The 223,463-nt window shown below is 39.1% G+C and overlaps 1 protein-coding gene and 2 pseudogenes across 5 annotated transcripts; 1 reads left to right on the top strand and 2 right to left on the bottom strand.

Moving 5' to 3' along the window:
* The first annotated feature begins 83,844 nt into the window (after positions 1-83,844).
* On the top strand, positions 83,845-216,748 carry ARHGAP21 (Rho GTPase activating protein 21). Of its 5 annotated transcripts, none has more exons than XM_045535032.1 (25): positions 83,845-83,953; positions 85,333-85,765; positions 133,902-134,081; positions 138,126-138,150; positions 164,673-164,765; positions 166,681-166,759; positions 169,585-169,639; positions 178,017-179,916; positions 191,137-191,295; positions 191,435-191,537; positions 193,819-193,855; positions 196,038-196,163; positions 197,198-197,482; positions 199,747-199,811; positions 200,207-200,343; positions 200,898-201,040; positions 201,706-201,861; positions 201,959-202,037; positions 202,686-202,759; positions 202,839-202,928; positions 205,171-205,296; positions 205,486-205,527; positions 205,845-205,950; positions 207,831-207,862; positions 214,277-216,748. In XM_045535032.1, the coding sequence occupies exons 2-25, from the start codon at positions 85,703-85,705 to the stop codon at positions 215,951-215,953; spliced, it is 5,832 nt and encodes a 1,943-aa protein (XP_045390988.1). In that variant the 5' UTR covers positions 83,845-83,953; positions 85,333-85,702; the 3' UTR covers positions 215,954-216,748. The 5 variants fall into 5 exon arrangements, with proteins under 5 accessions (XP_045390988.1, XP_045390994.1, XP_045390965.1 ...); XM_045535009.1 differs by having other exon boundaries at positions 83,846-83,953; positions 200,204-200,343; XM_045535024.1 differs by lacking the exon at positions 83,845-83,953 and adding an exon at positions 84,388-84,486 and having other exon boundaries at positions 200,204-200,343.
* LOC123643109 lies at positions 146,947-148,615 on the bottom strand (annotated as a pseudogene).
* LOC123631209 lies at positions 150,745-150,840 on the bottom strand (annotated as a pseudogene).
* Positions 216,749-223,463: the final 6,715 nt, after the last annotated feature.

Here is a 223,463-nt window from a genome sequence, read left to right as displayed (position 1 = left end):
AAAAATCCAGGGACACATTTGATTTTAAACATAAAATTATCCATAAAGTATATAGTATTAAAATGTTTTCTTAAAAATGCTGAATTTTAGTAAGCATCAGTATCATTTTTGAAGACTGTATGTTTATTCAAATTAGAAAGGAAATTGATCTACTTCACGAGACCATGAGGACTTGTATAGTTAATGCGGAAAAAGGAAGGCTCACTAAATACACAAGAAGTTTAATTACGCCTGCAATTTTTTCCTACCAGACAATATTTTGACAGTGATATCCAAGAAAATCATCCTGGGAAAAATTGTATTTCCTTCTCTCTTGCAAAAATCTAGTCTATTTAATATCACTGAGTTTATTCACTCTAAACCAAAACTGTAAAAGCTTATTACCTGATTAACAACAAATCCATTATTAATTTAGTGTTCCAAAGCTGATTAGCAGAGGGAGTAAAAGCATGTGTGTTGTTTGTGTGTATGTGTGTTTCATTGGGAAATTTGGATTCATTTATAATCAATGAAACTAGTAATATTTTGTGATTTTTCAAACAAATTAGTACCCCTTATTATAAATTGGCTCTTTCAAAATGCAAATTAAAACCACTGTGTGATTCATCCATGTAACAAAAAACCATTTGTGCCCCTTAAATGCAGTGAAATAAATAAATTTTTTAAAAAATCAATTGGCCCTCTTTTACATGAACTGGAATGTACCAATTGTTGAGCCAATTACCCCCAAACGCGACCTGCAAATAGTGAAATCCCAATGTACCTTGTTTCATTTTGGCATGTGAAGACGGTTTGCCATGTTTCACGCTTCTCAGACTGTGACAACAGCCTGTCAGAGCACAGTCAGGCAGTTTGCTCACCTACTGTGAGATCAGCTTGTGCTTTCCCAATGGCGAGAAACAGCAACCTAGCCCACATCTGGAGACCTGGGATCGTGGAAATATGGCCTCCCTTTTGTAAGAGAGGTAGTCCGTTCTAGGAAATTGAAACCCTCAGCCACACTCTCCACCCAGTTGTCTGGCTAATTTGGGCAGACTTAGCATTTGGGAGTCACTCTGCAATCGTGACGTTTCTTTGGATCCCAAGGTGACACATCAGGGCTGGTGGACAGGCCACCATCAGAAGGTAAGAAGGGGGTCCCCAAAGGAGCATTTGTGGGCTGGTGTGGGGAGGTGTGCGGAGCCAGGAAGAGAGTAGAGATGGAGAGCTTTGGTTCTAGAAGAAGCAGGAAAGCAGCTCGAAGCTAGCAACCAAGAACTGTGTGGTGCTGAGCGCTCTAGGCTGGAAAGGATCTCCACTCCGGGGCGCGTCACAAAACGCCACCCTGCAGAGGCTTCCTGGGCCACAGACATCTGCAAGGACACCAGAGCCTGCATGAGAGCATGAGAGGAAAGCTGATGGACACGTTCGAGAAAGCTCAGAGCACCCCAGAAACACAGCTACCGCCTGGGGTGGTGCGGCCAGCACTGCGGGTGCCCTGCTCGATCGAGGACACTGGGCCGAGGGGAGCCCACGCTGTGCTTGCCAAGCCGCAGACCCCGGGAAAGGCTGCCTTTCCTACAATGGGTGTCTTTTCTAGTTAACTCAAAAAGGTAGTTTTTTGCAATTTCTGGCCAGGATTGGGTGGCTTTTTCTGCCAGGGCAGGATTTTTCCCCGAAATAAGTAGGGGAGAACATGAAGACAGGGCGGGCTGCTGAAGTCTTGTGTTTCCCAAGTGGGAGAAGTAATGAACTAACATTACCGTGACCTCGTTTGTATCCAGAGCCTAGTGACTGTGGAGCAGTGGGTGAGCTGGGAATGAGGAAGGTAAATGTCAAGGACTCGCCCAAGAAGTGTGGCTATGACTAGAGGAAGAGACAGACAATAGCTAGAGACACTTTAAAAGATGGGAGAGGGTGGGTGTGGTGGCTCACGCCTGTAATCCTAACACTTTGGGAGACAGAGATGGGAGGATCACTTGAGGGCAGGAGTTTGAAACCAGCCTGGGCAACATAGTGAGACCCCATCTCTACAAAAAATTAAAAATTAGCTGAGCATGGTGGTGCTCACCTGTAATCTCAGCTACTTAGGAGGCTGAGGCAGGAGGATCACTTGAGCCCAGGAGTTCAAGACTGCAGTGAGCTATGATTGCACCATTGTACTCCAGCCTGGGTGACAGAGAAAGACCCTATCTCAAAAAGAAAGAAAGATGAAAGAGACTTACACGTTTTTATTGCTTAGAGAACAACAACAAAGACCAGAGAGGAAGAGTGCATTAGTTATATTGATTGCTTTGTAACAAATCATTCCAAAACTGAGTAGCTTAAACCACCCACGATTGTTATTCTCTCTCCTGGCTTAGGGGAGTAGGAATACAGACAAGGCACACGGGGTTAGGGGGTTGCTTCTGCTCTGTGGCGTCTGGTGCTTTTGCTGGAAGACTCAAAGGCTGACGGCTGCAACCACGTGAAGCTACACTGCACAGGGTAGCAGCCCTCGGCCACACGTGGTTATTCAGATTTAAATTAACTAAAGTCAAAATTTAAAATTCACTTCCTCACTCATACTAGATACGTTACAATTGCTCAGTAGCCTCACATGGTAGTAAGTTACTGTACCAGACTGTGCAGACACAGAACATTTCCATTGTGAGAACATTCTATGGATAGCTCCAGTCTGAAAGCGTGTTTAATCACTTGTCTAATGGTTGATGTTGGCTGTCAGTTGGAACCTTAGCTGAGGCTGTCATTTGGAACCCTTGCATGTGGCCTCTCCATGTGGTCAGGGCTTCCTCACAACATGGTGGCTGGGTTCCAAAGGTGAGTGGAGGGAGAGAGAGGAAAAGAGAAGGAAGTAGAAGCCATATTGCCTGTTACATGGCAGGCTCACTTCTACCACATTCTGTTAGTCAAGGCAAGTACAAAGATTTGCCTGGGTTCAAGGGGAGGGAACGTTGACTGCCACCACTTGATGGACAAGTGTGATGGGATGTATATTGCTGTGGCCATCTTCAGAAAATGCAATCTGCCCCAGAAAAGTTATGTGCCCTGCACATTTTCTATTAATAAGATTAGTGAAGGACTCAATTATTCGGTGGTCATTATGCATAATTACGAAAACACCTGCTTGCATAGGTTTTTCAGAATTTCCGAATACTACCCGACTACATAGGAAAATGGGAGATGATAAAAGAATACCAGACTGTGTGCACACCTGCATGTCTGTCTACTGATAGTGTTTGCAATAGATCGTGAAGACTTTGAAAGAGCAGTTTTATATCTAAGTTGCTTAAATTTGCAATATAAAAATTATAGTAAAATAGTTTTTGCTTGCCAAGCATTCTATAAGTGTGAATTCACAGTGAAATTTTAGAAGGAGTTCTATTTTTATATAAAGAAATTGCATAATAATTTGGCCAAGAAACTAACCCAGAGTGGGAGCTCCTTAAAACACAATAAATGTAACTAACTAGGTGAACTGGACCCTAGATAGACAGATAGATGAAGTCTTATACCTGGAAACAGTAATCACCAAATCAATAAAGATTTTTAAAACAACAGATTATGAAGTACTGACCAACATGGTTTTATAATGAAAATTGCTCTATATGTTGATATCTAATCTCCTAATACAGTGACAGAGGAGTTGGTTGACTGAAAAAAGAAATAGATGTCATCTGTCTTGTCTTTATTTTAGCAAGGCTTTTGGTTCTTCCATGTGAAGAACATTCTTCGGTAGCCTGAGAAAATGACTTGCAGAACATAACTCCTGGGTGACCTCACAAATCCTTACAGTTGTATTCAAAAGAGATGACACAAGCTTAGCAAAGCATATGGTGACAGATTCAAGCCCAGACCCTCAAGCTTGTTGACATTTCATGATTTGGCTGCAACTACTGTGGATCATGCATGGTACAAAAATGTGACGGTAACTCTTAATACTTAGCACAAAACTTGGAGGTAGAAATTGACATCTCCATTTTAGAGATAAGGAAATGAGCATCAGAGAGAGTGAATCACTTACTCAGGGTCACACGGCTTCGTTCTAAGCCAGACAGTGAACCAATTTGCTATTGGTAGTGGAGTCAGCACTCACTTGTGTTTAGACAGATTTATAGGTGACATTCTGATGGGGATAAGAAAAAATGGTATGGTATGATGAGAAATATCTTTCGGTCTTTGTCCCCAGTTTCATGCACAGAGCTCCTAAAACTCTTGGAATGTCTTGAATGATAGGAGTGTCTTTTATTACTCGTGAGGAGTTCCTTATGAGTTCATGCTAATAAGGTGACTTAGGGTGGGATTTAGGATGGGGCTGGTCACCAGGAAGGCTAAGAGATTAGAGGATTGAAACTTTCAGCCCTACCCATTGAGCTCCAAGGAGAGGGTGGGAGAGCTGGGGATGGAGCTTTATAAAAACTCTTGGACAATGACATTCAGAGAGCTTCCGGGTTGGTGAACACAGTGTAGTGCTGGGAGGGCGGAGTGCCTTCATTTTATGTGTTATTTTATATTTTATAATCAACCAGTAAACAAGTAAAGTGTTTTCCTGAGTTCTGTGAGCTATTCCAGCAAATTATGGGAACTTGGGGCAGGTGGGAACCCTCAAATTTGTAGCCAAGTTGGACATAAATGTGGGTAACCTGGACACCCAATACTTGCGACTGGGCTCTGGAGTGAGGGCAGTCTCAGGGAACTGAGCCCTTGAACCTGTGGACTCTGATGCTAACTCCAAGCAGTTAGTTTCAGAGTTGAATTAAATTGCTGGACACTCAGTTGGTATCCAGAGAATTGGAGAATTAATTGATGGGGAGGGAAAATACCCCAGAATGATTGCACTTAGAACAGAATTCTCAAACTTTGAATGTTCACCAGTGACCTGGGAGACAAATAAATATAGATTACTGGGACCTGCCCCTAGAGGTGTTGATTCAGTAGGCCTAGGTGAAAATCTGTGTTATTATTAACAATCCCTTGACCTTCATCTCTGGAGGACTTTGATGTAGATAATACTCCAGCCATTCAGCAATCTAAGGGAACAGAATCCAAATTCTCAATGACCCTTGTAAGAGTGGTGGCTCATGCCTGTAATCCCAGCGCTTTGGGAGGTCAAGGTGGTAGGATTGCTGGAGGCCAGGAGTTTGAGACCAGCCTGAGCAATGTAGCAAGACCCTGTTTCTACAAAAAATAGAAGTTAGCCAGGTGTGCTGCTGTGTGCCTGTAATCCCAGCTACTCAGGAGGCTGGAGGATTGTTTGAGCCCAGGAGTTGGAGGTTGCAGTGAGCTATGATGACACCACTGCACTCTAGCCTGGTGGGCAACAGAGCAACACTCTGTCTCAAAAAAAAAAAAAGAGTAGAATCAGGAAGAAAAAAGGGGATGAAGTTGATTAAGGACAAATGTAAAATCATCTGCTATTAAGAGAACAACATGATAGAGAAAGACTGGCATTGCATTAATCCAGAAGAAAAATACCAGAAAGCCATAATTAATAAATGGTGAATCAGACAAAATGGGGATAAATATAGAAATCATTAAAGTGGCGATCTCCCAACTTTTCTGATCACATAGAAATAAAAACTAAGTATTCATATATAGTCATACATGGCTTCAAGATGGGGATACGTTTTGAAAAATGCATCATTAGGCAATTTTATCATTGCACATCACAGCCTAGAAACAAATCTAGGTGGTGTAGCCCACTGTACACCTAGGCTATATGGAACAGCCTGTTTCTCCCAGGCTACAAACCTGTACAGCATGTTACTGTACTGAATACTGTAAGCAATTGTAACAAATGCACAAGTATTTGTGTATCTAAACATATCTAAGAAAAGGTACAATAAAAAGATGATATTATAATCTTATGGGAACACCATTGTATCTATGGTGCATTGATGTCTGAAACATCATTATGCAGCACGTGACTGCATATATGAATACTTTTTCAAGCATATTTTTTTTTTTTTTGAGACAGAGTCTCACTCTGTTGCCCGGGCTAGAGTGAGTGCCGTGGTGTCAGCCTAGCTCACAGCAACCTCAAACTCCCAGGCTCAAGCAATCCTCCTGCCTCAGCCTCCTGGGTAGCTGGGACTACAGGCACGCACCACCGTGCCGGGCTAATTTTTTCTATTTTTAGTTGTTTGGCTTTCTTTCTATTTTTAGTAGAGACGGGGGTCTCACTCTTGCTCAGGCTGGTCTCGAACTCCTGAACTCAAGCAATCCTCCCGCCTCGGCCTCCCAGAGTGCTAGGATTACAGGTGTGAGCCACCTCGCCCCGCCACAAGCATATTTTCAATTTGGTCTTTCTACCATGAATCTTCTAAGGCTTTCCAGACCTGAGAATATTTTTTTGTTGTGTTCTCACATTTGAATGAAAAATTGACTGGATATAAAATTCTAGGTTCAAAGTTCTTCCCTTCAATAAGTTAACACACATTATTTGTTCATAGTCCTGCATCCAGCATTGCATTCCAGAAATTTTATTTGCATTGCCTCGTGAGGTGCAAGGAATGGGGGAGAAGGCCAGGATCCATGCAAGGTGGGAGTCTGATAGCAACATCAATGGCAAAAAGTGAGATAAATCAGTCACTAAAAATGGACCCAGAACTGATGGATGGATGTTAGAATTAACTGACATGATCATTTAAACCCCCCAATCAGGAAAACCCACCCTCCTCAACACCTGGTGTGAAGCAAAGATGAGAAATATCTCCCTGAAAATTCAGACCAACTAGTAGACCTTACTTAATTCTGCAGGCCTAATTTACATACGGAGCAGAAGAGAGTTAGAGAATTGGATGATAAATCTGTGTAAATTATCCTGAATACAACAGAGAGACAAGTAGATGAAAAATATGAAACTAAGTTTAACACACAGAGAATAGAAACAAAAGATCCAATCTCCATGTAATCAAAAATTTCAGAAGTGACAGAGAAAATGGGCAGAGGCTTTCTTTGAAAAGATAATGATTGTAAATATTCAGAACTGATGAATGATATCAAGCTATCCGTTAGGGAAGCCCAGGAAATCCTGCATAGGTGACAGAAAGAACAGGAACTGTGTTGTTTCATTCTTTGTCCCCAGTGCCTAGCGACAGGCATTTGGTAAATGTTTGTTGATTGAATGAAGTGAGGCTAACAAAGCTATTTTGTCCTGTTGACCTAAGAACTAATTTGACTTTCTAGAGCACCGGTACTAGTTCAGGGAATAACAAATTTTAAAAAGCAACGTGGAGGATAAGGAGAAAGAAAATTGCAAAGAAGAAAGTGAAGTGATCTCTAAAGAAAGAATAAAGGAACTTAGAGAGAAGTCTAGGCCTGAGGTGTTGGAGTTTAATTCTACTGCTTGGAGGAGAAGGGCTGAACCCGTGCTCTCGGGAATCAAGTGCAAAGTTTCCAGATCTCCGCAGGAAAGAAGGAGACACTGTGACCTGGATTTATTCTGATATAAGGAGACTATTTTTCTCAATTCTCTGTCTGGTCAGATGCTATAATTCTAAATTCAACATTTTAAAAGTAAGACAGATTTCTCTGAAATATGCCTTAAGTGGCAGAGGGGAGGTGGGGGGACATCTAGACATCCCAAAGTCCTTTTATATGTACTAAGCTATTAAGATTTCCTAGATGGTCAAGGGTCAAAAGCATTTTTCTCTGGTATTTAAAACATACATGCTGATGAACTTCCCCATGTCCACACACACTTGAAAAACAAAGCTAATCTCAGGATTATCAAAACTAAATGTCTCCCAAGACAATTTTAGATTTATTGGTCCTGTTGTAGTTTTGTTTTTTTTTAATCACACACTATGTATGGAACCGTTCACTTAAATGTCATCTATTTTCAATATCGTTCAGATTTACGGCTTAAATAGTATCTTGAATCCTTACATTCTGTTTGGTGCAGAATCTACATTTTCTCATTTTGTAAAATTGTTTACGGCACACACCACAATGTGCTTCAATTAAAAGAGTTGCTAAACTTTGCTCAACTACGGCTGCACCCTATGACTCATCAACTTTTTCTCTTTTCCTTTTTAAAACCCAATTCAACAACATCTGGTAGCTTATATAAGGAGAGAGGATGTACTTTACAATCAGTGATTTTTCTGGACAACATGTTTCTGCAATTGGCAGGCTTCCATTTTTCTCTGCGTCGTTGTTCGCTTCGTGTAGTCTAACACTGGCATCTTTATCTTTTTCCTAGAGATAAACATGTGCAGGAATTTGATCTAATATTACACCATCAACTTTAACGATGATTAATTCCTAAATGTCTTCTATTAATTTGTTCTGAGTTGGTCCAATTTTGAAAAAAGAAAACTAGATATACTTGTGAACGAATTAGAAGAAACCAAATGTGGGTCTTATGCATTTCACACTCAGGATGGTATTTTTTTTTTTTAGGGGATTTTATGTTATGAAATCCCTGTGGTCTTTTGATAACCATTAAAAAAGAAGATAGTGATCAGATGTTGCAAAACGTATCTCTAGAAACGCTTTTGACTACCCAGATGTTTTTTACATCCTTTCTGACTCACAGTTCTTGAGACAGAGAAAAACTATGCATAATACTCACACTACTAAAGGTTCTTGAAACATGTTCCTGAATTTTTTTAATGTTCTTGCTTTAGTCTAGCCTTTCATTAATCTTTGAAATGAGAGTGGGGAAGATAGCCCTGTTGTCTGCAAAGGAATTACATACACTTAGAAATCCTTTTAAAAATTTCTACTGTTGGCTGGGCGTGGTGGCTCACACCTGTAATCCTAGCACTCTGGGAGGCCGAGGCGGGCGGACTGTTTGAGCTCAGGAGTTCGAGACCAGCCTGAGCAAGAGCGAGACCCCCGTCTCTACTAAAAATAGAAAAGAAATTATATGGACAGCTAAAAACATGTATGTATAGAAAAAATTAACCGGGCATGGTGGTACATGCCTGTAGTCCCAGCTACTCGGGAGGCTGAGGCAGGAGGATTGCTTGAGCCCAGGAGTTTGAGGTTGCTGTGAGCTAGGCTGACCCCACAGCACTCACTCTAGCCCAGGCAACAGAGTGAGACTCTGTCTCAAAAAAAAAAAAAAAAATTTCTACTGTTGTTTCTTCAAGCAGAAAAAGAATAATGTTAGCTCAAGCTACTTATTCTCTATGCATTTGCATTTCCATTTTGCTGGGAAAAAAGACTCCAGGAGTTAAAAAATGCACTGTAATCCAGCTGGCTGACAACGAGATAATAAATGGTTCTAGATATTTAAAAGCATCAAAATGAATTTTAGAAAAAAGATGTTGACATCCAATCTAGGGTGATTACCAATTAATTAATCAGTTAACAATCATTTTAAATAAAGTATTCAACAAGAGGTATTTTATACTTTTCTTTGCATGAAACTATTCTAGCTTCCTAATAAATGGATGATTCGCTTGAATATTTGGTAGTCTGGAGTGCTTTAATAAATGTAATATTTCTATTAATACTTCCTCTTTCTATCTTTATCCCAAGAATATTTTCTTAAAGACTAAATTCTGTCATCAAGCCCAAGAAGAAAACAGTTTGGTGTAAAATAATTTCTTTTGAAGAGAAACTATGTATATACACTTGAGATGTTTCCAGCAAAATTCCTTGAGGTCTCGAAATACAGTGTCGCAAGTTGGCAATTTTTCAAAGGGTCACCAGTATTTCCCCTTCCTCATTTTCACCCTTCGCTGAGACCTTAAAGACACTTATTGTGCTCTGGGCAACACAATAATACTCCAATTTAAGAAATTACTGTGACCTTACACATCGATGTTTATAGCAACTCTATTCACAATAGCCAAGAGGTGGAAGCAACCCAGTTGTCCATGATGGATGAATAGATAAGCAAACATAGTATATACGTACAATGGAATATTATTCAGCCTTAAAAAGGAAGGAAATCTATCATATGGTACAACATGGATGAACCTTGAAGACATTATGCTAAGTGACATAAGCCAGCCACAAAAAGACAAATACTGTATGATTCCACTTACATGGGGTGTCTAAAGTAGGTAAACTCATAGAAACAGAGAATAGAAATGGTAGTTGCCAGGGGCTGGGGGGAGGAGGAAATGGGGAATTGTTCAACGGGTATAGAGTGTCAGTTTTGCAAGATGAGAAAGTTCTAGAGATCTGTCACGCAACAGTGTGCAATACTTAACGCTGCTGAACTAACTGTTCCTTAAAAATGGGTAAGATGATACATTTCACATTCTGTGGGGTTTTCTTTACCACAATAATTATAAGTCAATAATTAAGAAATTACTATTTGCTCAGAAAGGTTTTAAAATGGCAAAGATGATACATTTTATGTTCTGTGGGGTTTTTTACCACAATAATTATGAGTAAATAAATAAGAAATTATAATAGTATTTGCTCAGAAAGGTTTTAATTCCCAAGTTTATTTTGCTTTACAATTTCCCATTGTGGTGAGAGAGAAATAGGAACCTCTTGTCTCAGAGTGTCTAAAAATAACACAAGTGTTTATTACTTTTTTACTAAGCTTCAGAGATCTTGAATGATTTACTCTGTCAAAACTTGATTGGGTTTTACAAGTTCCCAGATTTCAGGCAGGAGGAATTTTTAAATTGAAATTTGAAAGGAAGTAAGCCCTATGTTTCTTTAAAAGGTATTGAAAATTGCATCTTCAGTTTAACAATGCCATCATAAAATGAAATTTTAAAAAATGTTTTAAAAAAGAAAATTGCAATTAACTCATACCCGCACTCACCTAGAGCTGTGTTAATTCTCAACCAATGGGATGGGAGATTCATCATTAGATAAAGGAAAAACGGGCTTGGAAATGGGTCCGTGGTACGGATAACAAAGTGTTAGCATCTTCGAGTACCCACACTTCTCTGCTCTCCTGTCTTGCTCAGTCAATGCTGTGGTCCATTCCTGTCGCGTGGATGTGTGAGGCCGAGGCAAAGTGACTAAAGTCACTGTTGCAGATGCTCCCACGTGCAACATTTAAGAATCTGGCGTCTAACTCATTTCCTAACCTGCTGGTGCTACACGCAGATTTTAGGCAGCTGAACAAATCCCCTCCTGCACCGGAGTCTGAGAAGAGAAGAGGCAGGAAGGCTAAAAGTGATCCGCATCAGACATTTTTCCACCCTCTGCCACCCTCTGCCACCCTCCCCGGATCTCTTTCCTAAGTTTCATTTTGGTGGAGAAAAGGATGGTTTCTCCACTTCCCAAATATCCTGAGTATTTCCCAGTGTATTAGCTCCTAGTTTCTTCGGGTTTATGTAGGCCTCCTAATAGAGTTCCAGAAAGAAATGGTACTCCAAGGTAGGGCGAGATGGCTCATGCCTGTAATACCAGCACCCTGGCAGGCCAAGCCGGGACAATCGCTTGAGGGTCAGGAGTTCGAAACCAGCCTGAGCAAGAGTAAGACCACCATCTCTACCAAAAATAGAAAAAAATTAGCCAGGCCTGGTGGCTCATGCCTGTAGTCCCAGCTACTCGGGAGGCTGAGGCAGGAGGATTGCTTGAGCCCAGGAGTTTGAGGTTGCTGTGAGCTAGGCTGACACCTCGGCACTCACTCTAGCCCGGGCAACAGAGCGAGACTCTGTCTCAACAAACAAACAAACAAAAACCACACAATATTCCTCCCCTTCACCACAGTGTCACTTTCTGAGGTTTCAAATACCCACTGTCAACAGCAGTCCAAAAATATTACGTGGAACATTCCAGAAATAAACAATTCATAAGTTTGAAGTTGTGTGCTGTTCTGAGAAGCGTGATGAAATCTTGAGCCATCCCTCTCTGCCCTGCCTGGTGTGTGAATCACCCTGTTGTCCAGCATGTCCACGCTGAGGACGCTACCCACCCCTCAGTCACTTAGGGCCCTTCTCATGATCAGATCTACTGCCCTGGTGTCACCACGCTCGTGTTGAAGTCACTCTTATTTTACCTAACAGTGACCCCAAAGCACAAGAGCAATGATGCTGGCATACTGTTATAACTGTTCTGTTTTATTATTGGTTGCTCTTGTTCACGTCTTATGTGCCTAATTTATAAATTAAACTTTATCATAGGTATGTGTCCATAGGAAAAATCATAGCACATAAAGGGTTCAGTACTGTCTGTGGTTTCAGGCATCCACTGGGCATCTTGGAACACACCCCTGCAGATAAAGGGGGATCTTTTTGTCAACTCAGTTTCATTCATTCATCTGACAAATATCTATTATTTAACATAAACTAAGAAGTGGCCCTTTACAATACCTGTCTATTGGGTGTGGCCCTTTAATATCCTAGATCTTGGCCTTTTAAAAATCTGTGAAATAGCTCAAGCCTGACTCCCTATATTTAAATTAAACAATGCCCTTGACCACCAACTCAATACTAGATATATAATGAGGCATGTTTTTTAGAAGTACACAGATTCTTGCCTCATTTATGGAATAAGCCAGCGATCTTTCAAGCATGATATTTCCCAAAGTACATATGGAGGCATGTGAATCTGCTCGCAGGGAATCTACCCCGGCCTTGCACACTCACCCCTGTGACCCAGCGGTGGCCCCGGGCTCCCACGCACGGGCCCCGAGGCAGGCTATGGTCAGGGCAGGAGCAGCACACAACGCCCCAGGGGCCAAGGGAGGTCTTGACTGGTGAGTTGTTTCTGTCCACTTGTCCTTGGCCCATGGACACCCCTGTCTGCTCACCTGACTTCTGGACCTGAGCTTACCCAGCCACAGGCTCCTGGCATGCCCAGCCTGCTCCTGGCTTCATGCCTGTCCCCATGAGCCGCGGCTGCCTAGGTCCAAGCTTGACAGTCATGACTAATGGGGGAAGGTCACCCTTTCAGCTCTAAGGTGACATCCCATCCACCTCCCTCTAGCCTGTCTTTCTCAAACAAAGGCATTTTCTTCCCAGCCCCAGCAACCTCGGAGCAGCTCTAACTGTACGTTTACTTCCTAAAGCATGAAAGCTAACAGAGAAAACAAGTTTCCTTCATGTGCCTCAGAAACAAATGCAAGCAAATTTACTAGAAATCACTGTGCGGTTTCACCTAGACTCTCACTGTCTGTGTTAGCAACACATCGTTTGACCATCCTTCAAGTGAAAGAGCAGAACGAACCCATTTCTTCATCGCTCATAGTATAACGCTGGAATCGGAAGCAGGAGGTTCAAGGCACAGGCTTGGGAGATTCGCAGACCTATTTGAGTCCAGGTTTCCAATTTACCAACTTTCAACCATGGACAAGTGGCTTAACCTCTCTGAACTTCAGTTAAACAGAGATAATACCTGATGATGTTGTTATGAGAATTAAATGAGATAATATATGCAAAGTTCTTACCACTTAGTATTAATCAACACAATCATATACAATATACAAACATATAATCATATGTCAACACTTAATGCTGACATAGTCTTCTGTCATTCATCTCTGTATATACTCTTCATCTTCATCTCAATCCTTGCACCTCTCAGCATACTTTAAATAATCACTAACTCTCTCTCTGGCTGGGTAATAAATTTGCCCGAACCTTGATTATGTTATGAGGGCACAAAATCTTAGTTTTTGAAGTTACCCGTATCCAAGCTATGGTTAAAATAGTTGTGGAGCTGTTCTAATTTGAGCAGATGGTTGTTTTGGTTTTTTTTTAAGTACAAATTCTTTTGGCAATCATTTTTGAACTGATTACAAATAAAACTTTTTTTTTTTAAAAAAAAGTTCCAGTTTTTAATCAAGAAGCCAAAATGGGTAAATCATTTCTATGCCGAGGGAGAAAACCAACAAAGAGGAGCTATGCCCCTGCTAGCTTAGTGTCACAAGTTCACGAACATTCTCTGAGGCAGGGCTGTTAGATGGCCAGCATTTGGAAAGGCCCATTGCAAAGTCAAATGTCCTTGGCATTTATGTCAGGTCCAGGGCAGAGTTGTTCAGTGCGAGACAAACTGGGCTAAGCCACACGGCGAACAGAGGCTCTGGAAGGAAGTGCTCGTGTGCACACACTGTTCGTTCGTTCCTTCTGTGGTTGATAAAATAATGGTCCCCAAACATGTCCATGCCCTAATCCTTAGAATCTGTGAATATGTTGTTGTCTTACCTGGCAAGAGGGCCTTTTCAGATGTGACAAAGTTAAGGATCCTGAGATAGGAAGATTCTCGTGGGTTATTTGGGTGGGCCAATATAGTCACAGGGTCCTTTTAAGAGGGAGACAGGAGAGTCAGGCTCAGAGGAGATGGGATGACAGAAGTGGGGTCAGAGTTGCAGAGAGAGGAATTTGAAGATGCTACATACGCTACTGGCTGTGAAGACAGAGGGAGAAGACTTGAGCCAAGAAATGCAAGAAGGCTCTAGAAACTGGCAAAGGGAAGGAAACAGAGTCTCCCCTAAGCCCTCTACAAGGAATGCAGCTCGGCTGACACCTTGATTTTAGCTTAACGAAAGCTAGTTTGGATTTATGACTTTTAACACTACAAATTTGTATTGTTTTAAGTCACTAAATATGTGCTCATTTGTTACAGCAGCAATAGGAAACTAATACATCTCGGTGCCAGAGAGTCAAAGATAAAAAGACACTTTCCTCCTCTGGGCATTTGTCCAACAAATATTTATCAGGTTGCTTGAAGTTGCATTAGATTTGATGCTTTTTAGCCCCCTGCTGTGTATCAGGCAGTATGTCAAGGGCTTGGCGTTTGTTCCCCTGAACCTCAAACCCATTCTATCATATATGTTGCTGACATTTATTATGCACCATGTGCTAGACACTGTCTCAAACACTTAACATGTGTTATCATATTTAATTCTTACAACTCTCTGAAATAGATAATAATCATTCCTCATTTTACACAAGAGGAAACTGAGGCTTAGGGAGATGGAAAGCAATGTCTCAAAGGCCAACTGCTAGAAAGCTATAAAAAATTATAACTTGTCTGCTGCCAAAACTTGCTCTGTATTCTTCCCATTTTCCAGATGAGTAAACTGAGGCTCCAAAAAGGGAAATAACTTGGCAAAGCCAAAACTGCTTCATCCCCCGCTGACTAGCACCAACTTTTCTGACTCTCCCTGCCAGAGCTTTCTAATGCGAGCCTGAAGCCTGTTCAAAAAACCTTGTGGAATGGAGTGACTAGATCTTTCCTAGACGAATGTGCAAGGTGACCAGTTCTTGGTACAGAAACTTGGGGGGAGGGTGTCACAGACTGGGTGGCGTAAGTCCCCCTTGCTGTCGTCAGCTCCCATTAGGCTGTGGTTAATTCTGCTGCCATCACACCAGTTCCTTCCTTCAGAGGAGAAGCCACTTCTCCAAGAAGCTCTTTTCTTGCTTCTTCCTCAACTTTTGTCATAATCCTTTTAGGACCAAGAGCTTTCCATGAAGAATTCCTCCTGCAGGACCTAGAAAACAATGGTTTGCAGAACTGTCAGCTCCCAGATTGACACAAACCGCAAACTGTGAGTCTGCAAAGTGCCGCAGGGATTGAACAGAGAGGAGAAAAGAGCCAGATGGGAAGGCTTGGTGGCCCAGTGGCCTCCAGCACCCTCCAGCTGACAGTAGCCCGAATGCTCCCCAAGGCTGGATTCTAGCTGCTGGCACCACGGCGGGACACAGAGCACATGCCCCTCCCCCAGCTAAGCCACTCCTTGGCTTCCCATGGATGTTGGGAGAAAACAGGGTTAATGAAAAACTAAGGGACAAGAACAAAGAAGAAAAGGACTAAAAGCATACATCAGTTTCTAAATACATCAATTTCTAAACTGCAGTTGTCTGATGGTAAGAAATGCATTTTAGGAAAAGAAATATTAAAATATTCCAAAGGCACTGGAAATAGTTCAGACACATACATGTTTCTTTAACTGAATCAGTTTATTTGAAATAAATTGATTTGCTAGCCTGGCCTATTTTAATCTAGACACGCCTTGTCCCCCAACCACCAGCCGCCTCTCGACAGGAGGCTTGTCCTTCAACAAAGACAAGATATCTTCCGTATTAAAATTTAAACCTTTTCTCTCTTCAACCCCCGCCCCCCTCACCTTTCCAGCTACCTTAGATCCTTCCTGGCAGTTCTGGTTTAGAACTCTGAGTTCCTGACTGATCAAAATGATAATGTGCAAATGAAAAAAGAACAACTCAGGCTTTCCTTGCAGGGGTGCTGAAGTCCCTTTGCTGCGGGAGCCCTGGGGTGTGACTGCTCCAGATGTGTCCCAGCCGAGGGTCACCCCTTGATGTGGTCTTACAAGTGGTAGCCAGCAGCGTCCACAATAGGGACTGTCCGATAATCACACAGTGCCTTTGCGTCTCTACGTGCAGAGAGCACCCTTACAAGCGGGGTGAGGACGTAGGAAGGCAGCCGCCATGCTATCCAGGCTCCTGGCCAGCAGAGCGGGGAAAAGTAATAATAACATGCCTGTTTCTCTGCTCGAGTCACTGACAGGGTGGAATAAGCCCAGTGACTTCATTCCTTTAAACATCCATGAAACGTACATTGACTATTTACTGCTCCTAGGAATGGTTAAGTCTTTTTATTTTTCAGTGACATAAAGAGTGTTGGTTTTTCTGCTGGAACCGTTAGGACAAAATCCACCTGCAGAAACCACACGCCCAGGGCGGGGCTGAGACCACCTTGTTCATCACATCCCTGGAGCCCAGCATCGAGCCTGGAATATAGTAACAAGCTCCAGGCCAACATTTGCTGTTTTGGGACTTTTTGATAAAAGCCATTCTCACTGGAGTTAGGTGATATTTCATTGTGGTTTTGATTTGCATTTCCCTGATGATTAGAGATGTTGAGCATTTTTTCATATGTTTCTTGGCCATTAGCCTATCTTCTTTTGAAAACTTTCTGTTTGTGTCCTTTGCCCACTTTTTTAATGAGGTTGTTTTCTTGCTGATTTTCCTGAGTTCTATATAGATTCTAGTTATCAGCCCTTTATTGGATGTGTTGCATGCAAATTCTTTCTCCCATGCTATAGGAGGAGGGGGAACAGGGGACGGGTAAATTCATACCTAATGGGTGCGGTGCGCACTGTCTGGGGATGGGCACGTTTGTAGCTATGACTCGGATGATGAAAAGGCAATATATGTAACCTCAATGCTTGTAATCTCATAATATTTTGAAATTAAAAAAAAAAAGAAGCCCTATCACCATTGACTGATGTATGTTGCTCCTTTAACAGCATTACGATGGCTAGTGGTTGCTAATGTGGGCTGCTGGGAAACCATACAGGTAATTTCATTGTTTTTGCCTGTAATTGGTTTTGTCCCTTAGCCATCAAACCAGGGCAGACTGTTCAGTGTCTCAGATGTCAGGCAGCTGGCTGCCTCAGTTGCTTGCTCTTCAAGAGGTCATTGCTCGCGACGCGTTGATCTTAATGCCCAGTCTCTGTGCCAGACAGACAGACCTGTTTGCTCTCGCTCATGGCTGCTGTGTCCTTCCGCACAAATGGCATTGCCACATTGAATGTGTCAACTAGAAAAAAAAAATCACAAGCTTTTAAAGAATTAGAGATTACAGAGGCATAGTCACCAACCCTGTCAGACGTTATCGTACATGTAGGAAAAGACAAGGACGGGGGTCATTTATCGTTTAAGGAATATGGTGACTCAGGCCAGAGACATGGGTGGCCGTGTGCTCTGTCCTGTCTTGTCTTCAAAGCCTCCCTCCAACGAGCTGCCTGTCATCACACAGTCAGGGGCTTTCAGAAAGGCACAGATGTGGCTTCTCACGATTGCTACTTTGTGTCACAAATGCTTTTGACTTTCTCTCCACCAGCTCACACCCCTCTTATCTCTAACCGCCCCAAAGGGATGATACCTGAAGTCCTGTTCCCTCCGTTCTTACACATGCGCTGCATTCCCGAGCTACGTGTCTAGGTTCCACCCACCAGGGCTTGCATGTATGTATGGCATGTGTCCCCATGGGAGTCACAAGCTTAGAGACGGTAGGAATCATATCTTCTGTTTCTTTGCTACCACATCCCTGCCAAGACGTTACTTACTGCAGACATCAATGCATTCAGGCTGCAGCAAGTATGTAATAAATGGTTCTAGCTGGGTTTGTTCTTTGACACAGGTGGAGAGAACAGAGAACAGGTGTTAACCCTGGTGCCGTCTTGAACCAGCTGAGTGGTATTAGCGGAGGCACCGCCCCTCCTGCCCACCAGCCTCTCAGTTATAAAATGAGGAGGTGAATGATCTCGAAAAGCCCTTTCGGTTCCAAAGCTGTGTGTGTACCTTTCTGCTTTGGCAGTGTTTCTTCCAGCCTGCCTGCCACTATTTGACCCCTCTGTGACTCTCCCAACATCTTGAACATTCCTGAACCAGATTAGATGCTCAGGAGAGGAGCTGGCCCCAGCGATGACCTCAGGGACAGCCCGGCCAGTCAGCAGTACCCTCGGTGCACAGGGTGTGGCTTCTCCCGAGCGGATCCCTGGAAAGTATCCGCATGTTTTGACTGTCAGTGGTGGAGGTGAGTAGTCCTATTGCTCCAAAGAACACTCCGGAGAACACCAGACCCCCTATAAGAGCCATCGGAGGCTTCTTTCCCCCTCCCCCATCGTGTCTCCCCAAGACAGTCAGTGGCCCCTGCAGACGGGCCTGTCTTCTGGGAGAGCCATGGGTGCCACGTCATCACCACCACAGAAGGAGGCGACTGCCCGGCGGGTGGAATGCTGCCCAGCAAAGCGGCTGGTGGGAGGCCCTGGGTACATACTGGAAAAGGCTTATTAGTTGTGAGCTTGGCCAAGTGGCTTAAGCTCTTTACGCCTCAGTTCCTCACCTGGGACTAGTGACGGTGCCCCACCTCATAGCGTTGTGGTGGAGGATTCCAGCAATTCCCCCCAGGCCGGCCGCATTGTAAGTGCTCAGTGGCTATTGCCATTGTCATCGTTATCTGTACTAATCTCAGGGAGGCTCTCTGAAGCCCGTTTCCAGCAGGACTTTTACCCAGGTGAGGACAGCAGCTCACGTTTGAGCCAGCTGGCGCGCTGGGAAGCAGAGAAGCCCGGGGTGCCTCATGCCAGTATTTTTAGCAGCGATGGTGAATCGTGAGCAGTTAGTGTCAGAAAGACTTAAAATCGAAATAGCTTCTAACACCTCGACAGTATTTTTACCACACTGTTTTATCTGGGCATAAAAAATATATATAGTTTTAATTATATCTTGCTCTGTGGGGCAAAAAAAAAAACCGCTTGCCATCTTTCTTCTTTTTAGTGTGTCTCTTTTTTTTTTTTTTTTTTTTTGAGACAGAGTCTCACTCTGTCACCCCGGCTAGAGTGCAGTGGCGTCATCATAGCTCACAGCAACCTCAAACTCCTGGGCTCAAGCGATCCTCCTGCCTCAGCCTCCTGAGTAGCTGGCACTATAGGTGTGAGCCACCATGCCTGGCTAATTTTTCTATTTTTAGTTCTTCTGGGCTAATTTTTCTTTTCTTTCTTTCTTTTTTTTTTTTTTGGTAGAGACTGGGTCGCTCTTGCTCAGGCTGGTTTCGAACTCCTGGCCTCAAGTGATCCTCCCACCTCAGTCTCCCACAGTGCTGGGATTCAGGTGTGAGCCACCACACCTGGCCTCGAGTGTGTCTTTCATTCTTCATGAACAGTGAACAGTCTAAAATGATGACATCAAGTGGCGTGTCCTTCAGTCAGGTGGAGCTGGCCTCCTGGGCCGCGTTAGCCCGCTGTTATGACAGGAAATGAATGCATTGTATTGAGGCCTGTTTGTGGCCCACGGGTCCTCAGGCGCAGGCCTGTGTGGGACTGTTTGTCCTCCCGCACACACAGCAACCATTGTGTCCCCTGCAGCATCCTACGTGCAGCTGTGAACAGTTGTGCCCGGGCCAGTTCACTGTCTGCAGAATTCGCTCAGAAAGGGCTTGTGAACAACATACCGCGTCGGGGCCTCCTCTCTGGGAATGTCCTCCACTCTCCAACATTCCTCTCTCACTGGGCCAAGAAAAACAAGCACACAGAGGCCTCCTTTGATGTGCATACCTCTGGGCTATTCAGAGGTGGGGCTCTTTGGGTAACAATTTCCAATCTCTACGTGGAATCTCCATTCACAACTTTCTGACCCGGACTAGGGAATGTTGCCCAAAGGCGACAGAGGCTGATGACTGCCCAGCCCTGTCACTGCCACAGGTCTCTGGGGCCCAGTGGGGGTCCCTCCCGTAAACAGAGTCAAGGGGCCGTCTAACCTGGTCACTTCACACCAGGACAACCGTGAGACTAATTTGTGGTGTGACTCTATGAAAACAGTGTGGTCCTTTCAGGTTTTGTTTGGCCCCCGCCCCTAGGACACACATTTAATTCATCAGAACACGGAATATTGGCTCCTACACCGGAGATGGAGGCAGGGGAGGCCAAGGCAGGGAGTTCACAGACAAGCTCTGATTTCAGGGCGCGGCAACTGCGTTTAGATGCGACAGTTGGAGCTTGCGTTGGCAAGAGCAGTCCTAGAAACATTGATCGTTTCCTCTCAAGCGCGGTGCCTACAACTTTGGTTGGTGAACGATGGTGTTTGAAGGCTTGGCGGTGTGCAGTGAACCAGCCATCTGGGCTCTTCCTAGGACTGGAGTGATGCTCCACCGAGCGTCTTGCATGAGGAGCCATAACTTAAACATTCTCCATAAAACGTACATGTGTATCTATATGCGCATGTGCATGTAAAATATAAAACTGTGTGTATATACTAATCAGGATAACTCTCTAACAAACACAATTTATCAACATTGACCAATAAATTTTAGAGCAAATATAATTTAGAACATGACTTAATTAAGTACAAATATAAAAGTTCCTGACTGGTTAAATTTCTAGTTTTCACCGTTCAGTGTGACTCCGGTTGTTCGTTACCAGGGAGAAGGAGGGAACAGACTGACACTTGCTCTCCACTTTTTCTCCAGCGTCTGAGAGCCTGCTGGGGTTTACACCCAACTTCTGTGCGACAGCTTTGGCATTAGAAGCCTTTACGTGGATAGCCTTCTCTCCTGCTGGAATAAATTGATCTTCTGCTAATGCTAACAGAAGATACAGCAAAGAATGTTATCTTTGACCCCTGGACCTAAGGACCCAAATTCCCTGCAATTCCTTTGCTAAAGAAAATCTCTCTTTTCTCCATTTCCATTCCCTGACTGCTGCTTCTCTTGGAACCAGCAAGGAAGAGAGTACAATGACGTCTGCAGAAAGAGCATTTCTGGGAGCCCCTTTTCCTGGGGCAGTCATTCCTTCTCCCATCAGGAAAGGGTTCTCTTGATAATCAAGGTACCGATTTATTCTCAAACTCTTCCCTCCCGACTGATATTTTCCGCTTGGAGTGGCAATAAAAATAACTTCACATAGAAGGCTAATTATGTTCCCTCCCCTCCCATCCTCCCTGCCAAGTCATCTCGAGTTTTGCCAATTTTTTTTTTTTTTTTTTTGGAACATTAGAAAACAGGAGGAGAAGGAGGCAGGAGGGAATGAGAACAGATTAGGGTTGAAAATAGAAGTGTTATGGTGCTTCCCTGCAGGGTCTCCCCCTTGATCTAGTCGTTGGTAACTTGAGATCCACTTGCTTTCATGACTGTCTACATAGCAGCAGATTAAGGGATGGACGGTGAGCTGAATTAACGAACCTCTCTAATATAATTATTTTTCAGGGTTTCCAGTGAAAAATCAAATTTAAACAAACTTATAAAATACTTATATGAACAAACAACACGAGAAAAAAAAAACAAATTCACAAAAATCAATCAGTTGCTCAGAGCATATTTACAGAACGCTCTAAATTGGAAGTCCTCAAACATTTCGCTCCTCCTAGCTGCCCCCCACCCCAAAAAAGAATTTTGAAAAACTATGCACTTTCTCACCCGTTTTAAGGATAACATCCAAAAATCAAAATTTTTCAACATAAGTTGAAATAGTTGCCAAGGATGTAATTTCTAGTAGACTGTACATGTTAATATAATATTAAATTAAAAACACATGTCACTTTTAAAAGCCTCTGATGGAATCTAAGTATCTGGGCAATTTAATTCTCATTTTCATCCACAAAAAAATATGTGAAAACTATTGTTTAATATTTGGAAATGATATATCTTTTCTTTTTCTTCTTACATCCATTCCACTTCTCCATACATGAATAATTTTATGGTAATGAAATTTATTTTTACCCTTGAAGGCCTTTTATTAATCCTACAGTCATACTTCTCTGCAACAAAATAGGTTTACAAACTGTGTTGATGGCTGGAATTCGGAAGGAGGATTGGTGGCAGATTTATGACGCAGAGGACTGCAGCAACCCTGGGGAAGCACTTAACAGTTCTGATAGCACCATGTTCCCTGTGACAGGAGGACACTGCCTGGTGTCCAGGACATAGATGTTCCCACCAGCTCCTCCCCAGTGAACAAGCATCAGAATCTTTTTTTTTTTAATAATTTTTTTTTCTTTTAGAGACAGAGTCTCACTCTTGCTCAGGCTGGTCTCGAACTCCTGACCTCAAGTGATCCTCCCACCTCGGCCTCCCAGAGTGCTGGGATTACAGGCGTGAGCCACCACCCCGGGCCAAGCTTCAGAATCTTCACAGGGAAAACAAAGAAGGTAAGTGAAACTGAAAATGTCACGCAAAACTCTGCGAGATGTTGGGAGTTCCGATAAGCATAACCTTAACCAAGCAGCACTGCTTGGGCCTGAAGCTGAGAGCATGCCCTGAAAGCAGTAGAAAAGGTTGATCCTTACTGCTGTAAGGTTACCTCTGCACAGGGCATCGTGGACACCACAGGGAGCAGCGTGCAGTACCAGCGTTTGCAGCCCCAGGCCAGCACCCGCTCCGGTTGTGCCTGCCCCACAGGGGTGGCAGGACCCACCCCAGAACGAGCACACGGGCAATATCTACGGGCAGGCCCCTCTTATGACACTGGCCATCTCAGCGTGGTGTCAATAGGCTCCCCCAACATCAGCCACAGCGTCCCTATGCCTTCAGTGGTTGCCAGGGGCTTCCGCAGTTGTTGGCAGCACCAGCAGGTAACAAGAGCAAAGTTTGAGTACTCAGGGGCTTTGCTGACGCTGCTGGGGTGACACCCTCTAGAGGAGCCAAAGTGGGAGAGAAAGCAAATGGCCAAGATTCAAAAGACTTATTTGCAAACCCAGATAAGTTTGAAAGACCAACTAGGCAGCTCTCAAAAAGACTGGTATGGACTTCCAAGAGTGCTGGGGGTTCTGCAACAGCAGAGGGAAGCTGGAACCAAGACACTCTTGCTTTCCTCCATGGGTCTGCCTTCACTTACCTGCAAGACGTAAACTGGGAATTTTCCAGTACGGGAGATGACTCAGTCAAATGAAGGGGAAATAGTGTTACTGTGAGTTGAATCAGGATGAAGGGTAGAAGCAGCAAAGAAAAGTCGAAGTTAGCATGGCAAGTTCTACCTTCCAATTCATATACAAGAGGAGGAAAAAAAATAGGAAAGAGGTATTTGCTGATAATTAACCTCCAATTCCAATAACCATAACTGTAATTAAAGGGCACTAAGTAGCAGAATGTAGTTGCCTTTTCAGAGGCTTTGATGTTCTTTCTATGAATGAGAAGTGATATAGATGTGCCAAGTGTGTTACTGATGCCTGAAGTACAAATTGCTCCATCGTCTCTGAGCGAAATAGAGGGGGTGCAGGCAGGGAGAGAGAATCTGTGCTCCAGAGAAGACTTCATGCTAAAAAAAAATTGAGGTCTTCTAGCAAATCACCAAAACATTAAAAATTGGTAGAGAGCTGCGCTTGGCACAGAACACGCTCTGGAAAGAACTTGCTGTATCCACTCGCATTGTCCCTTTGGTTTCTTCCCAAGAAAATGAGAAAACAGCCCTGTTCTGAAACAGCTGAGCTGGGAAAGTGTTTTGGCTCCTGAAGACAAGTCAGCACGTGCACACACTCCCAGAATCTGCAGACCCCAGCCCACGCTGGCATGTCGTTCCCCAGACCCCAGTTAGCACCGGAAGAGGGGAAGATGTCTCTGCCTAACATCAGGCTGTGTTGCACAGGTGGGCAAATAAGGCCATGAAAGCCACGTCTCCCCCACTCTGAACTTGAGCAAGTCTCCAGGCTTCCCTCCATAGCCTGCTATTTAGTTTAGGTCTATCTTACCTATTTAGTTGTTAGGCTTCATTCACAGGTGTCCTCTGTACTACCCAGGACACTGAACAGGGCTTAATAAATATTGTTTAGGCCGGGCGCGGTGGCTCACACCTGTAATCCTAGCACTCTGGGAGGCCGAGGCAGGCAGATCATTTCAGCTGAGGAGTTCAAGACCAGCCTGAGCAAGAGCAAGACCCTGTCTCTACTAAAAATAGAAAGAAATTATATGGACATCTAAAAATATATATATAGAAAAAATTAGCTGGGCATGGTGGCACATGCCTGTAGTCCCAGCTACTCGGGAGGCTGAGGCCGGAGGATCGCTTGAGCCCAGGAGTTTGAGGTTGCTGTGAGCTAGGCTGACACCACAGCACTCTAGCCCAGGCAACAGAGCGAGACTGTGTCTCAAAAAAAAAAAAAAAAGAGTGGATGTCCTATAGCAGCAGTTCCCAACCTTTTTGGCACAAGGGGCCAGTTTCTTGGAAGACAGTTTTTCCATGGACTGGGAGTGGGGTAGGGGGTGAGGGTGGGGGACAGTTTCAGGATGATTCAAACACATTACATTTATTGTATATTTTATTTCTATTATTATTATTACATTGTCACTTGCCACTCACGGATAGGGTTTGATATGAGTCTGCAAGCAATTGACTTATTACGATCTCTGTGCAGTCCAACCTCTCTGCTAATGATAATCTGTATTTGCAGCTGCTCCCCAGCACTAGCATCACCATCTCAGCTCCACCGCAGATCATCAGGCATTAGATTCTCATAAGGAGCCGCAACCTAGATCCCTCACATGTGCATTTTATAGTAGGGTTGGCGTTTCCATGAGAATCTAATCCCTCTACTGATCTGACAGGAGGCGGAGCTCAGGTGGTGATGCGAGTGACGGGGAGTGGCTGTAAATACAGATGAAGCTTCGCTGGCTCGCCCACCACTCAGCTCCTGCTGTGTGGACCGGTTCCTAACAGGTCAGCACCGGTACTGGTCTGCAGCTAGGGTGTTGGGGACCACAGTCCTACAGTATGATGATAGCAGGGCACTGTGCGTTCTGGTGTTGCCTGGGCCAGACCCTGTCTCGCAGTGGGAGCTGAGAGATGGTTCGGACTGCTGATCATGTGTAGTGGGAAAAGGAGCAAAGTATAGGGGGTCAAGGGAGTTCAAGGATACGCCAAACAATTTTTGCATCTGCTAACTCACTTATTCACTCCACAGTACAACACGGAGAAGCATTCATCTTATAGATGAAAAAAGCACAGTTCATGTTCTCTGAGAATTCTTGTTGCTCAAATTTAATAAAATTTTAAAAATAGGAAAAAACAAAGTTCATGAAGCTATGAGAAATTGAATCAGGGATAAAACTAGATCCAAATGCAACAGACTCTGGATTCTGGGGTCATTCCGGCATACCAAAGATCCTCCTTTGAGAGAGAAGTCACGGGTAGGGCGATGGCATGTCTGTGTCTGCCGGCGCTTGCTGCAGTCTAGCTCCTGTGTGGGTCCTGCCCCCTGCCAGCCTCTTACCTGCCCTCGGCTTTGGGCAAGGGTTCAAGTTCGCACGTCGGCCGCAGCCGAGTATCCCACTTCTCATAAAAGCTTCCCATCCAAATGCAAAGCTAGCCATGCCCTTCCGAGTGTATTGCAGCTATTTATGGAAAATGAATCAGACAAGAAAGGGGATTTCCTGGAGAGAAGGAAAGGGGACATCTAAGGATGTCATGTGGACCCACGAGGAGACTCCCAGACCCACCCTTGGCATGTGTGGAGTGTGGTGCCGGGATTTACTCAGCAAACTTGAACTTTCACCTTGGAAATACAGACGGCTGACATGGAAAAGGAATATGGTGGATCTTCAGAGAGGAGTCCCTCCTATGTCATTTGAGGCTTGGTTGCTAAGGCATTAGCTCCACGTCTTGTATTTGTTCAGCAGCCGCAACTCCAGACCATTCGGTTTTGTTTTTCCTCTAATGGGTTTCTTGAAAACCGAAGTAACACTCCCAGCATCCTGTCATTTCAGACAACAACAACAATAGTCATAGCAAACACTCGTGTGACATTTAAAGTGTATGAGGCATCGTTTTAATTTTATTTTCACAATTTACCCTAGGAGCCAGTTGCTATTGTATTCCCATTTCACAGAACTGAGGCACAAGAGATTAAGTATCTTGCCCAAGATCATAAGGCTAATAAGCGGGGAGTCAGGATTCAAATCGAGGCAGTTGGCTCCAGCGTGGGCTCCTATCCACTCCAGACAGAGGTACCACTCTAAATTGGAAGGCTACTCGTTGTAGAAAGGATGTCTGATACATCCTCTGGGACACAACTCAGCTTGGGATGGCATCACAGTATCAGCCCTTACTTTCTTCTTGTCTCTGCTGCAGTTATCTCACACACACACACACACACACACACACACACACACACACACACACACACACACACACACACACACACACACTGGAATTCAAAGTCTGGTGCCCTAAGGATGAAGTAACACAAAGTCTCTTCTAATGAATCAGGAATGACTCAGATTTGCAGACTAGCACCCAGAATGACTCCTACCCCTGTGTGCACAGGTCAGTCCAGGTATGATAGATGCTTTAAAACAATAGATGCTTTAATTGTTAGCAGCCCAGGAGGGGACAGTGAAGTCAGCCACAGATGGGACTCTGGGCAAGAGGAAAAGTGTAGAGTCCATTGATGTCATTTGTTTCACTTGCTGTCAGGTGGCAAGGAGTTAAGTTTACTAAAGAAAAGAGAAACAAATACATCCCTGTTCTTTGTCCTGTTCTGAAATCTGTCCCCCAATAACTCCATGGACGGCAAACTGGCTTCAAAGACTCACTCTAACAGCTCTTTAGACTTTTGGTTGAATATGGTGTGTTTAACACAAGCCTGACAAATCTAACAAAATGTCAGGAATAAAAAAGTAAAAAGTTGAAAAGACTAACTGAATATGTCAACATCTCTTTAGAAGACAAGAAAAAAAAATGGATGGATGAGACCTTATGTGAAGAGAGGACCCAATCACCCAAATTCCTGCAAAGGGAGAACGACGAAGAAAAGTGGACAGTCAGGGTTTGGAACCACAAAGTAGTATGGAAGGTTATGTGAGGTATGGAACTGAAAATGTGGATATTGGATGAAAAGACTTCACGGTATAGGTTCTCTCCTTTCCTTCTCAGAGCCAGACACGACACCTACCCAACCCCCCACACCACCCACCCACACAGGAAACGAGAAATCATTTTCAATCTGAGTCTCTAGAATTAAAAGGGCATACTGAGAGCCTCCCACAAAGGACTCAAGCCACAAGCATCACTGGGAAACTTCAGAACATGAAAATAAAGAGGAGATCCTAAAAATTATTCTACAGAGGAAAAAAGTACACAAGAGTTCACATAAGAAGTATCAATAATCAAAATGGCATTGAATCTTCTCATAACAATAATAGAAGCTTTAGGTCAATGGATCATTTTTTAATCTTCAAAAAATCTGGGGGAACTTTATGTTTCTGACTTAGATTTCTATATCCAGCCAAATCTTTAAGCAAGTGCAAAGAGAATAAAAGATCTTTTTAGATATTTAAGTCCACAGATATTTTACCTTTCATACATGCTTTCTCAGAAGATTGAATGATGTTCTCTGGAAAAATAAGAGAAACAAAAAACAAATTATAGAAACCAAAGGACCCAACATAGGGCGACAACAGTAACAGAAGCTTGGAGCAACCAGTGCAGGTGGGAATAGAAGGAAGGAAGTCTCCAGAAAGACGATCTCTTGAATTTAAAAATATATATATGGGCCAGGCATGGTGGCTCATGCCTGTAATCCTAGCACTCTAGGAGGCCGAGGCAAGTGGATAGTTTGAGCTCAGGAGTTCGAGACCAGCCTGAGCAAGAGCGAAACTCCGTCTCTACTAAAAATAGAAAGAAATTATATGGACAGCTAAAAATATATATAGAATAATTAGCCAGGCATGGTGGCGCATGCCTGTAGTCCCAGCTACTCGGGAGGCTGAGGCAGGAGGATTGCTTGAGCCCAGGAGTTTGAGATTGCTGTGAGCTAAGCTGATGCCACAGCACTCTAGCCCGGGCAACAGAGTGAGACTCTGTCTCAAAAAAAAAAAAAAAAAAAAAAAAAAAAAATATATATATATATATGAATGTACTTGTATAGAAAAAATGAATCAAGAGGCACGTTACAGAGCTATTGGAGTATTTAGAACTAATGATTGCACAAATTAAAAAATATTAAAGAGTCAATAACTCTAGGAACGTTTTTAAAATTTGAATCAGGGAACATAATCATGCTATTCTACTTACCTCAGCCAAAAATTTTTTTTCAATTTGCATAGTCATAATAATGTAAATTCCAAATATTGATTTACCCAAAAATTGTGATATAAATTAGGAAGAATGGGAAGTACGGAGAGAAGTGTATAAGAAAGCCAAACCCTCGTGTACTATACCAGATGATTAAATTTCAAAATTGACTAAGTCAAAAATGGCACAATAACAACATGATTTAGGACTATGGAGGAAAATGCCATAGGAAAAAGTGTTGAAATAGATGTCTTTGCAGAGCAGGACTCAGGATGGGGAGGCCAGGAGAGGGGTCTTCTACTTTTGTCAAAAGCATCTTGGTGTCACTATTAGATTTCTAAAGCTACAGTCATGAGTTACTTTGATAAAAAATAAAATTAATTCACTTTAAGAGGCAGTATAGGCCGGGTGCAGTAGCTCACGCCTGTAATCCTAGCACTCTGGGAGGCTGAGGCGGGAGGATCGATCGAGGTTAGGAGTTCGAGACCAGCCTAAGCAAGAGTGAGACCCCCGTCTCTACTAAAAATAGAAATAAATTATATGGACAACTAAAAATATATATATAGAAAAAATTAGCTGGGCATGGTGGTGCATGCCTGTAGTCCCAGCTACTCGGGAGGCTGAGGCAGGAGAATTGCTTGAGCCCAGGAGTTTGAGGTTGCTGTGAGCTAGGCTAACGCCACAGCACTCTAGCCTGGACAACAGAGTGAGACTCTGTCTCAAAAAAAAAAAAAAAAAAGAGGCAGTGTGGACGTGCCCTTCTAGGTATCGAGGATGGCAGATACCATGTTTTCGTGTTTGCTGAGTCTTGCAGAGATCATCACCCATAGTAAAGGAAACAAATATGTCTGAGAAACGAGTCTCTTGTGGTTAGCCAGTAAGAGAGTAACACTTAATTATGAGACAAAACACAGGAAAATGAGAAAAACCAAGAGGAATTCAAAGAAGAGAAAAGATAACTAGCAGTTTACACTTGATTTGATTACTAAAATAATCACATAGCTGTTCAAGAGGGAATTCAAGGGGTAGCTAATGTAATTTGGAGTTTATTCTTATTTCATATATCTATGTATATTAAAGTAGCATATTATGCATATATATTTACAATAAGGTGTGTGTGTGCGTGTGTATACTGTTGACCCTTGAACAACACGGGTTTGAACTGTACTGGTCCACTTATACGTGGATCTTCTTCCACCTCTGCTATCCCTGAGACAGCAAGACTAACCCATCCTCTTCCTCCTCCTCCTCCTCAGCCTAACTCAACTCGAAGATGATGAGGATGAAGACCTTCATGACAATCCACTTCCAGTTAATGAATCGTAAGTAATATTTTCTCTTCCTTATAATTTTCTTAATAACATTTTCTTTTCTCTAGCTTACTTTGTTGTAAGAATGTAGTATAGAATACATATAACACACATATGTGTTAATCAACTGTTTATATTATCGATAAGGCTTCCCATCAACAGTGGGTTATTAGTAGTTAACTTTTGGGGGAGTCAAAAGGTATATGAGGCTTTTTGACTATGTGGGAGATTGGTACCCCTAACCTTCAAGTTGTTCAAGGGTCAACTGTATATATGTACGTTTCATGTATATTCCAAAATGTTAGCAGCAATTAGTATTACAGTGATCAATATTGGTATTGTGAATAATCTTGGATTTCATCCCTGTGCTATTATTGTTATAATTAGAAAAAACAGCTTTAAAATGAGCTCCTTTTATGACTGTGTGTTTTTTTTTACTTTTCCTTTTGCATTTATAAAATTATAACATTTAGAATTGGAAGGGACAGAAGATTGAATTAAGATGGTTAACTGAGCACAGATGCCTAAAATTGACAGAAAAGAGATTACATGTTTAAAGCAATATACCCATAACATAACTAAAGAACAGAAACAGAATTATTCTTGGTGGACCAGAAGTAAGAAGGAATTCCTAAATAAGAGAAAGCAGGCAGGGCCACATGTGGTGGCTCATACCTGTAATCCCAGCACTTTGGGAGGCCAAGGCAGGAGGATCACTTGAGGCCAGGAGTTTGAGACCAGCCTGGGCAATGTAGCAAGACCCCATCTCTACAGAAAAATTTTAAAAATTAGCTGGGCATTGTGGCACATGCCTGTAATCCCAGCTACTCAGGAGGCTGAGACAGACGGATTGATTGCTTGAGCCAAGGAATTTGAGGTTACAGTGAGCTATGATTGCACCACTGCACTCCAGTCTGGGTGACAGAGCTAGACCACATCTCTAAAAAAAAGAGAGAGAGAGAGAGAAACAGAGAGAAGAGAGAAGGCAGGCAGAATTGGGTTAACGGAGGAAGCTGTTTTTCAAAAAGCAAAAGGCTGCTGTAGAAGGAAGAAGTCATTCTGGAATGCTCCAAGCCTCCAACCCGAAGGTGGGAGGTGGAAGTTATGCGGAGCAAGGGGAGAGCCCATAGACAAACCTGGGGGTTAACTAGTTTCCGAAGTGGTTTAGGAGTAGCCAGATGGGACAAACTCTGACCTCTCCTTGCCAAGTGGTGATGTCTCTCCTCAGGTGGGGACCAATGAATGTGAGCTTTGAAGAATGCCTTGGAAACATTCGGGAATGATGGGAATCTGTGTCCTAGACGACTACTGGCATAACCCCACTTGACAGTAGGTGTGTCCTGCCCCTGCTTGAGAATGCTAGGAAGCAGAGAAAACACTCCTGGACAGGCTCCAAGGAGACTCCTGCTGTAATGTGAGCTCAGAGCTAAGAATGGTCAATCATTTGAGAAAAACTAATATCCTGAGGAGTGATATCAAACTCAATAAGCAGAAGCTCTTTTTTTCTGAGGACACAGGGTTAATATCCTCAGAGAGATAAGAGAGGCTATTGCATCCCTAAAACTGAACAGGACATTTTTTTAAAGGAAATTATTAGAGGCTTAGAAGTTAAAACTAGGATGGTCAAAACAAGAATCTACCAGATCTAATTTGTATTTCCCTTTCTACTGCATTCCTGAAAGTCTCTGTGTTGACAGGGAATTCATTATCTTATCAAGTAGTCTACTCCATTGTAAGAAAGCTCAAATTTATAGTTTAACAGTTCTCTCTTCTATTGAATCTTGTCTCTTTACTCTTAATAAACCCATTGGTCCTGGCTGCACCTCTAGAGCAAAACTCAGTTTGCTTCCTCTTCTACAAAGAAAGCCTTTCAAATATTTGCAAACGCTGATGATGTCTCTCTCCTTAGTCTTCTTGTCTCCAAGCTGAACAGTCAATTGATCCAGCTGTTTTTCTCACCTGACAGCTTCTAGAGTCTTTATTCTTCTGCTAACCTTTCCCCTGAGCTCCTTCTAAATTATCTCCAATATCTAGGATAGAGACTGCTCATGGCAGACCTAGAATCGCACGTGGTATTTCAGAGGTGGCCTAATTTTTCCACAGTGGCATTATCACTTCCTCTGGTTACTCAATGACTATAATAACATCGAAGCAGACATGAGTAGTGGTACTTTCCTTGAAGAACTCTAGGAAATGAGTAAGTAGGTTTGTTTCTCTACTGTTTGTATTAGGTTCATCTACTTAATAAATACTTATCAAGCACAAGCTACACTCCAGAGACTATACTAGGTGCTCCTGGGTCTTTCAAGATGAATGAAGCCAGTTGCTGCCCTGAGGAAGTTTACAGTTTAGTAGGAAACTTAAGATACGTGTATAAATAACCTCCGATGTAGAAAGTGATACAGATGGTAGAATAGCACAGATATGGAGCTATAGGACCCAAAGAAGATGCATAATCTTCAGCAGAAATGCTTCCGATAAACAGTAGCTCAGGAGGCTGGCGATAAAGTTCCTACTGCCATTTCCTATACTTGGACCCTGTTTGCCCAGATTCCTCTTCCCGGTTCCTCCTCAGGTTCAGGGCTCAGTGTGTATCTCTGTTCTCATTGTTCCTTCCTGGGATCGAAGATGGGCTGAAAGTCTTGGCTTTAAGAATAAGCCCATCCAGCAATTCCACTTCTTGGTATATGGCCCCAAAGAAATAGAAAGCAAGGATATTTGTACACTCACGTTCATAGCAGCATTATTCACAATCGCTAAAAGGTGAAAGCAACCCAGTGTCCACTGATGAATGACCAGATAAACAAAATGTGGTATATACATACAGCAGGATATTATTTAGCTTTAAGAAAGAAGGAGATTCTGACACAAGCTACAGCATGGATGAACTCTGAAGACATCATGCTAAGTAAAAGAAACCCATCACAAAAAGACAAATATTGTATGATTCCACTTTTATGAGGTAACTCAAGTAGTCAGATTCATAGAGACAGAAAGTAGAATGGTGGTTGCCAGGAGCTGGGGGAAGAGGGCAGTGGGGAATTAGCATTTAATGGGTACAGAGCTTGGAGAAGGTGAAAAAGTTCTGGAGATGGATAGTGGTGATAGCCGCCGACCAATGTGAACGTACTCAATGCCACTGAAATGTACACTTAAAAAAGGTTAAATGGTAAATTTTATGTTGTACATATTTCACTATAATAAATAAAGAGTCAGCCCATCCTTGGCCCTTAGATATTACAGAATTCAATTTCTTGGCTCTGACTCACCTTCTAAGTCCTGTGCTGACTTGGAGACACTCCTGACATGCGACTGTCTCATGGCTGCTGTGACTGTGATAAAAGATGAGCCAAGAGAAACTGTGTTCCCAGAGCAGGGGCTTGGGCTTCAGGGGCCACAGCCAACAAACTCCTGCTAGAATCCTCTGAGGTGACACTCACATTTCACTTCGGGGCTCATCATCCCATAAACTTGGGTGGAACAGGCTCTGTAATTAACAAGGAAGCTTGTCTGGCACTAGTCTGGACTGGGCCTGAAATGAGGCATCCGCATCCCATCCCTGCCAATCTGGTAACTGTCACAGAAACTCCCTTTGCAAGAGGCTCTTCCCCCAATATTTCTCCTTCCATTGCTGGGAGAGGACCCCCACACTCAGGGTGGGCAGCCTCAGCACCCAGCGTTGGAGTTTTCAGATTGGTGACCATGCCTACAGACTGAAGGAGCTGTGTCATAAAGAGACTCTATTAATTGATTTTGACAAGGGTTGTTTAATTTGAATTATTTATGGTGCTTTATAGTCCGCTAGAGACTGCCCGCAACCCGTTCAATAGGAGATACTCGGCAGAGTAACCTGAGACCTTGGCCCGTGCTCAACTGCCAAGTCCTTACAAGGAAGGGAGAGTCTTTTCAAGATAGAAGAGTGACTCATTCAATAAATATTTATTGATAATGATATGACAGTTATATGGCTGTGATAATAATAGGGTTGTGATAATAAATGGGTCTGTGATTGATTAAAGGAAAATTCACTAGTTATAATTCTGTATCCTGTTTTTATGTGAAGATTATTCCACTACAGTCTTGTAGACCCTGAAGCAATTGTATCTGTGAGTATTTACAGAGGCCACTACTGGCACGACTCCATGTTATGGGCTGAATTTTGTCCCCCACTGCCCGCCCCCAAATTCTTATGTTTAAATACTAACCTCTAATACTTCAGAATGTGAGTGTATTTGGTGATACGGTCTTTAAACAAAGACGTGTCCTAGTCCATTTGGACTGTTACACAAATTACCATACACTGGGCAGCTTATAAGCCACAGAACATTCTTTCTTACTGTTCTGGAGGCTGGGAAGGCAACGTGCAGGCAGATTTGGTATCTGATGAGGACCTGCTTCCTGGTTCTTGAAGGCCACCTTCTCCCTGTGTCCTCACATGGTGGAAGGGGAAAGCAGCTGTCTGGAGTCTCTTTTATAAGGGCACTAATCTTAATCACGAAGGCTCCACCCTCCTGACCTCATCACATCCTAAGGGCCCCACCTCTTAATATCCTCCCATTGGGAGTTGGGATTCCAGCGTATGAATTCTGGGGATGCCCAAACATTCAGTCTATAGCGTTAAGGTTAAGTGAGGTCATGAAGGTGGGCCCTGATCCAATGTGACTGGTGTCCTTATAAGAAGAGGAGATTAGAACACACACACACACACACACACACACACACACACACACACACACAAGACCACGTGAAGACACAGGGAGAAGACAGCCATCGACAAGCCAGGGAGAAATGCATTAGAAGAAACCAACCGTGCTGACACATTGATCTTGGGTTTCTAGCTTCCAGAATTGTGAGACAATAAATTTCTGTCATTTAAGCCCCCCCAGTACATGGTACTTGTTACGGTGGCCCTAGCCAAGGAACATACTCCATCATTGCTCAGCCCACGTCTCTTGTAACTCAATAATCCCATATCCTTTGGTGACATTTTGAGACAGAAATCATATCTAAGACATTAGGACCGAACTGTTTGGATTCGTGCAGAACTGAAGAAACACACAGCTAATAAATATTCCTAGCAACACAGTGTACTTTAGGCAAGAAAAAAAAAAAAAAACATGGTGGGAAGGGGGTGGGGATGTACCTTGTCGCAGCTCAGCAAGCTGTCAATCTGCTAAAAAGCATATTTGTTATTACTCACATTTCCTGCCCGTGTGGGCAGGCTCCCTGGAGCTGGCGTGGCTACACTAATGCCCAACACCCAGCGTCTATTTACCGCCGTCGTCAGCAGCGCACTCAAGTTGTACAGTCTTTTAATAAGGACCCAGATTGTAATTCACATGAACAGGACAGATCTCAAACTTTAATCCCCAAAGAAGGATGCCATTTCAGATGGTCTGAGAATACGTGTAGGCAGCTCCTTAGCTTTGTGTCCTTCCCCCCACAGTCCCCACGACACACCCCACTGGAGCCGTGGGTCACACCACTCCCCAGGCTTGGCCACACCGAGATTCACTTTTGCTTTTTCAGGGCTCTTTACAGCTTGGAGGCTGAGAGAACTCTTTGGCTTGAGCATCTTTCTGGTGCGATGGTCTCTACCTGTGGTCCAAATTTCTTGCCAGGATTTTGAACTGTTTTCCTAGCTTTTCTCCTGGTTTCCTGAGCCCTGCGTGCAGGGTGCTCCTTACCTTGTTCTAACCACCCCTCCATTCGTGATCAGCCCAGGGCTGATCTCCCTGGCTTGTGGATTCAGCTGTTCTGATAGCATCATCCCAACCTCACCTGCTCGCCGGAGTGCCTGAGCCTGTCCCTGTTTCTGTGGCCTAATACTGACCCTTCCTTTCCAGACCTAGTACGAAGTCTTGAGGTGAGGCAAACTCTTTGCATGGGTCACCTTTCTACTGCCCAAAGTCTGGCTGACATTTAAATACTTCTCCCGTCTTCACATCTTGTAGAAAAAATTTTTGTGCCCAACTCAGTGGCAAAATCGCTTCTATATTTATTGAAAGCTGAACACAAGATTCCTCCCTGATATTCTCTCCCATCAGTGTTACTGGTAGCAAGTCTGCCTGGCAGACTAAGAACCCAGACTGCCTTCACATTGGAATACATGTTAGATGCATCAGAAAATACCATTCACAAAGTATAAACTGAGATGTATAATGCTGCTCCCAAACACGGTGAGAGCTCTCATTATAAGCACCCCTTTCTGTTTTTGGGTGGGGGGCAGCCACTGAGCCAGGCCAGCCACCTTACTTTGAAATCAACCCTTGCCCAAACCCCTCACGGGCTCTTAGACTAGGTGACAAGTTTGTTTCTCCACCTAGCATTTCCTTCCTCCTCCTGTAGTCAGCCACGTTCGTGCTGTATCACCTAGAGTTCTGGGATGCCTTTCTTTGCTCTCTCATTTCTCTCTGCACTTTCCTATCATGCTGTTTCTGCTTGTTCAAAGCCAGAGCATTGTGTGCGCAGAGCTATTCATGCTCAAGGCAATGCCAGCCCAAAGTACACCACAATAGCACCGACTGCAGCATGTATTATTGTCTAAGGGATACTAATTGCCTTGCTGATAAATTGAGAAGGGAAAAAAAAGCCTCAGGGACAATGCCACGCCCATTTTAGAACAGAACCCTTAAAGCCCATCTCTAGAAACATCAATTATTTAAAGAAAACAATCATTTTCTCTCCCCCAAATTTTCACTTCCATCAGCTTCCTCCTGTTCTCCTCTCTTACTTAGGGCCATTCCAAGATTGTCCCTTTCAAGGCCTTGAACAAGGCATACTCAGCCAAAAAAAAAAAAAAAGCAAACAGAGCTCAGAATCAAGGTCTCTGCTGTTGTCAAGTTCAGGATTAGCTGAAAAAACCCTGCCTTTCTGGTCTTGTCCCCCTATCATGAAACGCCATTTTCCCAAGACATTCTTGTCATACGTCATCGTTCGCCAATCAGAGAGCCCAGTGGGGTGATATTTAATTCATGCCTGTCAATCACGACACAAAGGAAAGGCCTTCAGCTGGCCAGCGAGAATCTCTGCGGACCGAACAAAGAGTCCGCAGGGATCTCTGGTCCAGCCGCTAGCAGCTCTCAGGAGCCGCCTCTGCCCTGCTACCAGGCCCTTGTGTAGTTTCAAAATAATTGCAGCTTTGGAAGCAGCAAGGCAGATGAAAGAGATTAAACCCACCCAGCACCTCTGCGACACAGTCAGGAGAGAATGAGATTGGGACTTTCATGTTTTAGCTCTTCGGTAGCAGATCAGCATGTCCTTGGCTTGAGACCTCTGCACCCAATCCAAATATTTGAATTTTAAGAGTAAACTGCTGTAGCCCAGCCCTCTCGGCCAGTGGTTTGTATGAGCTCTGAGATTTTTAAATTGACACATCAGCAAAATCAGGGAAACCTAGCAGTTAAGATATGAATCCAGGGTATGAAAATTTAAAAAGCTTCACTTCCATGCCTTGCATTTACCTTTGGAAGTTGGAGGGGTATGAATAATAAATAAATGAAATTAAACACTTCCGTGGCAATTGTTGGTAACACAAACACAGGATTCAAAGGCAGCAGCTGGACAACAAAGGAACAGTTCCTCACGTTCAAGATTAGCTCACTAAGGATTTTTTTTTTCCCCAAAAACAGTCTCTGGGAAGTACAGTGTGTTTTCCCTCCTCCACGCCCCTCCTGTGCTCGTCATGGAATCAGAACGGTTTTGTATGTCGACACAAACTATGGCAACTTAGCTGATGCTTCCTAGTGATGCAACACCCAATTCCAGGTTTCTTTTTACCATGGCAATCCTTTGCATTTATTCTACACCTTTTTTTTTTAAACATTTTCCTATTTGTTCACTCAATTTTAATGAAGGCTAAGAAGCCTTCATTACATTGTTTTATTACCTCTTTTCTAGCCACTTGTTTCAAATGGCAAAACAGTGAGGAAGGGTGGCACAGAAATGAATGAGAAGTGAGGAACCAAACAAAAGCAAATGGGGGTCGGGCATCATGGCTCACTCCTGTAATCTTAGCACTCTGGGAGGCTGAGGCGTGAGGATCCCTTGAGGTCAGGAGTTCAAGACCAGCCTGAACAAGAGTGAGACCCCATCTCTACTAAAAGTAGAAAAATTAGCCAGGCAACTAAAAATAGAAAAAATTAGCCAGGTGTGTTGGCGCATGCCTGTAGTCCCAGCTACTCGGGAGACTGAGGCAGGAGGATTGCTTGAGCCCAGGAGTTGGAGGTTGCTGTGAGCTAGGGTGATGCGATAGCACTCTAGCCCAGGAGACAGAGCAAGAGTCTGTCTCAAAAAAAAAAAATAGCAAATGAGTTTGGGGATAGGAAAGACCCACTTTTGAATCTCAGCCCTTCCAATTTCTAGCGCTTTGGGAAGCCCCTTGGTCTTTAGTTTCCTCTCCAGTGCAGGGAAAATAATTCCTATCTCACAGTATTCTCACTGCCATTAAATCAGATCACAGAGGTGAGAGTTCCTGGGCTCATAGAAGGCTCTTAGAAATACAGTCTCGCGTCACTTAACAATAGGGATATGTTCTGAGCAATGCGTCACTGGGCGATGTCATTGCTGTGTGAATATCATAGAGTGTCCTTACACGATCCTAGATGGCATAACCTACTGCACACCTAGGCTGTATGGCACAGCCCATTGCTCCCCGGCTACAAAGCGGACAGCATGTCACTGTACTGAATACTGCAGGCAGATGGAACACGATGGTAAGTATTTGTGTGTCGAAACATAGAAAAGGTCTAGTAAAACAGGTATAAAAGATAAAAAATGGTGCACCTATATAGGGACTTACCATGAAGGAAGCTGGCAGGACTAGAAGTTGCTCTAGGTGAGTCAGCGAGCGAGTGGTGAGTGAAGGTGAAGGCCTAGGACATTATTGCACACTGCTGTAGATTTCATAAACACTGCACACTTAGGCGACAGTAAATTTATTTAAACATTTTTTCTTTAATAATATATATTAACTTTAGATTACTGTAAGTTTTTTTTTTTTTTTTTTTTTTTTGGAGACATAGTCTCACTCTGTTGCCTGGGCTAGAGTGCCGTGGCGTCAGCCTAGCTCACAGCAACCTCAAACTCCTGGGCTCAAGCAATCCTCCTGCCTCAGCCTCCCGAGTAGCTGGGAATATAGGTATGCGCCACCATGCCCAGCTAATTTTTTCTATATATTTTTAGTTGTCCAGCTAATTTCTTTCTATTTTTTTAGTAGAGACGGGGTCTCGCTCTTGCTCAGGCTGGTCTTGAACTCCTGAGCTCAAATGATCCACCCGCCTCGCCTTCCCAGAGTGCTAGGATTACAGACATGAGCCACCGTGCCCGGCCATGTAACTGTTTAACTTTATAAACTTTTTATTTAACTTTTTGACTCTTGCAATAACACTTAGCTTAAAGCACAAACATGTTCAGCTATATAAAAATATTTTCTTTCTTTATATCCTTATTCTATAAGTTGTTTTATATTTTTTAAATTTCTTAGTTTTGCTTTCTAAGCTGTCTTGTTAAAAACTAAGACACAGAGGCCGAGGCAGGAGGATCACTTGAGGTCAGGAGTTCGAGACCAGCCTGAGCAAGAGCGAGACTCCCATCTCCACTAAAAATAGAAAAATTAGCTAGGCAACTAAAAATAGAAAAAAACTAATTAGCTGGGCATGGTGGCATGAGCCTGTAGTCCCAGCTACTCGGGAGGCTGAAGCAGGACGATTGCTTGAGCCCAGGACTTTGAGGTTGCTGTGAGCTAGGCTGATGCCACGGCACTCTAGCCTGGGTGACAGAGCAAGACTCTGTATCAAAACAAAATAAAACAAGACAAAAAAGCTAAGACACAAACACACATTAGCCTAGGCCTACACAGGGTCAGAATCATCAATATCACTATTTTCCACCTGTATATCTTGTCCCACTGAAAGATCTTCAAGGACAATAACACACGTGGAGCTGTCATCCCCTGTGATAACAATGCCTTCTAGAACGCCTCCTGCAGGACCTGCCTGAGCCTGTTTGATGGTTAACTTTTTTCTTATTACTAGAAAGAATACATTGTAAAGTAAGAGTAACAATTATAGTATAGTAAACACATAAACCAGTAACATAGCCATTTATTATCATTGTCAAGTAGTACGCACTGCACATTACTGTGTATGTTAGGTTCCTATGGCTGGCAGTGCAGTGGGTCTACACCAGCACCCCCACAAACACCTCAGTAATGTGATACAGTGTTATGACAGTGACAGTGTCATGAGTGATAGGAATTTCCCAGCTCCATTATAAGTTTATGGGACTGTCGTGTGTATTTGGTCCATCGTTGACCAGAGCATCATTACGTGGTACATGACTATAGTAGCGTCTTCCTCCAGCCAAGAGGAGGTTTACGGCGGAGCTGGAACTTCTGCCTCTAGCCAGGAGGTCCCTGGACCACCGGCCACCCTGGTTTATTCTCACAGCTGCCTGGTGTTGCTGGCATTGTTCTTAGGCTAGTTGCTTTTGGGTTCCCTCCCTACCCCAGCAGCAGTAGCCCTTCCAGAAGTTTCCTTCTTTCCTTTTATTTGCTGCCCCTGTTATGGAAACCCAGGACTGGAGACATTTCAGGAAGAGATTACCCTGTCAGAGCCAGTGCCCTTTGTACCCGAGATGTTCCTATCGTTTTTTGGCTAGACTTAAGATTTCAAAAGTAGAAAATCTCCAGGAAATTTGCCTTCAAATGTGCCTGTCTTATAAACGGGGAGAGAATAACAACAGTGTTAAAGTTTAAAAAGTTGATATTCTCAGCCATTCAAAGCTCCACGCTTGGTCTTTGCACCTTGAAGATCCATTTTGTTTTTCCAAAACTTCATTGCCTCTGTTGTTAAATGAGGGGGTTGAAAGAGAATGTTTCTTTTTTACCTTCTCATTCTTCATGTAGCCCCTATTTTTAATGACTATAAAATGGAGATAATAATATCTGATATATAAGGTTATTATGAGGCTTAAATGAAATGATACATGTAGTAGGTATAAATCTCAACCCACAAATTCTGGTGCAAAAGAAAGAAATACACACATACACACACACACACATATATATACACACACACTCACATATATATGTATATATACACATAATTTTTAAAATCACATATTCTCTGAGCCCTAACCCTCTGGTATGCTAGGAAGTTTAACGTCAGAGCTTCTTGGGGTTTTCTCTCCCACATCCCAGAACATATTTCCAGGGCCTCACACAGTATTAGGGTGTGGTTGGGGATGGAGGGTAGGGGATTCTAGCCCATCTTTTTTATTTTTAATGTTTGTAGAGATAGGGTCATTCTCTGTGGCCCAGGCTGGAGTGCAGTGGCACAATTAAGTTCACTGCAGCCTTGAACTCCTGGGCTCTAGTCATCCTCCTGCCTCAGTCTCCCAAGTTGCTCAGAGTACAGGCACATGCCGCAATGGCCAGCTAGTTTATTATTATTATTATTTTTTTTTTTTTTGAGACAGAGTCTCGCTTTGTTGCCCGGGCTAGAGTGAGTGCCTAGCGTCAGCCTAGCTCACAGCAACCTCAGACTCCTCGGCTTAAGCGATCCTCCTGCCTCAGCCTCCCGAGTAGCTGGGACTACAGGCATGCGCCACTATGCCTGGCTAATTTTTTCTATATAGATTTTTAGTTGGCCATATAATTTCTTTCTATTTTTAGTAGAGACAGGGTCTCGCTCTTTCTCAGGCTGGTCTCGAACTCCTGACCTCGAGCAATCCACCCGCCTCGGCCTCCCAGAGTGCTAGGATTACAGGCGTGAGCCACCGCGCCCGGCCTCATTATTATTTTTTTTGTAGGGATGAGGTCTCACTATGTTGCCCAGGCTGGTCTCGAACTCCCAACCTCAAGCGATCCCCCTGCCTCAGTCTTCCAAAATGCTGAGATTATAGGTGGGAGCCACTGCGCCCAGCCTCTAGTCCATCTCTGGGATGTCTATTGCCCTGGCCCACAGGCGACCTCCAGTCACTCTCCTGCCACTCCTGGGATATGGGAATCTTCAATTAGGCTGGGAAGTCCAGTGCCTGCGGTCTCTTTTCCTCCCTGAAGTCCTGCCCCTCCCCAGGCCACTGCTAGGAGGCAGCTCTTCTTCGCCATGGCAGGAAAGTTCCCCACGGTCTGGATGCCACCTGTTCCTCCAAGCCACCTCTTTGTCCTCCTTTCACATGTATCCTCCTCCACGGCAGCCGTACCAGGAAACCACCTCCCGCTCCCCAATCTGCCGTGATCTCTTGTGCCTGCCTACACTGCGTTTGCGGCCCCTCCACCTAGAATATCATCCGTGCCCTCCCCCTGCCCCAGTGCCGCCATCACTCGTTCTTAAGCATAAGCTAACTTGCCACCCCAGTCACCGGGTCTTCTGTGCAGCCTGCAGACCCTGAGTTAGCTCCTCCTCTGTGACACCTGCACAGCACATAAGGACCGGGACCACGACGATGCCATTGATCGTAACGGCCTGGGTGCGTGTCTGTTTCCCCTGCTCCTGCGAGAGCGATCTGAGCTTCCTCTCTGTCCCCAGCTGCCTCCTGACAGGCAGCAAGCGCCTTGTTTAGGTTTGTTACCAATAAGTCAGTTTTCCCACCGGCCGTCCTACCCCTTAGCCTTCTCTCCTAACAGCCACCCTCGCCTTCTGCACTTGGATTCCTGGCAGTGCTGTTCGCATCGAAGCCATTTAGGTCTCTGTGTGTCCTCTCCTGGCCTCCTAATTACAGGACCGGGACGGGGTCTTGGTGGTCAGCCGGTACAGCCTCCTGTTTATCACAGAACTCGCCTTGTGGACGGACGATCTCTCTGTCTCTGCTGAAATATTTCCTAACGCACTTGTGTTAAGTGAATATAATGGAAGCGTAATGGAAACCACCAGCATGGGGGGTAAACATTGCCAAGAAGAGATCCTGGCACAGGGAGCAACCATAGCTCTGCCGATGGGGACAGAGCAATCCTGAACAAACAGATGCAGAGAGAAAAGGGACGCTCTGTTTCCAGCGGAGCTTATTTTTCTTTTGGATTACAGGCAAGGTTTGCAAAGGAGGCTCCACTGCCCTAATCATGTGGGCTGCGGGCTGTGTCCCGCGGGCTGGTTTTGGCTGAAATCCTGCAGGTGAAATGACAGGAGCCCTCTGCTCCGTCTTCGAGGAGCCTTTGTTATCTCCACGGCAAGTTTTGCGCTCTAACAGTTTTTGGAGAAGAAAAAAAAGAGGCAAGGACAGTGGCTCTTTGTGTCTCTCAAAGGCGGCACTGTTTCCTTGGGCTGGCACGGCCCCCCGACAGTGTGCTGCCCTTCATGCCCAGTGGTTTTCCTGCCCGGACACACGGGCTGTGTGGTGCCAGCCTTCGGGCAGGAGAGAAAGGCTGGTCTCCCCGCAACGTGAGGGTGACTTACGGAGCAGCAGTCAGAGACAAGCTTCAGAGCATGACTGTCAAGCCTCATCGTCCCCTCCACTTACACGTCCGAGATGCAAGTTTAGGGGCACACTTCCTGTTCCTGGACTCATTTATAGCCCCTGGTTGCCCAGCAGCCAACAGTGGTCTTGAGCTTAGACGTGAAGTTTTAGAAACTCTCTCTCTCTCTCACAGTTCCTTTGCTTAGATTCATTGTCCAAAGTCGAAAGTCAACAGCACCTTAATCTTTATGGATAAGCAGCTGTCGGTTGGTGCAAGCTGAACTCCCAGAGTGATTCTGCATCGTTCATTCTTTGACATAGTGAACAAGAATTTGTTGAGGATAAGTGATCAGGCAGTGACGGTTCACTGGGATAAGTGACCAGGTGGCACTGTGTGCCTTGAGAGCCCAGAGGAAGGGCTCCTGTAATGTGACCAGTGGGAGTCATGGAGGGCCTCACGGTGAAGGTGGTGACTGAGTTGTCCCGGTTAACAGAGGAGGGAACTGGAGTCAGCCAGGGACTGGTGATAAGGAAGGGTATGCAGCATTGTGAAGGTAATGACAAAGCATGGGACATTTGGCTGGGTGCAGTGGCTCACACCCATAACCCAGCACTTTGGGGGGCTGACGCAGGAGGATTGCTGGAGGCCAGGAGTTCAAGACCAGCCTAGCAACATAGTGAGATTCTAAAATTTTATAAAAATTAGCCAGGCATGGTGGCTTGTACCTGTTGTCCAAGCTACTTGGAGAGGCTGAGGCAGGAGGATATCTTGAGCCCAGGAGTTTGAGGCTGCAGTGAGCTATGATTGTGCCACTGTACTCCAGTCTGTGTGACAAGGTGAGACCCTGTCTCTAAACAAAGCTTGGTACATTCAGAGTGCTGAAATTAACTCAGGATGGCTGGAGTGTGGGGTGTGTATATTGAAAAAGCGGCAGGGGATATTGATGAAATAGAGAGAGATTTTGAAAACAAAGCTTGGGTGCCATTTGGATTTTAGATTTTATCCTAAAGATAACTGGGGGCTATTGAAAGATTGTCGCTGGATGGTGACGTGATCGGATATAGCAGCTGGACCCTGAGGCAGGACAATAAAACAGTCCCACCCGGAAGGCGGCACACTGGTGGGCCATGCAGGCCTGAGGAGGCGGTGCTGCCACCAAAGACACCAACACAGGTTTCAGAAAACTGGATGTTGCCTTTGTTCCTGCTAAGCTGCGTGTTTCAGGGGCGGGAGGAGTTTCTTTTCAACTCTGTACCTGTAGAACCTGGCTTCACAGGTACATGGTAGGTGCTCATCAGATGTTTGTTGAATGAATGAATTAACAACTAGGTGCATGGTTCTGCCCTCGGGGAGAAGAGGAAACAAGCGCAGCTCTTTCTCGGGTTTTCATGTTAGCCCCTCCCACACTTGAAGACCACCATGCCTTTGGTGTTACATTTCCAATCTCTGCGTCCTTAGATCCTTCAGCTATTCCTCGTGTGATGTAAGTCTTCCCCCCATCCGTATTGAATATGTTCTCATTTGCTCCTTTCCCCCCTCATTAAGATGGGGCCCCAAGAACTAAACGCAGAGCTCCAGGTGAGCTCCGCCCGCAGACAAAGCTCACAGGACTCTGAGTGCTTTTCGGCTCGGGTTTTACCTGGTTGTGTTGCCAAACACTTAACTTCGATGACTCACATCATGCCTAGAGTAAATCCCAAAATATTTTCCATATGTTCTACTTTTAAGCCGTATCTCTTCCATAAAAATAAAATCAATTTTTAAGTATTTCTGCTATTTGGTATATATGGTTTACCTCTTGTAGGCACAAGTGTAGGGTGATACATTTAGCTCTTTCAAACCTCAGCTTGTTTTCCTGGGCCCGTGGTTCCAGGCTATTAGGTCACATTAACTATATCTTCCTGCCTCATGTCTTCTGCAGACACGATCAGTATTCAATCAATGTCCTACTTCAAACTACTGGTAGAAATGTTTAACAGGCTAGATCCCTATGGCATATCAACTAGAAACTTCCCTCAGGCCAGTGTTTTTGTTTTTTTGTTTTTTGTTGTTTTTTTTTTGAGACAGAGTCTCACTCTCTCACTCCTGGTAGAGTGCAGTGGTGTCATCATAGCTCACTGCAACCTCAAACTCTTAGGCTCAAGAGATCCTCCTTCCTCAGCCTCCCAAGTAGCTGGGACTATGGGTGTGTGCCATTGTGCCCGGCTAATTTTTCTATTTTTGGTAGAGTTGTGGGTCTTGCTCTTGCTCAGGCTGGTCTCGAACTCCTGGCCTCAAGTGATCCTCCCTGCTTGGCCTCCCAGAGTGCTAGGATTATAGGCATGAGCCACGATGCCAAGCAAGGCCGGTGTTTTTCAAACTATGGTGGTGATGCTTCCAAGGTAAGTGGGTCCTTAATGTTGTGGGCTGAAATGAGCCTTGTGAATAAATAGCATAGAGTAGAATAGAGTATATCAGAGTTTATTTTATGTAGTAGGGCACATTTTATTTTGTGAAACTTTTATTTCAATCATACACACACATTACTAGAGCCTATATAACACAATCACAGACATAAAAATAATATAGTCACACGAATCACACAATTAAATTGAAGAATAAATATTGTACTAGTTCTTAAAAAACACAGTAAACAGATTAACATAGCAATGAATTAAGTGCCCCATTATTACACGTTTTTTTTTATTTTGAGACAGAGTCTTACTCTGTCACCCAGGCTAGAGTGCAGTGGCATCATCATAGCTCACTGCAACCTCAAACTCCCGGGCTAAAGTGATCCTCCTGCCTCAGCCTCCCAAGTAGCTGGGACTCCAGGTGTACACCACCACACCTAGCTAGTTTTTCTCTTTTTAGTAGAGACAGGGTCTTGCTCTTGCTCAGGCTGGTCTCGAACTCCTGAGCTCAGTCAGTCCTCCTACCTTGGCCACCCAGAGTGCTAGTATTACAGGCGTGAGCCACCATTATTACACTTTTAATTCTTGACTTTAAAAAACTAAAACTCCCATTGTCCAACAATTAGACAACTCTTTTTCCATTGAGAAGTGCTTTTTGAAACTGTCATTTAGAATATTCCAGGGTATTCCAGTGACTCAGGACCACTATGGGTCCTCTACGCCTCCAATCCCACTTCAAGTAGTTGCAGCTCGTTTTCATGTGCTATGGTGCTGTGTAAGGTTTTATTTGGGGGCCCAACGTGGGGAGGAGTTTCCCCTGGCTTGAAAAAAATGAGACTGAAGTCCACGAACAAAGACCATGCTTCCCAATAAAACTGATTATAAAATGTCTTTGACCCGCTAAGCATTCATGTGGAAAATACATTGTCAGATCAGTAAAGCTTTGCCTGAAACGTATGTTAGGGCCATTTCTCATGACGGCTTGTATCCTGCTGTTCGACCTAAGCAATACGTTTTCTAGAATCTAATGTTAGTATGCTGGTTAGCAGTAAACTTGAAAGTTTTCATCCTTCCTCTTCCCCACTCAACAAACACCTTTCAATAGTTGTTACTGATAATTCTTGTGGGCTCTATTGCATGTCGTGGTCCTGGGGTCTGTAACTAGTTTTTATTTTGTAAATGTGTCAAGCAGCTGTTCACAGATACTCTGATTTGCCTTCTTCCGGGCAAATGGTAGAATTGGACTTCAGCCCGCTGAAGTTGGTCATGACCATTCGATTTGCTTGGGCCAGTGAAGTGAGACCAGAGGTGCTGTGTGACTGTCCTGGGGAAGGCATTTCATTGCCACTGCTAAGTGCTGTCACACTGCCTCCCACTCCCCACGTCGAGCAGGGCAGTACCGTGACAAGGACAAGCAAAGCCTCCTGGCAGACTCATGCTAGACACATGTCATAGTGAAACAGAAACCTTTTGTTGTCTTAAGCACCTGAGATTTGGGATTTATTTGTAACTGAAACATAAACTAGTCCATTCTGATATGTGGTTTATCATACACTTATTTTCCTATACTTTAAGCCTTATTTGTTCTTTGTTTTAATTTGTGTCTTTGTTTCTATAGTGATAAATCTTGATTATTCCTTCTTACGGTTCCATACTATTTATTGGGCTGTAATAATCCTCTCTTCTGATTTTCCAGTGGTGGTTTTTTTTTCTGTGAAAGAGTCACATTGCAAGAATCCTTCTTGAATGACTATCAATAGCGGGGTAGTTGGAAGTCATACTTTTTTCATTATATTTGGCAAAGAAAAAATATACTTCTCTTTAGAGGATCTCCACCCATCAGCTGAAACTCATTACTGTCTACCTAAATGCACTAAACTATCCAGAAAGCAAATGTTTCCCATTATAAATGACATTTATCAGCTAGTCTCAGGAATAGGTTTCCTTCAAAATTGATCTCGTTTGGAAGTAACAATTATGACTCACTACTGGATCTCTCAGTGCTTTCAAAGTGAAAAAGCACAATGGATGATATGATTAACATTGACCTGTTGTATCTTTTCTACGTATGTATCAGCCACAACATTTATTTCTCCAGTAAGACATGTTTTTGGCTACTGGTATCAGAATGCCCTCTTGAATGTGTCTGGTAGTCTTGCCTTGGCATGAGTGGTTTACATTTTGAAATTTCTAGTATAACATATTCATTATTACATTTCTAGAATCTGTTATTTTATTTTGCAGTGGCGCCCATAAATCAAATTATATTGTTAAAAAAATGTGTGCGTAAATGCCATTCAGACTTCAAATCTGATTGAAATATAGGATGTCCCCAACTCCACATGGATTATGTTCTAAAGATTTATAGTCTGCCTTTTGGAGCATGGGTGACATTTCCCAGAACTAACTCCGAAATTCATCATTAGTTCCCATCCTAGCCACCCAAAGTCAAGTTAACCCTTAAAATAGATATTTTTGTGGGTCATCTCAGAAGTCTAATTATCATTTATAACAATGTTGGGAAAAACCAATCCTTTGGCATCAAAGAAAGGTACACATTGATTTGGAGAAAATGTTTGTACCCCTAAACTATCTTATGAAAAGGGAAGAAGTGTGACAGACCTAGGAATACATGTCCTTTCTCTTACAGCCATGCAAACAGTGGACTGCCAACACGCGTTTGTTAAAAGAGGGTGGAAGTTTAGGAACCTCTTCACATAGTTGAAGTGAGTCTTTTGGAACATCTGGTATGGCTCAGGATAGATAATAAGACACAAAGTTCTTTGCAAATCACATATTTGTAATTTCAAACTCAATTTCACAGAGTAGCTAAAAAGATACTTAAAATAGATCCATGTAGAAGCAACATAATTCAAAATTAACTCAAATGGGGTCTCATCTTCTCATTCTGATTTTCCAGTTGTAAACTTAATGATCACAATTTGAATAGGATATAATCTAACAATGTTTAATGAGATAATGCAGCTACAAAACCCACGCTCCAACCAGTCCGTCCCTAGAGTGCCGCATGAAAGATTGGAATGACTTTGAAACTCCTAAATTTGTAGATGTAGAGTGAATGGTATCTATTTATTTGGCGATAAATTGTAGGTGTGCTGGTGTCCTGCCACTCTGACCCAAAGATGTATTGAATCGGTATGGATTTTGTTTTTAGATGTGGTTTGCTCCATTTTGAAAGCTATAAAATGGTGGCCCGTGGATAAAAGAGAAAAGTAAAGAGGAAAATATGTGACCCAAAGAAGAATTAATATAATATAACAATTCTGCCTTTGACCATTATGATACAGTACTATAAATCAAGAAAAAGGGGTTTTCCCCTGCTAAGAAAATTTTTTCAAAAGAAATAGACAGTGGAGATCAAAGCAGTGTTTGAATTTCTGAAATCTTTTAAAAACAGCTATCATTCAGACATTCAAGAACACTGACAAAAGAAGTATTCCTATCACTTCTTGAAGAGTGAAACTAGAGTCAACTATGAGGTTAAATGGTCTTGAAAAGATAATCTTGTTATTGAACAACTACCTAGATGAATGGAATTTCCTATATGTAATTCACATGAATTAACCTGTTCACTAAATTGCATGGAGAACGCCAGGCAGTTTAAAAAATCTGGGACAAGGTGAAGCAAGATAAAGAGAACTGTAGGCAAATAGGACCTTGAATTTTGAGCCAGGAGGTCTTAGTTCTAATTTCTCTCCTATACTGTACTAATTTCTTGGTCATTTTGCCAACTGAGACTTAATTTGCCCCTGTGCAACTATATCTTATTGGATTACTTGTTTTCTCTCTTCCAACGTTAATATGTTCTCATGTCAATGATCTGTCACTGGTCTACTCAGTCCAATATAGGCATTTCCAGATTCTTAAAGGTGGACAGTCATTTATGTTGATCTTAGGTAGCAGTAGTAGCTGCAGGCTAAACTGTCACTCATTGAAAATTTCCTGTAGGCAAGGTCCTATGCTGAGTCCCCGATGTGCATTATCTCACTTAATCCTCAAAGTATCATCAGAGATTTTATGCAATTTGTCAAAGTCCTCCCAGTTGTAACATCCCTAATGTGGAAAGGAGTAGTGGATATCGATCTTTTCATCATTTGCTCAAAAATCAACTGCCATAGCAGCTTTGAATGAAGACATTAATATATCCATTCCTATCGGAAATGAGATGTTTCATGTGTGTTGGCAACAGATTTCATTTAGGTAACCAGTGGATCCATACACAGGTATTACCTGCACTAAATACATTCATATAATTATACAATATTAGAACTATTAGGAATCTTAAAATCATGTAGTGATGCACTGTCCAATACAGTAGCCACTGGCCATATGTGGCTATTTAGATTTAAAATTTATTTATTTTTATCTTTTTATTTTTTTGAGACAGAGTCTCACTCTGTTGCCCAGGCTAGAGTGCCGTGGCATCAGCCTAGCTCACAGCAACCTCAAACTCCTGGGCTTAAGCGATCCTCCTGCTTCAGCCTCCCGAGTAGCTGGGACTAAAGGCATGCGCCACCATGCCCGGCTAATTTTTTCTATATATATTTTTAGTTGTCCATATAATTTCTTTCTATTTTTAGTAGAGACAGGGTCTCGCTCTTGTTCAGGCTGGTCTCGAACTCCTGAGCTCAAACAATCCACTTGCCTTGGCCTCCCAGAGTGCTAGGATTACAGGCGTGAGCCACTGTGCCCGGCCTAGATTTAAATTTTAATAAATTAAATTTAAAATTTACTTCCTCTGTCACTAGCCACAGCTCAATCCTCAGTAGTCACGTGTGGCTAGTGGCTACCATATTGGATGGTACAGATATAGGAAATTTCTGTCATCACAGATGTTTCTATTGGACAGTGTGGCTCTAGTGACAACATTCTAATTCTCTTTTCCCTGTTCCCCCAATGCCTCAGCTTTGCCCAGGTTTGCCTGAAAGCCAGTGCCACTCATCATGGCAACAACGGCTCTAGAAGTTCAAGACCTTCCCACTCATCTGGAGGAAGAAGAATTTTCTTTTAAGGTAGTTAGAAGAGTGAAGGAACTTTCTTCTCAGAAGCTGTACCATATATATCATTATGTCTCATTGGCCCAAATTTGACGGTGTCCGTTTCTGAGTAATTCTTATGGCCAGAGAGCTAGGATGTTCTGATTGGTTTAAGCCAATCAGACCCCTACCTGGGCCAATCTCATTGTAATAACATTATATTTTCATGGCTGCTATACAATGGGTTAGCAAAGAGATCCTCCCAAAAAAACTAGGAGCCCTTTAAGTGGAAGCAGAGAAGATAGATTTTGGTGAGCACCCTAAAAATATCTGCCATACCCTTTATTTTTACTGTTTTTCCATAACAAGGTCTAGAGATATGTTAAAATGCCATACTGAATGTCATAGAACTCAGACAATAACATACCTGAATTAAATTTCTATATTTCCAGGCAGCACGCATTCCACTAAATCATGATGACTGTCCACACTATTCTGTTTCAACATGGCCAAAATCCATAAAATATTTTGAATGTAGGCTATATGAAAAATATATATCTTTGGGTAAGTATCATAGGAGGTTTAAAATGATTAGATGCATCACAGTAACAGAAATTTGATTTCAAGAGCTTTGCCTAGACCCAAGGAGGAGAGGCACAGTGAATGGGTAACTTCCCAGCTCTGCCTCTGCATAAACCTGGGTAATTCAGTGAACCTCCACTAGTTAGGCTGTTACCCCACATTTCTCCCTCTGATCCTCTGATACATGTAATTGCAAATCAATACAATAACCACCAGCATATTCGAAGTCTCTGGGTCTATATTAATGTTTTCCGAAGCTCTTTGGCACTCTAGACTAGAGGATGTTACTTAGGGTGAAGGATATTGTTATCCAGTTTCCCCTAAATAGGAAGGAAATAGTCAACAAATAAATTTCTTTCAAGTGTTTGCTCTCATTTTTAATATAGATGAAATTTAGGTCTTATTGTAAGTTTCTAAAGGTTAGAAAAATGTATACCCCCAAAGGAATAGCCCAACCTGGTCCTTCCTCAAATATAAATATATAAAAGAAGAATCCACACCAGTCTGTTTACAATTTAGAAGAAAAAATAATTGAAAAAGACACGGTGATGAGTCCAGAATGTCCGAGCCAGTTTTAAGTCAGCTGGCCTCTGAGTTGCTAAGTGTGTTTATTTTTTCCATTCTCTTCGGAAACCATAGTTGCTGCAAAAATCCCAGAAACAGAACTGCAGTGAATCCACGGAACTACTTTATTCCACCAAACCCCAGTCACCAAACTGTGATTAAATGGGTGTGAAGAGTAAAACAGCCCAAGATTCCTAAAATGTCACATATTTGCAATTTGACCAAAATGGAACTGAGCCTGTAGGCTTGTCTCATTACTTTTTGGCAAGGAAAAAGGGAATATCCATGGAAAGGTTCTTAAAACTGTCCTTGTTTTCTTCTGAAAAACGGTATCAATTTGTAAAATAAATTAGAATCCCAGGGAAAGGTGTCAGCATACCCATAGAACAGAGACTCAAAGATCAACCTGCCCAAAACTGTGGTGTTAACATTATGCTGGAGGAGGTAGTGAGACAACTAAGAATGCATTTTAGACCATGCCGTCACCTTTATTAACTGTGTTATAAAGAGCTCTTGTACCCTCAGCTACCTTCTTTTCAAAGTCTAAACACTAGGCCTTTCAGAACAATAATTGCAACTCTTCTCGGAACTAAATCTAAATAAGCCGGCCCCTCTGGACTAATAGAAACCATTTTAATGACCCTCAGTTACAATGGACTTGGTTCTTTCTATGTAGAAATGTCCGATATAGAAATGATCAGTGTCAATATTCTACTCACTGATTCCAACAATACATTCTACAGGTAGGACAATTATAATCTTGTTTGTTTGTCTGGTTATTAGTTCTAGAAGCTTTGGAAGATGACAATAGCACATATGATTGTCCCATATTAGTTCCTCATTTAAAGCAGCAACCAAGTTCATCAGCTTGACTATCTCCAATGTCTTCTTTCTTAAGTTAAAAGAAATGTAAATCAGCAACTCAGAATTCTCTGTACCCTTCATCACACACCTGTACCTTTTAGGATGAATATTTTACAAACTTGGGACAAGAGGCATGCTGTTCGAGGCCCTATAGTACTATAACATACTCATAATATATTACTGATCTTTAAATGTTCTTGTATGACTTTCAGATAATAACAGTAAAGCACTAATCAGATGAAGTAAATGAATACATATATCAGTCCTTATTTATTTATTTATTTAGAGACAGGGTCTCACTCTGTCACCCAGGCTACAGTGCAGTGGCACTATCATAGCTCACTGCAACCTTGAATTCCTAGGCTCAAGTGATTCTCCTGCCTTAGCCTCCTGAGTAGCTGGGACTACAGGTGCACACCACCATGCCTGGCTAATTTTTCTACTTTTTGTAGAGATGGTGTCTTGCTATATTATTCAGGCTGGTCTCAAACTCCTGGCCTCAAGCGGATCTCCTGCGTCAGCCTCCCAAAGTGCTGGCATTATAGGCGTGAGTCACCACACCTGGCCCGTATATGAGTCTTTAATCGAGTTTAAACCTAAAGAAATATAGAGCATGTTTAATTTACTTATAGAATTGGTGAGGAAAAGTTGATATACTGCTTATAGCTGTGTCTGCTGCTCTAATAGAAAGAGAAAGCCCCTAATAATATTTATTTCAACAAGCAACACCCTACGATGGTAAACAAAGATTCTGAGCCTTTACTCCTTCAGAGTCATTGATGAGAGCTGCTATTGTCAATCCATATGCTGGCAGGGTCCTAGACAGGCGTTTTACAGGTTTCCCAGGGAAATAGACAATAACAATATGAATGAAACCAGAATATAGGTCTGAGAGCAAATACACTTGTCTGAAGAACATTAGAAAGAATAGGATATAGCATGGTGTTAGGGGACGTTGTCAGGGATGACATGCGGGGATCTAGTTCTGACATTTCACATCCATGTGGTCCTTTTCTTTTTTTTTTTTTTCCGCTCAGAGCCACACCCAAGAAGCCTTGAGCGGGTGGACTCCCTGTGTGGCCCCTAGAAAACCACTTGGACCCTCCCAGTCTCAGTTTCTTCTCCTACAAGGTGTGAATAACAACGCCTCCTCTCTTTTGCCTAAATGCATTATTCCAAGAATCAAATGCAGTGACTCAAGTTATTGTGAAGTTTGTTAGTTATTGAATGATCAAATCCAATAGTCTTCTCCATCTTTGTGCTAGTCAACCTTTCCACAGATTCAGTTAACTAACACAGAACTTTTTCCTTTCATATCATAACACTCTCTTTGTTCTGCTCTCAAACTCAGAAAACTTTCTTTATCCATATCCCTTGCTGACTTCCTCCCGCTCCTAAAGCCAATGCCCCCAAAATTATCTCTTTGTGTTTCTATACTCTGTCTACATTTCTCTCTCTCTCACCAACCTCATCAGTTCCCTAGGACTAAGCATGATGATTAGCACATCTCTGTCTCTACTCCACAGCTCTGTTGTGAGATCCAGACCAACTGTCTGATAGATAGATTCACTTAGGAAGCTCACAGGTAATTGATCCTCAAAATTGACAGCTTCCTCTTCAAAGCAGTTCTTCCCAATTAGATTCCTATTTCAACGAATAGCACCATTTTCCTCCTGATTCCCTCCTCCAAAAATGTCAGGTATGTAATTGATTTCTCTATTTCTTCTCATCCCTGGTTTCCATATTTTATTGGTTTTCCCTCTACAGAATCTTCTGTATCCATTTCCTTACAATGTCTATGTCACTGCCATGGGTCAGGTTCACCCTGCCTCCTATCTAAACTATTCCAGTATATGTCGAATTGTCACATTGTACACCTTAAAGATATATCATTTTTATTTGTCAAGCATACCTTAATAAAGCAGGAAAAAAATAAATAAACTTTTTGAATTGAGGACATGGAATTGAGATTCTAGAAAGACTGTGGGAGCTAGAGTGTTCAGGACACAGTAATGGAGAGGAGGGTATTTCACGAACAGAGAAATCTGGACACCTCTAGAAGGTCTCCTTTCAGGATGTGGCAGAGTATTGACCAGTGGACGTATGTGAGGATGCTACTTGGTACTGGGAAAAGAGCCCTTCAAAAAGATTAAAGAAAAAGTACCCTTTGCACACACAGGGCCAGGAATAGTGCCTGTTCTCACCGGACAGACTGGAAAAATACCATAATGCACTAGGCATTGGGTAGAGTATACAGAAGGCACTTGCCTCAGTATTAAGGAATAATTAGCCCTAGACTGAGCGCTGCGCTGATTCTGCCTAACAAAACTTCAAGCAAGACCCGAATGAATCAAACTGTTTCCAAGTAAAGTCACTGCACCCCAGAACAAAGCTTAAGAAAATTTATAGGAATATAAAATATCCAGCACCTAACAAATAAAATTTACTGTGTCTGGCATCCAGTCAAAAATTACCAAGCATAAAATAAGCAGAAAAATAGGAACCATAATGAGGGGAAATAGCCGTGAGTTGAAATGGACTCAACACTGACATAGGTGTTGGAATTAGCAGACAAGGACTTTAAAACTTATTAAAACTGATCAAATGCATTCTATTTATTCAAAGTTTACATGGAGACATAAAAGATATTTTTAAAAACCCAAATTGAACCTCTAGGCATGAAAAGTACAATGTATGGGTTGAAAAAAACTCTCGTTGGGGTTAACAGCAGAGTAGATATTGCAGAAATGAAGATGAAGAAACTTGAAGATAGAAAAATAGAAATCATTAAAAGTGAAAGATAAAGAGAAAAAATAATTTTTTAAAATGAAAAGAGCTTCAGTGAACCGTGGGACAACTTCCAGTGACCTAATGTATGTGTAATTGGAATCACCAAAGGAGACAAGAAAAGGTAGAACAATATTTGAAGAAGTAATAACCCCAAATTTTCCACATATGACAAAAATTATAAACCCACAGATCCACCAAGCTCAATGAAACCCCAAGCACAAGGAACAAGTCTATGCACCAAAGTACAGAGCTTTAAATTACATGAGGATAAAAACGACGGATCTGCAGGGAGAAATAGACGGTTGCACAGGTAGAGTCAAAGAACACTAGAGAGAAATATTCCTCTGAGCATAATTTCTAAACAAATTATCAAACTAAATTTGACAAAATCAACTAGATTGAACCATAAGTGCATCATGGCCAAGTGAGGTTTATTCCAGAAATGTAAGATTGGTTTAATATTCAAAATTCAATCAATGTAATTCACCACATTAACAAACTAAAAAAGAAAAATTACGTCATCATCTCAACAGACACAGAAAAAGCATTTGACAAAATACGACATCCGTTCTTGACACAATTCTCAACAAAAATTCTACAGCCAATATCATGCTTAATGTTGAAACAAAGGATGCTTTCTCTCTAAAATCAGGAACAAGGCCGGGCACGGTGGCTCACGCCTGTAATCCTAGCACTCTGGGAGGCCAAGGCAGGAGGATCACTCGAGGTCAGGAGTTCAAGACCAGCCTGAGCAAGAGTGAGACCCCTGTCTCTACTAAAAATAGAAAGACATTAGCTAGACAACTAAAATATATATATAGAAAAAATTAGCTGGGCATGGTGGTGAATGCCTGTAGTCCCAGCTACTCTGGAGGCTGAGGCAGGAGGATCACTTGAGCAGGAGTTTGAGGTTGCTGTGAGCTAAGCTGATGTCACTGCACTCTAGCCCAGGCAACAGAGCGAGACTCTGTCTCCAAAAATAAAACAAATAAATAGAATCAGGAACAAGATAAGAACACTTGCTCTTACAACTTCTACTCGACATTGTACTGGAGTTTATAACCAGCGTGAGAGGAGAAGAGGCAGCCAGGTTGGAAAGGAACAATTAAAACTGGCTTTATTCACCGGTGACATGATCAAACCTATATAGAAAATCCTATGGAATTTACAAAATAGAATAAAGAGTCTGGAAGTCGATTGGCACATATACAATAAATTAATTTTCACAAAGGGGAAAAGAAAATCTTTTCAACAAATGACTCTGGAATGTCAGAAGAAGCATATAGGAAAAAAAATAATAAAGTTTGCCACTGAAAGCCCCACACAAAAAATTAGAGTTGGATTGTCAAGCTAAACATAAAACTAGAACTAAAATCTTACAGAGGAAAACACAGGAGAATAATTGGAGTTCAAAAAATGAAAAACTACATTTTTCAAAAAACAGCATTTATCTCAAAGCTGACATTTGGTTCTAATAAAAAATAGCATTTAGAAAATATAAAGGGAACTCCCAGATTGGGAGAAATATATGAATATAAATATATATTTATTGTATAAGTAACATAAATATTAATAAATACATATTGTATGTGTAACAAATATATGCACATGTATATATTGTATATACAGCAAATATATACATAAAACAAATGACTTGTATTCAGAATAATACACTTAAAAAACAACTACAAATCAATATTAAAGATAAATAATTCATTTTTTATTTTTTTTTATTTTTTTGAGACAGAGTCTCGCTCTGTTGCCCGGGCTAGAGTGAGTGCCGTGGCGTCAGCCTAGCTCACAGCAACCTCAAACTCCTGGGCTTAAGCGATCCTACTGCCTTAGCCTCCCGGGTAGCTGGGACTACAGGCATGCGCCACCATGCCCGGCTAATTTTTTTCTATATATATTTTAGTTGGCCAGATAATTTCTTTCTATTTTTTTAGTAGAGACGGGGTCTCGCTCTTGCTCAGGCTGGTCTCGATCTCCTGAGCTCAAATGATCCGCCCGCCTCGGCCTCCCAGAGTGCTAGGATTACAGGCATGAGCCACCGCGCCCGGCCAATAATTCATTTTTTTAAATGGGCTAAAGTCTTCACAAAGAGATCTAGGAATGGCAAATGAATACATGCAAAAGTGCTCAGCATTGTTAGTCATCAAAAAATACAAATTAAAACCACAATGATATACCATTTCACACCCATAAGAATGATTAAAATTAAACAGACTGATAACATCAAATGTTGGAGCAGGTATAGAGCTACTAGAACTCTCAGAAGTGTAAAATGAAACACCACTTTGGAAAAATATACATTTTAAAATAAAGCCAAACATAGACATATTCTATGATCTGGTAATTTTTCTCCTAAATATTTACTCAAGAGAAATAAAACATGTTCATAAAAATATTTGTATAAGAATGTGTCTAGCAGTGTCTGGCTTTATTTATAACAGCCAAAAACTGGAAACGATTCAAATATCCATCCACAATTGAATAGATAAACAAATCATGGTATATTCATACAATAGAATACTACTCAGCAATATAAAAGCGCTACTAATATATATAATAACATTGATCAATATAAAAAAACAGTATGTTTGTCTTGATTTGGGGTGATGGTTTCATGGGTGAATATATTTATCAAAATTTATCACAACATTTTAAATTTCTATATTTTATTCTACATAAATCTTGCTTTAAAAGTTAGATAAATATTAACCTTGTCAGGTGATAGATGATGACTGGCAGTTTATAAGGCTTTTTAATAAACTATAAACAAGCATTTACTTAATTTTTAAAACGTAAGCTTCAAATTTTCATTCTGTAAAACATGAAACACATGTCCTCTATTCAGACTTAAAGTGCAGGTGTTTATAAAAATTATATATATCCTGAGTCTTCATCTAAGAGTTAAAAGTTTTAAGAAATATAAAAGTTGCTGAGCCCTGTCTACAAGACTCTGAGAAAATAGAAAACAAATGCTACTAAAATAGCATTTGGATGAGATCAAACAGACTTCAAGACTGAAATGAAATTCCACAACAACAGAGACAGAGGACGATGAAGAAAGGGAAGAACAAGTGAAAATTACAAGAAGAATTAAACACCCGAAGACCAATCCACAGAAGCCTTGGACGTGATACCCGACAGGCAGTGATCCTGTGGAGGCACGGAGCTCACAAAGTATGTGTGACAACTGTGAGCCCTGCGGTGACCTTGGGTCCTGTTCTCATACCACGCATACCTCTCATTCCACGGGACACAAATATGCCTTTCACATTAGAAAGAAGACCATTTCCTATATGTTCAGCCTTTTCAGTGGCGATCAACAAGACACAGAAACAGCCAGCTGGACAGAAGCTGCTTATGTTTTCCAGAACCTTTACTTCTTCCCAGACAACTGTCTATTACTTATTCTCTGAAAGTTTGTTCATTGGCCTCATCAAGTGCTGTATTTGAGAACAAGATTTTAACATGTGTTTGCAACAAAATATATACTTTGAGAAATAAGATATGTAAAAACCATTAATCATTATTGAGATCTGCTGACATGGGGGTGTGGGAAGAGCTATAAGCACCTTATTGTGGTTGCTGTATGTTAAGAGTTGCTCTGTGCAGCTAAGCTCCATGAAGGCAGAGACTGTGTCTTCCTTATTTACCTGTGTGTCTCCTGCAGAGCCTAATGGATCACCTAATGGATCCACTGGGTGGATGGATCCATCTAATGGATCACCTTTATACTCTTTTTAATGTGTTTTGACGGTGGATATTTTTTATTCATTCATGCATCTCTTACTGATATCTTTCTTCTTTCCCGAGGAGTTCAATAGCGAAATAGATAAACTGTTTCCATTTTTGGTATGAGTCCTGTTTTCTCTCTGATTTCCTCCAAAAGAAAGAGCAATAAATAAAACAGGGCCCACATGAGCTGTATCAACAGAGCAAAACACCTGCAGAACAACAACTCCAAGCTGACAAAGACTTATGCAACTATTTAATGGCTTGTCCTGGATCCAACAGCAAGATTTTCCTGACAGTAACTCTCTCCCTGCCAAAGGGGTCATGCCCTTGAATCTGGTAGAGAAATTGAGTATAATACTGTACTGTTGCTTTTGGGAATGACAGAATAAAATATGTGGTTAGAGTCTTGGACACAAAAAGATGTTGCACATAGATTAGCACACAAGGCAGAAAACAATAATAAATTTAGCAACCAAAACATCTAAAATATATATAGGATTTACAGTTTGCAAAGCAGTTTTGCATTCATTATATTAGTCCCCCCACCTACACGTATATACGTACAATAAACCTAGATGGTGGCTGTAATTTTCTTCATCGTACAGATAAGGAAATGGGCTTTGTGCAATGCAGGTATTTTACTTGGGGTCACAAAGTCATTGTCCTTTTTGATATTTCTGATTCCTATGCATTAATTATCAAATGCAGTTTAGGAAACGTGTAGGATTATTGCCATTTAGTACAGGCATTCTTCAACTTTGATGCAATATTGTCTAAAACTCGTTAAAGTGACTTCTGGTTTAAAAACACATGACGTTTCTCCCAATTGTCCAGTAAAATATCTAGGAAACTACAGAAAAAAGAAGAAAAATGATCACAAGAAAAGTTAAAACATACACAACTTATCAGAGTCTGGGGTGAATCTTTACTAACTGAAAAGTAGATTTGACAAACATTAATGAGAAATTTCAAGCACTTACTCTGTGGCAGGCACTGTGCTAGGTAGCAGGAATACACCGTGAACAAATAGGATCACAGTGCTGGCCCTTAAAGAGCTTACAGTGTAACTCGACTGAGAAAATTGCCCAGACATTGCTTCGGAGTATACCTCAATCACTCGAAAGGAGATGGGAGTTCGATTTCTACCATCCCTGTTGCTCCTGCACTGACAGAGTCTATATTGGTACCAACTGGAATATTGGGCAGATGGTAACGTGTGCATAGATCCCGACCTATGTGGGGGCCAGAGCACTGATGCATTCTTCTTGTTCTTCATCTTACTCTCCCATCCCCCCACATATTTCTATATTTTTACATTAGATGGGATAGTAGATATAAAATCCATAGCATAGTCCTAGAGTCAGAATAAGTTCCCATTAATGCCTCATAAAGCAATTTCCAGAGGTTGCCATGACAGTTCACAAATGCCATTTTCATTGTCATTTTTATTTTTATAATTCAGAGGTAACAACCCAGAGACTGGGCAGAAAGTCGGGCTCAGGAAAGCTGGTCGTAGTATTTTGCAGGTATAGACTCCATGTGTAAAGTTCCAAAGGCACAGGGCCAAGACTGGAAGAAGCCCAAGACTGGAAGAAGCCCAGTAGGGTGGTGTATTAGTCGGGGTTCTCCAGGGAAACAGATTCAATAAGATTTATACAGAGCCAGGCATGGTGGCTCACAGCTGTAATCCCAGCCACTCAGGAGGCTGAGGTGGGAGGATTACTTGAGTCCAGGAATTCGGGGCTGCTGAGAGCTTGACCATGCCACTGCACGCCAGCCCATTCAAATGTTAATCTCATCTAGAGACACCCTTGCAGACACACCTAGAATAATGTCTGACCAAATATCTGGGCACCCCATGGCCCAGTCAAGTTGACACACAAAATTAACCATCACAGGTACTGTTAGGTAGAGATAAGGAGGGACAGAAGAGGAACAGATGGCACTGGGAGATGCTTTGCCTGCAATAGGAGGAACAAATTGACCAGAGAGGGCTTCCAAGAAGGAACAGATGCCTTGTCAAGGGAGTTTCCAAGGACTAAACAGATGTTTGGTCTATGATACAAGGTCACCAAGGACTGACCAACCAGAAAGAAGTAAAGAAACCACAAATTGGAGATATGATCAAGGCCACAAAAGGGGGTCTTTGGAGGATGCATAGAAGCAAGATAACAGTGGCTTCAAGTGACCTACCCTCATTAGCATAGTAAAAATACACCACCTGCACCTTGACAGTTTATAAATGCCATGACAACCCCTCAGAAATTGCCTTACAAGGTTAAAAATGGGGAGGACTTGCCATTCTGGGAACTCTCCACCCCTTTCCGAGAAAAGTCATGAATATTCCACCCCCAGCTTAACATATTATTAGGGATTAGCATAAAAACAGACCCTAACCCTGGGGTGATGCTGTTCCTTATTAGAGCAGTCCATTCTCTACTGACTTTGACAGTGTACTATGCTTTCCATACTCTGTCTTTAAAGTCAGGTCTTGACTTGTGGAGACAGACCCATTGCTTCTCTGGAATGCTTTCCGCTTTGCAATAAAGGCTATGTGTGTGTGAATTGTTTTGTGCTTATTGTTCCGTCATCCTGGCCTGGCTTGTGATTCTTCCAAGCGCAGAGCTAAAGAACCAGGAAAAACACATGAACCTGACATCTAATCTCCACACTTGACAGTGTCTAATGAGAATATTAATTTTCCAAGTACTCCATAGTTTCAAAGTGCAAGGAGTGAGATATGTCATGAATAGAACCACAATAACTGAAAACACCCTAAAAACTGGCACCTGGACTAGTAACATTGTAACCTGCTCTCAAACAGAAGATCCAAGAAGGGAACTCAGTCTCCCTGCAAGTGTGCAGAGTTGGTCCAGGACAGCCTACTTTATCTGTTGACAAAAAGTGTCACTAGATCTCCATTTATTCAGGAATGAGCAACAGGAGAAAAATAATGGTCTATAAAAATGTAGCATAAAACTAAGGGAAAAGAATAATCTCCACAAAGTTCTGAAGAATTGTAGGAATCTCTTTAACATCCTCAATAGAATGTGGGAAGATTCTGTCTCAATGCATTGGAGCAGAAAAACAACAGAGGAAAGGAAAAGATAAAAAGATGACAGGATGGGCTGGGCGCAGTGGCTCACACCTGTAATCCCAGCACTCTGGGAGGCCGAGGCGGGAGGATCGCTTGAGCTCAGGAATTCAAGACCAGCCTGAGCAAGTGCAAGACCTCATCTCTACCAAAACTTGAAAATACAAGCCAGGTGTGGTGGCACACGCCTGTAGTCCAAACTACTTGAGAGGCTGAGGCAGGAGGGTCCCTTGAGCCCAGGAGAATGAGGTTGCAGTGAGTGAGGCTGATGCCACTGCACTCTAGCCAGGGTGACTGAATGAGACTCTGTCTCAAAAAAATAAATAAATAAAAATGACAGGATGGAATTTAAAAAAGCAAAGGATGATTTGAAAAGCAAGGTGGGGAAATAAGAACTTCAAAAAAGTAAAAACAGAGCTGAGTTGAAATGAAATTGTTTTTCATTTAGGAAGATAACACAGTGACTTTCCTGAGTATGCAAGGATTAAGAAAATGCATCCTCCACAATATCACCAAAGTGTCCCCTCTAAAATACTGAGAAAAGAAACGGGCTACGGACAGATCACTGGGAAACACATACATTCATGAGAGAAGCAGAGGAAGATGTACTTGTGTTAGAGGATTAAAAGCAATAGTCATAGGGGTAGGAAGAAAACCAGAAGACAGTAGTGCCATAAAACACAAGGGAGCAGATTCGAGAAAAGAGGAGTCATCACTTGTGTCCAATGGTGCAGAAACTTATGATAAGCATTGGAAGGTACTCACTGGACTTGGGAATGAAAAGCTCTTTGGTCTCCTTAACAAGAACAGTTTTAATGAAATTGTACAGGAACGAATGAAAAGAAAAGAAGGTGAGGCGTATGTAGACTATTCTTTTAAGAACCTTGACATGAGGCAAAGATGGAAAATGGGATGATTACTCTAGAGTAAATATTAATAGTTAATCTTATTTCGTTTTGAAATAGAAGACTTGATATTTACTTTATGTATCAGTTAGCTACTGCTGTATAACAAACTACCCCAAAAATGTAGTGACTTAATACAAAGGGCATTTAGCTCATAGCCTGCAGGACTGATGGGTGGCTTTGCTCATCGGAACCATGCTAGTGGATCTTGGCCGGGCTAGCACATGCATCAGCATAAGCTGCTGGCCAGGCTGGGGATTGGCTTGTCTGGGATGGTTGCATCTGGGACAATTCTCCTCTGCTCTATGGGGTCTCTCAGCTGACAGCGGGCAAGCCTGGACTTGTCTATATGGTGGTGACAGGGTTCCCAGGAAGAGAGTGGAAGCACATAAGCCTTCTTGAGGCCTAAACTCGAACTGGCACACTGTCTCTTCACCTGCACTCTATTGGCAGAACAAGAACCGCCCACAAGGTCAGTCCAGATTCAACAGATGAGGAAACCAACACCAGATCTTGATGGTGAGAACTGCAGAGTCACGTGGCAAAGGACACACACAGAGGGAGGAGTGGCGACTTGGGACCATTTATCATCAGTAGTCACTGGTCCATATTCTACATCACGTCCAGCAGGAAAGGCAGGGCTGGGACCTGCAGCACAGTGAGTTTCTTTGTCAGCTGCTCTGGTTGTTCCTGTCCTGTGACCTGCAAGCATCTATCTCCCTTGTCCATGGACCTCAAGGGTCACACTGAGCGCGGTGTTACAGAGGCTTCACCTTCTAAGAAGACAAACTGAGATTCGAATGCAATACGAACTTTCACATTTTGTGAAATAATTCAACTTCCTGTCATGTCAATTCTGTAACTTCATAATTTTATAAAATTAGTTTATTCAAGTACCAAAGTTTCTTCTGATTCTATATGATCTTATAGATACTACAAATCATCCTCTATGGAATATATCCCTCTAGTTATTCTTAAGATACTCTATTGATTCTTTTTATAGAAATTAAGGAACCATTTATATATTTTTGAGACAGATCAAGAACCATATTTTTTTAAATGTTGTTCATTTCTTCAAACATGATTGTTTATCTTTCACAGAAGCAATTTTCAAATGGTTTTATTCCTTAGAACCAGCTGCCATTAATCTGCCATTGCTTTTAGTGTATTTTGATGCAATGTGATCATATTTGTATCAGTGTATAACTATTTAAAAATATCATTTTAATTATGTTATTTGCAAAATGTCAGCCCTAATGAATTATAACTTTAAAAAGTTTTTATGTACATAAAAATAATGGTATGCTTTCATATCATATTTCAGTTTATACTTCATAGTAATTGTTATGATAGGGACATCTAAGAGGGCTATAGGATTATGGTCTATGCCATCTGAGAGTCACTCAGTACTCTAAATAGCTTACAAAAACAAACATAAGGGCACTTGGCAAAAATTAAGATACATAGATTCCTTCCCAAATGAGTATAACTTAGCAAATTATGCTTTCAGTTCATTTGATATGTAATTGTCGTTGTACCCTAAAGCTGTGATATTATATGACATTTTATATCAAATATTAAATGAAAATTAACATGTATATATTATATCTACATGCTAGCACTTGTGAATATAAATTCAAAAAATCTTGGCCCTGTGTGAGGCTCACGCCTGTAGTCCCAGCTATTAATACTTGGGAGGCTGAGGCAGGAGGATCACTTGAACCCAGGAGTTTGAGGTTGCAGTGAGCTATGATGACACCACTGCACTCCAGCTGGGGTAATAGAGACCCTGTCCGCCTCTCCCTTGCAAAAAAAATCCCAAGAGACATGATAGCCCAAAGATAATATAAGCAGAAAATGTTTGGCAACCTCAGAAAATACCTTCTCTGCTTCCCTGGTGGCTTTTTGTCATGTTTTGTGTAGTGGCTTTCTGCCTGTGAGGAATAAGCAGGAGTCTTCTCTCTGGAGTGTTATAAAACTAAAGACTTCCCTGTTGCCTTTTTCCTGTTGCTTCACTCTTTTCCCTTCATTAACTGAGTCTTAAGTTCCTCCTCCTTCTCATTAAAAAAGCCTATAATTCTTTTAAAATCAGGCAGCAAATAGGTACTTCCAAGATAGCTATGTAAATGTATTAAAGATAGTATGGGTTCAGTGCAATGACAGCCAAGATTTTTCTTTGTTTTCCTTATTATAAACTGGGTCTAACAGCTTGTTGTTAAGAGACACAAAGAAAACATAGCATCTTAAATAAATACAGAATTTGGCACCATCACTTATTGCTATATTCATATAGATCCTGCCGTCCATGTCTGTTTTCTCCTTGTTTAACGGAAGTAGTGAATGTTCTCTATGAACATCTAAACAGCCTGTTTTTTGTGGTGATGCATTAAGACTCTTGAAAAAATTGTGTTTGTAATGCGCAATGTTAATAGTTTTCAAATAATGTAAGTTATAAAATAAATCTCCATCCCACCACCTAGCACTTTGTCCCACTTTTCAGTTTGTTTATAGTTTCCTGCCAATAAATGCCTTTCCACAAATGTTTTTGAATATACACACACATATATAATCTACTTTCCTCATATAAGATAATTCTGCATCTACTCCCACCTTGTATATCAGTGCACATATATCTAATTCATTTTAACAGCCACATAATATTTACTTTAGATATGTGTCATAATTTATTTACCAATCCATGGTTTTAGCCATGGAGCCAAATGTCCATTCCCCATGGAGATAGCTTTGTGCATTTAATCAAACTCAGTTTAGAATTTTGTGTTCTATTTGTTGTAAAATAAATATGAAAAAATGTGAAGATACTTCTTACATAATGTGTAGCTATCTTTTAAGGATTGGACACTGATTGGGAAGTGCTATGAAATGATTGTTATGTTATTAACGGTTTGGTTGTCCCTTTCTTGTCGTTCACAAAAGAAGTTTTTCTATCCTTAAGTTTAAGGGTGTAAGGGCTGGGCGTGGTGGTTCACTCCTGTAATCCTAGCACTCTGGGAAGTCAAGATGGGAGGATCGCTTGAGGTCAGAAGTTTGAGACCAGCCTGAGTAAGAGCAAGACTCTGTCTCTACTAAAAATAGAAAAAATTAGCTGGGCATGGTGGTGTGTGTCTGTAGTCTCAGCTACTCAGGAGGCTGAGGCAGGAGGATCACTTGACCCCAAGAGTTTGAGGTTACAGTGAGCTATGTTTGCACCACTGCACTGCAGCCTGGGTGACAGAGTGAGACTTTGTCTCAAAAAAAAAAAGTTTAAGGGTATATATTATAATTTTAAAGATACATAAATTTAAAAATACTTGAAATATTATCTTACTATGAACTTTAGAAGAATAGTCAATGCTAGTAAACCTTGTTTATATCTTTGGGTTTGAGTTAGAATAATCAGGTTCCAAATGCACTTCCTTTCTGTATAGCCATCTCTTACCAATTTCTGAAAAGGTTAAAGGAACTTAATGTTAGGTAAAGAAATGTGGCTTGTGCATGCTTAGAAATTCAGGGAATCTGAACCAGATCTGTGTATGATTCTGTGAGTTGCAGAAGCACTTGTGGTTTGAGATTGAAAAGGGTTTATCAAGTTTTTGCCAAGCGTGAAGAGACACTCCCCCATACATAGACCGATGACAGCTTGGAATTGGAAGGAAAAACAAAAATCCCACAAGCTACACTGACACACCCAGAAAAGGTTACTTTAAAAAAGCAAAAATAAGTTGGCATCAAAATTATTTTCCAAATATTAAGTATCAGAATGAAGCAAAGCACATTTTAAAATATTGCAAACCTATATTACCAGTTTTATGAAATGCATATGGAGTCTGTATAATAACCAAAAATAATTGCACATGTCATTTGAAGTGCTTTGCATGGATTGGCCCATCAAATCCTCAAAACAAGGTAGGTGTTATCTCCACTTTGAAAATTGGAAAGTGAGGAAAGAGAGGTTGCCCAAGGTTACAAAGCCAGACATCGTTAAGGTAAATAGCATTTGGACCTTGGCCATGTGAGAGCAGAACTTGATCTCTTAACCACCGGTCTATTTTGACCCATCAGAAGAAACAATGTGGTACTTTTCCTTCCTGCTGCTTCTAAATACAGTTGAAAACTTTGGGCATAATATATAAAACCAACATAAGAGCATGTGGAAAGATGTTATACATCAATAGCCACTAGGGAAATGCAAATTAAAACCACCATATCACTACAAACCTATCAGAATGGCTATGATAAAAAATAATGATAACCCCAAATCCTGGCAAGGATGCAGAGAAACTACATCACTCATACATTGCTGTTGGGAATGTAAAATGGTACAATCACTCTGGAAAGCACTTTGGCAGTTTCTTTAAAAACATGTAATTATTGTATGACTCAGCAATTGCACCATTGTGCATTTATCCCAGAGAAATGAAAATTTGTATTCACACATAGATTTGTACACACGGTTTACAGCAGCTTTATTTGTAATAGCCCAAAGCTGGAAGCAACCCACTTGACCTTCAATAGGTGGATGGTTAAACCAACTTTGATACGTCCATGCCATGGACTATTACTCAGCAATAAAAAGGAAAAAAAACCATTGATACATGCAACCACCTGGATGAATCCTCAGAGAATTATGCTGAGTGAAAAAAGAAAAGATTCCAAAAGGTTGCAGACTATATGATTCCATTTATATAACATTTTTGAAATGACAAAAGTCTAGAAACAAAGAACAAATTAATGGTGGCCAAGAGTTAAGAAGGGTTTTGGGGGCAGGAGAGGAGTGGGAATGGCTGAAAAAGAAACAGCAACCTGAGGGATCCTCAAGGTGAGGGACGTGTTGTCTATCATGACTGTGCCCATGTCAATATCCTGGTCATACGATAGTTTTGCAAGATTTTACCATTGAGGAAAACTGGGATTTCTTACAACTGCATGTGACTCTACCATTTCTCCAAAATAAAAGATTTAATTACGAAACAGAGGCCAGGTGCAGTGGCACACACCTGTAGTCCCAGCTACTGGGGAGAATTACTGGAGCCCAAGAGTTTGAGGCTGTAGTGAGCTATGATCACACCTATGAATTGCCACTGCATTACAGCCTGGGCTACATAGCCAGACTCCTCTCCATAAAAAAAAAAAAAAAAAAAGGAGGAAAGAAATAGATAATGTGCCTAAATCCAGAAAACCATACTTATTATGTTCAAGAGTAACAAAAAGGCAAGCTAAGATTTACCACTCTAGTATCTACTATGGGGGTGGGGGTGGGGGTGGGAGTGGGGATGGGGGTGGTGGCAGTGCTTGAAGAAGTTCTTCAAATTGAGGTTAAAAAAATAGGACTTAAGCAAACTAAGAGCACATTAAAAGATATGATATAATCAATAACATAAATAAAACAGCATTATGACTGAATAGTTAATATTATGGTGATGAATAAAATAAATATTGAAAAGCTTTTCTTTAAGAAAAAGAATTACATGGATAATATAATTTAAATCTAATATTCTACAATAGTTTAAGAAAACCTTAGATCTGAAAAATGGGAGACATAAAGGAAGAGATTAGTATATCCATAGTAAAAATAACAATAGTCAAAATAAGAATAAAATATATAACCTCAAAATCACAGGAAGAAAAAGAATGCAAATAATTTGGGTTGATATAGGAGAAAAGACAGGAAAAAAGATAAAGAGGAAATAGTATAAAAGCATTAAAAATGAATAGCATAACAGCAAGAAAACAACCGGCTTAAAAAATAGACAAAGAACCAACACAGAGATTTCTCAAAAGCAGACATACAAATGACCAACAGGTATGTGAAAAAATGCTCAACATCACTAGTCATTAGGGAAATGCAAATTGACACCATAATGAGAAACCACCTGTTGGAATGGCTACTGTGAAAAAGATGAAAGATAATAAGTGTTGGTGAAGATGTTGAGAAAAGGGAACCCTTGTGTGTTGGTGGGAATCTGAATTGGTACAGCCATTATGGAAAATAGATGGAGGTTCCTTAAAAAATTAAAAATAGAACTACCATATGATCAGCAATCCCACTCTGGGTATATATTCAAAGGGAAAGAAATTGGTATGTTTACGATATATCTGCACTTCTGTGTTCACTGTAGCACTATTCACAACAGCCACAATATGGAATCAACCTAAGCATCCATCAGTGGATGAATGGATAAAGAAAACGTGGTATACATACAAAATAAAATTCCATTTAGCCTTTGAAAAAAAGGAAATCCCGTCATTTGCAACAACATTGATGAACCTGGAGAACATAACGATAAGTGAAATAAGCCAGGCACAGAAAGGCAAATACCACATGATCTCACTTACATATGGAAACGAAAAAATACAGAACTCCTAGAAGCAGAGAGTGGAATGGTGGTTACCAGGACTGGCAGGGGGTTGAGGTGGGAGTGAGTCAGAGACTGGGGAGATGTTGGTCAAAGGATACAAAATTTTAGACAACAGGAATAAGTTCAACAGATCTATTACACAACATGGAGACTGTGGGTGATGACAGTGTATTGTATACTTGAAGGTTCTAGGAGGGTGGATTTTGAGTGTTCTCGCTACAGAGAAATGATGAGTGTGGGAGGTAGTTGATATGTTGATTAGTTCGATTTGGCCATGCCACACATATGCCTATATGGAGACATCACGTTGTACACTGTAAATATATATAGTTTTTGTCAACTAAAGTTTTTAAAATGAATAGCATAAAATAAGATGGCAAAAGTAATAGTTCAGCACTCACACTAAGTCACAGTGGATTTTAGAACTCCAGTTAAAAAAGAGAGACTCTTTGGCTGGGCCCAGTGGCTCATGCCTATAATCTCAGCACTCTAGGAGGCCGAGGTGGGAGGATTGCTTGAGGTCAGGAGTTTGAGACCAGCCTGGGCAACATACTGAAACCTTGTCCCTACAAAAAATAAAAAATTAGCCAGGCATGGTGGTATACACTTGTAGTCCCAGCTACTTGGGAAGCTGAGGCAGGAGGATCACTTGACTCCAAGAGTTTGAGGTTACAGTGAGCTATGATTGCATCACTGCACTCCAGCCTGGGTGACAGAGCAAGATCTTGTCGCTAAAACATAAAAAGAGAGAGACCCTCAAATTGGATTGAACACAAAATCAAATCCAATTTTATGTTATGTAAAACAGATACTCCTAAAATAAAATAAAACAAAAAATTCAAAAATAAGGGAATGGAAAGAAATAAACAAAAAGAGAGCAGAAAGAATAATATAATTGTTATACAAGTTGGTGTAAAGGAAACAATTACATGGAATATTTATTTTATATTAATAGTTATCCATGTTTAAGAATAAGTATAAAACTTTATAGCACAAAATACAGAGCAAAACAAAGCCCATTGACAATACTTAAGGCAAAAGGGATAGATACATTTTCAGTCCTGACAAATCCACCAGATTAAAAATAAGCAATAATATAGAAAAACTAATAACTAATGAGCTTAATTTAGCAAATATACAAAAATTTGTTTCCAAAGGATTCCATAGTCACCTCAAATGCATGAACTTCTTTTACAAGTACAAACACAAGTGTTTGTATTGCAGGCCACAAAGAAAATTCCAATAAGAGAATTAATTTGTTTCTGTTTTAATAGTGTTTCAATATTCACTTTAAGTGCCCATTAATTGGATTTATACATTCTTCTCCATGAGACTAAGAAGCTGAACTTTATGTTTTTATTAAGAAAAGCCTTTGGAATATTAGTTTATTTCCTAATATAAAAGTCACAATCCAATCAAATTAAATCTTAGCCTTAGAAATATTTTCTATGGAAATAAGAGAGAAGGAAACAAATCCCTTCAGAGAGATGAACTCCCTCCTATTACCACTCAGAAAATCAAAGCTACTTGGGTAACTTTTCAGTGCGGCTTCACCCCACTTGTTTCATTTTATACAAAACTGGAATAACTTCCTGTTGCCTGGCCAGATGGCTGAAGTGATCTCATGGCAACATCGCCCACACGTGCTTTAATGAAGTCCAAACAGAACAGTTCACATTTCTGGACTAAGTAAGAACTTCTAAATGCCTTCTGCTCTAGAATAAGAGAAAGCAAGATGCAAAACCTTTCACGCTTTTCGAAGTGTCAAGTCTCTGATGGCTTCTGTGATGTCACCATTCCCTTATCCACTGCTTAACCCCTCGAGCAAGTGGTTCCCAGCCCGGGTGGCACAATGGGATCACCTGAAGGGATTAAAACCATCCTGCTGCCTGGGTCCCACTCCCAGAGAGCCTGAACTGATCCGTCCCCACGGTGGGCTGAGCCTCAGGAGTTTTTTAAATTCCCAGAAGATTCGAATGTGCAGGCTGACAAGTCAGGTGCTACTTAACTTGCCATGTTTGTCAACTCAATTCCTAGCTTGATGAATCTGCATTTTCAAAAACATGATTAGACTTCTAAATCAGACTTTGCATCAAGGTTCTAAGTTGCCCCCTGAGTGATAAGACAGCCCAGTTTTAAAGTAGTAAATTGGATTTTACAATTTGGGCTCCCGAGGATAAATTCTAGGTCTCTGATGTGTAGCCAGTTGTCACTGGGCAGAAGCACAAATCCACGTGGGGTGTGCTGCTCTAGCCGAGCAGGAGCATCCACACCTCAATCCAGTGTTGCCGTAGCTACCCACCATGGGTCTCCCTGTTGCAGACCACCTTTATCTCCTGGTTAAAAATGGCCTCCAAGTGAGAAAGAAATATTGATGAAAATGAAAAGAGCAGTTACCTTGTTTTATGAAGATAGACCTCAAAAACATTCCATTGTAAAGCATTTCCATGTTTATGGAACTCATGGATTTACCCTCTTTCCCTGGAGAGCTCACATTCTCCATGCCTTTCAAGAGTCAGTCCCCTTTCTATAGTATATGTGGGCAAAAAGAAATCGCAAGTTAATCTCATGTTTGTTCCCAAATCACACAACCACGTAGCTGTGTCTCTTGTTCCCTTCCAGGGACCTGCTAGCTTTTGTGTTAAGCCTCTATTCATTTTGCAGCTGGTTGCTGCAGAAAACCTTGTACTTCCTTGATACAAAATTTTCCTGCCATGCTGGGCAGAGAAGTAGTTTAGGGAAAGGCAAACTTCCATTTATTGCCCCATCCTTTGGTTTTCCAGAGTACCTCACCTGAGCATATGAGATTTACTGAGATCCACTTCTTATTTCTGCAGAAAGACCTTTCTTCTCCAATTCTTTATACAACTGGAAAAATCTTTCCCTCCCTCTGAGATAACTTCCTTCCCTAACCAGGGCAATCCATAGCATCCCAAACTCTACTAGTACATTTCCCAGAATGAAGTTGCAGCATGCATCCACTTAACTTACTCGCATTCAACTACTAGACACCCCTCCTTTAAAAAATAGAGAGCAATGACAATTTGTGTAGTTCAGATGACACTGCCTACCTTCTTCAAAAGCTTTCAACCAACAGTGCAAATGAGATGGGACACGTGAATCTGCATGTCTTTCATTGGTGGCATTTCCCCAAGCTTCTCGTCTCTCTGTGCTAAGAGTAATTCTGCTATTATTAATAGATGGATGCATTTTTCATACCACATGATCCCTAGACATGTGCAACCACTTCACGGACCATTCAATGGAAAAAACAATGACATCCTCCAGGGGCTTACTGGGTGACAATGGATCCACCTCCACTTCCTAAAGGATTTTCTAGAGTAACGTTGATATAATATGCAATTTTCTCTTTGGAAGTGCTGACTTTAGACCACAGGTCAGCAAATGTTTTCTGCAAAAAGCTAGATGGTAAATATTTTAGGTTTCATGCGTTCTATGGTCTGAATCCCGATTACTCAACTCTGCCACAGTAACATAAAAGCAGCTACAGACATAAAAGCAGTTATGTACAAACTCAAAACCAGACAAAAGTAGAAGTAAAAGAAAAAGAAAGGGGGGGGGGAGAAAAAGGAGTTATGTTTACACATAAACAAATGGGCATGGCTGTGTTCCAATAAAACTTTATTTATAAAAATAAGCAGTGGGCCAGATTTGGCCCTACCTTGCTAATTCCAGCTTTACACAATACCTCACGTAAGAGGCCACTTAAAGGTCTCAGCGGAATCATCCAGGTGAGCTTTGACAGGCAGAACTGTTCAGGGTTGGTTTTGGCATCTGCTTATCAAAGTAAGGTAAAAGTCCTCCTTTTCCCTGAGGCTAGGAATCCTTGTGAGTAACGCTTGAGAAACGTGCTCAGACACACCCACTACACAGATTCACCCACTTACGTCCCCTCACACACGTTCACATTCCTGTCCCAAGGACAGACAATCCTCAGAGACAGATAACAGTGTGCATCCATATTAAGAGAAAAGACCAGTTTCTTAGAAGCAACAAAATCTGCACAGCTGTGCCTGCTCAGGGTAGAAAGCACATTCTACATGACGACTCTGGGCCTACGCACAATTAAGACAAGAGAATGAGGAAGTGGAAGACAAGGTCCCTCATAACGCCTTTAGGACAAACTGGCTGAGATGTTGAAATTATAGTTTTTCTTTACCATATACAAGACCATGTCCCCCTCTGATTATCTCTGGAGGCAGAGGAGGAATTGTAGAAACATTTATTCTCCCATTCTCATCTCCATTCGCAGTGAGCCCCTAAAGTTCTTAGGAGCTCGGGGATACGGTTCCTTCAGTTACATCTGTGAATCTGGCAGTTGGTTAAGCTATTTGTAGGTATTTCTTGGGAATGCCAAGGGCATACTGTATTGATCTTATATGAGAACAAGGAGGTGCCTTATCTAAATATGCTAAAAATATAGCTCCTTTCTCAGCCATACATCTGCCTTTTCTACTGACTTGTATTGCCTACATAAAACTGACTTTATCCTCTCACCTACAGAAGAACAGGTTACTTATACTTTCTAGAAAGGGATAGTTTTATACTTCTCTGCTTGTATACAGAAGGGACAATTTTTCTTGGTTGACACCCAGGGGTAGAATTTTTCTGTAGAAGGATATGGGCATCCTCAACTTTCCTAGCTACTATCTTTAAAAATGTGCTTTCCAAAGTGATTATTCATTCACTTTTCAACACACATTTTATTGGGTATCTGGCCTATGCCAGGATCTGTTCCAGGCACTTGGGATACAGCAATAAATAAAAAAGGCCTGTCTCCTGCTCTTCTGAGGTTTGCATTCTAGTCTGGGAAGATAGGCAATAAATAAAAATATAAAACACCAGGTGGCATAAGTTCTTTGAAAAATAAATGTGTAAGAGGTAGATAGAGAGCTATTGGGGTGGGTGGATATAGTGCTATTTAAGTAGGGTCGTCAGGGAAGACCTGTTTAATACAGTGACATTTGAGCAAAGGCCTGAATGAAATGAGGAGGAGACCTGAGTAGATATCTGGGGAGAAGCACATTCTAATCTGGGCAGTGGCAGGTGCAAGCCATAGGTGCTGCAGGTGTGTTGCGGGCAAACTGGGTGTTTGATGAACAACAAGCAGATTGGCGTAGCCTGGACGTGGATCAAATAGGGCCAGTGTAAACCACTGTAAGGATTTTGGCTTCTTATCTGAGTGAAATGGGAAGCCAATAGAGTGTTTTAAGCAAAGAAGTGACATAATCTGATTTAGGTTCCAAAAGGCTGACCCTGGCTCCTGTGTTGAGAGTAGACTCTAGGAAAGACAAGAAGCTGGAAGACTAAAGGTTGTCACCATAATCCAGATGATAGATGACTTGGCTTGGACTTGGGTGATAGCAGTGGAGGTGATCAGGTTCTGGCTATAATGTCATGTTGGAGGTGACAGAGTTTACTGATGTGGGCGTGGGGGTGCAAGAGAAAGCAGGATCAAGGCTGCCTTGAAGTTTTTGGTCTCCAGCAATAGGATGAACGGAATTGCCACTTAATGTGGGAAGAGCAGATTAGGGCATCTTAAATTTGAGACCCCTATTGGATATCGAGGTGGAGCTACTAGACATTTCAGATTTTGCAGACAATCCAGGGTTTGGGGCCTGAGCAACTTGCATTGCCATTTGCTGGTGTAATGAATTTATACGTCCTATCTGGAGTGTTAAGAGCTTCTGTTTTCATCAACACTTCAACTCTCAATGTTATCAGACTTATTTTTGCCCATCTGATGGGTTTGAAATGGTCTCATTATCATTTTAATTTGCACTCTCCTGATTCCAGTGATACTGAGAATTTTTTTATTCTGCGTAGTAGCAACATGTATTTTCTTTTCCATGAATTGCTATTTATCTTCTCTATTTTATCGGTTTATAGGGGCTCTTCATAAACTCTAGATGGGGTTGTATCAGTTGCATGTATCTTGTGACAGTCTGCAGCTTATCTTTGTTTCTAATTATTTAGTCACTCAACCATTATTTAAGGCAGCCTGAGTAACAATAGAATATTACTTCCATAACCCCCTTGAGCTAATGAAAAAATTAGAGCAATCAACACTGTTCCCACCTCTCCTACCCCTTCCACCTCTCAATTTGTATTCTTGTTTTTATTCTAGTATTAAAATAGTTATAGTATGATTACTTTTCACTGTAGTTCTTTTCTTTCAAGATTTATAACATTTACAGTCTATGTTACAACAGAGTTGTTTCAGTTTCACTATTGGTCCTTTTATATTTATTCATAGTTTGAACCATCTCTTTGATTCTACTATCATATCACATCATTGTTTTGCAGAAAGGTGATATATTTCCTGAATCTTCACATATTTGAGAATGTCTTTCAGCTGCTTAAAAAAACATTCTTTTTACGAGACAGGGTCTTGCTCTGTTACCTAGGCTAGGGTGCAGTGGCACAAATCATAGCTAACTGCAGCCTTGAACTCCTGGGCTCAAGTGATCCTCTCACCTCAGCCTCCTGAGTAGCTGGGACTACAGGTACGTGCCACCACACCTGACTAATTTTTTAAATTTTTTGTAGAGACAGGGGCGGGGACAGGGTGTGTCTCACTATGTTGCCTAGGCTGGTCTTGAACTGCTGGCCTCAAGCGATCCTCTTGCCTCAGGCTCCCAAAGTGCTGGGATTACAGGTGTGAGCCACCATGCCCAGCCTAAACTGCTTTTCAGCTGTTTTTAAATGTGTAACAACTACATGATTTGATCTTTAAGTTATATTTTTTTTAAAAAAATTCTTTTAATATCAATTAATGCTGAGAAGAATTCTGAGGTCAGTAATGATTTTCTTTTGGGTCGGGGGTCAGAAAATTTTTTTTGTAAAGAACCAGATAGAAAATATTTTAGACTTTGCAGGCCTTACAGTCTGTCGCGATTACTCAGTTCTGCTGTTACAGTGCTAAAGTAGCGATAGACAACGTATAAATGAATGAGTGTGACTGTCTTTCCATAAAACTTTATTTATAAAAACCAGAGGCAGACTGGATTTGGTCTGTGTGTCATATTTTGCCAACCCCTGCTTTAGGTAATTTACTTTGATTTGCTTGTAGGATTCCTTTTCTTATACCCCAAATTTAGTAACTTCCCCCAAGTAATTATTCTCTTTCAATAATTCCTAAAACACAGTAAGTCCTTTTAATCCTTGGAATTGCAAGAAAGTTTTCACATATCATTTAGGACCAAAAAGATCTTAAAAATACAATGGTATTTATGTAAAAAGTGACTACAAAGAAAGTAATGTGTTTTTCAGGGGACAATCTAAAAGTGGACAATTCAGGTTGTTAGAATGCCTCTTCCTCAGGTGGCTTCTCTTTCTGGGTCAAAGGCAGATGCCCAGTTCTATCTCCAGTAGGGTTCTCAGATAAAATATGACAGCCAGCTCAATTTAAATTTCAGATAAAGGACAATTTTTTTAGTATAAAAATGTCTAAGGCAAGAATCAACAATTTTTTAGTGTGTGTCACATGCAATAATTGAGACACACTTATGCTAAAAATGTATTTGTTGCTTATCTGAAATTTGAATTGAGCTGAATGCTCCTTGTTTTTATTTGCTAAACCTGGCAACCCTATCTCCAGCCCCCTGTGAAGGAGGGGAAGGGTAATCCTCTTAAGGGAAGACCTCCAAAGCCACACAGGATCATCCCGCCCACATTCATAGCCTAGAATGTAGTCATATGGCCACGCCTAGACACACCTAGATAGAAGGAAGGCTGTGAAGTAAAGACTAACTTGTTAACAATGTGCCCAGCTAAAATGCTATTATAATGGAAGAAGGAGAGAACAGATACTGGGGGACATTTAGCATCCTTCCACATTATATCTTCAAAAAATTTTTTTAGTTTCATTAGTTCTAAACTGTCAGAGACATCAATTCTGTCTCATTTTTTATATTCAGGGACACAATGGAAGAGACATCAATTTCTCTAAATCAAATTTCTGTTATTTGTCCTCCATATTTTTCATCTCCTGTCTAAAAAACCATCCTACATCTCACTATTTCCTGCTGGATATTTCTTATTTCTTCTTACTTCTAATTCATTCATTAATTCTGCAATAGTATGATTTTTTCCTGCTCAATATCTTCTCTTAGCTCTTTTAACTTCATGATATTTAATTCATTCTCTTGTGATTTCCCTTTTGATATATTTTATTTTCTTCAGGGTATGAAACCTTTGTCTCTATTTTTCTTCTGTTCACTGGTGTTAGTCTTCTTCCATAATACATAATTTCTCTTTCTTTAGAATAATATCCTCCTTTCTTTCTTTGTTTCTGAGACAGAATTTCATTCTATCGCCCTGGCTAGAGTGCAGTGGCATCATCACAGCTCACTGCAATCTCAAACTCCTGGGCTCGAGTGATTCTCCTGCCTCAGCCTCTCGAGTAGGTGGGACTACAAACATGTGCCACCACACCCAACTAATTCTTTTTCTGATTTTGGTAAAGATGGGGTCTCACTCTTGCTCAGGCTGGTCTCGAACTCCTGATCTCGAATGATACTCCCGCCTCAGCCTCCCAAAGTGCTATGATTACAGGCATGAGCCACCACACCTGGCTGTTCCTTTATTTTGTCTCCCCACTGCCCACAATTTAAAAGGCTTACATCAGTCTTTTTATTTCCTTTCCATTTATCTTTGATCAAATTTGCTATCTAAATTTTCTATTTATATTAAAATAAAAAAGGGCAGATGAATTATCTTTGAGTGCCTCTGACTTCTTGTTGGAGTCAACCAATGAGAAGCCACAGAAGGAAGCTGGAAGAAGGCATGAGAATGGATTCATAAACTGTGGTATGAGATTGGGCCCTTTCTTAGTTTCAGTGTTTATTTTTTCCTTTTATGTTGCAAGTTTAAAAAATTAAAATATAATTGAAAAAATCTTTTAGGAGAAAAGTTATGTAAGCCTGCATCTAGCCTACTATCTATCCCAGATGTGAATTGCCACATATTACCCTGCAATCTTTTCCTATCTGAAGGAAGAACCCTTGGTTAGTTGACTTTTGGATTAGCAAGGAATGCAGACAATTATAGGAAAAGAGGAATGGAATCTACAGTGCTAGGGAATATTAAACAATACCCAGAGTTTCTTGAACCCAGAAATAGAGAGGGCTTTAGGTGTCTTTCTCACTTTTGTCCAATGAAGATGAAAAGGAAAGCTAGGACTTTTTATTTATTGTGGTGAAAAAGTTTGGTCACTCTGGATTAGGTTTTTAATATTAAAAATAAACAGCTAGCACAGTTTTCTAGTTAGAATGGTTGGAATTTAGCAATTCTATTCCAAAATGATAAAAACATAATTCATTTCCCTAGTTGGTAATATGGGTTTCTCCAGATTGCATAGTATTTTCACAGGATGTTCTAGCTCATATTTAGTTGGGTGGGAGGAAACATTTTAAAAAACTGTCTCCTACTTTTAAGAAAAATTGGAATACTTATAAATGAAAGTCACGATTCTTAGGATAAAATAAAAACTTGTGCATGGATTTTTTCTTCATATTTTTTCTTAAAATTTAGAAATAAACTCTTAAAATGCTGATGTCTATGACTACCATGCCACTAAATTTTAATTTTGGAGATTCTGATGCTGAAAAATAATCTGAATCCAAAAGAAAATGTTTGATACATGATTATGAATAAACTCTGGGCTGAAATTTTATAATTCCTACCAAAATATAAGTGATATTAATTTTTAGGATGGTATCATGGCCAAAGAATAGACCAGTCACCAGAGGTAATGTTAACCACGGAGATAAAATGTGGCATTTCTGGAAGCTGAGCTCCACACCAAGTGTTCTCTTTGTAGATGCTTCTCTCCATTCTATGCATATTCACATAGGCACATACACGTATCTTCTTGTGAGTTGATCAGCCAGGAATTTATTGAGGTATAAATATTTATCAGTAATCATGATACAATCATCATTTATTTCTTGAATAGTTTTGTAGTAATTTCTATGTGTAAAAGATGTGGTAGCTATTATGAGCATCTCAAAAGAAGTAAAAGCCCCAGGAATCTACCCTAAAGTTCATAATCTAGATATAAAAAGGGGGATATTCTTCATTTAAATAATAACATTGTTTACGATCAAGTAACTGAGTAATGGCAAAAAAATAAACAAAAACCCAAAAATAAACACTAGTAGTCTAGTCTAGAGGAGAAAATAATCATAATAAACTGAGGGCAGAGAAATTATTCAAGAATATTTATTATGTATGGCACTTTGCTAGGCCCGGTATTTAATGAATTAAGTAATGTTAGTACCTTCCAGTTCAGAAATTGACAATTGAAGATAGATAGTAATCATGGGGACAGAAATAAGGAGTTATATATTTAGCAAATGCAGAACATTAAATTAGTAAATCATTTACATTATTTGTTTACAAGAGGTAACAAGTGAAGAAGAATCCTAGAAATTGTTGTGGGGACTAATTCCCTTCTCTTGATTTATAATAGTTAAATGGCTTGCAAGTGAGGTGGGATTTCTGTAGCCATTCAATTCAGCATGAAAGTCTTTTTTTACAAAGAATTTCTAGTAGATAATGTGTCTTTTTGGTATTTTATGAATAAGAAATAAAGTCCATAGCATTTCCCCAAACTTCCTCCCCCCAAAAAAAACAAAACAACTTACACCTCTGAGGGTCATTGGTCTTAACTGCCTCAGACACATAGTTTTGCAAATGCTTCAACCCAAATTACAAATTTCACTTGTGCAATTTCACTGGCAAACACTTGTGCCTATGAGAATTGCCAGCTTCTATATTCAGAATAGAAATCATTCATAGATTATTACAGAATGACCTTACACCAGGGGCGGGGATACTTTGGTTCTATTTCTGGCTTTGACATTTTCCCTTAATAATAGTTCAGTAAAACAATATTTTATTATGCCATTAACAAAGCCAAAATTTACCTTTCAAAGGTACAGTTCCCATCTTTAAAAATGTCTTGCCTACATTGCGAGACTTAGAGTACAAGGTAATCTTATAGTTGTTATTAATATAGCTATGGTAATTTCTAAGGCTACTTCAAAGGATACTTTTAAGAAGTTAAATTATAAGAAATCCATACACTTATTAGCTATACTCTAAGGAGGAAAATATCAGCCTTTCAAAGCTAGAAGTACTGTTAGCTCTTGCTTATCCATGTTTGGGAAAAAGAAAACTGTCATATCAACCATGAAACCTGCAGTGAGTTCCAATCTTCATTCAGTTACAGTGACCCCAAAACCTATTGTTTCACCAAATCTCTCACTGGAGCTGTTAACATGTAGCCACATGATTTAAGTGTGGGTCCTTTTCCTTTCTCTTGCCCTCCCTCTGGTGGAGGTGTTAATGAGTGAAATGCCCAAGATGGGCAGCTAAAGAGAACTCCACGGCTTGCATGTTCCCCAATTACACCATTAGCCTTTGGAGTGGAGAATGGCTGGCTGAGGGCTTCCACTTTCCAGGTGCCTAGAGGGCGCCACACCCACCTTGGTCTACTCAGAATGCATGGAAAGGAGAGCACACACATTTCCTAAAATATTATTGTTCATGGCTTCAGAAAAGAATACACCTAATTTTTAGCTGGGTTAATATGTTCCTAATCAGTATCCATAAAATTTTATAAAGAGTAGGGTTCCTGTTGGGGAAATAGGACAAACTCCTGCTTTATGATAATATTTTAATCGAAATAATGTTTTTACATTTTTAAGGCTTCTTGACATCTATTATCTCATGTGATGCTCTCAACAGCCCGAGACAATAGGGAAGGTGCTGTCATACTCAGAGGCCCCAGTAGAGGATCAGGACCCAGATTTTTCAAACCTTAATTCCGTGCTCTTTTTGCTTCTAGGTAGCCTAAAAAACTTCAGATATCTATGACAGTAATTTATCACAATGGTTTTTAAAACATTCCCAAATTTTAGAATATCCTAATCATCCTTGGCCCAAAGGTAGAATTAAGTTGGTATTTACAGACCACAATAATTAGCACACAGTAAGTTAAGTGTTAATTGTTAATATTGTTGTTATTATTAAAAACCCATCTTAGAGGCAGTATAATGTTGTGGATAGAAGAATGGACTCTGGAGCCAGACCCCTGGGCTTGAATCCTGGCTCCATCACGTACCCATCTCATTAAGTCGTGTGCAGAGCTCTTAGAGGAATACTTAGTAGCAGGCAGTTGCTTGATAGCCCTAGTACTTAAAAACATAAGTAGTAATTTGCCCCAATTTACAGGGTAAATAATGGAGCTTGATTGTAATCTTGATCCTTACATTTTATTACCTCTTATAGAAATGTTGCCTCTCTAGGTTATGTTATTTTCCCATAATTCCTAAAATATGTTTTACTTTCTTTTCATGTCTTCTTTCAATGCCAATATTTTACTCTTTTACCAAACTGAAAACTTTTTTCCAAAATTAACGTTTATGAAAATTTCTAGTACAAAACATTTAACCCCAAATGTCCTCAGTTGTTAGGTACTCAGTTTATGCCAGGCATGCACATTTGCATTTGTAAGGAGCTGCTTTGTGCTTTAAACCGTTTTTTCTTTCTGGACATATTCTATTCTATGAGCCCACTAGCGGTAAGCTACTTGGAACTCTACATTTCTGTTCGCTTCTTGTTAATTACTCAACAGTATCCAGAAGTGGATACTGCTATCGCCCAGTGGGCTATTCAATAAATTACCAATTGACTGGCAGGCCCTCCCTGTATTTTGTTCATTTTATTCTATTCTTTTCTTGGTTATTGGCTGACTAGTTTGGTCAGGGGTTGTCATGAATATGCAAATGTCATGACCACATAAAAATGATCTAGTCAATGTCTTTCCACTAATTGAGGCTGAGGATTTAGTTGTCCATTGGCACCTTCCACCCTAAGGAAAATCTAAAAACTCAGGGACAGGTACTGAAGCCCCAGGGAGTGTTTTTTGTTTCCCCCCCTTATCAAGGAACAGGACCCTAGGCGGTGGGCGGGAAGCGGAGGAGAGGGGTGTCTCTAAGTCTTCATAGGTAGTGTAGTGAGAAAGAAGGAAAAGGTAGGCAGATCCCACAGCTTCTTGGTTTTGTTTCTCTTTTTTTTCCTCAGGATGGTGGTGGCAGCTGATCAGACACAATAGCTGGCAGCTCCCCGCCGAAGTGAGGATAAAAATGACCCTCAACAGCACCAGCAGGAGGTCTGGGAAAGGGGGGAGGGGTGTGCATGGGAGGGGACTAGGATGAGGGTGACAAGGTGACAAACACCGAAGCCGCCGGCGAGCTCCACTCTGCTTCAGCTCCACAGGGCTTGGAGCTGGGAAGCCACCTCCCCGGAGCGGGGGCGGGGTGGGAAGGGGCGGCGGCCTTCCTCCAGGGGGCGGGGCAAAGGGTGGAGGGAAGCCTGAGTCAGCAGCCCCTGATTGGCTTGCGTCCTCCCGTCGCGTCTTCCGATTAGGCGATTTGCAGCGGGAGATGTTGTGAGGCACGGCGGGGCGGGGCGAGCCGCCGGGGTCTATGACAAGGCCCCGGAGCCGGGCGGGGAGGGGCGGCGGTCGTGCACCGGGCCTGGAGCCGCCGTGACCTGGAGCGTGAGGAGAAGCGCAGCCGCCTCTCCTCAACTCCGCTAGTCGCGCCGAGTTCGCTCAGCTGCTCTGCAGATTTAAAAAAAGAGAACAGGATTGAATGAACAACGCTTCGCTAATTCCCCCGCTCCCGCCACGGGAAGATATTTTGCTGTGGGGCGTGAGAGGACAGTCCCTTATCTGGAAGTCCCAAGTCTCGCCGCAGCTTCGTGTCCTCCCCGCCGCAAAAAAAAAAAAAAAAAAAAAGTGGGGGGCACAGTTCACCAAGCCATGTCCCCCGCAGTCTGGGACCTTTGATCCCCCGATCCTGCAGATCTCGCACACGGTCGTGTCCCCTCTCGGGCCCTGACGCCGAACGCCCTGTCTCCTCCCCGGGAGAGCCCTTCCTGGCCGCTCCCGCGCGGCGCTCGGTGGGATGTGCCCGGTTTTGGGGTGCCGGGGCCGAGGGCTTGGAGGTCCCGAGACGCACTGGGAGGGGGTTGGCGAGGACCCCCCCCCACCCCGCCCCCGGCTAATCCCCCTTCTCCAGTGTCGGTTCCCGGGACCGTATTATTCAAGACAGAAAATATTCAGCCCCAGAGCCTCCCCTGGGGAGGGAGGGGAAGGAGGTGGAGTGGGAGGAGGTGGATCCAGGGAGGAAGAAGCGAGAAATCCGCCCCCGGGAAACAGCTCCGCGCGGCAGCGGAGCGAGGCGCTTCTGTCACTTGGCGATCGCGGGCGCCGGAGCGGGGCCCCGGCCCGGCCCGGCGAGGCGAGGGGAGAGTCCGGCGGCCGCCGCCCCGCCCCACGCCCTCCTGCGGCGGCCGAGAGCCCGGGGCCGGCCGGGGCAGGTCGCGGCGGTGCCTGGGAGCGGCCGGCCGGGGGCAGCGGCCTCGGAGCGCGGCGGCGGGCAGCGCCGGAGCGTCCTCCCACTGGGTCCGGTTGGCGCGGGCGGGCGGGGTGTGCTGTCCCGGAGCCGCCAGCCCCGTGTGGATCCACTCTCCCCGCTTCCTCCGGTGCGTGTCTGTTTTATTTTCCGCCTTAGCCTGGCGGGCGCCGCGCTCGCGGGCCGCAGAGAGCCGGACTCGCGGCGGGCTTCCTCGCTTCCCGCCACCTCAGGCCACCCCGCGCGGCGCTGGCGCGGGGCCGGAGGGAGCCCACGGCGGGCGCCCGGCGGGAGCGGAGGGGCCGCGCCCGCGTGTGCGGAGTGAGGAAGGGCGGGCGGGAGGAGGGAAGGGCACAAAGGCCGGCGGCGGGCGCCGGGGTCCGGCCGGCCGTGGAGGAGGGGCGCCTCGGGCCGCTCATGAATATTAACCGAGCCTGCGGCCTAGCGCGTCCCGGCCGGGCCCTGCGCCCGGCCCGCGTCCCCGCTCCTGCTCGCAGCGGCGCCCGGCAGCTCGGCGTGAGCGCGCGGGAAGGGTGAGCCCCCGGGTTTTGTCTCTCCCCGAAAGGTCCCCTGCACCTTTCTAGAGGACATATTTGGGCCACTCTCCCCCGTAGCTCGAGGTCCCCGACCCGCCTCAGGAAGGGGCGGGGGAAATAGTGGTAGGTGGGTGGTGGTTTTCTTTTTCCTTTTTTTTTTTTTTTTTTCCCCTAGGTGGCCACAGGGAAAGGGAAACAGCGCCGAGTCGTAGTTGAGGGGAGCAGCCCGAAATAAAAGTTGCCGGAGCTGCGGCTTCATTTATGTAGCCCGGGAAGAATGCCCCGGAGCGGGAGCGGTGCCCGCGTCCCACCCGCGGCCGCGCACGCCTCCCCGCCCGGCCCGGCGGTCCCCACCCAGCCCCGCCGCGGGCCAAGGAAAACAGCCGCCGCCTCCTCCGGGACGCCGGCCGGGCGCAGGGGCCGTGGCGCGGGCGCCCCGAGTCACCCGGCCGCCGGGGCAGCCCGCCTGGAGACGCTGCGAAGCCCACGCCGGCCCCGGCCGAGGCTGGCTTTGTGTTTGCTTTTTGGGGGGATGAAGGAGGTTGAGGAGGGGGCTTGGAAAAGTATGATCCCGTTTTAGCCCTGTGGGGGAGAGTATTTCCCCTCGGTGGACGTGTCTGGGGATGCAGAGGAGCGTTCACACTCCCTCTGCTCTGCCTGGGAAAGCCGGGCACCGAAATGCACTTGAACGGGGAATGTTTTTTCTTGCAGGCTGCACAACAGCCGGGCGTGTTGGACGCAACCACCGGGCACTGTTGAGGTCTCTCATTCTTTTTCCTTATTTTATTTATTTTATTATTATTACTATTTTTTTGTGCGGGAGGATTATTCCATCTTTCATTTGTGTGTTTCATCGGCACGGACCGAATAATCCTTCCGAGTGCTGGAAACGCGAACTTGGCGTAGGCTCGTAGGCAAGGCTGTGATGGGCGCCCGGAGAAAGTTCACGTCCTTTAACTTCTGCTCCTTCTAGGAAGGATCTCCGGGAGCCACGCTCGCGCCTCCGCGACCCGCTCGGATTCCTCCAGGACTCGGGAGTGGCACTGGGAGGAAGGGGACCGCCTTCTGCAGTTGGCGCGGACACCACCTGCCAAGACGACCCGTTGCCTTTGTTTTTTAAGTCTCCAGAAATGGAAGAAGACGGAGAAGTCCGTTGAAGTCCGAAAAACTCACCGCATTTGAAGGGGTTTCCTGAAAACCTTCATTTCCTGGCACTTTGTTTTCTCCAGCCCTGCCCCTCCTCGGAGCCTGGTGCGGAATTCTTCCCTTTTTGGTGTGGTGGCATTTCCACCCCCCAATGTGGACTCCACAGGATTTGTCCCTTCTTTGTAATTTGAAATGAAATGATGGCCACGCGTCGGACTGGTCTGCCTGAGGGAGATGGTGACAAGCTCAAGGCCTGCGAGGTAAGCTCTGGGCGGCATCCCCCGGTCGGCCGGGCGGTGGCCTCAGATGGAGCGTCCTGCGAGTGGGGGGACAGCTGCCACCCGGCCTCACCAGGGGCTTCCCAGGCCTCGAGCTGGTTGGTGGGAGCGCCCCAGCTTGACCAGTAGCGAGGTGAAGCCTTGCCCACTTTTGTTTCCAGGGACTCCAGTGATTCTTTTGCAAGATCCCCCACTTAGGAATGTCCCCATCCTGGTCACCCCTTCTCAGAGCTCGGAATTCTCCCGTCTCTCGTTGCTGTGAATACTACAAGCTTGAGAATAGGGCACTTCAGTATCCGTTTTCCTTCAGTCCCTTTCCTTCAGTATTTTTCGAGTTGAGCTGATTGGAGGTGGCTTTGTGCATTTTCTACGTTGTGTGTGTCTGTCTCCAGGGCTTGCTCTCTGGGGTGGATGGAGAGAGGGCAGTTGGTACGCTCGTTGCACCTAGAACTAAGTCTTTGACACTGACGGCAGTCCTGGCTGCTGTTGCTACAGATCTCTGCTTTGGGTAGAAAAAGAACAGTTAAGGCACAGGTTTGGCAAACGAAAATTACAGTGGTGTAATTCCAACTCCCTGAAAAATCTCCTGCCTTTATGGTTCTTCTATTTATGCCCTTTCTCTGCTGAGGAGTTCTGAGTGCTGTGGGCTGTCAGGTAGCTTGCATTGCTGGTCAGACTAGCATCTTTCCAAGGACCCAAATGATTTTACTCCAGGGTTCCTGAAATTTTTTGAGCTGGCAGGACAGAAATAACAGAAAAATCTATTGACTTATGGCACTTACATACCCTGTTGCCTCTCATATCTTTTTTTTTTTTCCTGCTTTTGTTTGGAAATTGGAGTATTTGGAGTTTACTTCCATAGTGAACATATTGCGTTTACTATTGATGGTTTTTGTAATTTGCTTGCTTGTTAAACAGATTGAATATTGTTATCGTTTAAACTTTACTTTGGAGATGCCTATTTTTTATTGAAAGGTTGAAGATTATTTTAGACAACAGTAACATACCAAAATAAGCCTTCACTGTTTGACTGTTTCTTTTGCACTTCATAAATCATAGTCCTTGAAACAGTGCCTAGTTCTAAGTGTGTTAGTTTTGGCATTTTAATGAAAATGAATCAGAAATTTAATTTTGGTTCATAAAACATGCAGGGAGACTTGCTTCATGCTGTTTACTTCATGTTGGATTAGAAAGTTTATGCAGAAAACGCAGTGAGGAATAGTATGCCATTGCTGTACAATTTATTAGGCAGAACTGTAGGTTTACATTTAGAATCAAGGTTTTACATATTGACATCTGTAAACACCTGCTTGCAGGTAAAAGCATGATTAAGTATAACACCACAATCCTCTGATCATGGTAAACCATAATAACTCCTTTTGGAAGGCCTACCTTCAACCTGGTGATTGCTTAATGTGTATTATAGTTACATAATAATATGTATTGTGGCCCTAAAGCCTTATTTGTCATTGTCTTGTGAATACTTTAATTAGCATGCTATTTGCATTATATTTGCAAGAACTAATGTTATTTGATTTTTTTTCCCTCTGTCATTTAAGGGATGCCCTGAAACCAAGAATTTAGACACATCTTGTCCTTGGCTAGAAAGCAGTGCTTCCAGTTAGTTACACACTTGGCTTTTATTAGCAATGACAGTTATATATTTTCTAACGGCTGTGAAATTTCCTTTCATTTGGACCTTACTGCTGGCATGGCTATATTGTTTCTAGTTTGGGAATGAAGGAAACACAATATTGTCTGTATTTTTCTCATTTAAAATGTATATACATTACTTCAGTTTGGGATTAAACTACAATATTGTTTGGCTTTTTAAAGAATAGGTAGATATTTTGCTTAGATTCTATGTGGAAGTGGAAATAAAGGGGTTTTGTGTTGCCAGAAAACATCTTAAAACCTCAGGGTGGGGAGTGAGGAGATCTTGTGTAATTATTGCCTCTGTTTAGTTGTGACGTATTTTTATCTGATGCTTGTGATGCACGTTAAATCTTGTGAATATTTTTTAGTAATAGAAAGGGAATTGCCGTGGGAATATTTTGGATTGGTAGATATTTAGGTCTTTGAACACTGCATTTAATTTTTGTCCTCAGTTTTATTAGATGTGTTACATTCTAGAGTAGTACTCTCATTCTTTAAAAATTAAAAAAAAATCAATGTTCCTAAATGTGTTTAAATAATAAATTTATTTGTATTTTTAACAAACCAAGAGATGAGCATGTATATCTTAAGAGTAATGCTGTTAAATCAGCCAAAAAAACCTAACTGTAGGACAGAAGAAATCAATGTAGTAAATTAAAAGGAGTCTCTGTTTCATGTCTTATCTAATTAGCTAACTCCACCTGCCATGAATAAGGTCTGTTGCTTTGTTGAAAACCAATCAGAGATTGGTTTCATCTTGACTATTACAATCTAATTGTGTTGATATATGAATACATTTAGGCACTCACTCACCCTCACCCCTCAAGAATATATTGGGAGACTCAAAACAAATAGCAAACAGCCAGCCCTCTTCAGATAAAGAATTGTGATAATTCAGTAGAATATGTCTTGGTCTTATGCAGTAAGGATGGCCCAGATTGTATTCACACAAATTTATGTACATTATGAATCTAAAGATGTATTTTTCAGAATTGGTCTTACTCACTCTGAACCACATAAGTGTTTTTTGGAGTGTGTGTGCCTGTGTGTATATAGTTTGGTCTATGAGTATTCTGACACCGATCCCTGAATAACTTTGCTCACAAAATCACTTGCTGTGGACTGTTTCTTTGCATCCTCTGTGATATTATCACCCCCTTTCATATCATACGTATAGTTTCATCCTTCAAAGATTAACTTGCTGTTTTTTTAACCAAGGAAGTGAAAACTTTCCCTGAGCTTTCTACACTACATGATTTTTTTCATTTCTAACATGGATTTCACTTTCTATCTGTAGTCCATAGGATTATCCAGCAATAGTCTTTTTAGCACTTCAACTGTTACTAAAACAAACTCGCTTGCAATTGATTTATTTCATTTTTATATTTTGCTTCTTCACCTAGGCTAAGATTATTCTAGACTGAAATGTATTATGACTGATGAAATATATTTGTTGGTTGATTTTGGAATAGTGTAAACAATAAGACAAGACATTTTTCTGTGTGTGAATTTATATGGATCCATGCTTTTTGCTTTTATCTCACCTTCTGTTGTTCTTTCTCAGGCCCTCTCTTTCTCTTTCTTTCTCTTTTATAGGGTTCTTCTCCCTCTGCTTGCCACTTTCATGTTTTTACTCAGAGCCGCGAGCCCTTTCCATTCCTCTACTCTTCTGTTCTCTCTCTTGCTGGGTTTTATTTTGCAGTCTCCTTTACTTGCAGATGACTCCAGATCTGTACCTCTATCTCATGTTTGGTGGTTTACCTCTGGGCCTGTGTAGCCCATTGCGCACTTGCTGAACAGTTTTGGGGACAGCCCAACAGGCTTTGCAAATTCAGTGAATTTCACCTCTACCACTAGCCTTCCCTCTTTCCTCCTTTGGGTGAGTAATGCTGCCATCTTCTTATTTGTCCGAGTCAAAAACTATGTCAGCACCCTTGACTTCTCTCTCCCCATTCCTCACATCCAGAGTCCTCTGAATCTCCATTCCAAGTCCCCACTGCCACCACCTGAGTTCAGGTCAGCTGTGTCTCGCTGATGAACCACAGAAATGGGCTTCCTGAGGAGCGTCCCCATGCCCCAGCCTTGTCCCCTTCCAGAGCTCTGTCCCTATTGTCATCAGAATGATCCTTTTGACAGAAGGAAGCTGATCGTTACATTCCTCCACGTGAAACAATGTGAAACAATTTTCTGGCTTCTCCGTTGCCTTTGAAATAAAGTCCAAACTCCTTAGATAATCTGGCCCGCCCTTCTCCTGTCTCACCTGTTCATTCTTTCTGTACTTATATGCTGAACTCCCTTCAGATCCACTGGGACACCACATCTCTTACCTTCAGGTCCTTGTAAATGCTGTTTTCTCCCACCCTTTCTTCCCCTCCCCCCTCCCTCCCCTCCATGGCTGATTTTTACTCATCATTCTGATCTTTTCTTCAACATCACTTCCTCAGGAAAACCTTCCCTCATCCTCCAAGACTCTGGTAATTAGCCCCAGCAACTCAAAACACCCTGTACTTTGTTAGGAATAGCACTCACGTTTATTTATCTATATCCCCCTTGAATTGCAATCCCTGTAAGAGCAGGGACCATGTCAGACACACAGTAAGTGTTCAGTAAATATTGATTGAATGAATAAATGAGTAGCAGGAAAGGCTTTAAATTTGATTCAGTGTTCACTTTGATTCCAGTGTACCGTACTCTCTTGATTATTGTCCCACCTTCTCTGTCTCTTTGAACTTTCCTCAGCTTCCTCATCTGCTAAACCTTCACGTACCTCCTCAAGGCTTAATTTTTTTATTTTTTATTTTAATAGATTTAGGGGTACAAGTTGAATTCTGTCACATGTATATATTGTATGGTGGTGGAGTCTGGGCTTTTGGTGCACCTATCACCCCTGTAGTGTGCATCGTACCCCATAAATTTTCATCCATCACCCCTCCCACCCTTCCCCTTGTGAGTCCCCAATGTCCCTTATACCACTGTGTGTGCCCTTGTGTAGCCGTAGTTTAGCTCCCATTTATACGTGAGAACATGTGGCATTTATTTTTCTATTCCTGGGTTACTTGACTTAGAATAATGGCCTCCAGCTCCATCCAGGTTGCTGCAAAAGACATTATTCTTTTCATGGCTGAGTAGTACTCCATGGTATGTATATGCTACATTTTATTAATCTACTCATGAAGTGATGGGCACTTAGGTTGATTCCATGTCTTTGCAATTGTGAATTGTGCTGTGATAAACATAGAAGTACAGGTATCTTTTTGCTACAATGACTTCTTTTCCTCTGTGTAGATACCCAGTAGTGGGATTGCAGGATCAAATAGTAGATCTGCTTGTAGTTCTTTGAGAAATCTCCATACTGATCTCCATAGAGATTCTACTAATTTACATTTCCACGAACAGTGTATAAGTGTTCCGTTTTCACTACATCTGTGCCAAAATCTGTTGTTTTTTGACTTTTTAATGGCCGTTGTAATTGGAGTAAGATGGTATCTCATTGTGGTTTTACTTTGCATTTCTGTGATGATTAGTGATGTTGAGCATGCTTTCATGTTTGTTGGCCATTTGTCTATCTTCTTTTGAAAAATGCCTGTTCATGTCATTTGCCCACTTAAGGGAGTTGTTTTTTTCTTGCTGAATTGAGTTCTCATGGCTCAGTTTGACGTTCTTTTCTTCTCTCAATACTCAGTTACATGGTTTTATATATCAGGTGTATACAGATAATTTATATATATGTATATACATAACGTATAAGGTTATATGTTTCTTTATGTGTGTATATGTGTGTATCTGTGCCCTGACCTATCCCTCTATCACTTTAAAAAAAAATTTTTTTTTTGTGACAGAGTCTCACTCTGTTGCCCGGGCTAGAGTGCCGTGGCGTCAGCCTAGCTCACAGCAACCTTCAACTCCTGGGCTCAAGCAATCCTCCTGCCTCAGCCTCCCAAAGTAGCTGGGACTATAGGCATGCGCCACCATACCCGGCTAATTTTTTCTATATATATTTTTAGTTGGCCAGCTAGTTTCTTTCTATTTTTAGTAGAGATGGGGGTCTTGCTCTTGCTCAGGCTGGTCTTGAACTCCTGTCCTCAAATGATCCGCCCACCTCGGCCTCCCAGAGTGTTAGGATTCCAGGCGTGAGCCACCACGCCCGGCCCCCTCTATCTCTTGAATCCAAATTCTTGCATTCAACTGACCTCACCTCTCAGACTCTCGGCTTGTGTATTAGACAGGCATATCTAAAACCCAGTTCCTGATTTTCTACATCCATCCCCCAGCCCTCCTTCTCAGGTTTGCACCTTCCAGTCTTCCTCATCAGAAGCAATACCAATCCCACCCTTCCAGGCCAGGCATCTTTGATGTCTCCCTTTCTCCCACAGTGACAGGCAAATCTGGTTGACTGGTTCCTCAGCTTCAGGTCTTGCCAACCTCAGGTTTGTTCTCCACATAGTAATCAGGGCAGCCTGTTTATGATCAATCGGATCATGTCACTCCTTTGCTCAGATTCCTCTAATGGCTTCTCATTTCCCTGAAGATTAAAGGTAGAGTTCTTCCGCTGACCTGCAAAGCCCTGTGCAATTTACCCTCCCACCTCCCTGGTCTCAGCTGCTGTTACTGTCCCCCTGCTTACTCTGCACTTGCCACTCTGGACTCTTGCTCTTTTGCGTGCATGCCAAGCATGGCAGTCCCCCGAGGGAACCCTCTTCCCCAGGTTTCTGCCAGGCTCACTTCCTTGTCTCTTCGGGCCTTTGCTTAGAGGTCACCTTCTGAGTGAAGCTCTGCCAACCACTCCCTTTATTGAACACCCCTTCCCTGCTTCCTGTGCCATGCCCTGCCCTCTTCCTCCCTCACTTTATCTCCCTATCACTTAATCTCTACCTCACATGCTCAGCATTTGGTTTTGCTAGTTTGAGACAGGTAATGTATCTAGAATGTAAGTAAGGGTTAAGGGTGCAGAGTGTGTTTTGTTCACATTGTATTTCTTGTGCCTAGAAGAGTGCCTAGCACATAACAGGCCCTCAGTAAATATTTTTTTGAATGAATGCAGACTTAGAAAAATTCGAAGATGTTACTCAGTTTGCATTCAGGCATGTCATAAGTGAATACTTCTTTTAAGTTATACAAAATATGTGGAGTATGAAGTGTATGTTCTTCCTCGTCCATTTCCATTAGAACTGCTGTTAAAATTTTTGGTGCCTTTTTTCTTTGTATCTTTCTTACCTTTGGAAAGCTGGTAACCAAGTAACGGTAACCAAGACAATGTGTAGTACAAATGTATGAAAGAATTTGCACTAAAAGGTGAGATGATAATTAACAGACTAATGAAAGGGTAATCAGACAGGTTGATAGGAGAACTATAAAAAGGTAATATGTCTGTATTGACAATGTTTTATTTCTTAGAATGAATGGCTAGTATATGAATGTTCCTTATTATATTTTTATTTTTTCATGTTATAACCAGCTAAACATTACGACATTGACTATGACAAAATGTTAATAGTGGATTGTGTTATTTTTGTATTTTTTATTTCCAAAATGATAATACAAAGACATTACAGATTTAAAAAATAGGTACTATGTTACCAAGCTTGTGAAAATCTGGTTTCTAGCAAACGCACACTGCCTAAAATAATACTTAAACACTTTTTTAAAAGCATGTGTTTTCTTCATTGGAGGCCTAGGATTCATTCCAGGCTAGTTATAGTATAATATCATATAACACTATTATTTCATTTTAAACGTGTGGTTCCTTCATGTGCCTGAACTTAGATGTCAGAATAGCATGGCATGTCAAAACCTTTATGCTGCAAGTTAGGGTTAAAGGTAAAGCCTATTGGAACTGAGAATAGTGGCAGTAGCAGCAGCAGGTATCATTAAGTGGCATTTCAGCAGAAGTCTGGATTTGAGTGTATTCAGTAGAACCTAGCACTAGACAAAAGCCATCAACAAAATGATGATTAAAGATCTCCAGAAATTGTTAGTGTTCCTTAGCATTCATTTCTTCCAAGTGAAACATTTTGTGAAGTCCATTGTGCCTTGATAGTCTTCACTTCTTTAGTTACTACTAGGTCAAGTAATCTCTAGTACAAAAGTAAGTAATATTCAGTTTCTTTTGTTCTTTGCTTTGTGAAGGGTCCTGTCATCTTATTATATTTAACAATATGCTGATTAAGTATGGGCAATGCTAGTGTTGATAAGATGCACAGATGCTGTTATTGAATGCAGCTATTTTCTGTTACAGAAAGACCATATGGTAGGCACTTGTTTTTCTTTCTGGTTGATGTGATTAGATTACTAAAATAAAAGGTTATTAGGCTTAAAGATTGCCCTAGTATTTATCTAATTTTAATTGACCATATAGAATTAAATATATTAAAATACAACAAGCCTTCTATATATTCTCTGGTTTGAAGTAGAAAGACAACTTCATGCAAAAGCTCAATTTTGGATTGCTTTCACCAAAATAGTTTTGTAGTTTAAGTGCCTTATTCTCACAAAATTAGTATTGTGCAAATAGTTTATTTCACAATAAAATTGGGAAGATGGTGTTTTGTGTTCCCAAAATAATCTGAAAGACAGATGGATAACACCTGTATCATAGGTTTAAGAAACTTGATGTGATGGAAATGTTTTATAAATCCTTTTCCTTCTAGCTATTTATTAATATGCAAGAAGTTCCACTGTGTAGATTTATGAATAAAAGAATAGATTTGGAACCCAAATTTGATATTTGTGAATATTCATCTGTTTTGGGGAAAGTATTTAGACCAGGACAAACTGCTTATTATTATCAAAAGAATGTCAAGTTAAAGACTGTATTTACTTTTCCCTGGTGACTAGCTGCTGTTGAGTCTTCTGTTTGATATTGGGTGTGTTTGGATTCAGGAGTGGTTACTTACTGCCTTTTCTCCTTGTTGCTTATCTCTGTTCTGGACAGACATCTGGCATAGTTAGGAGTAGTGTCATATATGTATGCATTGCTGTTTGTAATCCCACAGCTTCTTTGTCCTTCTTATAACCTAATGAAGACATATTCTCTTGACTTCTATTTTTTTTGTTCACTGTACTAATCCTTAATATATTGAGAGGACTTATGTTCTTACAGTATAGAGAATATACTTAAATATCAGATACAAAGCTGGGTTTATGATTACATTTAGATTTTTTTTGAATATGGCTTAGCTCTGTGGTCCCCAACCCCTGGGCCTCAGACCAGTACTCTTCCGTGGGCTGCTAGGAGCTGAGCTGCACAGCGGGAGGTGAGCAGTGGGTGAGCCAGTGAAGCTTCATCTGTATTTACAGCCACAGCTCCCCATAGATCGGATCATTGCCTGAGCTCGGCCTCCTGTCAGATCAGTGGCGGCATTAGATTCTTACAGGAGCACGGACCCTGCTATAAACCGTGCATGCGAGGGATCTAGGTTTCATGCTCCTTGTGAGAATCTAATGCTGATGATCTGAGGTGGTGATGCTAGTGCTGGGGAGTGGCTGCCAGTACAGATTATCATTAGCAGAGGGGGTTGACTGCACAGAGACCATAAGTCAATTGCTTGCGGACTCTTATCAAAACCCTATCAGTGAATGGCAAGCAACAATATCATAATAATAGAAATAAAGTGCACCATAAATGTAATGCGCTTGACTTGATTCATCCTGAAACCATCCTCCCCTCCCTGGGTCTGTGGAAAAATTGTCTTCCATGAGACTGATCCTTGGTGCCAAAGGGTTGGACTGCTGGGTTAGCTGGGATGATCTTGGGGATTAATAGGCACTATTTTTTTTTTTAACCTCATGGTATTTAGACATTCTTACTACCCAGTATTTTCCTGATAAATACAGATTTTATATTTAAATGAATTTGTGTAAGCTTGATCAGTGAAACCTACTTTCTCCTCTGGGTTCTGCATATTGGCTTCTGGAAACATATGCTAGTGGATGTGAGGGGAAGGGAAGGCTCTGTGCACTGGGTTTCAATCAGATGCTTTATTATATTGCATTTAGGAAATTGTTTTTCAGTTTATTAACACCCTTCATCTAATAGGCACCCTTCTGTGTCCATAGGTTGTATATATCGTTGGCCCTCTGTATCCATGGGGCTCCACATTGTGGATTCTACCAAACATGGATTGAAAATATTTGGGAAAAAAATTGCATCTGTACTGGACATGTTCAGACTTTTTATTCTTGTCCTTATTCCCCAAACAATACAACATAACAACTGTCTACTAGTATTTACATTGTGTTAGCTATTATAATACAGTAGAGAGATTTAAAGTACACGAAAAGATGTGCGTAGGTCATGTGCAAATATTACTCCACTTTATCTCAGGGACTTGAGCAACCTCAGATTTTGGTATTTTTGGGAGGTCTTGGGACCAATCCCCCATAGTTGGTGGGGAATGGCTGTATATCCATTTTGTAGGACGTAACTCCAATCTGCCTCTGTCTTCACATGGCCTTCCTCACTGTGTGCCCAGCCTCCCTCTGCCTTTCTCTCAGAAGGTCACGTGCCATCGGATTCATGGCCCATCTAGAGAATTCAGGATGATCCCATCTCAAGACCCTTAATTATATCTACAAAGACCCTTTACCCGAATAAAGTCACATTCACAGCTTCCAGGTGGACATATCTTTTGGGGGGTTACTATTCAGAACTCTACACTGGGGGTTCTTCTGTTTGGTCACCCCCTACTGCCTCCCTTTGCCTCTTGTTTTGCAAGTGCTGATGTTGTTCAGAACTTGCAGGTGGTGTTAGTGGTTTGTCTCTACTCACATTATTTTGGGGTTCATAGGGGTACCCATCACCTAGTTTTATTGTAAATATTGCCCATGTGGTTGGTTGGTTGGTTGTTTTTTGGCTTGCTATCTGTCTGCACTGTCCTTTATTGGGGGAAGGAAGGGGGAATTTGGGGAAATTTCTATGTTCATTCTTAAATAAGAAAGAGATGGATAGTTCTAGAAATATTTTCCTCTTTGTGAAACTGGCTGCATTTTCTAAAGGATTTTACAGATGAAGATGTTCCCAAGTGCAGACTGTGAAGATATGAAAAGTAGACTATGTTTAGGAATGATTATAAAAGCTTGAGTACAGTTGGGCCTTTATTAGTCTCTGAGTCTTTTTTTTTCCCCCTCTTTTTTGTCATGAACTTTTGTTTAGTGGTTCTTAACTAGAAAGGTCTATCAGAAATACCTTGGAACTGTTGAAAATCAGATACCTGAAACCCTTCCTTTCCTTCTCCCAGAATTTTTCAGAATCTTAGGGTAGGGATGGAGTAATTAGTGTCAATGTGTTTAGAGATTTTGCTAGAATCCCATGTGCTCCAACTGCTTTCTTACTGAGATTATTTGAGGAAGGAAGCAACTTGTGTTTTGCCTATAACAATGATAATGACCTTTTGGTCCCAAGGTAAAAGTTATTCTATCTTAAAATGATTCAGGTTTGATACTTCTAGTGCCAGAGATTCCTATATATTTAGAATTGTCCTTCCACATTCATTAACTCATTCAACAAATATTTATTGAGCACCTTCTAAGTGCTGAACACTGAGGATACGGTGGTAATAAAAATACAAAGTCTGGTTCCTGCCTTCATGGATATACTTGGGTAATGGGAAGTGCAAACAATTGAACAAGTACTTATGATAGAGTACGATGAATACAATTTCAGGAGAAGGTTAAGGAGCTATGGAAACATACAGTGGACAGACCTCACCTAGTGTATGGATCGAGGAAAATCCTCCTGGGAAGATTGTCTAAGCAAAGTCAGGAAGGAGTTAGGGAAAAAGAAGAGAAGAATGTTCTGGCAGAGGAAACAGCCTTAGTTTCTTAATGTGCTACAGGTGATATTAGCCACAGCTAGGGAAAATTTCTAATATCTCATTGGACGAAAAAAGTAGAAGATCAAGGAGGGGAAAAATGAGAAACAGCATTTATTGAGTCTTTGCAAAGTACTCAAGTTAGTTTTCATAGAAAGAACAACTCTTATTTTTACTTGTATTTCATCAGTTTGCATATCATCTACCTTGCATAATTATAGCAACAAATAAAACTGACAGAGGTTTGTGCAAAAAGACAACTGACCTGTGTTAAGCTTGAGTGTCACTTAGTGGGAGCAGAAATGAGTGGCTTGAGTATCTTCCTCGATACAGGAGTTGAGCTGGCCATGGGATCAGTCAGGACTCATGCAGAAGGAGTCGAGAATTTTGGTCTCTCTGGCAAGTCGGTCAGAGATCGAGTAAGGCAGCATCCATGGGAATCATCCTTTTGGGAATGGATGAGTGCACTGGGGGAGACAGCAGAGACGAGGGTCAAAGTCAGAACATTAGGGAGCACCGCCAGTTACAGGTCAGAGACAGACAAACTAGCTGAAGATTTCAAGACAGACTAGTTAGAAACAAGCTTTCCAGGAGCCTCAGTTTGCAGATTTTGAGGACTTTGAATTTGCTCTTCATATTTAGACTTTTGAGCAACCTTGCAACTTTATTTGTTTTTAACCCAGCTTTTCCCAAACTTATTTTGCCTTTGAACACTTTTTTCACTTTAATTCATATTCTGCATCCTACGGAACTAGCAGGAACATACTTTGGGAAACACTACTGTATAGAAGCAAAAAGGTGCAACAGAAGGTATTTAGGCAGGGTAGTCATATGATTAGCTTTTGGTTTAAAGGATTCTTTTGTTAGTCCTCCAGAGACAAGATTCCAGAGAGGAGCGAGACAGGATGTGTGAGAGGACAGCTGGATGCCCTTGTGATAATCCAAGAGAAAGTTGATGGGGCCTGAATTTAGCCAGTGGCAGTGGCATAGAAAAAGGATAATTTAATATGTATTTTAGAAGAAGTGACACGGTTTGGTAGCTGGACATAAGGGGCAGGGAAGAAGGAGTTGGGTGACTCTGGTTTCCGTTTGGGTGACCAGGGGCATAAGTTGTGCTGCCACTGTGCAGATTAGGGAGCACAGGAGCTGGTGCAGGTTGAGAGGGAAGTTAGTGAGTTCAGCTTTGGACACATAGCATGAGGAATCTAGTTGTATGTGCTTAGCACAAGTTTAGTCATGTAAATTTGGAGCTTGGGAGAAAGGGTGGCATTGAAGAGGGGTTTAGAAATAATTCATACTTAAAATCATGGGTCTGAGATGACATTAGAGATAGCATAAGAAATGAGGGGGGTCAAGGATAGAATTCTGATTTAGATAGAGGAGACAATCTTAAGAATATTGATAATAATCATCTATTCTGTGCCTGTTAGACACCATATTTTTTTTTAAGATAGGGTCTTGCTATGTTGCCTCAAAATCCTGGGCTCCAACGATCCTCCCACTTCAGCCTCTGGGACTACAGGCTTAGACACTGTTTTTAAGCAGATGTTAATTTATTTTATACTAAAACTCCTATGAGGGGAGGTGTTGCTATCCACATTTTACAAATGAATGATATGGAGCTCAAAGGTTAAGCTGTTAGTTCCTCCTCCTATATCTGGTAGGTAGCAGTGGAGGAACTGGAGGCTGTCTTACTAGGGTCTAGGCCCACTTTGCTATATTGCCTTTTGCAAAAAAGGAATAGAGAAGTAGTGAGAGAACCAAGAGAGTAGTAATGTGGTACCCAGGTACTGAAAGAGTTGTTAGCAGTGCCAGATGGTACTGAGAGATTAACAAAAGACCACGTATCCTTTGGTACCCTTTGGATTGAGTCAGTGCAAGGGTCACTGATGATGCCACAGCCTTGTGTTGGAATTAGTTTACTGTGGACCGTAGCGAGCGCGATTGATTTATTATCTAACACCTTCCCAAGTTGTATTTTCCTCGAATGAATAAATACTAGCCTATGATACGCAGAAAGAAGGAAAAAGCAATGATCTTTTAAAAATAAAATAATATTAAATACTGAATAAGACTTTTATGAAAAAGTCTCTCCTTCGTGATCTAATGATTTACAGGTACTGCTGTTTTGGGAAGATGATGTAGTTCTGCCAGTTAGCTCTTGCCACTTAGACAGAAAAGGGGAGGGGAGGATCCTATTTGTGGATCACATCACTGCAGAGCTCTTGCAACCCGCTGCTGTGCTGACAAAAGCTGAGTCAGAGAAGAGACGCGGACTGCTCTCTAGGCAGGCATGGCCCAGTTCAGGTTTTTAGACTGCATGATCAACCACAATTGGAGTTTGTTGTGCAATCTGTATTGTGCCTGGAGTGGTCAGGTTGGTTTAATAAATATATACATATTTGCTTGTTAATTAAACACTGCTATAATGTATAAAGCAAAAAAAAAAATAGTGAAAATGCTGGATATGAAAGCACTGCCTTCCTGTATCAGTAAAAAAATTAATCTTTTAGACTGTTAGTTTTTGTTGAAATACTTGTTTAATATGACATATCTCAATTCTTTAGTTATGTTAAAAGAATTCAGTTAATTCTTAAGTAGTATAGATGGAACTGTTTGTAGAGCTTTAAGTGATGGGGGAGGGGAAGTTAGAATGAATTACTTTAAAACTTGCAAAAATTAAAGCAATATATTTGTAATGTGTAAGGTAAGTGTATATTTTTGAAGGCATTTCATATTGTGTTTATAAGAAGGTAGGTGAGATTTTTGGAATGAATTGCTTTTTAGCTAGGTTTTCATTTTTAGTGAAATAAAAATAGTTATCTTGCAACAGAGAAAATTTGCTGGGCATATTTTTTACGATAGGTATATCATCTGCTTTTGAGTTTTCTTTCCTAAGAAGCAAAAACTCTTCTCTCTTCAATTGTAGATCAACATTGTCATTATCAGGTGCAGACTGCTTTTGTAAATCATAAATAATATTGTACATATCAGTATAATAGCTTCTCTTAGAGAAGAGAAAGAGACCAGGATGATAGCTTTTGTTCTAGTTATCAGTGAATCTTTAGAAACTATGAATTATTAACCTTGTAGGTTATTAACCATCTTGTGGTTGTCTTCCTGTGAAAAATAAGTCCTTGTAATATTGTTTGAAATTTAGAAGAAAAAGTGAATTTAAAACATTGAAAGCAATGAACGATAAATAAAATGTACTGACCACCCTTGCCGCACTCCCTGCCATCTCTTAGTTCTTCCATAGATGTGACGTCAACTTCTTAGTTTATGAGACATGAAATTAGTTCCACGTGGGACTTTGGGGTCTCCAATACTTTGCTTTATGTGCTATTTCTTTAAACTGGAATGGTGAAGACATATTTTTATAGTTTAGGCTGGGCACAGTAGGCTAATGTAGCAGAGAAATCAGAGCTGGAGAAGGTCATTTAGTCTATATTTCTTCCAGTGTAAGATTGATCTCTCAGTGCACTTTCTAGTTCGCTCCTTAATGGACTTACATTACCGTAAAAGTATGGATCTTGAATGGCTACTAAGAGAATATAAGAAAATAAATCCTGCAATGATGTTAACATGTAAAATTCATGATATCAGCAGCCTAATAAAGCGGAAAGTTTTGAAAAATTTTTAGTGTTTAGTAACTAGTTTGCAGCTATTACTAAACTCATTAGTTAGTCTCCTCATCAGAAAAGTGTTTGAGGTCTGAGACCTTTTTAAACACTTCTTCATTCTGGCTAATCTCAAGGGAATATTTGAGTTGTGATAGAATCAGGGATACATTGATCTAGCAAGCCAGTGATAGGGGCTTTTGGATGTGCCTTGGCCTGGGGTTTTGCCAGGGTGATTGTGGCTGCCATCCTGTGGTTTAGACATGGTAATAGCCCACTTAGTTGCTAGCATCTCTCATAAGTAGAGTTTGTAGAAGTTAGCATAAAGTAAAAGTGACATGTGACAACATCTCCTGTGGCTTTTATGCCACCCTTAAAGTATTTGGTGGAGGTCACTAACTCAGTGCTTTTGGAGCCAAGCAGTTGATACATGAAAAGAGTTGAAGAGAGTCAGGTGTTAGACAATAGGGGCTGGTGGAGTCTGTGGATAACTGGAGAGTCAGCTTTAGGAAATTGTTGCCATGTTGGACCCACTGTTGTTAGATCATTTAGTTTTCATGAGAAGCTAAAAATTTGGATTTTTATGTGAATTTATCCTAATTTTTAAATGTCAATAACTAATTCAAGTTTTTCAAAATAATGGGATCTATGTGAGGTACATGTGCTGGCCAGATGTGGCTCTAGACTTCCAATGTGTAACTTCTGATTTGTGGAAAGACTTAGGGCAGTAGCTGGTTTCTTTTGCGTTTCACCCTTGAAGCTAAGCAGTGCCCAAGGATGCTGCTGGATGCCTTTGGAAAGCTTTCGTATAGGTCAGGAAGAAGCATGGGAGAGAAAGAAAAGAAGTCAATGAAAAGACAGGGTGAGTAAAGAAAGAGGCTGTCTGGAGAAGGAGACAGAGAACAGAAATGATGTGATGGGCCGTGGCAGGGAGCCACCACGTTTCTCAGGTGGCATCCTGAGAATTCTGATCAAGGTTACTGTCTTTATTAAATCCTTCTACACTATTGTGGAGAGGCAGTATAGTGTTGGAGTTAAAAGTACAGATTTTAGTGCCCAAGGTGTGGATCAAGGTTTGGAGCTGTTCCTGGCTCTGTGGCAATGATATGATTGCAGCATCACTTACCTGCCACTGCCTCCTCATCTCTGGTAGTACCACGTCAGGGATTGTTGCGAAGATTAACATGAGATGACCTGGGTGCAGCACTGGACATAGAGCTTGGCATATTGAGTACTTAGTACATGCTTACAATTATTTAATATTATTCATGTATTCTAGGTTGGTATAGTACTCTAGGTGACATTACATGGATTTACATTGGAAATAAAAAGATGGTAGTAAAGGGTTCCATTAATTTAATTTTTAAAGTTGTAAATAAAATGCATGGTCCCTTATAAAACTTGGAAAATATAAATTAAAATTGATCTGCATAGTGTCATCATTCAAATTCAACTCCTATTAATATTTTGATATGTGTGCTGCCAGTTTTTTCCCAGTCCATCTAGTGTTACGTGTGTGTGTTTTACAAGTTGGAATCCTATTATGTACATTTTTTTCATTTTGTGACATCATTTGCAATGGCTGCATAATATTCTAGTTAGAAAGAATATATAAATGTGTATATGTAAATCATTTGAATATTTAAATTGCTTCTAGATTTTTGCTATTATAAATAAAGTATGGTGAATATCTTTGTGATTTTAACTGTTTCCTGTTGAGGGTTATTTTCACAGTTTCAGAAGTGAAATTGCTGGGTCAGAGTGATAATATTTTTAACTTAAAAAATGTATTTCTGTATCAATTCAGAAAATCTTAGAGAGGACATTGTTCTTGGGTTTTATGAGAGATGAGTGAATTACAAAATTTTATAGATTATAATACTGTCAGTTCTCATACCACCATTAGGAAGAGAGGGCCCTGTCTGTGTTTCTTTATTTCTCCCCCCCCCCCACCTTGATGTGTCATAAATTTGAAATGTTCCAGTCAGTGTTTAGAACTAGGGTCTGAATGTTTGGTAATAGTGGAGCCAGATACAAGAAGTGCATTTCACATATATTGACATATCCCATAATCCCATTTCTCGGTTTTCCTTCAAATCCAATGGCAATTGTTACTGCATAGCTACATATGTAGAGAACTGACAAGGAACACCGGGAACAGCCCACGTAGGAGATCTGGCATTATCATTCTTTTTTTTTTTTTTTTTTTCAAATTTTCCCCTGATAACTGCACAGTATGGCATTATCATTCTTTGTATATATTTGTGTACAGCCTGCGGTCTGTCTTCAGTTCCGCAGCCAGTGTGAGCCTTTTGTAAACATGGGAATATGGTATTCTACTCAGAGCCTCCCCAAAGACTGCCCATGTCACTTAGCATAAAAGCCAAGGGCCTTAACAAGATTACTTCCCTTCTGTCATTATCTCATTACCTTGTTTTCACTTGCTTTTTTCCTATGCATTCTCTCCTAACTGGCCTCCTTGCTGTTTCATTCTCAGGGCCTTTGCACTGACTGTTCCCTCTTCCTGAAATGCTTTATTTCACATCTCTGTACTTGTTTCTTCACTCTTTTTAGGTGTTTACTCACATGTCCCCTTCTCAGAGAAGTGTTCTGTTCAGATTTGTTGTAAAATGTTATGAAGGGAGAAATAATCCCATCATTAAAGGTGGTGCACTTTTTTCATTGAAAGAAGGTTGTAAAATGATTGGAAATTTTATTTGACAGAAACAGTGATTTTGTATAAGTCCATTTCAGGAAGGAGGAGCCAGAGCAATCCTGGAGTGGATGCTTTGAGCTGGAAACTACCAGGAGATGGATAGCCGTACTGAGGACCCAGCATGCATCTTCCTCTCTTCCCTGGGGAAACCAAATGGAAGGCAGAGAAGCTGCGTAGAACCTTTTTTTTTTTTTTTATTGCTTCCTCCTAGAAGTGCCTTCTTCTCTCCCTCCTTCCCTTCCTCCTTTGTTAAGAAACAGTTGGTAGCCTAGGGCTTAGTTTGTTCCTTAGAGCTGTTAAATTGCAGCTGCTTCTAACACCTGCAAAAGGAGGCTTTACATTGATAAGGTAGGAAATTGGAAATAGGCCTTGTGACACTTAAGTTACTTTAAATTCTTGCTATTCTAAGTGTGGTCCACAGACCAGCAGTACCTGTGTCCCTGGAAGCTCAGCTCCCAGCCTAGATTCAGAGAATCTTAATTTGCATTTTAACAAGCTCCTCAGGTGATTGTCCTGCACATTAAAGCTCTGCCTTAAACAATGAAAGAGAGTTAAAGGGTTTTCTTTTTCAGAGGTACTTAATATAACTGTTTTTCTTCAAATGTTACATTGTATCTTCCTTTAAACCTTAAGGTGAATGCAAAGTATAATGGTGTTGACTCTTATTTAATAATTTTATTTGAAGAAAAATTCAAAGTGACTAAATGTTCCTTCTCTGTTTTCAACCACTGGATCAGAGCCCAAATTAATCCAGAATACCTGATCAGAAAGAAAAAGACCTCAATTTTTCATGTTTTATATCTTGTTATTAACATAGGGGAAAACCTAAACTGTCTTTAATTCTTATTATTTCAATCAGAGAATTAGGACTTCAGGCTAAGGAGTCTGAGGGTTGTGCCTTGCTAAGAATAATCCTTTAAATTGGCTTTTTTCTTGGCTTGACCTCCAGGACAGCCGTCTCTGTGGCTTGGTGGGTGTGCTTTGTTAGTGTTTCTCTCTCCTCTCGCTCACTGCTCATTCCACACAAATGCTTTATGCTGGAGCTGAGTAGGAGACATCAGCTGGAAGTGGCATGGGAGAAACTTGCTGGTGGGCAAGGAGAACGTGGGATTAGCACAAACGCTTACACGTGCGGGGATGGTTGCCAAAAGGCACAGATGGCTGATTTGCCACAGGTAGAGTTTGCAGGTGAGAGCAAGAGAATTAAAGGACAGAGGCCTATTAATCATTGTTAGAGAAACCCAGCCAGACCACTTCTGTGTTTCACCAGTAGTATTTGAGACCTAAAGCTTCAGAATTGTAGATATCAGAACTATTGGCCTGCAGAGGGTGGGAGCAGGACCCCACCTTTCTATGCCCTATGGTTAGCCCCATCACACCGGCCTCTAAAATGGTGAAAAATGCCACAAGGAGATTAAAAATAGGTACCATTTAGGGAGTCCTTGCTATGCATCACTTTACATATTTAAACTTCTTTAATTCTTGTAACTTGTAACAACCCTATGGAGATGATCTGATTTTCACATTCCCGTTTTTACAGATGAGGAAACTAATGAAACAAGGGGTTGACTCGTCCAGGGCCGCACAGCTAAGAGGCTGCAGAGCAGGATGCACACCCAGGAGGCAGGCCCTGGAAAAAGGACGATAAGAGCAGGAAAGGGGGGAAAAGATGAGGGAATGTCTGGGATGATAAATACACAGTATTGAAGAACTAAAAATGTTGAAGAGCAGGCTAAGAAACGTAGAAAAACAGGGCAGATTAGGTTTCCCGATAACTATCAGTGGCTGTGAGTTTTTGATGCCTTTTGTAACGTTGATGAGTTGGGGCTCTTCCTCTGTGCTGTTACTTCAGTATATTTATGCATATATATTAGAAATGCTAATGTTCTATTATAGATGTGTAAATATATTGAGTTGGTAAACATGTTATCTAAACAATATAATTATAAACAGTGAACGCTGGTGAGCACAGTTCAGTGTTACAGTTTCAAAAAGTAGCACCTGTAATGTTGTTTAACAATATATATAATTGCTTTTAGCTGTGGTTACATTTGAATTGTAAGCAATTTGCTTTAATATCTAGTTCTGTGTTGATGGTTAATAGCAAGCCACCTGCCTCTGGATCTGTAACTTAGAGGACCTTGTAGGTGTTTGGCCTAGGTGTTCTCCCTGGGAGCTCTATTGATGGGTAAAATCAGGTTTAAATGGTTAAGAAAGAAAATGGAAATCTCTGAAAGAAAAGGCAGATTTCAAAGGAACAGTCTAAACGGTATGTGGAAGAATGATCTATTTTGGCTTCTTGGTGATAAGTTGGACTTGATCACAGGAGAAAAGCACTTTGAAATGTTAACTTTTGAAAGTTACCTCTTCCCCAACTTTGGGGAAAACAGTTGACTTGAGAGTAGGGACAACTGCACACTATAGTTTTGCTGCTGCTTGGCTGTATGATTCTGAGCAAGTCTGGGAATTCCGTGGGTTTTAGTTTTCTTATGTTGTAAACTGATGAGTTGATTTTCAGGGCTGCCTATTATAATTCTAGTTCTAACAAAAAATGATGCTTAGAAAAGCAGGATATGTTTTATATACTACTGTATATCTGAGAAATGAAATTTTAACTCCTGTGTTGTACCATGTTAATTCATGATTGACGGGGAAACTTGCTGATGTAAGGTACCATTTGTAGTGACTTTCACTTTAAAGGATGAGTGGGAAAATCTTTCATTTAATACGAACTACACAGTAGGTTCCATTTAGTTTTGTTTAAGGGTGGTCATATATAAGCAAACGTAGAGCTATAGAATTCAGTAATTTTATCAAGAAAATGCCTTAGAATTCCCCCCTAAATGCAGTATGTATTGCTCTCACATGATTCTGCCTCTTAGTTGAAGAAGATAGTGTTTAACTCATCAGGGTTTGAAATAGAAACCATGAAACTGTGTTCAAATATATGTATTAAAAAAGCATACTTCAAATGGATGGCCAGTTTGGGAGTAGCAGGGAAAGTGTGGACTGAAAGGGAACAATAGGAACAGTGATAAGAAGACGAGGGGTAGGAGTGGGGCGGAGAGAGAACAGACTACGCAGAAAGGTAAGGAAACAGAAAGCAGAAGGTAGGGTACGTCTGTCTGTGTCTCTCCCCCCGCCCGCCTCGTTTACTTTTTCCTCTTGCTAGAAAGCATCCCTGTACTTGCCATGTGGTCCTCACTCCTTCATCCAGACCCCTTTGCAAGGCCATCTGCCCATCTGCTAGCAGCCAGTAGCTCCAACTGCCCCTCCCCTCTGGACAGTTTCCCTTGACTTAATGAGCTTTGCCTCTCCTGGGACGTTGTTCCACCTTTCCCAGGGTCAGGTGAGAGCCAACGATAGGCTGCCCCTAGGAACAACATGTTTTGTTACTGGTCTCTATAGATTCCAGGCCTCTTGATGCCATTCTGATTTTTTTTTTTTAAAGAGACAGTGTCTCACTCTGTTGCCACGATGAAGTGCAATCTTGTGATTATAGCTCACTGCAACCTTGAACTCCTGGGCTCAAGCAATTTTTCTGCCTCAGCCTTCTGAGTAGCTGGGATTATAGGTCACATGTCATCACGCCAACTATTTTTAAAAAATTTTTTTGTATTATAGAAGTGGGGTCTTGCTGTATTGCCCAGGGTGGTCTAAAACTCTTGGCCTCAAGTGATCCTTCTGCTTCAGCCTCCCAAAGCTCTGGGATTACAGGTGTGAGCCACTGCATTTGACCACCATTCTGATTTTGATACTCGTTCCTGAATTGTGCCTTGACTCTGAATGTTCAGTGCTGCTAATTGGCCTTTGCTGTTTTGTAATCCTGACATCCTCATTGCTCCATAAGAAGCCCAGATTTATAGTATCTTCTGCAGTTCTGGTATCACTGCTTCATTTAACATGGCTATCATTTTTGCCAAACTTTCTAAAGCCATCGCGGTACATATTTGAGCCTCAGTGTGAAATCCTGTGTTGGGTAAGAGTGCCTCATCTCAACCTTAATCCAGCTTTGTAATTTAGACCTCCTTGGTCTGACCCCCTCAGGGCCACTTGGCCGGCATTCTCTCCCACGTGCCCAGGTCCTACAGCTCTTCTGGGGTCTAATCCCTTTCCTTTTTTTCTGTTTTTGGTCTTGCTTTTAAGCTTTATTAGATGGGACCAGATCAGCTTTAATCTAGCACTGATTTTTTTCACATTACTGAGGCACAGTACCCTTCTGAGTATTTTACCTGAGGCCCCTTGTGTGGTGAGTGAGTTTTTCCTGCTCGCTGGTGGGAACAGGCTCTATTCCTGGCCCTGTGTGAGTTTCAGTGATTTGTTCCTCTGATCCTTTCAGAGGGTCTTTCCTGCCTCGGACAGTTTTCTTGTATATGCTCATGAGTGTTTAGGTGAAGACTGGGGTTGGGGGGGACCCTGCAGGTTCCCAGCGCTCTCTCTCTGGGCCACTTTCTTCTCTAGGACTCCGAGTCCTCCTCCCTACGCCACAGCCTTGAAACTTTCTGTGCAGTGAGCTGGGGCATTCATGGGGCTCACTTGCTTGTGTCCTTTTTTTCAGGGATCACCTTTGTTGTCTGATGTCCAATGTTTGGAAACCATTGTTTCATATATATTGCCCACATATTTTGTTTTAGGTGGTAGAATGTATTAGTTATCTCTTGCTGAGTCGCAGATTACTCCCAAGACATTTATTATCTCAGTTTCTGTGTGGTCAGAAACTCACTTGTGGCTCAGCTGGGTCCTCTGGCTCAGAGCATCTTTCAGGGGTGTATCAAGGGGTCAGCTAGAGCCGCAGTCATCTCAGGGCTCACCTGGGGAAGGATTTGCTTCCAGGCTTACTCGGGATGCTGGCAAGATTTGAGTCCTCACGTGCTGTTAGGTGGAGGACCTCAGTTCTTGAGCTGGCTGTTGATGGGAGGCTGTCCTCAGTCTCCTGCCACGAGGGCCTGTCCAGTGGGCAGCTTATTTCATAAGAAACAAGGGGGAAGAGGCAGAGAGAGAGTGCTGGCAAGACACAGGTCGCAGTCTTTTTTTCTAACCTAATCTTGGAAGTTACATCTTGTCCCTTTTGCCAAGTTCCATTCATTAGAAGCAAATCATTGGGTCCAGGCACATTTAAGAGGAGGGGCTTGCATATAGGCACAAACACCAGAAAGTGGAGATCAGTGTTTTCTTCTTTTGTTTTTCTACAGTTGTGATTGATTATAATCCATTTTGAAATTGGGAGATGTGTTGGGGGATCCCCCAAACCACCTCTTGGTTCACTTATTTCCTGGAAGGACTTACAGGATTCAGCGTGTAGTTGTACTCAGCTGAGATTTATTATGGTGAAAGGGCACAAAAGCAAAGCAGAAAGGTGTATGAGACAAAGTTCAGAGGAAACCACCCACAAGCTTCCAAGAGTCTTCCCAGTGGAGCCACACAGGATGTGCCTAATTCCTCCAGCAACACATTGTTAAAATACATGTGAACTGTTGCCTGGGGCACGGGAGACCAGCTTTTTATTGGGGGCTGGTCACATAGGTGCCTTCTGCCTAGCACGTACAAGCATTCTAGACTCCCAGAAGGAAGGGGGTTTTCAGCATAAACCACATTGTTTGCACAAACAGCTTAGGCACAGTGAGCCACTTTTATCAGTTAGGGAATATGGGAACTGTCTTGAAATCCAAGCTGCAAATGCCAAGCCATGGCCACCTTGTGAGCAGGCCTTTCCAAGGACAGCAGTAAGGCTTACTGTGTTCATTTTATCTGCACAGGAGAGAATGGGAATTGATGTTAAGCTTACCATAAATAATAGTGATCAGCCAACATATTTTGTTAAATTTGATGATTCTGGACGTAGGCATAAGGGTGTAGGGGTGGCATGAATGTACTTTCTAGGGCCTGGAGGTCAAAGGAACTTAATTCAGGCAGTAATCCTAACATTTAGATCCTATCTTGGGCGTTACAATGTATATGTCTAGTGAGCTTAGAAAAAATAAAGTTTCAGTGGCACATTGATGTATATCTTTTGTGTCTACAATTATTCATTCAGCACCTGGTTTTGGCCTGGCTACTGTGCTAAGATGATAGGTCCTGAAACAGTGAGCATATGTCTGCCTTTCTGAAGAGTATAGTCTAGTGGGGGAGATAGATATTAAACAAATGAACACAGAAATCAATACAAAATTACAAATATAGAATTTCCTTTACAGGAAAAGAAAACATTGATTTTTCTATTCATTCAATACAATTTTTAAAATACTTGCTTTGGTGCTTCTTTCTGTTCTGGCTTGAACAAAACAAAGTCCCTGCTCTTGTGGCCCTTCCATTTCAATTGCAGCACTGGGCGAGGCAGCACAGATGATAAAAACAGGTAATAAATAAATATGTGATATTTCAGATTGTGTAAGTGCCGTGGGGAAAGGCAAAGCAGATACAGTGGTGGGGAGAGATGACTTTAGGTAAAGAGGTCAGGAACCCACGCACTTCTCTGAAGAGGTGAGGTGGAAGCAGAGTCTGAATGAATTGAGGAAGCAAGCCATAAAAATATCTGCATTCCAGGGCCAGGCAATTGGAAAGGTAAAGCCCCTCAGGTGCGCAGAGCTTGGTGCGGTGAGCTGAGGCAGCCCGAGATCGGTGTGGTCTTAGGTCAGAGTCAACCTTAGGACCAGGTTGTGGGGGGTCTGGAAGAGAAGGGTTTTGGGTGTCCTTCCCAGTGTGATGGGAAGCCTGTTGTCAGGTTTTTAGCGTGGCAGTGACAAGCAGGTTCATGTTTATTTTTGTAAATGTTTTAAATAGAAATAGAGCAGTGCATTAAGTGCATAAATCATAAATACACACCTTGGTGAATTTGGCAAAGAGAACACTGTGTCGTCAAGGTCCAGCTCAAGATATAGAGCATGAATAGCACCTCTGAAGTCTCTGCTGTTCTCTCCTCCAAAGATAATCACTCTCTCGACTTCCATCACCATATGTTGGTTCTTTCTGCGTGTTTCAAACTTTAGTATGAATATTATTACAGTGTATGCACCCTTTTGTGTTTGATTTTTTTTCACTCAGCATTGTCTTTGAAATTTGTCCACATTGTTACATTAGCTGTCAAATTTTATAAATTTATTTATGGTAGTTCATTGTATGAATATTCCACAGTTTGTTCATTCTACTCTTGATGAACATCTGGGTTGTTTCCAGCTTTTGGCTGTTACAAATAATGCTGCTGTGAACATTCTTGCACGTAGCTTCCTATGTATGTATTTGTGTTGAGTATCTATCTAGGAGTGGAGTTACTGAGATACGGGATGTGCATATTTTAGGGCCAAACTTTAATAGATACTGCCAATCAGTTTTTCAAAGTGGTTATACTCATCTAAATATTTGATAATTTTTGTTACTTTACATCCTTGCCAAAAATTGCTTACCAGCTGAAAAATTTTTTTTAGTGATTTTGGTATATGTGTAGTAGTAGCTCATTGTGGTTTTAATTTGCATTTGCCTGATAACTAAATGACATTGAGCATCTTTTCTTATACTTACTGGCCATTTAGATTTGCTTCTTTATAAAGGGTTCAGATCTTTTGCCCATCGCCCACTAGCTATGTGAACTTGGACCAAGTTACCTAATTCCTTTTTGAGTGCAGTGTTAAAAATCCATAAAATAGGAATAATATTTTCTACTTTTTAGTTTCTTTGAGTAGCCTCCGTTTGAGGAAACAAAGCAACTTAGCATCAATCCTAGGCCTTCATTTTTCAGAAATCTTGGAACTTCTAAAAGTTCCTAAGAACAAAATATTAAATATTTAATAATATTAAATATTTTCTGCATTGCCAGTATCTATTTGAATATAAAGATTTTTAAAGATAGAAAATCCATAGAATGAGTGGACTTGCCACTTTAGGATTGTTAAAATGACTATGGGAAAATCAATTTTGAAAAAATAAGACTAGTTTATAAGATGATGGACCCTTAGAATGTTTTTTTCTTGTGGAAATTAAAATTATTTAAGCAAAATTTGAATTAAATGTTTTACCTAATTTCATGAGAACTGTCTGCAATTTTTCCGTGTTCTATGCACTTTCTGTGGATGTTTTTATCCACTCCATGGCTGTATATATCAGACTATAGGCTGATCCTCAGATCTCCAGATCATTCTCCCAGGCTTAGACTCATTTGTATAACTGCAGAGTCTCTTCACTAGGACCTTACAGGTGCTTCAGCCTATATCAAAGACTCAACTTATGTCCTTTCCTCCTAACACCACTTCTCTCCATATACCAAACTTCAGCAACGACAATAATGTCATCAACAGAGATCCAGCAGCTGATTTTGGCCCATCTAGCCCGCTAGTATTTAAAGAAATGTCATGTAGTGTTGAATGAAGCCATGAACACCTGCACTATTACCAAAGCAAAGCAGTGTTACTGCCTTTCTTCTTCTTTTTTTTTTTTTGCTAGCAGAAAAGCAGGTTACTGCCCTTCTTGTAACATGTGATTCCCTTTTGGCTGTTCAGGCTGATTTGAGTGATTCATGTTTCTTATTTCTGGCTTATCAGTTTTAGTAAAATTTATGGTATATTGGATTTGTATTTTTATGAGTATTGTATGCACTTTATAACACTTTCAAGATCCTCTTTGTATATTATGTAGCTTGTGTATTTATGCTTATTTAAAAATAATCATAGTTTGCCTTTGTAAATGGTTTTAGAGGTTTCTGATCGTTAAATCTTTGCTTCTCTGATATTGTTGGGTCATTTTTGTGTTTTAGCCAACCAAATCATTTTTTCTATGTAAAAATATTTTCTGTTAAAATGATCTGTTTTTTAATTTACAGAAATACATTATGTTGAAAGGCAGTTGAATTTATAGGACATAAGTTATGGAATGATTAAAATAATTTGTTGCTTTCCAAAAGGCTTTACCTCAGGGTTCCTTTAAATAGTAAGCCCACCGGTGCCTCTAAAATTGTCTAAAATAATTTTTGATATTTAACCATAGCTTTTCAATGAACAAATACCTCCTACTTTTGGAATATTTTTACTTAGCTGAGTTTTTGAAATAAATAAGACACAATTGAATTTGACCTAGAAACCATGATGTTATTTGAAAGCATCAGTGAACTGGGCATTCATTCCCACATTAGAAATTGAGTGGGGCATGGGCCGGGCATGGTGGCTCACGCCTGTAATCCAAGCACTCTGGGAGGCCGAGGCGGGTAGATCGCTCAAGGTCAGGAGTTCGAGACCAGCCTGAGTAAGAGCGAGACCCCGTCTCTACTAAAAATAGAAAGAAAATTATCTGGCCAACTAAAATATATATATAGAAAAAATTAGCCGGGCATGGTGGCACATGCCTGTAGTCCCAGCTACTCGGGAGGCTGAAGCAGGAGGATCGCTTAAGCCCAGGAGTTGGAGGTTGCTGTGAGCTAGGCTGACACCATGGCACTCACTCTAGCCCGGGCAACAGAGTGATACTCTGTGTCAAAAAAAAAAAAAAAAAAAAAGAAATTGGGTGGGGCAGCCTTGTGCCTTTCTCTAAGCTCTGTCGTCCCCCAGGGAACTGTGGATGCCTTTAGCTCAGCTTCGTGTGATTTGCCTTTGCAGAACCCAGCAACTCAAAGCAAGATCCACCCTGATGTTCCCACCCGAAGTTAGGGTCTGTACCAGCGCCCCCAGGCTGATCAAAGTGTAAGACAGTTTGATCTTCCTCCCTTGGGGGGGCTTGTTAGCTCCTCTCCAAGGCCTGGGGTCTGCCACCCCAGCTGACAACCTCTGGGTTCTGTGTATTTTAAACTCCCATCCCAGTCCCCAGGGATTTTTGCTTTGGTTTTTACTATCATGTTTATAACTTTCCTGTTAACCCCCATTTATAATTTTGTTTGGGAGTTGTGTTCTGACCTCTGGTGACGCCACATGCTTTGTAATTTAGGCTTAAGGAAGCTGGAGACTATACTGTATATTCTTTTCTATGTTATTTATATTATAGGACTCTTAGAATAGGATGTTACATGCAAAGATGTTTAGCTTCACTAGTAATGAATGAAACAAAGAAAAGAGTAAAGAGCCATTTTTCATCTTAGCATATTTACAGAGATTAAAAAATAGCCATCCAGTGTTGGCTGGAATATGGATAGAACAGTCTCACATGCCGCTATTGGGTTTGTGATTTAGTTCCCTAGTTTTTATGGATGGCACTTTGAAATTTTGTGTCTACAACTAAAAACAAACAAGTATTTGCACCAGCAGTAGGAATTTTCCTCAATGTAATTCTCATGGTTTTTCACAGGTACTGGTCTACAAAGTGGTTGCTGTAGTGATAACAGTAGTAGCAGTATAAAAATAAAGTGATGAATCCAAAGCTTATTTTAGTAACAACAACAACAACAACAAAAAGGTAATGAACAGTGTACATACCTAATTATAAAGAGAAGTATAAACAAATAAAATGTGATTTGTTTTGTAATGAAATACCATGTAGTCTTTAAAAAAGATTTAGGTATAATTGACATGGAAAGACACTGAAACTATTAAATAAAAATAAATAAGTTAGAAGAAGATTTTTCTAAAGTGTGTATTTGTATATATTCACATATGGAAAAAGTCTGGGAGGAGATACATCTATATATCTCAAAATAGTAACACACAAAAATTTTTTATAGCAAATGAGGAACAGCAAATAAATTAAATTATTTTATTTTGGCATACATTTATTTTCTCATTTATCTTTAATGAACATATATTATGTGTCTCATAAATGTAAAGTATAAAAGAAAAAAAGAATGGTATGTTACACGTTAGCTATTATCTTCAGATTGCTGAAACAATTTGTTAGTGGTGTGGTGGAAGAGTTCCAACATCAGGAGACTGGAAACTTAGGTTCTAGTCCAAGTTGTGTCACTAATTAGCTATGAGACCATCAGCAAGTCTCTGTGGGCCTCAGTGTCTGTATTTGTAAAATAAATTGGTTGAACTAGATCTGTGATTTTTAAAGTCCTTAACAGACTGTTAGCATTTCTAAGGAATTAGCAGGATGGAGCAGGTTTCTGAACAAACTCCCCAGCTTTTTCTCCCCAAACAGAACAGCTCTGTATACTATACAGTATTTGATATTTTGTATATCGAGTTTCTGTTTTAAGCCCTCTTTCAGCAAAAGGTTTTATAGATTTGGGGTTGGGAAGGGAAAGGAAAAGAAAACCTCATCTCGAAGATTCAACAATTCTAGGTACATTTGATGTTACTCCCTTTAAGCTTCCAACTTTCTTCCTCCTCGTGGGGCACAGGTTCTTTTAGGATAGAGCTTACCTGGGAATATCAGACAATGACAATCTACATTCGTTGAAAACTAATGAGTAAGTGAATAATTCTTGTCTGATATGAGGGTACCTTTACCCTAGCTGACACATGGAGACTATTATCTGTACCCATGTGAAAAAGCATTTCAGCATATTTTATGAGTTGTTTTTCCATTTAGTCTTGACCCATTGGAGTAATACTGTCTTACTGGTCTGCCCTGTTTCAATTTGGATCCTAATAAATAGTTTGGTTCACCAATATTTATATAACTTTTGACCAATTACTTAACCTCTTGGAGTCTCAGTGTTCTGTTTCATCAAATGATGAATTGACCAAGTTGAATTCTATTATTTCCAAGTTTCCTTCTAGCTGTAAAATTCTGTGAAATTTTATAGTCTCTGAAGTGCTTCCTAATGAAATTGAGTCCACTATTAACATTGGTTACTGATATATTAATAGCATTGATAACCCCAAATTAACTTATGTTTGGAAGACTTATTTATATGTACATTTAACAAGATGATTCTGTGATACTCTAATAATCGTAGTGCTTCAGACAAAATAGTGAAACCACATATGCATCTGTACCTGTGTCTCCGTAGCCCGTACACATGCTTGGCATTGTGTATTTCTGCTCAGAGGGGTCTGCGTTATTTAATTGGTAGCTAGGAAGAACTGACATTTAAGCTTGATTTTTATTTTGGTGATTCCTGTCAACCCAAAGAGTAGGGAGAGAATTGTTTTTAACTTACAAATATAATCCGTTCTCTGACTGAGAATAAACAAGATTTTATTCATGTTACAGAATAAGTAGCTTTTGAAAATATCTCCATTATATTATCTGGTAATAACATTTCTTTACAAGAAAACAGACACATCTGTATTTGAGTTTATGCCCATTTGTCTATTTGGTGTGAAATAGTGCTATGTGCATTTACTGTCTCAAATGAGAAAGCTGGGGAAGTAAGTAAATAGGAGTAGTTCCCCAACAAAGGTTTAAAATCATCATTTTCTTTTCTATTATCTTTATTTTATGTAAACTTTGTAAACTCATTTAATGCATATAAATATAATCCATTTTTGAGGTCCTGCTTTCTGTCAGATTTTACAATGGGCTCTGGAATAAGATATGGATCCCCTTGTCAGGAAGCTGCTCTGTGATTAAAAAGATAGACGTGTAAACAAGTAATTATATTGTGGTCGATAAGTCCTGCACTGAAAGCATTCTCCACAATATAGGCCTGGGAAACTGCTTCTAAGCATTGGAGTACACTGGTTGGGAAGTTCTGCTGTAAGGCCCTTTGGCACTGGGACGGGAATAGTTTAGTTAGCACACAGACATTTAAAAAAATTTAAAAACAGATACAACTCATCAGCAGGGATATGTTACACAACATGGTAGCCTGATGTGAAAAGTGACCACTGCTTGCGCGCATGAAATGTTAAAAAAAAACAAAAAAGTAAAACAGCTCCTAACTCCAGAGAGAGAGAGAGAAAGAGAGAGAGAGAGAGAGAGAGAGAGAGAGAGAGAGAGAGAGAGGGTGTGGGTGTGTGATTAAAATAATTTTGATTATATTGTGGAGTTTTTACAGCTTATTTTTTTCCTTAACATATTTGGGCATTTTCCTATGCCATTGAAAAATTTTCACAATTACGACTTCAGTAGCTATAACATAATTTACCTAACCATTCCTTTTTGTTGCTGTTAGACATTTAAATAGTTTCCAATCTGAGTTTATTATACCTTGGAATGAATATCCTGTAATAATGAAGTTTTGCCCATATCTCTTATTTCATTATGTACTAGTTTAAAAGATATAAAATTTAAGTTTCTTAACAGATATTGCCAAATAGGTTTACAGAAAGATTATACTTCAGTAGAAGTATAGGAGAATTCCCATTTGATTTTATCTTCTTTAATACTGCGGGGTCATGTTTTTGCTTATTAATTTTAGTGTAGTATCTTTTCTTCAGTATCCTCTGCTTACAGAGAATGTAGAGAATATTGTTAATGAGAGTCCTGACTAACTTTCAGATTACTAAGGTAATTTCTGCAGAAATCCTTAGCAGAAAAATATTTTGGAAATTTAATACCTTTCCTTCATAGTTTGCAAATCTCAAAGAATTAGATTTTAGGAACTAATTAACTTCATATTTAGGACGACAGTTCTATCAATATAGTATTATATTTGGGAAAGAGAGAGGTTTGTTGTACTAAATTCTATCATTGCATCTCTGTGATTAGTAGATAACTTTCTGGCAAGTTAACAGCAAATAAGAAATGTCACTAAAACTATGATCTTTGATTTTGGTAGACATACTTAAATGGTGATTGAGTATAAATGCTTAATAGAGCTACTTTGGCTTTGAGAGTAGGGGCAAAATGCTTATGCCGGTATAGATTATATTAAACTGCAAATATCTGTATTGATCTGATGCTCTCTTGTTGTTTGGGGTATATGCTGTATGTGATTGACTACCACTATACTCATTTAAATATACATTTAGCAAATTATTTCTTTTCATCATTGCACTCTCTTCCTACCTTTAGGAAGTTGCATGATTATTAAAACATAGGAAAAAGCAATTAAGCAAATTTTAATACTTGTTAATATAGTATTGCTACATGGTTTGTTGAGGAAGAGGTACATGAATGGCTAAAATTACATTTGTGGATTTTTTTCCCCATTTAAAAAATGTGTTGGATTTAGTCATTCTATTCTGTGCTCCTTTACAAAGAAAGTAAAGTTTATCTAAAGCAGATTTAAATAATTTGGCAATCTGTACATCAGTCATTATTTGTTATAAACCCATTCTTAGTATGCTCAGATATTTAACAGTCAAACTAATAAACTCCTGGGAAGTTTGTTTTTGACAAGCATTTAGTTTGGAATTTTTGTTTCTGCAAGATCTAAGTTATTTAAGGCTTCACTGAAAAAGAAAATACTTGAAGTATACATTTCTCTGAGCCTCATTTTTAAAATATAAATAATGTATATGCCTCTAAAAGTTGTAATAATAGTTAAATGTGGCATTTGTTAATTGAATTTTTGGAATCATTTTTCCTTATTTAATTATGGTTAATATTTGAAGAATTTTTGGTATAGTGTTGTATCATCAAGTGGAAATAGTTACACTATGTAAGTAGGATTTAGACTTTCTGTTCTTTAGGAAACAACCCTGCAATGTATGTAGTATTTGCAAAATATCTTATAAAAATATTTTTCATGTGATTATTTCTAAAACTGAAGCCATAAACCATTTTAAAAATGAGAGGTAGGTGTTTTCTAACTTCCCTGAGGATAGTACTAAGGAAGTATGAGTGAAACTTTGAGGGTGAAATATTGAACAAAGAGTGTGTGTGTCCAAAGGGCAGGTGACTTCCTAAGCATGTGTCCCTCTAGGTGGAGAGGGTGACTGGTATAGACTATAGTAGTGGCTGCTTATGGATATAGCCCAGATGAGGTTTCTGAATTATACATTTTAACCTTTCTCTATATTAAGAAACCATTTTCTGGCATTATAAGATAAAGACATATACCAGCTAAATACCTTAAAGAAACCATGTAAATACTATGTAAACATATGTAAATACTTTAAACCACGCGAATACTATATAGACACCTTGAAGAAACTATATCTTTACAATCCTAGCAACTTTTTAAAATTGTAATAGCAAAATAACTGGGAAAAAACCCTATTTCCATTTGTAGGAGAATGGATAAATAAGGTGTGGTATATTCACAGTGGAATTGTACCTACCAGTGAAGATAAATGAACCAAGACGGAGACCGGCTAGCTGTCCATCAAACCTTTTTCCTCTTTTTCTGGCAGACAGCTATTTCTTCCATCCCCCAGCGTCCCATACTTTAATGAGTATTTTTAACAACAGAATTAGAAAGTAATGCCAGCGGCTATTAAAGATGAAAAACTGATGCAGAAATTATGCTAGTTACATTCAGGCATTCTTGCTTCTGGTGTCAGCGTAATGAAGAATTCTTTCACATTTTAAGGAAAGTCATGTAAATGCCAGATGACAAGTGAGAATTCTCATTCCAGATATAATTTTGAATGAGATTTTTCTATTTTAGGAAACTAGCTCAAACTTTTCCCTATTATCGTGGAGACATTTGTTAGTCACAAGGAAGACCGAGGGAGAGAATTAGATAAGCATAATCTATACCCATCATCACTGCTAATAAAATAACTCAGAATATGGCCAGGAAATGAGTCTGAATGAATCATTGGTTATGAAGACAAGTACATTCTGATATTTCACCATCTTGTCATTTGTGAGATTGAAAATATTGTTACCATATTGTATGTGTCATAAATAAATCGGAAATAACCTTTCATAGTCGTAACAGTAGTCAAATGAAACCATTTGTAAAATACTTCTAGAACTTTTAGAACATTCTTTCCAAGTTTTTCATTTACTTCAGATTTTAAAACAGCTGTCTTCTACAAATGTGAAGTTATAAAATTGAGGATTTAAGAACTTGTCTAAAACATTAGGATCTGAAAATAAAGTGGGCTAGCTCTATCACTTACTATAGCTGTATGTTTTTGACAGTTTACTCAGTCACTGTGGGCCCGTTTTTCCATCAGACCTGTGATGATGTATGCAAACATTTAGTAAAAGTTTTATGGACATTTAGGATTTTGTTTTATCCTTCAGACAAAACTATATTTTATACACCATTTTCCCAAGTATCTGAAAAGTACTATCCTAATACATATTTGAAATAAGCCTTTTTGTGTCAGTGGACCCTGTGGTTTAAAAAAAACCAAATAGTTAAATAGTGCTTACTGTGTGGAAGGTACTATTTTAATCAATTTACAAACTTTAATTCATTTAACCTTCATAGCAAGCATATGAAGTAGGTACTGTCATTATCCTCATATTAAAGATGGAGAACCAAGGCACAGATGTGTTAAGGAACTTGCCTGTGATACACAGCCAGTAAATCAGGATCCAGACCCAGGCAATCTGGCTCCAGAGTCTGTGCTCTTTCCCCAGACATGCCATCTCCCAGTGTTACCAAAAAAAAGAATGAAGCCAGATGACAGTCATAACCATAATAGTCCAACAATTCAACTATATATTAATAAAAGAGGAAACAAAACACATGGGTGCAGCCATTCAAATCCTGTCTTGTTTTTTCTTAGCAAGTGACATTGTAAGACGGTGTTGCATCACCATGAAAATGTCTGGCCCTAGAATAAAGAATAAAATCTTACCTTAAACAACTGGTATTACTAATAGTAGTGGTGATAAGATTGAAAAAAAATTACAAAATGCTTTCAGAGTGTCCATGGGAGTTAGGGCTGATAATCTTAAAATGCTTTCTTATGTTTTATCATAAATTATTCCTAGAATATACTAGGAACCTAACTACATTCTATTGAAAGTATTAATAATCACAAAAAATAGTTTGGGACTTATATATTTATTGTCTCTACAGGCATTCCTTTATAATGTTCTGGCATTTTGCTTTTGTGACAACCCTGTCTCTTTTTCTCCTCTGGAGAACATTTAGACTTTGTACTTTTTTACCTATGGAAGTTTTTTAAAAAAAATCTTTGTTGAAGTATAATTTACCAACTATAAAATTTACTCATTGTAAGTATATATTTCAATGGTTTGTAGCAAATTTATAAAGTTGTGAAACTTTCTTCCCAGTCTTTAAGAACACGTCCATTGTTCCAGTTTGGAATGCCAGTTTGCATTCCTTTATGTGAGATTTTTTTTTATCACCTTTGCTGTTTCATGATGTTTTCCCCTTACACTTTCTCTTACCCCTCTTTTAGTTTGCTTTGTCTAGTTGTTAAATCTGATTTTTATGGAGTTAGTTTTTATCCTTTATTTTGGTTTCTTTTAACCTTGAGTTATTCAATCAAATGACCTTGTTATGAAGTCTTTTAAGGGAGTCAAGTGACAGTTCTTAGTCCACAGGAATGTAACTGCTATTATTCCAGTCACTTCTTGGCTTCTTGCACTCTGATGCTGTTGTTACATGAATCAGTGTCACAGTGGGGAATGAGATGTGTGTTAGAAGGGTAGGTATTAGGGGTCTTCTTAAGTGCAGAAATCTGTGAGTGCTGGTCCCTCACTGCGTGTGCCTATAGTTTGCCCTCGTTATAAAATCCAACAGATCAAAGGCACTGTGGGTAATAGGAGGAGGGAAGAAGGCACATATGTATATTTCTTTTCATCATCTCTTTCTTTGAAGGCCCATAGAAATGTAACCTTTTAGGAAACTAGCAGGGCTTCAATGTGGTGTTCTGGGCAGCTGGAATGCTTAAGACAACCGAGCTATGTCACATTCAGAATCTTAATTCATTTGCAGAGAGCAAAAAAGAAACTGCTTATTCTTCATCTCATCTTTATCCCCCGTTTGCATAAGGAGCTCAGTAAAATAAGACAAAGCAGGTTCAATTCAGAACCTTGAATGATGAAACCATGATCCAAGAGACTTACCTGTATGATTTAAAAAAAAAAAACAACTTAAATATACTTGGGAGCTGTCAGGCCAAGTCGTAATATTACACTAGAAATAAATTTAATATACGTATAATTTTTAAAATGTTAGACAATAAATTAGATCAATGAACAGTTGGATTACAGAATAGAAGAGATGATGAAAAATAATATGACATAGAGAAAATATTCTAGTCTCAGATTCAGAAAACCATGTTTTAAATTCTTACCCTTATACAAGCTAGCTGCAATCTTGGATAAATCGTTTAGCAAATCTGGACTCGTTTTCCTTCTGTGTAATATGAAAGGGTCCACTTATTTAGATTAAATGTTAAAGATTCTCTTATGCTTTAAAATTATATGATGAATTGGCAAATAACACATGAAAGATGTTCATTACCACTAGCCATTAATTTGTGTTTCCCATTATCCATAGGGTATAAATACAATAAGATATCACTACACACCTATCATAATGGCTAAAATAAAAAATAGTGGCAATACCAAATGTTGTCAAGGATGTGGAGAAACTGGATCACCTATACATTGCTGGTGGGCATGTAAAATCATACCACCACTCCAGAAAATGGTTTGGCAGCTTCTTATAAAATTAAACATGGAGTTATTATATGCTATGGTCTGAATGTTCATGTCCTCCCAAAATTCATGTGTTGAAATCTTAACCCCCAAAGTGATGGTTTTAGGAGGTGGGGCCTTTGGGAGGTGATTAGGTTACAAGGTTGGAACCTGATGAATTTGTGCTGTTATAAAAGAAGCCCCAGATTGCTACCACCATGTGAGGACATGGCACAGAAGTGCCCTCTATGAGGAACTGGCCCCTCCCCAAGCCTGAATCTTGCCAGTGCCTTGACCTTGGACTTCTCAGCCTCTAGAACTGTGAGAAATAAATTTCAGTCATTTATAAGCCACCTAGTCTGTGGTTTTTTTTGTTACAGCACCCTGAATGTACTACAACAACATATGACCCAGCAATTGTACTCTTGGACATTTATTCAAGAGAAATGGAAACTGTGTTCACACACAGTCTTGTACATGAGTGATGATAGCACATTTGTTCGTAATAGCCAAATGCTGGAAACAACTTAGATACCCTTTAACAGGTTACTGGTTAAACAAACTGTGGTACATCCATACTCAGCAATAAAAAGGGACAAACTCTTGTTATGTGCAACAACCTGGATGAATCTCCAGAAAATTATTCTGAGTGAAAAAAGCCAATCCCAAGTGGTTATTAACTGTATGATTCTGTTTATGTAACATTGTTGAAATGACAAAATGATGGAAATATAGAACAGATTAGTGATTGCCATAGGGCCTGGTCAAAGAGTGGAGGGAAAGAGTGGGTGTAGTTATGAAAGGGCAATAGGAGAGATCTTTGTGGTGATGGAACTGTTTTGTTTTATTTATTCATTCATTCATTCATTCACTCACTCATTCATTATCATTTATTTTTTGAGACAGAGTCTTGCTCTGTTGCCCAGGCTAGAGTACAGTGGTGTCATAATAGCTCACAGCAACCTTATACTCCTGGGCTCAACTGGTCCTCCTGCCTCAGCCTCCTGAGTAGCTGGAACTACAGGTGTGCAACACCATGCTGGTCTAATTTTTCTATTTTTTGTAGAGACAGGGCCTTGCTCTTTCTCAGGCTAGTCTTGAACTCCTGACCTCAAGCAATCCTCCTGCTTTGGCTTTCCAGAGTGCTAGGATTATAGGCGGGAGTGCTTCCGGCCAGGACTGTTTTATAGCTTGACTGGTGGTAGATATCCAAACCTACGTAAGAGATAAAACTGCGTAGAACTAAACACACTCTCTCTCTCTCTTTCTCTCTCTTCTCTCTCTCTCTGTCACACACACACATACACACACACACGCAGAAACACACACACGAGCACATAAAAGTAAAACCGGGGGTGAATAAGATAAGTGGGTTGTATCTATGTCAATATCCAGGTTGTGGTATTGTACTATAGTTTTCCAGGATGTTACTGTTGAGGAAAACTGCATAGAGATCACATGGGATCCCTCTGTACTGTTTCTTACAACTGCTTGTGAATCTATTATTATTAATATGTCAAAATGAGACACTTCATTTAAAAAGCAAACTAAAATTTTACAGTTTTTATTTTATTCATCCTTGCATTTACTCTATGTGGAGCAGTGTTGAATACATAGTAGGTTCTCAGTAAATACTCTCTCTTCGTTCATTCAATAAATGAGTATCAGTGAGTGAGAGCATGAGCTGCATGTATGAAATGAACTCTCACTGGGTCACAGAAGGAGTATCCAGTCCCTATTTACAGCTTCACGAATTTATGTGGGTAATTAAGCCAAAATAACACTTACCCTACAAACTCTGCCTAGTCGTAGGCTCACCTTTGTAGTCACTTGGGACTCAGCTTGAGTGAGTCCCGTGTTGATGTTTGGTGTTTTGCTCTCTGCAAATCCTAGAAGTGGGGGATGAACGCCAGTGTATTTACAATAAATTAGTTTCAAATATACAAAGTCTCCATAGATGGCTTCAGAGTCTTTGTCCACTCAGAGAGCTAATAAAAGGGAGGAAAAAGTTAACCGTTCACCTAAGATCCAGTTTCTTATACTATTGATTGCTAACCCAGTTTTTTTCCAGAGCTCCATTATTTGCTTTAATGCATCTTTCTAATTCCCATCTTACAAGTATGTTAAAATATTGGAAAATATTGTGATTTAAACAGCTATCAGGATTTGAGAATAAATAGATTTCAAAAGAGAATTAGAGAAGGTGGTATATTTCATGGCACTTGCAAGGAAGGAACAAGGAGCTAATACTTATTAAATGTTTATATATTCAGCTCTTCATGTGTGTTTCTCATTTAATACACATTGATTCTTGGAGAGAAATTATTTTATTCTTAATGATGAGAAAAATGAGGCTTAAGGAGATGAAGTAGTTGTCCATTATTCTACAACTAGCAAATGGCAGAGCCAGAGTTAGTGCCTGATTCAGCTGACTTCAAATCCTGTGTTCTTAACCCCAGTGCTAAACTGGAAATTAAAATGCTGAGTCAGATAAAAAGATAGAATCAGCATGGAATCTTGTATTCTTAAAGAGTGAGAGTAGAGGGGAAACCATGATTAACAAATTGTTTTTTACAATGTTAAATTCTAGGGAATCACTTTACTTTTTATATTTATATTTGATACATGAGCAAGAGAGTATGTGTAATACATGTTGACATTATATGATATAATAAAATGAACCCTTTGGAACTCTCCACAGATCTCAGCTGTAGCACCAGCAATGCTGTTAAATCACGTGTGTGTTTTTCCCAGATCTTAGCCCCATGCTTTTCTCATTCACACACTTCTGCCTCCCCAGGAACACCATTTTCTTGAGTTTCATGGTAATTGTTCCATTGCTGTTTTTTTTTTTATTTGTTTGTTTAAATATCTTTATTGAGGTATGGTTGACATATAATCACCTGTTCATATATAAACTGTATGGTTTAATAAGTTTTTACACATCTGGGCATCTGTGAAAACATCACCACAATCAAGGTAATGAACATAATCAACACCCTCCCCCCCAATTTTTTTGTGCCGTATAATCTCCCTCTACCCACCCAATGCAACCCCTAATCTCTTTTCAGTCAGTATAGATTAGTTTTTAAATTTTTCTAGGATTTTATATAATGGATTGGAATGGAATCATGCAGTATGACTCTTTTTGTCTAGATTCTTTAGCTCAGCATAATTAACATATTGCTACATATATCAGTAGTTCATTTCATTTTATTGCTAAGTAGTATTCTATTATTTGGATATCCCAGTTTATATATTCATCTGTTGATGAAATATTTGAGATGTTTTCTGGTTTATGGCTATAACAAAGTTGCTATGAACATTTAGGTATAAGTCTTTGTATGGGCACATGCTTTCAATTTCTCCTGGGTAGAATGGCTGTGTTATATGGCAGGTATATATTGAACTTTTAAACTGTCAGACTGTTTTTCAAAATGTTTGTACTATTTTCATTCTCATTAGCAGCATCTGAGCGTTCTAGTTGCTGGAACTCCTGGCCAGCACTTTGTGTGGTTAGTCTATAATTTTAGCCCTTCTAATAGGTGTGCAGTGGTATCTCATTGTGCTTTTAGTTTGCATTTCCATATTGACTGATGGTATTGAGCATCTCTTCATGTGCTTATTTGCCATCCACATAGCTTCTTTTGTAAAGTGTGTGTAAGTCTTCTGCCCATTTTTTCATTGTTTTTTCCTTAATTGAATTTTGAGAGTTTTTAAAATATATTCTAGATACAAGTCCTTTTATAAGATATGTGATTTGCAAATATATTCTCTCATTCTGTGGCTCACCTTTTCATTCTCTAAAGTGTCTTTCAAAAAGCAGAGGGTCTTAATTTTGATGAAGTCCCATTTATCTTTTTTTTGTTGTTGTTGTTAAATAGATTATGTTCTTTGGTGTCATATTTAAGAAATCTTGGCCTAACCTAAGTTCGTAAAATTTTTCTTCTGTGTTTTATTCCAGTTGTTTTATAGTTTTAGGTTTTATATTTAGGTCTATGATCATTTGAGTTAATTTTTGTTTGTGATATGAGGTATGGATTAAAGTTCTTTTCTTTTTCATTCTAATGGGTAGGCAGTTGTTCCAGGAGTATTTGTGTTTACATGTATTTGTACAATATTGACATATGCTCACATATCTCTTGGGTGAATACCCAGGAGTAGAATGGCTGCCTCATATGGTCATGGGTCTGTAGCTGGACTCTGGATTCTATTCTATGAATCTCTCTCTTGATGCTAACATCTTACTGTGTTGATTACTGTAGCTATACAAGTCTTAAAAACCAACTTTGTAAATATACCAACTTTGTTCTTTTTCAAAGTTGTTTTGGCTATTTTAGGTTCTTTGCATTTTTTTTTATGCATCACATATATTTATTTTTATTTCAGAATGTTACAGGGGGACAGATGTTTTGGCTACATGAATTGCTTTTGTACAGTTCGAGTCGAAGTTACAAGTGTGCTGATCACCACATAGTGTGCATTGTACCTGTTAGGTATGATTTTACCCATTCCCTCCACCCCGCTCCCACCTGCTTGATTTCTGTTGAGTTTTACTTCCATATGTGCACGAGTATTGATTGATGAGTTCCAGTTTAATAGTGAGTACATGTGTTTGTTTTACCATTCTTGTGATACTTCACTTAGAAGAATGGTCTCCAGTTCCATCCAGGTTGTTGCAAAAGGTATTAATTCATTTTTTATGACTGAGTAGTACTCCACGGTATACATATACCACATTTTATTAATCCACTCATGAATTGATGGTCACTGGGGTTAATTACACATCTTTGCAATTGTGAATTGTGCTGCAATAAACATTCAAGTGCAAGTGTCTTTTCTATACAATGACTTTTTTTTTCCTTTGGGTAAATATCCAATAGTGGGATTGCTGGATCAAATGGTAGGTCTACTTTTTGTTCTTTGAGGTATCTCCATAATACTTTCCATAGAGGTTGTACTAGTTTGCATTCCCACCAACAGTGTGTAAGTGTTCCTTTCTCTCCACATTCACACCAGCATCTGTTGTTTTGGGACTTTTTGATAAATGCCATTCTCATTGGAGTTAAGTGATATCTCATTGTGGTTTTGATTTACATTTCCCTGATGATTAGAGATGTTGAGCATTTTTTAATATATTTGTTAGCCATTAGTCTATCTTCTTTTGAAAAACTTCTCTTCATGTCTTTTGCCCACTTTTTTAATTGGGTGGCTTGATTTTTTTTCTCTTGCTGATTTGCTTGAGTTTTTTGTAGATTCTGGTTATTAGCCCTTTGTCAGATATATAGCTTGTGAATATTTCTTCCATTCTGTAGGTTGTCTATTTGCTCTATTGATTGTTTCCTTGCCTGTGCAGAAGCTTTTTAATTTAATGAAGTGCCATTTATTAATTTTTGTTGTTGCTGTGATTGCCTTTGGGGTTGTCTTCATAAATTCTTTGCCTAGGCCAGTATCTAGAAGTGTTTTTCCAACATTTTCCTTTAGAATTCTTAAAGTTTCATGCCTTAGGTTTAAGTCTGTTATCGATCTTGAGTTAATTTTTGTGGATGGTGAGAGGTATGGATCCTGTTTCAATCTTCTATATGTAGCTATCCAATTTTCCCAGCACTATTTATTGAATAGGGATTCTTTCCCCCAATGTATGTTTTTGTCTGCCTTGTCAAAGATCAGATGGCAATATGAGGAAGATTTCATATCTGGGCTCTCTGTTCTTATCCATTGGTCTGTGTCTCTGTTTTTGTGCCAGTACCATGCTGTTTTGGTTACTACAGCATTGTAGTATAGCTTGAAGTCTGGGAAACTGATGCCTCCTGATGTGTTCTTTTTGCTTGAGGTTGCTTTGGCTATTTGGGTTCTTTTCTGGTTCCATACGAAGCATAGAATTATTTTTCCTAGATCGGCAAAAATGGCGTTGGTATTTTAATGGAGATAGCATTAAATCTGTAAATCACTTTGGGTAGTATAGACATTTTAACAATGTTGATTCTGCTGATCCATGAATATGATATATTTTTCCAATTTGTTTACTTCTCTACAATTTCCTTCCTCAGTGATTCATAGTTCTCCTTGTCTCGAGGTCTTTCACCTCCTTGGTTAAATATATTCCTAGGTATTTTAGTTTGTTTGTTGCCATTGTGAAAGTATTGAGTCTTTGATTTGATTCTCAGCTTGACTATTGTTGGCATATATGAATGCTACTGATTTGTGTATAATGATTTTGTAACTTGAGACTTTGCTGAATTTATTTATCAGTCTCTTGGCGGAATCTTAGGGTTTTCTAGATAAAAGATCATATCATCAGCAAAGAGCGATAGTTTGACCTCTTCTTTCCCCATTTGGATAACCTTGATTTCCTTCTCTGGCCTGATTGCTCTGGGTAGGACTTGCTCTGGCTAGGACTTCTAGCACTATGTCGAATAAAAGTGTGACAGTGGGCAACCTTGTCTAGTTCCAGGTCTAAGTGGAAATGCTTTCAATTTTTCCCCATTCAGTGTGATGCTGGCTGTTGGTTTGTCATATATGGCTTTTAGAACTTTGAAGTCTGTTCCATCTGTGCCTACTTTCTTAAGAGTTCTAATCATAAAAGAGTGCTGACTTTTGTCAAATGCTTTTTCTGCATCTATTGAGAGGATCATATGGTCTTTGTTTTTAATTCTGTTTATGTGGTGAGTCACATTTATGGATTTATGTATGTTGAACCATCCTTGCATCGCTGGGATGAAGCCCACTTGGTTATGTTGGTGTTTTTTTTTTTTTTTTATGTGCAGCTGAATTTGGTTTGCTAGAATTTTATTGAGAATTTTAGCATATATATTCATAAGGGATATTGGTCTGTAGTTTTCTTTTTTTGTTGTATCTTTTCCTGGCTTTGGTATCAAGGTGATATTGGCTTTGTAGAATGAGTTGGGGAGGATTCTTTCCTTCTCAATGTTATGAAATAATTTCTGCAGTATGGGTACCAATTCTTCTTTGTAGGTCTGGTAAAATTCAGGGGTGAAGCCATCTGTTCCGGGACTTTTTCTTTTTGTTGTTGGAAGATTTTTTTTATTGCTGCTTCAATTTTTGTTACTCGATATTAGGCTGTTCAGGAGTTCTGTTTCTTCCTGACTGAGCCTAGGGAGGTTATGTGTTTCCAATAATTTCTACTTTTTAAAATTTTTTTGAGGCATATTTTATGGCTTAAGTTGTGATCAGTCTTAGAGGATGTTCCATGTGCTGATCAGAAGAATATATATATTCAGTGGCTTTTGGGTGGAATGTTCTGTAGATGTCTATTGTGCCCATTTGTTCTAGAGTTCCATTTAAGTCCATTGTTTCTGTGTTTATTTTCTGCTTGGAGAATCTGTCCAGTTCTGTCAGTGGGGTGTTGAAGTCCCCAGCTATTATGATGCTGTTGTTTATCACTTTGTTTAGATCCAGTACGATTTGCTTTATGAATCTGGGCACACATGTGTTAGGTACATAAATATTTAAGATTATTATGTCTTCTTATTGACTTGCTCCCTTTACTATTATGTAATGGCCATCTTTGTCTTTCTTTACCATTGTTGAATTGAAGTCTGTGTTATCTGTTATGTGAATGGCTACACTAGCTTTCTTTTGCTTTCAATTTGCATGGAATATTGTTTTCTATCTCTTCACCCTGAGTCTGAATGAGTCCTTGTGGGTTAATGTGTTTCCTGGAGACAGTGGATACTTAGCTGGTATTTTTTTTTTTATCCATTCAGCCAGCCTGTGTCTCTTGAGTGGGGAATTCAAGCCATTCCCATTTATTGAAATAATTGATAAGTGGGGTGGAGTTCTGTTCATCCTGTTGAGTAGAACTTTATTGTTTTTTTACCACTTGAACCAATATGGTATATGGGCTCTGAGCTTTAGCTTTTGGGTGGTTTAACACTGGAGAGTGTATATTGTGCTGATCGATGTATAATCCAGATTTGAGTACTTCCTGCAGGGCAGGTCTTGTCCTGACAAATTCCCTCAGAGTTTGCTTATCTGAGAAAGTATTTCTCCCTCACATAGGAAACTTAGTTTTTTGAGGTATAAAATTCTAGACTGGCCATTATTGTATTTGAGAAGATTGAGAGTGGGGCCACAGTTCCTTCTGGTTTATAAAGGTCTCAGTTGAGAAGTATGCAGTTAGTCTGGGTTTTTCTTTGTAAGTTACCTGATGTTTTTGCCTTATGGCTCCTAGGAGTTCCTCCTTCCTGTTAACTTTGGCCTGTATGATGGCTACGTGTTGTTGTGATTGCCTCTTTGGGATGAATCTCCCAGTAGTCCTTTGAGCTTCTTGTACCTGGATGTCTAAATTTCTAGCAAGACTAGGGAAGTTTTCCTCAATTATTCCCTCAAATAGGTTTTCCAACCCTTGTGTATTTTCTTTTTCATTCTCAGGGATGCCTGTGATTCTTGTGTTAGACCTCCTTACATAATCCCATATATCTTGTAGGCTTTGTTTGTTCCTCTTAATTCTCTGTTCTTTGTCTTTGACTGACTTGTTTAATTGAAAGGTGTTGTCTTCAAGCTCTGAGATTCTTTTTTCTGTATGATCTAGCCTATTATTAAGGCTTTCCACTGTGTTTTGTATTTCCTTGAATGAATTTTTCATTTTCAGAAGTTCTGTTTGATTTTTTTTTAATAATTTGATTTCTTTAGTGAATTTTTCATTCATTTACTGTATTGTTTTTGTGGTTTCTTTGTGTTGGGTTTCTGTTTTCTCTAGCATTTTATGGAACTTCTTTATGATCCATATTCAAAATTCTTTATCGGTAATTTCAATATTTTCGTTTTGATGGCAGTCATTTGTCAGGAGTTACTGTTTTCTTTTGTGGGAGTCCTTTTGTTCTGATTTTTCATATTTCCAGAGTTCTTTTGCTGATTTCTTCTCATCTGACCTCTCAATTGAGACCTGGGGGTGCTAGGCCTGGCTCGTGGGCCCCTCTCTGGGTCCCTGAAGATCAATCCGTGATCGTGCTAGGGAGAGGGGGGTCCTGAGTTGCCTAAGAGGTGAGGTGTTCGAGCAGGTTTGGTGAACTTTTAGGGTTACCTCTGACCCTCTGTCTTCACCTGTTCCCAACAGTGTTAGTGTTGTCTCTGCTCTCTGTGGTGAGTTCAGCCAGGAACGTGTACCCGCTGTAGAGAAGTAGTGATTCATGAGCTTCTTGATTCAGAATACTCTCGCAGTTGCAGTGGGTGCGGGAGGGGCTGCAGCTACCAGTCCGCCCAAGCTCAAATTACTTTCTCTTGATTCCCAGTGGACGTGCAGAGGAGGAACCCTATAGGTGTAAGAAAGCCAGCACTCTGGTCTCTCGTGGCACTCTCCCGTTGGGTGTCTATAACACCCGACATTCGCTGGTTTACCCCACTGTTCCGAATTAGCTGTGGTGCCTGGTCTCATGGAGGGTGGAAGCTCCTTCAGTATACTTTGTGTCCTGCTCTTCCCCAAGGGTACCTAGGTGGCGGAGGGCAAGACCCTTACCCTTTTGATGGGCTCCAAGCCTCTCTGGGTTTGATCTGCGCCTTTATCTTCTCCTCGCTATCTTATTCTTTCTCAGCTTTGCAGGTTTTCTCTGTGGGGTCCCCAGATGTCTCTGTTGCTTCTCTTTCGGATCCACACCTGAGCTGTGACTCTTCTCCGGGCTCCTCAGTCCAATATTCTACCTTCCTGCTGGGCCAGTCTGACAAGCAGTGTCTCTGGTCGGCCACCTTGCTCCTCCCTCGGTTCTTTGCATTTTAAAGTGGATTTTAGAAACAGCATGGTAACTTCTACACAAAAATCTGGCATGTTGATTGTGATTGCATTGAATCTATAGATCAATTTGGGGAAAGTTAATATTAACAATACTGAGTCATCTTAACCATTCACATGGTATATCTCTCCATTTATTTAGACATCCATTAGTATCTCTCAACAGTGTTTTGGAGTTTCAGTTTATAGATCTTGCAAATTTTGGGGGCTCAGTTATCCCTAGATATTTCATATTTTTAATTACCATTTTAAATGGTATTTTTAAAAGTTATTAATTCTAATTGCTTGTTGCTAATATGTAGATTTTTTGTATATTGCCTATTACTTCCACCCATATTCCATTGACTAGAATCTCAGTCATGCGGCCACCCCTATTGCAGGTTTGGCTGGGAATGTTACTATCTGTCTTTCCACCTTCCTAGGAAGCAGATTGTTGTGGAGGAATGGATAGACTCACTGGTGGAAGATAATAAAAGATAAAATAGAATCAACAATATTTAAGTATTTGCCATTTGATAAAGGTGACATTTCAGAAATGCTGGGGTGAACTTGGAGATTAAGGAGATGTCTGGACTAGAAATAAATTTAGGAGTTATCTGCACATAGATGTTATTTAATGCATGAGACTGAACGAAATCACCAAGAGACAGAGTGTAGCTGGACAAGTCCATGGACTTGGCCCTGTGTACTTCCAAGTTCCGAAATTTAGCAGATGAAGAAGCAGCAAAGGAGCCTAAGAAAAAGTAGCCTGTGAGTTGGGAGAAAAATCAGCGTGAGAAGTCAAGCGGAGAAAAATTTTCAAGGTGGACGTGATCCCTGTGCCAATAAAGTACACATGAGATGAGAACTGAGGCCTGACCATTCATTTTAACAATGTGGAAGCCATTGATGAGCTTGATGAGCAATTTCAGGGAATTAATTATGAACGTAGAAGCCTGATTTAAGGGGATGCAAGAGAAAACTCGAAGAAAAGAATTGGAGAAAGTATAGATAACTTTTAAGGCATTTTGCTCTAAAGAGAAATAGACAAATTAGGTGGTAGCTGGAGAGGAGTATGTGATCAAGAGAGAGTTTTGTTGTTAAGAATAAAGAAATTACAAAATGTGTGTATGCTGATGGGAATAATAAAGTAAAAGGAAAATAGATGATGTGAAAGAGAGGGGAGAATTGCTGGAACCGTATCTTTGAGTAGTGAGAGAGGATGGGACCTGGTACTCCAGTAGTTGGGGCCGTAGGAGAACCGACAGCTCAGTCATCAGAATAGGAGGGAAGACAGAGAAGGCGGGCACGTTGCAGGTCGGTGGGTAGATATGGCAGGCGATTCAGTTCTCATTTTATTGCTTCCGTTTTCTCGGTGTAATAGCAAATAGGGTCATCAGCTGCAGGTGAAGATGGGGGAGGAGCGGTGAAATAGTCATCTAGGACAAATGGACCAGAGAGAAATGCACTGTCAGTGATTGCCAACACTGAAGGCTTGCTCTCTTGAGATTAGTGGTCATGAACTTCAAGTGAAAACAGTCAGCTTAGTTTTTGTTTTCCTCCACCCATGTTCACCTACATAGGTGCAGGCCCAGAGTAGCAATGTTGATTTATCCAGGGTTAGGTTTTGTCAGGCGACTTTGAAGAAGTGAGAGAGGGTAAAGGAGTGAGTTGAAAGAGTAACAGGTGGTGGTCGTAAGTGGAGTCTCTGATTGGAGATTGTAGAGGGATTTCAGTCATGACCAGGCAAAAGCTGAGAGTGGAGGAGAAGGAGGTCAAAGAAATGCAAGGCCAGGGCATTGGGAGGATTGTTTGTGGATACTGAACTTGTGCGCAGAAGCTGACGGCCTTTTCTGTTATTTTCTAATGTTGTTTGTTGCTGTTGGACTATCTGATAAAGTTTGGGCTTCTTTCTTAGTGAGGATTTTGTCTTTTCTTTCATAGTTTCTGTTTCTTAGTCCCTTAGTGCTCTACACAATTTCCTTGGTGTTATCTCTCATTCCTTTTATTGTGTTTTAATTTTAGTAGTTATATTTCTATTTTCTGAGTGTTCTTTCTTGCTTCTGATTATTTTATAGCATCATCATTTGCCAGAAAAAAATTGTTAGTTTTTGACAGTTACATGATTTGTTGGAATACGTGTAATTCATGTGCCAGAATATGGCTCATATCTGCACTCAGGTATTACATTTTTACATATAATTCTTGCTGAATGAGAAAGTATGTTGTGTTATGTAGCTAACTTCTAAATATCTTTTTACTTTAGGTCTCAAAAAATAAAGATGGAAAAGAACAAAGTGAAACTGTATCACCGTCCGAAGATGAAACATTCGCCTGGCCAGGTCCCAAAACAGTTCTGTTGAAAAGAACATCTCAAGGCTTTGGTTTTACATTAAGGCATTTTATTGTTTATCCCCCAGAGTCTGCAATTCAATTTTCATATAAGGTAAGAGAAATAATTAAAGTAACTGGAAAATAACACAAGGCCATTCCTATCTTCTTCCCATCTTGCTCCCGCTCTTCCCTCCTGCCTTTTTTCTATCTTAAAAGAATTGTGTTACATTTGCATGTTATATTCTTTTTCTTTTCCTAGAATAAAAACTTTAATCTGGCCGGGCATGCTGGCTCAGCCCTGTAATCCCCGAGGTGGGAGGAGTTTGAGACCAGCCTGTCTCCACAAAGCATTAAAAAATTAAAATATTAAGGAAAAAAATCTTTAGTCTTCTCTGAAAGAGTATAGTGATTCTAAACTCCAGATCTATTTTTAAAGGACTTCTAATTCCAGATTTCATTCTACTTTTTCTAATTTGTAACTGTTTTTCTACTATCTAGAAAAGTGCTAAGTTTTCTGGGCAGAGTATGCAGAGGAAGTAGTTCATTAAAATATTTCCTACAGTTGTAGAAAATCAGTAGGATTACTACAATACTTTCAGATATGTAATCTGGCAAGTCAGAATTTAAAATACAGCTTCTTATCAGAGTGAATGACATTAATATGCTTCAGTGGGTAGTGACATGGCCTGGGAAAGGGGCAGCTTGGAGTAACTGTAATTGCAGTTGACACATTGGACACTTGCTCTGTGTCCTGTACTGTTCTTTATGAGTGTTATCTCATTTCATCCACATCAGAATCCTCTGGAGCAGGTGGTACTATGAACCCCCTATAATAGATGGGGAGGCTGATTTGGGTCATTTAATGGATACTGACCTGGGATTTAAACTTGTCCGATATGAATGCCTGATGCTTAATTGTTACACAACAGTGTAACGGAAATGACAGTATTCAGAAGAGTTGAGAGACCCCGACCAGGCCACTTAACTTCTTTTGGCTTCTAGATTTCCATTTTAATTTGAGGGACTTGAACTAGAAGATTAGAAAATCTTTCCTAAGTGTCTATGAACCAAAGATGTCTTTTTTTTTTTTTTTTTTGAGACAGAGTCTCACTCTGTTGCCTGGGCCAGAGTGCCATGGCGTCAGCCTAGCTCACAGCAACCTCAAACTCCTGGGCTCAAGCGATCCTCCTGCCTCAGCCTCCCGAGTAGCTGGGACTATAGGCATGCGCCACCATGCCTGGCTGATTTTTTTTTTCTATTTTTAGTTGTTTCACTAATTTCTTTCTATTTTTAGTAGAGACCCGGTCTCGCTCTTGCTCAGTCTGGTCTCGAACTGCTGAGCTTAAGCAATCCTCCCACCTCCACCTCCCAGAGTGCTGGGATTACAGGCGTGAGCCACTGCGCCCGGCCTCAAAGATGCCTTTTAAAAAGTAGTGTTGGTATTTGTAACTTGAGACCATACTCTTTTTACTATATTTTTGTTAAATAATTCTTTCCATTCTTATAGGGTAAGCTTTTTAATGTACAGAATAGCGCTTAAGGATTATGCATAATTGCTACTTTTGGAATTAAAATTTACTAGTTTGGGTTTCCTGAAATGTCTGTAAAACTGCTGGACTTAGATTCCCTGAGAATCTACTTGATCTTAAACGATCTAAAATGGTATTACTTATGTGTTAGGTCACATAGGAGAGCACTTGATAATTACATTAGGATTGAATATTTTTTTTATCTTTTTGTTTTGAATACGAGCTTTAGGTCATGGTGAACATATAGGTAGTTCAATTTTTATAAGATAATTTTACCAAACACAGGTTAAAATATTATTATTGGAAAATATTTCTAGAAATTTTAGTAGCATAGTACAGTAAGTCCTCACTTAACATCATTGACAGGTTCTTGGAAACTGTGACTTTACCCAAAATGAGGTGTAATGAAACTGATTTTACCATTGTCTAATTTAGCAGTCCCCAGCTTTTTTGGCACCAGGGACTGGTTTCATGGAAGATGATGGTTTTGGGATAATTCAAGCACATTACATTTATTGCACACTTTATTTCTGTTATTATTACATTGTAATATATTATGAAATAATTATATAACTCACCATAATGCAGAATCAGTGGGAGCCCTAAGCTAGACAGTCCTATCTGGGGTGATGGGAGACAGTGATTTATTATGGTCTCTGTGCAGTCAAACCTCTCTGCTAATGATAATCTGTATTTGCAGCCGCTGCCCAGTGCTAGCATCACTGCCTCAGCTCCACCTCAGATCATCAGGTATTAGATTCCCATAAGGAGCGTGGAACCTAGATGCTAGAGCATGCACGATATACTGTAGGGTCTGTGTTCCTATGAGAATCTAATGCTGCTGCTGATCTGACAGGAGGCAGAAGTGATGGAAGTGATAGGGAGCAGCTGTAAATATAGATGAAGCTTTTCTCTGCTGCTTACCTCCTGCTGTGTGGCCCGGTTCCTAACAGGCCATGGACCAGTACCAGTCTATGGCCTGGAGGTTGGGGACCGCAAGTCTAATTGATATAAACAGGAGTTAAGTTGCTATAGTATATTTCTGATCACAAAAACGTCACCAAACTTCTAAACAAAGACCAAAATGCTTCCAATATTAAACACTGAAATAAATGTGAACTGTGCATACATTTAAGAAAGATTAGTAAAAACAAGTCCAGAGTTGAGAGTGGCTGGAGCCTACCCCAGCAGCTCAGGCAGTTCAGGGCACAAGGCGAGACCCAAGCCTGGACAGGACATCATTCCCTCGCAGGGTGCATTCACACACACCCCCACACTCACTCACACTGGGACCATGTAGACGCACCTACGAACCAAACATCTATAGCCTTGGGATTTAGGAGGAAACTGGAGTACCCAGAGAAAACCCACAGAGACTTGGAGTGATGTGTGAACTCCACATGGACAGTGGCCCTACCTGGAAATCAGGTTTTTTACCTCATCAACGTTGTAATGGACCGACGTTGGGTGAAATGATGTTACTCGAGGACCTGCTGTGTAATTGTTAACAACACAGTCACTGGAGTCAGAAAAGCCTGGGTCTGAATCCCATTTCTGCGTGTTGTTAGCTGTGTGACCTTGGATAAGTCACCTAACAGACAATAATAGTACCTTCCTCACAGGTTGTGTGATGATTAAACAATATAGTACATGTGAAATGCATAAAATAGAAATTAACAAACATTGCAATTGCTTGGTAAATTTTAGCTATTAGTATATTTAATACGGATGTTCTTGCAAATAGGTCTCAGTCTTATAAATTTTACATAGAAAATATATATTGGAATCTTATCCATTTAAATCATGAAATTTTATCAGTTCACTTCAAAGGAATTACAAAATTTTAATATTATATAGCTCTTAGAAAATGTACAATTAATACAACAGTGTCTTTATTAAATGTCACTTAGCTGGCAACGTTCTTAGTCTCAGAACAGAGCTTATAACTAGAAGACAACCACATTTGGGCAGCCAAAATAAAGGTCAAAAATTATGTGATAAATGATCACCTCTTCACCCAATGCTTATTTTTCCTTGTGCTGTACATGGTGGCTTCCATGTGGTAGAGGCTGAGCAAATGTTTGAATAAATATTTTTTTTGCTAGTTTTTTAAGGTTACTATTCTAATTTTGTAGCTAGAGGTAGATAGCATGGCAGCAGGACAGCCCGATAGCGATGACCAAATAGATAAAACTTCAAAGTTGAGTACAAGCTGTTAAATAGGTAGCAGTTGGAACCAGTCCATTTATATAGACAGCTCTGAGTCCTGTAATAGCCCCCACAGGCACATTTAAGTATAGTGCAATAAGCTATGACCAGCCCCTCTCCCAAATTCCAGGTTCATCTATCCCACTGTGTATGTGACAACTCCGCTTGGATATCTCTATTAGACATCTCACACTCATAGTGTCAAAAACTGAACTATGGAAGTCCTCTCAAATTGGCTTCACTCACAGGCTTCTTAGGTCTTTTTGTGAAAACTCCATCCGTCTGGTAAAAGGCACTGTTAATGCGATGGTAATTGGCACATTTTGGGGAGGTCAGTTTGAATTAAATTGAGCCTTGCTGTGATTTAACAAGAGTTTATAAATGTGTATTTATATATGGACTTTTTTTTTTATTTGTAGGATGAAGAAAATGGAAACAGAGGAGGTATGCTACAAGAATTTCAATTTGTTTTTCGATATTTGCTACCAATGTCTTTCTGTCCTTTAATATTAAGCGAGATGATGTAGTTTTTGGAGTTCAAATATGTAACAGTTTTTTAGGTGTGAGAGTTACAGAAATTAAATATTTTTTCCTGTAGACTTCAAAGTTTTATGAATTCCATTGTCTCATTACTGTAATTCGAACATGTAATGATTTCATTGTTAATTATATGTTAGCATTTTTGTGGGGGAATATATCATTATGATCCCAAGGAAAGTAATTCTAAAATTTTTAAGTAACCCTTCTAAATTTAGCGATTCTTTTGGGTAAGGAATGCTGTGTGTTTTATTACACTTATTGACCCAAATACTGAAAAGAAGAGGATTTGGGTTTTCTTCTTACAGTTAATCATACTCTTGATTTAAAGATTAATTAATGAGCTTAAAAGGAGAATCAGGCTGGGAGAGAGTTATTTCTTAATAATTCTGATTTATTTTTGTTTTAATTTTTAAATCAACTTCAGTGAGTTGCAATATATACACAACAAAATGCACACATTAAAAACTTCTATTTCAACATAATTTTAGACAACAAAGTTGCAAAAATAGTACAGAGAGTTTTCATATATCCTTCATTCAACTTCCCCTAATGTTAAAAAATTACAATTCTGTGGTGCAATTACAAAACTAAGAAATTAGCATTGGTGTGATACTGTTATGTAAACCACAGGCTTTTCCACCAGTGTCCTTATCCTGTTCCACGTTTCATTCACCTGTCATGTCCTCTTGGTCTTCTCCAGTCCGTGACAGTTCTTCAGTCTTTCTTGTATTTTATGACCTCAATGTTTTTGAAAAGTACTGGTCAGTTATTTTGTAGAATGTCCTTCAGTTTGGGTTTGTCTGATGTTTTCTCATCAAGGTGTTATGCATTTTTACCAAGAATACCATATTTGTACCTATTGTAAATGTACAGTTTGGTGAGTTTTGATACATGTATAACCTGTGAAACGACTATCCCAATCAAGATATGATATCAAAAATAACCTTTTCTCGTTCCATAAAATTTTCTTGTGCCCCTTTGCACTGTGCTGGTGCTAGACCATCATTCATCTGCTTTCTGTCACTATAGAAGTTTTGCCTCTTCTAGAATTTCTTATAAATGGAATACAATATGTGCTCTTTTGTGTCTCTTGCCTGTCATAATATTTTTGAGGTTTACTGTATTCTATTTATGAGTACTGATATACTAACCTTCTTTTTTTGCTGAGTAGTTTTCCTTTGTCTCAATATACCACAAATTGTTTATCCACTCACCTGTGGTGGACCTTTGTAAATCCCATTTGGTGTCTTAGAAAGGTTATGTTAAGGGTTAAAGTGAGAGGAAAATGGTTTCTTTCAGCACTATTGAAAGTGATCTGAGGGAGTAGGGCCAGGTAGGACTCTTCATAGTTGTCACTTGTGCCAGATGAGCCACTCCTGCGTCACCATCTGTCATGCACCAGCATTCAGGATGAATTCCAAATGCTACTTGGCATGGGTTGGAAATAAGCTTTAGCGGCAAAAGCAAAAACTTACAAAACGAGCGTCAGCAAGAGGAAAGAGGGTCTGTGTCCTCTGGCCTCCCATCGTCCTGCAGACGGATGTGCTGATGCCTGAACAACCTATTGGACACACAACATCTAGAATTGTATGCCTATTATGTGGGAAATAATACTTCTAATAAATGTAGAAGGACATAGTCATAAAACTTGATGCAGGTCATTATGTATCTGACATAGCTCATTGAAGTGAATGGATTTAGTTATGTGCTTTGACTGAGGAGAATAAACTTCAACATGTGTAAGGAAGAGAATAAACTTGAACATGTCTGAGGAAGAATCTGCAGCAGATGGATATTTGCAGAGGAATGATAAAGTAGGACTAAGGGGTGTGATCTGCTGAGGAAGATTACAATTTACCTATTTTATTAATTTATAACTAATGTCATTCCGAAAAGGGTTTGTGTCTACACACAGAAATACATGTAATACAGTAAGATAAAAAATAAGGTTAAAAGTTTATGGTAAAAATGAATTAAACCTACATGTGGGAGAGTTAGTACACATAAATTAATGCTTTAGGTACTCACTGTTATCAAGGATGGGCCTTCAGTTTGCTTTTGAGCTTTCCAGTGGCCATAGAAAAGATGAGAATATGATTGGTTAAGGATAATACATTATCCCTAAGAAAACAATATCTTGTTTGCTCTGCGGTCTGAGACAAATTTATTTTATGGGCTCTCATGGTGGAAAACAGAGAGTAATACGGTAGATAATATCTTTAACACCATTCCTTCCTGTGGCTGTTTTTAAAAGTGATCCCTCAATGTAAGCTCACTTCAACACCCCAAGGTCCCATTCAGGTTAAAGCATTACCATATACCTGGGATAATATTGTTCCCCAGGTGTATACAGTAATGCTCGTACACATTTCTGGTTGTTGCATTGGGAGGGTGCTATTGGCTTCTGGTGGGCAGAGGCCAGAGGTGCTGCTGAACACACCACCATGCACAGGACAGCCCCCGCCACAGGAAAGATTATCTGGCCCAAAATGTTAATAGTGGCAAGGCTGAGAAACCCTGGTATAAGGTGATGGGTGCCAAAACAATGTGGTCTAAGTACACAAGTCCCTATGAGTCTGGCTTGATCTAGTGACAACATCAGAGCATTTAGAAGAACGGGTATTTAAGACTACATATCCTGTAATTTTTTTTTTGTGTGTGTGATTATCATCCCATACAACTGAATTTTTGATCTGAATTGAGTTACTGCTGTGGTTTGAGGTTAAATTATCTGATTGCTCTCCTGGAATTGTATAATGTTGATTAAGGAAGATAAGTAAGAAAAAGATAAGACATATAAAGTCAATATAATGCAACTAGAAGATAAAATGGCTAAAGGAAAGAAGTCCATAAGGAATGTAAATACAGTTGTCTCTCAGCATACTCAGGAGATTGGTTCCAGGACTCCCCACGTATGTTCAAATCTGTGCATACTCAAGTCCTGCAGTCGGCCCTGCAGAACCAGCATATACAAAAAGTTGGCCCTCTGTACACATGGGTTTTGCATCCCGTGAATACTGTATTTTCCATCTATGTTAGGTTGATAAAAAAAAATCCGCATGTAAGTGGATCTGAGTAGTTCAAACCTATTTTGTTCAAGGGTCAACTGTAATTAAAATGTAGTAAAGATTTAATATCAGAAGTCTATTAGATTGAGAAAGAAAATAATTATAAGCTAGGTTAACAAAAAGTTAAATCAGTAAGTAAAAAGACGGGAATTTAAACACAAAACTGAGGGTTTAAAATAAGAGAAATAGAAATTCAAGTACTTTACCTCTTCTGAACAAAGGTTGTCAAAGTGTAAGATATTTATAAAGTCCAAAAGGTCTGTATTTTTTCTTCCTAAGAAAAGAAGAACACGAAAAAGTATGAGAGTGCCTGAAGAAAGTGTTTTATAATATACTTGTAGTATATAATACTTGGAAGGAGGCCTGCTTGATTTTTGGGAGGTGAGAGGTAGAGTGGTAGAAATTAGCCCATGATTGAGGACTTAGTCTATACCAGGAATCATAATGTATGTTATGATTCACTCTAACCCTATGAGGTATGACATAATATTCCCATTTTGTAGATGAAATAATTGAGGCTGAGAAGGAGGTAAAAATAACTTGTCCAAGATCACACAGCTAGTAAGTGATAGAACAGGACTTCCACATCAGTTGTGTCTAAGTCTCAAGTCCATCTTCTTTTAACTCTGCCATCTTCTGTTGATGTCTTTTTAAGTCTTCTTCCTCATTTCTTTAATTTTGTTTTAAAAATAATTGTCTTAAAAATGGCTTGGTTTATGTAGGGTTAAGAATTAGTAGATAAATATGGGGTATATTCAGTATGTTATGAAATTAATTCTCTGAACCCTGCATTGAGAAAGTTAAAAACAAGGAAACTTGTTCCATATTTGTGAACACCTAGGGACAAAGAATTCACATAAAGGTTAGCGAGACCCTAAATTTAGAGGCCCTGAGCACCTTATAGGAGTAATCATCACTTGTTATTCAATTCTGCATACCTGCCTAGTAGTGGTCCTGGAAGGTTTAATGAATTCAAGGAGTTACTAGAGCCCTGCGTACCTTGATTGCACCTTTGCTTTCCAAGTCGAGACTTGTTCTTGTCATCCCAGTTGACAGTTGGGGTCACAGGCTGTTTATTCCGCAAAGGCCTGGTTAGCTTAAGTATAATAGTCACACTATCATTTCAACTAAAGTGATCAACCATTAGACCATATTTTATGTGAAAAAAATTTCTTCTGGCTTCTAAACAATTATTTATAGATCAGTTTTAGAATGTACCCTATTCATGGATAGACTATATAATTTATTTTTTAATTCAAGAGAGTATTATAATTTTTATTTTATAGTCTCATTTCCTTTCAAAACATTTTCAAACATACTGAGGTTATGAAATCCTTTTTTGTAGAATTTTATTTTAATGTAATAGAATCCCAGCCTTCAGTGTAATGATCAGAGTCAAGGCCTAGAATCACTGGAGAGAAAGTAATTATTTATTTATTTATTTATTTATTTTTAAGACAGAGTCTCACTCTCTCTAGCAGACCAGAGTGTCATGGCGTCAGCCTAGCTCCCAGCAACCTCAAACTCCTGGGCTCAAGCAATCCTCCTGCCTCAGCCTCCCGAGTAGCTGGGACTACAGGCACTCGCCACCATGCCTGGCTAATTTTTTCTATTTTTAGTAGAGACAGGGTCTCACCCTTGCTCAAGCTAGTCTCAAACTCCTGGCCTCAAGTGATCTTCCCACCTCGGGCTCTCAGAGTGCTAGGATTACAGGTGTGAGCCACCATGCCTGGCCGGGAGAGAATAATTGCCAGGTTTTTACTCAGACTTCTAAGAGATCCTGTTAAGATGCCAAAATTCTGTGAAACAGTTGAAAGATTTTGTTTTGGTGTTCTTTCCTTTTGGCAATATAGTGAAATCTCTTTTGCCACTTAATTTTCTGATTATTCTACTTAACCCAACTTTTGCATTCTTTTGTTTCTTATATCTTTTATGTGTGCACTCTCTTAGGTTTTTAAAATTATTTTTTCTTATTATTTGTTAGTTTTCTGTACTATGATGCAAATATATTTATAAGAAAAAGGTCATTTAAGTAGAAGAATATTTTTTGGTGATAATAGTTGCTTGTGGATAATTAATATCCTATTGTCCCTTAAATCTTTGGAGAAAATATTCATAAATAATCAAAGTAAGAATAACTGGGATTAGTAATTACTGTTTTTTTCTTCTCCTTATTCCATGAGTTAAAATTGTATCTTGGTTTAGTTGTAGGGATGTTTTCACTGTTCTAAAGTGCGTGTATCATTTTGTTAAGGTAGTTAAATAATTTTTGGCATTAAACTTTATATTCAAGCATGTTAATAGTAGAAAAAAAGTAAGGAGGCTTCTATAAATTTTCTCAGTAGTAAAACTTTGTGTTGTGATTGCAGTTGTTTCTGCTTAAACAGCTCTGTGGTCTATGCTAGAGTGTTCTAACAGTGGCAAGAAAAACTCCCCCGAGTCACCTCGGGAAAGATGTGTTGATTGTAAGAAAACAGCAGCATCTTTACATTCAAAGACAAAAGGTAAAGGATATCCAGGGTCCCACAGACACCAGAATTGGAACCTGGATAGCTACTAAATGCAAAGAGTGACAACAACAACAACAACAACAACAACAAAATCTTGGATATTGAGCTTCCAAAGCCCAAATTCTGATATTTTACGGATGATTTGAAAGATGTTCACAGTTAAGTTTGATTATATGCAATTTTCTTATGAGCTGATTGCCGTATGAGGTACACCCCTCACTATATCATCTTTCTGCCTTTCTTTGTCAACATAATACTTCCAAATTCCTGAGAGAAAAATCTGATTGACACAGTGCATCTAATGGCAGCTTGACAGCACCTACTGTGTTTTAGAGATGAAATGTTCTTCAGTTTAATGTAGAGAACAATTTTGTAAAGCTGAGAAAATTGAGTATATTTTATGTTACTGATTTCTATTAATAGGTTGAACACCTGTTTTCTTCAGAATAATAACACTAAAACATGGACCTGAAAATTTACTGCAAGAAGAAATCTTATTATGGGAAGGCCTATGGTCTGAGGTTTGTGGGTGAGATAGGATAAGCATGTTTACATTGTTTTTAAAATGTAGCAGTACTAAGCTCCACGGATCTCTTTTCTGATGTCTTTGAAAAGGCGAATTAAATGAACCCCTTAGGATCTATTTTTAACTATATTGACCATTTAAACTATTTGAGTTTCTCCAGCAGTTAGGTAAATATACTAATTAGTTGTATGTTCTTATTAACTTTTAACGTTGTTCAGTAGAACAACCATAGGTGTCTTAGTCTTGAGGATATTTTAGGAAGTAGGAAGAATGATAATGATGAAGATGGTGACAATAATGATGATGGTAGTGGTGGCAGTGGCTAATTTAACAATGCATCGGGTGCTGTTCTACGACTGCATGAATTAACTTACTTAATCCTCACACCAACTTTCTGGGGAGGATATTATTATCATCTCCATTTTTTAAATGAAACTGAGGCACAGAGTGTTTAAGTAGGAAGTAAGTTTTAGCTGGGCTGAAACTCAAGCAGTCTGGGTCTGGAGTTTCCTCCTAAATTTATGCCCTGGCCCTTCAGAAAGTTCTTTACTCTCACGTAATTCATTCTTGAAAATGTAGAAAAAAGAGAGTTCTGTTTCCTTAAAAGTAAACAATATTAAAAGATCCCTAGTTCACCTTTAAGATACAGTTTTAACTAACAATGTTAGCATTTCATAGATGGCCTTTAATTTTCTCCATCTTCATAATTGAACATGTGTTACTGGCTTAATTCTGTTGAGTCTTTGCTTATGGATAAAGCATTATTGCTTTTAATATCTGCAATTGCTTTCTGGTTTTGATTTAGTTATATTTTTGAAACCTGTGGATCTTATGACTGATACCACCTTTTTTTGGTATTGTTTTTCACTTTTATGAAACAATAAGGGCACTGCTAGGTATTTACTCAGTATAAATGAAACATGTCCACAAAAAGATTTGCATAGGAATGTTCACAACTGCTTTATTCAACTCAAATTATTCATCAACATATGAATAGATAAATCGTGGTATATCCATACAGTGGAATACATACAGCAACATGGATGAATCTCAAAAACATTTTTTATTAAGGTGAAATTCACATAACAGAATTCACCATTTGAAAGTGAACAATTAAGTGGCATTTTGTACAGAATTAAAGAACACATATGAAATGTTATACATCTACCCACCTCTATCTAGTTTTAAAACACATTCATCACCCTGAAAGGAAACTCCATATCCATTAAACAGTCACTTTCCATTCTTCCTACCCCCCAGTCACTGGCAACCACCAATGTGTCTCTGTCTGTATGGACTTACCTATTCTAAATATTTCATTTCAATGTAATCACGCAATATATAACCTTTTCTGTATGGCCTCTTTCACTTAGTGTGACCTTTTTGAAGTTTACCCATGTATAGCATGTATCAGTACTTCATTTTTTAAATGGCTGAATAATATTCCATTGTGTATATAGATACAATTTATCCATTCACCCATCGATGGGCATTTGGGCTGTTTACCCTTTTGGGTATTGTGAATGCTATGAACATGCATGTGCAAGTATTTGTTGGAGTCCCTGTTTTTGATTCTTTGAGGGTATACGTAGGAGTGGATGTGCTGGGTCGTATGGTAATTCTGTGTTTAATGCTTGGAGGAACTGCCAAACTCTTTTCCACAGCAGCTGCACCATCTCTGCAGCCTCGTTAGAAGTGTGTGAGGGTCCTGATTTCTCCACATCCTACCAACATGTGTTATTTTCTATTTTTGTGTCATAGCCAACCTAGTGGGTGTGAAGTAGTATCTCTTTGTAGTTTTGATTTGCATTTCCTTAATGACTAATGATTTTGAGCATCTTTTCATGTGATTTTTGGCCATTTGTATACCTTCGTTGGAGAAATGTCTGTTCAAGTCCATTGCCCTGTTTTATTTTTTTACATCATAACATTGTTTATTACGTGAATTTTTTATAATACAAACAAAAAAATACAGAAATGCAATATATGAGTACAGCTAAATGCAGAATGATGACTTTTTTTTCTCTTCAAGAGGCTATGATTCCCATTTCTAATAAAGAGACTGAATATAGGTAGAAGCAGGTTGGTCATTAGCTTCACAGTTTAGCCTAGAACTGATCTAGAAATGCTTCCTCCCTCCCCACCCCACCCACCCCACTGCTTGCCATGAAGTGCAAAGAGAGTTAAAGGAAAGTTTCTGTGTTGGTTCCTATCATATGAAGGGTGCTATATTCTATTTTAGCAGGGCCAATATATGGAAAATATCTAAGTTGTTATTCAAAAGTGAAACAGGAATGAGATTCTGGCTAAAGAGGGCAATAAATAAGAATAATATATATTTAAAGTATCCAAACCTCTGTATCTAAACTCCCTGCACTCGCTGTAAGCATACAGGGTTTTTTTTTCCATGTGTATTCTTGAACAATGGAAGTGTCAAAAAATAGGGTCAACTGTGTTAAATTACATTGTTGTATAGGCCACATTGAATGGAACCTTTATATTATAATTATCATAGAGAAGCATAGTTTCTATCGTGGGAATTTATCATCAATGAAAACCTTCCTGAGTCCTTTTATTTGGAATATCCTATAAACAATCAGATCACTAGAGCGTGATTGTACAACAGTAAAATGTTCTCTTGCCTTAAATTGAAGATATCTGTTTAATTAAAAAAGGAAAAGAAAATGTAAGAAAGGTACTTAAAGCTGTTACTTTCTAAGTATATAACACCCTAGACAATTCAAGGCATCCATCAAGAACAATAACAAAAATTTTGTCATGCTGTTAAATCCATCGTTATGGATAAATCTGGTGTAACTGGTTAAATGGATCCAACGAACACTGATGTCCAAGCTGGCGTATACGTAACTCGTGGTCCATGGAGAGTTTAAAAGATCTTCCTTTTCTTCTTCTTCCTTTTTATTTTCTTCTCCTTCTTCTTTCTTCCTTCATGTTCTGTCTTATGATGAGGTCTCGCTCTGTCACCCAGGCTGGCGTACAGTGGCGCAATCACAGCTCACTGTAGATTTGAACTCCTGGGCTCAAGCGATCCTCCTGCCTCAGCCTCCCCAACAGCTGGGAATACAGGCACACTCCACTACACCCTTCCCTTTCTTCTTGTTCTTTTCCAAGGTTCTTGAAGAGTCTATCGTTCTAAAATATGTTGAGCTTCCCAGTTTCCTTTCTTATCCTCAAACTGACAACGTTTTCCCTCCAATTCTTTGTGCTGTGCTTCCAAATTCTTTGTCACTTGCTCACAATGCCATTGGAGCTCAGCTTCAGAGTCCTTCAGTTTTAGAGCCTTTTATTTGACCTTCATCTCAAATACCTGCTCCACCTCCATCTCCATCATCTTAGCTATATGCTCCCTTCTTTCTTCTTCCATTCGAGCTAGAGGGCTCTTAGACTGCCTTTTAGTCTTGCTGTGATCGACTTCCTTACACATCGCAGCTGCTAGTCTTCTGCTTCTATAGTTCTAAAAATGTACATTATTGGTAACATCTTTGAAATCCTGCGTGTTTGGTCTTATCAACATATTTCTTAGAATTGTAAAACTACAATGCTCACCATTTTCGACTTGGGCAACACCCCAGGGAAACTGCCTTCCTCTGACCCTTTCACCATGAACTTCAGTGCTAGCATTAATGCCTACCACAGCACGAGATAAACAGTCTTTTCTCTTTTTAAAAAGCGAATTTTCTTCTTCATCATCTGTTTCTGGAAATTCCTATATTTTGCTTTTATATTCTTGGATTTCTTCCATTATCTGGTTTTTAAACTGTTAGCATTCCTCTGGTTTGAGCATGTCTGCTTTGGCAGTCAGTGGGATGTTTTTCACTTTTTCATGCAAACACTTCATAAACTCAATATCCAGTGGTTTAAGTCCATGTCCGGGAGGAGCAATGAGGTTTAAACAACACTGCACCCTGTTATCAAGCATCTGACGTCTGTTTACTTGAGATCTGTGTTTAGGCAGTCCTCAAATTTACTGCCCATGTAGTTGATGCCAGCCAGCAATTACTGTTATCTGCTGCATCTCCAAATCCTGGGGTATCTTATCTATCAACTGTTGTGAGCAGCAACTGAACACCACCTTCCTTGATTAAAACTGCGGATTGTTCCACCTGTATAATCTTTTTAATTCTATGGGAAGGGCCTGGGGCCTCTGGAGAATCCATATCTGTGAGGAATAATGAGTTGATGAGTGTCAACTTTCTCAGTCCAGATTCACCTACTACCATAGTGTGAATTCAAACCCTTTCTTCACCGATCTTCTGTGTACTTTGGGAGATTGGCACATCCCACATAGCGGTTCTTCTGTTGAGCTATTTTGTGAAGAGCACATTTCCCTCATTCCAGTGTTCTAGATTCCCAGGGTGCTGCTGTTGGCATGGCTCTCACATTGCCCATTTTTTAACTGGGTTGTTTGTCTTTTTGTTGTTGAGTTCTAAGAATTCTTTATATGTTCTGGTTTCTAGACCCTTATCAGATGTATGATTTGCATATACTTTCTTCCACTGTGTAGGTTGCCTGTTCATTTTCTTGATAGTGTTTTTTGATGCACAAAAGTTTTTAATTTTGATGCACAAAAGTTTTTAATTTTGATGAAATACAGTTTATTCACTTTTTATGTTTTTGCTCATGCTCTTGGTATCAAAAACATTTTGATGAGTGAAAGAACCTAAGCCCACTAAAGAGTACATACTGTCTGATTCCATTTATCTGAAATTCTAGGAAAGGCAAATCTAAAGGTGTCCGTGGTTGCCTGAGCTGACTGGGAAGGGGCACAAGGGAACTTGTTGGCATGATGGGAACATTCTGTATCTTGATTGTGGTGATGGTTACACGGGTGTATACATTTGTCAGAACGTATCCAGGTATGCACTTAAAATGGATGTGTTTTATCTCATCTATGTTATGCCTCAATAAAGTTGATTTACAACAAAAGAATATATACAGTTTGCTCAATCTGCTGTTGATGGACATTGAATTTTTTCCAGAGTTTAGCTATTTCAAACAGTACCTCTATGAGCATTCTTGTACATGTACTTTTGTACACATATGTACTTATTCTAGTGGCATGTATATCTAGAAGTGGCATTGCTGGGTCATGGATATGCAAACAGTCACATTTAGTAGATATTGCTAAATGGTTTTCTGAAGTGATGGTACCAATTTACGTACTCACCAATGGTGCAGGAGAGTTCCAGTTGCTCCTTACCTTTGCTAACACTTGCTATTTATCAATCTTTTAAATTTTAGGCTTTCTAGTGGGTACAGAGTGGTATGGAGTATGGCTTTAATTTAGATTTTCTGAAGACTAATGAAGTTGATTACCTTTTATTTGGATTGTAACTTGCAGTTTTTTTATTATTAATTTGTAGGCGTTCTTTACATATTTTGAATGAGAACTTTGTTAGTTCTACACGTATAGCAGATATCCAATACGTAACTTGCTTTTCAGTTTCTTGTTAGTAATTTTCATAAGGAAATTTTATCAAAATTATAATTGTAATGTCATCTGAATTTTTAGTCTTTTGTTTTATAGTTAACAGTTTACGAATCCTATTTAAGAAATTTTTTTCTACTTCTTGGTCATAAAGATATCCTCCTATGTTCTTCAAGGTGCTTTATTCACAGTTAAGCCTACAGTTCACCTGTAATTGATTACTTTTGCATGTGGTATAAGGTCGAGATTAGTTTTTTGCTCATATATATATTTATTTGAACCCACACTTATCTACTGAAAAATCTGTCCTTTTTTTATGGCTCTATAATACCACCTTGATCATAAAGTATCTGTACATATGTAGTCTTTTTCTGGATTTTCTTCTCTTCCAGGGGTTGGCCTGTGGCTCTTTGTACAGTTTCCAAACTAAGAATAGTTCTATATTTTTATAGAGCTATTAAAAAAAAAGAATATGCGATAGAGACTGTATGTGTCCCATAAAGCCTAAAATATTTACTGTCTGGCTCTTTATAGAAAAAGTTTGCTATCCTTTGTTCTGTTTCATTGGTCACTTTCTTTGCACCAAGACAACACTATCTTAATTACTGTGGCTTTGTAATATGTGTTGTTTCTGGGTAAGTTTGCAATTTTGCTTTTCAAGATTGGCTTGTCTGTTTTTGTCCATTTGCAGCATCATATAAGTTTCAGAACTGGGTTTTCAGTTTCTATACCCACACAAAAATCCTGCTAGAATTTCGATTGGTTTTATATTGTTTACAGTATTTGAGTATTTGAAATATTGCATCTTCCAGTCTGTCAGTTCAACACTCTCGTGAATGAGTGTCAAACTGGTCTGTATCTTTTGGGATAATCCTTTGAGTTTTCTTCCCTAATCTCTTGATATAGTGAATTATATTGATTTAGTTTTCCTTTTCGTTTTTTTAAAAAAATATGGAGTGCTTCAGGAGTTTGCATGTCATCCTTGTGCAGGGGCCGTGCTTATCTTGTTCCAATTTTAGTATGTGTGCTGCTGAAGTGAGCTGATTCAGTTTGGACGTGTTAAACCAGCCATGCATGTTTGTTCATGATGTATGGTGCTTTTTAATATATCACCAGATTTTGTTTTCTATTTTATTTAGAATTTTTGCATCTCTCTTCAAGGATTGCCTTCCCCTAAAGGTGGGCCTTGGTCTTTTTATAATCATTATGTCATTTTGGGTCCTCTGAGTAGAAGACACCAAGACAGAAGCAGATGGCAAGACAGGAGGGGACAGGCAGAAGATTTATTGGAGGAAATGCCTGTGAAGGACAAGGAAGTTGTGAGCGGGAGAGGACAGGGGAAAATTTCAGACCATGATGCGGGTCTGATCCCTGTGACAGAAGAGAGGGAGGAAAGCGATTGGCAGGAAGGGCCTCGGACTACAGAAGAGATCTAAGAAGGTCTCTGCTAGGCCAGTGAGGGGTCCCCGGCAAACACTGTGTTAGAGAAGTCCTGCTTTCGGCAGGAATGGGGAAACATGGCCTCAGTGTGAACATAGTGGTGGATCCAAAGGGTGGCAGCTGGGGCCATCAGTCACTATGTTCCCAGCAGCAGGTTCTTTGGAAGGAAATCTGAGCAGGACATCTCCATGCTGGACATGGTTGGGCTCTTTCTTTTTCACCGCCACTCAAAGGTCGTATTCATTTGGGGGCCCCACCTGAAAGCATATGGTATTTTCCAGAGCGCTCCTCCTCTGCTGGCCCTGAATTCCCATTCTTGGTTCCCCAGCCTTTTGGGATGGATGGAAGCTCTATGCCACTGCTGAGTCTCTCAGCCGTTACTTGGCAAACAGAACATCCCTTAAGGCAAAAAGCAGTGCAAAACACTGGGCTCACTTCGCTGGACTTCCTTCTGTTTGGGATCTTGTCCCTTTCAGCCATCTCTGCCTTGGTAGCTTTCCGATGCCTTCACACAATGTGGTTTATACTTTGTCTAGCTTTTCTGGTGGTGGTTCGTGAGTGCAAGAGTTGATTCTGTAACCAGCTAGTTCACCATAGGTAGATTTAGAGATTTTTGTCTGTTCAAATTTAATGTAATTAATCATGTCTTTATTGTTTAGTCTTCAGTTTTATTTTGAGATTTCCATTGGTTCACATATTTTTCTCTCTTTTCTCTTGAGATTAAAAAAATCATTTCTCTTTTATACTTTCTACTTGAGATTAAATAATATGTATTCTTTTAATGGTTATTCTAGATATTATAATATGCAAACTCATCAATGTCTAATGGTAATTAAAACTTTATTCCTAGGCCAGTGTGGTGGCTCACGCCTGTAATCCTAGCACTCTGGGAGGCCGAGGTGGGTGGATGGCTTGAGGTCAGGAGTTCGAGACCAGCCTGAGCAAGACCGAGACCCCATCTCTACTAAAAATAGAAATTATCTGGCCAGCTAAAAATACATATAGAAAAAATTAGCTGGGCATGGTGGTGCATGGCTGTAGTCCCAGCTACTCGGGAGGCTGAGGCAGTAGGATCGCTTGGGCCCAGGAGTTTGAGGTTGCTGTGAACTAGGCTGATGCCACAGCACTCACTCCAGTCCAGGCAACAAAGTGAGACTCTGTCTCAAAAAAACAAAACAAAACAAACTTTATTCTTTATCAAACAATATAAGGACATTACTTAGAACATGTTAACTCCAGTATCTCCCTGCTACCTACATGTTACTTCTATGTTGTGTTGCAGTTCTCTCAGGTTTTGTTTTTTGTTTTGTTTTGTTTTTCTGAAATGTCTGTTTTGCCTTCATTTTTGAAAGATATTTTTGGTATGTATAGAATTCTTCAATAATATGAAGATATTATTCTACTCTTTTGGCTTCTGTTATTGCTACTAAGAAGTCATATTTTGGTTTATTCCTTCTTTGAGGGTAAGCTTTTAAAAAATATCTGCTTATAAGATTTTTACTGTGGCTGGGCACGGTGGCTCCCGCCTATAATCCTAGCACTCTGGGAAGCCGAGGCGGGTGGATCGCTCAAGGTCAGGAGTTCAAGACCAGTCTGAGCAAGAGCAAGACCCCGTCTCTACTAAAAAAATAGAAAGAAATTATCTGGTCAACTAAAATATATATAGCAAAAATTAGCCGGGCATGGTGGTACATGCCTGTAGTCCCAGCTACTCGGAAGGCAGAGGCAGTAGGATCGCTGAAGCCCAGCAGTTTGAGGTTGCTGTGAGCTGGGCTGACGCCACGGCACTCACTCTAGCCCGAGCAACAAAGCGAGACTCTGTCTCAAAAAAAAAAAAAAAAAAGATTTTTACTGTATCTCTAATGCTTAGCTATTTCATGAGTCTAGGTGAAGATTTCTTCTTATTTGTCTTGTTTGGGATTCATTGAGCTTCTCGTATCTATGGATGGGTATCTTTTATCAGGTCTAGAAAATTTTCAGTCAGCATCATGTCTCTTCACATATTATCTGTTTCCTACTGTTCTCTTCTCTTCTGAGGCCCCAATTAAACATGTATTAGAATTTCTTACTCCATCCGCCATGGCTACTCAATTCTTTATTTTCTGTTTTTCTTCCTCTTCTTTTTGTCTTTCTGGTCTGCATTCTAGATAATTTCTTTGAGTGTGTGCCCAGCAAATTTCTTCTTAGTTAAGTTTTAAATTTTGATTATTAGAAGTTCTTTAGGGTACTACACCAAATACACTTGATCACTTTTTATAGTTTGTCTGTACCACTTTTAGATTTATTTTTTTATTTCTCCAAACATGGTAAGCAGAGTTGTATTATAATCTGTGTCTATTACCAGGAGTCTTTGTGGGTCTGTTCCTCTTGTTTGTTTAGTCTGGTGGTTTTAGCTCAGATTGATGGTGCCATTGTTTTTGCCATGTATTTTTTGAGTATTTTGTGTTTGTTGACCTTCAAAAATTATTACTTGAAATTCCTTGAGATCTAGGATGGAAAAATCTTTTTCCCAAGGAGACTGGTGTTTGCTTTTGTCCAGAGACAGGCTGTTACCTGATATTAGCCTACAAATCCATGTGCAGTTTGGACCATAGCCACTTGTTAGAAATTTCTTTTCTCCTCCTTTTTATTTTCTCCTGCTTTGCAGAGCACCAAGGTAGCCTCTGGGTTGGTGGACCCATTATTTCCAGTTACCCTTACTCTTAAGTGTGGAGAAGCATCTCTTAATAGATTCCTCACTGTACAGGACTTGGGCTTTTTCTTCTCCCTGCCATGTGGAAAAGGCCTTAAAATGGAAGCTCACATTCAGTGGCCTGGACATGTATTGTTTCATTGGTATCCGCAGTATTTTGGGATATAATTTTCTAGTAGCTAGGCTTTAAATGTATATGCATTATGAATCAAATATAAATTAGCTATTCCTCTATACCAGCCCAATTGGCTAGTACACTGATAATATCATTTGATGATTTGCTGTCCATATGTGTGTCTTATTCAAAAGTAGTTGTAATAAAATTACCAAATTATTTGTAGTTTGCTATTATGGGCAATATTTCCTAATGTAAAATGTGTAAGTGTATATACATACGCACACACACACACATATATGCACACACCAAGATAATAAGTGATTCTATACGTTGCTAAATAACAAGTTAACTTCAGACTATTTGTTCGTTTTTAGTTGACAGGTGGGAAAATATGGGAAAGGAGGGCTCCAGGGTCATCTTCTAACTAGGGACATGATCAAAACACTTGGGAGCCTCAGATATAAAGGACAGAAGGAAAGAATATATGTGAATTTTGGCCTACTATATGTATTTTTAAAAGAGATTGAAAGAACTTGAAACTTTTGCTTAAAAGAGAGATGTTTAGGGAGAAAGTGATAGCTGTTCTCAAATGTTTGCAAGGATGTCTTGTGCACGCTAGAGTAGATTGTTTGATGGTTCACAATTAGGATAAGATGTAGATAGACCCTTTCCCCAATTCTCTACCAGAAAATCCCTACTCAGACTTTGGAGAAAATTCATCTGAGTGATGGTTCATGCTACGTGGTAAACAAGTATAGAATTTCTGCCTCTTGACATGCCCTGTCTTAGGGGAGGTGGCAGCACAAATCTGATGAAGGAAAGTAGAGAAACAGGAGGTAAATATTGGGTATTAGAATATGCAAAGTAGAATTTTCTTACATACTTAGACTGGTCAAGAGGTTTATGGAAAAGAATGTTTTTATGTATTACTTTCAGAACAAAGATAGTTAAGGATGGTAATTGTCTTTTATTGCTGAATCTTCAGTGCCTAGTAAGTATATGATACATACAGTAGGAGCTCAAATGTTTGTAGAGCAGATGTATTGAGTACAGGGAGGTACACTGGTACATCTCCTTTGATGACCACCACCTTGACTTGGCACTCTTCCACAATGGCTGTTTTCAAAGCTGTAAAATTTAGCATGTTAGTATCTGTACCTTTGCTGTTGAGGAAAAAACAAGTTTCTTTACTGCCTTCCTATTTTTCTTTCACTTTTTCGCATCAGTCCTGCTAACACAAAGTGTCAGTGGCACTTTTTTGATTTAGAAATCAAATTTCACTTAGCTGATGAGTGCACAAGCTAGAACAATAATAAGAAAAAATATGGTAATTCAGGACATACATAGGAATTTGGACATCCTCTTTATAAAATTAATTGGCAAAAGCAAGGTGGACAAGTTAAACGAGAGGTTAAGAAAAATCTCTTAACTTCTCTTTAAAAATCTCAGGAAACCGTATTTATAGTAATCTAAAATGAAGAGGATGAAATTGGATTAAAGCAGGCATTGTGAGAAAGCTAATTTTAGGAGATTTTAAGACTTAAAAAGACACACTGCATGAAGTTTTTAATAATTTGGCAGTTAAGAAAATGCGATTTAAGCAAATCTCTTTATGTGTTCTGAAACCTTTAAGAAATATGAAATTTAGGATTTCAGAGAACTAACAAGATACGGATATAAAAGTATTAATGCTCTCTGGAACATTACTCTAACCTCTGGAAATAACTGCTCTGTAGAAATGTTCCAGAGGCAACCCTGTGGTGATTTTGAGCTGTCTTTTTTAAATTAATTTTTAAAAATTTATAACTGACATATCATGGAATACAGTTTGATGTTTCAAAGCATGTACACATTGTGTAATGGTCAAAGCAAGGTAATCTAAAAGAGTTGACTTTATAGAAGTTGAGCTGTCTTTTTAGCTGCTCTGTAACTTAACATCTCGATCACGAAGGTACCGAGCCGGATAGTCCCATTTTCTTTCTGACCGCTGTCTAGCTAGTCTACATTGAAAGCATGTGATTCATAACTCCGGTTAGTAAAAAGCTAATTGTAATAGTTACAGTCTCTACTTTTAACAGATCACTTTTCATCTTTGGTATAAAAACAGAAGAAATATTTGCATATTATAAATGCTGAATACATAAAGTTGAGAAAAAGGTTTCTTGTTTATTCATTCACTTGGCAGCCATCTGTTGAGTCACTGCCATGAGCCACTAAACTCATTGCTGGGAAGGAAGCGATTTGGTCTCTAAGCTCCGTTCCTTCAGATAGTTGCTCAAATGTCACCTGTCAGAGAGGACTTCCCTGACCTTCTCATAAAAACAGACCTGCCTCTCACTGTCCCTCTCCTTCTCCCTCTGCTAATTGTTCTCCATATCACTTGTTACCATCTCTCATGCTACTTATTTCTCTCAGTTGGAATGTAGAGCAGACTTGATTTTGTTTATTTCTTTTTTCTTCAAACCCAGGACATAACTGAATCCATCATTAGTTGAGCAAAAAAAAAAACAAAAACAAAAAGGCAGAACAGTTCCTGGCATGTATACATTTAATGGAAAAAATATATATATATAGGACACGCCATGACTTCACAAAGCTCCTAGTTTGGTGGAGGATGAAAGGTAAAATAATTGCGTAAGTGCAAAAATGAAAGCACATACAGTAGTTGCAGGATCACCAAACAAGGAATCATTTAGCCACCAGGGACAGGTTCTCAGGTGGGGTGTCTGTCAGGTAGGCTGTTGACAGATGAATAGGATTTTATCAGGATGAAAGAAAATAGCATTCCAGAACAGATTTCAGAGATATATAGAAGTTACATTCGCCCAGATTTGGTAGAAGGACTTAGATGGATTGTATGTCACAGGTTAAGGATGACTTATGGAGGACTGTGCTTAGCTTTTCTGGTTTGAGTGACTGGGTAGATGAAGGTGCCGTTACCTGAAGGAGTGAAGGATACAGGAAGGGAAACATATCTCCCCCACCCCTCAGAAATGAATTGAATTTGGGATAAGTTGCATTTCTGATGCCTGTAGAATGTTCAGTAACTAGTTGAAAATTTGAGTCTAGAGCTCATAGGGAGAGTTGGGGGTTTAAAAATAGACTTGAAAGTCATCAGTGCATATGTTATAATTAAATCCTAGGCATAAATGAATCCATGCACAGATAGCAGGAAGACATTTAGGATAAAGATAAGACCCTAGGTAAGACAAAATCTAAGAGGTGGTCAGAGAAAGAAGAATCAGAAAGGAAATTTGAGAGTAAGTAGTGGAAAGGTATGAGGATAACCAGGAGGAATCGGTGATTTGCTAATGAAGAGGTGATAATTGCAAGGGGGAAGTGGAAAACTTGTTATTTGTCATGGAGAATTCATTAGGATGGGGACCGGATACTGTTGGACCGGGCCTGACAAATGGCAAATTGGTAAAATTACTGAGAACAGTTTCAATATAGTGGACAGAAGGGATGAGGACAGCAAGTGTCGTGGGTTGGAACATAAATTAGAGCAGTGAACTTCAATGAGGAGGGGTAGGGTAGGTGGTGATTTTGCACCCAGGAGACATTTGTTAATGTCTGAGAAACTCTGAATTTGAGGTCAACGAAGATAAGCGTGTATAGATTATACTTGCAAGAAGTGTGAAAATGAAGGGGTAGAGACATTAGCTGTGGGAAAGGGTGGAGAGAACTTTTGTTATTTTAAATTTGGGAAGCCTTTGTATGTCTGTCTGTGAGGTTTGGAGAGAAGCCCAGGGATTGACCAAAGTTTTACATAAGAGAAAAGAGAATGAGAGCGAGGTCCTAGAGAAGACAGGTGACTAAATCCTCACCTGAAATAGGATAAAGGAGGGGAGGATGGGCAATGTATCCATTGTATGTATGGCTGGATACTTTCTGGGCAGCCCTTGTGTAGTTTGTGAAATTCCTGAAACTTAAGGGGACAAATATGATGCTGCACAAACTTCAAATACTCTAGAAGGCAGATCCCAGGACTCTGTTGTTCAGTGCTTGGCACGTTATAATATTTGTTGAATGAATAATATACCCTTCCACAGTCTTGCTTGTCTACTTTATACTGCCAGAAAATTTTGATTCACAGCTGACACCTAGTGGTGTTGTACTTAAACTACTGTTGAGAGGCAGCATTTTTCTTACACCATTAGAAGGGGAAGTAGTACGGAGTGGTTGTGGCAAAATAGCTTTGTTCCGAAAACAAGTCTCTGAATCGGTTTTGGGCAGTTTTACTGTTGGCATTTTCCAGGGCCTTAATTTGAATCTGTCAGCAAATATTTATTGAACATCCATTCTATGCCAGGCACCATTCTGTCTGTTGGAGATTTTCGTGTAGCGTGTGTTCTCTTGCATGTGTGTGCTCACTGAGTTTGAACAGATAGACAGAGCGGTTGCGCTGGGAGTGGGTAACTTGCTCAGAAACTTAATTTAGGCTTCTATTGTGACTTTTACTTGTGAAAACTTTATAGATTTGTTTCATGGCTTTGGGGGGCTGTCATTTCTATGTCATGACATATTGTTTTTTGTAAGTAGATATTGAGGAAGATGGAAGTAGAAGATTGGGTCTGTTGGCAGCTTATATTAGAAACCCGCATTGTACAGAATGCTACCTACTATGAAGAACTGTTAAAAGATTTTGTTTTCTTTCCTCTAAGAAAAAGTGAAGTTCTTATCTGTTATTGATGTATACTGAAGTATTGAAAGTATTTACCAATGAGTTGACATATCTGGGATTTGTTTTTAAGTGTTTTAGAAAGAAAGTGGGTGGATATAAATGAACCAAGGTTGACAGATTTATCATAATTATTTAAGCTGGGTCCACGGGGCTTTATTCTGTTGTCTTCCCTGCCTTTGTGTATGCTGGACATTTGGTCACAATAAAATGACAAATAAATTTAGTTGGGTGTGGGTTGAAAGAAAGCTTAACATGATTAAGGTAGAACATGGTCTGCTTTTTTATATAACATATTATTTTGTTTTGTTCCATTTGTTATTGCTTAAAAGATCAGGTTGAGTACAGAGATAGTATGTTTTTGCTTGTAATAGATACAATGTGATTGAGACTGGACATTCTATTTACAATATCTAGAAATTATTGGAATTTGGAGTTAGGATCTCATGCTAATTGTTGGATCTGCAGATTGGAGACGTGGGAGATATAATTTTAAAATGCTAGCTACCACTCAAAGTGAGGGACTCTTGAGTGGGAAATTTGGGAACACTTATATTTAATAAGTTGATACATTTTTCTTTCTTTAGTGCTTCTACCTTTACCAAAAAAAAAAAAAAAAAAGACGAATAATCTGCCATACCAGTCTTCTTACATTGGATTCTGCTTAGCTGTCATATAGGATGTGTTTATCTTATGACGCACATGGATTTTTAATGTTAGACTATGTGTCTCTGTTAGGCTCTTAAGATAATTTTGTATGTCATCAGTAAACCAAATACCCCAAATAAAAATTAGAGTCCTGTTTTCAACAATAAAAAATAATAGTTATGAAATATTTCAGGCAAACAAAATTTAGGGGGAACAAATGTAACTTCCAAATACTTGACATCCATCTTTGTCATCTTAACATTTCAGCTTCTTCCCCAACTACCCACTTTTCTCTCCCCCACCCCCTCTTTCTCTAAGACATAAATGACTGCAAATATAGCTAAAGCCCTTTTATTCCACTTTTTTCTTGTTCTCTTCCCCCCCACAGGTAACCCTAGCCTGAATTTGATATTTATTACTCCTTATGTTTGTTTTTTGCCTTGATGGACCTGCAGTTCCTAACCATCACCCAATAAATTTGTCTACATTCTCTGTTTTTCCTGTGGCAATGTATTCATTCTCAATCAAAGGGAAGTAAATATCCTTTTTCATCAGCCTTAAGTTTCATGTATATTTCAATCCACATTGGGGTTTCAGTGATTTTTTTATCTGAAAAATAGATATTAATTTTAATAAGCCATTTAATTGACTTTCCTTAAATAATTGATGCCTGGTGCTTTCGTATTCAGTTGTATGATATACTTTAGTTTCCCACCTTTGTGGAGAGTACGCTTCTTCCAAGTCTAATCTGGCTTTTATATTGAAGTAAAGTGTCATTTCAATGGCTTTTCATTGTGTAGAGATGAGTTGTTTTATTTTTTAACAAAGAAATGAATGAATACTTTTTTGGGGGGGAAATAACTCATAAAAGCAGAGAAGATTTGGTTCGATTACAGAAATTCTTCAAAGCATGTTTGAGAATTCTAAGAAACAAAACAAAAGCCTAATCTCAGTGATAGCCATTATTTTCTATTGCTTTACTTTTGGTTAAAATGTGGGATGGCTTTTCTGTGTATAAAGTATATATTTTTTTCAGTCTGTTGAGGAATATATTTCTCTTGTCCCCAGAACTATGGGATTCCCTGACCTATAATGATCTATTTCTCTGCGGATCTTCATTGCAGAGTCCTTTTTGTAATTGGCATAGTTCAAATTTCACTGCTTCTTGTAAGTAATCTATTTGCTTAGTCTGTTTGCTTTGTGTATGTAATATCTTCAGTTTTCAGATAATTTAAACATTGCAAGTGATTTTGACTTTAGCATTCTCTGAAGAAGGAGAGAGATTTAAATCATCCTTGTTGACTGCCAAAGCCCACAGGCCTAAAGATGTAAAGATGTGGCACTTTGGTTTTAGACACAGTCTCTTTGAAGACAGTTGTGTAGTTTGTGTCAGAGTTACTGGAAGTTTTTTTTGGAATTGTCCCTCTTACCTTTCTACCTTCTTTTCTTGCGTGTTTTTTTTTCTTTGGCTTGTATTCCTTGACTTCCTGATAATATGACAGTTGAGTTTTATGGGTATTCTTTCAACCAGGATTTATTGCTCACTTGCAGTGTGACAAGCTGTATGTACCCTAGGTCATCACTGATCTGTATGTAAACCTTCTGAAAGTTTATAAGCAGACTAGCATAATAGCAAGTAATATTCATTAAATACCTGCGTGTGCTAGGTATTATATAAGCGCTTTAATGGATTATCTCTTTTAATCCTCACAGCAACCTTGCCGGGTAGGAATAATTATCATCATCTTCATTTTTCAGATGCATAAACAGCACATATAAGTAATTTGCTCAAAATCACTTGGAGATAGGGTTGCCAAATAAAATACAGAATGCCCAATTAAATTTGAATTTCAGATAGACAACTAATAATTTTTAGTTTAAATATTATCAAGAATTGCAAAATCTGATGGACCCCACTTGGAAAATGAATGGTAGACCTGGGATTTTAAACATGTAATACGGTTATAAGGCCCAAAGTGTTAACTATTGATTTATGCTATATACAGAGAATAAAAATCACATCCACCTGGACATTCAGTATTTGGATGGCAGCTACTACCTATATATAATTAACTTTTTTAAAACTCAAGTTATTTTTTCCCCAACTGATCATATTTACTACAATGTAAACACATGTGCATTCTTTGATTTCAACTGTAATGTTCAACTTCAAGTATATTTATATATGCTTTTTATGTCTTCTTGTTTAAGTCTGTACTAATTATATATTAACTAACATAAAATGGGACCTTTTCTCATCCTTGTAAGGATCATTGTCTTTTTACTTTCTTTTCTGCATATGCAGAAAGATTTAATTACATGCATGTTCTGAATTGACACATTTTCCTTTTCTTTTGATAAGGTCAAGGAAATGACACTTGAATAATGTATTTAACAATTCTTTGAAACACGTCCCATGTGTTCTCAAAAACTCGAGAAATTTAAAATACAGACATGGAATTGAAAGAAGCTTTTACTAAGAATTGCCAGGGAAGCCATCTGGCTCTGTTAAATAGTCACACAGGGAAGAAAGGAGTCATTTTTCCTGGTGAATTGTCACAATTCAGGATCAGGCTTTTAGTTTTGCATATCTAGACATTTACTCACAAAAACTAAAGACCCAAGAGATTAAATGACACATATTTTAAATTTGATACTTTTGATTTTCAGTTTTAGCAGAATTATAGACTACAATATATTAAAAAGAAGATACTCTTAAAATTAATGAGCCAAGTGTTTAACTCAAGACTTAGAGTCAAGGAGTATGAAAATTAAAGAGAATTATATTTTTTATGGAAATCTGCTTATATTTAAGGAGTACTTATGGGAAATTTTTCTCTTGTTTAGAAGGAATTGGATAATATTGGTAGCAAGTCAGAATTTTGGAGAAAGCTCAGAAAGGAAAGTGAGCAAGAGTCATAGATACAACTCTCAGCAGATATAATAGTACTTGCTATAGGATTGGCCTCTATTTTAATCTATTCCATCTTCATATGTTTTCAGGCATAGTGTATTGAAAGATTTGTCAATGGCAAAGTATCTGACTTTACAACGGCAGTCATTGCAAAATTAGTATTTCCTTTGTTTAACACCAAATTATTTTGGACCACCTCTATTCTGTGTAAGTGAAATTTTCTATCAGAATTTTCAGAAGTCACTGCATTGCTACCCAACCAACTTTTTATTATTTTGTAGAATTCATTAGTAGTCATTTTACATTTTGTATTTTTAAATATAAGTATGTAATCACCTTTGAGACACAGTGGACTAGAAGACATTAATAAGAAAAATGTCTCTTCTCTTTTATTACATAAATCTTTTCATGAAAGCAATGACTTGGTGCAACAAACTTATTAAACCCTCAGATTGCTAGCCAAGAAGAGAAATGATTTTCCTTTAATGCCAACTGTTGTAAATTGTTGAGTTGGCCACAGAGGGATCTAACCTGATCACCAACTTGATTAGAATTCAGTAGTGACTAAAATTGAAAAGAAACTATTTTCCCTTTTAAATTAATTATAAATGGACTATTTGTATTCAGGAAAGCTTGAGAAATGAATTACTTTCATTTATTTTTGAAGCAGCATGGAATGCCACGTTTGACTTCAGACCTGGGTTCAAATTCCTACTCTGCCTTTTTGCAAGTTAGTCTCTGTTTCCTCCTCAGTCAATGACGATGTTAGGATCATAATGCCCATCTTGAAGGTTTGTGCAAATTAAACTAAGTAATAAATGTCTTAATTCACTGAATAATTATTTGTTCAATGCCTGCTCTGTGCCAAGCATTGTTCTAGGTGCTGTGGATATCAGTGATCATGATGAAATGCCTGCTCTTCATCTTAGTGGAAGAGGCATACAACAAATATGTAAGCAAATGAAATGTAATTTTAGGTAGTGAGTGGTTAGTTCTAGGAAGAAAAATAAAGCCTGGCACATACAGAAAATTTCAAGTGGCAAAGCAAAGATTTGAACCCATGTCTAGTGGCTTCTTGAGCAGTTATCCATTCATTGCTTTAGAGGGCTGCTTTCAGAATAAATAGCTAAGCCTGTAACGGGAGCTACTGATAGATATTCCTTTATTAGGAAACTTCTTTTGGGGCACCTTTGTGCATAGAGCATGATAAAAATTCAGTTTTATACAGCAATAATTATGAATTCTTTATATTTGACACTGAATCATTTTCTGCTCAGTACTGCTATTTAACGAGTATTATTATATTATTCCATAAATGTATATGCCTTATTTTCTCAGTTATATTCTTCTTTAAGGGTCAGGACTGTGTCTTCTACTTCAGTGGTTCTCAAACTTGAGTATACATCACAATCGCCTCAGTTTCTGATGCCAGAGATCGAAGGCAAGGTCCCCAAATTTGTGTTTCTCACACATGCCCAGGTGATACTGATGCCGCTGGTCTGGGGCCCACACTTGGAGAACTGCTGTGTGCCTCTTTGTGCAATACTTACCATGGTATTTATCACTTAGCTGAATGTGCTCTCATCCGGGAATCTGTCCTTCTGTTTTACTCTAACTTTTAGTTCTGAAATTTTAAAGTGTATTAGGATCACCTGGGAAACTTGGTGACAAAGCAGATTTCTGGTGGGACTCCAAAACATCCATTTCTAGCAAGCACCTTAGATGTTAATGCAGATGATCCGTGGACAACAGCCTGTGAAATTTCTGACCTGCAGAGTTGATCATGCTCTCCACATTGCCATAACTGTATTTCGTATTTGTCTCTGATTGTTTTTTATAATACACTGTCATTTGTTTGTGTGTCTTTCTCCTACCAGAGTCCCTGAAAAGAGAAGAATGTGTCTTATTCATTGTTATGTCTTAATGCTTAGCACAGTACAATGTTAAAAAAGCAGTAGAGTGAGTGCCGTCCGTGTCATCAGCTTTAGCACTTGTTAGCTATGTGACCTTGGGAAACTTACTTAATCTCTCTTAGCCTCAGTTTCCTTTTTTGTGAATGGTGGTAGTAATACTTACTTGCTATGGGAATGAACTCTGAGATGTGTGTATTTAGTGTAGTAATTGGCACACAAAATATACCCAGTAAACGGAAACCATTACAATGTTGTGGTTATAGTTATGTTATAGAAGAAGCAAAATAAATGTTTGAATTAATGAAAACCCCTACGTTATGATCTTAGCATCCAAATTCAGAGTATGTGTTTAACACTTCATTAAAAATCTTTGCTTAATTGTCTCAATTAAATATCATTTCATATTTTGGTGTTTTAATAAAATATTATGAAGTAAAATTGTGCTTTGGGCTTTTTCTCCATCACAGGAAAACAAAGAAACCGCTTGGAACCAATGGATACCATATTTGTTAAACAAGTGAAAGAAGGGGGACCTGCTTTTGAAGCTGGATTATGCACAGGTGCTGATATTCTTCTTTAAACCATACCTTTTCATTTCCTTTTCACTGCATTTCTTCTAACCATCTTTATGCTCCATATTTTTCCCTTTTCTATCCTTCTGTATGCTTCTTTTTCCTTCACATCTGTTATTCCTTTTTTTTTTTCTTTTAAAGACAGGGTTTCTTTCTGTTGCCCAGGTTAAAGTGCAGTGATGCAATCATAGCTCACTGCAGCCTCGATCTCCTGGGCTCAGGCGATCCTCCCACCTCAGCCTCTCCGAGTAGCTGCCACTACAGGCATGCACCACCATGCCCAGCTAATTTTTTGTCCTATTTTTTTGTACAAATGGGTCCTTACTGTGTTGCCCAGGCTGGTCTCGAACTCCTGGCCTCAAGCGATCCTCCCACCTTGGCCTCCCAAAGTGCTGGGATTACAGGTGTAAGCCACTGCTTCTGGCCTATTTTTCCTGTTTTTGAGATCTTATTATATGTTTTTTGATACACATATGGATGGGTTTGAACAGAAATAAACAATGTAAATTGATAAACTGTGGGCACTTTTGGTTACCATGGAGATGATAGACTCTTGGGTGCTCTTTTAAGGAACATATTTTGCATACATTGAATTTTGACAAAGAATTACAAAAGAGCAAAATGATAAAGCTATTTATTTGGCATAATTGAAATAAGCTTGGATTTCCAAGTTCTGAAAGTACCTGATCTATCAGAGGTGAATTAATTAATTTTGTTACACAAAGAGTAGCTTGAGTCTGAAGCCATCAGTGGACATGGTCTCATTGGCTGGATCTACTAGCTGCTTTTTCTAAAATATTTTGCGATCTGTGATTTTAATGAAAACAAAGTAGAGATTTCATTTACATTAGTGCACAGTCTAAAATAGTTACTGTTTTCTCTTGTTTTTAAACATTAAACAATTTAAAATGAAAATTAGTAAAAAAAAAAAACCTCTTTTACTGCTTTTTGAATAAAATGTATTTCCAGCTACAGGTATCATAAATAGTATCATTGCTAAAATTTATTAGGATGCACTGTTAATGTATTACCTACTTTATTATCTTTTCCATCATACTTAAAGTAAGCCTAATTTCAGTATCACTAATATGTATAGTATGTATGTTAGTGTGTTTATGGGACTCCTTTATGTAGAGTGTGTCATAGTCTAAGCCTCACGAGATTGGGAAGCTGAAATGGAGGCGCTGTGATAAGCACAGAAAAAGTACATTTTTCCCTATTTATTCTTTCTCCTCTGTCCTTTGTCTCTGTCTTTTCCTTTCTGCTCCTCTTAGTTTTTTTGAATAATCCAATATCCTTTTCCCCACTAAAATGAAAAAGCAAGTTAATATGTATAAAGTCAAAAGCCTGTGCACCCCACATTTAAGTTTTACAGTACAGACTAACGAGTAAGCCAAATAGATTAGGAGGATACTCCAAGAAAATCAGCTGTATAAAGTCAGAGGACGTGGAGAAAATAAAAACAATCCATATTTTAAGCCTGTTGAATAACGTTTTCTATCAAAAATGGCCAGAAAGTGCAGGAGTAACTAGTAGTTCTTCAACTCAGGAAACTGCTGATGGGGCATAAATAGCGTAGCTGTGGTCACCTGGTGAGTATGCCTTTTGAAATTTCTAGATTTATCAATGACCAGAACTCCTGTTTAGAACATGTTTATATTTCATAAGAAGCTGGAGATATTAAAATTTAGATCGACTTTTGTAAAAGCTACTTTAAAGAATGAGTGTGGATACTAATATTATTTTATAATAAATAATCATAAATTATACTAATTTTATGATTCTATATTATAATAAATTTAATATATCCTATATTAAATATAAGGGCATTACTCAAGAAATATTTCAAAAGGGACTTTCTTTAGGACTTTCTTCATGTGTTTTCTTTTACTCCTTTCTAAAGGTGACCGAATTATAAAAGTCAATGGAGAAAGTGTTATTGGCAAGACCTATTCCCAAGTAATTGCTTTAATTCAGAACAGGTAAGATTCTTGAAACCTGATTGCTTTTGGCCAAAGATGGGTTTTATAAATCGGTAGTGCAACTAGATTTAATATAATCTTGTATTCCCATAAGGACTTGGGGTGACGTGGAAATGTGGAACTTTCTCTTCCAGTGGATAATGCAAATGCAAATTGCCAAGAACCAGCTACCCAAGGATGGCTTAGATTTATCAGATTCGTGATTAAAATCCTTAGAGTCTGAGAGGCACACAGTTTAGATTTACACAGTTTCCGCCTTTGATTTGAAATAATACACAGGCACACTGTTGCCCCCTTTTATTTGAAATAATAAATGTATAATTTGTTTATAATAAATATATAAATAAATGTATACATTATTTTAAAACCTCTTACCAAGGTCTGTTACTTTTAAGTATCTTATTGAATGATCTTGGCTTAAATTCATTCATTTGTTCTAACTAAGACAGTAAGAAAGTCTATTTAAACCAATTATCTGCCTACATTCTACAGAAGGATAGAATTTTGAGCTCTAAGGGTAGATACATATTTATAGAGTGATTATGAGACCTCAAAGATAACTGAGTCTTACTCTCTTTCACCCACACAACTAGAAATTTTTTTCATTACAAATAAAGGAATCAAAAGCAAAAGATGTTACCATATTGAATTCCTGTCAAGACTAGGCCATGAAGCTGGGTCCAACTTCCAGTTCATTATTGTAAGAGGTTCTTTCCTGACTCAAACACAGGAACTTTTTGATTATTTAATTGTTTCTGGTAGCCATGCTCACCTGGCTATAATTCAATTGAAGTTCTTTATTTTCTGAAGATTTTTATCAAACTCTTCTCTAACCATGTCTAAAGCAATTCATGTGGTAATCTAAATTATTTACACTAATGCCCTAATACATTTCCTTTTTTTTTTTTTTTTACAATTAAATGACATGATCATGATTAATTGATCTTAGAGTATTCTCTTTAATGTTCTAATATTTAATGAGATTATTAGAGAAAGCAACTCTTAAACCTTGCCTCTGCTGTTGATGGTGAATTTAAAGTCTCCCAGGGGCCGCAGGAGATCTACCCAAATTTTCTTTTCCTCAAAACAATTTAAATCACCATCAATATAACAATATGTTTTGTCAGCTGATAATTTAAGGATTTTTAGTGTATTTGTTAATATCTGTTCTTTAAAAATAATATCTTTCCAAGTAACCACAGCTTAATCTTTGTTTGCCTCAAAACACATTAATTCTTCTGTTATAGGTACAGTTCACCTTTTGGAGTAATAACGCTTTGGAATGACAGTCTTAATTTTTCAACCAATTAAAGCAATTTGAAAATTAGAGAAATACTGTTTTTTCATAATCTTATTTTCTTTTAAAAAATTGTGTTCCTTTTGTCTACAGTTGGTAGCAAATGGATAATGCAGCACAAAGCCATTGAGATTCTGCAGTGTATTAATGTAAAAATGTATCCTTGCAGAAGAATTTATCTAAACATCAGTATGTATTTTCTACCAACTCTAAATATTGAAATACAAGTACCTACATATTTTACTAGTTAAATTTATTTGAACCTGTGGTTCTCATTGGTTTTCCATTCTCTAAGCATCTATGAACCTAATAATAATGGTTCAAATGTATCAAAAAGAAACTTATTTTGGGTTTTTTTGATTGTTGTTTGAATGTTTCTTAATCTCTTGATTGTACTGGTGGGAAAAAATCTATCTGGTGTTGTTAGATTAGCTATTAAAGCAGTTGGAGATAGTAGCACTGTCTTTGCCACTTCTGAATGTAATTCCAGGCTGGGCAAGGTGGCTCACTTCTGTAATCCTAGCACTCTGGGAGGCTGAGGCCAGAGGATCGCTTGAGCTCAGGAGTTCAAGACCAAACTAAGCAAGAGTGAGATGCCGTCTCCACCAAAAATAGAAAAATTAGTCTGGCATGGTGTCATGCACCTCCCAGCTACTTGGGAGGCTGAGGCAAGAGAATAGCTTGAGCCCAGGAGTGTGAGGTTGCTGTGAGCTAGGCTAATGCCACAGCACTCTAACCCAGGTGACAGAGCAAGAATCTGTCTTAAAAATAAAAATAAATGTAATTCCAGATTACAGGATGCAGTTTCATTTACCCCTTTGAACGTTTTTAAACCCAGGGAAATTTCTCTATCATTTTTAACAGAAAATTTACAGTACCAAAATAAAATAAGATTTTAAGCTGTTCCTTTAAAGTCTCTAAAATTAAATCAGAGAGAAGGCAAATAGTTGAGATGCTGTATAGTTTTTAAAAGTGAGTTATTTCAGTAGTTGTGATGGCAAACTGATTTCCATCACCTCTGAGGCCAAGAGGAAATATGTCAAAATTAGGATGTTTAACATTAAAATGTTAAATTTGAGGGGTTTTTGGTTGTTTTTATGCTAATTAATTTCTAACTTGATAAACAGAACTTGTGACAAATATCTATAATTTGTGTTGTGTCTTGAATAAAACAATAAATAATTGTATACTGACATTGTTAGGAGTTTTGTTCTAGGACTATTTAGTATTAGCAACATACTTTATATTTCTAAGTTAGAAACATGTTATAAAGAAGACTTGACTGATAGTGAATAACACAAACACATGGTAGGGTGCCCTCTTATGTACATAATCAACTTATGTATGTATATAAAAGTGACTTCTTTTCATTCTGATGATTTGGTTTTGAAAAGTAAAGATTTAAGAAAGCCAAAAGTAAACTCTTAAGCAATTTAAAAAATACTTCTGAGTTAAATATTTTTCCTTGAAGTTTTCCTAATACACTTGCACCTCCCCTAAAATAGTGTATATGTATATTCCATTTCAGTGATACAACATTGGAACTTAGTGTTATGCCAAAAGACGAAGACATTCTCCAAGTGGTAAGTTTTATTTATTCAAATGTGAATTGTTTTATAGTCATGAATGTTAATAAAATATTTTTGAGATAGAGGTAGACTGAATAAAAAAAAAGATTCTAGAATTTAAAAAACCCTTCTGATTCCTTTATCAGAATCTAGAATTCTCTAAATTTTACAAAAAAACGAAACAGACCATTGTCAATTTATTAATAGAATGAGATTCCTGAACAGTTTGCCTTAGTGTTGCGTTCTAACTAGTCCTTTGACCAAAAGTCAAAACTCAAAGTGCAAGTAAATTAGACTCTTTATTTTAAATACGAGGACAGAAATTACATGAAAGCCATTTCCTAGTTTTTCAATAAGTACCACTATTTGTAAATTAACTAACCAAGCAGATGTATTAGCAGTATCAGTTCATTCCATTAGAAGTAATGTTCATAATAAATGGAGTCTACAAGTTAAGGAGAAAATATACTAGGGTCTAAGAAATGAAACAATATAGTTGAAAACTTTAGCATTTAGTCTAAAGTATTTTTCTGATTTTAAGAAAGAAATAAATTGAATGGAGTACTTAACTCCTTTATTAAGCTTATGTATTGCTGAAAGTAAAAAGATGATAAAAATGTAAATTTTATTCAAGAAAATAATTGTTTTCTTCAGTTCACTTTTCAGTTCACTAAAATAAAATAGAATGAGAAAAACTTTAAGTAACACACTGACAGCTAACAGATCTAGGAAATGGTACTGGCCATTGAAGTATTTTTTTTTAATTCCTTTTGGTGAATAGTTGGTTTTTTTCCTTATTACTTATAGCTGGATTCAAGAAAAGCAGGAAGCGTGTGGAATCTTTGGTGGCAATGGAAATGATATAGTAATGTTTTTCATTTGTAAAGCGTTAGTTTGAACTTAGCTCAACAAAGGTCCAAATAATCTTCTGTAAACATTTTTTTATAAAAATGTCACTAAAGTGGATCCTAATGATTCATCTTATTCACTGACATGTAAAATATAATTGACTGAAATCCATAGAGATCAACCTAGTTTTTCAAGGCCTGTTGATTTGATGTAGGAATGGCTTATTCCTGATAAGATTACACTTCTTAAAGTACACAGTTCTGTTGGGGTTGAGGACGCTCACCCAGAAAGGTGCAGCTCTCAGCAGTCATTTTCCAAGGCACATAGATATAGAGGTAGTTGTAGAGTTTCTCCTCTGATAATTCAGCATAGTGATAGAGTAGCAGACATAACCATTGACACTAATGGCTAGGGAAGTCACTAGACTAGCTGAATTGCCATTGTAGCCTGCTGTGTGGTTGATGAAGGGCAGCAAACCAATTAATGCAATGGGAGGAATAACTTTCTAATAATATGATCAATGGAAAATTAGGTTAATTAGTCTGTCTTGTTATATTTTATTGAAGATAGGGAAATCTAACATAAAGGTAAAATACAAAGTGTTCTAAGGACGTGGAAAAATCAGTTCAGTAAATAATATGAGCATACAGGTCTTCAAGACTACTGTAACACATAGTTCATTTTTAAAACATGTTTATTTTAATCATAAGAAATTTGAAATCACATGCTCTAGATGATAAAAGAAAATCCTGCTTTTAAACCTAGCCTTAATTCACATTTGAACGTACTATAATTGATTAGAAAATCAAAGGAATATATATAAATAATATATAATATGCATTGTCCTATAAAGGACATTAGGATGGGACTTTTCTGCATAAATTTGTTTTTCACTAGAATATCTACAAGTGCACTTTTTAAAAGCTATTTGATGAAACACAAAAAGAATATGGGATTTTTAACAAATAGCCCGGGGCCGCGTGAAGCAAAACCCTGCAGTTGCTTCGTGAAAATCTTACTTGTTGATGTTCTTACTGTTACAGTTAATATTGACAATTTAATTCTAAAAACGTGGATTGTGTTGCATATAACTCATGCACAGAAAACAATAAAAAATAACAAATGAGGAAGAAAAAACGCCATGGCGGTTTTTTTGTAGTGTGGCAGTCAGTGTGTTAAAAACCGTATGTAGATATGACACAGCCACAGAAAAAGAATGAAATCCTGCCATTTGTAATAACATGGATGGAACAGGATAGCATTATGTTAAATGAAATAAGCCAAGAACAGAAAGACAAATCTCATACGTTCTCACTCATATGTGGGAGCTAAATATTAAAACAGTTGATCTCATGGAGACAGAGAGTAGAATGACAAATTACCAGAGGCTGGGAAAGATAGCAGGGAGGGAGGAATAAAGTGGGGATGGTTAAAGGGTGCAAAAAAATAGTTAGAATGAACAATAATTGATAGCACAACAAAGGGACTATAATCAACAATAAGTTAGGGTATACTTTAAAGTAACTAGAAGAGCGGAATTGGAATGTTCCTAACACAAAGAAATGTCATATTCTTGAGGTGATGGGTACCCCAAGCACCCTGATTTGATTAATTCACATTGTATGCCTGTATCAAAACATCATATGACCCTATAAAGATATACAAGTATTATGTATCCATAATAATTAAAAATAAAAAATTTTAAAAAATAAATTAAAAATGAAATTAAATGAAAAAAATATTAAGAACATGTAGAAACATTCTGTCTCTTACACAGGTTCTAGAGCCAAAATGTTCTATAAAGGGCCTTCCCGAGTACTTACGCTGGCTGATCTTAAGTCTGTTACTCAAAATATATGATTTTAAAGATGTATTTGTCCTTATGAAGTTGAATAGTTACTGTAAAAAAAAAAGAAAGAAGTAACATGAACATTTTTACAGCCACTGTAAAAATAATTTACCCATGGAAAAGCCTATCGCAGTTTGTATTGTGTTTGCCTGGGCAACAGTAAGATTGGGTAGTGCATGGAGTTTTTATTTCCCCCAACAATTTGTTGGACCAAATTGTTTTAGAAGTGCTCAGTTTACCTTTGAGAGGTGGCCCAGAAAATTTAATTTGGTTTAAAACTTCACTCACGTAAGGACAAATATATAATAATAGATTTCATAATTTATAATGACAATGATAAAATGTTGAAAAGTACAAACTAAAATGAAGAATAATTCATTATATTTTTAAACCAGTGCTGGTAATAATTATTCTGTGCTTGGCGGCCCTATTTTTTAAACCAACATGTATTTTCTAGATTAACAATATGAATAGTATTACATTCATCTTAGTCATGTTGACACTATTTTATAATACTGTCTTAGACTGTGATATCTTAGGTTCATATTTCTAAGGTATTATTATAAAATAAAAAGCATTTCTTGTTTCATTTTCAGAAAAAAGCAAAAAGATTTTATTTGCCTCTCAAATGTCACCTGGGCACAAATGAAATAGCCACTACCCATCAAGTCACCTAGACAATGATGTTGACTCTCTTAGTCTATTCAGGCTTCTATAACAAAATGCCTTAGACTGAGAGGCTAATAAACAACAGAAATTTATTTCTCACATTCTAGAGGCTGGAAAGTGCAAGGTCAAGGCCCAAGTAGATTAGGTGTCTGCGAAGGACCCGTTTCCTCTCAGATGGTGCCTTCTCACAGTGTGTTCACTTGGTGGAAGGGCCTCTTTTCTAAGAACACTAAGCCTGTGCATATAAGGGCTCCGCCTTCATGACCTGATCACTTCCCAAGGGCCCCATTGCCTGGCACTATCGCATCGGTGATTAGGCTTCAACATATGAATTTGGGGGACACGCAAACATTGAGACCACAGCACTGACCAAAGAAAATACTTCCTTGAGTGAAATAGCAATAGGAGAACTGTATCTGGGCATTATTCTGGGCACATCCCCTAAGATATTTTAAGCACTTGACTCAGTGAACTCAAAAATTAAATTTTAAGTTAATCAGTTCTGATAACTCTGGAGAGATTCCTGGGTATGTCTAATAGTTATTCTGACTTGATCCTTGGGTTCTGAGTCCAGTGTTCTAGTTGCCACTCATGGATATATGATATAAATTGGAAAATGTAATTTAACAAACGGTTTTCTTTAGGTTTATTAGAATTACTTTTTTAAGGAATTATTTTATACGTGCTGTCGTCAGTATAGTATTCTATTGAGAATTATCATTTGTCAAGTGTGGGCCAAAGTGGTCCTGCCTATAGTAAAGGAAGCAGAGTAGGAATTCTGGAAGGTTCTTGATATTTTGTAAGTTGTTAGCAGCAATAACTTTGTTCTTTTCAAAAATATTTTTTTAAATAATTTTAAGAATAGCACATGCTTGTTGGAAAAATTTCAAATAATGTAGGAAGGTATTAAAGAAATGGAAATCCCCCCCCATCCATACCATCCCCTGCTCCCACACCCCATGGTGGCATGGTTGGCATGTATTTTACTGCATCGACAGACATGTAGTTATTCTTGCTTTCATCAGAGGTAATAGCATTAAATTAGCAAGTTAACTTGTTAAAGATGAACAGGAATTTTAATCTTATTTATTCTACAGGTCTTTTTTTTTTTTTTGCTGTTTTTTGTTTGGTTTTATCATTTAATGGACAGTATCATAGGTATGATAATAGTGATTTTGATGTGACTCTACAAAAAACTGAACTGGAAGATTATTTTAGGGTTATTTAGTTACTATTAGGCACTGTATATATAGTCAAGATGCAGACTGATAATATTAAATTTTATTTAATATGCCCTTTCAGTTCTGATTTCAAAGGAAGAATTCTATGGGTCATCTATCTTTGTTTATTTTCTTCCCCACCCCACCTTTTTTGTGGGAGATTTTGGATCTAATAGGCATGATAGGGCTGCTGCTGTTCTATTTTCATTAGGGACGGCTTCCATTTTCAAATATAAGCTATTAAACTATTATAAGATGTCATACTTATATACAAGGGTAAAGGAAGCTCAAGAAAGAAAGTGGAATGGTATATGAAAGGCCTAAATAAAAAAAATTGTCTAAGAATGTTTTGCCATAATCTGTCAAATTCACAAGTACTATTCAAGTGGGAAAAAATTAATTGTTGTCTAATTCCATCAAAACACCTGCATATGTTATAAAGTATCCATTTGGGCTTAAAACAGAAATTGAAAATTACTCATAGCTGAATATGCAATTCTTATGACATTGGTTTCAAAAATTTCAAGGCTATACCATTTCAGGCAAACTTAGTAATACAGGGTGTTTTCTGATGTCATCATATAAGAATATAAATTAGTTTGTTTAAATGATACTTTGTACCATTTCATTGGTGTCCACTGACAAGTCAAAGATCCCCAGTGGGTGATTAGTACATTGATATGTCAAACCATGATGCCTCAGGGAAAGGTTTGGTACCTTGTGACCAAGCATTGAAGGAAAAGTCTGACACAGTCACAGCTGTGAGCAAGTGATAGAGTTTTTGATTCTGTTCCCAGAACTTTTTATAAAGCCCTATCACTGGGTTTGGTGTTCACTTCAAAGAGCTGCACGTTGTGGTCCATTCCAGATGACATATCGCAGTCTTGCCCAAGTACCTATGAGTATTTTCCTCTTAGAAGGTGTCTGAAGTGTTCTTTAGCAGGCAGTGGTTGTTGCAGGGGAACACTTACAAGGGCATCATGGGAGAAGAGGATTCCTCAAAATGTATGGTGCCTATTCCTCATTTACTTCCCTAAACTTATTTGGGAAGTAATAAGTAAGTAAATAGATAGAAATGAAGATAGATAAATAAGCAAGGTTTTTTAGTGTTCATGAACTAAGAGAATATCTGAGGAAATTCAATAATGCTCTTGAGTGAACTCATATTTTATCATCTCAACTATATCTGCCTGCAGTAGACAATGGTACTGTATGCGTGAGACACTCTATTCAGTGATTCCACTGTCCACGCGTGCATGTGTATGGGTTTAAGAGCCCCTTGCCATAACTTTATGCAGAAGTGGGGACTCGTGACTATAGAATATTTAGCATTTAGAATTGCTCTTTAGGAATCTTAGAGACCTCTGAAATATGTAAAATATTTTTCAAGTATTTAATAGTTCCAGTCATATACTTCCATTACTAAAAGATAATATTCTTCCCCAAATTTGAGTAAAGGAAGTATCTTTAAAATATTGGTTCTAGAAGAGCATTTCCCACGGGATATTCTAATTATGTTAAAACCTCTGGGGAAAAAATAGGTTTCATGGTTTATCAATTTGAACTTTCTCTTTGAGTTTCACTACATACACTAATGTAGCAGAGGTTTTGAGAAGTCAGGAAGCTTGCCAGCTCACCTTTCCCTACATCATTGACCTAGGGATACACACACCCCAATCCTCCTTTTATCAATGCACATGTCCAAAATGCATGTTTCAATTGAACTGTATTCATGCTATGAAAATATTGTGTGTACATTTTATTTTATATACTTAGCTTTAATTCCTCACTACATTCTAGTCTGTATTCTGTAGTATTCATTATGAGTTAATGGGAATTAACTCTGGAAGTAGTATTTTTCGTGTCTGTTCACTAGTTATTTTTGCAAATTAATAAAACAGCATAAAAGGTATAGCGTTGAAAGATCTTAATTTTTTGAGTGAAACCTATTTAATAAAACAGTCTTTCCCCCTCAAATCATAGTATAAAGGCAGCTGCAGTCAGCTGATAGCTCGTGGTTATGCTCTGATTTACCGGGGAAGGAGGAGGTTGTACTATTTTAAATGCATAATAGAGCATTCGTTTCGTCATCTGGAAGCAGAGCTGGAGGAAGCTCAGGGGAAATGAGAGACATCAATGTTGCTCTTGTGGAAGGGAAGCTTTGCAGCACGTTATCAGACAGCAGTTCATACTGAAGAAAATATCTGTTAGGAATGCATGCCAGCAGCTGTATTTTGCTTCTGACGAAGGTAGACATATCAAACCAGAACCAGATAAAAGCCTGAGAAAAAGATGCTCAGAAGGATACTGAAGTTATTCTTTATGCTTCACTGCCCTTTACCTCTCTTGGTACCTTCCAGAGAAATCAGTATAGATGTATTTTTAGCTTGCTGTTTCCAGCATCAACATGACAACATGACTTTGTCTTTATATCAGTAAGCAGCTTCTATGTTTTCCTATTTTCTGCTAGCTACAATTTACAAAGGATGTCACAGCACTGGTAAGAAATGCACAGTAGCCATTTCCTTGCTTTTGAAGTCATGTTTTATAGAGATGTATAATAAGCCAGTCTATTAAAACTGTAAATTTGCTTAGAGAAATCCCTCCATAGTGTTAATTGTACTAATTTGCAGAATGTGTTTGTGATAATATGATTTTCCATCTTTCTTTTTTATTTTTATGTTTGGTTTTCTTTTGTATCCTGTGCATAACTGATGTTAAAGCATAATATGTATGTGCATCCGTATTTTTTTTTTAAGTGTCTCACTCTTTCCCTTTCCCTATTACTTTGCTGTTATGTTATGTTCATGGCTGCACTTGAGCTTTGCAAGCTGTCAAATGCAAAGACAGGATATGATAGTCTTGAGTTAAGCTTGTTTTGATTAAGGCAGGATGTGTTACTACACCTAACTGTCTTAGATGCCGAACATAGTCCTGTGTTGCATTGATGAGCTCTGTTTTGTAGCATCTCTGTAGTTAATTTCAGTTATTCTTATTTTTAAAAATATTGCTAGATAATTTTACAAATAGTTGATAAAAAGAATTTGAACTGCATGCTTGTTTGTTGGTAAGAGAAATGTCTCTTCATAATAAGTAAAAGAGATGAAATTTATACAATGTACTTTTGCATTAGCTTAAAATAAAAATATAAATTATATACAGAAAGATAAATTACCTTTCTCCATACTTTTATGCCTTTAAGGTATGTGCTTAATTTCTTAAACGTTCATATTCTTACTTTAAATATTAAAATACTTAGCATGGCTGTTGAAGGGCTTAGTTTATCAAAATGCATTATTTTTAAGGACTTTGTAATAGTTAATTGACAAGACACTTCAATTATATTTAACTTATGATAGTAGCAGTATTTAAAATAAAAATGTGTTTGGTTAATATTTTCACCTTCTCTCTGGCAAAAGACAAGAATCTTTTGCTGGGATTTATTAGGCAGCCATTTAACCTGTCGACTGCTGAAAAATCAGAAAGCTTGAATGGGGAGAATTTTAGAAGCAACATGACTTTGTCTAACTGGGTGGGGGGAAATTTGACGTGTTTCGCAACTTTTGAGAAAACAGGCAACTGTCATTTATATTTGCTGCAGATTCTACAATTTATTTGATTTCTGAGAGACTAGCTTTTCTCTAGATGGGTAGAATACCTTCATATTGTGTTTGCATGCATGCTGTAGAGAATGGCATTCAGGAACAAGGTAGGGCATAGGAAAATAAAACAGTGAACTGCAAAAATGGAAATTATTGTTCTTTTCATGAATTTTAAGTGACACTTTTCTCTCATTTCTATACAGGCATATTCTCAAGATGCCTACCTGAAAGGCAACGAAGCCTACAGCGGCAATGCCCGCAACATACCTGAACCTCCACCAATCTGCTATCCCTGGCTGCCACCTGCCCCGTCAGCCACGGCACAGCCAGTTGAAATCTCTCCTCCAGACTCATCACTGAGTAAACACCAAACCAGTACACCAGTACTGGTGCAACCTGGCAGGGCCTATAGAATGGAAATCCAAGTGCCTCCATCACCGACAGATGTTGCAAAATCAAACACAGCAGTGTGTGTTTGCAATGAAAGTGTAAGGACTGTCATTGTGCCTTCTGAGAAGGTCGTAGATTTGTTATCCAATAGAAACACCCATGCAGGTCCTTCACATAGAACTGAAGAGGTGAGGTATGGCATGAATGAGCAGACCTCTTTAAAAACAGTGTCAAGAACCACGTCACCACCTTCATCGATTCCCACTGCCCATCTAATTCATCAGACTACCGGCTCTAGATCGTTGGAACCTTCCAGAATTTTACTAAAATCTGGAAATCACAGCGGACATTCAGAAGGAATCTCAAGCAATAGGTCTCAAGCTGTGGATTCCTCTTCTGTTTCTGTTAATCACTACTCGCCAAATTCCCATCAGCACATAGACTGGAAAAACTATAAAACGTACAAAGAGTATATTGATAACAGACGATCGCACATAGGTTGTCGGACAATTCAAGAAAGACTAGATAGTTTGAGAGCAGCATCTCAGAACACAACAGATTATAACCAGGTGGTGCCCAGCCGCACGACTCTGCAGGTACGACGTCGAAGCACCTCTCATGACCGAGTGCCCCAGTCTGTTCAGATCCGGCAGCGCAGTGTGTCCCAGGAAAGACTGGAGGATCCTGTGCTGATGAAATACTGCCCAAGAAGCGCTTCTCAAGGAGCGCTGACATCTCCCTCTGTTAGTTTTAGTAATCACAGAACTCGTTCATGGGATTATATCGAGGGACAGGGTGAAACTGTAGAAAATGTCAATTCTGAGAGTCAAATACCCGATTCCAATGGTGACCGAAAACAGACTTATAAGTGGAGTGGATTTACCGAACAGGATGACAGACGAGGCATTTATGAAAGACCGAGGCAACAAGAAGTTCATAAATCTTTTCAAGGTTCAAATTTTACCGTGGCCCCGAGTGTTGTTAATTCTGACAACAGGCGGATGGTGGCAGGTAGGGGAGTGGGATCCGTGTCACAGTTTAAAAAAATCCCGCCAGATCTAAAAACACTGCCATCCAACAGAAACTTTCAGACTACTTGTGGGATGTCACTGCCTCCGGGGATGTCACAAGAGAGGTCACCTCTTGTGAAAGTCCGAAGCAGCTCCCTGAAAGCGCCTTCCACACATGTCACAAAACCATCGTTCAGCCAGAACTCGTTTGCTTCCATCAAAGACCAAAGACCAGTCAATCACTTACATCAAAACAGTCTACTGAGTCAGCAGACGTGGTTGAGAACTGAAAGTACCCCCGATCAGCACGCAGAAGCTGGAAAATCCCCTCCTTTCTCTGGAGCCCCCGCTAAGACTGCCCCGCAGATGAGTGACCACTCTGGCACTTCAGACTTAGAATTACCTGTCAGTCAAGCAAATCAAGATTTAAATTTACAAGAGGCTGAATTTCAGCAGTCAGATCCTTTAGATAATAAAGACACTGTCATCCTAAGAGAAAAACCTCCATCCGGTCGCCAGACCCCGCAGCCTTTAAGGCATCAGTCTTACATCTTGGCAGTCAATGACCAGGAGACCGGCTCAGACACCACCTGCTGGCTGCCCAACGATGCCCGCCGGGAGGTTCACATCAAACGAATGGAGGAGAGGAAGGCCTCCAGCGCCAGCCCGCCCGGCGACTCCTTGGCGTCCATCCCCTTCATAGGTGAGCCCATTTAGAGTCACTGGCTAGTAGGTCGAATCTTTGAGAAATCTTACACTGTGTTTTAAAACATCCATTCTGCACCTCATAAGCTATGCTTCAACCAGAGCTGTTATTTCTAGTATCCATTTGACTTTTTTTGTTAAAACTTGATGTACCTACTACCCATTTTTTTTATTTTTATTTTGATGAAACAAGTTCGCACCATCTGTGGCCAAAGGGAATCAGCAAACCAAATTGTGCCTAGTTGTTGACTCACGTGAATCAAAAACCAGGTGGAATAGTTTTCATCATTAGTTATCAACCTTTCATTTAAACAGTGCCTTTTACTTTGTAAAGCTTATTTCTTTGTACATTTAACTGGGGCTGAGAGAGAAGCCCTCTTCCTTATTAGTATGTCTTAGAATAAATCCTGGAATAGATTTGGAAAAGTTCCCTAAATGACAAGTGTGTGCCGCAGTCTGTGACACCTACCCTGCCTCCCGAGTCTTCTGTCTGCTCCCTCGCATCCCCGCTGTGTTCTCCAGGCAGCAGCCAGTGTGATGTTGTAGAAATGTCAACCAGGCCGCGCCACTCCTCTGATCAGAACCCCCGTAAGGAAACAGAATCTCACCAGAATAGAATCCAGAATCCTACCCTGCCCTGCAGGGCCTTCCATGGCCCGTCCCACAGCACCATCCACCTCTGACCCCATCTCCTGTTACTATCTTCCATGTCCATCCCCTCTGCAGCCACGCCAGCCTCTTCACTGTTCCAGAACATGCGAAGCATGGCAGGGCCCCGGCACTGCTGGTTCCCAGCCCTAGAACACATTCCAGAGATGATCACAAGGCACTCTCCCTCCATACACTTGGGTCTCTGTTCAACTATCATCTAAGCAGCCTTTCTCGAATAACCCCTCTAAAATAGGTACCCAGCAGAAAGGCACAGATGCTGACTTTCTTTTTCCTGTAAGCTTTTTTATCTTCATATCACTTGTTTCCACTTGACATAATTTGCATTCTTTTATTACATGTTTCTCTGTAGAACTAAGACAAAAAACATGAGAGCCAAGGTTTTAAATCTTTGGTTCCCTCCTCTGTTCCTAATGCCTAGAACACTGTGTGGCATGAAGAAGGCACTCAACAAGTTATTTGTTGAAATAATGGCTGAATGGCAATTTTGAGATGATGGTCAAATATATAGCAAAACCAAAAAAAATTCTCATCATAATTACTATGGAGCTCTACGATATAGCAGGATTATGATGTACATACTTAGTATTATCTTCATTTTATAAATGAGAAATTTAAGATACAGAGAGGTTAAATAACTTCCCTAAAATCACACAGTTACTAAGTGGTAGAGACAGGGACTTTAGGTTTGCCCGATTCAGCCTTATCCCAGAGAACACGTATAGGGACTGCATTGTGAAAAGTGCCCCTCGAGTTGGTGACACAGGGGCCTTGTTTTGCCACCAAGGCCCAAACCCTTACCCTTGTGCCCCATAGGTTTTATGAAAAGAGTTTCCCATCATTTTACAATATAATATGCTTCTCTTTGAGTAATAGTTCAGTTTTTCTTTTCTAGAGGAACTTTTTTTTAAAGTTGTTGAACTATTGGACTGTCAGGTGACATTACCTGAATCAGTTTTTAAAGAAAAGTAGCACTTTCTTTTTTTTATAAATATGATACATTGAAATTGCAAACATTGTGGGGAATCTCAGCCTAAACTGTACTAATATTTGTATCTGTACTCTTAAGGCCAAGCTTAGAAAATAGTAGAATCTTATTGTAGGTAGAATCTTATACATCATCTAGATAGAAAGTACCTGAGGACTAATGAATGTTTTATGATTTTTTTAAAACATAAAAAGTCCTACAACCTGTGGCTGTATCTCATAGGCCTGTGAGATCGTATCAGAATAGTGACATCATATTTTCTTCCTATATAATAAGAATGATATAATCAGATTACATTGGAGTAGTAAAAAAGGTAATGATTATATCTGTTAATATTTCTAACTGGTTACTATGAAGTTTGGGAATAAAACAGTCAATTATGTTACTGAAGAGAGGACTGTGGCTAAAATGTAAAGATCTCTATAATTCTATATACATAGAGATTGATGAAAATAAACTACTTATTCACTAAGTATAAAACTATTCACTAATTAGCTCTGATCTTATTTGACTTTGAGTACTTAGTAAAGTCTCCTTTGTTCCCAGTGAATAGTTATCTTTTGTTTGATGAAGCGTTGTTTTTTAAAGGTTACCCAGCATAAAAATGTCCTTATAGTCCATTTATTTCACATATGCCTCCTAGAACCTTAGCATGTGGCATACGATTACTGTGGTATCAGTTACACAGCACTGGCGGAATAAAGAACTGAGATACTAACACAGAATTTACTTCACTGCATTTCTATATTTGAATATTGTCCATGGATGTAAGCATCTTAAAAGTTTTTGAGCCCTAAGGTGGAATGACACCGTGCCTCCTAAGTTTTTATGGCATTTTCATGGCTCTTATAAAATTTTGAATGCTGTTTAAAGGCATTGAAAATAATTTGATTTTAGTATTTGTCTAATTTTTAGAGGATAATATCAAAAGTATACTTTCCGTTACTTAATATATTGGCCGTTTTTTTCTGTGATTAACTAAAAATCCTTTACTATAACCTTAAGGTCCAAAAAACATTTATTAGTCTGCTCTAAAGACTATGTTGTTATACTATAAATACCTGATCAATAAAAGACATTTCTGCATTTCATTAGGGTATAAGTTCCAAAATTTTAATATTGAAATCCTTTTATTATTGGGCTTTAAAATTTTATCTGACCCATGGGTGTTTCTCTTGCCAATCTAGTATTTAGAGACAGTAGAAGAGATAATAGCACTGAAATAGACTATTTGTAATGTTTCCCAAAGTATTTTCCAAGAACACTAATTCCATTAGATCCTAAGTGTTACTAAGAAAAAGTTCAGCGATCAAATACATTGAGAAATTCTGGGGTTTAAATAGACAAGTTTGTTTGTCTTTACTATAGGACTTCTCATAATCATTAATATACTACCATATATTAGGCAGACTAAAATACAATTTATTCAGAAATATTTGGCTATAAATCCTTTTATTTAGAGTATTTTATGGGTTTTGTATACCACAGAACACACTTTGGGGAATGCTGATCTATACTCTATGCTATTTATGAAACATTTAAATTAAAAGAAAAAAAGAAATTGAAGTTTGTTTTTGCTTTGTCACACCCAGAATTTTATATTCTGTGATTTTTTTTTTTTTTTTTTTTTTTAAGACTAAGTCTTACTCTGTCACACAGGCTGGAGTGCAGTGGTATATGATCATAGCTCGCCGCAGCCTCAAACTCCTGAGCTCAAGTGATCCTTCTGCCTCAGCCGCCTGAGCAGCTGGGATTACAAGCGTGTGCCATTATACACAGGCTATACTCTGTGATTTTAATAATTATTTGTGTTATTTGAAAACATTATTATTTGAAAACATCATAGACCAATGCAAAAAAAAATTGGTTTTATTCCAAAAATATCAGAGAATGGAGCCAATTTATTTATTTAGTTATCCATTACATATAGCTAATAATGTCTTAGAGAAAGAAAATTTTCCCTATATTTTGTTACACATTTAACATCTGATATTTCTCTTGTGTCACAAAGATTTATAAAAATGAAAAAAATATTTTTAAATCCAGAATATTACTCATTAACAGTATTTTGTTTACCCCCTTCCCCATCCGCATACACTTTATAAAGCTACACAGTAAGTCCTAGAAATAAATTTCAACTTCTTTTATAAGTAAATACAGAATGCAAAAATGATTAACTGTTTGTAAGTAATTTGACAGTGAGTAGCAGGTATTAAAATGTGTTTTAAAGTCCTAACTTCCTATACTTCTTTTACTTATTCCTCATATAACTATTAATACAATAAACTATGGCTGTGTTACCTACATCCAGGGTTTCATCTCAGATGCATTTTCCTGTGCTTTTGCCGTATTTCCAACACATCCAGCATTGGCCAGTGTGTGTGTGCTTAGTTAGGGTTAGCCTAGGGTCAGTTGAATTCGATTGTCACAGCCTTATTAGCCCTGCCATTTTAAGACAGCCTGGGAGTGTTAAATTTGGTATGCGGATAGCTACGTTACAGTGTCCATACAGGGGAACTTAGCTCCCTGAAATTTACCCAAAAGGCAGGGGTGACTGTCACCGTATACCCAGCTTCTGGCACAGCTCTAGGCTCGGTGCCAGCAGTGATATCACAGGCTGATGCAATAAGCACCCCATCCCCTCTCTTATACTAATACAGACTGAGTCCTTCTGCAAAGCAAATAGTCTATTTATAAAGAGAAATATCACCCAACCTATCATCTTACAATGTTTTTCCTATATCAGCTTTTCCCCAAAATGTGACCCCATTGGTATTTAAGCTTAGTTAGAGATTTTTGCTTCCACTGTTTAAGATGTAAGGTAATTTTAAAAATAATAACAAAAACTTCTGTAGCACTTTATAAACTACCAGGTACTTTATAATGTACCAACCCTCTTTATAACCCAGCGGGGGATTTACGGCAGAATTAACAACCCACTGTGTGGACAAGGAAAGTTAAGTAGTTTACTTAAGGTCTGTCCCCAGATCACCAACAGAGCTGGTTGTCTGCTGGCTCCAGGTTGCATATTCTTTGGACAGTGCCCTCCAAATGTGCTAAGATTTAAATCTTGGCATTTTAGTCTTTTAAATCTTGAAAAATAATTCTAAGTTTCATATTCGCCATTCTTAGCTCAGATTTCCCAAGTGTGAATTGGCATCTTTTCACTAAATACGTGTAATTGTTCCAGGTTTGTTAACAAAACTGTTCACCAGTGAATAATTTTAGGTGTTCTTTTATCTTTATCTTTTGATTAGTTTCATTGGCTTTTATTCTAAAATACTTCAAATTTATCTGTAACATACCTTGCCCGATTACCAGGCTTCTTTATTTAAGGAAATAACTTTTTGTTTTTAAAACTTAGCCCGTATAAAAGCTATGGAATTGTTTTTGCTAAAGTAGGCTTTCTAGGTTTTTCAGCTAGTTCCTTTAATTTTGAAAATAGATCCAATAGTAACTACACTTTTAGACCTGTCGGTTTTAATAGATCCAAATTTCAAAAGCACCCTAACAAGTGCCTGGTTTATTAAAACCTAAAAATATATTTTTACATAAATTAAACAGATAATAATGAAACTGGTGGCCTGATGTTTTATTAAAGTTTTAGGTAAATGTTGAATTTCTTGAAATTGTCATAGCATTTGGCAGCTGGCAAACTGGGTTATTTTTCATACACATGTGCGTGGGCACGTGAACACACACATACACTTTCACATATACATACACCCTCTCACCCTGTGCCCAAACCCCTAAATCTTAAAAGTTGCCCGATCTATGTGACTGCAGAAATTTAGCAAAGTAATCGTAACCCGGTAACTGGCAAATCTGGAAGCGATACGTCCACTTGCTGTTTTTGGAGTCAGAGCACTTGCTCTGCCTCCGTGTGGTTCATGCTTCCCTGTAGATGAGCCGACTGGCCCTGACATTGACCATGACATTGCACATATCCCTGCTTCTGCTCTGATTTTGTCATCTGCCTTTCAAATACCTACTTTGCAACAGTTCCTGTTTACAACTCTATTGTCTTTCATTCAGCACCCACTGCCATGTGGTCATGGTTGAGTATGAATAAGGTATTTCAAAGGTGTTTATGCAAATTTCTTCCTCCTTCCTAGCCTTTTAAAATCATGTCTTGTACAACATTGAATTTTTGGTTTTTAAAATAACCAATCTCAAAATGACTTTCAAAAAGCCAAATATTACTTTAAATGCATGTTTGTGAAACTATTAAAGAAGCTTGGCCTAGAATTAGAAATTAGAAAATTTCTGGAATTAGAAAACTGAATTGCAATTACGATGATGAGTTTAATTACTATTGTAAAAAATGGGGATATTTGAACTAGGTAATGGCACCCCTTACCAGTTTATATCAAAGAAAAAAGGACTTATTACTTCAAGCACTCTATAATTAGTGAAAAATGCTCAGTGAGTCTTTAGAGGTCTGCCACTTGATGATCAGAGATTGGAAGCCCGTGTTAATATGTTAGTATCATTTTTAAAACATTCTTTAAAATGCCTTTTTAATTTAATGTAAATGGAGTTTCTTGAGCATGTCATTTTTATCAGCCCTTTCACCTGATATTCAGTAATTGATGTTAATGGGGCTAACTAAAATTTGCCTAGGGAATTCAATTTTTTAAGATGACTTTATTTCATTGGGTTTAACTTTGGTTAAAAAAAAATAACAAAAAAGTGGCATTGCGAAAGATTAATAAACTGTTACTTGTAAAGAAAGAGCTTATGCTTGACTATTAAAAAGATCATTTAACTTTACATAGCTGTTCACCTCCTTTGATTTAAATTGACTATGTATCTCAGAAGGCATATTAAAAGAAATATTTGTCACATTTGAATTCCTTTTTAAGACAAAGAATTCATTTGCAGTATTTATTTTCCCTGAAGATGAGGAAAAATCAAGATTTTAAGTACATATTTTGCTTGAGGTATGTCCCTTTTTGTAGGAGTTGGAACAGAAATGGTTTATTCAATTTCCATATCTTTAGTAAAAAAGATATATATATGCTGTTGCTATTTTAGAACTACATATATAGTTTTATGTTAGTCACCATTTCTTCCAACTTATACAAATTTACCCCTCTTCTTACAATGTATAGTTTGTTGTATCATTGAAATAATAAGTAATATTATAGTGTTAATATACTTTAAATTATTGTGCTGTACTTCAGGGAGGAGGTAGGATTACCTCTTCCTAGCAGAGGTGAAATAAAAAGCAAAATTATATCAAGGAACTGATTATTCTGCCACAGTCTATACCAAAAATTCTGATAATTTCACTGAGTTTTATAAAATTATTTTCAACTACAGTTATAAAATATAAATTGCATTGATTATGTGCTTATTTCTGGAGTAAAGTCAGCTGTGAAAAACATTCCTCATAACTCGGTTCAGTTTAGAAGGAGCCTTTTTTGCTCTGTGCCCTGACCTGCAGCACTGGAGGTTGGGCATTATGTGGAGAGATGCATGTTTGTCAAGGGAGCTAGAAACACTCTGTCCTCCATGTTTATACTCATCGTAATTCTCTTGGTTGAAAATAATAGAAAATAATGTTGAAGTAGCTCATGCCAAGAAGTCAGGTTAGTTCACAATTAAGAAGTTCTGGGGTAGACCTGGTTCTATGCATGGTTGGATCCTGATACGCAAGTGGTACCATCAAGATTGTGAATCTTTTTCTCAGTTTTGCTTTCTTCATTCAGATACTTTTTCTCTGCATGGTAGAAAAGGTGGCCACTGGCAACTCAGCAGTTTGCTGAATTTTATAGTTCTTGCTCCCCAAGGAAGGGAAGAGAGAGACCGTAATTTTCTGTGTTCATGTGTTGGATCCTGGAGATACTGCAAGGGGTCTGGTTCTGACCCCGTGGCCAGTCACTGTGGCCTGAGAGGGGTAGGGCCCTGTGATTGGTCAGGCCTTGATCACATTCCTGTCCACAGGAAGGCAAGACCTTCCAGTGACTTCCATGGAACCTGTGAGATAGAGACAGGCATAAATGAAATACTCTCTGTAGTTATCTTGTGGAACATGAAGAGGAACAGATAGGATAAGAATATCATACAGTAAAAATATTTGTCGGTTTATGAGATGAAAACCAGTTATATATCACTATTTCATCTTGTTTTTATTTGGTTATTTCAGTAATAGGTTTTCACAAATTGTTTTTTTTTTACATTTTTATTAGGCTTTTGTATTGCTTCTATGAGATATCTTTTCACATGCTTTACTCTCTTTGTTGTGATTTTAGTGGTTCTTAATTCATAAGAGCTCTTTATATAAGATGGCTTCCCTTTTTCATGCATTGATGTTTGAAAAATAACTCTTTAACAGTTATGCATAGTTTGACAATATACCTGCTTGATTTTTGTACATGTCTACATTTTTCTTGATTGCAAAGTCTTTAAGATGTTCTTCTAGAATTTTTTTTTTTTTTTTTTTTTTTTAGACAGAGTCTCACTCTGTTGCCCGGGCTAGAGTGCCGTGGCGTCAGCCTAGCTCACAGCAACCTCAAACTCCTGGGCTGAAGCGATCCTACTGCCTCAGCCTCCCCAGTAGCTGGGACTACAGGCATGCCCCACCATGTCTGGCTAATTTTTTCTATATATATTTTTTAGTTGGCCAGATAATTTCTTTCTATTTTTAGTAGAGACGGGGTCTCGCTCTTGCTGAGGCTGGTCTCGAACTCCTGACCTCGAGCAATCCACCCGCCTCGGCCTCCCAGAGTGCTAGGATTACAGGCATGAGCCACCGCGCCCGGCCACTTCTAGAATATTAGTTGATAATAATAACCATAGTAAAAGTTTCCTATTCAGATATGAATAATCATTAATAAACATAAAGACTTGGAATATTCTCCATTTGGAAAAAATCCAAATTGAATAATGGCGTGTATGTTATCTTTGGGAATTATTTATCTGGTAAACACTGTTTTCCAAAAGTCAACCAAAATTTTTGGATATTAAGGCCTATGTTTTTGAAACTTATCCTGTGGACATTAAGGTTAAGAAACGGTGGTCACATTGAATTTCGATATGTAATAACTTCCATGCCCTCCACCTTCTCTTTATTCTAAAGAGCTATGGGGCTTTTTGTGAAAAAAGTAAATTAATGCCTCATTTCTTAAGTCAGTTCTCTGATGATGTAATTCAGTTTAGCATGAATGATTATGCCACTTGATAACAGCAAGTCAATGATAGCTCATAAGTATGTGTTTTACATGCATTATTAATGTCTTAATGTAGTATGTTAAATGCCTGGGATAGGGACGATCAGTTATTTTCATCCAAAAGAATATTTAAGTTTGATTATTTAAAAATTTAGAGATTAATTGATGTGACAGCACAGTGGTTTTGAATACATTCCTATATGAGAATGAAACATTTTTGTTTTCCCTTTTGGACAACTAAATAATGTGTATTTTCTTACATTGGAAAATGAGATGAACCTGAATTATCCTTGTTTCTACATAATCTACACATTGGTAATAATTAAAATGTATGTGAAAATGTGGGTTTTTAACAGTTGGAATAATCATAACAAAAACAGTATTTTTAAAACAAAAGGTTTTATATTTTCAGAGGGAAATAGTTGGATTAGTATAGTCCGTAAAGATGAGGTAATGTAATTGTGTGTATTTTAAAAGTATGTTTATTTTAGCTTTTCCTTTTCTCTCTTTAACATACTGGTAAGATGTATTTCTTATAAAGAATGCAAATGATACTGAAATGGGTAAGACTATGCTATTCCCTCTCCCGTGGCTCTTCTACTCAGTCCTGTTCTCTAGAACAGGTGGGTATCTACCCTTCCACCCATTTTTGCAAACATATCTGAAACAGATTATTTTAATCCAGTATGTTTCAAGAATTTTCTCCAAAATGTAGTAAGTCAAAAGAAATTGGGAAATCCAGGGACACAAAAAAATTGCCTTTGAAATTTTATTTAATGTTCAACCCATGCACAATTTGAATTTTACTTCATGTTATTTTAAATAAATAAGTATAAAAATGTTTTCAATTACTTTGCAAGGCATAAAATCATTCTCCTGAAAAATTTATCCCATAGCATCTTGCAGACACTCTTTGCCCACGTGATAACCACATATCCCCAGCAGGATGGGTGCTCTGCTTTGAGAATTGTCTTACGGGAGCATCATCTCAATTTTTTAAAATACCTTTTATATCTTTTCTCTATATGGATTTGTGCAATAGGTCTTTTCTGAACCATTCTAGTGAATGGTTTTGCTACCAAAATCTTTTCAAACTATGAATACTGCATAAGCCAGGTAATTCTAAAGAATACAGTATTTTCCCATTCATATCAGTATTTACGACTCTGTAACAGAATTGTGGCTCAGAAGACTCTGTAAGACCAACTTTATCATATGTATCATTTGAATACACCTTGTTAAATTTATGGTAATTTAAAACCTAATGACAGTTTTAAATACTTACAAGTTTTAGTAAAATTAAATTTTCATCCTATCGAATTAATTTACAAAGCTCAGTTATCTCGGCTTTTATAAAATGATTATTGCATTCTTACTGAATATATGATAGTAAACTGTCATATACTTAGTAAAAGTAGTTCATAGAAAAATGATTTCAATGTTCCCTTTAGCTAAAATATAAAGAGCTGCTTTTTAAAAAAATTGTAAAAATGGGAAATAAGCTTACGAAAGAATTTACTGATTTTAGCCATAAAATGGAAATGTTTTTAATTTCATACTTTGTAACATTGTTAGTCCTCTTAATTAAAATACTGATCATTAAAATGATACCACGTTCTCAGGATTTGGTCAAAATTAAAATAGCTTGACCTTTTAAATCAAGGAATCAAAACCATTTTATCATTATAGTATAGTCTTTGCAAGGTTTCATTATGGGGCATTTAATTTTAAGGGTTATAGTTCTTGCATTCTGTTAAATTGCTTTCTCTTGGCCTCAAATATTACAATTTAAACCCCTGATGTTTTTACAAGAGTAAGAATTTTGAACAAATGGCCCTGGAAATGTATAACTTATTCTGGCAGCTATGGATTGGATGTTTGTAGTTCTTCTACAAAAATTGAAGATGCACTTATGTGGGAATGATTGGGGAGGTAAGATTTTAGGAACTTGTGCTTTGTAAGCTAAGCCTCAGCCAAATCATCTTGCTTAGCTTCCCAAAATGATAATCTGTAACAATTAAAATTTGAAAAGTAGTTCTCTTAGGGTGGTATATGATTATTGCTCTGATTTGATAGATTTGGATTCTGAATACCTATAAACTTTGGTACCTTGACTATCAGTTAGTGAAGGTATTAATTGGTTGGTAGAAGCAGCTACTCATTTAATTTTTTATACCATATTCTCAGAATTATTTGGAATTACTGGAGTAATAACTGTAAGTAGATTTTTAGCAGACTAAATATGTCATTTATTGGTGCTTTGGTGGTTAAGTGTAAAATCTTTATCTGATCCTTTTAATAATGATTATTGACTTTGAGTTCTATTATTAATAATAATAATTGGGTCATTTAACATTCCAGTGTTAATTTTCCTTTTTTCTTACAGATGAACCAACTAGCCCCAGCATCGATCATGACATTGCACATATCCCCGCTTCTGCTGTTATCTCTGCCTCTACCTCTCAGGTCCCCTCCATAGCGACAGTTCCTCCCAGCCTCACAACTTCAGCTCCTTTAATTCGACGTCAACTCTCCCATGATCATGGTACGGCGAAAGAGTGGTTATGCAAACCATACCTGCGTGTCAGTTTTGCACTTAGAACAGCATGACAAACTGATCTTTTCACCATTAGAAGAATCTGGGAACCACTTATAAATGTCTAAATGTTGGATTTTAATTACAGAATCTGTTGGACCCCCCAGCTTGGATGCCCAGCCCAGCTCAAAGACAGAAAGGTCAAAATCATATGATGAGGGTCTGGATGATTACAGGGAAGATGCAAAATTGTAAGTCTCAGGTGTATTTATTATTTTAAGTATTTGTATGTGGGTGAGTGTTCAGGATAACTTTGACACATAAATACTGAATTTAATGATATATAGCTTGTATTTTCTAACTTTATGACATTAGAAATGCAATTTAAAAACAAAGCAAAGTTGTTACTTGGTAACATTCAATTGAATTTTTTCAAATAATTTTTAAAAAGTAATATGCAAACATGATACAAAAAATGTATGTTAACTAGAACCACCCTAAGAGCTCCAGCCATCTAGTACTACTCAGATATAACTATTTAATGTTTTGTATAACTCTAGAGCTAGTCTATGTGTAAAATCACATATAGTAATACATACTTTATATATATGTGTATTATATTCTAATTATTTTTATAAACAAATGGCAGTATACACACTGATCTTGGAGATCCTTCAGTGTATATATTCCTGCCTCATTCTTTTTCAGGATTGTTTAGTTTTCCTTTGAATAGCTGCACCATAGCATAATTTAATCAATAGTCTGTTTCCTATTAATGGACATTTAGATTGATCGAATCTTTTGCAAACACAAACAATACTTCATTGACTATATTTGTACATTTGTTCATTTAGCACACATGTGAGTGAATATAATTGAAAATAGCATTGTTACATCAAGGGGTATGTGTGTTTTTTATTTTAACACCTATTGTCAATTGCTCTCTAAAAGATTATACCAAATCACATTCCCACCAACAATATAACAAAATATGCTGGTATTCTCACCAACACAGTGTATTATTTAACTTTTTGATTTTTCTTTGTAAATCTAATGGCATCACATTATAGTTTTAATTTGAAACTTGTCAATTGAAAACCATTTCACATATGTTTAAGAGATATTTTATATTCTTTTTTCTGTGAACTTTTAAAAATATGTTTTGCTCATTTCCTCCTCATTTTTCATAATAACGTCTACATGTTCTTTATATCAAGGAAACTAGCACTTCTCTATGATAAGTGTTGCAAGTCTTTTCCTGATTCCATATTTTTCATTTGGTTTTATTTTTTTAACCATGCAAAAATGTTTAAAATTTTTTCTGTGGTCTAATTTGGGAAAAATTTTTATGGCCTCTGGATTTTGAGTCATACTGAAAAAGTCTGTCTCTACCCCAGAATTATAACAAAATTCTTCCATGTTTCTTTCTCAGATTTGTATGTTTTTTCTTTTTTTATGCATTATAACTTTGATTCATCTGGAATTGATTTATTCTAATTAGTGAGATAAACGGCCAACTTTATATTTTCTAGTATCTCTCAGTTATCCCAGAAGCACCTATTGAATCCTTTTTTTCACTGATATGTCATCTTTATTATATACTAAATTATATGTATCTAGTTTTATTTTAGGGCTCTATTCTATTCAATTGATTTATCTATATATTCTTGTATATCAGATTCTATTAATTATAGTGGTTTTATAATGTTCTTCTTATCTGATAGGGCCAGTATCCATCATTACTTTGTTCTTTCTGAATTCTGGCTATTTTTGTATGTTTTACTATTTGAACCTTAAAATCAGGTTTCCTAGTTCTTAAATTCTTATGGATATTTTTATTGACATGTTTAATTTATAGATTGATTTGGGGCATATTGACGTCTTTTATGACATTAATACTTCTGTCAAAGAACAATTTGCCTTTTTTATTATGTTATCTTTATATAAGATCCTCTGAGGGTCCCATTTGACTTATTTATATTCTGATAAAACTGGTTTTTCGTGGACCAGTTACTGTGAGAGGCTTGTATGAGGTGTGGCCAGGGCACACTGTTCTAGGATAACAGGAATTTTTCTAGTGATACAGGGTTGGATTTGTGAGCCATCTTCACCTTTACTTCGTCCTTTAAAAGATATCAATAACTGCCACATTCCAGAGTCAACCGCACTGTTGAGGAAATCCTTAATATGCCATTACAACTATGGCTAACTAATAATATAAACCTCAGTGTTCAGCCTGAGTAGCTTTTTCTTTGATCTAAAAAAAAAGGATAAGAAAATCCCACCCTTTAAGCAAAAACAATTTTAATTTACCATATCAACTAAGAAAGTTTTTAATCATTAAATCGAAAGTGTAAGTATTTATAAAATTATCTGTTTTTCTCACTTACATTGAACAGTGGGCATTTGACATGGTAATGATGAAATGTCAGCTTATTGTTGAAAAGTTAGTTGTAGTAGTCAAATTATTCTTACATCTCTAAGGCATTTTGTGTACTTATGGAAAATATTTATATACTTCTTTTCCAACAGGTCCTTTAAACATGTATCTAGCCTGAAAGGAATCAAGGTTGGTATTCAATATTTCAAAAACATCAAGCAAATGATAAATGATTCTATTTATCTTAGTTTACTGTAGCATTGCATAATGAAGTAATCTTTTATCTATTAGACATTTAATATTTAAATATTATAACCTTTTATTCTGTAAGTTTCAAGTGCATTTGGAAAATAATTTTATGTGTAAAATGTTTTCTCATTTCTGAACATATGCATCAAATATGTAACACTTTACCTCATTGTGCTAATTTTTCTCACTTTATCAGTTCAAGGCCAAAAATATAACTGCCCAGCAGTCCTTCTGTATTTTCTTGTGTGTGTGTTTTCCCATTCTCAAAATTATTATGTCATGCCTTCCCCTGTCCCCCTGCAGCCACCTCTGTCCTCTCCCCTGCCCTCTCACATCATTGAAAACATAACAACTGTTAGGCAGGAGTTTCTTTATTTACCATCTCTAGAAATAATCAGTCCTCTGCATTTCTACCCACACTGTCTGCCTTCTTTTTTCTTAACTTAAATATTATTTTACTTGGAACGTTATCCTATTAGAAACCAACACCCGCACATTGGATTCTCTCACCTCTGGCTGTCTCAGGGGCCCTTTCTCTTCTGCACAGTCACCGTCTTCCCACTGGTGTGTTCGCCATCATATACAGGCATGTTCTGCTGTTTCCTACACAGAACAGAAACCTTCCCAGAATCGCAGCCCTGTGTAGAACACTACTCCTGTGTTCTCCTCTACTTTTCACAGCAGAATCTCTTAGAGAAAGTATGTCTCGTGTCAGCCCACACATCAGAACAGCACTGCCCAGGCCGGGGTTGCCAGTGATGTCCAGGTTCTGGGACTAATGGTTACTTTGGTTTTTATAGGAACTTAACCTTGACCTCACAGTAGTATCCAAAACAGTTTTCCACTCCCTTCCTAAAATGCTTTCTTCCACTGGCTTCTGCTTTGCCACTCTTTTCTGCTTTTTCTTGTACCTCGAGGGCTGCTTTCTCAGTCTCTTCTGCATTTGCCTAGTATCTAAAATGTTGGAATTCTTAGAGCTCGTTGTGACCCTTCTTTATCTACTCTGGTTTCCTCGATGATCTTATGCAAAGGTCTCCCAAAGTTTATAATGCTGGCCTTGTGCTATTTACTGAACTGCAGCTCATGCAAGCTTCTGCCTAAATGACACCTTCATTTGGGTGTTTAATCAGCAATTCAAAGTCTACATGGCCAGTAGACCCTGATTGTCCTAGACCTCTTTGTCCCTTAGTTTTCCTCATCTCACTAAGTCCACTTCCATTCACCCACTTGCTCAAGCCAAATATCTAGGAGTGAGCCTGGCTGCTTCTTTTGCACTGTCCCCTGTATCAAATCCAGGCCTCTCTACCTCCAAAACGCACCCTGTCTTCATTTATGCCACTGTAGTCCTAGCCACCATCATTCATCATCTGGATTCCTTCTGTGACACTTCTTTTCATGCTTGTCCCTTTAGAATGCACTTTCCACGCAGCACTCTGAGCAATCTTTGAACTGTATGATCAGATAATGTCACTCCCCTGATTCATCGATTAGTGGCCTCCTTTCACACTCCTACCGTGGCCTAAGAGACCCTTACGAATCTAAAAGTAGCTGTTTCTCTCACATGGAACGTTTAAAATGATAATGATGAATATATGAATATATAGTCATTAGCTGTACCTTCTTCCTGAACTTCTGTTCCCTCTGACCTTTCAGGACTGCTCCTTTTTTAAATTTTTCCTCTAGATTTTAACTAAATGTTATTTCTTCAGACAGGCTTTGCCTCAACACTGCCAATTTATAGTTGCTTCTCGCTCATTCTCACATCTTGCTGTTTTCATTCTCCACGTGGCGTACATCACCAACTTACCATTTTCTTGTTTCCTTTTTAAAAAATGATTTGTCTTTCTCCACTAAAATGTGAACTCATGAGAGCAGGAAAATTGTACTCTTTCTATTGTTTTTTAATGGTTAAAAATTCCTTTGCAATGATGATAGTCCATTCACATTTTCTTTAATGAGACTGGAAATTTTTCTAATTTAATTGATAAAATTAGGATTGTTTTCAAAAATAGCCCTTCACTTGGAACATTAAGTAAGACTTTTTCTGCAAAGCAGTTTCAACGTGCAAATATTTATAAGGGAAAGAGGTAATATTTGACTGTTTTTTTGGCCTTCTCTGTAGATCACAGACAGCCAGAAGTCCTCAGAAGACTCCGGATCCAGAAAAGATTCCTCCTCAGAGGTTTTCAGTGATGCTGCTAAGGAAGGGTGGCTCCATTTCCGGCCACTTGTCACCGATAAGGGCAAGGTAGTGTGTTTTCTAAGCTGCTACGAATATCAGAAATGCAGGCCCTGAGAAATAAAGCATAAATTCTGTATACAAAAAATGGCAAGATATCCAGGTTAAAGAATAAAGATTAAATTTTTTTAAAAAATAATTTTTTCTTTATGTAGAAAAAGATATTTATAAATTTTTAATCATTGCTTTAATTTTATACTTCTCATCCTATGTATCAACTACATATAGGATATTTTATATTTTGGCAATGTAAAAAAAAAAATCAAAATATTTAAGAGGGAATTCTGCTTTTCTTATTTGTTTATTAGCCAGAGGTTATCACAGTGGCAATTCTCCATGTTAATAATTTTAAATTTTTTATTTAACTTTTTCCAGTTCTTTTATATTGCCTTTATAATTTTTTGTTTCATTTTATTTTACAAATGTTTAATTAAATAAGTATAATAGTGTCAACATGCATCAAGTAAATTCTAATGTAATAAAAACTTTGCCATAAAAATTTCTTATAATATTTGGACAGCTTATTTATAAGAACATATTAATATCACCATAAGAGTTTAATATTTTTAAGAAACCTCCCCTTGGATGTGCATATTGTTGCTTAACCATATGAAGTTGGCCAACTTTGTTAACTAAATTCATTATTTATACATATTGTTTTGGGAACTCCTTATGTAATGTTCATCATTTGCGAGCTCTAAGATTGGTCTTAAGTCTGTCTTTCACTGAAACCAGTTTTACTGATGGATTTTTAAAATATATTTTGCTACACTTACTTTATTTGAATTACTTTGTTCATTTTATCTTCCCAACTAAAGTTGGGACTTCACCACCCTTGATTTTGATACCATGCATTGCCTAATAGGTTTATGCTCCACAATTTTGATCCTTGCTATCCTCGCAAATCTGTGTTGAGGTAAATCGGACACCTGCTAACTAGGTCTATACATATGTGTGTAATAAGGATTTTGCTTAATGTGCTTATCCTGTCACAAAGATTTAGCCATGTGTTGAATATTCTTGAAATGTTTCATGTTTTCTAGCGTGTTGGTGGAAGTATTCGGCCATGGAAACAGATGTATGTTGTACTCCGGGGCCACTCACTTTACTTGTACAAAGATAAAAGAGAGCAGACGACGCCGTCCGAGGAAGAGCAGCCCATCAGTGTTAATGCCTGCTTGATAGACATTTCCTACAGCGAGACCAAGAGGAAAAACGTGTTTCGACTCACCACGTCCGACTGTGAGTGCCTGTTCCAGGCCGAAGACAGAGACGATATGCTGGCGTGGATCAAGACCATTCAGGAGAGCAGCAACCTCAATGAAGAGGTGTGTGTTCAAAAGAATGTGGGTGGAATCTGACTCACCCTTTTTACAAAAAATGTTATTTTCACTTAAAAAAAAAAAAGTTGATCCAAAGAAAAACTCAGGTGTACCTAATTCGTATTATTTTCATGTATTGGAAAATCACCGTAACTGAACTAGAAAAATAAATAGGTCATTCGTATGTTTTACGTACCTTCTCAGAAGCAATGAACCACAGACAGACAAGAGACCTAGATTCCCAATCCTGGTCATTCCCTTTGTGACCAAATGATTCTGAATCTGTTTCCTTATCCCAAAAACAGGACTGCTGTGGGGCATAAGTTACAGCAGAAATGTGCGTCAATACAAATAATTGTGTAAATGCAGAGCGATATTGATGTTATAGTTTTTGTTAATGGAATTATACAGGCAAGCATATTAAACAGCATATTGTAATACAGTGCTTGTTTTCTAAGAAAACTTGCATTATGAAAAATCATGTTATCAGCTTGTTGGTTTTTTTATTTTATTTTATGAGGAACAATGTTTAGGGACTTGAGAGTGTCCAGTTTATGACCATCAAGATATTTTTGCAGCAGGAATTTCAGCAGTAGTTTTTTTAACCATACATAACAAATTCAGCACCGATTAAGTCTGGCATTTGCTCAAGAGTACCTTCTTTTTTTACCTTGTCATTGACAGGTTTTTTTACACTTTGTAACAGTCACTTTTCATGACTGCTCTGACCAAAAAAGGGGCACAGAGTTCTTTTTCTTTGCTCACAGTATGCAGGAACACCCACGTGAACTGTAAACTTATGCAAATTATGTTCTCTAGTTTAGTCATTTCCATTATATCCAATTAAAATTATGAAAATTTATACCCTAGGGAAAATGCCTGTGCTTTTTTTCCTCTGGTAGTTTGTACCCTGCCTCTTTTGTGGTTAAAAATTAACATGAGATTCTTATCAATGCAACCTTCCTTCTGCAACCGCTGCTATAAAGATAGCATCAGACCTGAATTTTTGCAAAATAAACAGAGAATAAGAACTTAGATGTAGATTTCAGCTTTAAATAATAGTTGAAAGGAGTTTGTTTAATAAGCACCTGCTATGTTCCAGGCATTCCGTAGGATAGTAGAATGTCATTGTTAAAACTCCTTCAGATGATTCCATCTGTGACACACAGGGCTGTTTGTGAGATCACGCTTCTGAAGAATGTAGCATAGTGTCTGCTAGATAGTAAACACTTATTAATATGAGCCTTCATCCTCCTCTAATCTTCAGACACAGGTATTTTGTTTTTTTAGTTTTATAGATAAGAAAATAATTCACCATGGATATATCATGTGGCAGACACTATTTTAACATTTTTCATGCATTAATCTCAGCAACCCTATGAATGGGTCCTGTTACTGCCATGACTGTTTTACAGACAAGGAAACAAGAGGTTAAGTAATTTCCCCAAGGTTACATAGTTATACATGTCAGGACTAGGATTTAAATCCAGGCAGTCTTATTCTAGATCTTAATCCTATAATCTCTGAGCTGATAAATTGGAAGAGTCCATTTAAATTCAAAATTATTTTACTCCAAAGCTTATATTCTTTGTAAATTGTATTGTCATACATTATAATCTCAAAATGAAGCAAGTTAAAAAAAATCAAGGACACATGCCAATGTATAATGGGAATCAACAACAAAAAAGTCATCAATCATTTTATGGTCAACTCTGGGTTTATCATTATAGCTTATTATATAAAAGCTACCCCACAGAAGTCAAAAAAAGTAAACAAGTTTTGAGCTTTTTTTTTCTGATAATCCAACTTCCACTTAGGATACTAATTGACCCTCCATCTCACTGCTCCTACAAATTAATCATTAGCAAATTCTAGCTGTATTTTTCCATCTTTCATCCAATTGTATTATTTTTAAATCTTGATCATTCTTTCTACTTACTATTAGTGAGAAAAAACTAGCTTTCTGCTTCCTAGTCATTTATTAAAAAATGACAGATCAGTTCAAAAAATAAGAATACTGTTACTTGCATGTACTCTTCTAGGTATTGCATGAATACAAAAAATAAACATCAAACTCTTGGCAATGGGGGAGGCACTTGGAATGTTTGTCATGTGGTGCTATTGAATAGAGGCTTTGAAACAGCTCAGCTAAGAACAAGTGATAGTGTTTGTATTGAATAAGCAAAGTAATACAATAGAAAGCCTCAAAAAAGTAGGGTTATTTATATTTAGCATTCATTTTCTAATTTTACCTTCTGTTTATTCTGTAGGACACTGGAGTTACTAACAGGGATCTAATTAGTCGAAGAATAAAAGAATATAACAGTCTGATGAGGTGAGAATCCCACCATGCCTACAGTTAATTTGGACATAAAATAGGTACAGTATCCCCCCTTATCTAAGATCCCCAGTAGATGACTGAAACTGTGGATAAAACTGTACCCTGTATCTACTGTGTTTTTTCCTGTACAGTAGGAACAGGCAGGTAGTGTATACAATGTGGGTACACTGGACAAAGGGATGTTCACATCCTCAGAGGGACAGTACCAGATTTCATCATGCTACTTAGAACAGTACACAATTTCAAACCTAGGAATTATTGCTGGAGTTTTCCATTTAATATTTGTGGACCTTGGTTGACTGCAGGTAACTGAAACTACAGAAAGCAAACTGTGGACGGGGGGTGGGGGGCGACTGTAATTGTTAAGAAATGTTCATTTCTTTCAGCAGCAAAGCAGAACAGTTGCCAAAAACACCTCGCCAGAGTCTCAGCATCAGGCAGACATTGCTTGGTGCTAAATCAGAGCCAAAGACTCAAAGCCCACACTCTCCAAAGGAAGAGTCAGAAAGGAAACTTCTCAGTAAAGGTACTGATGTTCACTCTCTTGGATAAATTTACCAAATAAAATGATGTAAGATTGGCATATTAAAGCTAGCTCACAGGTCACTGTAAGCCCGGTCCAAGCTGATTGGGCCTTTCCCTTTAAGGTGAGGCCCAAGACACCAGTTTTCATCACAAAGTGAAGGAAAATCCAGCACTTATATAAGAGACAGTACAAATTTGAATGAGTCAGAGAATCCAGATGCTATCATTTTGAAATAAAACCATTATTTTTTCCTTTGCTAAAATCTCAGATAACATGCTGATTTTATTTTCTTACTGTTTCAAAGAAAATGATAATATACATTGCAAAAGGGTGAATAAGTAGAAGTGATGCCTATTTATGTATTAAATTCTATGGAAGGTTAAAAGGAGTGCCATATGAGGAAGAGAATATAATATTTTTGATAAATATAGGATGTATTTATATTTTAGAACTCTGATCTTTGTAAACATGGATAAAGTGTTTTTAAAGTCATGATTAAAACGTTGTTTCCATTTCCTTTATTATGTTACTTTATTTTGGATCATAATCCAAAGATGATACCAGTCCCCCAAAAGACAAAGGCACATGGAGAAAAGGCATTCCAAGTATCATGAGAAAGACATTTGAAAAAAAGCCTACTGCGACAGGAACATTTGGCGTTCGACTGGATGATTGCCCGCCAGCTCATAATAATCGGGTAGGAGACACCAGCCAGATTTCCTGAAGTCATTAATTCAGTTATAATTATAATGGGACCTAAGCATACAGCTTTTTCAGATATCAGAGACTGTCAACTATTGAGTATTTTCCTTTTCATAGCAGGTCTTCATTTTTCCCAAGTATTTCTGACCCATATGTTGAATAATTTTATCTATAATTTTTTTTCTAATATATCGACTATGAAATGGAATAATTATTTAACCACTGGGAATACATTTTCAAATCATGTGTTTCTGTTTTTAGCATCTTAAACCAAGGATGAGAACAAGGCCTTGATTAAGAAAGTGTAATAAATGTAAAAATATGTGTTTGTTTATAACACTCCCGTTAGGATTCATATCATGAGTTCATTGATGTTACTCTCTCCTTTTCTCTTCTTGACTTTCTCTTTATTCAACTGCACTGTTTTCCACATTCTCCTTACTTGCTCTAGTTTCTGTCTTGGCCTATTCATTCTCTTCTCACTGGTTTTGTCTGTTCTCAGTTCTGCAGTGTCTATATACTTTATTTGCTCTATATTATATAACAGCAACTGTGTATTTCCTTTTGGATGCAGAAGGCCTTTTAGCTGTGATGTACAACTACTCACTAAATACAAACATTTGTGCTATATTAAATAAATGTTTATTTCTTGTTTTGCAGTATATTCCATTAATAGTTGACATATGTTGCAAATTAGTTGAAGAAAGAGGTCTTGAATATACAGGTATTTATAGAGTTCCTGGAAATAATGCAGCCATCTCAAGTATGCAAGAAGAACTCAACAAGGGAATGGCTGATATTGATACAGAAGATGATGTAAGTGTGTTTATTTCTATTTGGATAACTGATCCGGGTTTTTTCCCTTTGGCGGTATTGACTACAAAAATGTTGTATTTCTATTTTGCACACCTAGAAATGGCGAGATTTGAATGTGATAAGCAGTTTACTAAAATCCTTCTTCAGAAAACTCCCTGAACCTCTCTTCACAAATGGTGAGTTTAACGTCCATGAAAGATACCAGATGAAATGGTTCAAGTAACAACTGTTGGAAAACCACAGAATATTAAAATGAACCAGGAAAAACATTTTGGACAAAGGAAACAAGAGGTTTTGTTTAGTTCTTAGGTATATATTAAAAGCATAATTGTGTACTTTTGACACTTGAATTTTTTTCCTTCTCCTGATAAGTTTCTCAAATGTTGTTTAGGTTCAGTGACAGATATATTATCCGGTTCGTCCATGTTTGTAGTCAAGTTGAAAATACGTTATTGTTACCAGTCAAAAGTCTTCAGACATAATATGGTACATTTAATAGAAATGTACCAAATGTTTTTTCAGTCAAGCCAAATATTTGAATGCTATTTAAGACACTGTACTAGATGTTGTTAGGGAGTGGGGAAGAATGGACGGGCTGTGTAAATTTAGGAGGGTACCTGCAAGGAACTCAGATTTCAGTGATTTTCTTCTATTTGTTGATAAGGCTTGGAATATCCTTAAAAACCATATCTAAAATATAAATTTTAGAGATTTACCTATTTTGGGAATCTTTCCCACATTTTTCTCATTGTGGTTCAAAACTGAACCTTAAATAAAACTGTATTACAATTCACCTAAGCAATATTTATCATTCTTGTTGTCAGATAAATATGCCGATTTTATTGAAGCCAATCGTAAAGAAGATCCTCTAGATCGTCTGAAAACATTAAAAAGACTAGTAGGTATTACTTTTATATTTTTGGAGGTACAACTAACATTCAGTATTTAAAATCCATTGTGAAAATAATATGTTTCAGATTCATGATTTGCCTGAACATCATTACGAAACACTTAAGTTTCTTTCGGCTCATCTCAAGACAGTGGCAGAAAATTCAGAAAAAAATAAGGTATGTAAAGTGCATATTGAAGAAATGTACTTTCATTGGCTTTAGCTTGAAGGATATGCTTTATTGCTTCATGCCAAATAGGTTCAACAAAAGCTCTAAAATAAGCCTTTCTAAACATTAAACATCCCAAAATACCAGGTGTCACCATTTTAAAAAAATATTTTCTTTTAAAGTTACCCAGCAAGAAAAATGAAAATCAGAAATTTTACTTTTTACTGTAAATCAATATTTTGAATAGATAACACGCACATGATGCAACTGTCAGAAGGTATCCAATGGTATACAGCAAAAAACAGACATTTTTGTTTGGGTTTTTTTCCCTTTTTATACCACAGCAAAATTTATTATTCTTTAATATTGTCTAATGCTCAGTTCACATTCATTTTTTTCTCGATTTTAAAAAATGGGTTTTTTTTAATAGTTATCTAAGTCAGTATCCACACAAGGTCCACACATTTTATTTGGGTGTAGTCGATTCCATCATTAGAGGTTGCAAAACCTTGATTTTCTAACTCAAGGACATCACTTCTTAAAGTACTGAAACAGTCATTTTCATTTCTGGAGACGAACATACGAGAGAATACCACAAGCTCAGGAACACTGCTGACACTCCCTTTTCCAATCAGGGTAGGGGAAAGGCCTTCATTCAGACCGGGTTAGTGGCTGTTCTGGAAGACAGTTGCCCACAATTGTAGTAAGGTTGGATTATGAGAATAGTATCAAAACCCCTAGTACCTGCAAATCAAGACTACAGCAATGTTATAATTTCCTCAATAATGACAGGGCTACAGAAGATTTTTTTAAAAAGAGAAAGGAAATGAAAGCTTATATCAATTTACTGTTTCCAGAAATTCATATAGTAAGAGCCAAAAAGTGCAATAGAATTCTAGCTAAAATATTTTCTAATTAATTATTTCAGTATTTCCTGAAGTATATAACATCATTCATTGGTTTTGCTGGATGTTAGTAGTGGTGACTGGGAAAATCGTGTTTGATGGTCTAATTAGTTTAGAAAGCACTGGATTAATCTTTAACAGATTCAACACTGAATCTTGAAGAAGGGGCTGTGGTATTTCACTTCTTAGACTTTTTTGGACCACATTTTTGTGGAGCATCTTTCAAGAAATAATTTAAGTAATTAATAAGTAAATTGTAGACTACTTATTTTCTTAGTTTTATGTAGGAACCAGCTAAAACTGTATCCTCAGATAAAAAATGTCAGGGTATGTATATATAAATATTAATACATGTTTTCTTCATCAGTCTAAAAACAAGGCCTTTGAGATTGTGGACTTTAGTTTTTGGAGCCACCGTTACAGTTGTAACAGTAAGATAATGACACATTCATTCTAGAGGGAGACTAGAACTGTGCCATGTGTGCTCAGCCTAAGTAAACCCTTCCCACACAGTTTCTTTCTACTAAGCCAACTCTCTAGGAAAATCCTGCCTTCAGTCATCATTTCTCTGCCATGAACATAGTATAATCAGGCCTGTGTTATGCCTGCTAACCTATCATATGCACAGCAGAAGGGGAGGCGAGTTGTGGGTTTGCCATTTTTATACCACACCCAAAAGATGTGTGTATCTGCAAGCGCCTCACAAAATAGGCCAATGGTATTTTTTTTCACCTAATGTGGTGACATTTGTGACCACCTGGTAACACTGTAATCAAATCCTAAATTCAAAATACTATGTCAGATTTGATAAGATATAACAAAGGAAAACAAAAGAGTCATACCTTTGGTGACCTAATAAAAGTACATAACATTGAGGCATTCAGATTGCAGTGAAGCTAAGCTTCAGAAGACTTAATTGAAGTAAAATGGCCAAGAGAGAGTCTTTCCAGACATTGGATTTTTATATATTAGTGGCCTTGATATACTTCTGGGGCAAATGTGGAACCTTTTATGTATCTTTTAGCCCTTTTTCCCATATTTTAGTTCTCAAGGGAGTTTCCCTATTCTTCTGCAGAATTTTTCCTTTGATTTTAAAATTTTCATCAGTTAACTCAGTTCTCATAATACTAGTTTTGAACCAAATCAGTTGTTTCCAATCAAAGACTTCTTAGAAACCACGAATGTCATTATTTGCTTATGGAAATCTTCACTAGAACATATTTTTTTACCCATATCAGTCAACCATCCTTTGGATTCTTTTTCATCAAAAGAGCCTTTCACAAATAGAGTGCCAAACTTCCTTAAGAAAAAGACCTGATATTGTCCAATAACATCCTTTCTTACAGATGGAACCAAGAAATCTAGCAATAGTGTTTGGTCCAACACTTGTGCGGACATCAGAAGACAATATGACCCACATGGTCACTCACATGCCTGACCAGTACAAGATCGTAGAGACCCTAATCCAGCATGTAAGTTCAGGCTTCATCTCTGCAAGGAAATTCATTTTTGTGAGCAGCTATAATTTGGTAGGACAGAATTTGGTTATTTTTTTTTTCTCCTATGAAAATTACCTTTTTTCTATACTGTCCTCCAAGATATAGGTATTATTTAGGAGCTTGTTTAATTTCTGTTTTCACCTTTTTTATTTTAAATTTTAGCATGACTGGTTTTTCACAGAAGAAGGTGCTGAAGAACCTCTTGTAAGTATTGTCCGTCCCCATTTGTACTCGGTTATTTTCACTGGGGACGCGAGATCCTGATGCTACAACAGTGTCAACTTCCCGCTTTGTATGCTATTGTCCGCTTTGCACCCTGGAAGCAGGTCTCTAGCTCAGTTTCTGATCTAATGAAAATACAAGCGTGGTGCTGCTTTCGCGATTAATGATGTGTAAACAATGTAAGAAAAAAAAAGTACAGGTCCTCCATTCAGTAATGTGCCTTTTACTAAGTGTTGTTTGAATTTTAAAGAAAGTATCGTTGAAGAGATGATGAAGAGATCTTTGTTTATTAACCATAGACAACAGTGCAGGAAGAAAACACTGTAGACTCCCAGCCAGTGCCAAACATAGATCATTTACTCACCAACATTGGAAGGACAGGAGTGTCGCCTGGAGATGTATCAGGTAACTCTTGCCTGGGCAGTATTGACCTCTAGGCTAAAAGCTACATTCCTATAACCTGAAACAGAAAATCAATCATAAGTAACAACTTACTATGATTTTTTCCTTTACCTTTCTTTTTTTTCCTTTCTACTAATACAAAACTTAATCTTCCTTTTCTGATTGATCTTAATTATCTTCCAGTGACTGTAATGCCATTGGCAGTGCATGGACTTGTAATGTTTGTCAGAATGGAAATATGAGGGAAATGAGCATGCAAACCACTGTTTTGTTCTTTTTTTTTTAATTCACAGTTTCCATGTAATAGTCATCACAAGGTAAAACAGATCCATGCTACTGAATATGTGGTTGCTGTGAGGGCAGAAAGTCTGGTCTAGAGTGTATAAGTAGCCTGATTCCTGAGCTCGAACTTCTAAAATATGTTGAACTGCTAATGGGCACCATTTTCATAGAGTGTATGACTTGTCACTATAGACGTCACAGTAAAAGTCAACCTATTTGACATTTATTTTCTTCTGTTTCCTATTGCCACCCTAATGCTTGGTTAAGTATTAGTCATTACAGGCTCTTTTGACAATTTGCTCCTTCCAAACTGTTGCACTAATCTAGCATGTTGTTTGACACAATGTTCTCCCTTTGTCTCTAGTTCTTGTTTTAGTCCTCTAAAGGGTTTTTCAGCACTTACTGACACAGGCAAATCTATACTGATGTTGAACAGGCGAAGTGGGAGGAATCTATCACACGGTAATGTCACTAGTGGATTCGGTGATGTCCCTGATGGACAGCTGGACCTGTAGGAAGAAAGAGGATTGTTGTCCACACTGTAGCTGCCTTGTCTGCAGAAATCCCCGATTCTTGTAACTGCAAACACAGCTGATCTGTGGTGTCGAGTTTCTCTTAAGATTATTGTAAACAGATCAATACTACTTTCTTAAAAGTTTTTCTGCTGTTTCTTGTTATTTCTGAAGCAGACCCTGAGGAGAAATAGCATGGTATGGTCTACCAGTTCTTAAAGTCATAAAGCATTTAGCCATGTGTTAAAAGGGGCGTGGCATGGGGCTCAGCTCATTAATTCTGAAAATCAATTTCCCGGGAGTTACAAGATAAAATTTCAAAATTGACATTATCCTGAATCATGCTAGCCCCTTCCTACCCTCTTTATAATTGTATAATCTGAGTTTTTGCCAGACAGTAAAATTATGGTCTCCATTTTTCCATTTCCATAATAGCATTTGTTAATAGAGAATTACAAAACTGGTAGCAATTTAACCAAACTAGTCAAAAGGACCCCTGACCGCGCACTGCTTTGCAACTGGGGTCTGAAGCACAACGATCAGCATTATTTAATATGCAACTAATGTGACCTGGAAGCAGGGTTATCCTCTTTTGCATCCATATGCATACAGCATATGCTTATAAAATTTAAGTCTGACAAAAATCAACAAACACGCCCGTATGAGTGTCTCAATTTGTAGCGAGGGCAGCCAACGATCTTAAAAGTTCTACATTGTGTATCAGTTTTAGATACAGGATGTGGTACCTAAGAAAATTCTTAAAAGGTCTTCAAGCTTCTTTACTGCTAGATCGACTATTTAGCAAATTTAACAAACACTAGTATTTCTGTTTCTGTCTAGCACAGGGCTCCTTTGCCATTCCTATCATTGAGCTGGTTCTGCCTACAATTCACAGCATCCTTTCATGGCGGTGGCTTTCTGTGGTGCAGCTTGCATCTTTGTGAGCTCTGACTATCCACTGTGTTCTATTGTTTTGAGTTTTGCTTTCACATTTTGTTCTGTGCCTGTCTCTTCCATAAGTTTTGCATTGTTTGTCGAGAGCAGGAACGATGGGCTGATACTGACGGTGTTTTATTTAACTTCTTACAGATTCAGCTACTAGTGACTCAACAAAGTCTAAGGTAAATTGTTTCATATAATTTTGAAATATTTTAGGGGGGGATTGTTTTGGGCTCATTGCTATGGTTAATATACCAGTGCATTCCTGTCTGATGACTCAGAGCAACAAAGTCTAATACATTGAAAAACAAATTCCTAAAATAGAATACGGTAGCATACTGGATTGGGAATTCGAATGTTTAGTGTATTACATGAACTGTGAGCATTCTCTAACGTACACAAAAGTGGAGCGAATACAGTATAACGAGCCTCCCTGCACCTATTCTCCATCTTCACCAGTTACCAGCACACGGCCCATGCTATCTTCAAGCCAATCCCAAACATCATATCATGTTGGGATAGATTTCAAAAGTATTATAGAATTTTGTTATTCCTTGCCTTTAGTTGTCAAGTCTCTTTAGACTTCTTTAATCTAGAACAGGTTCCCAACTTCTTTTGCCAGAACATACTTTTTTTAGAGACAGACAGGGTCTCTCTCTGTTACCCACACTGGAGTGCAGTGGTACAATCATAGCTCACACAACCTCAAAATCCTGGGCTCAAGTGATCCTCCCACCTCAGCCTTCCCAATTAGCTGAGACTGCAGGTGCACGGCAGCATGCCCCACTAATATTTCTACTTTTTGTAGAGATGGCGGCATCTTGCTCTGTTGCCCAGGCTAGTCTCAAACTCCTGAGCTTAAGCATTCCTCCCACAGTGCTAGAATTACAGGCATGAGCCACCACACCGGGCCTCAGAAGATGAGATTTTAACTCAAAGACCTGTTTGAAATCCCTACCTTCCCTCATACTAGATGCATGTCTCTTAACCTGTTACTACAGCGTTGTCCCATGCCTGCAATATAATGGATATCCAACTGGTATAACTAGTTGTGACAGTTTCTCAGTTGTAGAAAAGTTCTCACTCTTCTCAAACAGAATAATGTCCAGCCTAGAATCCTGTACCCTGCAAAACTAAGTTTCTTATACGAAGGAAAAATGAAGACCACCTCAGACAAGCAAAGACTGAGGGAATTCATCAAGACCTGCCCTCCAGGAAGTATTCAAAACAGTGTTACACATGGATCAGCACAGTAAACACTCAGCATGTAAAATCATCCAAAAGCTAAAGGTCAAAGGCCAGATACCACAATGGCAGAGAAAACAAAGTTCAGCTCAACAGGATGAACTAAAATCTGCCCCACTTATCAATTCTCTCAATAAATGGGAATGGCTTGAACTGTGCACTAAGGAGACATAGGCTGGCCGAATGGATAAATATACACAAGCCAAGTACCTGCTGTCTTCAGAAAACACATCTAACCCACAAGGATACATCCAGACTCAAGGTAAAGGGATGGAAAACAATATTTCAAGCAAATGGAAGCCAAAAGAAAGCTGGCGTGGTGGTTCTGATTTCAGATGACTTAGTCTTCAAATTAACAAAAGTAATGAAAGACAAAGATGGTCACTATATAATGGTGAAGGGTATAATTCAACAAGAAGACATAACAATTCTAAATATTTAGGCACCTAACTCAGGTGCACCCAGATTCATAAAGCAAATCCTACTTGATCTAAACAAAATGATAAAACAGCAACACCATAATAGCTGGGGACTTCAACACCCCTGTGACAGGACAGATCCTCCAAAGAGAAAATTAACAAAGAAACAATGGACTTAAACAGAACTCTAGAATAAGTGGGCCTGACTGATGTTCACAGAACATTCTACCCAAAACCCACTGACTGTACGTTTCTCTTATCAGCTCACGAGACATTCTGTAAGATTGATCATATCCTAGGCCATAAAGCATGTCTCAAAACATTTCAAAAAACAGAAATTATACCATGCATCTTCTGAAACCACTGTGGAGTAAAACTGGAAATCAACTCCAGCAGAAACAACTCTCTCTCTACACAAAGTCATGGAAATTAAACAACCTTATGCTGAACGATTATTGCATTAAAGAGGAAATCAAGATGGAAACCAAAAGATTCTTTGAACTATATGATAAAGGAGACATAATTTATCAAAATTTGTGGGACACAAGCTAAAGCAGTCCTAAGAGGAAAATTTATATCCATAAATGCCTACATCCAAAAGACAAAAAGATCACAAATCAACAATGTAATGAATTGTCTCAAAGAGCTGGAAAAGGATGAGCCAACCAACCCCAAACCCAGCAGGAGAAAAACAAATAAATAACAAAGATCAGGGCAGAACTAAATGAAATTGACAATAAAAAAGCTATATGGAAGATTAATAAAACAAAAAGTTGATTCCTTGAAAAAATAAAATTGACAAGCCTCTTGCTAGATCAACGAGAAGCAGAAAAGAAAGGACTCTAATAAGCTCCATCAGGAATGAAAAAGGAGAAATTACTTCTGATGCCACAGAAATACAAATTATGAATACTATAAGAACCTCTATGCACATAATTTTGAAAATATGCAGGAAATTGACAAATTCTTAGAAACACACAGCCTGCCTAGGCTCAATCAGGAAGAAACAGAATTCCTGAACAGACCAATATAAAGTACCAAAATTGAAGCAGCAATAAGAAACCTTCCTAAGAAGAAAAGTCCTGGACCAGATAGATGGTCCAGAATTTTACTAGACCTACAAAGAACTGGTGCCTATCCTGCAGAAATTATTCCACAACATTGAGAAGGAAGGTATCCTCCCCAACACGTTTCTATGAAGCCCACATCACCTTGATACCCAAACCAGGAAAGGATGCAACAAAAAAAGAAAACTACAGACCAGTATCCCCTCTGAATATAGATGCAAAAATTCTCAACAAAATCCTAAGCAAACTGAATTCAGGTGCTTATCAAAAAAATAATCCATCATGACCAGGTGGGCTTCATCCCAGAGAGGCAGGGATGGTTCAACAAACGCAAATCTATAAATGCAATTCACCTCATAAATAGAAGCAAAAACAAAGACCATATGATCCTCTCCATGGATGCAGAAAAAGCATTTGACAAAATTCAACACCCTTTTGTAAGAATGCTTAAGAAATAGGCATAGACAGGACTTACCCAAAAATGATACAAGCCGTATATGACAGACCCACAGCCAACATCGTACTGAATGGGGAAAAACTGAAAGCATTCCCACTTAGAACTGGAACCAGACAAGTTGCCCTTTATTACCGCTTCTACTCAACTTAGTGCTGGAAGTCCTAGCCAGAGCAATCAGAAAGGAGAAGGAAATCAAAGGCATCCAAATGGGGGCAGAAGAGGTCAAACTATCTCTCTTTGCTGACAATATGATCATATATCTAGAAAACCCCAAAGATTCTGCCATGAGACTACTGGGATTGATAATCAATGTACAGAAATCACTACCATTCCTATACTCCACCAACAGTCAAACTGAGAACCAAATCAAAGACTCAATGTCTTTCACAATAGCAACAAAGAAAATTAAATATTTAGGAACATATTTAACAAAGGAAGTAAAAGATCTCTACAGGGAGAACTATGAAACACTGAGGAAGGAAATAGCAGAGGACATAAACGGGTGGAAAACCATACCATGCTCATTGGTGGGCAGAATCAACATTGTTAATATGTCTATACTACCCAAAGTGATCTACGGAGTCAATGCAATCCCTATTAAAATACCAACATCATTGTTCACAGATCTAGAACAAATAATTCTATGCTTCGTATGGAACCAGAGAATACCCCAACATAGCAAAAGCAATCTTAAGCAAAAAAAAAAAAAACAAATTGGGAGGCATCAATTTACCAGACTTTAAGCTGTATTACAAGGCTGTAGTAACTAAAACAGCATGATACTGGCACAAGAATGGACCAATGGAACAGAACTGAGAACCCAAATATAAAACCATCCTCATATAGCCATCTAATCTTTGACAAAGCAGACAAGAACATACACTGGGGAAAAGAATGCTTCTTCAATAAATGGTGCTGGGAAAATTGGATAGCCACATGTAGAAGACTGAAACAGGACCCGTACCTCTTACAAAAATCAACTCACGGTGATCCAACAGACTTAAACCCAAGGCATGAAATTATAAGAATTCTAGAAGAAAATGTTGGAAAAACTCTTACAGACATCAGCCTAGGCAAAGAATTTATAAAGACCCCAAAGGTAATCACAGCAACAGCAAAAATAAATAAATGGGACCAGATCAAATTAAAAAGCTTCTGCACAGCTAAGGAAACTATCACGAGAGCAAACAGACAACCTACAGAATGGGAGAAAATATTTGCATGTTACACATCTGATAAAGTGCTGATGACTAGACTCTATATAGAACTCAGGAAAATCAGCAAGGAAAAAAAAATCAAACAATCCTATCAAAATGTAGGCAAAGGACATGAACAGAAACTTTTCAAAAGTAGACTCATGGCCAACAAACATATGAAAAAATGCTCAACATCTCTAATCATCAGGGAAATGCAAATCAAAACCACAATGAGATACCACTTATCCCCAGTGAGAATGGTCTTTATCACAAAGTCCCAAAACAATAAATGTTGGCGTGGATGTGGAGAGATAGGAACGCTCACACACTGCTGGTGGGACTGCAAACTAGTGCAACCTCTGTGGAAAGTAATATGGAGATACCTTAAAGAGCTACAAATAGAATTACCATTTGATCCAACAATCCCAAGACATTCTATAAAAAAGACATCTGCTCAAATGGTTATAGCAGCACAATTCACAATTGCAAAGATGTGGCAACAACCCAAGTGTCCATCAATGCATGAGTGGATTAATAAAATGTGAATGGAGTTCTATTCAGCCACAAAAAACAACAGTGATTTAGCCCCTCTTGTATTATCCTGGATAGAGCTGGAGCCCATCCTACTAAATGAAGTATCACAAGAATGGAAAAATAAGCACCACATGTACTCATCAACAAATTGGTATTAACTGATCAACACTTAAATGCACATATAGTAATAACATTCATTGGGTGTCAGGCAGAGGGGAAGGGGGAGGAGGGGATGTGTATATACACACCCAATAGGTGTGGTGAGCACCGTCTGGGGGATGGGCAGGCTTGAAGCTCTGGGGCTTCAAGGTGGGGCAAAGGCAGTATATGTAACCTAAACGTTTGTACCCCTGTAGTATGCTTAAATGTTTAAAAAATTAAATTACAAATAAGAAAAGTAGCATGACTTGCCTCAACACATATGATTACAGATTCATAGAATTTTAAAGAGATCCTTAAAGAAATCTTAAAGGCAATATAATTAATTGCTTCTCACTTATATAAACGACAAAATTGAGATGGTTCCAAAGTGAATCACTTGCTCAGTGTCATACACTGGGAGCTCTAGGAAGGATGTCAGGTCTCCTCATTCAGAGCCCAAACATAACCATCATTCCCTAAAGTTTTTAGCAAATGTGGGAAAATGCATAATCCTAAGAAATGTACTAGATAATCATGAAATTCCTTATAACTTATAAAACAAAGCTCTATTCATCTGTGATTTCATTTTGGTGGATCCTTTCTAATACAACAGCCTAAATTTTTATTTCATTTTTTAAGACTTCAGTATAGCAGTTTTAGCTTGTTTAGGATTTTTATGGCAATAGAGAAGTATAAGTTCTGCTTCTATTACTCAACATACCTCCTGCCTGCTTATCTTAAACAGGATGTGGTAAATCAGCATGTATTTATCGTTCCTCCCCCTGCCATTTACCTAGCATATAGACATCCTGAGCAAATTAACAGATGTAATCAAGAACCTATTATGCATAGCAAACAACTTTACAAATAACAGTGTTTCTACGGTAAGGATTTAAGATGCTCTGATTTTTCTTATGTTATTTGAATTTTCTAATTCTGTTGTTACCTTGAGATGAATGAAGAAGACATTACCAGCCTGATCTACCTAAAGCAAATCCTTGAAGACCAGAGTTCTCTTATCTTAATGAGCTTATCTGATACATTATCATATGCTGTCTGTAATTAGAAAATTGAAACCATTCATGAAGTTTTAATAATCTGTCAGATTATTGTATTCAAGTATTGTATTCAAGATTATTTAACTCGTGGGCCTTCGTTCTAGATGAAGGAAATGGAAGAATATTTGAGCATTGTGGTAGCAGGGAAAGTCAGGAGTTTCGGGGAAATGAATAAGAACCAGGCTAGATATAATAATAATTTGGCACTAAGCACAAATTATTTCCCTGGAAGGCAGGTGTGTATGAGCTGTGACTTCGCAAGTACATACCGCTGGGCAAGAAATCGGACCAGTTAAATAAAAATTTATCTTTGGTCCGAGTTAAAAGGAGGTATAAGAAAAGCTACATTATTTCTCTGTTAGAGCATCTAGAGCTTTGGTAGACTGAATTCAGTAAGAAATATTTGGGGGAAAAGCTTTTCAGAAAATGGATTCCGTGACGTCCGCATGTTCAAAGTCTGGTGTCTCTGTCGCTCGCAGGGGTCGTGGGGCTCCGGGAAGGATCAGTACAGCAGGGAGCTGCTGGTGTCCTCCATCTTCGCGGCCGCCAGTCGCAAGAGGAAAAAGCCCAAGGAAAAGGCCCAGCCTAGCAGCTCGGAAGACGAACTGGACAATGTCTTCTTTAAGAAGGAAAACGTGGAGCAGTGTCACCACGACGCTAAAGAAGAGTCCAAGAAAGAAAGTGAGGCGTCGGGCAGGAAACAGAGGATCCTGGTTGCCAAAGACAACGGCGGCAGGAAAGAGCCCGGCGCTGTGAGAGACAACAAGACCCAGGCCCGGAAGGAGAGCACGCCCCCCGCCGAGCCCTCGGCCCCGCACAACTCCAAACACCGCAAGTCGCCCACGCTCAGCAGTCGCTTCGCCGTCCTGAAGGAGAGCCCCCGATCGCTGTTGTCACCGAAACCCTCGCACTCGGACGAGACGGGGTCCGACCCGGGCTCGCTGCTGAGCGCGGCCTCCTCGGCCAGGGCTTCCGCGAGGAAGCCGGCCAGCCCGGACACGAAACGCGGGGAGCTCCCGGCCGGCTCCGTCACCTCCGAGTACCCTGCCACCGCGGCCGCCGCCTGCCTGCCCGGCCTGGACTGCAGCCGGCTGAGCCCCGACGCGCGCTCGGTGGCCGAGAGCAGGGGCGAGGAGGCGGACGACGAGCGGAGCGAGCTGGTGAGCGAGGGGCGGCCGGCGGAGAGCGACAGCGAGAGTGACTTCCCCGTGTTCGCCGCCGCCCCGACGCCGGACGGGCCGTGCCGGGCCCGAGCGCAGGACGCCCCCAAGCCGGGCCGCAGGAGCTCGGACGGCAGCGAGGCGAGCGGCGCCGAGGGCAGCCTCACCCCTAGCCTGGACGGCCGCCGGCCGCCCTTCAGCTCGCACAAGCTCATCGAGTGCGACACGCTGTCCCGCCGGAAGTCCGCTCGCTTCCGGTCGGACGGCGGAAGCCTGGGGGACGCCAGGTCCGAGCGGGAGCCGCCGCCCGTCGTCAGGGTGTTCGACGTCATGAAGAAAGGCAGGTCCACCGGGAGCCTGCTGCCACCGGCCCGGGGCGACGCGGAGCGGCAGGAGCCCACCTGGAAGACGAGAATAGCCGACCGGTTGAAACTGAGGCCCAGAGCGCCCGCGGACGACATGTTCGCGGTCGGAAGCCAGAAGACCGGCGCCGAGACCACGAAGAGGAAAAACATCAAACGCAGACACACGCTGGGAGGGCACCGCGATGCCACCGAAATCAGCGTACTGAGTTTTTGGAAAGCGCACGAACAGAGCGGGGAGAGAGAACCGGAGCTTTCCGCAGTGAATCGCTTGAAACCCAAATGCCCGGCGCAGGACCTGTCCATCTCCGACTGGCTCGCGCGGGAGCGCCTCCGCACCAGCGCGTCCGACCTGAGCGGGGACGCCGGGGACCCCCAGCCCGCGAATCCCAGCGGGCCAGAGCCACCCGCGACCGACACGCCTTTGTCTTTCCAGGCCGACCCAGGCCGTTCTTCCGGCACCTTGGCTTCGACCCACAGGCCCCTTCTGTCTCCACCGCCACAGTCGTCTGACCAAATAAACGGAGGAAGCTTCCAGAACACGAGCCGCAACGCCAGCGCTGCCGTTAATGCCCAACCTCATAAACTATCCGAAACCCCGGGCACTAAAGCACAGTTTCATCCCTGTCTTTGAACTGGGGCATGTCCACTATAGCAAATCAAAAGCTACTGTCATCACACGTTCCAATAACTCTGTAAATATTTTCTTGTACCAGAATTGTTATTATGCAGCCTTCATTTGGGCTGGTTTCATCATCTTGCACTGTGGAATAGCTTTACAGTGCATCACGACAGCCAGAAGAACACATATGTATATTTAAAGATATATCGGATAGTTGTATACAAATGAGCAAGGTATTTGTTGCAACTTACTACATAGTATATACCCCAAATTACTGAAGAAAGTCGCTGGCATTAGTGTGCAGCCAATTTGTTCTTTTTTGATTTCATCACTAACAAAAGTGCCTCATCATAAAAATACATTTGGTTTTTAGGGTGCCATATTGTTAAAATTAGATAACTTACATTGAATAAATGATTGCATATTATTGGTAACAAATTTCATTACACATGCCAGTTTTAACACAGGTGGATACAGAACCTTCCATTCTTTAGTCATTCCAGGTGGGTCTGAGTTTTATATTCAAACTTTTAATACAGTTTTTGAGTTTTGTGTGACTTGAATTTTTAATCTTTCTGTAAAATACATAACTTAAATGAACATATTAAATGTGTATCTTTTCTTCAGATACCAGATTTGATATAAATGTTGTAACATAGGTGTGTAGATAGTGGATCCTGGATGGAACTGGCTTCTTTATCGAGAAGAATATAATTCTGCATGAGGGCTTAATGAATCCAAACCTGTGTCATGCCTGTGTGCATACCCAATTAAACACTGGAAATAAAAAAAAATTGTTTTGGTGAACTTGCGTGGCTTGAAACTTCCTCTATTTTTAGATGTCACCTGTTTGTAACTATTTTATTAATCCTGTGTTTTAAAAAAAAGTGATCTACTATATTTATACATTCCATCTCTCCGTGTTCTTGCTAATGTTTACATTAGTCTAAGCTCACTCCTGTATGCAGATAATACTTTTCTAGCTAAAGTAATGTATGTTATTGAGTGAAAAGAACCTGAGTTTGAGAGTTAATCCAACTCTGTACATTATAGATATGCAAACTTAGATAACGTCTCTGAATTTGTTTGCTCATATAAACAATGACAACAGTAGTACCTATTATAAGGATGGTCGTTAGATTTAAATGAGATACTATTCCAAATATAGTGGCTCCCACATGCTAGTTACCAAAGAGATTAAAGCTGTGCTAGGAAATAATGGTTACCCCCCAAAAAATTTCAGAATATTAAGGTTACAAAGGACCTTAAAAATCATTGAATTTAGAAATGTAGAATCACTAACAATGCAATAACTACAAGTGGAGCTAGTACCTTGAATAGTTTGCTATTGGTGATTTTCTTAAGTAGGTCATGAGTCTTGGTAAAGTTCTGAGCAAAACAAACCATATTCTTTGCTTAAGTTTAATCTGAGTTATTTAGAAATGTATTCCTTAGTTTCCAAACACTTAAACTTTATAGTTGCATTAATAACTCTTGCATACATAATTCTACATGATCACTAAACATACTCTTGATAGTTTCCAGACATTTGAAAATAATTGAGATACCCATTTTGACACAGCATATGGTCGATTTTGAGAAATGCTTCCTGTCTGCTTGAAAGAATATTCTGTCATCACTGGGTGCTTTTGTTAGGCTGTTAGATCAAGTTTATTCATGTTTTTCAGATCTCCTGTATCCTTAGTGATTTCTTACCTGAGTCTTACCAGTTCCTGAGAGGTGTCTTATGACTGTAGATTTGCATGTCTGTTGTATCTGTCAATTTTTTCTTTATATATTTTGAAATTAATTTACTAAGTAAATATAGATTTAGAATTGTTATATCTTTATGATAGATTGACCTTTCTGTTACTATAGAACAGCCTCCATTATCTCTGCCAAACCTTCTGGCCTTAAAGTTATTATTAGTGTAGCTGTATCAGTTACTTTTGGTTAATATTTTTATAATCTTTTTCATCCATTTAATTTTAATCCTTTTGTATTTCTATTTTTCTTTTTTTTTTTGTTTATTATTATTTTTTTTTACTCCTGGTATTTCTATTTTTGGGGGCTTATCTCTTATAGCAGCATATAGATTTTCTTTAAATATGATGTGATAATTCTGTCATTTATTTGGAATCTATAACCTATATGAAAAAAAATTTTTTTTCATATATCCCAGTTGTCTGCTGAAATTCCCCATCTTGTCTATTTCTTGAGCATGTTAACTATAGTTATTTTAAAACTTATTTCTGACAGTTTTAATATCTGGGTCACCTGTAGGACTGTTTTTGTTTTGTATATATAAAAAAACTGAACAGCAATGGTTGATGCTTTCTTCTTCTAGAAAGGACTCACTCTGTATCTGCAGGCAGGGACAAAGGTGGTTGAGGCAGGATTGCAGTTTTTCTAAGGATGGTTCTACCTCTGGTTCAGCCCTTTCCAAAAGTGTAACCTTCCAGAGACTCAACTTACAGCCCAGTGCATTTCCTAAGGCCCCTCCTGAGCATGTCCTGAACACCATAGATTGTTACCTCAACACTTGGAGACTGCCGAAACACCAAACTGGTTTTTTACTTCCTTTTAGCCTCTTATCCTGAACAACTTAGGAGTTTAGCAAATGCCTCCAAGGGAAAACCACCAGGTATGGGGTTCTCTTCTCTCTGCCTCACTCTTTCCAGGAATCTTGGTTTCCCAAGCCTTAGTTGACTCAGCATCCCACATGCCCGTGCTCCTATTACATATGTATTTGTCTCCCTGCCCCCGGCCCAGGGAGATTGCTGTGAGCCTGCTGCTTAGCAGACCCCCCCTCCCCACCATGCCTGACTTCTTAGTCTTCTGCATTCAAGAATCAGCAAATACCCACAAGGAACACAGCAAACAGAACCTTGTGTTCTCCTCAGTTAGCCTCCCTTCTATCTTGGATTTTGTCTCAAGTCCTGGCTGCCTTGTCAACTCTCCAGTTATTTTCTGTAGTTTATTCAGCTTTTCTGATTCTCTTTAGGAGTACTGGTCTGCTATTCCATTAGTTGGAAAGAGGTATCCCCTAAACTCAGATTATAAATAGGGTTTTTTTTTTTTTAGATTACACGAATATCAGGCATAATATTAAGAAATGTGAGACACATGAGATAATTCTTTTTTTTTTTTTTTGAGACAGAGTCTCACTGTGTTGCCCGGGCTAGAGTGAGTGCCATGGCGTCAGCCTAGCTCACAGCAACCTCAAACTGCTGGGCTTAAGCAATCCTACTGCCTCAGCCTCCCTAGTAGCTGGGACTACAGGCATGCGCCACCATGCCTGGCTAATTTTTTCTATATATATATTTTTTAGTTGGCCAGATAATTTCTTTCTATTTTTAGTAGAGACGGGGTCTTGCTCTTGCTGAGGCTGGTCTCGAACTCCCGACCTCAAGCAATCCACCCGCCTCGGCCTCCCAGAGTGCTAGGATTACAGGCGTGAGCCACCGCGCCCGGCCGAGATAATTCTTGATAATGTGGGAATTTTGATAATTTTGTCACACTGCATCCTCCAACATGCAATTATATTTATTTTCGTGATAAAGGAATATGTACTGCTACTATTAAATATTAAAGTATTCCTTAATATACCTTGGAATTGTAGATTCTCTGAAAGCATCCAGATAGCTAGAAGATTGTAGGAATCTCTTAAGTAATCTGATTTCGCACCTATAATTCAGCAATTTTCAGCTATTTAAACTGAAAATGCACCGTCAGCCCATTTAAATTATTCTGATCTCACTTCACTAAAACTCTCATGGTTAGAATGGCCTTCTACTACAGATATTGTATCTCATTTTTGTATACTTTCTAATCCAAATGCTTTATTTTTTTTTTTTTTTTGGAGTCTCATTTTAGAGGTAGCTTGTATTGCTTTTTTACTAAAAGGAAACCAGCATTTGTTTAGGGTTTATTAATTCAAACATTAAATAAGTGCTTGCAAAGATGTGGTTTCTGCCCTTGGAAGGGCTTAACACATGAAATTATATGGAGATTTCGGAAATCTGTACTCATTGATTTTTTTATACCATCACATTCATCAAGCCTGACTTAAAGTTGGCCTGGAATTGCTACACCGGAGAGAAGGACCAGGTGATAGCCGTGACCTGACCACTGGCCAGCTGTGTGACTTTGGGCAAGTCACTGCACTTCTCTGGGACTCTTTTCTAATGTGTAAAAACAAGTGAGTTAGAATAGATGATCCACAAGTCATTTCCAGCTCTACCATGATTCTTCTGTATACTACAATACTAGAACCCTCTAGATATATTTTCCAAAAAAATGATATAAGCAAAAAACACTGAAAATTACAGAGAAGAATGACACTCGGTTAATATCACCCAGAATCTACATGTTAATATTACAGTGTTAAATTTTTAACTTATGTAAATCGTATCATAATATAGTATTTATAGCTATCACTTGCTTTTTTCACTCAACAATTTTTGAGATCTGTCCTTATTGATATGTAGAGATCTGGTCCCCATTTTTTTGGGATTGGTCACGGTCATTGAAGTGGTTTATTTGTCCATACTTCCTGTGCACACACACAACAGTGTTTTAAAATCTCTGGGTTGTAAGACACACACATTTCCAACTTTACCAGGTTTGACCAAATCAATCTCCAAAGTCCAGCAGTAGCATATGAAGATTCTCATCTCTTCACATTCCTCTGGGACACTAGGCATTGTCAGGGTTTGAAGATTTTGTTTTAAGACAGAATTGACGGGTATGAGATGACATCTCACTGCTTTGCATTTCCCGCATTAGTAGGCAAGCATTTTTCAGATGTTCAGCCACCATTCCGGGTTTCCCTGGCCACATTGTGTTAGCCTTTGACCATGTTTCTGTTTGTCTTTATCTCAGAGATCTTTACATAATCTGGATACTAATCCTGATTTCAAATACCTCCTTTCAGTCTGTATTTTTTTCCTTTTTAAACTTTAAGGTGTTTCTTTGCATAGTTTTAAAATTTTTTATTTCACCAGATTTGTCAGCTTTTGTGTGTGTATCTTGAGATCCACTTAGAAATACTTCCCTATCCACAGGCACAAGCTAGAGTTATTTTGTAGTGGGCTTGAAGTATGGAATTTACTTTGTGGCTGATGTGTGGTAGAGTGGCAGCATTTCCCCGCCCTGACTGTTATCTTTGAGCTTTTTGCTACAAAATTTCAGATCCACAGACTCATGGCAAGACGATCAAACCTCCCTACTTGCCACTCCACTGTAGCGAGGTTAAATTACACAACACCAGCAGGGCTGCTTCAGTGCACTGTTCTGTGTGACAGAGACCAGCAGGTGCTGGCTGTCACACAGGCATCTCTGCTGGCTGCTCAGGAGGCAAAGGGGAGCGGGACTAGGGGAAGAACATCTGGTACGTGGGCCTCCCGCATCCCTGCTAGGAGAGCTGAAACGAATGCCAGGTAGCGTCTCAGAGGAAAAAGAAATACAAAGCAGGGGAAAGCTTGGCTTTGTCCCACCAAGGAGAAGATGAAGACATCATAGGATATGCTCAAACCTTCCAATCATAAATCAGTCACAAGAGGAAAATATGGGACATTGAAAATAAAGATTTATTGAGTATCAAATTTGTTGACCGTGGCATTCTGAAGATGCCTACAGATATAGAAAACAAAACAGATGTCTTAAAGCCTTTACTTTCTGAGAATAGAATAAAAATGGCAGTTGTGAAAATCTACCAGCAGGATAAGGCAAAAACCAGGTGCTCATATGCCACATGGTCTGAATTTCACACGGATGAGTCAGCATCAGATTTGGAAGTGTGAATAATTTTCCAATAGGCTAAATACCTACACACCTCAGTTCTAGACTGATCTGTGTAAATACAGATATTTCTTTGGGCAATCTTGTAATGGTATTAATAGTTTCACGGTGGCTTTTTAAACTTACAAATTGAAGTCGTTTTCTACAGAATCTACATTTTCTACTGAATAACCCAACAAATATTTGAAGATCTTTATCACGTCTCCCAAATCCTATCTTTTACCAAAGTGCTGTAACTGCTTAACATGGAGAAGTGGGCATAAGTAACAAGGAGGTATGTTTTATCTTCATCTGAGGTTGAGGATTCTAACAAATTCTAGCTGTTCAAAAGGAACCAAGTTGACTCGAAAAATGTGAAGGCTAGTCCCACTCAGAGATCCTCCACTTCTAAAATGTCATGTTTCAATGGCATTTGCTGCACTGGGTTGCCCTTGACTATAGCTCCAATTCAGTTTCTAGTTCTTGAGCTGAAAGAAAATAGAAAGTGGATTTTGGAAATAAAATGTGTTTGGGCTCTCACAAACTATGCTTATTTCTGGCTGTGATTTACAGAATTGAGAGTCCAGGACTTAACACTCGCTCTCTTTTCTGTGTAAATATTACCTAAGCAACTCAGGAAACATCTTCATAACCACTACCAAGAAAGATTGCTCAATTGAAGAAATAGGCAGATTCAGATGTCCCTAAAAACCGATCAGACCTACTATTGCCTTTCATCAGTTAGGGTATCCTTCCAGCCACAGGAAATAATAATTTTCTCAGTGATGCTTCAGAAGCTTAACTTCTGACCGCTACTACCATGGCAACAAGTAGTATAATTCTTTAGAAAGAACTTAATGAGCAGCTAAAAAATAAGAGTTCCAACTTTGTTGTGCTTTTCTTCACTTCCTGGCCTCTAACAAGATGATCTTTGCAGCCTTTCTCATCTGAGCCACACAACACAGAACATTATTTGAGTAGCTAGTCTCCAGATTCTTCCAAGGACAAGTGATGATATGCACATCCAGTGTCATGTTGCGTTCATAGAAGAAAAGTTCATTCATGACACACAATGGGTGTCTTAGGATCACACATGAATTTCAGCAAAAGCAATTCACAGCCTGCTCTTCCCCAAGGCAATGGGCTGAAGAGATAATAGGTATAATACAGCAGTAGCTGGGATCCTGAGGGATGACCGATTGACTTCATATTCCTGGATCTGCCAGTTAAAATAACAGCAGCATCTATCAAGGATTAAGTAACTTATGCCAAGGCTTAAAAAGTGCCTGATAATAGTAAGTGCCATCTATGCTAATCACCCACAAGAATGTAAACCCCACAAGGGTGAAAGTCTTTGGTTTACTGTTGCATTCCAAATGCCTAGAACAATGGCAGGAACATAGTAGGCGCACAGAAGATACTCGTTGAATGAATAAGAATATTGTTGAAAATCTAGACTGAGAAATCATATGGTTAGAAGGTCACCATGTAATTTACTGTCCAAGAGTGGACATTCTTTGATGTAAAGGATCTTGACCCATGGTGGCATTGACTTTTGTGCTCGGTAGGAGGTAGGATGTATATTTTTTTATCCCATGGTCCCAATACCATGTACTGAAAGTGCCCTGTTTCCCGGTTAATTTCCACTGCCAGCTCTGTCATCTCTCATTTCTCATATATGTGCAGAGCTGTTTGGGGCTCGCTATTCTACTCCCTTGGTCCTAATACGTGCTTTGTAAGT

This window comes from Lemur catta, chromosome 1 (assembly GCF_020740605.2).
Source record: "Lemur catta isolate mLemCat1 chromosome 1, mLemCat1.pri, whole genome shotgun sequence".
Lineage (NCBI taxonomy): Eukaryota > Metazoa > Chordata > Mammalia > Primates > Lemuridae > Lemur > Lemur catta.
Note: the sequence above shows the minus strand (reverse complement) of the source record. Positions and strands in the feature narration are given on the sequence as shown.

Bases quoted from the DNA above. Each gene is read 5' to 3' on its own strand.
- ARHGAP21 (XM_045535009.1), top strand. From the start codon at position 85,703: ATGATGGCCACGCGTCGGACTGGTCTGCCTGAGGGAGATGGTGACAAG. The intron at 202,038-202,685 runs GTGAGTTTAACG...TCTTGTTGTCAG, and splicing joins TGAACCTCTCTTCACAAATG to ATAAATATGCCGATTTTATT. The intron at 205,297-205,485 runs GTAAGTTCAGGC...TTTAAATTTTAG, and splicing joins TAGAGACCCTAATCCAGCAT to CATGACTGGTTTTTCACAGA.